A 234,523-nucleotide genomic window follows, 5' to 3' on the forward strand; every position below is an offset into this window, starting at 1 on the left:
TTCAATTAAAAAATGACTCTTCCCTCTCTGTTCTATATCCTGATAAGAGGTGTTACTTAGAATTACAAACTGGACCATAACAAGTCACCAAAGGGGACCCTAAAAACTTTCAGCAGATACCGCATGCCTCTTGTTTACTAATCAGTTAATAGTACTCTGAAATCAGGGTTTTCCTAGGGATGAATCAGTTACCCTTTTATTACCACAGATACTTGAAGTAAAGTAATAAAGATGCCAACTTTTCAGGGACAAGTCTACAACCTCAGCAGCATTATTGAGATTTTGCATTTCTCCCAACAGAAGTGTCCAACCAACATTACACTTTCCCAGGGAAAATGAACCCTGAGAGCAGAATCACATCCCAGAGTCTCATCAGCATAGTTTAGGCTTGATACTGTAATATGAGGGACAAAACCTAGTAACTCCAGGCTGGCTTTCAGGAACAGCTCACAGAAGAGCAGCATGGAATATTTCCTACACTTAGAAAGGTGTAATGGGAGAGTCCCAATTATGTCGGGGTGCTTAGCTCGTGCCTCTCAGCAAACAGGTCTTGACATTCTGAAAAGATACACTTAGACTCAATGCTACCATAAGTTCAGCTAGAATGAAAATTCCAAACATTACCACCAGTCAGGTGAAAGAGTACACGGACAGACCTTTTTGGAAGTTTCTCAAAATGTTAAGAAAGTGAGAACACAGCAGATTTCTTTTTGAAAATAATTATCTACAGTTACAGTAAAATATGAAAAATGAACATAATTTACAAGACAATAGATCTTCCTCGACTTACGATGGGGTCTCATCATAAGTTAAAAATATTCGAAGTTGAAAATGCATTTACCACACCTGACCTATGGGACAACACAGCTTAGCCTGGCCCACCTTAATCGTGCTCAGAGCACCAACGTGAGCTCTACCACAAAGCCTATTTTATAATGAAGTGTTGGGTGCAGGTGGTGGTCAGTGACCCTCGTGACCATGTGGCTGATGGGAGTGCTGCGGCCACTGCCCAGCATCAGGGGAGAGGATGGGGCCACAGATCGCGAGCCCGGGACAAGTCAAATTCAAAATTCCAACTACAGTTTCTACTGAATGCAGTATCGCTTTCACACCATCATTAATTCAAAATTCATTAAACTAAACCATTGAAGTCAAGGACTGTCTGCACAGATTAAAATATTCCCTAGGACGGACCGACATTTATTCAAAACTACATTTCAAGTGAATAGATGGATTTAAACTAAAGATTCTAAGAATTAATTTTCAATTGATCCAGTGTTTGAAAGTTTAAATTAACTCTAAATACCTTTATGAGACCTTTATTTAGAATTAGTCTGAAAGTAAAAAATTATACTGTTCTCAAGGACAGCTGCAATCTCTTTAGGGTAAAATACTCAATTTATATTTTGTTATAAAAATACACAAAATACTACTTTTTATCTTCCTTTCACTCGGTATAAACCCCTTCTGGTTCAGTTACATTAGCCAAGCTGGTCTCTAAGTTCAAATCACATCCATATTGTATCTTCTCCAGTCATATTGGGTTTTAAGGCTCAGTATACAGTTTACCTCTCAAACATACAATTATCATAATCGGTTTTACATAAGGATAACAGGATAAGAACAGTTTTAAAAATATACAAGTGGGATAACCATCTGTTGTACGTTATTTCATCCCATTTTCCCCAATTATTAAAACAAGACAAAATTGTAGAAACAATCCCTTACTTGCAGTTCTAGATAGCATACAATAAAAAAGTTTACATACTTTTAATCAAGCAGAATGTGAATCTTTTTGATTATCCGTCATTAAATTTTTTTAAAAAAACTATACTTAACTTCAGCAGTTGGAAAATATTATCTGACAACGTCAAGCGACAGACTACCTCTTTGTTGTTTTAATAAGGTGAAAAGGAACTGAATATCTAAGACCATTCAAAACCGCTTCTCTCCCCCAAGCCTCTATTTTTAAAAATAACTTTAACATAACTTTTGGCATTAACATCTATTTGCTCATCATAAAAACTGAAAGAAATTTATATATCTGAAATTGATAAACTTTACAAAATATTTAACATGTGGAAGAGGTATATCTTACAGAATTATTTGGCTATATCATAAGGCAATCAATGAAGACGGAATTTTTCCTATTGTAAATCTGACGTAAGTGAAATTCTGTAACATGATAATTCTCCATAAATTTGACAGCTTGTCAGATACAGCAATGCGATCATGCCATGTCGTCAACGAACTTGGACGAGAGTAGTCTGAATGAGAAAGGAACAAATTTGGTGCCTGCACCAACATAGAACTTGTTCTGAAATTCTACCCTAAAAAAAAAAAAGATTTCAGTTTATTAATGAAAGATTGTGAAGAACATTTCCTACGTTTCTTCAAACAACACGTATAAGTTTTAAAAAAGCGGGGGAGGTGGCTTGCTGTGCTAAAGTTGCTTCCATTCCATACATGCTCTCTTGGCACAAATGTTTTTACTTAAATAAAATCTACACATGCACACACTCTATCCCAGGTTGCCTTTCTCGATGTGTAATGGAAACACGAAGCGTCACACCACCTCACACACTACAGACACATGAATATTCAGAATCTCTCTCCCCACATTGGTATCTTCACACACAGACAAGTAATCTGACATATACTATAAACCATTAAGAAACATGTAAGAATTTTATTTTATTTTACAGTAAGATAAAGTAATCTGTCAGACCCCAAATGAATTAAAATTATTAAATATACTGTTATTCAACAACCATAAACTTGCTTTTACTTGTCAGTGATAATACTTCAGAAACAAAATACAATTTTTTTTTAAATATTTTTTTTTTTAATTTTTTTATTTATTTATGATAGTCACAGAGAGAGAGAGAGGCAGAGACACAGGCAGAGGGAGAAGCAGGCTCCATGCACCGGGAGCCCGATGTGGGAATCGATCCCGGGTCTCCAGGATCGCGCCCTGGGCCAAAGGCAGGCACCAAACCGCTGCGCCACCCAGGGATCCCCAAAATACAATTTTAATTGAAGGGATCTGAATACAGATCCCAGCGTTGGGAAGGGAAGAACCAGCCTAAATTAAGTGCCAGATTTTTGTGGGGTTATATATACATGTGGGGAAGGGGTTCTTTTTTTTATTTAAATAACAGTTCCAAAGTTAACTTTCAAACTCACCAGTGGAGGCGTATGGCGTGAAGAAATGCGGAAAGGCCTTCCATGATCAAAAGGATGAAAATTGTCAGAACTGCAAACAGAGCAATAACTGGCAGCAGCAACAAGACTCCATAAGTGGTGTCTACTCGGAGGCCCACACGCACCAGCATGGTCCACAGGACATCAGACAACTCTGCAGGTGAAGCATTCAGCAGATTTCACTTCTGTTAATGCTCACTGAGTCACCACAATTAGCTAGTGGAACTGGGTCTCCTTCTGATGACTCTGAATTATTATCCACAAAATAATATACACACCTACATAATTCAAATGTAATCTGCTTCTTGTGTAAAAGCTAACCTGCCCTTGATCATCTCAAACCCTGAGGAAGATGCGGCATGCCAGAAAAATCAGAGGCCTGCCTCCTAGGGAGAGAGCTTGACCCAAACCAAGGTCAGGCTGGCTCTGTCCCCAGCACGATACTAGTTGGCACAGTATCTGAAAGATAGTACCGTGCTTCCCTTGGAAATGTGAAAATGTCCCAGAGCAGCTCCCTGGAGGTTCACTGTGGCACTATGGGGTGTCTCAGCATAGAGTTTGGGAATTGCAGGTCTAAGTGAAAACTTACGTGCGTGAGCCAAACTGAGAGCCCAGAGCCTCAGATACGAGGCGGTGTTGGAGATGCATCCCAGACAGTACTCGATGGAATGAATCACTTGGGTCATTAATATTTCTCCAAAATTAAACTGGGAGAGAGGACACAATATGTGTTAGATTCTGTATATTGCCTACATGCTCTCACAGGTTACACATCTCGTCCACAGTCACTCCATCGCTCTCAGTCAGAGACCTGGCCTCTGAGACGCTGGGGAGAACATGCTGGAGTGTGAGAACAGTGAGTCAAAGATCTGAGCTCTGCTCACAGCTCCACCACAGCCAGCTCTATGACCTACAGAGCACACCATCCCAGTTCCTTGGCCTCAGATTCCTGTTTGGCACCTGGCCTGGAACTGTCCCTCACAGACAGCACAATGTGACTCAGGAGCTCATCTCTGCAACCACAAAACACCAGTTGAAAACAGATGCTTCCCAGACACGAGCCTGGAGACCCTGGCTAAATGTGTGTATCCAACAGGTAAATGCAAGCCCACCACAATGAAGTTGTGAAACGGGGCCCCTGCCAGCAAAGAGGCTGTACAACACTGGAAAAGACTCTAACACTCTTTCCAGCTCTGCTTCTTGATCTTTTTTATGATCCTATGAATTATTAATAGTCCCAAATTAAAACATTAAATTACATAATTATAAAATGCAGATTATAAGAAATTTTGTTTAGTCCTTATTGGAAGACCAAATAAAGTTTCAAGAAAATAAAGCAAACCAGAGTAGCAGAAATGGCTCAGTTGTGTCTGCCCAGAACTGTGCTGCCCTTCAGAAAGGGGGATCTGCTTCTCCTGCCATTCACCCCATACTCCCAGCCACAGCTGTCATGGGCTAAACTGCATCCCCCTCCAAATCCATGTGTTGAAGCTCTAACCCCCAGTGTGACCGTGTTTGGAGACAGGGCCTTTAAGGGAGTAATTACAGTGAAGGGAGGTCGTAAGGGTAAGTGTCCTTAGAAGAGAGGACAAGGCCCGGTAAGGACACACATAGAAGGCAGCCACTCACAAGCCAAGAAAGAAGGCCTTGGGAGAAACCAGTGCTTCCACCTGCTCAAACCTGGACCTCTAGCAGTCAGTATCTGTCATTTAAGACCCAGTCTGTGGTTATGGCGTCCACGCAGGCTACTAAGCAGATGCTGGTCTGGGAATGGCAAGTGACCCTAGCCAGGCAATCACAGTGCTTCGTGAGGATTCTTCCTAATAGAACAATCAGCCAATAGTGCTTTTCTCTCTGACCAAAAGATTGGAGAAAATAAGCTCAGGGCTATCTGTGGCCAAGGTTCCAAAATCATGGGGCCGCCTGGCTTCAAAACATAAAACAAACCAACTAAGAAAAACCAGCCCATACTTCTTGAAATTGGAGACCTAGAAAGCAATCACTCTGAGGCCAACACTGTTCCTGCCTGAAATGAGCCAGTGGTATGAATCAGGTCTCCTCCTGCAAATATGACAAAGTTCTGACTGAGAGAAGAATCTTCTGAAAGCAATGTTCATGGCACCTTAAGTCACTTCATAGGACAGCAGGTCATGTTAACACTATAAATCCCACTATGAAATTGAAAAAACAAAATGACAGCCCTTATGACAGATGACCATAGAGCAGCATCTGGGAAGCTTTGTGTGACAGGTCTTTCGGGGTTTGTTTTATTTTTTAAAGATGATTATTATTGTTCTCACAGTGATTACCTCTATGAAAGCTTGGTTTCTTTTCTTTTTTTCTTTTTTTTTTTTTTTTTAAGTAAACTCTACACCAATGTGGAGCTCGAACTCACTCCTGAGAGCTACCAACTGAGCCAGTCAAGCACCCCGAGAGCTTGGCTTCTTATCTAATGTAAATTGTTAGTAACAGAGAAGATTACCTCTTCACATGTCATTTCTCTACATCCATCTTCTACTTGGTTATTTCCCTCTTCTATGTCTTGGCTTCCCAGCAGAGAAACTTCTTCTTCACTATCTTTCCTTATAAGCGTGTAACCACTCTAACAATAACCAAAAGAACAGAGAGTCATTGTCTTTAAAATCACAAGGACATGACAAATACAAAGTCAGAGCCCCTTCCTTTCTCTTAATGATTCAGCTCTTTGAGAATACATAAATAATGAGACACTCCTAACGGCAGAGAACTGAAGGTTGACAGAGGGAAGTGGATGGGGGATGGATATTAAGGAGCATACCTGTTGTGATGAGTACTAGGTGTTGTATGAAAGTGATGCATCACTGAATTCTACTCCTGAAACCAATTTTACCATATGTGTTAACTAACTAAAATTTAAATAAACACTTGAAATCAAAAAAATTAAATTAAAAAGTTGTTTGTAAGAACATAAACATACCATATCTAAGATGGCTATTATTTAAAAAAAAAAAAAGTAAGTATCGATTAGGATATGGAGGAACTGGAACCTCTATGCACTGCTGGTAGGAATGTAAAATGGTGTGGCCATTTTGGAGAACAGAGTGGGGGGGCCTCAAAAAATTAAACACAGACTTATTATGTAATCCAATAATTCCATTTCTGAGTACATATCCAAAAGTATTGAAAGCAAGAACCTGAACAGATTTTTATATAACCGTGTTCACAGTAGCATTCATTATTCACAATAACTAAAAGGACCAACCCAAGCATCTGTTGATGGATGAACTGCTAAGAAGAATGTGGTCAGGCTATACAATAGAATATTACTGAGCCTTAAAATGGAAGAAAATTCTGACACCTGCTGCAACATGGCTGAACCTGGAAGGCATGGTGCTCAGTGAAACAAGCCCATCACAAAAGGACAAATACTGTATGAGTCCACATATAGGAGGTGCCTAGAGGAGTCGAACAAGAACAACAAAAAATAAAATGGTGGTTGCAAGTGTCTGGGGGAGGAGGATGGGGAGTCTGTGTTTCTTGGGGACAGAGTCTCAGTCTGGGAGGATGAAACAGTTCCAGAGACAGATGCTGGTGGCGGCTGCACAGCTGTGGGGATGTATTCCAGGCCACTGAATTATACACTCAAAAAGTTACAATGGAAATGCTGTAGCACTCCACACAGCTCACGTACGGTTTATCACAATTATTTTTAAAGAAATTAAATGAGAAAGCTGGCACACTGGCAAACAGTATAGAGAGCAATCTAACAAAATGGAACCCTGGTTATAACGGACGGATATAAGAGGGCACCGTTTTCTCTACGTACCGTGTTTTCTATCATTCAGTTATATTATTTAAACTAAAAACAGAAATCCTTTAATGATGACAGCAGTGCTGAAGGACTGTTCAAGCTCCCAGCAGCTTTGTGGCTCACTGGGCGGGAGCCACGCCCACACGCCCACATATAGCAGGCCAACTGCGGTAAAGCTTCTGCAGCACAAGCAATACCAGAGGCTGAATAAAGGAGGCTCTGGCTTTAAATCAAGACACTGAGACCCTCTAAAAGGTGTTTTCTGGACTCCTCTTTTTTTTTTTTTTTTTTTAATTTTTTTTATTTATTTATGATAGTCACAGAGAGAGAGAGAGGCAGAGACACAGGCAGAGGGAGAAGCAGGCTCCATGCACCAGGAGCCCGACGTGGGATTCGATCCCGGGTCTCCAGGATCGCGCCCTGGGCCAAAGGCAGGTGCCAAACCGCTGCGCCACCCAGGGATCCCTGGACTCCTCTTTTTAAACCAAAACCAGACTCTGCTCACCACCTACAAATACACATCCAAGCTCACGCTTACCCTGCTTACTCCGAAGCAACTGCGCCCATTGTGCAGCCACAACAAGAAGAGCGGTTTTCCCAGGAAGAGAACAGGCACAGACAAAGCTGTGACGACCAGCAGCAATCTCTGGACATGCTCCTGTGGGCGCAGAAGGGAAGGAAGTCAAGGAAGACACAAGACCTGCAAAAAGGGTCGCTGGTGCACTCAGTGAGTGAAAACCAAACACCAGGTCTCCTTCTTCACGATAACAAGGAACAGAAGATAGACACAAGTCAAATGATATCTGCCAGCAGAGCTTTCCCTAAACTCCTAGTGGAATTCTGGAATGATGAATAACACTACTGACAGAGTGGGGAAAGTGTCATTTTGTTCAGATCTGTAAGGAAAGAATAAGAAAATTCTCAACAGAGTTAAATTCTAGCTAATACTTTTCTGAAAACACTGTACAAGGGCGAATACAAACACAAGCTCTTCATTTTTTTTATATTCTTGTTCTGTTTTTTTTTTTATTATCATCATTATAAAGACTACTTGAGGAAAGTGAGCACATAGTAGTAGATTCACTTCTACAAGAGAAAAATCCCGAAGGAGGATTCAAAACAAAACTAAAAGAATTTTCTTAAAAAAGAGAGATATCTAGTTACCTAAAAACAAATAGAGAGCAAAGCATGTTCACGCTAACATAATCACTGTGGCCTGCATGGTTTTAAGGGATCTGTAAGTGGCTATGAAAACAAATGACCAGGCATCACACTGTCCATGGCTTATCCCTCCTCTGTGGCCATCCCCGTGTAACACACAGATTCCCGGGGCTGTGCACACTACATGGGTATGAGCTAGTAGTACCTATGTGTTAGTATCTCATACCACACCACCAACATGAATCAGCCCCCAAAATGCTAAGACAAGTGGGGTTCACAGGCAGAGTCCTATCAGAAGTCAAGAGCTATGAAGTCTATCAGACTGGGTTAAAATCTGGACTCCCCTGGCAGCTGAGTGACCAGGTCTGCACTGAGCCACTGGGATGATGCCATCTACCTCAAGGGCTATTTTGAGTTCAGAAAGAATAATCATGGAAGCATATATTCAGGCATGCAGGAGATGTATAAAGGTAGTTCCCCTCGCTGATCTTTGACCAGGCCACCTGTGCCCCACTGACCTCCCTGCTATGCCTTTATCTATTCCATTCTATAAAGGTTCAACAAAATAACAACTAAATACAACTTAAAAACCACAAACAGGAGAAACATAAATAAGAGTTGAAAACTCAAATAATTAAAAAAGGAAGTATGCATGTAACTCACCACGAAGCCCTAGTGCTTCAAGATGCACTTCAAATCTGACTTAAAACTTAGCTGTCCACGGAATGTGGAAAACAAAACCAGATGCTCCATTTGCAGAATCAACAAGGTTTTTAAAAAAATAAAAGCAAAATCTACAGCTCAAGAGAATATAGGCTGTGACACACTGACTGGGAGGATTTCTCCACTACCTCACAGATGCTGGGAACGGGGCACCAGTATCTACAGCAGCATCTTTCAGGAGGGATGCTGTAGCATTCCACACAGCTCAGAGACCCTCAACATAATCACAATACAAGCTCACATTTAGTGAACACCGGCAGGGGCCAGGTACTTTTCTAAGGATTTGATAGGATTAACTCTATGCTCTAAATTGGGTCTTATTTTTACTCCCATTTTACAGATGAGGGAACTGAGGCATGAAGGAGTTAGTCATGTGTTTGCAGTTCCATTTTGGGGAAGTGACAGCACTGGGATCACAAGCAGGTCACCTGAGCCCCCATTCTGCCACCATGCCACAGTGTGGATCAGGTGGCATTACACAAACACACAATTCTAGAAAAGCCAGTTTTGGAGAGAGCCAATGTGCTCTGGTCCAGATGCTGATTCCATGATGTCCTGACTTAGGGATTCATTTCAAAGTAATTAAAAAAGCAGGGGAATTCGCCAACCCTCAGAAACCCTCCAGAAATACTTTCTTCCCAGCAGTTCTGATGGCTACCAAGGGGCAACAAGTTCAGGTTATAATGTCCAATCGGAGTCCCCCCAGCACAGCGTTCAGAGCAGGTGGCACAGTCTTCTAACATAGAAACAGAAAGCCCCTACATGCTGGGGAAGCCTGTGGAAAGCACCTCCAATCATCAATACAACAAGGCTCTTAGAAGGACTTCCTTTAAGTTCCTAAGAGCAGAAGAGAGCATTACCTACCTGCCCTGAGTAAAGACCATTTGTTTCACTAGCCGGAAATAAAAACATGTTAATAAATTCAATCAGAATGCTGGGAGCAACTCGGGAGGTTTCTGCTGAATAAACCAGCCACTTATAGACAATCATAAATATAAGGTATCCAAAGATGCACAGCATGAAGAGAAGTTCTGGGACGGAAACCAAATAAATATTGAACTTCTTCCGGAAATGCCTAAGAAAAAAAAAAGGAATCGATCAAACCATGAGCAAGTTTGGACTGAGATAAAAAGTAAATTACTCTTTGGGACACCTGGGTGGCTTAGCAGTTAAGCGTCTGCCTTCGGCTCAGGGGGTGATCCCGGAGTCCTGGGATGGAGTCCCATATTAGACTCCCTGCATAGAGCCTGCTTCTCCCTCTGCCTGTGTCTCTCTGCCTCTCTCTCTCTCTCTCTCTCTCTCTTTCATGAATAAATAAATAAATAAAATCTTTTAAAAAAAATTACTCTTCAATTCTTTGTGACAAGGCCTATCTCATCAGAACATCCTTCGTATTCTGATACTTGTACAGGATTCAGATACGTCCGTGAAGAAAAGAGATGTGAGCACAGTGAAAATGCTCGTGTTTTACCATCAGGCCCAGTGATAGGAAGAAAATATACCTCTTCCTCTTCACACGCTAGTTCTAGTGAACAAACAAAAAGTTCTCTAATTTATAAAATGCAAAAAGAGTATAATAAAAATTAGTTCCAGAAATAGATCTGAATGAACATGTTGGATGCTTCCCTCCCTTGAATGTTAAACTCCATGAGGGCAAAACCTGTTCTCTGTCTTCAGTACCACTCGATCCCGGAGCCTAGACCAGGGCCTGGCATATACTATACACTCAATAAATATCTGCTAAATAAATGAAATCACTGAAACAGTCACAAACCTGTATCATCAAAACAGAATCAAACCAACACATCACCACCCACACCAGCTGCCTTTAAGACCCATACAGCCTACCCTCAAGAAGCAAAGTTTAAGAAACACCAAACTTGGCTTATAAATACTGCTTTAGAAAAAAATCTGTACTTACAGGTGGTTAAATATTCCCAGAATGACTCCAAAAGTCATGTGAATAATTCCTAAAATCACAGACATTTTCATTTTAAAAGAGTTTAGAAAAGTGAGACGATTTGTGGCCAGGTTCCAAATCTGAAGACAAAAACAAAACAAGACATCTTTAACTTCCTTAAACTGCTTTAGGACACACAGATGACACTCGACAAATTTCCTACTTTAAATAGAAACGCAGCTATAGATTTAAAAAGAAAGCAACATTCAGACTTTCTTCCTGACACTTCTGATCTGAGAACCACTGATTTTCTTAAACCAGGGCCACAGACTATTACAAACAACTCTTTCACATAAAGTTCAAAGGACGTCAAATGAAACAATCATGTCTAGGGATCTGTGCCTCTGAGGCAATGCTAAAAGAAAGGGCAAGAGAAAGAGTAACACAGAGTAGGGGAGTGGAAACTTCGCTCTGGGGAGAGCTGATGCCAGCAGGGCACGTTCCAGGTCCTGGGGTCTCTTACCCTGGGCGGGGGCCATACAAATATGCACATTATAGCAGTACATACATGTTTTATACATTCTTGTGTATGTGCATTTTATGATAAAGTTTAATAGAAACGAAGGGAAGAAGAGAGGAGGAAGAGAAGAGAGGAGGAGAGAGAGAAGAAAAGAGGGAAGGAGAGAGGAAGGAAGGAAAAAGTGCAACAAATGGCCAAAGCGTACTGATGATAAAGCCCAGGGCACTCTAGCTGAACTTCTAGGGGCTCCCTGCCCCAGTCTCTCCGGGTCCTGCTGCCGACTGCTTCTCTCACTCTCGAAAAAATAATTCTTACAGTCACTCACTCAGGGAGATTAGGAAAAGGGAAAAGGGCCTATTTGGACAGAAAGATTTGTTTTTTTTAAGTGAAAATAAGAGTTTAGAGAGAAATATTAAGGCTAACTTAAGCTTGACTGTCTTGGTCCACGGGAATAGCCTGCTGGCAGTGGCCACTCCAGGGACGTGGCATGTAGGAAAACTAGCAACAGCATAACATAGCCAAGCATGACATGGAAGTCCCTCTTTGATCACTAAGCTAAAAGCAACTGGGTACAGAAAGATCTTTTAAACAAAAAAGAGGAAGAGAAAGATGTATTTGTACGTTCATAAAGAAATTTGGAGGGATGCCTGGGTGGTTGAGCATCTGCCTTTGTCTCAGGTCAGATCTTAGGGCCAGGGACAGAGTTCAGCATCAGGCTCCCCACAAGGAGGTTTCTCCCTCTGTCTATGTGTCTGCCTCTCTTTCTGTGTCTCTCGTGAATAAATAAATAAATTTTTAAAAAAGAAACAAACAAACAAGCGAACTTGGAAGGAGACACTAGAAACTGACCTCAGCGGTTGCCAGGTGGAAGGCAAGGGGACTGAGGAAGTAAGGATGGGGTGGAGGAGACCTTTCAAAAGAGCTGGATCTCGGACACATGCAAAGTACATGCGTGGGTCTATATTTGAGCTTTATGAACATAATGCCCATTTTTAAAATTAAATTGTAGCAAAAAGAAGCAGTACCATGCCCCAGTCTCCTCCTCCCCCTCAAAACGCCCACTTGAACTTTCTTCCTTGGTGCCTTTATTCAGAAACATTTCTTCTTTAAAGTAAGGCCACATTTACTAGGAATCGGGCTTCAAAATGCTATGCCTTAAGAGAATTGTTATAAAACTTTTTTCACATTTCCAATTATATGAAGATGAAAGACAATACCACTGATTTACACAAATGATGTGTAGAGGTGAGGGCCTGGTGGGAGGAGCCCGTTGGGGGAAGGGCCCAGTGGGCAGAAGGTCCAGGGGAAGGAGTCTGGTGAAGGCCAGAGGGTGGGGCTGGCCCGCTGTGCAGCCTGCCCGCTCTGGGGCGGGGGGCAGCAGGCCTGGCCCCCTGCAGCTGCGTCTTCCTTTCCCTTCTCCTATCACTTCCCATTTCAAACAACTATCTCCACAAGCACCCTGATCACCTTGAGTTCCCTTTCAAGCTCTAAAACTCCATACAATTTCTTTCTAGATCGAAAGGTAAAAAAATAATCATAATCCCCATATACAAAGAAGAAATGTAGGAAGCAGCTACATTTCATGGCTCTTGAAGGGCTGGCTCCACCTGCCCACCCATCCTGTCTGGGCACAGACCCTGGCTTCCCAAATGGACAGCTCAGCTTCATCTCTAAACCAACTTCACTTGGGATGCACATGGGCCAGGACTGCTCAGGCAGACACCCCCTAGGGAACAACCCTCCCAATCATGTGCAACCACGGGAACCATGCCCAGCAGTCTGAGAAAGCACTGTGACAGTGAAATCGGGGGGGGGGGGGGGGGGGGGGGTACCACAGAGGAAGCTGGGATAACAGTGAGGGAAGAGTGCACTCACAGGATCGATGCCTAGAGGATAAGGACCCTGGAACACTCCGGGAACACTGGGGTCTAACTGCAACACTCTGCTGCGCCTGACAATGGTGTCACTGCAACAAGAAACAGAGTGAGCAGGCTTAGGGACAGAAGGACAGGGATCTCAGAGAAATGCTCTTCCCCCTAAACACTGCTGGGCGGCACACACTTACTTCCAGAGCACCATGTTCCTGTGCTCAGCTAGGGCATGGCTGGAACTGTACATGGCAGACACATTCCACCCAGAGCCAAACAGGTTCACAGATTTGGAAAAGCAGTCGTTGTAGATGAGGCCCGTGTACACAGAGAACAGCCCCATCAGCAGGAGGATGTATCGGCCATTGAAAAACATTCGCATGATCTGTGTGGAAAGCAGAGCGCAATGAGCAGGAGAACCACCACGAAAATGCTGGAAGAGAGCCCACATCTGTCTGGGCCTGCTCTGAACCGCTCCTCCCAGGGGATGTCTCTGAGGGCCAATGAGAGGGTCTACCTCACATAGAGACCACAGGCCCATACCTCTTACAGCTCAGTCAGTGATGCATACTGTCAAAAACCAACGTTTAAGAAATGTTTCTTTTCTGGTCAAAAAGAAGGTAATTACTACTAATTACCCAAGATGTTAACAAGCTGAAGGGTTTATGCTCTTACCTCTTGTGACTGATTTAGTCTGGGATGGTTTTCATTTATCACGAGCAAGAGGGCAAATAAGAACATCACAAAGCCATGGCCGAAGTCTCCAAACATCACAGCAAACAAAAAGGGGAAAGTGATGATGGTGAAGAGAGCTACAGGGAGAGCAAGAGACTTGATTCACCAGAGGCAGAAAACTCTGGTTAAGTCAAACACTTGACCTACCCCAGAAGTCCCGGAAGAAAACAGACAGGTTAAAATGAGCGTTTTACACTAAGCAAGATGACACAACAGGAGCCATGAGCCTACTTTCCTGAACATCTACTACATCCTTGCAGGGAGAAACAGCAGCAACCATACAGAAGAGGATTAATAAATTCAGACTTCCGACCTGGGTTCACTTCCCTGTAGCTCCCAACTCCGTAGGCATCCACAATGTTCTGAAACCCCTCGGTGAACTTGTTGGTGCGGATTAGAGTTGGGGGTGTTTCTTTTGTTGGGATTGTGTTCATAAATGAGGGTATCGTAGCACCGCTCTCTCTCTTTCACATAAAAAGAAAGAAAAAACAAATCACTATCCAAGAGCTCGTTCAATAAACACTGACTCCCTGTGATGGCAAGGCTCCGCATGGCCCGTGGGGACATGAGAGCCACCACCAGGAAGGGAAGAGTTGGCGGGGCAGCACATGGGGGTCCAGTCTTGCAGAAGGAAGTATGTTATCCAGGCTGCGAGGACGGGAAAGCAAATAGCGGGGCTGAGAATGATGGGGATATATATATATATGCCTATGGCAGCCTCAGAATTACCAACATAAAACTGAAATTTAATCTTTCATCTCTTAAAAACATTCAAAAGGAATCTGGAAACAACTGCAATGTTAGCTAATAAAACCAAAAAATAGATGAGAATAAATCAAAATGTCAACATTAGTATGACAAAGTCATATATACAGCTTTTTCCTTCAGAGCTTATAATTCCTCAGAAATGCATTATACTGATTTATAATGGAGGAAATACCTTTTTAAATGCATAAAATAAAACAGGCTATTCCCAGAAAAGTAGATTTTCCAGTCAAATTATATTTCTTAAAACACTTGCAAGGAAGGGGATTCTGGGAAAATTTCACATGGCAGCATGGTTTTGAACTCAACTCCCCGAATCCCCTGAAGAGCAGAAAGGGCAACCAGAAAGCAAAACCAAAATCCACAGACTGTATTTCTCACAAAATCATGTCCCCACAGGCCACAAAATGCAAATGGGTGGGGACAAACCACTTGACGAGACGAGACCAGCACAGTAACAGCCTCCAGACCAGAGGAAGCAAGGGAAGCAATGTGGTTGGTGTCTGAGTCACTGGGGGAAAAACATCCCAAAGAAGTGAAAAGCATTCCCTGGGAAGCACAGGAGGCCAACCCAAGAAAAGCAGCTGGAACTGGGAAGGTTCTGGTTCTGTGCAGTCCCAAAGTGAGTGAGTGCAAGGGGCCCAGGGGAAAAGAGGTCTGTGGGGCCACAGCAGTCCAGCCCCCATGCCCCGAACTCGCCGAACAGTCTGGCCAGGGCTCCTTCCCACCACAGGGGCCCTCCACTGATGAGAGACCCGAGAATGAGATCAAAACCGAGCATGACAGGAACAGAAGAGATAAGGAAAGAGAAGGCCAAGGTAAAAGAGGGAGAGAGGAAGCCTCAAGTCCAGGAGCTAACACATTTTTGATCCCTGCTCAAAAGTATTAAAGGAAAAAATTCTGTGAAGTTAAGGAAAGTGATCCTGAATCTGCCCCCTTTTAAAAGTCCCTTGAGTATCATTTTTAAGATCTTATTTACTTATTCATAGAGAGACAGAGAGAGAGAGAGGCAGAGACAAAGGCAGAAGGAGAAGCAGGCTCTATGCAGGAAGCCCGATATAGGACTCCATCCCAGAACCCCAGGACCACGCCCTGAGCCAAAGGCAAACACTCAACCACTGAGCCACCCAGGTGCCCCAAATCCCTTGAGTATCTTAAGCGTGTTCTGTAAAGCTAAGGTAGAAATAGATTATGTACTTACATTATATATATGATTCCCTTTAGTATATTAAATATATATGCATAAATATGAATATATATTATGTTTAATATAGAATTTCCTTGAGCATTTAAACATGTTTTGTTTTCAGAAAACTAATTACAGGGCAGTTTAGTGCTGGGTGGCTCAGCAGTTTAGTGCCGCCTAAAGCCCAGGGCCTGATCCTGGAGACCTGGGATCGGGTCCCACGTCGCGCTCCCTTCATGGAGCCTGCTTCTCCCTCTGCCTGTGTCTCTGCACCCACCCGCCCCTCTCTGTGTGTGTCTCTTACGAATAAATAAAACCTTTAAAAAAAAAGGAAAAAAAAAGAAAACGAATTACATTTTGAAGTGATCAAAAGGATGGAGGTCAAACCTTATATAAAGTTATAGTAAGAAAAGACTGAGCAGACAACATCCCTATGGACAATGAAAGCATGCCAGAAAGACACATCCACAAAATAGATAAGAATTTAACTTATTTCAAAATAAGCAAAAAAATTACAAAAAATATAGTGAGAAAAAGCAACACAAAGCAGGCTTAGAAAGTCAGAAATGAGGTAAGAGAACTCAGAAAGGAATTAGAAATGAAAGAAAATATTCAGCAACAAAACTAGAAGGAACTCCCAAGGAAAAGAAACCTTAAGAGAATAGATGAAAGAATGGAAATTCTTAAAAATCAAAAAAGAAGTAAAGAAAGACAAAAAGGACTCAAGAAAAAGTGGATAAGCAAAGGATAAGCGGATAAGCAAAGGAGGTGCAGCTGAAACTAACAGCAGATCCCGAAGGAGGAAGCTAGAGTAAGAAAACAGAATAAATACTAAAAATCACAGTTCAAAACTCTCTTGTGAAACCTTTCTTAAAACTACATATTAAAAAAAAAAAAAAAACTACATATTAAAAGAACACACTGTATATCTGCGTATGGCCATATCAAGACATATTCTAATAAAACTATTGGTCTCTAAAGGAAAAAAAAATTCTTCAGCACATAGGCAAAAAAAAAAAAAAAAAATTACAAAACTTCTAAGGAAAATTCAGTTATCAGGCTTTTTGTTAGCAACACCATGCCAGAACAAAATGGATTCACATGTTTGAGATACCCATGGAAAACAAAAACAAAAATTTTAAAAACATGAGCCAAGGATTTTATTTCCAAAAAATGAACCTCCAATTATAAAGGCAGGAGACACACTATTATTGACATGTGAGAACCCAGGGAGTGCTGTTCCCATGGGCCCTGCTGAGGACTCCTGGAGAACATGGTTCGGACAGCCACAACGACAGGGAGAGACGCTGGCATCAATCTGGTGGTCTGTAGGCTACAAGCTCCAAAATGCCCCAACGGAAGCATGGTACTGCTAAGGGCTCTGCACACCAGGACTGCTGTGTGTTCCCATCAACGCATTGGCAGCAAAAAGGCATGTAGACATCAGTCAACCCACAGGTTCTTGTGATGCAGTGATTTGCTGGTTTTCAGCAACACTCGGAAAGGTTATAATTGGCTGGTTATGTATGCCTACGAAAGCCAGCCCTTTTTCAAGAAAACTAGAAGTCCATTTGCCCCATCAAACAATTATGTAATGGGGGGATTCCTGGATGGCTCAGTGGTTTAGCGCCTGCCTTCGCCCCAGGCATGGTCCTGGAATCTCAGGATCGAGTCCCACATCAGGCTCCCTACATGGAGCCTGCTTCTCTCTGCCTGTGTCTCTGCCTCTCATTCTGTGTCTCTATGAATAAATAAATAAATAAATCTTTAAAAAAAAAAAAAAAAAAAAAAAAAGAATTATATAATGAAACAAGGAGGCTAACAACAACAATAAAAAAGCCCATATGAAAACTTGTTTCCACGGGTGCCTGGCTGGCTCAGTGAGTAGAGCATGCGACTCTTGATCTCAGGGTCATGTGTTTAAGCCCCATGTTGGGTGTGGAGATTACTTAAAAAACAAACTTAGGGGGCAGCCCGGGTGGCTTAGCGGTTTAGCGCTGCCTTCAGTCCAGGGCCTGGTCCTGGAGACCCGGGATGGAGTCCCATATCCAGCTCTCTGCATGGAGCCTGCTTCTCCCTCTGCCTGTGTCTCTGCCTCTCTCTCTCTCTCTCTCTCTCTCTGTGTGTGTGTGTCTCTCATGAATAAATGAATAAAATTTAAAAATAAATAAATAAATAAATAAAACAAACTTAGGGGCAAGCCTAGGTGGCTCACATGGTTGGGCATTTGCCTTCAGCTCCTGGGATCAAGTCCTACATCAGACTCCCTGCTCAGCGTGGGGGTCGGCTTCTACCTCTCCTGTCTTGTACTCTCTGTCTCTATCAAATAAATAAATAAATTTTTAAAATGAATTTAATTTTAAAAGAGAAAACCTGTCTCCTTAACTGTCACTTGAAATATGTAAACCTGTTATTTCAAACGAAGAATTGAGTTTTGATGTAGAAAAGCCCTCCCAGAAACAAGAGAAACTGACCCTGTAGCCCTGGAGGGGGAAAAGCCTAGTCTTCAAAGTTACACCAAAGTTCAATTTGCTGCAAGAACAAACTGATAAGCTCAACTCTACTTCACAAAAAACTTCCACATGACCAAAACAAGCCAGCAAACAGAAACATCAGAAGACGAATACAAATTGGGGAAAATATTTTTGCTCGTATCACAGATAAAGAGTCAATAGAAATGAATAATAAAAAGACCAATAACCCAGCATAAAATGCACAAAGCATAAGAACATAGAGCTCACAAAAAAAGGAAAATTCAAATGGCTCCTAAACAGAAAAGATTTTCAACCTCACTCAAAATAAGAGAAGGACAGTAGCTGGTACTATCTACTGAACTGATCCAGCAAATCCACATCTGGGACTTTCTCCTGTTGACAGATCTGTGCATATGAAGTGTCATGGGTCACGTGCCAGGTAGCATGGCAGTGTTGGTGACACTGCAGACCACCACCGAGCAGGGAACCAATGAACTAAGCCATGGTACATCCACACAGTGGAATATTCAATAGTTATAAAAAGTAGATGAGTTTTATTAATGAAGAGAATAGTATGAATAGCATGCAACCTTTTGTAAAGAAAAGGAATTCATACTTATTAAAAGGAATTCATACTTGTGCTTATCTACAATTAAGAAACTCCAAGACCTGACAGAAAATAAGTGATCTCTGAGGCAACAGGGCAAGAGGAAGCCACTTTGCTGTATCTTTTACTTTCTATATGTGTATGTTTTACTTTTAACAACGACCCTCCATCCCTCACTCAAAGTACAAATGAAAAATGTACGAGCACAGTGCAGATGGCTGACTCTCCAGAACCTGGGTTCAAGACAATAGTCACTCCCGCTCTTTCTGTGGGTCCGTGGGCTTCCCCATAGCAGCTCCAGTCCTCCCATCTGGTCCCAGCCACCTTACCGACCCCTCCTCGAGCGCCCGGCGTAGCTCGTGCAGGTCAGCTTCGGGACACCAGACTTCAGCGATGAGGCACTTGTTGGTCACATCGAAGCTGCACATGTTCAGCATGTGGTAAATGGCTTTCATCTTCTTCACCTGGATGACATGGCTATAGACAGACTCAGCGGCTTTACACAGCACTTGCCTTAAATAATCCTCGGTCTTGTGAAGCACCTGGGGAGGAACAAACATGGGCTTCAACACTGTGGGCACTTTTCAGTGGCTGTCCACCGGGCACCTGCCTCTCCCCATCCCTTCTCATCCTGACCCCCAGGATCAACAGGAAGTAGGCAGAAACCTAAGTCCTGTCAATCTGGTGCTCTCCAGGACACAGCCCTGAGGAGACAGAAAGTGGTGAGATGTCACCATCACCAGCTGGGTGGCAGCAGAGAGGCCTGGTGGGGCCCATAGAGCTCCCCTATTCTTGCCATTCCCAGCCCTAGCCCATCTCTGTCAACCCTGAGAGCTACTATCACAGTTGACCTGAAACCCCCTTTTGCTTAAGTGGGTCAGAGTCTACCTCTTGCCACCAAGAACTCTCGCCACTATGAGCAGAAACATTCATTACAGGGGATCCCTGGGTGGCTCAGCGGTTTGGCGCCTGCCTTTGGCCCAGGGCGTGATCCTGGAGTCCAAGGATCGAGTCCCGCATTGGGCTCCCGGCATGGAGCCTGCTTCTCCCTCTGCCTGTGTCTCTGTCTCTCTCTCTCTCTATCATAAATAAACAATTAATTAATTAATTAATTAATTTAAAAAGAAAAGAAACATTCATTACAGTAGTGAAGGCAAAATAGTAGCCACCACTTTAAACAGGATGCTTATGTCTTGTGACGACCCAAGAATCTGCTCTAAAGTCCCACCGACACCACCTAGATTTCTAAAAGGCTGCTAAATAAAACTCTCATGAAGAGAAGCCAGGTAGGTGACGTGCCAATCTCCCTAAAATATCTTCATTTGCCTACAACCAAAATTTTCCATATTAAGAAATAAAGTAATCAGATGTGTGTTTCACACCTTGGATATGGTGACTATGGCTTCCAGTCTACTCACAGTGTAAAGATCTTGAATTCGGGTATTGAGCCCCTCCTGGATTTCCTTTCGTTCCTCAGCAGTATTTGGGTAGGGGTAAACATGGCAGTGGTAACTAGAAAACAAAATCCAACAGTCTCCCATCCATTGGGACCAGAAAAGGCTAACCCAAACACCAAAACTCAATTCAGTGTGCCACGTGGGAACAGCTCCCTCCAAAATGGAATAATAGCAGCCCTCTGGAAGAAAAAGGTGCAAAAGCAAACACTAGCCCCTGGTGTTTAGCAAAAACAAAAAAGTTTTGCAAATTTAGCAAACTCTCTTTTCCAGCTTCCATTCCTGTCCTCCATTGCCCCCAATTTCAACTTTCTGAAATTCACCACCATCCTCAGGCTGGTAACCATTAAACAAGTTTGAAACACAAAAGCAAAAAACACACAGCAGTAATTACCTTTAAAAGAAAGAAAATAAAGGAAGGGGATGAAAAAAGCTCTGGTTTCCTAGCAACCGCTTTTGCAGCCTGGCAGAGTAAACCTCTCCCTGGCCGACCAGGGCCCATCTTCTCGGGGGTGCAAGGCACCCCAACATAGGGGGAGCAGAAACTGTGCCCTCTCTGTTGCAATCTCCCATCCACCTTGACATTTGTATGCCATACTTCACATTTCAAGTTCTGACTATTAAAGTTACTTACTCTAGCTTTATCCGAAGCAACAAAATCATGGGTTTATGTACTGGTTACAGTTTTGCTCACGTACATTGAAATAAATATGTATTTATAAAAATAACAGCAGGTTCATCCATGTAATACCTAAAGTTGCTTCCCAGACCACCAATAACTAAGTATCAGCCTCTGGGAAACACTTCCTGAAAGGAATACCTCAGCCCCACCCTCACCCCCACATGGAAGCTAGGCCATCTAAAAAAGTGTTCTTTTTTGTTTGACTTTTGCTTATTTTTCCACTGTTGATGAGAACAAGGCACAGTGAGAGTCTCATGGCGACACTCCTCAGAATGGACTGGTGGCTATTGGTGGCAGTGGAAGGTCAGCTTGGGAGCTGAGAGCTGTTTGCCTGTGTTGCCTCAGCCCTGAAGCCCAATGAGAGAGGGAGCCTGGACATGGTGGCTTGCTGTTGGCTCACCACCTAGCCCAGTGAGTGAGTGGCAAGGTCAGGCTCTCAATCAGGGCCATCAGGGCCCTCACTGCTCACCACTCTCTAAGCCTCCTCCCAGGGCCCCAGATGAACCACATGCTCCATGATGACAGTCCTCTGGAGCTCAGAGCAATGGGAAGGTACAAAATACTAAAATTGGATTCCTTCTCCAATTATTTTTAAGCCCTGATTCCCAAGGAGAAAACAAAACCTGAGAATGTTATTAAAAATAGTCTCTACTTCGGGATCCCTGGGTGGCGCAGCGGTTTGGCGCCTGCCTTTGGCCTAGGCGCGATCCTGGAGACCCAGGATCGATTCCCACGTCGGGCTCCCGGTGCATGGAGCCTGCTTCTCTCTGCCTGTGTCTCTGCCTCTCTTTCTCCCTCTGTGACTATCATAAATAAATAAAAAAATTAAAAAAAAAAAAATAGTCTCTACTTCTACACTGTTTTAAGCAGAACGTTAGCAAGAGAGGTGACTAATTAAATGTTTAAAAACATGGTAATACAGCAAAGATATATAACAAAAGGCAGCAACCTTCACGCATACTGCATTTTCCCCTCAAACGCAGAGGATATTTAGGGAAAACTAGAGGCCACTGAATACAAGCAAAGAGATGAAATGTTTCTTGTTCTTACCAATCACATATCTTCTTAACCTTGTGGCCGATCTGCTCTCCCCAAAAGGATATTAAAAACACATACCATTTTATGACTTCTCCCTAGAAGAATAAATGAGGATCATTGTTAGTCCTGTGCTCAGAACCCTGAGAAGTCTGGCAGCTCTATCACAAAGTCAGCCCCTTCATTCTCCCAAAAGTTGCGGCCACCCACAGGCCCCACAGACTCTGTAACCACACCTCGCCCATCCCAGCCACAAAATACTCAGCACCCTACCATCAATCCTGGCAGTGGTGTGGGGTCATTTACAGACACGCAGAGCAGCACCAAATCTGAGTCCCCAGACATGCATATTCCAGCTGAGGTCAAACAGGGTGGTTCTCTGCCTTTTGGTTCCATCTTGTATTGTAAACAACGGGACTTTTCATGGTTTGGTCGTGTTTTTCACACTTTTGTGCTTCATATTGGTGGTTTCACTATTTATTTTTCTATTATTTTTTTAAAGATTTTATTTATTTATTCATGAGAGACAGAGAGAGAGGCAGAGACACAGGCAGAAGGGGTAGCAGACTCCCTGCAGGGAGCCTGATGCAGGACTCGATTCCAGGACCCCAGGATCATGCCCTGAGCCAAAGGCAGACACCCAACCACTGAGCCACACAGGCATCCCGGTGGTTTCACTATTTAAAATGGTCCTCAAAAAAAAATAAAAAATAAAAATAAATAAATAAAATGGTCCTCAGGTATAATGCTGAAGTGCTAACCAGTGATCCTGAGCCCAAGAAGACACTGATGCGCCTTAAAGAAAATGCATGTGTCAATAAGCTTCCTTCAGGCATGAGTCATAGCGCTGCTGGCAAAGTTCAGTGTTAATGAATCAGTAATACGTATTAAATAGAAACACACATGAAACAAGGTTATTATCAATTGGTGGACAAAAATGTGAGCAGAGGCTCACAAATACCTAGCCCTTTATTTCCCCTACGACATTGGTTCAGTATCACTAAATTCAAGTAGTTCACAGAACTACCATAAATTCAGAGAAATATTCTACAAATAACACTTAATAGGTTTTTGGGCAATGTGCCAGGCACTGTTCTTGGTACTAGGAATACAGAACCGAATGAAAGAGACAAAAACCCCTGGCCTGGGAGAGGTGGGGAGCCTGTATCCAAGCTGGCAGCAAGAGACACAAAGAAAACACATGGTCTACCACATGGAGAAAAGTGTGAAGTGCTCTAAAGGAAACAAAGTTGGAGGAGCTGAAGGGGGAGGGGACTCAGGCTGTGATTTTAAACAGGGTGACCAGGGAAGGCCGCCTTGAGAAGGGGACACAGGAGCTTAAAGGAGTGAAGGAGGGGAGGAAGCCATATGGCTGCTGCGAGAAGGGCCTTCTGAGGGACAAGGAGCTTGCAGAGAAGCAGGTCCAGGGAAAGCAGGCCAGTGCACAGAAGGGGTGCGGGCAGGGCAGAGTAGCAACACAGGTCAGTCATGTGACAAGGCCCACGAGAGGTGACAGTATAAGGCTCTGGGCGTTTTGCCAAGTGAGACAGGAAGCTACTGGATGGTTTTAAGAGGAGAAGTGACATGATCTGACTGAAGTCTTATAGGGATCATTCTAGATGCTGGGAGGAGAGAGCACAACTGGGCAGCGGTCGGGGCAGGAACTCAGAACAGAGACTCCTATAGTATGGAGGTACCTGAAGCGTGGGTACTCATTTCCTGGAGCATGGTTGACAGCGGAGGTGATAAGACAGACCAGAGTCTCTTCCTATTTAGAAGACATGGCAAATCACCCTGCTATCAGTAAATGTGAGGTATGAGGAAGAAGAGTAGAGTCAGGATGATCCCCAGGGTTTCGGACCTGAGCAGTCAGGACAGAGGTGCCACTTACCCAGATGAGTGTAAACCTCACAGGGCAGGTTTGGAAGGAAAGATCAAGAGTCCAGTTTTAGGCATCAGGTGGAAATGTCTTCCAGGTATTTAAAAGAAGATCTGGAGTAGCCAGTTAAATAACAAAAGTCTGTTTTTGTGGGGAGAGATCCAAGCTAGAGATAAACATTTGGGAGGCAGTATTTAAAGCTGTGAAATTATACAGGATCCCTAAGGGCAGAGAAAGGGGAGAAGCAGTCCAAGAATTGAGCCCTGGGCCACAGGAAATGGGGAATAGGTGGGGGAGCCTCAGGCAAGCACTGGCAGGTGGGTCCTCAAGGCAGGACACAGAGCAGTGGCAAGGGAGAAGGGGAATGGAAGTGTGGAGGAGATGGCCTATGTGGTTGGGAGATCAGTCACATTGAGTAAATAAGCAAACTAACTGCACAATTCATGAAGCATATTCAGGATAACGGAAGCCAGATTCCTCACTGTCAGAAAAGAGACTGAAAAAACATAGAGGAAGGTTAAATCTAGAAAGAACTGAATTTTAAGTTACAGTTTGAGCACATAGTTTTATAATCTATAAGTACAGGCAGCCACAGAAGTGATTACGTGCATGTACACACATGCTCCAACTGCTCAGAAGGCCCAGAAGCAATGACGCTCCAGGACACAATTAGCACTTGAGCACCCAGATCTTTGTAAACACCGTCTGCCACTAAAAGGAACCAGGGGTCCTTGGAGAAATGGCTGATTCCAGGCTGAGGGGGGGAAAGCCCAAGATGAAGCTGGAGCATCTTAGGGTGCTGGAAAATATGGGAATGCTCGGTGAATGCTGACAACAGGCCAAAGGACATAGGACCATGCGTGAAGGGACCCTCGTGGCCAAATCAGCGACAATTTGGGTGTCCAAATAAACAAGGAGCATAGTAAATTACAGGTCATTAAATACAGTGGAAATCTATGAGTCCATGGATGTGAGAGGGGGAGAAGCACTGACTTCTGTGGAATCGCTAGGAAGCACAGAATGAATGACAGACGTAAGAATCACCACGTGGCAATGATGACAGAGGTCATGGATTCAGGAGAGTCATCAATGTACACTCAGCCTAGTGGGCAGGTTGGTAAGGAACAGGACACCAGCACAACTTGGAATACCACCTTACAAGTTACCAGTCCATTGCAAAGAGCAATATGGTGACATGAAGGTGGAGACACCTGGCAGATACCACCGTGACCAAGTGGACATCACGTGTCACCTGGTAGAAAGTGCCAAGGTAGCCAGTGCCACACTTCCAAGGTGTTCCTGCCAAGAATGTGTGGCCCAAGTCTGGTCATGAAGAAACACCAAATGGCCCAGTGGGGTGGGGGTGAGCCCACAGGATGGGCTGCCTATTCCAGACGCCATTACAAGCCCAGGGAGGGAGCTGGACCAGGAAGGAAGGAAGGAAGGAGAACTGCTCGGAGATGGGAAGAGTATGTTTGGGTTGGACAAAGGTGTCACATCCACACTGGTTTCTCTCATGGGGAGGTAGGGGGAAGGCTGTGGTGGTTGTATAAGAGTGTCCTTGCCTGGGGGCACACAAACACAGGAATAAACTCAGGGGTCATTACCACATCATGGCTTCCTCTCACCAGGTGTGCAAAGAGCCTAGTGGAAATAGGGACAGAGTCACGGAGAGAACACATGGGTGACAAAGTAAATGTGGGAACATGTTAACGACCAGGAAATCTGGGTGAAGGGACACAAGGCTCTGGTCTCTTCTGGCAACTTTTCTACAAACTGAAATTATTTCAAAATCAGTTACTGAAGAAAGTGAATTGGGGGAAGAAAGAAATGGCATTTACAGTGAACCTGACCAGACTCCAGAACAATTTTAAAAAGAGTACTGTGTCAAGGAACACAACCACCTCCAGCATAAGAGGGAAAAGAGACAGCACACAACATACAATACATGCCAGAAAACCAAGTGAAATGGCCTGAGTGTAGCTTCCATACAGGGTGGTCAGTAGCTAGAAACAAGACCAGCGGGGGAAATAGCGAAAAATATGCTCTGGCGTCTGTAATGACGGTAAGGGATCAAATGTTCAGCACAAAAGGCACTAAACCTGACACTATAAATAAATCCTAGAACCTGAGTAGAAGCTGCTAAATCAAATACCCGTATCTTCTCCAGAACAAGCACTAGAAGACACATGCTGAAATGTTAACAGTGGCTCTCACTGGGGATTGATTTTCTCCTTCATTGTTTTCAATACTATGCCTAATTTTCTTCAGCAAGCATACATTGCATTTGTAATTAGGGGCTAGCTGTCATGTTTTCAAGATGTATCTCTCTAGACTGTTTCTCTGTATTTCTTCAGACATTTAGTGCCCTTTCACATACGTGGTAGAAACTGCACAAAAGAGCTTAGAAATATATAGAAAAAAAATTTTAACTTGAGTAAATGTTCTGTATAAGAATGACTGATAGGTTTTCTTGATAAAGACAAAGCTCAGAATAGGTAAATGCTACTGCAGAACAGTTTCTATCTTCATCTGTACATAAAGAGGTCATAAGGGTCACAGTTGAAGGACAATTAACAGATGGCTCCTGGCACTTACAGAAGCCATAAAAGAGTAGAAAATATAATAGGTATATGGTTAATGAACAGCTTGACTGATTCAATTTTCACATATTAAACACGTGTGGTTTATTCAGGCTGAAACCTTATGAAAATCCACTTCACAGCCAAGCTCCTCTTTACGTGTCAAAACTACTATGGGATATATATATTCATCTTGCAGCAAAATTCCTGAGGCAAATTTAGAAAAAAACAAACAAACACAAACACCTTCCTCAAAATTAAGAAGCCTAAGTTCCTTTTTTCTACCTTTAATAGATCAGCTCATCCTCAGTTAAAACAATATAGTTATTTTTATGATAAAGTCTAAAAAAAAAAAAAAATCACAGGTTTACAAAGGTGATATGGCTCTCTCTCTCCTGTCCCTCTGCCTCCCTTCCTGAATAGTCCTAAAGCCTTATGGGTAGGTGCAAGGATGAACCCAGAAGAAAGGGAAGACCCACAGTGGCCCTTGGCAAAGTCAGAACTCAAGCAAGGTGAGGACAGCATCCCTGCAGGGGAGCAGCCCAGGTGGGGTAAGGAGGGCATGCACACCAGGGGTTCACCTCCAATGGGGAATGCAGGGCTCCAGGCAAGAAGAGGAGGAGGCAGAGATGGGAAACTGACAGGAGACTGGTTACATGCAAAAAGATTAAAAATAAAAAATAATAAAAAAAATTTTAAAAAGAAGATTAAAAATAAGTAAAAATAGGGCAGTCCGGGTGGCTCAGTGGTTTGGCACCTGCCTTCAGCCCAGGGCATGATCCTGGAGGCCTGGGATCAAGTCCCATGTCGGTCTCCCTGCATGGAGCCTGCTCCTCCCTTTGCCTGTGTTTCCGCCTTTCTCTCTCTCTGTGTGTGTCTCTCATGAATAAATAAATAAAATCTTTAAAAAAAAATAAGTAAAAATATTAACAACAAGGAACGGAGTGTCTCATCATCAAAGAAAAAAGCTAGAAAAACAGAAATGGAGAAAGTGAGACTGACATCTATGATACTAGACTGGAATTGGATGTGAATTCACAGTTTTCAATATATATGCATAGGTACAGAATTAAGGTTTTGTGTGTGTGTGTGTGTGTGTTCCAGAGCTGTCCAGTGACATAGCCAGGGAAGAGCGACACCTCAGGGAACAATGGGCACCCCCAGAAATACCTTGGCTTTTTTTTAAAGATTTTATTTATTTATTCATGAGAGACACACAGAGAGAGGCAGAGACACAGGCAGAGGGAGAAGCAGGCTCCCTGCAGGGAGCCCGATGCATGACTCAATCCCAGAACCCCGGGATGACAACTTGAGCCCAAGGCAGACGCTCAACCACTGAGCAACCCAGGCATTACGAGATACCTTGGCTTCTAAATACCATTCTCCAATAAAGTGAACTAGGTTGATTCCAGGGCTGTGTGAGGGAAATTACAATATGAATCTGGACATCTTGTTATGCAAGCATATAAATGGATGGCACAAAAAATGATGGCAGCATATTAAAGGATGTAAAAGCCAGCTTGAATGGACTCCAACTGGCCAAATCTAGAGAATCTGAATATCAAAATAATTATAGTAACAGAGTATAACTCACTGAATCAAACAGGAAATAGTGAACTGAAAAATCTGATGAAGGAGCACCTGCGTGGCTAAATAGGTTGAGTGGCTAACTCTAGAATTTGGCTCAGGTCATTATCTCACAGGTCATGAGACAGAGCCCTGCACTCAGGGCAGAGTCTGCTTGAGGATTCTCTCCCTCCTCTCTGTCTCTCCCCACCTCCACCTCTTCCATTTTCTTTCTAGGAAGGGAGGGAGGGAGGGAGGGAAACAAAAGAAGAAACAAAATCTGATGAGGAGGAATGACACAGCTAGTTTCAAAGTGCTTCCCACAACACTTACTAATTACAAAGGAAAAGGATGACTTCCCAGTGGAGAAGCCTAAGCATCACCACCTCAACCAAATCATCAAAATGAATGTTACCAGCAATGGGACAAACTGAATTGAGTGCTTGACAGAATGCAGTGAGGAGACTTCTGCCAAAGACACATGACTTGAATCTAATCATGAGAAAACATCAGACAAACCCAAATGCAGGGACAGTCTACCAAAAAAACTGACCTGTAAGAATTTTCAAATGTCAAGGTCATGAAAGTCAAGGAAGTCTGAGAAATTGTCCCAGAATGAAGGAGACCAAAGAGATCCGACAATTAGGGACGCCTGGGTGGCTCAAGTGGTTTAGCGCTGCCTTCAGCCCAGGGCCTGATCCTGGAGACTCGGGATCGAGTCCCATGTCAGGCTCCCTGCATGGAGCCTGCTTCTCCCTCTGCCTGTGTCTCTGCCTTTCTCTCTCTCTGTTTCTCATGAATAAATACGTTTTAAAAAAAAAGGCTATTGAGATCTGACAATTAGATCCAAACTGTGATTCCAAACTGGACCCTCCACTATAAAAGGTAGTACAGGATGACCAGTGAAACCTGGATGGAGTCTGAGGCTCGGAGAGTAGCGATGTATCTACCTTAATCTCCTGGCTGTGATCCAGGGGAGAGCACTTGACTTTAGGAGCTACACCCAAATGTACTGGAGGATGGTAAGGCATCAGGTGAACACTCTCAAGTGGCTCCCTGCGCAGCACACCTCCAAATCTACTGTCAGTTTATCATTGCTGAAAGGTGATCGTGACATTGACTCACTGTTTCAGGGTCCTCAAGGGGCTCATCCAGTTCTGCATAGGTCACAATGGTGTACCCTTTGCAGACCCTCCACAGCATTTTCTCAAATGCTTCAACTTTTCCTTGGTTAATTAGGCCAGATACAAATCTATGAGACAATGAAGATAAGTGGAAGTCAATTGAAAGCAATGAATTATCTGATTACATTAAAGGAGAAATGAAGACTTTCATTTCTGGCAAAATGATAAAGATATCCTAAAAGTCCTCCAACTGCAAAATATATAAAATGCTAGATAAAAAGTTTGGGGGATGCACCTGTGTAACTCATTTGGTTGAGCATCCAACCCTTTGTTTTGGTTCAGGCAGTGATCTCGAGTCATGGGATCGAGCCCTGTGTCAGGTTCCACACTCAGTGGGGATTCTGCTTGAAGGTTTTTCTCTCTCCCTCTGCCCCTACCCCTGCTCATGCATACCAGCTCTCTCTCAGATAAATAAATCTTTAAAAAAAATTATTTTTGAAACATCCTTTTAAATGTATAGAGCTGAGCCTATAATTAAGAGGAATTCTTAGAATCCAAAAGTAAATCAGGACTTTATAGCTGCCTTGATGTATTCTACTGACCCAGTATCTTAAGACCCTTAATTTCAAGGTCAGCATGGGAGACAGGAGATGGGCACTAGGTCTATATAAGGTGAGGAGATGAAACTGAATCTCTCCTAATCCCCCCTAAAGTAGGGACTCCCACCTTCTCACCCCAAAGACTTCAAGCAGCTTGAAGAACTAATTCCCCCTTAGGGAATGGGCATAGAAAAAAAACCTACCTTACAAAGGAGCCCTCGAATAAACTTATTTATTTCAGTTTTGGTTCTAGATAGAAAAGAAAAAGTCTTCCTTGAGAATTTATTTATTTTTTAAAGATTTTTTTATTTATTTGAGAGAGTGAGAAAGCGAGCACTAGCAGGATGACACGGGGCTTGATCCCAGGACCCTCAGATCATGACCTGAGCCAAAGACAAATGCTTAACCAACTGAGCCACCCAGGCTCCCCTGCCTTGAGAATTTATAACTACAGGTTAAAATTCACTCAGATTTGTGGCTTAAATTCACATTATTTTCATAGTTAAAAAAAAATCAAAATAGGAAAACAAAAGACTCAAGCTGAGAAAATTAATTTAAAATGATTCCAGGTTGATAGAATGCTCCCTGGTATTTGACAAATGTAAAAACAGATTCTCTCTGAAGGAATACATCCCGAAACTAAATATCATTGGATTCCTACAGATAAGGAACACAGGAACAGATGTCCATAATAAAAAGAAGTCACAAATCACATGAGGAAATAAGTTACTATTGGTTCAAGTAAACAAAAAGGATTAACAGCAGAAAGAGATCCTTAAAATACAATTAATAAATTAACCAACTCAGTTTAGCCCCTGTGCTTCTACTAAACAAAACACGACTTGGCACTTCACTGACCAATTATTTTAGGCTTATTGGAATAACACTGAATGGCATAAGTGTTCCTTCTTTCCAGCTCATTATACCAGAAGAAGAAATTCCCATGGTATTTAGCTAAAAAGTCAATACAGCTGAATAACTCCACTCAGCAAATACAGGAGTACAGTGTTTTCTCAAACAGATATTGACTTTCTTTCATTCCGTCACAGGCTTTCAAATGGTAGCATTCATCCCTCCTCTGACGACAAGGACAATGTGATGCTCAGCCCCCCAGCAGTTGTCACCTACCCCAGTTTTGCTCCCAGCCTCTGCATACAGCTGTAGTCCAACAAGGAATCATTCTCTAAGGGAGGGAATTCTTCATAAGTGGGTTCAAACTACAAAGAAATATGAAACCAAGTGTGTCTCATTACAAGTTGGGCATGTTATATCCCAAGTCATATTTCCAAACAAGTTTGTAGGGCCTCTTAACTGGGTGTCAAAGCTGGGTGCCAAAGCCCCAACATAACTTAGACATAGGACACAGCTCTGATAAATAAAAAAGATCACTTCCCCATCCCTTATTTATAAGCTGCTTGAAGTCAGTTACCAGAGGTAGAGTTAGAATTTGTTACCGCCTCAGTGGGACACAGGGCGCTCAGACAGAGAGGACACCACCAAGGAATGGCTCCAGCAGGAGGGACTTCTCCCCTCCAGGCTCAGCTGAGGGCAGAGCTATTGCACAAATGCTTTCTACTCTGATAAACTAGAGGGTTTTTTGTTAATTCCTTTACTCTTAGCAATTTGATGGGGGGGAGGGGAGAAACAACACCTAAATTTTGGAGCTCAAACTCCACTTTTCGCATTTCTTTCCCATGATCCTAAAAAGCTATTTTTCAACTACAAACTAAAGCATTTTACAAATAGGGAGTACTGTTCTTGCTAAAAAGGCTCGTGCTTTGTTTAATGTTATATAATCCGACTGAAAAATAAAGCTAAGATCAAAATGTACCTCTCCTTGATCATCGATAAGCAAACTGGAAACCTTATGGGAGCGAGTTTTTCGAAAGAAATGCACCTCCCCAAGGGTGTGGTCAGTACCTCCACGTTCCGTTTCAGGAAGGTTTTTGTCACTCTCAGCATGTGAGTGTACTCGATCAGCTCAAGCAAGTTTTTCCTCAGTTTCTCCTTGTTCTTGGTGACTTCTCTCAGCTCCACCTCGAGCTTCTGCAGCTGCTCCTAAAACAAACGGCCAGTTACTTAAGAGGACAGGCTCATGTAAAGTATAGTTCTAAAAATTCTTTTACAACACATTAAAGTCCCGGGAGGGTTTCACAAGCCAGAACGACAGTCCGACAGGGACATGAGAACATACAGAGATCTTCCAGGTCCATCATTCACAGTTTCTATTGACTCTGGGAACTCCTATGAAGCTCAAGGCATGCACGATGGGAGGCATTCCGACGAATGGAGGTACCCTAGGCTGCCGGAGCCTAATCTCCACTCCTACCACTGTTCTGGGCTTTCCTTCATCTGTTTATCCACTGTCACATATCAAAGAGTCTTCCTCTACCAAGTCTACATTTCCTTTTATTTGCAACACAATAATGTAGGGAATCTTTGCTAAGCATATATACCCCAGGCCTCTACCTTAAGAGTCTGCTTACAGTTGCACTTATACAATTAATTGGGCTGAAAAATCCTTGAGGACAAGTCTTCTTTAATAAGCAATTACATAGCAAGCGTCTTTGTCTTTACAATACTTATGTATTCAAACAGCAGAAACGGAGATGTGTAAAACAAAGCATTCAATGAAAACTTGTATGCAAACAAATCCCTTGACACATTACATTCATTACTTATGCTCCACCCTATAAAAACTATAAACACTCAGTAATCACTAGGGTTATCATTCTATCACAATCAACCCAAACAGGCCAAACCAGATGACTGCGTTCTACTCATCTGATTGCACAATTCTCTCTCAAGTCCACTCATACAACAAATGTTAAGTGACTTCCTACCAGATAAACACACAGAGCAGTGAGCCAGGGAATGGTCCTGGCTCTAGTCTAGATTGTTTCAGTGTCAGGAGCTCTAGTCTATTTCTCAGTGCAATGAACTATCCGAGAATCAGACCCAAGCCTCAGTGGATGATTCCCAGGGGTGCTAATGAACACCAACCAGGGTTCTCACAGGGGGAACGTTGTAGCCCCAACAACCAAGATGCCAAACTGGGGGATGAGGAATTGTATTTGCTGTCCACCCGGATCACCTCATCACCTTCACACTAAATTCTGAGGATGAGAAAGGAGGCCAGTGAGTTTGGGAGAATGCAAATGGCATTGGCCTACAGCCTCTCTTACTTGTACCAGGAGAGGCAGGCTACGGCAATGGATAAGCCCAGAAAGAACGTTCAGAAACATTACATGACAAAGCACCAGATTTCTCAACCTGATTTTCATTAGCCCCAGTTCACCACCACCCGGAAAGGGAGCATGCATCTTACATCCCAGGTAATCTAATACTGAGGGCTAACCATAGCGTTGTTCTTCAGTTTTCATTCCATGGTGTTTTTTTTTTTTTAATTAATTAATTAATTAATTAATTAATTATTTTTTTAAATTTTTATTTATTTATGATAGTCACACAGAGAGAGAGAGAGAGAGGCAGAGACATAGGCAGAGGGAGAAGCAGGCTCCACGCACCGGGAGCCCGACATGGGACTCAATCCCGGGTCTCCAGGATCACGCCCCGGGCCAAAGGCAGGCGCTAAACCACTGCGCCACCCAGGGATCCCAATTAATTATTTATTAATGAGAAACAGAGAGAGAGAGAGAGGCAGAGACACAGGCAGAGGGAGAAGCAGGCTCCATGCAGGGAGCCCGACGTGGGATTCGATCCCGGGACTCCAGGATCATGGCCTGGGCCTAAGGCAGGCGCCAAACCGCTGAGCCACCTGGGCTGCCCCATTCCATGGTTTTGAGAGGAAAACCCGAAAAGCCCTAGACAACATAAAGTAAACAAGCAGCATCTAAGATCAATGACTTTAAACAGCATCCTCAGAAATAAGTTACCTGCATTTCCAGGACTTGTTTAAGAGGTGGTGCAGGAGGACTGGTCTCTCCCTCAGGGAGGGGAATGTCAGCTCTATTAATTTCCTGCACCAAATATGCTGTGGGAGGAAAAGGTAAACAAATTAGACACAAAAACTCACTCTAAGACATTTCCATCAGGACATTTTCCATCCCAACCTTTCCTGCGTCGCCTAAAAATTAACATCCTAACGCACAAAAGTCTTGCTTGTTCTAACGGACTTAGAAAAAGCCTCTTGCAACCTCATTTCCGAAGATTTCTACAAAGTAACTGCACCTAGAGAGGTTGGCATGTGGTGGCAAAATAAACAATAACCGGATAAATGCTTTTGGAAATTCCTCAAGTTTTCTTTATTTCTGAAACTCTCACTAAAGAACTTTGGAGTCACACCTGTTTCTGCTCCTATAGCTGAAGCAGAAGGTTAAAAAAGGAGACACTTGGAAGTCCAGGAATAACCCAATGGTAGACCACCTCCACCAGCAGCCTGCCTTCCCTGCAGATGCCCTTAGGCGGAAAGAAGTATCCATCTAGAAGAGCAAAACCTCTATCAGCACATGGCATCCTGAGAGACACAGGGCAGAAAGCCAGGCTTTCCTGACCATTCCCAGTCAGCCAGGCTGTTCTGTCTTGTAACAACCAGATCTCCCATCAAAAACCAGATCCATAAAACGGGTAATGAGCCAGGTCAAATTAACTGAATTACTTTAGTTTATATTTTCAGTCCATGAAGCATCCTTGTCCTTAGGACTGGTGAAGTCATTACTAGATATAACATTTTGGAGAAGTGTTACTAGTTATTTTATTAAGAAAGAATGACAAGGGGCACCTGGATGGCTCAGCTGTTGAGTGTCTGCCTTTGGCTCAGGTGGTGATCCCGGGGTCCTGGGATCGAGTCCCACATCGGGCTTCCTGCATGGAGCCTGCTTTTCCCTCTGCCTATGTCCCTGCCTCTCTCTCTGTCTCTCATGAAAAAATAAATAAAATCTTTAAAAAATAATAATAATAATAAAGAATGATGAAGAAAAGTGAGGATGTCTTTAGCAATAGGATAGCAAAGGAAGCATGGGGTTATAAGAGGTTTCTGGAGGGACGCCTGGGTGGCTCAGTGGTTAAGCATCTGCCTTTGGCTCAGGTCGTGATCCAGAGATCAAGTCCCGCATCTCACTCCCTGCATGGAGCCTGCCTCTCCCTCTGCCTGTGTCTCTGCCCCTCTCTCTCTCTGTGTCTCTCATGAATAAATAAATTAAATCTTAAAAAAAATAAAATAAAAGAGGTTTCTGGAAATGATACAAATCATTTCACCAATTAAACCTCATTTATTTGAGAGATTCTTCTTTTTTTGTAATTCTGTATGCTTTTTGAAACAATTCAAGCTACAGAAAGTCCTGCACATGTCTAAAGTGTTGTCACTGCCTTTAAAAACCTCATTCCTTCAGATCTCAGGACAGCCCCAGTGGCTTAGCAGTTTCATGCTGTCTTCAGCCCGGGGCCTGATGCTGGAGTCCTGGGATCAAGTCCCACGTCAGGCTTCCTGCATGTAGCCTGCTTCTCTCTCTGCCTATGTCACTGGCTCGCTCTCTCTCTGTCTGTTTCTCTCATGAATAAATAAATAAAATCTTTTAAAAAAATCAAAAAAAAAATAAAAACCTCATTCCAAAAAAATAAAAATAAAAAATAAAAAATAAAAACCTCATTCTAGGGACACCGGGTGGCTCAGTGGTTTAGCGTCTGCTTTGGGCGAGGGGAGTGATCCCGGAATCCTGGGATCAAGTCCCACATCAGGCTCCCTGCATGGAACCTGCTTCTCCCTCTGCCTATGTCTGCCATTCTCTCTCTCTCTGTGTCTCTCATAAATAAATAAATAAATAAATAAATAAATAAATAAATAAATAAATAAATAAATAAATAAATGTTTTGAAATTTAAAATTAAATAAAAATAAAAACCTCATTCCTAATACACGACCTGTCCAATGACCCATTACGTTACAAAGACAGGAATATGATGTTACTCTATAGCACATTATCCACACAAGTAACTAGGACTTCAAACAATATGCAAAGGAATAGATGGTTAAAAGGGTCTTTGGGGGAGCACCTGGGTGGCTCAGTGTTTGAGCATCTGCCTTTGGCTCAGGTCGTGATCCCAGGGTCCTGGGACTGAGTCCCGCATCAGGCTTCCTGCAGGGAGCCTGCTTCTCCCTCTACCTAATATTAGCTATGAGAAATCATTCCAAAAGTCATATTCAGGCCCCTCCTTGGCTCTCTCATCCCGTTGTTTTTCCATTTATCCTATTAAGTTTTGTACTTCAGTCAGTTGTCTGAGATCATCCCTTCCCTCCCCTATTTCAGTCATAACTTCCAGGCTTGACCTAAAAACGATGACTATCACAGGCTAAAGATGTTAAAAATTTTACAGATAAAACAAGTAGTCTTGAGCTACTGAGTTTTGATGGTAAATAACCCGATCTAAAACCTTCAAGAACAAAGCCAATCAATCTATCTGCCATTTCCTACCTTCCCTGTTCTTGTTCATAATTTTAAGTAAGATGTTAATATGTATATAATGTTTTTAAGTTATAAACTACAAGGGACTGGCTAGATAAACTACAGCTCATTAGTTTCACAAAATACTGAGCAGCTATTAAAAATGATGCTGGGTCCATCTGTTTACTGATGTGAGAAGATGCCGCAGGAAGTACCAGAGTGAGAAACAGAGCTGACAACTACATAACCTGATCGTTATGTATGTGAATTCTTCCTTTAAAGGTGAACAGTAAAAAAAGATGAGGAACAGTGAGTTCTTTTTTTTTCTAATGTTTCTAAAAATGTTACTAAAATAAACTTATCCCCCTAAAACTAACAAAACAAAATGAAATAAAATAAAACTTACCTAATATTCGTTCTAGTTCTTCACACCTCTTCACCTCACCAACAAATTTTCTTTGGAAGGAACTTACATTCTGGTTGAGCTGAGAAAAGGATGAAAAGTTTGCTGTGAAACTTCCAAAATTTAAATGTAAATGTAATTTTAAAAATAAAGTATTATTGGCAAGGATTTAGGGAAAAGCACATCCTCACATGCTACTGGATGGGAATAAAAACAGATGAAACTTTTCTGGAAAGCAACTTGGCAACTGTTATCAAAAAATATCATTTGTCCCAGAAATATCCCATGAAGAAAATTAACTTAAGGAAAAAACTGGATACAGACAAAACTTAGAAGAACATCCACCTCAGGGATACAGGAAAAACTAACAATAGAAAACTGATTTAAGAACAAATAGTCTCCATCCAGAGAACACTACCCAGAAATAAAGAACAAACCCCTGACACACTCAACACTGTGGAGGACTCTTGGAAACACAATGCAAGTGTGTCTTTCAAGAAGACACAAAAAGCCACATATTGCGTGGTTCCATTTCCATGAACTGCCCAAAAAAGGCAAATCTAGAGGCAGAAAGTAGAGTAGTGATGGCCTGGGGCTGGAGCAGGCATGGCGATTAACTGTAAGCACAAGGGAACTTACTAGGGGGATATGATGTTCTAACACTGGACTGTGGTGGTGGATGCATAACTCAGTGAATTTTCTAAAAATCAATGAATGGGTGAATTTTATAATACATATAATAAATATAATAAAGTTGCATAAAAATTATGGTTCAGTCACATATCTGATTATTATTCCTTTATTAAGACTCATATTTTAAAATGACTAAGGTATTAGATTAAGAAATCATTAAAAATTTTAGGTATGATAATGATATTGTGGTTTCAATTTTTAAGCGTCCTTACATTTTAGAGATACTTGTTGAAATATTTATGAAAGAAATTATACATCTGGGATTTGCTTCAAAATGATCTTATCTGAGAGAGGGGAGGGACAGATTCTGTCTGGAGATGAAAGGTTGGAATGAGGGGCCATGAATCTATATTATGGGTACAAGGGAGTTTACTGTTCCCACACACAACTCTCTCTACTTCAAATACAAAGCTTAAAACAATAAAAAAAAAATTGTAAAAAACATTTAATAAAATGAGGAAATTAGTTATGATTTGTGCCTGGAAAAAATTAAAGACACTTTCAGTGTGGTTTCAATTATATGAAAACATACACGTACATTTTAAAACATTATTAGAAAAATAATGTCAGATATTAACCAAAATGTTAACAGTGTTTATTTCTGGGGCACCTGGGTGGCTCAGTCAGTTAAGTGTCTGCCTTCAGCTCAGGTCATGAGCCCAGGGTCCTGGGATCAAACCCCACATCAGACTCCTTGCTCAGTAGAGGCTGCTTCTCCCTCTCCCTCCACAGCTACCCCTGCTTGTGTGCACACACGTGCACTCTTTCTGTCAAATAAATAATAAATTCTTAAAAAAAAAAAAAAAGCTTATTTCTAGGTAATAGGATTGTGGAGTTTATCTTATTATTACGTTTTCCAAATTCCCTACAATAGCCAAATATTATTTTATAACAAAAAAAGATTACAGTAATCACTCATGTTGAGAGGCACTTAAGGCAAGAAGGTTATCTTTCCTCCACCCCATCACTTGATAGTGGGCTGTTTCAGAAACCACAATCAGACAAGACGTTGTCACGCAGCTGCCCAACCTGAGAAGCATCCACCCCAAGGTCTCAGTTCTTGTTCAGGTTTTCGATTTTTTTTTAAAGATTAACCAGAAATAAGACTGAAATTCTAATTTCACTTCTGTTTGTCACATTCACATTCATTTCTGGGATCAAATTAATCTCAAGTAACCACTTTCAAGCTCATGATGACATAGGTATGATCCACAGAACAATAAGAAGGAAGCGATGCATCACAAGCGGTCTACACACGACACTACTGCCCAGTTTCAGGGTTTGTTCTTCAACATCAAACACTGGTGAACACTACGTGGACATCGTGGTTCTTCACACAGCAGGAGCCAAATTTCTGCGGCAGTGATACAAACACCGTTGGGTGTGACATAGGCCACCATCACCGCCTCACAGCTATTAGCTGCTTTTTTTCTGTCCTGTGGTTTCTTTTACAAAATTTTGTTTTTCTTTTTCGGGAGGCTACGTCACCCTATTTCTAGGCTGATGACATGAAAACACAGTAGTGCCCCCTGTCCCCAGTTTCAGGCATGCCGCGGTCCACCAAGGTTAGGAAGCAGACAATCCCCCTTCCAGCACATCACCAAGTCAACAGCAGCCCAGCACCATGGCACAGTGCCTACATCAAGCACCTCACTTCATCTCACATCATCAAAAGCCGAAGGGTGAATACAGGATAATACAACACACTTAGAGACAAGTAACTCACATATAGCCTCACAAAGGTATTCACGTAATCTTCATTAGAGTATACCATTAGAGCTGTTCTACTGTTAATCTCTTACTGTGCCTAACTTGTAAATTATACTCTACCACAGGCATGCATGTACAGGAAAACACATAATACCTCTAGTGTTCAGTACTATCTGTCATTTCAGGCATCCACTGGGGATCTTGAATACATCCCAGAAAATAGAGGGAACCACAGTGCGTTTTATTGTAGACTCGTTTTAAGACTAATCTTGAAGCTAGAAAAGCCAGCAGAGGCTACCTGGTGCTCGTTTTACTGATCCCCACACCAGTCATCTTCCCACACCAGCCGCTGAAGGGCTAATGGTTATATTGTCCTTAGACTGTAGACCCTCACAACAGTGAGACGCACTTGCCCTTCTCTGGGCCCCATCGTGTAGGTCAGCTGAACAACCCTCTTCTCCAGGTCTTCTCCTTGGATGTCACTACAGAAACCCTGGGCCTGCCTGCTTTCCCGCATAAGGAGTGCTAAAAGGGACAAAATCATCTGGTCTATGCAAACTAGAAAAGACTAATGTTAGTAAAGCCCAGCCTGTGAATGCAAAGTCAGTAAGGAACTCCAGAAGAGAGCAGAAAAAAGTGTCAGATGCTATGGAGCTTTCTGCACTGGCACCCATGCTGCTGGAGTGTGAACCCAAAAACACACAGCTGAGATCTTTATCTGCATTTTCTTTCTCTTTCACTGGTTTTCAGCTACGAAGGATCCCAAGTATACCCTACTACCTAATGTAATAGCCCTCAGTGAAACGCAAATATGTGGTGATCAGAGCCTTCGTTCAAACCTCTATGATTTAAGCTCGTTAGGTCTCTCACTTGGAGTACAAACAAGATGGAACAAATCTGCCAGTTACAAAGAAGGCAGTCTGTTTCTCTCCTGTTTCCTGAATCTCCCGGGTGCTCCCAGAGCTGATCAAAGCACCTACCAGGTAAGTGGGTACCCGGAGCTGAAGCCCAAGTGGCTCCAGGAAACAGGAAGAGAGGTGGGCCTTCCCCGCAGCCTCAGCTGTCACTCAGGAGTTTCTCCCTGACTTTACAATCCCTTTGGAGTTCACCCAAGGAACACTGATATCAGATCTTGGGGAGGGGTGTTTCCTTTCAAAATTAAGGGACCCCTCAAAGTGATGAAGGGAAACAGCCAGGAAATGAAAGCTGGGGCCCAGGAAATAAAACATTCCCCTGAAGTGACTTTCAGTTCAATCTGCTGAACACTCCCCTTTCACATTTTGTTCTTTCCCTTCACAGCACTTCAGGATTCCGGGCCACAGAGTGTGTTTTTCTGTCTCCTCCAAGGCTGCACACAGCAAGAGCATAAGGACCCTGTCCACCTTCTTTAACACTGAGTCACCAGCACTAAAAACACTATCTGGAGAGCAAGTAGTCAATAGAGGCCCATTCCTTCACTCAACAAATGCCTACTAATCCCCACAAACCACAAACGGCAGGGACCGTCCTAAGTCCTGGGGAATCAGGAGTGAGAAGGCCCGAGCCCTGGGGGTTGACAGTCCGTGGTGTAAACAGATAATAAGCAAGTAAACAGATATATAAACAGGTGTTTATCATTCCTTGCTAGTAAGACAGGCCCCTAGTAGGCGACGGGACGCACATCATACATCAGTGAACAAGGCCGACAAAAGCCCCTTCGCCTCAAGGCGCTCACTCCAAGCTCCTTCTCGATTCGGGTTGGGGGCTCCTCCTGTTCCCTCCGTCCCAGACCTTGTCCCCCAGATCTTCCAGGGCCAGCTCTTTCCCATTCGGGCCTCATCCCGGCTCACACGTCACCTCCTCAGAGGTACCTTCCTTGACCACTCCGACTCGAGTCACCATCACATCATCCTCCTTTCTTATTACCCTCACGGCGAACACATTATGTTTACGTATTTACTTGCGGATATTTGTCCCCGCCACCCCCGTAAGTTCCAAAAGGTCTCCAAAAGGCCTCATCAGATTCGTCCTCCCGCCAGCCAGCCCAGCGGCCGGCACGGGGTGGGCGCTGCGGAGCATCCGATGGCACTCCCCGAAGTTGGTGAAGACTACACGGGGCGTTTCTAACTCATCTGGCCAAAGACGCCGCGGACCAGACGCCGCGGGGCTCGGGCCCGCTCTGCGGAAGTTCCGGCCGATAAGCCGGTCCCCAGCTTTCCCGCATGCGAAACGGGGGCAGCGGCGCGCCCCTGCCCGGGAGCCCGCGGAAGGGAGGCCCGGGCGAAAGGCGGGATGCGGCGCCGGGCGGGCAGGTGCGGCCCGCGTCTCCCGGGCGACACTCACGTCTCTGAACTGGACCAGGCCCTTCTCGCCCAGGGCGCTGAGGCACTCGTAGGCCGTGCCGGACTGCAGAAACAGCTGCGCCAGGCACATGGCCTCGCTCCGGAACAGAGACCCCATGGCGGGCCAGCCCGCGCCCCGGCGGGGCCCGACGGGCGGCGGCGGCGGCGGCGGCTCCGGGCCGCTCGGGTCCGCGCGGTCAGCCGGGGCGGCCGGGGCCTCGGGGTCCTCCTACGGCCTGGCCGCCGCCGCGCACCATGGGGCTCCGGGCTGCAGCGGCCGCCCCCGGTCCTGCCACCGCGGCCCCGCTCCAGCCGCGGCCGCCACAGCGCGCGCGAGGCCCCGCCCCCCGGCTACAGCCGGTTCCGGTTCCGCCCCCCGCGTGTGCCCGCCCCCACCCCCGCCGCCCGACCAATGGCCGCCCGGAGCTGCGGCCGGCGCCGGCGGGGCCAACGGCAGGAACCCGGAGGCAGACGGCCGGCGGAGGCCCCCGGCGGAAAGCGGCCGCTCCCTCAGCTCTTTAGAGCTTTCGAAGATGAGCTTTATTGAGTTTGTGCCATCAAGTTCACCCGGTTAGGGTATTCGAGTCTGTGAATTTTTTAGTCAACTTACAGAGAGGTGCGCAGCCCTCGTCACGATCCGCTTTTAGAACCCGTCAGCCCGAAAAGGACCGCCCCTGCCGGCGCCGGCGACCGGAACAGCGCCGACTCGCAGGCCTGCCTGCTCCTCCGCAGATCCCCGCACGGCACCTACAGTCCTGACGAGACGGAGAGCTCACGTGGCCCACTCCAGATCCTCTGGCTTCTCCCACTGCTTCCCCAGCAAGATCCAAACTCGCTGCCGTAGCCAGCGGGAGCCCCAGGATCCGGCCCCCTTGGCCTCCGTCGCCTGCCGGGACTTGGTTGCTCCAGCCGCCCCCCCGCCCCCCCTCCCGGCTTCTCTTCTCAGGTCGCTGCGCTTGAACCTCGAGTCCTGCCTCGGCCCGGAACTCCCGTCTAGACCTCCAAGCTCAGCCCAGATGCCCCTGCCCCTGAAGCTGTCCCAGACCCCTGGCTAAGGTAATCTCCCACCCCAGCCCTGTTTTGTTTTCTTCTCCACACCTACCGCTGTCTGAAATTATCTTGTCTGTATTTATGGCAAGCCTTCCCCTCTGCTAGAATGTAAGCTCCACTAGACAAAGGACATTGACGTGGCATCTCCAGGGCTCAGCATGTAGTAGCCACTCAGTAAATATCTCTCAGATGCATATATGAATGTATAAACCTAGAAGGGTTAAAACCGGAGAGCAGATCCCTCAGATCCCATTCTTCTGCCAAGGTGAGCTTTCCCCCTTCAACTACAAAAGTCATCCTAACACAGTCCACAAAATCAGGCTCAGTTACCTGTCATTTGAAAATTTTAAGTGAATTTTCCAGTAATATTAACTGCCACAGAAAAACTTTCTGAATCACTACAATTAATTGGTCAGCAGGTATTTCCTTTTCCTTGACAAAAGACAATTATTTTACTCCTTCCTAGAGGGTGTAATCACTTGGACCACAGAGATCCAAATCAAAGAGAAGCAGAAGGGGAAGAATCTAGTATTTCTCAATGCGGTGCATGTAGTGGTACTCGAGGAAAAAACTATGTCATTAGTTACATGTTTAATATGAATCAGTAAAAAATAGAACTAGGCTTACAGATTTACCCTAGAAAATACAACAACACATTTGATCTGTCTGGGAAGTCAGGAGGGACCATGAGGAATTCCATCAGAGTGTGAAGACAGTCACTTTTCAAAATTAGGCTTACTGACAGTGTAAAAAGTTCATCTGAAACATGACTAAATTTGTCTGGTCCACAAAGAAAACGCAGAGGTTTACCATGTGGCCATGATCGGGTTTGTGGTTGAAGACATCCATTCATCCAGACCCACCCCTGCATCATGCTATCTGTCCTCTAGTAAGGAGCCACAGGAGGAATTTCTCTCAAGCCTCAACTAGGAAAAACTGTCCTTCATTGAAAACCAGTTTATTTTAAATCCATGGACCTATGATTCCTGTATGTAATCACACTTGGGTTTTTTTGTAAACTGAAAACTAAATTAGGAGTCTACCCTAGCTATATGCAAGGTCTTTGGTATGTGCTTCTTTTCTCTCCTGGTTTTGTTTTACTCTCCTCCCAATATTACTTCCCCTCCCTCGGCCTCCACATCTTTCCTCATCCATTTATTTTGTGTGTGTGTGTGTATATATATATACACAAAATAATACATACATTTTATAGCATATACATTTTGAAGGCTTTATGAATTTTTAATTCTTTCTTTGGAATAGGGGAAATTAACCAACGAGTTCAACAAAAATATATAAAAATTTGAAGAAAATACTAACTTTCTAAGGTAAGAATAACATGTGGACCAAAACTCCTGTGACTTCAGTTACTTGTGATACAGTAAAGCTTCTAATAACATTTATTTACACAGTTGACCCTCTTGTGCATTTTGCTCAGTCTGGTCCAGCAATGAGAATGTCTCTTCTGCATTGCCCTGCACATCTGAATAGTTACATATGTGAATTAAAGTCACAGTGCACTTGATAAAAAAAAAAAAAGAATTCTACAAAAATAAAGCACTGCATTTATTATAACTTTATAGAGAGGCACACAGGAGTAGGACAAATCACTGAAGTGAAAATCTGTGGTGTCTGTAAGAAGCCAGGTAATAAATTTCAAGCTCTACATGTTCTGGTCCAGGGATTACTGAGGAATGCAGCTAGTATGAAGAAGGATACCAGTAGTAAGCCCTTGGCCACACACTGAGAATAAGGCTCCCCTGCAAGAAAATGAAGCAAAAATTCTTATTTCTTAACTTTTTGGGCAATTATTTAGGTAGAAATAAACCAAACCATAATAGTGATAATTTCTAAGTGACAACCTTATCAGTAAATCATTGAAAACCCTTTCTATGTGTTTTAAGTTTCTGTGACATGTATGTATTTTTAAAAAATATTTTAGTTGGCAAAACATAATGATAACCCTTCCAGAAATCAGCTTTACCCTACCTTGATAATACCGGGTCAGTGGATATAGAAGTTGCGGCCAACACACCTCATTTCTGTTGCAGTCATACTCTGTAAAATTGATCTGGAATCTATGAAACATTTTAGAAGATTATAGTCAGAACAAAACACGTTTTCCGAGTACATATTTTTCTGTTTCCTAAAAACATCAATTAAGGTTGTCAACTGGATTACCTTGACAGTGGGCGGGGTACCTGTGCAGGTATCTTAATAAACTGGACAGAAGCACTGACAGGGAGAAGGTCAGCCTTATCCTCACAGGTGAGCCCGCAGTGGAACTGCCAATTCACTGAGGAAAACCTGGGAGGACAGATCACATAGCTAACACATCCAGCCTTCATTTCTAGTCTGGTAAGGGCATCAGGTGTAATTGCCCAAAACAGTATAAACTGGGGTTCTCGTAAAGAAGGTTCAAATTCTACTAGTGCTTTTGCCCCCATTGACAATGTAAACTTCCCACTGTGTGCACAAGGAGAGAGAGTAGCATGGTGAACCTCACAGGCCAATCACCCCACTACAACAGTAAACAGTAGTATAAGAACAACAAGAGCTAGCCATGCACACCATGTACACACACACATCATCACTCTCAGAAGAGTCCTATCTTCTGTGTTTGCCGGTTAACATCTGCCGTTTCTGCCTACCTAGACTGCCATCCCCTTTCTTCCTCCCCTTCGGGAAGTCCCCTCCCCACAATATTCCCTGCTCAGCATCCATGGAGCATTATATTCCTGGATTTCATCTTTGCACCCCCTGAAGACTGTGCAGAATCCCTTACACATGGCTTCATAGATACCTGTGGGAACAAGTCACCATTATATCCACACAGATGATAACACAGTTCATTTATACGTACAGTCATGTGGCTGATAATTAGAGTTTGTAAATATACAATCAGATTGTAAATTTGCATCTCCTTATTCTTTGGAGTACCTACAAGTTTGCTGACTCTCTAATCTACACTTATCCAAGATGCATTCCTACCTTGTCTGTACGCCAAGTATCTCCTGCTGAGTAATGCCTTCTACCGCACCAGCATCTGAGATGAGGATGCGGATGTGCAGTTGGGTGGGAATGTCCATGCAGCTGCCGTTCGCACCAGCAGACGGATCTACTACTGTATCAGGGGCATCCACACCTACAGAAATGTCAAGTGCATTTTGGAAAGAATAATAACAGTTTACCTACAGTGCCATGATATGGGGGGAAAGTGGGAAATGTTATTAGGATAGGAATCACAGGAACACGTCTTTCAACCCTAATAGGCTCTCGCTGTTGTCACTCCAAAACTATGTTACCACCCCTCATGTTCAGAATGTTTCCTTGTATGGTAAGTCAGTCACTGGAATTTTAAAATCCCTGACCCACATCATGAAACCATAAATCCTAATTCAGTTCCCAAGTTCCAAGCTCACTCGAGGGTTTTAGCAGAAATACTACACAGTTGCAGTAAAACGCCACGAGACTGAGTCCATGCGGTCACTGTTCTAGTACAAGCCTTAAGACATTTAAGGGCCCTGCTAACAACTTCAGTGAGTACGGATTAAATAGTGAAGAAGAATTTTCCTATTGTGTTGCCATAGGGTAACCCAATGGAAGATAATGAAAGTGAGTAAGAAATTAATTTTCATTCATCTTGAAAACTGGCTCTTCAAGGGAAAAACAGTGATGCCAACTACAGGAGGTAGGGGCAAGTTGTAAGGGGCTGCTGGAGGGACTTGGAAGTCGGTGACAGTTTCTTTGTGACTCCCAACTTCCTGTTCCTCAATGCACGTGTTCAACATCTCTTCTATTTATCAACCAGGATCAGGGTTGATTTTGGCTTAGACACGACATAGAAGACAACTGCGTCCACTTTGAAGGCATTGAGGTGTCAAATGTCATCACCTCAGCCTTCTTACCTAACCACCTTGGGTTCTCCATCTTCAAACCCCCCATTCTTTCTACTTAGGTACTTTACTGACTCCTTCCCTCCATCCCTTGGGCATTCCACAGCCATCCAGCTGGTCTGTGTGGCAAAGCCCAGGGACTGACAGGCCCCAACCTCTGGATTCTGTTTCCAAATGAAGATCTAACTCTGGGCCTAGTGACTTGAGCATGGGGCACAGGAGGATCAGTAAATCACAGCCTGAGAACCCCATGGCCTCCAGGACTCATCTCAAAGTCAGAGAGTGATATGGGGCACTTCTGGCCCACAGATATATTACATGATCCCTCACCCCCTAAAGAGGGCAGGGGACCAGGGTGTCATAATGATCCAAACCAAATCACAAGGGGTGAGGAGAGCACAGGTAACGTGTCTGGATGGTCCTCTGTTTGAACTCCAGGCTGCTGAGTGGAAGTGACCTAAGGTGGTATGGAAAGCAGGATCCAAAAAGCCGCATACCACCAGCTGGGCAGAGTTGAGGGGCACAGCAGTATCCTCAGTGACAGGAAGGGACTAGGAAAGCAGATACTGCAGAACCAATTCACTCTTTCTGGCCCCACAAGGCAATGAAGCAGTTTTTCTTCCGTTAGCACATTTACACAATCAAGATTCCCCTGGTTTGCCAGCTGGGAAGACAGCAAAGAGACTGGAATGCTGGGTTTGGCTCCAGCTCTACCATGACAAACCATGCCCTGGAGCTTCTGCACTGACAAGCTGAGTGAGCTGGAGCTCAATGGCCAGACAGATGTTTTAGATCGGAAGGTGAACTCGAGCCTGCTGTGGCAAGGCACGGCCACTGCCTACGCCACACACACTCTACCTCCTCGCACTCTATCCCCTGCCAGCCCAAAGCTGCAAATGCCTCAGCCCAAAGGCACAGGACTCCAGTCTTTCAATCTGGCCTAGGTGGTGCTTGCTGTCCTTAACAGCAAGCTCTGCTACACCTTAACTTCTTTCTATTTTAACAGCTGTGCTGAGAGACAATTCACACACTATACAATTCACCCAGTTAAAGTGTATAATTCAACAGTTTTCAGTATATTCACAGAGTTGCACAGCCATCACCAAATTCCATTTTTATTGCCTCATAAAAAAACCCTCTACTCATTAGCAGTCACTCCTCACTTGCTCCCAAGTGCACCAGCCACTGGAGACCACCAATCTGCTTTCCATCTCTACAGGTCGGCCTGTTCTGGGCATTTTGTATCCATGGCAATGTGTCGTTAGTGATCATTTCTGTAGCTTCTTTCACTCACCATCATGTTTTCAATCACCTTATTTTCTTTTGTTTAAGATTTTATGTACTTATTTGAGAGAGAGAGAGAGAGAGAGAGAGAGCACAGAGGGAGAATGAGAAGGAGAAGCAAACTCCCCACTGAACGGAGAACCTGGCACGGGGCTCAATCTCAGGATGCTGAGATCAGATGCTTAACTAACTGAGCCACCCAGGTGCCCCTAAACACCTTTAAAAAAAAAAAGATTCTATTTATTTATTCATGAGAGACACAGGGAGCGAGGCAGAAACACAGGCAGAGGGAGAAGCAGACTCCATGTAGGGAGCCCAATGCAGGACTGGATCTTGGGACTCCAGGATCACACCCCGGGCCGAAGGCAGGCGCTAAACTGCTGAACCACCCAGGCGTCCCAATCACCTTATTTTATATTAACAACACTGCTTTTATAAATTACAAACTCCGGTCTCAATTGCTCATATTCCTAGCAATCAAAATCAGCAATGCAAACTGAAATGCACTGAAAATCTTCAATCTTCATTTAGACTTTTACAAAGACTGTTAGCTCATAAAACAACCGGGTAATTTGAACTTCATGTGGATTTCCTCTCAAAAAACAAAAAAGGAAAAAAAATACAGAAAAAAAAAAAGCATAATGAATAAGAGGTAAAAGATGAGAAGAGCCTACTGCCTGGACGGTTAACCTCTAAACAAATGTCAGTTGAGCCACAGTGAAGGAAAAAGACCCATTGCATGGGCTCCCACATATAGCCAGCACCATATACTCTCAGCAACAAGTTAGCTGCACTTCTCTACAGCTTTGACTTACGTATTATTTCAAGCCAGCCGTCACTAGGATCATTGTAATCAGAGTTGCCTCTCATTGCAACATGAGTTGCTTGTATTAATGAATCAAGTAGTTCAACAGCATTCTCCCTATAAGAGAGTAAGACATTTCTCAGCATGTGACCAGCAGGTCTTATCCTGAAGTCCTTGCCAGGGAGTATTCAGGTTATGCTTGCGTGCCCAAATAAAAACTGCCAGAGAAAGTGGCATTAAAAGCTGGTGGGGCATCTGCATTCTCTTCGATGGCCTTTCCAGGATGAACCTAAGCCACTAGGGGAAGACCTATGGAACCAATCTTTTAGGACTTTAAATGTTAGTAACCTATAGTGGTATCATATAGTTCACAGACTCCATTGAGTTTTTTAAAACTTGGGAGGTAGATAAATCACATACCAAGTTACTAGGATAACTTTATGGGCCAGAGTTATCCAAGAGCAAAAGAACCTAACTATTCAGCTAGAATTTTGAGCCATAAAGATTAAGTGAAGATTAAGAATTGGAACTTAGCAGCCACCTAGGTGGCTCAGTCAGTTGAGCATGAGGCTCTTGATTTTTGGCTCAGGTCATGATCTCAGGATCATGGGATCAAGCCCTACAGCTGGGTGTGAAGCCTCCTGAGGATTCTCTCTCTCCTTCTCCCACCTTCTCTCCCACTCTTAAAAAAAGAATTGGTATTTACCATCCCTCCTTTCCAATAATGTCATTGGCAGGTACAAACCTTATAAACTGCAGGGGAGACTCTGTGGACTCCAGCATTATTCCCCATGATCAGGAGCCTTGCTGGTAACTTACACCTGCAGTCTACTTCCCTGCTTACTACCTCCCCCATCTTTTCCCAAAGGACTACACTACTCAGGATATGTTATAGATGAAATGGGTGTAAGAATGTATATACTTAAAAACCACAAGATACCACTTCAGGCCTACTGGGATGACTCCTATCAAAAACAACAGAAAGAAAAAAAAAAAAAAAAACACAACAGAAAGCAATAAGGGTTGGGGAGGATGTGGACAAAGTGGAACCCTCTCACGCTCCTGATAGGAATATAAAATGGTGCAGCCAATGAAAACAATGTGGTGATTCCTTGAAAAATTAAATACCTAATTACTATATGACCCAGCAATTCCACTGTTGGGTGTATGCCCCAAATAACTAAAAGCAGGGACTCAAACAGAAAGTGGTATGGGAACATTCACAGCAGCACTATTCAACAGCCAAAGGTGGCAACAGCTCAAATGTTCACTAACGGATGAGTGGATAAACAAAGTGTAGTACAGTCGCACTACAGAGCAGGATTCAGCCATAAAAGGGAGCAAAGCACGGACACCTGCGACAACACAGATGAGCCTCAAAAACATGAAGTGAAGTGGAAGCAGCCAAACACAGAAAGTCACCTATCCTATGATTCCGTGTACATGAAATGCCAGAACAGGTAAATCCCTAGAGACAGAGCACAGACTGCTGGTTGCCAGGGGCTGGGGGAGGGGAGGGGGGAATAGTTAATGGGTACAGGCTTTCTTCTGCAGAGATGAGAATGTTTTGGAACTAAATAGGGGTGGTGGTTGTACAACATTATGAATGCTCTAAATGCCACTGAACTGTTTAACTTTATTGTTTTTTTTATATAAAATCTTTTTTTTTGTAATTTTTATTTATTTATGATAGTCACAGAAAGAGAGAGGCAGAGGGAGAAGTAGGCTCCATGCACCGGAAGTCCGACGTGGGATTCAATCCTGGGTCTCCAGGATCGCGCCCTGGGCCAAAGGCAGGCACTAAACTGCTACACCACCCAAGGATCCCTGTTTGTTTGTTTTTTTTAAGATTTTATTTATTTGAAAGAGAGAAAGCACTCACAAGCAGGGGCAGAGGGAGAGAGAGAAGCAGACTCCTCACTGAGCAGGGAGTCCAACATGGGGGCTCAATCCCAGGACTCTGAGATCATGACCTGAGCTGACTGACTGAGCCACCCAGGTCCCCCATGAACTATTTACTTTAAAATTATTAATTATGTCATATGAATTTCAGCTCAATTTTTAAAACAAATGCATATGCATATCCATAAAAACTTTCCAAATGCCATCCAAACAATTAAGTGCAAAATTCTTTATACACTATATAACAAGGCTTATGTATTCTTTACATATTAATCATACTAATTATATCTGCCTCATGACTTTTTCATTTTTCTAGGAGTATTGGGTTCCAACAATGAATAGACTTCAGCTGAACAACCGCATAAATATGGATGGAAGGGCTTTAGTCCCAAGAAAGAATTCTATTTTCCCTTATACCGATGTTTGAATCAATTCTTTTTTTTTTTTTTTTTTTTTTTTTTTTTTTTAAATAGGGTCCACACTCAGCATAGAGCCCCACACTGGACTTAAACTCACAACCCTGAGATCAAAACCTGAGCTCAGGGATCCCTGGGTGGCTCAGCGGTTTGGCGCCTGCCTTTGGCCCAGGGCGCGATCCTGGAGTCCCGGGATCAAGTCCCACGTCAGGTTCCCGGCATGGAGCCTGCTTCTCTCTCCTCCTGTGTCTCTGCCTCTTTCTCACTCTCTGTCTATCACAAATAAAAATAAATAAATAAATCTTTAAAAAAACAAAAAACAAAAAAACAAAACCTGGGCTGAGATCAAGATTCAGACACTCAACCAACGGAACAATCTAGGCGCCCTTGAATCAGTTCTAAAGAAACTGTCCTTTGGGGACCTGTGTGGCTCAATGGTTTGGCACCTGTCTTGGGCTCAGGGAGTGATCCCAGGGTCCTGGGATCCCACACTGGGCTCCCCGCAGGGAGCCTGCCTCTGCTCCTGCCTACGTCTCTGCCTTTCTCTGTGTGTCTCTCATGAATAAATAAAGAAGAAAGAAAGAAACTGTCCTTCCTGTCCACTACCACTTTTACACAAGATTTTTATTCAGACTATAGTTTTTCACATTCATGTTGTCTTTAGTATTCATGCGGTGAATTCATTTTAAGCAAACCACTCAGAATGCAGGGAGATTCACCAAAGCAATGCTCACCTGAGTCGAGTACAGTTTTCATGGATCCCAACTTCTAAAAGACATCCAGATAGTGCATTTTCTCCAAATAAAATGGGTTTGAAAGTTGCTGATGTACACAAACCCCTTCCGGCTAGAAAATGAAAAGATTATCCTCTTACTATTTTTGGTAAATTAAAGTTAAGGATTACTTCAAAGTTTTTCTTGGAAAACAGAAAACAATCAGCAGAAATAAAGTTCCCAGTTTTCTAGAGAACTGAGGTCATTGTTACTCTAATCCTTTCAAAGCTGAACAAAGGTGCCTCTCTGTATCAGAATACCTGGACCAGGATCAATGGTTTATTCTGAGCAAGAAAGTTAATGCCTGTGGCAGATGCAGGTAATCACCACCAGTGCAAAGATTTTCCATAGTCTGGAACAATTGGTCATATCTCCAATTAGTGCCATCTTGGGCTACAGGCAACAATGACAAGAGACTCTCCACCCAACTATATATATATTTATAAATTTATATATATATATAAATTTGAAAGAGAGAGTGAGCATGAGCGGGAGGAGGGGCAGAGGGGGAGAGAATCTCCAGCAGACTTCCTGATCGCAGAGCAGAACTCAGGGCTTGATCTCACAACCTTAAGATCATGACCCTGAGATCATGACCTGAGCCAAAATCAATAAGTCAGATGCTCAACCGACTAAGCCACCCAAGTGCCCCAGCCAACTCCATATTTAAATCTCTCTTACAAATAACCAGCACTTCAGGAGCAAACAATGTCAAATTTAAAAACAAACCTGAAAAAAAAGCTGTAGAAGCATGATCTCCTCCACCCTCCCTGCCACCCCCACTCCAGCTAAATAAACCAACTGGAATTTAAAGTGATTAACTACTTGATTAGATTCAAAATAAGGCCATATTTTCAATTCTAGCTTATCAAAGAGCAAATCATATTACCAAACCAGATTACCTGATTGCCAAAGGTATAAAGTTGTCACATTATTCATCTTGTTGGTATTTAGAGCTCGAACAGGCTTGCCAAGTTGGTATCCTAGACAAAGGCAATGAGAAGTAGCTAAAGTTAACCTAACACAGCAGATAGTATAAGAGAGGAATATACAACGAAAGGAAACACACAGGAAAAGCGAAGTCAGAATACACTTGAGAGAAGATACCATCTTCATTCATTTTCTTTTGTTTTTTTTAACAAAGATATTTGTGTGACTTTTTAAGAAATATTTAAAAAATAAAATCTGAAAAGGAAGGAGCAGGCAGGAGTCAGTCCTAGGCCGCTCACACCAGGGAATCAGCTGCAGAGCAGGCCAGGGTACCCCCCTGAGTGATCACTACTACTGGACACAGGCGCTTTGAAAGGAGACTTAGACCAAAGCAACCTTTCGGTGGTTCACTGGCAAATCAGTTCCACTCCTGGTGTGATTCAGGTCCTATTCCCATTGTCTCCTATTTACCTGCCTTATTGCTTCCACCTTTTTGTTATGAAAATGTTCACATGTACACTAAAGTTGAAAGGAATACCACCCACAATCAACAACCATGAATATCTAGCCATATTTGTCTTCTCTATATTACAGAAGCATCTATATACATATTTATTTTTAGCAAGACCTTTTAAAAATAAGTTGTAGACTTAACACTTCACCTCTAAAAGCTCCTGAAATTAAGCAACACATAGTCTCCTGAAATTAAGGCTATTCTTCTAAATAACCATCATACCAGTATTTCTCCTGAGAAAATTAATAATTCCTTATAATCAAATCATATCTAGCTCATACTTTTATTTCCTCATGTCCCCAAAACCTGTTTTAGAGCTATTTCTACAAACCAAGATGCAATCAGGGTTCATGCATGGTGTTCATGTTCCCCACGTTACCTCTCAGCATTCCTGGACAAGCGGCCTCCCCCACAGGCTGCTCCTCTGCCCCTGCCCACCTCCGCCTGGGACTCATTCCTACCTCCTTGGCCGCCCCCGGGTTATTTCTGTTCCCAGCCCACACTATCTACTTCCCGAGGTACAATCTCCTCCACACAGCCCAAAATAGAAACTTGCCGAGGGCAGAACTCTGCTTTTTCTCCAGCACTTCTGAGATCAGAACCAGCAGTACTAGATACTTAACACAGGTCCTTAAGAATGGGAAGCTTAGGTGGATGGTCAACATTCCACTTCTCTGAAGTTCTAGAGTATCCATCCTTTGCCCAGCACTCATTTATTATCTTGTATTGTTCTATGTTGCTTCTATGACCTGATGCTGTCTTTCCAATTAAGAGAGTTAATTCCTTGAGAATAAGCCCCACATTGTATACTCCTCCTAAAACCCTTCCTGCCTCAGAAGGTGCTAGAGAATGAATAGCTGTATATACACACAAACTATTTCACAAGCTCATCAGTTCTGGCTTGTAATCAACTTATTCTTTTTTGACAAGGGCATCAACATTTTTCACATATTCTGATGGTGTTTCTCAGAAATCCTGTAGAATTAAATCATGAAATGAAAACTCTTACATCCCAGAAGACTGCTTTGAAATCCAACAATAAAACCCAAAACTCCACATTAACAAATACACTAAAATCTTATTTAAAAGTTATATATATATATATATATATATAAAATGGATCATGCATTATTATATCAATTTATACAAAGACTGAAAAATCATGCAAACAAAAAATTTAAAGTTATTCCTTTGTGGTTACTTACTACCTGATTAAGAATAGTAAAAAGGAAGGGACAAGGGAAGCCTGGGTGGCTCAGCGGTTGAGCGTCTGCCTTTGGCCCAGAGGGTGATCCTGGGGTCCTGGGATCAAGTCCCATATCAGGCTCCCTGCATGGAACCTGCCTTTCCCTATGCCTAAGTCTCTGACTCTCTCTCTGTGTCTCTCATTAATAAATAAAGTGTTTGAAAAAAAATGATTAAAAAAAAAAAACAGGAAGGGACAAGTTTGTAACAAACAATGATACTTTATCCAACATATATTTACTGAACACCTACTATGGTCTAAGTCAGTGCTGCCCAACAGGAATATAACCCAAACCACATATGCGATTTTAAAATATGACACATTTTTAGAATTTTTTAGACATTAAAAAAATGTTTCTATTAGCCCCATTAAAAAAGAGAAAAAGGGGATCCCTGGGTGGCACAGCGGTTTAGCGCCTGCCTTTGGCCCAGGGCGCGATCCTGGAGACCCGGGATCGAATCCCACGTCGGGCTCCCGGTGCATGGAGCCTGCTTCTCCCTCTGCCTATGTCTCTGCCTCTCTCTCTCTCTGTGACTATCATAAATAAACAAAAATTTAAAAAAATAAAATAAAATAAAATAAAAATAAAAAAATAAAAAAAAAATAAAAAAAGAGAAAAAGTAGATGAAGTTAATCTGAATAATATATTTTATTCAACTCAATATATCTAAGTATCATTTCCATATATGCCACTGGTCACATTGCATGGTTAGCAGCTGGCATGTTGGATATGAAGTTCTCCCTACTGTTTTAGGTGCTGAGGAGGCAACAGTGAATTAAAGGAGCAAACAAACATACAACAAATCCGGTGATGCTATATTTGTACATAATTACAAAAAGTGCAGCATGACTGTTCACAGTCCCAGTGAAGTCTTTCCATGGATCCCAGGTTAGGAATTCATCTTCCATAGCTTCTTATTCCTTAAAAAAGCTAATTTTACCAACACTTCAAAAGAATTATTTTTTTTTCCCCAAAAGACTAGTACCTAATGAGAAAGAATGTTTTGCATTTACAACAACTTGTAACTATCTAGGACACTTCATGTAAAACAACAACACAAAGGGATGCCTGGGTGGCTCAGGGGTTGAGTGTCTGCCTTCGGCTCAGGGCGTGATCCCAGAATCCCAGGATCGAGTCCCACACTGGGCTTCCTGCATGGAGCCTGCTTCTCCCTCTGCCTATGTCTCTGCCTCTCTCTCTGGTTCTCTCTTGAATAAATAAATAAAATCCTAAAAATAAAAAAATAAAATAAAATAACCCATGGGATGCCTGGGTGGCTCAGCAGTTGAGTGTCTGCCTTTGACTCAGGGCATGATCCTGGAGTCCCGGGATTGAGTCCCACATCTGGCTTCCTGCATGGAGCCTGCTTCTACCTCTGCCTATGTTTCTGCCTCTCTGTCTTTATGTCTCTCACGAATAAATAAGTAACATCTTAAAAAAAAAAAAAAAGTTGTTGTCAGAAAAAGAATACAGTGTCACAAAAAACAAAGAGAAAGGATAGAGTCACAAACTAAAATTGTAGAGAGTTACTTAACAATCATCATAGTAGTACAAGAGTATTGAATCGAAATATGTTTGTAGGATCAGCAGTTGACATATACTGTCTTACCTGGATTTCCAGAAAATTCCTCTTCATTATCACTATTATAGCTTAAAAATTTTACTGTAAATCTCTGTGTCATGATCCCTAGAAATAAAACAAAATAAAAATATAATGTGCACCATTTCACTAGGAAGAGAAATTATCCCCCACAGTGTTATTTTCTTTACCATATAATTACATTTTGACATGCAAAAGAAAAAAAGTGTTCTCTTAAATCACAAATACAAATAAGAAACAAGTCTGACTTAGTTTTACATGTAATAATTATGAGAAACTTAAAGAAAGAATAAAATGTTTTAAACTGAATACATTCCCACTGCCCTCAACAAAGTTACCTTTTTGGTGGGCATTAATTTCTGCCCTAATAATTTTGACATTTATTTCGCTGATTGTATTATTATTCCATCTGAAAATATAATGTTCTTCCACGTTCACGTTTCTGGAGGTTGATTCATTGCTGAAAAGTATTTCTACAAATAAAAAATGCTTTCATAAATTAATGACCCTCTTTGGGTTCAAGTCTATTACTGGCCCCATCAAATCAGCATTGGCCACCTCCTCTACAACATCACAATATCCTGGGTGAGGTCTGCCCTTCCTTTCTATTTCTGTAACCCCAGAATGCGGCTCATAGCTCAATACAGAGCACACACTCAAAAGAATGTCAAAAATGAAAGACTACAGAATGTCAGGCCCTTAAGAGCAGAGGTCTGCTATGTAGCTCACTACTATATTGTAGGTACTTTTTTTTTTATTGTAGGTACTTTGCTAAGGTTTGATAAATGAATAAATTTGAGAATTATGACACATTGTAAAGAAACACAAATATCTTTCATTAACAACAAAAATCTTGGTAATATTAGTCAAACTCTGAATAACTTGTTTAGCTGCATCAGAATGCAAAGTTTAGGGTGCCTGGGTAGCTCAGTTGGTTGAGCATCTGCTTTCAGCTCATGATTCCAGGGTCCTGGGATCAAGTCCCACATTGGGCATCCCACTCAGTGGAGAGTCTGCCTCTCTCTCTCTCTCCCCCCTGCTTGTGCTCTCTCAATCTCTCTCAAGTAAATAAATAAAATCTTTAAAAAAAAAAAAAAAACTGCAAAGTTTAGTTATTAAAAAAAAGGGGGTGGGGGATGCTGGGTGGCCCAGTGGTTTGGAGCCGCCTTCAGTCCAGGGCGTGATCCTAGAGACCTGGGATTGAGTCCCACGTCGGGCTCCCTGCGTAGAGCCTGCTTCTCCCTCTGCCTGTGTCTCTGCCTCTCTGCCTCTCTGCCTCTCTCTCTGGCTCTCATGAATAAATAATAAATAAAATTTTAAATAAATAAACAAGAAAAAGAAGAAAAGAGAGCAAGAAGCATAAATGTTGGCTCCCTGAAAAATATTTCAGAAAATGTTCACAGGCCCTGAAAACTAGCAGAGACCCTGGAGTCCACATTAACTCACAGCTGTGAGGAGCTGGCTCCAGGGCACAGATATTGCTCTGAAACAAGGCAAAATGGAACACGGAAGAAATAAAATGTGTATTAGACAAAATTCTAACTGTTGTGAACCTCTGTAAATTCCTAATAAAAATGTATTTTCCCTCTAGGACTACATACTACTTATAAGAAATGAACTACATATTTCTTTAGAAGTAATGTAAAAGCATGAATTCAAATACCTGTACTGGTGATGAATTTGTCTGGGTCAGCTGCTTCCTCATAGATTACTTTTGGTTGAACGATGCCTAAAAAGATAAAGAGGTTAGCCTCCAGAAGACAACATGGCCCAACACGATCATATTTACTTATTCAAGTGAAAGCTTACCAGAAAAATACAGTAATTGTGTCTGACCTATGTGCCAGCTACAAAACTCTCTCGCAAAAAAAAAAAAATAAAAAATAAAAAATAAAAATAAATAAATAAAAATAAAAAAAAAAAACTCTCTCGCTCCCAAAATGCCAATCATGGGAATCCCACTGTTCTTGGCATCCGGTAATGACTGAGGAAGAGATTCCAAAGTCAGTGACAGTGACCCGGAGAGCTACTCTCCTACAGGAACAAATATGCAGTCCACTGCCAGCGGGAACGGAAGATGGTGTGCTTGCTTTAGGAACGGTCTGGAGTTTCCTCACCACATGACTTGGCAATCCCACTACTGGGGATACAACCAAGAGAGATGCAAATGGGTGCCCACACAGACACTTGTACATGGGCATTCATAGCAGTACAACCACAACTACCAAAAGCAGGAAACAACCCAAATGCCCAACAAAGGATGAACAGATGACGTATGTGGCCCATATATTCACAGGATGGAGCAGGACTTAGCCATAAAAAGGAATGGAGTTCTGATCCATGCCACAGTAAGAATGAGCCTTGCAAACATGATGCTAAGTGAAAAAAGCCAAACACAAAAGACCACATATTATAGGATTCCTTTTATATGGAAAGTCCAGAACAAGCCAATCCATAGAGACAGAAAGGGGATGAGTGGTCACTAGGGGTTAGGGTACAGGGTCTCCTTTAGGGGGAGGAAAATGTTTTGGAACTAAACAGAGGTGGTAGTTGCACAGCACTGTGAAGGTACTAAATGCCACTATCTATACACTTTAACATGGTTAATTTTATGTTATATGAAGCTTATCTCCATTTTTAAAGAACTAATATGCAATGTGTTGCCCTAAGGAACTGGACTTTTTCTGAAGAAAACATTTTCCTCAATTGACAGCTGAAATATTTAAAGTTGATCCAGCAGAAGTGATTCATATCCTCATGAGATCAGTTTATGTAGACAGACACTCGGGTCTGTGTTCTTTTCTTTTCTTTTTTTTTTTTTTTTTGTTTTTGTTTTTTGTAAAGCATTATTCATTATTCATTTGAGAGAGAAAGAGAACACTCAAGGAGAGGGGCAGAGGCAGAGGCAGAGAAGCAGACTTCCTGCTGAGCAGGGAACCTGATGCAGGGATCTATCACGGGACCGTGAGATCACGACATGAGCCAAAATCAAGACTCAGTCACTTAACCAAATGAGGCGCCCTGTGTTCTTTTCTCAAACCAATGTAACATACCTCCTACGGCACCATTCTTGATCTTCACATTGATAATATCATCTTGCTCTTGGTATACTTCCAAATTAGTAGCACACAGAACATCAAAATTCTGAAGGAATGCCACTGGCGCATCCTGCATGCACTGCCCAGCCAGGGACACCTGGGTGAGGGGAAATCCCAACAGGGCTATGGCCTCTCTTCAAAGCATAAAATATAGGTCAGTGTCTTATACAGGCATTCTTTCTGCAGTCTTCTCCTATTGCTGGGTTAGTTTCAACAATAATGAGTTCACTGACTAGATGGCTAACAAATAAAATATTTAGTTAATTTGCTAATCAAACTCTGGAAGCTACTGGTTGAGGAGCAGAAATATTTAACAGAAACAAAGAAAACACCCTGCTCCATTTACTTTGCAGAAACATGATTATATTCAACTGAATCTTTCTCTCCCTTGGGACAACCAGATTTTTGTTAAAACCATTAAAATGGATTCCCTGAACAGTGAAGAGAGATGGTTTAGACTCTTATGTTTTCTTCCCACAAATATTTTTTCCTCATGATTTTGGACTTAAAAAAAAGATTTCATATAAAATTCTATAGCCTTGAGATATTTTTCAAAGTTGTGGAATATTAAATTATATACTTCTAGCTTACTAAAAATTGGCTGTTAAAACTAACAGAAGTTCAGAATGGTAGTTATTTCCATGGAAATTTATAGAATGTCTTTTAGTTGGTAAGTTCACTCTGAGATGTAGCAGAGATGGTGGCTAATCTAAGATGGACTGTTAAAAATAAAATCCACAGATCATAAAGAGTTAAGTCCCTGGAAAGTCCACAGGAGAAAAATAAGTAACTTAGGGTAACATTTTTAAGAGCAGTATAAGTTAAATTAACAACAGGATGGGAAAAAATTTTAAAGACTCTAGCACATTAAAATGGAAATTATTACCTGTGGAATGGTCAAATATGCCTTGTCTAGAGTCATGACTGGATCTCCTTGTTTGTAACCGAAGTCTGAAAAGTCTCTGTAATCAGTATGCAGATGTACTTCAAAGGCAATATGCTGCCTAGAGGAACTGGAAATCAATGAGAAGGATTATCACTAATATTTGCAGCTAGGAAAAATTCTTCTTTTAATTTTTGTTTTACTTTTTTTAATTACAAAAATAATATGTGGGCTAAAAGCCACAGAATTGTACACTTGAAAGTGGCTGGTGGCAAATTTTGTTACATGAATTCTACTTCAACAATAATAATAATAAAGTGGTAAAATTTCAACATTATGGAAAGGTACAAGAAAGGGAATCAAGACCCCCGGGAGACCACCACTCCTTTCTCAAACCCAGATAATCACTATTAGCTGTTGGCGGTATCAACCAATTTATTTTCAGTGAGGCCCAGTTCTTTCAAATACTTAATACAAAATAAACCTGCTAATGGAACTCTAGAACTGAATGGCGAATCGAGGAAGTCAGGGCTATATGGGCCCAGGAGAGGTCATGAGCACCCAAGGGCTGCACCCCAACACGCACACAGAGCCGTCATAGAAGTAGCCCAGGAATGGTGAGTTGGCCAGCGAGGACTGAACACACAGGAACGGGAACCAGCCCGGGGTCCGGTAGGGCTCCTGCACAGAGCACAGCTGGTCAAACTGAGGATTGACGTCACCTCCAAAGACGCCGGTGAAACAGGCCTCTCTGAACAGCTCTGTTAGATCTGACGAGCATTCCTTAGGAGGAAATGTAGAGCAGCAGTGAGTAGACAGAAGCTTCTGCAGTGCCCGTTGTCAGCTCTTGGCAGAGCAGTACACCACTGAAGAAGCACAGAACAAATCTCCATCCAGCGTACTGGTGCTTTGTGCTCACGGAAAGTAAAATCCTGCTATAATCTATTTTTAAAAGATATTTATTTGAGAGAGAGAAACAGAGATAGTGAGAGAGAGCATGAGCAGGCAGAGGAGAAACAGGCTCCCCACTGAGCAAGGAGCAGAAGGTGAGGCCCGATCCCAGGATCCTGGGATCATGACCTGAGCCCAAGGCAGAAGCTTAACCAACTAAGCCACCCAGGCGTCCCTCCTGCTGGAATTTCTTCGTCAATTCCCTATGAGCCTCCAAGTCAGGAATTTCAAACCTTCCAGGGAACCACATCCTTACTCGGAACATAGTATGTGTCCACCAAAAAAAAAAAAAAAAAAGAAGATGACAAGAGAATATGGAATAGACTCCAAATGGGGAATAAAACAGAGTAAACTTCTCTTTTTGATTGTCATCACCATCCAAATCCCTAGAATCCTAAAGAAACTTTATGTTGGGGCAAATAGTCCATACTCTATAAAATCCTTAATTAAGGCCCTCGCCATATCAGAACACAACCCAATCAATGTGATCAAGAAGTGACTTTATTCCTATATTCTGTTATTCATCCATATTCTTCCTTGTTTCATACAGGATTGAGGGTTAAAAGTTAATTATGTCCTGAATCCCTTGTTTACTGACAATAGAAAAGTAAATTTTAAATAAGAACAATTCAATTAAAAAATTGACCATGTTTAAAGCAGTAAGTAGCAATCACCCGAAGACATCACTGATCCAGAAGATTAAGCAATGCCAGTGGTTGGTGCTGTCTACATCGATACCAAATAGGACAAACATGCAAGAAGTTAGAAATAGAACACAGTACCGCAGTCTGGAAGAAAGAGGAAGAGAACACCATTTTAACAGTTCTATTAATACTGACTTATGATGTTCCTTATTTTTAAATTAAATATAATTGTTATTATAAGTACAATTCTTAGTATGAGAATTACAATATAAATGAAGGCCCTAAACTTTGCTTTTCTGCTTTTTCCTTTTCTGTTTTGTAAAACCAACCACAACATAATTGCACTCAACCATAAATGGGGGTGACTAGGGCCCCAGCAAACATGCCTCTTTTGCATCTCTTAAACCTCAAAGAAGGATTAGAAAGATGTGTTTGGATTGGGCAATGGTTTCCTAGATATGACACTAAAAGCACAAGCAACAAAAGAAAAAATGGATCAATCAGACTTCAGCAAATTAAGAAACTCTTGGGCTTCAAATGACACCAACAAGAAAGTGGGCAACCTACCCAACAGGGGACGTTTGTTGCAAATCACATACCTGATTTGGGACTAATAACCAGAAGGTATAATGAACTCTTACAGTTTAACAACAAAAAGGCAACCCAATTTAAAAATGGGCAAAGAATCTACAATAGACATTTCTTCAAAGATATAGGAATGGCCAGGAAGCACATGAGAAGATGATCAACATCATCTTGCTACTACAGAAATGCAAATCAGGGGCGCCTGGGTGCCTCAATTGGTGAAGTGGCTGCCTTAGGCTCAAGTCATGGTCTCAGGGTCCTGGGATCGAGTTCCGCATCAGGCTCCCTGCTCAGTGGGGAATCTGCTTCTCCCTCTCCCTCTGCTGCTCCCCATAACATTGCGTCAGCTAAGAAACACTGTGCTCCTTTCTGTCAAATAAATACATAAAATCGAAAGAAAGGGAAGAAAGGGAAGAAAAGAAAGAAAAAGAAAGAAGAAAGAAAGAAAGAAAGAAAGAAAGAAAGAAAGAAAGAAAGAGAGAGAAAGAAAGAAAGAAAGAAAAGAAAAGAAAAAAGAAAAGAAAAGAAAGAAAAGGAAAAGAAAAGAAAAGAAAAGAAAAGAAAAGAAAAGAAAAGAAAAGAAAAGAAAGAGAAAAAGGCAAATCAAAATCATAATGAAATACCACTTCACACCCTCTAGGATGGCTGTAATCAAAAAGATTATTATAACAAATGAAGGTGAGGACATGGGAAAAAAATTGCAACCTCATTCTGCTGATGAGAACGTAAAATGGAGGAACCACTTTGGAAAACAGTCCCTCAAAAGGTGAAACATACAGTTGCCATAGAGCAGAGCAATCCCACTCCTAGGTACTATACCCAAGAGAAATGGAAACACATGTCCAAATAAAAATTTGCATACAAATGTTTACAGAAGCTTTATTCATAACAGCCAAAAAGCAAAAGCAATCCAAATGTCCATCATCTGAAACACGGATTGGCAATGTATGGGATAGACCAATGCAAGGGTCTGACCATCAGTATAATCAAACCCATGGGACAGAAGCAAGGCATTTGAGAGTAGGGTTGCAATGGGGTGTGACTTGGCCATAAGGAACACACCACTGACACCTGCCACAACGTGGAACCCTTTATTTATTTTTTTTTTTTTAATTTTTATTTATTTATGATAGTTACAGAGAGAGAGAGGCAGAGACACAGGCAGAGGGAGAAGCAGGCTCCATGCACCGGAAGCCCGATGTGGGATTCGATCCTGGGTCTCCAGGATCGCGCCCTGGGCCAAAGGCAGGCGCCAAACCGCTGCGCCACCCAGGGATCCCTTCGTGGAACCCTTTAAAACAGATGCCTAGTAAAAGAAGCCAGACACAGAATGCTACCAGCTGTAGGAATCCATTTACATGCAATGTCCAGAACAGGCAAATCCATAAGCCAGAGAACAGATGAAGAGTGGCCCGGGGATGAGCACTGGGAACAGAAGTTGCAGAAGGACACAAAAGTGTTCTTTTTGGGATGATGGAAATGTTCTCAAATTAGGTCATGAGGAGGGTTGTACACCTACCTCTACACATTCACCAAAAAAAATAAAAATAAAAATAAAATCACTGAACCAGTATCTTTTCCTTCCTTTTGATCTTTCCATAAAGGCTTCTCAATAAGATAGTAAATAAATACCACCCTCTCGGTATAATCATCTCAATTGTGACTTTATCCAAAGAGATACATTTTTTGCTTCCAAAACTAGACTGATGGGACTAGGTAAGAAAACTCATTTTGAAAACAATCTGCAGCACAAAACACAATCTGAGTTTTCACAGCCCATCCATCAAAAAGCTGGGGGTGGGGAACTGCTGGTATTGTCCACATGCTCTCGGGTATCAGAACTTTTGTATCAGTCATTGGCAGGGCATACCTGGTCACAGCAGCAGCGAACGTCACAGGCGTTGGCTGTCAGATTACAAGGGCAGGGACCAAGGGGCTGATACACCTGGCTGGGAATAACAGTCACATTCTCTGAAAAGTACAACAGAAACACTGCATCAGCTATGAAACACTGACGAAGCACTGCCACATTTTTTTGACACTCAAAAGAAAGCTGAACCATTGTTTTACTAATCACCAGGACCAAATATTACACAGTAAGGAATCCCTGAGCTATGTGTAAACCCTATCTGAGGCCTGTTATCTGCTACTCCAACAAAGACCCAAATATAGGAAAATAGGCTAGTTACAATAAATGGAAAGTCATGGTCGATCTTAAGTGACTAAAATTTACAAGTTGGGATAAATATAACGCAGATTTTATTTTTCAACATGCTGAAGAATCACTTTTCATAACACGGACTGACATTAAGCATTGAGTCCTTCAAATTCATTACCTTTTCCAGCAGATAAAACCAAAGCCACGGTGACATTTCAGACAGCTTATCTGGGCCTATTTGGCCACAAGATTATATCTAATCATGCTACCTGCTCAGCCTCATGTCCCATTGCACCACAAACCCAACTCTTCACATCCTTTTTCTGGTTTAAGTGTGAAAGTGTAGGGGAAATTAATAATTTTTACATGGATTGGAAAAGGAATATGTTATATTGAATTTCAACCTCCTAACTCAGAATTCAGAGAGTAATCTTTCCAGTTTCTCTGCAATAATTTATCAGGTAAAATTTTAAGTCTGCTGAATTTTGTGTTTTGTTTTTTTTAAAGTAGGCTCCACACCCAGCATGGAGCCCAATGCAGAGCTTAAATTTACGACTGTGAGATCAAGACCTGAGCCAAGATCAAGGGTCAGATGCTTAACCAACTGAACCACCCAAGTGCCCCCTGAATCTCACTTTTGCCCCAAGATTTGGTACATGTTGAAAAACTATGTAGCAATTATTTCTTCAGATTCTATGTAACAGTTAACTTCAAGGTGACAGTTGAAGCATCTAAAGATCAGCTAAGGGATCCCTGGGTGGCGCAGCGGTTTAGCGCCTGCCTTTGGCCCAGGGTGCGATCCTAGAGACCCAGGATCGAATCCCACGTCGGGCTCCCAGTGCATGGAGCCTGCTTCTCCCTCTGCCTATGTCTCTGCTTCTCTCTCTCTCTCTCTCTCTCTGTGATGACTATCATAAATAAAAAATAAAAAAAAAAAAGATCAGCTAATTACATAGTCTATGCTATATAATGGTAGAACCCCAGTAAGTCAATGCGTCAGGAATGAGAAGGTCTGGGATCCCTGGGTGGCGCAGCGGTTTGGCGCCTGCCTTTGGCCCGGGGCACGATCCTGGAGACCCGGGATCGAATCCCACGTCGGGCTCCCGGTGCATGGAGCCTGCTTCTCCCTCTGCCTGTGTCTCTGCCTCTCTGTCTCTCTCTGTGTGACTATCATGAATAAATAAATAAAATCTTTAAAAAAAAAAAAAAAAAAAAGGAATGAGAAGGTCTGAGTAACAGACTATGTTACTCAGGCCAGGCAAGGGTCTGACCATCAGTATAATCAAACCCATGGGACAGAAACAAGGCATTTTAGAGTAGGGTTTTACTATATGATATATAGATAGATGCCTTTATATCTATCTATATGTCTCCTATGCCATTTGCTAGCTTACTATTACTAGGCATACCACATACCTCCTATCTGTCCTTCCATCCTTTTTCTTGTTCTGAGCTCTGTGTGACTGGGTGCAAAATGTTTCATACCTTCATGGGGTCAGAGCAGACATCTCATAATTACTAATATACAAAGACTCTAATTTTCCTAAGTTTGGCTATTTGTACAAAGACATTCTGATATTACCTAAATATAGTTAAGCATATTTTTTAAAAGAAAAAAGGCCACTACTTTGAATGGTATAGCTAATAGTTTTAAGCTATTAGCTTAAACCTCCCATAGTTTTAAGCACCCACAGAATATTATTGTTTTGTTTTGAATTTTAGATATTAGAAAATGTTTTTCTTCTAAAAACAAAACTTTAAACCTTTAATTAGGTCACAGATTCACATGTCCAAAAAAGAGGATCTAAAAAAGGTACACAATGAAGTCCTCACAGCCAGCCCCTTCCTGTTCCCACATTCCTCTCCAAAACAGTCCCACATGGTTAGCTTCTCAGATAGCCTTCCAGAACTTCTTTATGCAAATATAAATATATATTCTTACTCCATGCTATATGTACCCATCTGTATCTGCTTTCCACAGTTGGAGATTTATCTTGGAGATCTTTCCATGCTGGCACAATGAGGGCAGAGTAGCCGGCTGAATGGCACTGTCTTAACTTACCTAATCCTCCTCCACTTCCAAAATCACAAGGAGGACCACAGTGAGGTGATGGAAGTACCAGTGTGAGAGTCTCAAAGTGACAGACCTTTGCTATTAAGGAGGAACACATCTCCCTTCATTCCGGATGATCATAAAGGCAAGAAATTCTAGAGGTGGTTGCAGGACATAGGGAACATGGCGATGGCACCATTGGCACATCTACATTCTCTTGTTCTCAGGACACTGCCATGTTAATGTCCAAAAACATGTGATATCTGCTATAGTGCTAGTTATACATCATAAGCTAGAAGTGCCTTAAATGCCATCAGTAAGAGACTAGTCAAACAATGGTATCGCCGCACAAGGGAATACTATGCAGCTCTTAAAAAAAATAGGTGAACCTACATTTATATGGAATTTATTTTTAAAAGGTATAGAATAGAATAGTAAATTGCATGTTATTAGTGCATGTGTGTGTACTGTTTTTAAACAAGAGAATATCACACACCTCCATAAGCGGAAATTAAGAGGCTGCCTCTGAAAAGGCAACTTTGACTGAAAATTTATTGTGGGTTTTCTGTTTGTTTTGTAAACTTCATTAATCTTTCCCTCATTTCTTTTTTGTTGTTGTTGTTGTTTTTGGTTTTAAGATGGAGTCACAAGAATCAATACACAGAAACAAACTTCTCTTTCTCCCTTGAAGGTAATCTACAAGGATATGAACAATAGCACAAAATAAAATAGGTCTTAATTAAGTAAAATAGTACAAATTATAAATTTCTAAAATAAGAAAATTAAGCAAAAAGGAAGTATGTTTAGAAAGGTAAAATTGGGTTTTTTTGGTTTTGTTTTGTTTTTTTAGAAAGGTAAAATTGATTCAAGAGCAGAGTGCACAGATTGCATGTCATATGCTTATAATCTGACAGATAATGTCTGGCATGAATGTTTTGATTGTCAAAGACTTTACTAACCTGATGCATTATGGGCCAAAGAAGAGTTGGCATAAATTTCCACTCGAATGAGCAGATGTGCTAAGCAGGATGAATTGCGAGATGCTGAAACCAGAAGAGTCTGGACAATACACGGGGACTCTGAGAAGGAATCTGTCTCAGAGAAACACCTTTGCAGACCCCTCTTCATTCTCACTGTCACATCCAATGCATTCTGAAAGGAAAACGTGCTGTCCCTTTTAAAGTGACTCAACAATAAATAAATAAATAAATAAATAAATAAATAAATAAATAAATAAATAAATAAATAAAGTGACTCAACATAGCACGAATAATTCTAAGAACACATAATGGAAAACACAATAAAATTACATATCAGCTTCAGTTCACTTGAAAAAGGAGAACTATATACAAAGATCACATCATTTGATCCTACCCTGTAAACTTGGGCAGTATGCAAGCCCTGATTCCTAATCCTCAGTTTAACAGAAAAGCAAGCAACTTTTGGAGAGTTAGAGAAGCCTAAACATAGGTCTGTCAGGTAAATTAACTCAGTATGCCCAGCACCTTTTTAGAGACTTTATCATCCTACCAGCATATCAGCAGATGAAAAGCACACACAAGTCAATGAAAACAGTCCCTAGTTCCTGCAGTATAAGCAAAGTCTGCCTTTCTCAGCCTTTATCTCCAAATTTGATGTCTTGCACATACTAGGCACTCAATAAAACATTTATTAAATGGAAGATATTTAACTCCTCTGGGCTTGAGTATTCTTACATGTAAGATCAGAGCTGGGTGAGGCCAGTGGCTATGAAGATTTTTGAGTCATGGATCCATTTGATAATCTGATGTGAGCTGGCAACCCTCTCCTCAGAAAAATGCAGGCACACAAATAACATTACAGACAATTTCAGAGGGTTCACAAACTTCTTGAAATTTGTCCAAGGATCCCTGAATCTAGGGTGAGCCCCACTGAGTTGGGTGGGTGTCCACTGGAACGGATAACCTACAGTTTCATGGTAGTTCCAAGCAGAGGGAAAACTATGTATCTTAACCAACCAAGAAAGCCCTGCAGAAACACTAACTGCAGGTGTCCATGAGTGCTAACCGAGGACATTTTACCTCTGACCTTACCACACTAGGGGTCACAGTCAAGCTCCATTCTCCTGTCTCATTCGTCAGCACTCCACAAGCAGGAACCGGTAATAACCCTATAGGAGAGAAGTTTAGGATGCAAGGCGGGATTGCCCAGCAGCTAAGGGGGTGCATGCTGGACTCAGGCTCCCTAGGAGGGAATGAGGATTGGGCCGTTCATAAGTTGTGCGACTTTGGACAAGTGACAACCTCTCTGAACTGCAGTGTCTTCATTTGTTAAAGGACATGAAAGGATATTACTGTTCTTACTAGGAAAATACGGTTGCACGTAAAGCACAGGGGACAGACAGCTCAGTGGATGCTAGCCATGGCGGCCCCAAGCTCGCTTTCACCGAACCCTTCGGTCGGCCAGCGGTGGTCCGCAGCGGCCCCCCATCCCTGCTCCCACGCCGACTCTGCAGTGGCCGGCGGCCGGCGCCGCGAGGATGCCACCTCCCAGGATGCCACGTGGCCAGGCTCCGTGGGCCGCCCAGCCCCACCCTCCCCACAGGAAGGGCCGGACTCTTTACCCTCCTTGTCTTGCAGCAGGGCCAGGGACACGGTCACATCCTCCGTGCGTCCGACCAGGGACGCGCTGGCCGCGGGGCCGGTCATGCGGATGAAAGCTGGGATGAAGACTAGGCGGGAAAGAAGGGGAAGGGTGGATTTACTAGCTGCAAGGACTCCGGGAGGGGTCCCAAGTCTGGCCCCTTAAACGCCCCGTTCCCAACCCCGCCCCCGCCCCCGCCCCGGCCTGCAGGCCCCGGCCCTGCGGTACACACCCAGGTCCCCCCACAGCGGCCTCAGGACGCCCTGCAGAAGGAGAAGCCCCAGGAGCAGGGGGGCCGGCGGCGGCAAGCCCATGCCTGAGGCCTGGGGGCTCGCTTCACGGAACCGCGCCGACCTCGGAAGCCGGGGAGCTCTGCAGCCGGGGCCCGCGCCGCCCCGCCGCCGCCATCTTGCGAAGCCAGCCGGAGCTATGGCAACCACCAATCAGCCGCGGGCCTCAGAGCCCCGCCCACAGGCCTGCGCCCCGGCGTCTCCACGCGGGGATGGCGAAGGGGAAGCGGTGCCCTCGCCTCCAGCTAGTCACGCGGCAAGAGCGAGCCTACGGGCGCTGGCTCCTGAAGAAGCTCCTTAATAAACTGGACTTTTATGGGCACTTTGGGAGGACAAAAAAGGGGGTGGGGCTGCCGTGCTGTAACTGCAGCGCTGTTGAATTGTTTTTATCCTCCCAATTTTTTGAAGAGTTTTGTGTTGCTTGTTTTTGCCGCACGGAGCCATAAGCGCTTGTAGGCAGGTTTCTTTTAAGATTTTATTTATTCATGAGAGACACAGAGAGAGAGAGAGAGAGAGGCAGAGACACAGGCGGAGGGAGAAGCAGGCTCCCTGCAGGGAGCCCAACGCGGAACTGGATCCCACGACCCCAGGATCACGCCCTGAGCCAAAGGCAGATGCTCAACCACTGAGCCACCAAGTCTCCCCATTGGCAGATCTTTTCAAAGAACACAAAGTATTTTGCCCAGCATTAGGACGGTTGCCAAAGTGTCTGAATGCTATGTCAATAGCCTCAAAGCATCTCACACCATATTACTGTAATCCAACTAGGGGTGCAGGCTATGGGATCACTGTGGGATTTCTCCCTCCTTCCGCGACTGGGTTGTGGAGGCAGAGAAAAATTAAGGCCATTCCACCTCACGTTTAGCATTAGCACAAGTACAGGCATCTTAGTCCCCTGGGAATAAGAGCTGAACTTTACAGGAAAAACTGCAGAATGTCCTCGGCAGGGAATCCCATATCGGAAAGACCATAAAGCTCAGAATGCCCTCCGCAGAGAATCCCTTATCAGATCTTAAGAAACTCCCCCACCCTTTCCCCCATATTGGAATGGAAAAAATTCCTCCACCCCTTCTGAAGATCCCCTAGACCAGCCCATAAAAAACCCAGCTGTAACCCACTTCCCGGTCCAAGTCCCTGCTCCGCTGTGTGTGTTGCACTTGGACCCAAGCTCAAGCTTGTAAATAAACGCTCATGTGTTTGCATCGGTGTCAGCTCCTTGGTGGTTTCTCGGATTCACAATCTTGGGCACAACAGGGTGACCTAGGGCAGCTCACCTAACCTCTCCGAATTTGAGTTTCCTCATCTGTAGAAGGGAGAGAACAGTCCCTCCCTGACAGGATTGTGTGAGGATTCAATGAGGTATCTCATATTAATGAGTCTAGACTAATGCCGGGCATATGGTAAGCACTCAATAAATGTTCACTCATTGTTAGCTCTCAGAGGGATGGTATATACCTGTTAGCTGAGAAGATCTACGTCTGCACCATGCCTGACAAACAGCAAATGCCAAATACAGGTACCAAAGTTACCTGTATTGGCAAATACCACTTGTCAGACACTCAAAATAAATGCCATTTTCATTGGTCAGCAGACCCAACGTTCTGAAAGCAATCTGAAAGTTGAAGTTCTACACATGCCTTGCACTGAGCTTTGCCTTGTTCTTAACACTCTTACATAGTAGTGGAGTTGTGCAGTTGTAACACTGGCATGAAATCCCAGCCACCACCCCCACATCAGCTCCTCTAGGGGGACTGCAAAGTATTCATATCTTAGTATCTGAGAATAAAGCCTAGGAGAACTAGGAGAGTTGTCAAACAGACATTTATTTATTGATTATTCCTTGACGAAAGAGTAACAAGTATTTCATTGAGGAAAATTGTATTGAATTACTTGTAATCCCTGGGTCAAAATGATTTTACATCTAGGGGAAACATGAGAAAATAATTTAGGCAAATGAATGTTGGGGGAGGGGTTGCTTTAACTATAGTACGACTATTTATCCTGAGTTCTACTTTGCTAGACCTTAATATTGTTGCCATGTTGGGATCCCTGCATGGAGCCTGCTTCTCCCTCTGCCTGTGTCTCTGCCTCTCTCTCTCTCTGTCTCTCATGAATAAATAAATAAAATCTTAAAAAATATATATTATTGCCATGTTGTCACATACTGTAGGTAGGAATCGTTAGTACCAAAGTTACCTGTATTAGCAAATGTCACTTGTCAGACACTCAAAATAAGAACATTTTTATTTAACATCAGTGGAAACCTGTCCTTTTAAAAAAAAAAAGATTTTATTTATTTATTCATAGACAGAGAGAGAGAGAGAGAGACAGGCAGAGGGAGAAGCAGGCTCCATGCAGGGAGCCCGATGTGGGACTCGATCCCAAGTCTCCAGGATCGCGCCCTGGGCTGAAGGCGGCGCTAAACCGCTGAGCCACCCAGGCTGCCCAACCTGTCCTTTACCAAACCACAGATAATCCTGTCAATACTTCCAGCTGAGACATCCTGCTATGGTAAAGAAATGTACTCCTACTCGGGGTGCCTGGGTGGCCCAATCAGTTAAAAGTCACTCTTGGTTTCAGCTTAGGTCATGATTTTGGGGTCATGGGATGAAGCCTGATGGGGGGTCTCCTTGCTCAGCAAGGAGTCTGCTTGAGATTCTCTCTCTCCCTCTGCCCCTCCCCCTTGCGCACTCTAAGTAAATAAATAGAAAGAAAGAGAAAAGGAAAGAAATGCACCAGATTGTAATTCACAGGGCTTCTCTAACCCTCCCAGTTCTGATGGGTGGAGAAAGGATAATGAAAGTGGGTTTTCTTTTTTCCCCCCTAGTTTTGCATATTTTCTTTTCTTTAAAATGCATGTAATTATTTTCTGTTCTAATCAGAATAGTACTTATTAACAGCATGCTTTTATTTTCTGCTTTTGGTCGCATTAAGCTATTTAACCAGTAGTGAAATGAACTATGGAATTCTAGGGCATTACAGTTAAAAAAAAAAAAAAAAAAAGCTTCAAAAGTAAAGAAATATATATATGCTATTTGTGAGGTACTCAATGACACTATAAAAAATTAGATAACTTTTCTTAAAATTATTTGTAATCAGTTCTATTAATATAAAATGTCAATTCAACTATTAATGAAAAGTCCAAATTTTTTTAATACTGTACTTCATATATAAAAATGTCATTGGCCTGTATTTACTCTCTTCTCCATTACTGCTGGAAACATTCCATGTTCTCTTCTAGGAATTACTAACAGTCTTACAAATCATGTTTGGATTATTTGAAAAACAAATGTTTTTTAAAAAGCAGGGGAGCAGGGATCTTTTTGTAGATTTACCTACAAAAAGTAGCCCAAGGGACTGCCTTTATTTTTTTTTTTTTAAGATTTATTTATTTATTCATTCAGAGAGAGTGAGAGAGAGGCAGAGACACAGGCAGAGGGAGAAGCAGGCTCCATGCAGGAAGCCCGATGTGGGACTCAATCCCGGGTCTTCAGGATCACACCCCGGGCTGCATGCGGCGCTAAACTGCTGCACCACCGTGGCTGCCCAGGGACTGCCTTAGAACCGCAGATTGGGTAGTTGTAACTATTTATTTATAGGAGGATAATTTCATGGCTTTCAAGTTAACTCTTATGAGACAATAAATTTCCTACTTTTATGACATCAAAATATACATTATTCTAGTTTGCTTTATCCAATAAAATACCAAATACTTTAAATTTTGCTAACTTTGCTCCCAATATAAAATTACAAGCAAACACCAAATCTTTCTTCTAATAATTTCATACTGGAAACTCTGTATGAAATACTTCATACCAGGACTTCTGGGGGGCTCAGTGGTTGAGCATCAGCCTTTGGCTCAGGGTGTGATCCTGGAGTCCCAGGATCGAGTCCCACATCAGGCTCCCTGCATGGAGTCCGCTTCTCCCTCTGTCTATGTTTCTGCCTCTCTCTGTATCTCTCATGAATAAATAAAATCTTTAAATAAATAAATACATACATATATACTTCATACCAATCTATTATTATGCAGTATTTGTAACAATATTTTCACATAGTTTTAACAAGATTTTTTTTTTAAGATTTATTTATTTACTTATTCATGAGAGACACACAGAGAGAGGCAGAGACAGGTAGATGGAGAAGCAGTCTCCCTGCAGGTAGCCCAATGCAGAACTTAATCCCAGGACCCTGGGATCATGACCTGAGCCAAAGGCAGACAGATGCTCCACCACTGAGCCACCCAGGTGCCCCAGCAAGATTTTATTTTTTTTGTTATTTTTATTTATTTATGATAGTTACAGAGAGAGAGAGAGGCAGAGACACAGACAGAGGGAGAAGCAGGCTCCATGCACCAGGAGCCCGATGTGGGATTCGATCCTGGGTCTCCAGGATCGCGCCCTGGGCCAAAGGCAGGCGCCAAACCGCTGCGCCACCCAGGGATCCCCCCAGCAAGATTTTAAATTAAAGTTCTTCAGGAGCACCTGGCTGGCTCATTGAGTAGAACATGTGACTCTTGATCTTGGGGTTCTCAGTTCAAGCCCTACACTGGGCACAGTGCTTACTTAAAAAAATAAAAGCTCTTCAGAGTTGAATAAAAACTTGACATTTGTTAAAGTACAAATTTGAAGGTAAGTTGAATTAGCATGAAATAAACAATGAGTAAGAGAAAATAACGAGCAAATTTGAAAATTTAAATTATTTTATTATAAAAATTTATATAAACCATAAACAGTTAAAAAAAATAAAACCTAAACAGAATTAAGCCAGTAAACAAATGAAAAAGTAGCAACAAGAACCTGACCAGCTTCTTTGAAATTATTCATCTTTTAGATATTTGATGACTTCCTAGACTTCCTACACTAAGGCATGAAATATTAAATATTATTTCTAAAAGACAAATAAAATTTTCAAACTCAAGGATCAGTATTTCCCAAGTGACCACCAAAACCTGTGTGTATTTAACAAAATTATAAATCCACAAAGTACAAAATCTACCTGAAATCATCTAGCCAAATAACAAATTATTTAAATGAGACTCAGCTTCTGAGACGGTATAAAGAGAAAATTAAAATCTTATTTACATACAAGGTTGTGGACACAAATGGATTTTTGTCAATATACGAATGTTTGTTTTTATCAATATACGTTTAAAAACAAACCAAACCAGCCACCATTCCTGAAAACCCTCCATACACTGTACTGGAATTTAAAAAGACTTCTAATATTTTCAAAGTTACATACAAAAATAAGTTTTTTCTTGTTCAAATTACAAATAATTTTTCTTTTCAACCTATAGCACTTGTCAGTAGTAAATCCAAAGCTTCTAGAGAATAGTTCTCCAACATTAATGCTTTTTTCCCCCTCATTACAAAAGGAGAGAACTCTATCTGGGGGACAACACTGAACTATAAAGAATCAATTCTCCACCAAGAAATTCCCCCTCCAAACCCAGACACTGGCTTTCACGTATAAGCTCTTCACACAACTATCTCTGAAGAAAAAGTTGCTGCCAGAGTACTGCACCCCCCTCCTCCCTCGCTTAACATCAGACTTTGTACTGATTGACAAACAGTTAATAAGTGGATGACTGTGTCCAGACACACATGGGATATCAGTGATGTCAGGCAAAAGCAAAACTACCTGCTAGTCTATGAAGCCAAATCTCAACTTAGACAATACAGATTTTATTGACATGACTATTGTCAAATTCAGTTGTTGGTTCAAGGAAGATGGTCTGTCTTGGTTAATGCTGTTACTGCATGGTCGCTTGTTTGCTTTTTCCAAAACTGCGCTCAAATTTCACTGGTCATACATTTCACAGGCAGAACCCAACAGAGACGGGTAAGAGTCTAAAGCCGGTAATCAGGCAGGCCAAGCTGACAAATGATCACCCCATTATTAAAAAAAAAAAAAAATCTCACTAATTTGTGCTTTCTTCTTCTGTGGGCAAAAACCAGTCTGAAAAGATTGCATAGATTGATTCCCTCAAATAACACAGTGCCCCAAAAGCACAGCATGAGGATAATGGTCTAGAAATCTTTTCTGTAAGAAACTTCATTCAAAATTATTTCATATGCACTGTATTTTTTCAGGGCCTCCAAACACAGATCCCACCACACAATTCCTAGTAATAGGCTCTAGGGGCGCAGGAATCTTATGATCACACGGACACTTTCAGTTTCTTTTTCTTGGCCTTGAGCACCGGAGGCAGAGAAATCTTAAAGGCTGTCCTGTAACAACACAGAAAGGAACACACCTTTCAGAGCCCTGAATCTCTCCCACACAAGCCAGCCACACCGCCTCAGGGATACTTACTCGCACGTTGTGCAGATGGGACTGAAGTTGCAGAATACTATAGATTTGAAAAACAAAACACACAGAATGATGAAAAGAAAAACCACACAGTTGACTTATTTTCTGCCACCTCCACCCCCAACACAGAAAACTCTGTACTTCCAACTTACTTGACAAGCACACAGAACAGACATAGCCAATTTCAATAAGATTTCGATGACAGAAGCAGGCAGCCCGGTAGTCCACATGAATTGGGGGTGGGAGGATTAGCTGAGATCTTTGATCTTGATCAGGAAGAAAAACCCACTGTAAATAAAGGGGGGGAGGCAAGGAAATTTTATTTAAACCATGGGGAAAAATAACTAGAAGTTAGGACACAGATATCATATTAGCCAATGAATACTAAGAAGAATAATAAATCAGGATTTTCCTTAAATGTTTATCAAGAAATGCTTTTTTATTCATTCAACAGTCACTGAGCACTTCGACATGCAGCCGCTATTCTGTGAAGTCTTATAATAGTCTGCACATTGCTGCTTTCAAAGACTATCCCAAGTGTGCCCTTCCATGTTCAAAATCCCTGGACCCCCCATTTCCCCCTCCTCCCACTTACTAGCATCAGTCATCGTGCTCCCCTATACTCCCCAGGAAATCGGGCTCACTCAGGCTCAAGGCGTTAGGGTACTGCGGATGTTTCCTTACCAGTAAATACTGCAGAAGGGAGGGCATCTGAGGCACCTTCAAATATAGTCCCCCCGTGATGTCACAGGCCTACAAGACATTCAGAGGGCTCTCTGCCAAACCAGCACGTGTTTAGCTTTCCTAGAGGTATAGAATTCTCACCAGCAAGCCTTCAGGTCTCCAAAGAAGAGGAGGATAGGACAGGGCCAACCAAAGGGCATGTTAACCCAGAGTGCGAGGACCAGAAACGTCCTACCTCTCAAGGTGTTCAACTATCTCCTTTTCCCCCCAGGTCACCACACTCCTTGACCATTTAAAGCCTTTAGTGTAGCACAGTACATGCCCCTTCTGTGTGTTTGCTACTGATGACATTTTTATTCTGGCCATGTTTACTCATTTCCATTATATTTTTTTAACAAAAGCTTTGAGGTAATTCTCAGGCCATAAAACTTACCCTTTGAAGTATGTGCTTCACTACTTTTTACTGTCTTCAGAGATGTGCAACTGTCTCCACTCTCTAGTTCCTCACCCGAAAAAGAAATCCCATACCTGGGGATCCCTGGGTGGCTCAGCGGTTTAGCGCCACCTTCAGCCCAGGGCCTGATCCTGGAGACCCAGGATCAAGTCCCTCGTCAGGCTCCCTGCATGGAGCCTGCTTCTCCCTCTGCCTGTGTCTCTGCCTCTCTCTCTCTCTCTCTCTCTCTCTCTCTCTCTCATGAATAAATTAAAAAAATAAAATCTTAAAAAAAATAAAAGAAATCCCATACCTATCAGCAGTTACTCCCAACCCCCGACCCCAAGGCTACCAGTGATCCACTTTCCATCTCTATGGATTTGCCTATTCTGGACATTTCATATAAAGCAACTTGTACAATTTTCCCTTAGCATCATGTTTTCAAGGTTCATCCACATCATGGCACAGATCAGTACTAAGACCAATAATATTCTACTGTATAGTTATACCACAATTTAACCCCATTCACCCCCTAATGGACAGTTGAGTGCAAATGGGGGAGAAGACAAGAGCCAATCAGTTAAGTAAATGCAGAAATAATGTCACAGGTTATGATCGCTTCCATGAAGAAAAATGAAGTTGGGTAAAGAGACAAGGAGTGACACTGGATGGTCAGGGAAGGCTTCTCTGAGGAGGTGACACAGAAGCAGAGACCCAAATGAGGGCAGCAGGTACGCCAGCAAATATTTAATGAAAAGCCTTAGAAACAGAGGGAAGAGCAAATGCAGAAACCTTCAGGCTGCAGCAGGCCTGTAGTTTTAAAGCAACAGCAAGGAGCCCAATGTGCCTGGAGTAAAGACTGAGATTCCACAGGGACAAAGAGATACCCAGAAATGATATTGTGCAGGGAGTAAGAACAGCCATGGTTGAACAGGTTTTAGTCTATGTGCGAGGGCATGCAATGGGAGGGTTGTAAGCAAGTGAGTGACAAGATCTGATTCGATTTTGAAAGCTTCATTCTATCATGTTAAGAACAAACTTTGGTGGGCAAGGTAAGTGTAGAAACAGAGACCAGTTAACAAATACTACGGTCTTCCATTTGAGTGGTAGCAATGAAGGAGGAAGTCATACAGTGGGAATCAGGGACTATTTCAAAGATCAAGTGAAGAGGATTTGCTAATGGGATGGAAAGGAGAGGAAGAGAAGAAACAAGGTAGAGTCAGTATTTTGGCTTGAGGGGCTGATGAATTGTGCTGCTACTTGCTGAGATGGGGAGGCCCCTGGAGGTAGTGTGGAGTTCTGTTTCAGGCATGTTAAGTGAGATGCCGCTGGATGTCCAAGAGGAAATGTGCATGAGCAGGAGATTATGCAAGTCTGGAATGCAGAGAGCCTGCATCTGGTCCAGACACAGAAACATGAGGGTCGGGAAAGCAGAGGAGGTATTTAAACTCACGGCACAGGCAAGATCTTCTAGGAGTTAGCAGACACTATATAGACTGAAACATAGTTAAAAAATCTATTCAACCTTTTCAATTTTTTAATTCTGAAATGTAACCATATGTGCAAGAGTACATATACATAACATGTACCTATGATTTTTTTAAGATTTTATTTATTTGAGTGACAGAAAGAGAGAAGCAGAGACAAAGGCAGAGGGAGAAGCAGGCTCCTATGGGGAGCCTGATGCAGGACTCGATCCCAGGACCCTGGGATCATGGCCTAAGCCAAAGGCAGATGCTCAACCACTGAGCCACCCAGGTGTCCCTGTAAATAGGGTTTAAATAAAACACACATCACGTACCTACCATCAAGCTTAAGAAACAGGACAATTTGGAACCTCTGATGCTGTTATACGTTCTAATCGTAATCTCCCCTTGCCACTCTCCATGTCCTCAGGAGTAACCTACACTCATCATTTTCGAGTTTCATACTTTTAACTGATCTTTTAGCAAATAATATTTCTTGTGGTTGAAAAAAACATTTATCAAAAGTTTGGCAATTTCTTGTCTTATTTGTTTCTTTATTCCCTTTATTTGGTTAAATTAAATTTCAGTTTCATACATTTGAATGCAAAGCAATATCTAATAGTGCTGTCCAACAGAAGCATAATGTGGGCAACATGCAAAACTTAAATTTTTCTAGCCAAAAAAAGCAGATATAATTAATTTTATTTTATTTTTTTTAAGATTTTATTTATTTGAGTGGGAGAGAGAAAGAGAAAAAGGGCACAGAGAGGGAGAGTGAGGAGGAGAAGGAGATACCCTACTGAGCAGAAAGCCCTATTTGGGCTCAATTTCAGGACACTGAGATCATGACCTGAGCCAAAGGCAGACAGACACTCAACCAACTAAGCCATAGGCTCCCCAGATAAAATTAATTTTAATAACATTTTATTTAACTGGGCATATCCAAAGAATTATCATCTTAACATGTAATCAATATAAAAATCTTTATTTTACATTCTGTTCTTCATGCTAAGTCTTTGAAATTCAGTGTGTATTTTACACTTAACAGCACATCTCAATTCAAGAGCTCAACAGCCATATAACTATCATATAGGTCAGGACAGCACAGATCTGAGATGTGATCCAATCTTTATAAAATTCTCTGCTTAGCAATTCATTCTTCCATCCATACTTATACCAAGAGATCTGTCGTGCTGTTCACCTAATATTAGCAATGGTAATTTTAAGATGATAGGATTTGAAGGGATTTTTTTTACCCCTTTAAAAAATACTTTCTTGTGTTGCTTGAATTCATTTCAATATGTGAATCACTTTTACAGAATCAATCACTATATAAAATATAAATGAAAATTTTAAAGGAACCAGAGAGTTTTGCACCTGAAACTAATGACATTGTGTGTCAACTGTACTTCAATAAAGAAATAAGAACAAGAGAGATGTTAGTGCTCTGAGTGATAGCATCATACAGGCTAATCCCTAAACATGTATGAAGGCTGGTGAAAAGCATTTAGTTAAGAGAATACACCATGCACCCCTGACCAAAACCACACTTCCATTGAACACGTACCTGCTGGAGGAGTCCTGAATCCGAGTCTAAAACACAGGCATCAATCAAAATATTCTGAAATGAACATTCCGAAAACATTACAGGAAAAATAGAAATAATGAGTGTCTTACTCTGGGAACCTACTATGGGTTAGACTTTTTTTTTAGACTATTCTTATAATGACTTATTTGATATGCAGATTAAACTCTACAAGGTAGATATTCAATCTGTATTTTACAGCTGAAGCCCCCAGGCCTTGGCCAGGCCATGGTCACAGAGCTGGGAACGAGACAGTGCTATCACTACATTATGCTGCCAGTCCAACAGAGAGAATATTAGGCATAATATGATATGGCAATATTCTGGGTTAAGAATGAAGTTTTTAAAAAGTTTTTTTTAACATATCAAAGAAAATGTATTAGTGAAAATTCATTTGAATTAGTGTAAATTCATTCAATTATTTATGAAGTAAAAATATCAAATCTTGATAGGAACTCCATAAAGCAAAGAGATAGAGAGAGGAATTGAGGCAAGGTATGCAACAAACTATATATAAACTAGGGATTCTCAGCTTGAGGTCCTAGGATGGGCTAAACAGGGTTACACAAATACCATGGAACTATATGCAAAACTGTGTTTCAGTGTACCTTTTTCTGGGGGACCCATAAGATTCATGGGGTCCAGGACCCAAAACAGAGAAATGACTCATACAAAATATGAATCCCAGATTCCTCATCTACTGATAAGGCCATTTAGTCAAAATACCTCTGTATGTAGGTTATTATAAAAATAAAATTCATTATGAAACAAATATTCTCTAAAAAGAATGCTTCCAAGGCAGGAGGGCAACCCAAAAAACAGACACTTAACTACAGAGAACACACTAAAGTCACCAGAGGGGAAGGGGTCAGGGGATGGGAGAAATGGGCGATGGGGAGTAATGAGCACAATTGTGATTAGCACTGGGTGATGTATGAAAGTGTTGAATCACGATATTGCACACCTAAAACTAATATGACACTGTATGTTAACTATGCTGGAATTTAAGACTGAAAAAAAAAAAAAAAGATGCTTCCAATTCACCTGCTTCTGTGCTGCAAAGATGACATTCATGAAATTCATATACTGCAGTGCACTGTCTTCCGCAGCCTTAATCACCTAAAAATCATATCCACATGAAAACCTCACAGACACATCCGACTTCTCATGCACATGTCATCACTGCAAACACAACCAATGCAGCCTTCCTAATCTGCCTGCCTAATTACCATTATTAAATAATACCTACAGCATAAAGATGACTGTAAGAACCTCCCCCAGATCCTACCCTCCAAGAGATAGTCCCTGTTAACAGTTCTAGACAGCACCTATGCGGGCACACACACATCCCAGGATGATTACCTAGTGCTCTGCAACCTGCTTTTTTTTTTTTTTTAAAGTTAACTCTGCATCCAACATGGGGCTTGAACTCACAACCTGGAGATCAAGAGTCACATGCTCTACCCACTGAGCCAGCCAGGCATCCCTGCAACCTGCTTTTTGGTTCCACAATATCTGGGGGCAGAAATCTTTTATCAATGAATTTGGATATACATCGTCCTTTGTGTTAACTTCATAGATTCCACTACTTAACCAATAATCTATAGAGGACACTGAAGCAGCTTCCAATCTCGTTTTAGACAATGCTCTGGTGAACACCCTCATATATGCTTTACACAACTCTCTGACTAGCTCTTAAAATAATCCGGGAAATTGCTAAATATATGCACCTTTAAATATATATATATATATGCACCTTTAATCCTGATAGAGCTTGCCAAACTTTCCTCCAAAAAAGTTGTATCCTCTCTTTGGCAATGCAAGAAAATAATCAATCCCCCACACTGCCGTCAACCCCGGGAACTGCCTATTTGTACTGAGCAAGAAACAAACAATGAAAAACCTGTTACTGGATGTTTCTATTTCTTTGCTTACTAGTAAGGCTGCATGTATTTTCAAATGGTAACTGGCCATTTGCATTTCTTCTTTTGCAGACTGCTTATGTTTTCTACCTAGTTCTTTAAAGTAAACCTTAACCTTTAAAATTTAGTTGATAAGGGAGGTGGTGCCTGGGTGGCTCAGTTATTAGTTAGGCATCTAACTTTTTTTTTTTTTAATTTATTTATTCATGAGAGACACAGAGAGAGAAGCAGAGACACAGGCAGAGGGAGAAGCTGGCTCCCTGCGGGGAGCCCAATGCTGGACTCAATCCCAAAACCCCAAAACCACACCCCAAGCCAAAAGCAGACGCTTAGCCACTGGGCCACCCAGGTGGCCCTTCCGACTCTTAATCTCAACTCAGGTTGTGATCTCTGGGTTATGAGTTCAAGCCTCAAGTTGGGCTCCACAGCCAGCATGGAGCCTGCTTAAAGAAATAAATAAGATAAAAAATAAAATTTAATTGAGTTTTTTCATTTTTTAAAAAAGACTTTATTTGACAGAGAGAATGAGAGAGAGCACAGGCAGGGAAAGCAGCACACAGAGGGAGAGGGAAAACCAGGACCTACAGGGAGCCTGATGTGGGGATCCATCCCAGGACCCAGGGATCATGACCTGAGCTGAAGGCAGCAGCTTAACCAACTGAGCCACCCAGGCCCCTTCTTTTTCATTCTATGATTATTACATTAATACTCTATCAGGTAGCTATGCAGAAAATACTTCTAATAGTTTTTCATCTTTGTTTTGGGGGGTTTGATTTTCTTTTTTTTTTTTTTTTTTTTTTTTTTTTTTAAATTTTTATTTATTTATGATAGTCACACACAGAGAGAGAGAGAGAGAGGGAGAGAGAGAGACAGAGACACAGGCAGAGGGAGAAGCAGGCTCCATGCACCGGGAGCCCGACGTGGGATTCGATCCCGGGTCTCCAGGATCGCGCCCTGGGCCAAAGGCAGGCACTAAACTGCTGCGCCACCCAGGGATCCGGGTTTGATTTTCTTGAGGTCTTAAGCTTCACATCATGCTTAGCAAGGTCCTCCCTAACCTAAACAGCTATTTTCTTCCAGCACTTTTTAACTTGAATTTTTACAGTGATGTTTGACCTTTACTAGAATTAATTACGTGTGAGCAATGAGATCTAGCTTTGTTTTCCCCCAAATGCCCAACTAATTGGCCTAGCACCTTTAACTGAATAATTCATTTTCTTCCCACTAACTTAAGCACAAATCAAACTCCTCTGTGGGCCTGATTTTATTTCTGGAGTCTAGTCTTTCCCATTTACTCTGCACCTACTACTGCACCAGAACCACAGTTACTGTAGCTCTGTAATGTGTTTTAAAGCCTAACAGAGCAAGTTCCTGCTTATTATTCTCTTTCAGAAAGCACCTGGCTGGTAGGTCGGGTGGCTCAGCAGTTTAGCGCTGGCTTCAGTCCAGGTCGTGGTCCTGGAGACCCGGGATTGAGTCCCACGTCGGGCTCCCTGCATGGAGCCTGCTTCTCCCTCTGCCTGTGTCTCTGCCTCTCTCTATCTCTCATGAATAAATAAATGAAATTTAAAAAAAAGAAAAAGAAAGAAAGCACCTGGCTATTCTCATTGGTTTATTCTTCCAAATAAACTGTTGAATTTTTTTTAAGGTTTTATTTTTAAGTAATCTCCTCACCCAACATGAGGCTCGAACTTATAACCCCTAGATTAAGAGTCGCACACTCTACCAACTGAGTCAGCCAAGTGCTCCTTACTGTTGAATTTCTTAAAGCCCCCAACTCTGCCAGGAAAAAAAAAAAAACCTTATTAATATTTTGAGATAGCAGAGGTGCCTAGGTGGCTAGGTTGGTTGAGCATTTGACTCTTGATTTTGGCTCAAGTCATGATCTCAGGGTCACGGATCAAGCCCCTGCATCGAGTTCTGCACATGGCAAGCAGTCTGCTATAGATTCCCTCTTCCTCTGCCCACCATCCCCACCACTTCCATGCACTCTCTCTAAATAAACAAAATCTTTAAAAAAATTCTGAGATTGCATGGAATTTAGCTTAACTTCGGAAAAACTGACATAAAATACAGCTCTCCATTCATTCAATTCTCCTATAGAGGACATTGCTTTTGTACATTGCTTATTAATTTATTCTGAATACTCATATTTATTATAAATGGGCCTTACTTCCATTATGCTTTCTAATTGACTATAGTTGGTATATAAACATACTACTGATTTTTTAATCTTACCAAAATCCTTGATTTCATTTCCTGATTATCTGTAAAGAGATAAAAACAGATTATAACTTAATTGAATCTTATTAAACATAAGGTTTTCTAACCAAATTTTTTAAATAGTCCATCAAAATTATAGCAGTAAAATGAGGATTCCAGATCTCACAAAAAAAACCACAGGCTTCTTACCTTTAACCTCTTTGTTCATTCTATGAATGTCTAATTATTTTAGCATTAAGGAATTTTAAATTATTATTTAATTTCATAAATATTTACAGTAAACAGAAAAGTAACCTCAAATTTTAAATACATCCACCATCCACCTAGCTGAAAAAAGAAATGTTCTATTTCCCATGATAAACACACAAGAGTGACTGGGGGTTTCCAATTACCAACTGAAATCAACTGAGCTTTGTAACCTGACTGAAACATGATCTGTGTCCCAGAAAATTAAAATTACCATGATTTATCCTTCTGTGTCTATCCACCACATCCTATATTTGAAAACTGGGACCACAAGTAAATCAATAAGCCAGATAACAAATGTGAAAACCACACACAGAGGACCAGGCATCCCCAACATCTAGGACACAAGAATCAATCAAATCTTTCCAAAACAAAGAAATTAAGTCACACAAGACTGGGAGAACACACAAACAGACAACATCAACATGCTCAGGACGGTGCTGTTCACTCTATGCTAAGTGCAAATAACCTGTGGGCCTGTGGAGAAACCACTCACTTATTATCCTTCAGGATCAGTCAATGGCTTTAAAACCAAATACATTGCTTTTAACATAAGGAAGGTGGAAGAAACTAACACACCTCCCCAATTTATCCAATAAGATACATCCTGAGGAATTTGTTGTGAGAAGGACATACTAGAAAAACTAGTTTTTTCTTTACATTTCAAGTTTTTACACCCTATTTTAAAAACATTCCATAGCAAGATAAACTATTTTTTGATTACCCACCACTTTAGAATACTCATGCCTTTCATTAATATGGATGCCCAAGGTTCTAAAAAATATCACAAGTTAAGATATGTTTAATATGGGATGCCTGGGTGGCTAAGTGGTTGAGCATCTGCCTTTGGCTCAGGGCGTGATCCCAGAGTCCCAAGATGAGTCCTGCATTGGGCTCCCGGAGCCTGCTTCTCCTCCTCCTGCCTGTGTCTCTGGCTCTATCTGTCTCTCATGTATAAATAAATAAAATCTTTAAAAAAAAAAAAAAAGATATGTTTATTTATTTATTCATGAGAGACACAGAGAGAGAGCCAGAGACACAGGCAGAAAGAGAAGCACTCAATCCAGATTCCAGGATCACGCCCTGAGCAGAAGGCAAACGTTCAACCCGAGCCACCCAGGCATCCCAAAAGATATGTTTAATACAGAAGACACCTTCTGAATGACTAGGACACCAAGGATACAGCAAAGAGCTTTGGCAAGGGATCCTGCCAGCAGAGTTTCTGTATGTTGACCCTTTATGTCACCTGCAAATTAAAAAAAAAAAAAAATTAAAGAGAATTTTTAGGTGCTTTCTTGAACTAAAATCATCTTCAAAGCATTCTTCTTCAAAATAAAATCAGTTGACATTTCCAAACCAGGTTTACAAACATAGATAGCAATCTGTTCTCAGTAAGGCCTAAATAAGCAATTTTCAACATTTTCTCAATTTAATATATCCTGTGGTTAGGGGATAAGGGGGTACAAAATTTCAGTTTGGAATATCTGGAAAGGGATAATGGTGACGTCTGTATACAGTGTGAATCTACTTAACACCATTACATTGTACACCTTAAAATGCTTGAATGGTAAATTTTATGTATATTTTTTTAAGATTTTATTTTTAAGTAATCTCTACACCCAATGTGAGGCTTGAACTCACAACCCTGAGATCAAGAGTCACGTGCTCTGCTGACTGAGTGAGACAGGCACCCCCTACGTTATGTATATTCTACTGCAATTAATAATATCCTGCTGTTATCTGGAAAGGTTCAGGTCTGCTAGTGATCTAAGTGGTATAAAAGGTCACGTCCACTCTGAGCCTCTCTTCCCTCCTTCCCACTACCTCCTCTGTCTCTCACTGGTGGAAAGGGGACCAGAGAAAGCCCCCTGGCTGTGGCCAGCAGGGACAAAGCTAGCAACTTGTCCGAAGCCTTGAGTGAAGAAAGTCAAGCAGCTTGAGACAGTGGAGAGCCCAGACTGACATGTGGTGTGAACAGGGCCTATAGTTGGTCCAGGAACACTGATACCTCCACCCATGGGTGAGGTCAGACCAGGAAACATCTGAACACCACAAGAAGATGGGACTTTACCCTGGAGGCCCATGGTTCTCAAAGTGTGATTCTGGAACCAGGTGTAGGAGCGTCACCTGGGAACTTGACAGAAACACTAATTCTTGGGACCACCTTAGACCACTAAATTAGAAACTGCAGGGTGGGACACAGTGTTTGGTTTTAGCAAGCCCTCCAGATGATTTTTACCAGCTTTATTGAGACAACTGACAGATCATAAAGTTCACTCCTTTTAAGTAAATAATTTAATGGTTTTTTTAGTAAATTTAGAGAGCTGTAAAGGATTACTACAACCCGGTTTTAGAACATTTCCTTTACCCCAAAAGATCACTTGGGCCCACTCCTCCCCTGCCCTGGGAAACCACTGTCTTGTCTCTACAGAGTTGCTTCTTGTCTCTACTACAAACCTACTTCTTGTCTCTACAGAGTTGCTTTGTCTTTCCAGGTGACTCTGACACAGGCTACAGTTTAAAAACCACAGCCTACAAGCAACAGGGAACCATAATGGCCTTTAAGCCACAAAACAGCAGCTCTGTATTTTAACTCTGAAAGACTTAAGGAAAGACCTGAATGGGTACAGACAGGAGTCAGTAGGCAGAAGCTGTTACAATGATCCAGAGTAGCAGCTCTCCACTTGGGCAACTGTGCCCTACAGGGAATATTTGGTTGTCACCATGAGAGATGTTATGACATCTAATGGGTCTAGGCATGGATGCTGCTAAGTATCCTCCAAAGCACAGGACAGTCCCTTATCTAGCCTAAAATGCCAATGGTGCTGGGGTTGAGTTAGATGGGATAATTAAGGGTCAGATTTTGGAGGTACTTCTAAGGTTAAACTAATAGGATACTGTAGCTGATTAGATGTTGAATGTGAACAGAAAGGAGTCAAAAATGAAAGCTCTGAATTTGAAAAAGCAGGTGAATGAGCATGTCAGAAACTGGGAGTGCCAATGGTAGTATAACTGGGAGGAGAGCTAAGGAAACCAGTCTGGGGCATGTTAGCCAGACTGTGGGACACCTAGGAGAGACATTTATGGAAAGAAAGGCTGGATTAGAGACAAAGATTAATTATCATAGAAATGATAATTAAAGACAAGAGTGGGTGAAAACACACAGAGGAAGAAAAAAATAAGAAAATAATGTGCAGAATTTAAAAACCTATTTTTTTACAGAACAAGATGAAGGAAAAGTCCGAAATGGAAGAATGGTCCAAAAAAGAAGAAAAACAAGTCAAAAGGATATAGTCTTAGATGCCAAGAGTATGTTTCAAGAAGTAGAGGCTGGCAGACAGGGTGAAATGCTGGTGAGGACAGGCAAACAAGGCACAGGTACTGATGAAAATGATTTTACAAAAGAAAAGAGAGAACACAAGTAACTATTCCCAAGAACTCCAAATCTCTGGGCTTAAGGCCTCAAGGATCTCCACATTCAACTGCAATTGTAAAATAACAATAATGGGGACAGTAAACCATTACTCTTGATCATGAGATCTTTAATCTCTTCGACAATAACTTCATTCGCTGCTGTGAATAGCTCATATTTCCCATCCTTGCTCCCTGAGGGGCTGAATTCAGAAGGGTTGCCAGGATCTCCAAAAAAGTCTCCAAGTTTGCCATTCTTTCCAGGATATAAGAATCGACTGAAAGAGTGGGAGAGAAAACAATGAATTATATCAGGATTCTGTCCTCACTCAACATCCAGACAAAATTCAGCAGAGAAACCATCACACCAATTCTGACTCACAAGATCCTACAATAAATTTCATTTTTTAAAAATGTATATAGGGGATCCCTGGGTGGCTCAGCAGTTTAGCGCCTGCCTTTGGCCCAGGGTGTGATCCTATAGTCCCCGGATCGAGTCCCATGTCGGGCTCCCTGCATGGAGCCTGCTTTTCCCTCTCTCTCTCTCTCTCTGGGTCTCTCATGAATGAATAAATAAAATCTTTAAAAACAAAGTACATAAAACAAGCAAATTGTCAAACATGAGTCTACCACCAGAGAATGTTTTAATGAACCCAGAAATGAGAGGAAATAAAGTGCTAGGTCCCAGTCTCTTGAAATGCTTCAGAGTGTTTCTCATTCTACTTTCTCAGATGCCAACTGGGAAGAGAGTCATACCAAATTCTAACTTATGACTAGCGTATTATTTAAGGTATATTTATCTACCCCAGTAATAAAAATATGCTCTAAGGGTTCCTGAAAAGATTCTCCCAGTGCTTCATGATTTTTATAAGAATCCCATAAAAACACATATTAGATTTTTCTAAAAATCTAACATTTTGCTTTGTATAGTTTTTCTTTTGATATCTTAACCAAATCAGTGTCATCTTTTTCATTCAACTCCGAGAAAAATGCATGGTGATCATGGGAGCAGGAGCATTTCCTTGGTGGCCTATGGGCTCTTTCAACACACCAAAGAGAGCAGCCCTAAGAAATGAGAAATTTGAAAACTATCCACTGACCTCATATGAAATACATTGGTAAACAAGGGTCATGTCTACCATGATATAATATTTAATCAAGACATAGGAGAGCTGTGTTGTAAGTGGGGAATAGGATTCCACGGCCAGCGTACACATGAAAAGTAAATATGGTAAAAATTAATCGTGAAAATATGTATCATATACATGGTCACATTTGCAGAGTAGCTGCACACCTATGTACCCACCCTGAAGAGACTCAAACACAGCCAGTGTTTACACATGTGTTAGAAAAGGTCCGTTTCGAGCAGCCCCGGTGGCGCAGCGGTTTAGCACCGCCTGAAGCCCGGGGTGTGATCCTGGGATCCCGGATCGAGTCCCACGTCAGGCTCCCTGCATGGAGCCTGCTTCTCCCTCTGCCTGTGTCTCTGCCTCTCTCTCGCTCTCTCTGAATAAATAAATAAATAAATCTTTTTTTTTTTTTTTTTAAAGGTCCATTTCTTCAGTTCAGCACCAGATGTAGTAGTTGGCTTGGGTTAAAACCCAATTAACAAGAAAAACCCTTATCAGTAACCACCAGAATCACGCTCAGAGCAGAGAACCACTATCCCTTGTATGCAGGGCTCAAGGCTGGCTGAGAGAAGGTGGAATCACACCTCCCATTTCACCTGCCCCCTAGGGCAGACCCACACACAGAACAGTGATAAGAGCTGCCTGCCTCCCTTGGTATTTCTCCCTGTTTTTTGCCTGGAGGGTGGGTGTGGTTAAAGCCAAGTAAGTTAAATGTGCACATGATGCAAATTTAGTAGGTTATCAGCCAATCCTATCAAAACGTACATGTACTGATTCTTGATGCTATTGGTCTTGTTCAATGCTACAAAAGATTTTTTTGCAACACAGAATAGGGATAGTACGTGCCAAATGGTATACAAACCTCACAAATGTTAAGCACTGAATAGGTAATCACTATGGTCATACCTTTTTTTTAAGATTTATTTATTTGAGAGAGAGAGAAAAAGAGAGCGCCCGAGAGAGTAATAAGCAGGAGGGAGGGTAGGGGCACAGGAAGAGGGAGAAGCAGGCTTCTCACTGAGCAGAGAGCCCGACATGGGGCTTGATCCCAGGACCAACTGAGCCCCCCAGACACCCCAGGTCATACCTTTCTTGAATGTGACTTGCTATCACAGCAAGTTTGTTGGAACGATTCATGAATAAATGAGAATTTCCCAGCACCATCACAGCATCTATGCATTTTGATAAAGTAAACTGTTGAAAAACAGAAAACATTAGAAAAGGTAAGGTAGCTATCCAAGTAACTAGGTCAGGTCTTGAAATGATAAAGATTTCATTTAAATTTTAGACCATTATTCACTGCTAAAATTTTGCTCAGGAGCTCCCTCCTCCAAAGCCATAAGCAAAAACATTTGAAAATTAGTTTTCTAGTTTTACTTATATGAAATGATTTCTATGGTGAGTGCATTATTCCATGAATGTTCTCTGCAAACATTTAAGGAAAGCAAACACGTCACATATTCTGCGATAAAATTACTAGCAAACTATTACTATGCACAGAGTAGATAACAAATACCTACTGATTACATTAGTGGTTTGTAAAAGTTTTCTTTCTTTTTTTTTTAAGATTTTATTTATTCATGAAAGAGAGAGGCAGAGACATAGGCAGAGGAAGAAGCAGGCTCCCCACTAAACAGGGAGCCGTATGCGGGACTCAATCTCATGATGCCAGGATCACACCCTGAGCTGAAGGCAGATAACCACTGAGGAACCCAGCTATCCCTGTAAAAGTTTTCAATTCATTCTCTCACTAAGTATGCTAAGTTCCTGTAATGTGTCAGGCAAAGATCCCTCCATTCGTGGAGCTTACATTCTGACAAATGCTAGTATTACTAAAAAATGGAGGTGGATATTTTTATAATCCTGGAATAAAGCACGTTCCTTTTTTTTTTTAAGATTCTTTTAATTTATTTATTCATGAGAGACACAGAGAGAGAGAGGCAGAGACATAGACAGAGGGACAAAAAAAAACAAAAACAAAGGGAGAAGCAGGCTCCATGCAGGAAGCCTGATGTGGGACTTGATCCCTGGACTCTGGGATCACGCCCTGAGCCAAAGGCAGATGTTCAACCACTGAGCCACCCAGGTGTCTCAAAGCACATTTCTCTTTAAGAAAAGAATACTCTCAGCAGCAAATAAAACACTGATAAATTCCACTTTATTAAAAAAAAAAGTAAAACCTTTCAAAAATTTTATATGGCAAAAAAAAGACTATAAACAAAAGTAAAAGGCAAATTACAAACTGGGAAAACATAACTGCAACATATGACAGGCAAAAGGTTAACTTTTCTTTTTTTTTAAGATTTATTTATTTATTTATTTATTTATTTATTTATTTATGATAGACATAGAGAGAGAGAGAGAGAGAGGCAGAGACACAGGCAGAGGTAGAAGCAGGCTCCATGCCGGGAACCTGACGTGGGACTCGATCCCAGGACTCCAGGATCGCACCCCAGGCCAAAGGCAGGCACCAAACCACTGAGCCACCCAGGGATCCCCCAAGGTTAACTTTCTAATATAAAGAGTGTCCACAAATCAGTTAACAAAACAAAACAAAAAACCTAAAGAGGAAAATGGGCAATGCCCCAAGTAAAAAATACAAAGGACTATCAAAAACACAAAAAAGTAAACTGAGGTAACTTTTATGGTACATGATATTGGCAAAAGATAAAATAAGGAAAGAGAGCATCTCGTATGGATTCAAAAAAAAAAAAAAAGGAATTCTCATATATTACTGATTAGAGTTAAAAAGAAAAACAGTGTTTGGGGATCCCTGGGTGGCTCAGCCATTCAGCACCTGCCTTTGGCCAGGGGCATGGTCCTGGAGTCCCAGGATCTAGTCCCGCATTGGGCTCCCAGCATGGAGCCTGTTTCTCCCTCTGCCGGTGTCTTTGCCTCTCTCTCTCTCTAGGTCTTTCATGAATAAATAAATAAAATCTTTAAAAAGCAAAGGAGTGTTTTTGGAGAGTACGTAATTTGCAGTGATGCTGCTGTTCTATCTGTAAAGTGGAATACTATTCAGCAATAAAAGGTATGAATTACTGTAACAAGACGGAGAAATCTGAAAATAATTATGCTGAGTAAAGAAATCAGACTAAAAGAAATCCCACTATGTACTGTTTGATTCCATTTATATAAAAACCTAGAAAATGCAAATTACAATGACAAAACAGATCAGTAGTTGCCTGGGGGTGGGGACAAGAAGAGAGAAATGGGTAGGATAAATTACAAAGGAACATAAAGAAACTTCTGGGAGTGACAGATTTATACGTTCATTATTTTGATTGTGGTGATTATTTCACAAATGTATACATATATGAAAACATATCAAACCAAACACTTCAAGTATATGCTATGCCCTGCATGCCAATTATATCTCAATAAAGTTAATTTTAACTTGGATTTTTCTTTTTTGTTTTTGTTGTTGTTTTAAGTAGGCTCTATACCTGATGTGGAGCTTTCACTCACAACCCTGAGTTCAAGAGTTGCATGCTCCACCAACTAAGCCGGTGAGGAGCCCCTTAATAAAGCTGATTTTTAAAAAGACGCCACTAAGAAAATGAAAAGACAAGCCCCAAAGTCAGAGACCAGGAGAAAATATTTGTAAATCATATATTTGAAAAAAGACCTGTATCCAGGATACACAGAGTTCTTGTAACTCAGTAATTAGACAACTAATGACCAAATTTAAAAGTTGGGCATAAAAACCGAATGTGCATTTCAACTAAGAAAATATAAGGGACACCTTATAAACATATGTTATATACATAAGAGATATATACTACATCCATAGTCATTAAAGAAATGCAAATTAAAACCACAGTGAGATAGCACTACCTACTTACTAGAACGATTATAAAAAAGACAGGTGTTGGCAAGGCTGTGGAGACACTGAACCTCTCACACACTGCTCAATGGAATGGAAAATGGTGTACCCACTTTTTAGGCTGGCAGCATCTTAAAGTTAAACTTACACCCACCACATGACTCAGCAATTCAACTCACAGGCATCTACTCAAGAGAAAGGCAAACATATGTCCACACAAAGACTTGTTTGAGAATGATCAGCATTATTCATAATAGTCAAAAGGCGGCAACAATCCAAATGATCATGAATAGATGAACAAGAAGTATATCCACACAATAAAATACTACTCAGTAATCAAGAGGAACCACCAATACATTTTACAACACGGATGAACCTCAAAAATACTACAGTTAAGTGGAATCAAATGAAACCAAATAATACCTCTAACCAAAACTCACCCAATATGAAAATATCAAATGGTTTAATAACTAATAATAAAAACGTTTAATTTATAGTTTAAAACTTCCCCAAAAAGAAAACTCCAGGCCCAGATGATTTCACTAAAGAACTGAACCAAACATTTAAAGAATGGACATCCAAATCTAAATAATCTGTTCCAGAAAACTGAACACTTCCCAATTCATTTTATGAAGCCAGTATCATTTTTATGTCAAAACCCGCCAAACACAGTTCAAAAAAGAAAAACTATAGGCCAGTACTTCTCCTGAACATAAAAAAAAAAATCCTGAACAATCTTAACAAATTGAAACCAAGTGAGATTTATCCAAGGCTGACTCAATATTTGAAAAGCAATCAACATAACCCACCATTTTGAAGCTAAAGAAGGAAAAACATTAACTGATGCAGAAAGAGCAAGTGATAAAATTTAACAGCCATTCATGATTTAAAAATATATATATATATCTAAACAGGGTGCCTGGGTGGCTCAGTCAGTTGAGCGTCCAGCTCTTTATCTCAGCTCAGGTCTTGAACTCAGGGTCATGAGTTTAAACTCCACATTGGGCTCCACACTGGGCATGAAGCCTACTTTATTTTTTTTTTTAAGATTTTATTTATTTATTCATGAGAGAGACAGAGAGAGAGAGAGGCAGAGATGCAGGCAGAGGGAGAAGCAGGCTCCCTGTGGAGAGCCCAAAGGGGGACTCGATCCCAGGACCCCAGGATCATGACCTGAGCCCAAGGTAGATACTCAACCACTGAGCCACCCAGGTGCCCCTGAAGCCTACTTTAAAAAAAAAAAAAAAGTCTCTAAGCAAACTACTCTAAGCAAACTAGAACGTATAAAACGCTGATGAAAAAATCAAGATCTAAGGGGATCCCTGGGTGGCTCAGCGGTTTCACGCCTGCCTTTGGCCCAGGGCGCGATCCTGGAGTCCCGGGATCGAGTCCCGCATTGGGCTCCCAGCATGGAGCCTGCTTCTCCCTCTGCCTGTGTCTCTCTCTGCCTCTCTCTCTCTCTCTCTCTATCATAAATAAATAAATCTTTTTAAAAAAATCAAGATCTAAAAAATAGAGATATGTACTATATTTGTAAATTGGAAGATTTAACATAGTAGAGCTATGCAGAGTATAACCTCAAACTGACGAACAGGTTTAACATAATTCCTATCAAGATTCCAGGAAGATCTTTTGTAGACATAAACAGGCTCATTCTAAAATTTATATGGAAAGGCAAAAGAACTAGAATACTTAAAAAACAATTTTGAAAAAGAATAAAGTGGGAGAGATCAGCCTGCTGGAACCCAAGACTTACTATCTAGCTATCAAAAACGAGATTCTGTGGTATTGGTGGAGGGAGAGACACAGAAATAGATCAATGCGTTAGGAAGAGCACCCAAAAATAAACCCACACATGTATATCCAAGTGATTTTTTTAAAAGATTTTTTTATTTATTTACTAGAGAGAGAGAGAGAGAGAGAAACAGGCAGAGGGAGAAGCAGGCTCCATGCAGGGAGCCCAACGCGGGTCTGGATCCCAGGTTTCCAGGATCACGCCCTGGGTGGAAGGCGGCGCTAAACCACTAAGCCACCGGGGCTGCCCTACCCAAGTGATTTTTGACAAGGATATGAAAACCATTCAGTGGAGAAAGAGTAAACTTTTCAAAAATGGTGCTGGGGCAACTGGATTATCCATAGGCAAAATAATGAACCTCAATCTATATTTCACAGATTTTAAGAAATGGGGGCACCGGGGTAGTGCAGTCGGTTGAGCAACTGACACTTGGTTTCAGCTGGGGTCGTGAGATCAAGCACCATTTTTGGGTCCCACACTCAGCATGGAATCTGCTTAAGGCTCTCTCTCTCTCCATCTTTCTCTGCCCCTACCCCAGCATGTGTGTGTGCTCTCTTTCTCTCTTTCTAAATAAATAAATAAATAAATAAATAAATAAATAAATAAATAAATAAATAAAATCTTTTTTACAAAATTAACTCAAAACATATTGTGGAGTTTACTTAAGATTTTATTTTTAAGTAACCTCTACACCCATCAGGGGCTCAAACTCACAACCCTGAGATCAAGAGTTGCACACTCTACTAAGCCAGCCAGGGATCCTTGGATTGTGGATTTAAATATAAAACTTTTCACAGAAGACAATGGCAAAAATCTTTACGACCTAGAGCAAGGTTGAGAATTCTTACAGCACCAAAAGCACAAGCTATATTTTTTAAATATCAAGAGACTACACTTGATCAAAATTAAAGACTTTCTGCTCTGTGAAAGATCACCAGAAGAGGATGAAAAGACAAGCTAAAGATTAGGAGAGGGATCCCTGGGTGGCACAGCGGTTTGGCGCCTGCCTTTGGCCCGGGGCGCGATCCTGGAGACCCAGGATCGAATCCCACATCGGGCTCCCGGTGCATGGAGCCTGCTTCTCCCTCTACCTGTGTCTCTGCCTCTCTCTCTCTGTGTGTGACTATCATAAATTAAAAAAAAAAAAAAAGATGAGGAGAAAATACTTGCAAGCAAGATTATCTGACAAATGGCTTATATTTTGAATACATAAAGAAATCTCAAAACTCAATGGCTAAACATGACCCAACAATCCAACTAGAAAATGGACACGTGACATGAAAAGAGATCTCAGGAGGCTTATCTATATGGTGAACAAGCTTAGAAGAAGCTGTGTGATGTCACCAGCTATTGATGAAATGCAATCAAGACCAAAATAATGGATTGTTACATACCTATTAAAACAGCTAGTATAAAAAAGTGCCAACATCAAATGCTGGGGTGGGGAGAAACTCCCTCTCTCACACTTTGCTAGTGGGAATATAAATCCATTCTAGAAAAGAGTGTAGCAGTTTCTTATAAAACCAAACACACATTTACACGATTACACCGTATGTTGTAGCAGTTGCAATCCTGGACGTTTATCCCACAGAAATGAAAACTTCTATCCACACAAAAACGTCTACACAAATTCTCAGAGTGGCTTTTTATGTAATAGTCAACAACTGAAAACACAGCCCAAATGTAAAGCTTTAGTAAGTGACAGAACAAACTGGTACCTCGTACTGTGGAATACCACCCAGCAATAGAAAGGGCAAACATGGATGCAGGGAATAACCCAATCTGTGGAGTGAAAAAAGCCAACCTCAAAAAACCTATATGATAGATTTCCATACCAGAACTAAAGCCCTGGAGAACAGAGTAGTAGATCAGTGTCTACCCCACTTAGGGACCAGGGACTGACTACAAAGGTGTAGCAACTATAAAGGGAGCACTAGACAGCTCCTGCTTGTGATGGGACAGTTCTCCATCTTGACTGTGGTGGTGGTGACACACATCTGTACACAAGATAAGACAGCACAGCACCACATGTACACCCAAATGCATGCAAAGTTCTGTGATCTGAATAAGGTCTCAAGGGTGTACTGATGTCAATTTCCTGGTTTTGCTATTATAATCTAGGTACATGAGATGTTACCACTAGGAGAAGCTGGAACAAGGCTACGGAACCCCTCTGTTACCTTTTTTTTTTTTTTTACAATTTCCTGGGAGTCTATAATTATTTCAAAATAAAACATTTCAAAATAGACTTTTTTTTTAAAGGATCACATATTGTGTAGCATGTATTAAATGTCCAGAAAAGGCAATATAGAGGCAGAAAACATCAGTGACAGCCTGCAACTAGAGGGTAGAAGCAGTGACACTGAACAGGCAGGAAGGAACTTTCTGAGGTGATAGAAATGCTCTAAAATGAAATTGCAGCAATGGTTACACGATCTTTTTGTGATTTTTACTAAAAAAACAATGAACTGTACATTACAATGGATGAATTTTATGGTATATAAAATATAACTTAATAAAGCTGATTTTCTTTAATGAAGCTGATTTTTTAAAAAGCAATATTAACATAGTTATACCAGAATTATCCAAAGGCCTCCTCAAGTAATCTTACCTGAGACTCCTTTAAGGCTTGCTTTCCCCACCAAATTGGGTTGGTATCAACGACGATAACTAAAAGATTCAATTCATCTTCTGAAAATATTAACAAAAAATAAAAACATTAACCTCATGAAACCATAGGCAAACCAACATCCCAATTTGTAAATTATAACCACAGCAAGAACCACCGCATGCCTTTAGATGTTTACCATCCTATAATCCTGAAATTAACCAAAGGCCAAGTGCTTTTTTTTTTTTTTTTTTTAATTTTTATTTATTTATGATAGTCACACAGAGAGAAAGAGAGAGAGGCAGAGACATAGGCAGAGGGAGAAGCAGGCTCCATGCACCGGGAGCCCGATGTGGGATTCGATCCCGAATCTCCAGGATCAAGCCCTGGGCCAAAGGCAGGCGCCAAACCACTGCGCCACCCAGGGATCCCGGCCAAGTGCTTTTAATGACTGAAAGCTCTCTGGGCCCTCAGCAGGCTCTTGCTTGCTTTCTGTACCACCACATCTTTCGTGCACTAGAATGTAAGCTCCGGGGCGGGGGCGGGGGGCGGGGGGAGGATCTTGTCTGTCTTATCATTGCTTATCTTCTGCTCCTGGTACAACCACCCAGCATGAGGTAGATGCTCAAAAAATACCTATTAAATGCACCCAAATATTCACATTTTAAATGCAGTCAAGGACAGAATGCACGGACTAGCCAGTTAATATTCAACAGCAGAATTTTAGGGACACAAGGAGGCTGAAGGGAGACACAGGAATAAGTCTAGCCTCAAGCCCATCAAACCACCTTGCAGCAAGGCCAATGGTGATCAGGAACCACTTTTTAAAAGGTGAAAACCAAAGAGAGAAAAGCAATTGCTATGTAAAGATTTTACTGTGAAAAGGAATAGACTACTCTCCAAAGTTAGACACAACTGTACAGGCTAACAACACATTAATTCATTCAACAAACATTTACGCTAAATACCAGTGTTAGAAGCTGGGGATACTGGGTTCAAGCCCTCAAGGAGTCTAAATTCTAACTGAGGTGACAGATATACGAACCTATAAGCACAGCTGTTAAGAAAAACCCAGAATGCTCCTTTAATAGCAAAAAGCAATAATGTATTTCCTGCCCCCACACCTTCCTTCCTGCAGTCCCACCTCCTACATCAGATAATCCCCACTCCATCGTAGATTTGTTCTCAAATCCAAATCCTATGTCCTCTACAAAGCACCAAACCAATGCTACTTTTTTTCTTCCAAAAATCCTCCCCAGGATTTCCAACAGGTCCTGGCTCCCCAACCTGAGAATAGCTGTCTGCATCAGCATATGTAATCCTATAATCCCATTTCATGCTGACAACAAACTACTGATGGAAATACTACTGTCATCTTTCATCAATTATGACAGGGACTCTCTCTTTATCAGTTGCTGAAATCAGGATGGTGTCTTATAATTAAGACTAGCAGCATGTCTCTTAGTGGCACACTAAACAAAAACAGATCTCATAATTGATACTGTCTTAGATAACTTAGATGACACAAATATGGCATTCTTATTTTCAAATGAAAGTAACTTGCTCTAAGTCACATGGCTTGCTAGCAAGCGGCAAAACTCCCTGCTATGGAGCCAGATCTACTTGACTATAAAGACTGGCTTTTCTTTTTTTTTTTTTTTTTTCAAGATTTATAATTTTTATTTATTTATGATAGTCACAGAAAGAGAGAGAGAGAGGCAGAGACACAGGCAGAGGGAGAAGCAGGCTCCATGCACCGGGAGCCCGACGTGGGATTCGATCCTGGGTCTCCAGGATCGCGCCCTGGGCCAAAGGAGGCGCCAAACCGCTGCGCCACCCAGGGATCCCTGGCTTTTCAATAACCCATTGTCCACTTCTGATCCTCTTAGTATGAATCATCTCATTTTACAGTTAGTTGTCTTTCTGATCTCTCTTGCCAGCTCTGCTAAAACTAGTCCACTAGACTGTGGCCTCATTACAGAAAGAGGATTTTTGCGAATCCTGGGATGAAATAACAAGTGCAAATCACACACACACACACACACAAAAAGTGCAAATCACACACACAAAAATGCCTAACACAGAAGCAGCATTTAATAACTGTCTTTCACTCCTCTACCCACAAGCCCACAATCCTTTGGCCTTATTCTCCATGAGCTCCACCCCACAACTCTAGGGTCAGCCAGCCCTTGCTACTGCCCAGAAGCCTGAGAAAAAAATAAAGTATTGCCTAATAGGGGAGATGAGTACCCACACACACGGACTGCCTGGTCAACTTCCTTCTTTGAGTCTCTACACCATCATTTGTAGACAAGGCCCATGCCAGGCCTGCCTCTCTCAGGACTGTGGTATGTATTGAAAAAGAAGTGATCTCCCTATTTCCACTCTTGCTCCCTTATCCACACCGCAGCCAAAGTGATCTTTTAAAATTATGCAATTCTGGGGATCCCTGGGTGGCTCAGCGGTTTGGCGCCTGCCTTTGGCCCAAGGCATGATCCTGGAGTCCTGGGATCGAATCCCACATCGGGCTCCCGGCATGGAGCCTGCTCCTCCCTCCTCCCTCTCTCTCTCTCTCTCTATGTCTATCATAAGTAAAAAAATAAATAAATCTTTAAAAAAATAAAATAAAAAAATAAAATTATGCAATTCTTTAAAATTAATTAATTAATTAATTAAATTATGCAATTCTTTGCTTAAGACCCTACAATGGTTTCATACTACACTTAAAGTTCAACCTCTTTTTTCACCACCCACAAGGGCCATGCATCTGCCTAGCTTCTGACCTCATTCCTTTAGCTCACTTCACTCCCACCACCCTGGTCTCTTTTTTCTTTAAGACATCAAGCTAGGGGCACCTGGCTGGCTCAATTGGTGAAGCATCTGCCTTCAGCTCAGGTCATGATCTCAGGGTCCTAACATTCAGCCCCATATTGGGCTCCCTGCTCAGTGGGGAGCCTGTTTCTCCCTCTCCCTCTGTCCCTCTCCCTGCTCATATTCATCCTCGCTCTTGCTCAACATCTAATAAAGAAAATTTTTTTAAAAATCAGGCTCAAGATGCCTGGGTGGCTCAGTTGGTTAAGCTCTGCCTTCAGCTCAAGTCATGATCTCAGGGTTCTGGGATCCAGCGGCGCATGTGTCTCCCTGCTCCGCAGGGAGTCTGCTTCTCCCTCTCCCTCACCCCCGCTCCCCGCTCACGGGTGCGCGCACTCTCTCTCAAATAAATGAAATCTTAAAAAAAAAAAAAAAAAAAGACAGCAGGCTCTATAGCTGGTAGTTTAATGTATGAATGAAAGTCTCTCCATCTTCTTCTACCCTCAAGTTCGCCATTTCTTAGTGTAATGTAACGACTCAACTCGCCACAGCGCCTTTGCACACTCACTGGAGACTCACTCTCAGTACCTGGACTCTTATCTAAACGTAGCTCCTCCTTGGTCATCCCCTAATGACAGTACTGCAGCATCCCAGTATATTGTCTTCACAGCTCTTGTCACCCTTCGAAAGTATTCTTATTTACTTAACTACTGTCTGCCTCGCCCACTGGACTGCAGCCTCCACGAAGGCCCTGACTGCCATGGTCTCTGCTGTATTCCCCAGCGCATACAACAACGCTGGCACACCGGAGACCATTCAAAACTATTTATTGAATAAAATAACACATCTGCTACTCCTCTAAAGACCAGACAGGTTGCCCCAGCCCCCCAAATAATGCTCCAGCTCGGTGGTCCTGCCCAGTCCCGGGGTGGGGGTCCCTCCCCGCACACCCCTCACCGTCTGACACCATGGCGGCCAGGATCCCCCAACGCAGAGGCAGCGAGCCGTCAAAAGCTCCTCCCGGATCCTGCACACCCCGACTTCCGGCGCAGCCGAGTGACGCAAGAGCGGCTTGACGCGAGCCGCGCGCCGTACCCAGGGCCCCGGCCCCAGGGCGCCGGAAGTGGAGCGCGGAGACGCGCGGCGTGCTGGCAGTCCCTGTGGCCGCGAGTCCCCGCGGCGGTGGGACCCGCTCCAGCAGCGCGGGCTGTCCGGGTCCCCTCGGGCTGTGCGATCCAGAGGGCGCCATGGACGACAAGGGTAAGTCGTAATGGATGGGCTTGCTGGAACTGAAGCGGAGCCGCGCAGGGGTCCCCCCACCTGGCACGCCCGGGCGGGGCCCTGCGAGAAATCCGTTTGCAAGTTTAGGCTGCAGGGCTGTATTTGCTGCTTCCAGTCGCAGCTCAGTCCCTCCCGCTGCCCCTGTCTCCAGGGGATGGGTCTTCAGGGTATCCCCAGACCTTCCTCTCCCGCCGCTTTCCAACGCCCACCTCCAAAAAAGGGAGACTTAGACTAGGTGTGCGCGTCTCCGCGGTTGTGATTCCCCGCCTTCTTGGATTTGGTACTAGAATTTTTTTAAAGACGTTTTAGATGCGTTCATCTGATTATCAGGATGTTTCATTAAGTGAAACACAAGGGCAAACTGACTTATATTTCTCATTTAAAAGAAATAAGAGTGGGATGGGCTGCTGCATATACATGTGTATGTGTAAGTGGGTGAACAGGCTAGAATTGGCATCGACTGTCTGGACAGGTGGAGGGTAAGTTGATAAAGTGGTTGACTCTGGGATTCTCCTAGGACTTGTAGTCAAGGATTAGAGGGAGGATGACCTTCTGTTATCATGGGGTGGTGCTTAAATTTTATGCTCTTTGTGCACGGATAGGTTTTTCCAAAAAAATGAGAAAGACAGGGATGCCTGGGTGGCTCAGCAGTTGAGCGTCTGCCTTCGTCTCAGGGCATGATCCCAGGATCTGGGATCAAGTCCCACATCAGGCTCCCTGCATGGAGCCTGCTTCTCCCTCTGCCTGTGTCTCTGCCTCTCTCTCTGTGTCTCTCATGAGTAAATAAATCTTTTTTAAAGAGTGAGAAAGACAGCTCGTAAATACTAAAGTGGTGTCATCTCTATTCCTATCAACATTTATAACGCCCGTGAAGCCAAACACCCTGAAAAGAAAGTATTTTTTTTTAATAGTTTGCTTCTGGGGTGCCTAGGTGGCTCAGTCGGTTCACTAAATGTCTGTCTTCAGCTCAGATCATGATCTCAGGGTGCTGAGATCGAGCCCGGCGTCAGGCTCCCCACTCAGCTGGAATCTGCTTCTCTCTCTCTCCCCCTCCCACCCCACTCCATGTGTGCTCTCTCTCAAATAAATAAAAATATTTTAAAAAAATAGATAAATAAAATCAGTTTGCTTGTTAAGGTCAGCAGTCATTGAAAAGCTCTCTGGTCTTACATCCTACTAAATGAATTTGATTAATCACTTTTTTCTCCCTCCCCAGAGCTAATTGAATACTTCAAGTCTCAGATGAAAGAAGATCCTGACATGGCCTCAGCAGTAGCTGCCATCCGGACTTTGCTGGAGTTCTTGAAGAGAGATAAAGGTGAAGAGAGTGATATTTGAACACTCTGGGTGTTAGGGAAGACCTCTAGTAACTGTCAGAAGTGTAGGAAGTAAGACTGTGTCTGGCGCTTGTAAGGTAATGCAGCTCCAAGTCCAGCTTCTCCTTCATGTCAGTCTTCCTTTTAACTTGGAAAGAGCCCACTGGTTATCATTAAATGAGTCCCCTTTCATAAGTGAGATACACTTTGAATCAAGAGTGACCATGTTATATCAAGTTAACCATGAAGCTTAAATTATAGCAATAGTTCAGCTTTGCAAGTTTTTATGCAGCTTCTGACTTATGCCAGAATTTGTGCAGTTGCTACAGAGTATCCCAGAATTCTAGTATTCATGTCATTCATTGGGATTGCCTACTAGTTCAGGCATCCTAAATGTAAGTTTGTTGGTAGAGCATGACATCATTTATAAGCAAAATAACAACAATAGTAATAGTAATAATAATGCTTCCTTTAATTCGAAGGGTTGGCCTAAAGCCATGGTGTCTTCCCACTGTACCTACAATAACACCCAAATACCTGAACCTTGCCTACACCACCTCACAGACCTCACCTTGCCACTTCCTCTTCATTTCCTCCCACGCCGTCCCTCACTAAACTGTGTGTCAACCCCGGTGGCCTCTCTGTCATATCAAGTTTGTTTCCATCTCAGGATCTTTGTGTTGTAGTCTACACCTACACCCTTCCTACTGGATCTTTATGTGGCTGGATCATTTTTTACCCAGGTCTCAGTTTAAATGGCCTCCACTCAGAGGCCATCCCTGTTAGCTTTCTAAAGTAGCCCCTTACTTCTCAACATGCTGCTGCTTTCTTTCCTCAATCAGTCTGTAACTTGTGTATTTCTTTGTGTGCTTGGTTTTTGCCACTAGAAAGAGAGTTCTGTCAGAGCAGGGACCCTGTCTGTCTGCTCGCTGATCTGCCACTGCCATAGAGGATGCATTCAGTAAACACTGGTTGAACAAATGAAATGTTTGCATCACATACCCACCAAGGGGCTGTGATGATAAACTGAACATTACATTCCTCATGTGATCAATCCAGGGGAGACGATCCAGGGCCTGCGAGCCAATCTTACCAGTGCCATAGGAACCCTGTGTGGTGTGGACTCCTCCGTGGCCGTGTCCTCTGGTGGGAAGCTCTTCCTGCGTTTCATCAGCCTTACTTCCCTGGAATACTCTGTAAGCCCTGCCTTCCTTGGGTTACCTTTCTACTTCTTTGTTCGGCTGCTTTACCTGGATCTCAGTTCCTCCACATTTTTCTCTTTTCTTCTTAGGATTACTCTAAATGTAAAAAGATCATGATAGAGCGAGGAGAACTTTTTCTCAGGAGAACATCCCTATCAAGAAATAAAATTGCAGATCTCTGCCATACTTTCATCAAAGATGGGGCGGTGAGTAGATTTTCTTAGGTGCAGTAATTGGGAGCAGAGACTTTGGACTTAGACTCCTGGGGTAAAATCTCTCCTCTGCCACTTACTTGCTGTGTCACCTTGGACAAGTTACTTAACCTCTATGTGCTGTAGTTTTCTCATCTGTTAAATAAAGGTAACAACAGCACCCACCTCATCAGGTTGTGGGAGGAGGTAATGAGATGACCTAAGGACCCTATACTATGCCTGGCACACAGTAAGCACTAAAGAAATGTGTAGATGTTATTACAGAGTCTATCATATTAAACAGGCAGGGGCGCGCCTGGCTAGCTCGGTCAGAAGAGTGGTGACTCTTGATCTCTGGGGTCATGAGTTCGAGCCCCACATTGGGTGTAGAGATTACTTAAAAATAATAAATAAACTTTAAATAAAATAAACAGGAAGAGAAAAACCACTGGGATAGCATGGATTCTTGGTTTAATAAGATGTCTTTACCAAAGAAGTATTTTCATTACTGGTTACGTACTAAACCCAAATCACCACCTAACAGCTGTTGGCACTGGTTCATACTGTCTTCCATACTGTCTTCCAGGGAAGATTAGCACTGTGTTGGGGTGTTGTCTTTAATTTCATCTCTAGTGCTAATTCAGAGATGCAGAGCTGCCAAGTGTTTGTAGGTGAAGACGGGAGCTGCAGGTTAAGCCAGTCCGCCAGCAAAGGGGCAGTAAAACCTTTATGATATCTCTTCCATGGCGTCCCTCTTCTGCCACCCCAGCCTCAGACCATAAAATTATTTACTTGCATTTTTGACTCTGAAATCTTGTCCTGCTTTATTATCCCCTTCCCAACCTTTGAAGTGTGTTATTCAATAAATGATGTAATAGTTGTGAGTGGAATCTGTACAAAAGCCAGTTGCAAACAAAGTTGCTTTGGGGCAAATGGAGGCAAGATTAGGATTGCCTCTTGCTAAGGCCCCTCTGTTTCCACCAAACTCCTACACTCAGCTTTCTGCGGGTTTCATTTGCTCTGGTGTGTTTGAACCTGTTAATACCTACCTGCATCAGCACTGACTTTAGGCTAAATTCAGAACAGAGCTGCCCACATTTAAACCTACAGATGAACCACCTTGGGATCTCATTCAGGGACGTTCTGATTCAGCAGGTCTGAGGTGGGGCTGAGAATATGCATTGCTAACAAGCCCCTGGGGGAGGCCCAGAAAGGAACTAAGGTGCTCTGTGCATCCATTTTGCATTATGTAGAACCATTTAGTCTGTTCATTAGAACAAAGGTGAAGTGAGTGTCTGCATATTGTATCCAGCCCACAGATAGGTTGTGTTTACCCCAAATGGTATTTATTAATTTTTAAAAATTAAGTAGCCAACCCTTATGTCTTGGATTTTCAAGAAAATATCAGATGCTCTGGCAGTTGTGAGACCACATGACAGCAGCTGGAACTTGGCCTCTCCTCTTTGCTGCTAGCCCTGCCTGAGCTGCTGCATTTCTTTATGCAGCCTGCCTAATGCCTGTGGACCTGAGTGTGCAAACCATGTCTTAGAAATGGGAAAGCCAGCTCAAAGGAACTAAACAGAGCCTTCGGACAGAAAGGCTTTTGTATCTTGTGAGCAACACCACATGGAGATTCTACTCCCGGATTTGCTGTAGGAAGAGGTGACCCACAATAGATGTGCCATCGAGGATCTCCTTCCTGATGCCAGTTGGTTTGTGAGAAGGCATACAGAGAAGCCTTGGGGTACTGGGAGCCTGCGTTAGCAGGGCACAGCGCAGGTGATTGCTGCTAAGCTTGCCCTTTTGACAGAGGTTTCTTGGTCCACAGAGAATATTAACTCACGCCTACTCCAGAGTGGTCCTGAGAGTTTTGGAGGCAGCCGTGGCGGCCAAGAAGCGTTTCAGTGTGTACATTACAGAGTCACAGCCTGATTTATCAGGGCAAGTATCATTCCATTTGGTTCTGGGCCCAGCAGTCATTCTAAAGTGCAAACTGAGGATTAAAACCTGTGTGGGAAGCCCCAAAACATGTCCCCGAGTGGCCAGTTACCCAGCATTGCCTTTGGGTGTCTTCCTGCCCCTGAAGGAAGATCCCTGTGAATTGGCAGTAGCCACAGTACAGGATCTAGGCTGTTTACTTAGTAGTTAAATCAGAGGAACAGCAACAGATACATCAGTGGAAAGATTTTTATCAAGGACTAGATAATTCACATATCCATCTAGAAGATAGTGAAAGGGGGATCCCTGGGTGGCTCAGCGGTTTAGCACCTGCCTTTGGGGCAGGGTGTGATCTTTGAGTCCCGGGATCGAGTCCCACATCGGGCTCCCTACATGGAGCCTGCTTCTCTCTCTGCCTGTGTCTCTGCTTCTCTCTCTCTCTCATGAATAAATAAAATCTTTAAAAAAAAAACAGAAGATAATGAAAGAAGAAGCTTTATCCTTTTTTTCTGAATTTGGTTCTCTTACCCAGATTCCCCAAGAATATTGTTTTCCTGAAATACCTATTTTCTTCTAAAGAACCCAAATTCTTATTTCTTTCATCCAGAGTCTTGGGATGTGCCCCTTAATCCCTATGAACTGAGTTTCAAGCTAATTTGATTGACCACTGTCCAAATTAAGTGACTCATCATACATCACTATGGGACTCTTCAACTTTTTCTGTTCTCAAAATGTCACTTTCCAGTAAGAAAATGGCCAAAGCTCTCTGCCACCTCAACGTCCCTGTCACTGTGGTCCTAGATGCTGCTGTTGGGTAAGTTCCCAACTTCCCTGAGCACGGTTGCTTTTCCTCACCCACTCCCAGGTTTGCCTTGGAGCAGGGTTTCCAGATTGATAAAACCTCACTGGGTAATGTCCTGCCTTTGAATTGATGGCTGCATTAATCCAGCAAGCTCATTATAAGGTCTTAAGAGTGTATGCAGGACACAAGCTGTAGGGTGTTGCAGAGAATGAGAGTCGTTTATGTAGTTTTATGGTGCATTTTAAGAGCACGATGCAAAAGTTGGGTTAGGATCAGCACACTCCCTCTTTACAGAAAGGCATGGGCTAGCTATCCTCAGTGGCACTCTGGGATTCTGTGACTCACTCATGCAACTTTGCTCCTAAAACTGAGGACAAGTGTTCAGAGAATTGTCAGTGTACCTCACAAAAGAAAACAGGACTGAAAGTCTCTCAGAAAAACACAAACACACAGAAAGCAGCTGATAAGGAAATTAAGAATGCATTCAGAAGAAAACATTTTGAAGAATTCCCTGAATTGTTCATTTTCAAAGGTAAATTGGCCTTTACCTTAGCTGAAAGATTCCTGAATTACATAATGTTCTTTTCCAACTTGAGATCACAACAGGCTTTTAAATTTTTGTTTTGTTTGTATTGAAGTAGATCAGAAAACAGTATGTACCACAAGTAGCAAGGATCACATCAGGTCATGAAATCCTCATTATCAGTCACCACACCTGTATACATGTGCCAGCAGCCATGGGGGAGCGCCTCTGTCTGTGTCTCTCCTGAATAAGTAAAATATTAAAAAAAAAAAATTTTTTTTTTTGCTTTAATTTTTTTAGCTATATCATGGAGAAAGTGGATCTGGTCATCGTTGGTGCTGAAGGAGTTGTTGAAAACGGGGGGATTATCAACAAGGTAAGAACGTCAGTTCTGTAGAGCTCCTTGCCCCTGACGTGGACCCGGGCTGCTGACCCCCATCTTGGCATCCACTCTTCCATTCTGCTTAGTCTCCATATGTCACCATCACAGCCAATGGTTTCCTTGGCCCCAGAGGTCACTACAGTGGCCAAATTTTGGTCACATTTCTTTGATCTCTGTGAATCATGGGAATACAGTTTATCTTTTCTCAAAACATGTTTTAACTGGAATTGAGTTTGACTGTTGGTTGGTTTTTTTTTTTAAACCGAGCATATTTGACATCAGTATAAAGTAGTATTAAAATTCTTTGTCCATTGCCTAACATGGGAAGATTTCATGATCATTTGTTTCTTGTGGTGTGTAGTGAAAGACACATAACATACAGTTTTCACATTTAGCGTTCAGTGGCATGATTTCACTCAGCACGATATTTTCTTTTTTTAAGTATTTTATTCATTTATTTGAGAGGGAGAGCACATGAGTGGGGGCAGAAGAAGCAGGGTCCTCACTGAGGTCCTCACTGAGCAGGGAGCCTGACATGGGGCTCAATCCCAGGACCCTGAGGTCATGACCTGAGCTGAAAGCAGACACTTCACCGACTGAGTCACCCAGGCGCCCCATAATCAGCACGATGTTTTTTTGTTTGTTTGTTTTTAATTTTTATTTACTTAAGATAGGCACACAGTGAGAGAGAGAAAGGCAGAGACACAGGCAGAGGGAGAAGCAGGCTCCATGCACCAGGAGCCCGACGTGGGATTCGATCCTGGGTCTCCAGGATCGCGCCCTGGGCCAAAGGCAGGCGCTAAACCGCTACGCCACCCAGGGATCCCCAGCACGATGTTTTTAAGGCCCATCCTTGTGATAGCAGGTGTCACCTCCATCCCTCTTTTTTTTTCTAATAAAGATTTTATTTATTTATTTATTTTTTTGTTTTGTTTTTGTTTTTGAGATTTTATTTATTTATTCACAAGACACACACAGAGACAGAGGAAGAGGGAGAAACAGGCTCCATACAGGGAGCCCGATGCAGGACTCCATCCTGGGACCCCGAGATCACACCCCGAGTCAAAGGGAGATGCTATACCACTGAGCCACCTAGGCATATAGCACATTTGTTTGTCCACCCATTCCTGTCCACTTGAGTTGTTTCTACATTTTGGCTATTGTGAATAATGCTATTGCAAACATAGGTGCACAATTATGAGTTCCTATTTGCAGTTGCTGTGGGTATGTATCTGAGTGGAACTTCTGAGTCATGGTAATTCCATGTTTAGCTTTTCTTTTTTAAAGATTTTATTTATTTATTCATGAGAGAGACAGAGAGAGAGAGAAGCACAGACACAGGCAGAGGCAGAAGCAGGCTCCATGCAGGGAGTCTGACATGGGACTCCATCCTGGGTCTCCAGGATCACACCCCAGGCCGAAAGCAGTGCTAAACCGCTAAGCCACCAGGGCTGCCCCATGTCTAGCTTTCTGAGGACCTACCAGACTTTTCCACAGCAGCTGTACCTTTTTCCATTCTCAGCATATACAAGTATTCCAGTTCCTCTACATCTTTGCCAATACTTGTTATTTTGGTTTTTAATTTATAGCCATGCTAATAGGTGTGAAGTAGTATCTCATTGTAGTTTTGACTTGCGTTTGCCTGATGACTGAGGATCTTGAGCATCTTTAGAGCGTGTGTGTATTGGCCATTTGTATATCTTTGGAGAAATGTCTATTCTGTCCTCTTTTTATTTTTTAAGATTTTATTTATTTATTCCTGAGAGACAGAGAGAGGCAGAGACACAGGCAGAGGGAGAAGCAGGCTCCGTGCAGGGAGCCCGATGTGGGACTCGATCCCGGGATTTCAGATTACACCCTGGGCCGAAGGCAGACGCTTAATCACTGAACCACTCAGGCATCCCATGTCCTCTTTTTTAAAATATCCTCTTTAGGAGTGCCTGGGTAGCTCAGTTAGTTAAGCATCTACCTTTGGTCAGGTCATGATCTCAAGGTCCTGTGATCGAGCCACATGTTGGGCTCCCTGCTTGGTGGGGAGCCTGCTTTTCTCTCAGCTTCTGTGCTTGTGTTCTTTCTCTCAAATAAATAAGCATTTAAAAAACTGAAAGAGGGCAGCCCTGGTGGCTCAGCAGTTTAGCGCTGCCTACAGCCCAGGGCGTGATCCTGGAGACCCGGGATCAAGTCCCACGTTGGGCTCCCTGCATGGAGCCTGCTTCTCCCTCTGCCTGTGTCTCTGCCTCTCTCTCTCTCTCTCTCTCTCTCTCTCTCTCTCTCTCTCTCCCCCCCCTCCTCTCTGTGCATTCTCATGAATAAATAAATAAAATCTTTTTAAAAATAAATAAAATTTAAAAAATAACTGAAAGATCTTAATTCCAAAGCCAGATTTCATATATTATATAGTCACTCACATGCTTTTGAATGTGCTATAAGGTCTTATCCTTCATTTTCTCTGTGTCTCCAGATTGGAACCAACCAGATGGCCGTGTGCGCCAAAGCACAGAACAAGCCTTTTTATGTCGTTGCAGAAAGTTTCAAGTTTGTACGACTCTTCCCACTAAACCAGCAGGATGTCCCAGATAAGTTTAAGGCAAGAGTTTTTTTACATATTTGAAGGGGTATTTGAGTCTATAAAGATTTTTATTTATTCATGAGAGAGAGAGAGGCAGCGACACAGGCAGAGGGAGAAGCAGGCTCCAAGCAGGGAGCCCAATGTGGGACTCGATCCTGGGACTCCAGGATCACACCCTGGGCCGAAGGCAGGCGCTAAACCGCTGAGCCACCTGGGCTGCCCAGGGGTATTGAGTCTAAACTGAAGCCTTTGGGAAGAAGCAGTGTAAGAATATTTCAGTAAGTTACTCCCTTCCCATCACTAGTTTCTCTAACACTTGGGATACAAAGATCAGTTGTTGGCTGAGCTCAGAATGAGTCCCATTTGTCCCCAGAACTTCAGTCTCTCCGTCTCTCTCAGGTACAAGAAGGGGCTGGGAGGATACAGGGAGAGCTGATGGTTCAGTCCAAGCCTTGGAGTCAGTCATGAGGCTCCAGCCCCCATCTCCACCGCTTACTGACCATGTGACCTGGGGCAAGCACTCTCATTTTACATTCTGGGCTTCAGTCATCTTTAAAATGAGACAAAAGTGCTGAGCGATCTGACGGTTCTGAAATAATCCTGGAGAAAAGCTTGGCACGTGCCAGGCACATAGTAAGCACTCTGTACACTCTAAATTGTTATCTCAAGAAGCTTGGAGCAGTGACTCCAGCACAGCAGTGAGGGCAGACAGTTTATCATTAAAATGAGGCTGTCAGCCCAAGGGCCACCATCCTCTGGCTCCCCTGCAGCACGTGCCCTCCTCGCCAATATGCTGCACAGCTGGCTTCCCCCACCTCTGGGGAACACAGAACATGTTCAGGGAGTAGTACACTGATTACACAGGCCAAGCCCACATCACATCTGAGCCCTGGGTATGTGGGGAAAACCAACATGTGTTTCCTGTCTCCTCAGTATAAGGCAGATACTCTTAAGACTGTGCAGACGGAACAAGATCTCAAAGAGGAGCACCCGTGGGTCGACTATACCTCCCCTTCCTTAATAACACTGCTGTTTACAGACTTGGGGGTGTTGACACCCTCAGCAGTCAGCGATGAGCTCATCAAGTTGTATCTGTAAGCGCTGGATCCTCCTGCCGGCGCACAGCCAACATACTTAGGGCAAGGTGAGTAGCCTCTTGACCCCTCCATGAGCCAGACCAAAAGTGAAATTTTTTTCTTTAAAGATTTTATTTTTAAGTAATCTCTACCCCCAACATGGGCTCGAACTCACCACCCTGAGATCAGGAGTCACATGCTCCACTGACTGAGCCAGCCAGACACCCCTAAAACTGATTTTTTTTTTTTAATTTTTTATTTATTTATGATAGTCACAGAGAGAGAGGCAGAGACATAGGCAGAGGGAGAAGCAGGCTCCATGCACCGGAAGCCTGACGTGGGATTCGATCCCGGGTCTCCAGGATCGCGCCCTGGGCCAAAGGCAGGCGCCAAACCGCTGCGCCACCCAGGGATCCCGATTTTTTTTTTTTTAAATGAAGACTTAGGACTAAGGACCTAAAACCCTAATAAGATCTGGAGAATTTTTTATCCAGTTTAGCCCATCTAAAATGTATTCATGGTTTTCCTAAAACCTAACCTGAATTGTGTTTATGGTTTCCAGACATTTTCCAGTGTCCAGAAATACAAGTTAAGTTATTGGCTACTTAACCAATGAAAGACATGCTCAGGCCCACCTCCCTTCTTCCTGCACTCCAGACTGAATTGCCAAAAGCATCGATGAAAGAAATGCAGGCCTGCCTGAAAAAGCAGACATTCCTGCCTGCACCCAGGCACCCCTACAGGAACCAACAACTGCCCAGGACATGTTACAAACGGTGCCTTATGAGAAAGGCCAGAAACCCAGGTTGAATTTACAGGAGGCTTCCGGTGGTGACCACAAGCCCAGAGTTGCCGTCCCATCATCAAGCTTGGGACAGACAGAATGGGAATCACCAAAAGAACCCAAGGAAGTTAGAAACAGCATTTAGCAGGAGTAGCAATGTGTGGCTCATCATGTATGAAGACCTTCTAAAACATCTGCACACTGAAATTCTGTATCTGTGAAAGATGTGAATTTCCCTTAAATTCTGCTTCTGAACAGCTTTTTAAAAATTGTACTTGGGTACAAAGTCAGCATCTTTTCAAATAAATTATATGAAGTATTTTGATCCTGAACAGCTTTTTAAAAATTATACTTGGGTACAAATTCAGCATCTTTTCAAATAAATTATATGAAATATTTTGATAAGGTGTTGCATCAGTACTGAGTGCTACCTGAGGCCCAAAGGTATTAGTCATCTTGGTGAAGATACTCTGCAGCCACATTCACACATTTGACACTCAATTGGAAGGAAACTGTTTATTCGACACAAAGCATAATTTTTTTCCCAGAATATGACTTGCTTCCTTGGTTTTTCAGATAACCCCCCCATAAAATGGTGGTGGGGACTATTCTTCAAAAAGAAGAAACACCCTGGCAGCATCAGCCACCCCATGCAAGTGTTTTGTGCAGTTCCTCAGAAATAACAAGTCCAGGGATGAGGACACTCAGGAAGATCAGGTGCCTGAAAACACTAAAGAAACTTAGAAAGCCAAAAATCAAGTATACCTCAGTATGTTTAGGTTAAAAAGTAAGTATAAAATAGCCACAGAAAAAGCTTGAAGTTATAGGTAACCCATCAAAATAAATATTCAACATCTATTTATTTACACTTAGTCTTATACACTCCTGTTGGACCTAAGGGCCAATGAGGTCCGAATAAAATATTCATGAGCATGAAGCCTCCCCTCTGTCCCAGTCCCAGAACTGTCGACTGCAGTTCTGGCACACAACAAAAGCACGTGTGAGCCATGCCGGGTATGGGGCCTCTTCACTGTATTCCCTGCACTCTCCTACACGCCCCAGAGCCAGCATCAGCAGTCCTCTTCCAAATCAGGGATCCCCAAATCTGCTGTCGTGACTGTTCCCTTGCCACTTGAAAACAACCCCTTCTCAAATTCTTCCTCAGTAATTTTGCCTTTCTTAAACTTTTTCAAGAGCCTCGTGTCGTTAAGAAGTTCTTCCATGTCCTCATCTTCGATATCAGAACCCTGAGTGCAGAGCAAGAAAGCACATTTCTTAGCAATGTGTTCCCATAGCAACAACACTCTCACATCAGCTTCCACAAACACACCATGCTCCCTCCTGAGTCACAAAGGAATACAGCAACAGAGAGCCCCATGCAGCTACTACAAGACTATCTTGATAAAATTCACTCAGATTTCTCAGCTGAGTATTCAAGTAATAAAAAGTGTACCTCTTCCCTCTTCCTTTTTTCATTCATTCTTTTCTTCTTCTCCTTTTTGGCCTTCTGCTTTGACCAAGCTTTATTTTTTATATTTTTCCTCCCTTCATTTTCTCTTTTCTCTTTTCTTTGTCGCTCCAGTAGTTTCTGCCTTTGTTTCTCTCTAATTTTATCTTTAAATGGAATGTTGTTTGTGTCAACATCTGCAGGCACAAAATCTGGGAACTGCCGTCCCCTCAGTTCTGGCATCTTGGGCATCCGCAGCAGGGCAAACCCTCGAGCAAGACTAGCAAAATCAAGATCTAATTAAACCAAAATGGCAGAGTTAGCACACCCAAAATAGGGTCAGAAGCTCCAACCCCAGGAAGACGCCGGTTCTGACCAAATGAGCTAATCGGGTTCATTTTAATTAGATTTAAAATAATTACATTTTTGCTGAAAAAGAGTACTTGGCAGCCACTTTGTTCTGTCTACACACAAACCCTAGCAAGACTTCTTTTAAATTCTAGAAAATAACCCTGATACGTGCCTAACATTTTTTAAGGCCTGCAGGTATTACATGAAGTCCACCTTACCCTTTAATCTGAAGATGAGGTTGCATTCGTGCTTTGCATAAGCCTGGACATATGACACAAAGGCCTTCATGCCCTTTTCAAACACAGCTCTGTCGGCCAGGGCCATGGACTTGAGCTTTGGAAGGAGATCTCCTGTGTTTTTCTGGAGCTTCATCTCCTGCAGGGGACACTGCACACAGACCACATGCTCACCCCCAAAACCCCATCAGAACCAGTGCCAATAAAACCAAAGGCAAAACAATTCACTGTAATCTTTAATCAGAGGCACTGAAGCCCAAATTCCCAAGTATTTTGTTTGGTCTGATATTTTTTTAAAGAAAATTTTAAATAAGTTTTACATAACAATCCTGATTTCTAGTCGGAAAATACCCAACCCAAGTACTAACAGCTGAAGCTGAGCCACCTTAAATGGAGCATGCCTCCCCATGGCCTTTAGGCCAGCATGGTCCCTGTCCTTCCATCACCACCTGGCCCCTGAGAGTCTGCAAACCACCCCCCTAACTTCCGGACCACTTGCTAGAAAGGAACTCTACACCAAGTCTCCTGTCACTGGGCATTCTATATGAAAAAAAGAGACCACTTACTTTTTGGTTAATTTCAAGGAAAGTGACATAGGACTCTTCCATGGGAAGGAGGAATACGAGCGCGCTGCCACCGTGGCCAATGCGGGCTGTGCGGCCACAGCGATGCACAAAGGCACTGTGAATGCAGGATGGGAACATGTTCACCATGTGAACGGTGGGGTGGAGCACGGGCCCAGGGCCACCAGACTCCATGGCTCAGCCCTATCCCTGCCCCTTACTAGGGTCACAAACACAAGAGCTGGCAGGTAAACATAGATGCAAACCAGTAGGACTCTGCAAGACATTTAATGTGAAATACAAAACTTTCAAATATATGCCTATCTGATGACAAAAGTAAAACACAGTCCTAGTAGAAAACTAGCAGACAAAAGTAAAGGAAAGTGGCCTGTAAGCCCTCCAAGAAGTAACAATTACCACCACTCAGGAGGCCTATTCCCCTGGATTTTCCTATGTTTGGAAGCATTTATGAGAAATACATGTTTGCTTTGGGAGAATAAAGGAGACTTTCATATATGGTGTTGTGTGTCGCTTTCCTTTAAGCATCTGTAAGATACATTTATGCAAAACCTCTAAAAAGCAGGTGAAAATAATGAATTGCTGCATACTATGGAATTACTAATTTGACACACCAATGACAGTTCACCTGTTCACCCATTTTTGCTATTTAGAGTAACATTTTGGGTACCTCAGTGGCTCAGTCAGTTAAGCATCTGCCTTTGGCTCTGGTCATGATCCTGGGGTCCTGGGATGGAGCCTTGTGTTGGGCTCCCTGCTCAGCGCGGAGCCTGCTTCTCCCTCTCCCTCCCCCTGCTGTGCACTCACATGGGCACTCTATCTTAAATAAATAATAAATAAAATCTTTTTTAAAAATAAATAACATATTGATGAACATCATTATGCAGATCTTCCTCAGAATTTGTGGGGCCACATTCCTGACAGGGTCACATTCTGTCACACTGTACCTTGCGCTGCTGGGAGGGTCATATTGCAAAACCCAGTTTACTTCAGGAATGTCTATTCCTCGAGCCATGACATCCGTGCACACTAAAATCCCACTAGAAATTGAGAAAACATCGTTCTGAGCAAGGGGGCCACCAATGTTATCACCATCAATTCTTACTGGCCTCTGTGTACAATAACAATAACACACGGTTTCAGAAACTCTCGCAGAAGCCAGCATTCAGTAATAACATTTTGACCTCCTAAGGATCTTTAGGACTCTCCCAATTTCCAATGAAAATGGGAAGTAGGGAAAAGACCAGGAAAGGATTTTTTAAATATTTTCATATTTAAAGCAAAAAACTGCAGTGAAATCTAATCCTGAGGTGTAACAGTCCATTCTACACACTGTCTAGAAGAGTGCATTTAACAATACAGCCAGGATGCTCAGTGGAAAAGCAGGGAAGTGTGACTTCTACACACAGAATCAATTACGGTCTTTGTGCAGTGACCTGACGACAACCCACAAGACCTCAATGAGCTGCTCCTCTCCACACTCTCCACCCATTCAACAAACAGGTATCAAAACCCCCTAGCCAGTCAGCGGGCCAGTTACTGGGAACAAAACACACAGGTCCGTATTCTTAGAGCTTACGATCTCACAGCAAAGCTGGCAATAACTAAAGACATCAGTGCAGCACAGCATGATGGGGTCAGGCCAGGGACATGGGCTCCCCCGCAGGCCACACAGAGCAGATGTGATAACTGGTCAGAGGAAAAGAGGGCTGCAAGCAGAGAACACAGCCCACATGAGGGCTGAGACGCAAGGTCCTGCCAAAGCATACAGTGAGCTCCAAGGCAGCAAACCCACCTTTGCAATTTGCGGAACTCCATGAAGATCTTATTGCGCTTGTGTTTCATCTTCCCGTGAATGCACATAATCTTCACACTCTTCACCAGGGCCTCCAGGGCCTTTCCGTAGTATTCCACACAGGCACAGGTGCTGCCGAGAGGGGACAGCAGGCTCAGAGTCACTGGCCACTTAGGGTCACCTAGTGCTAGGGGAGGGAGGTGGCAAGCACCAGACGTAGCGAGATGAGTGGATCCCCTCTGGGAGAATGGCTACCAACAGCATCCACACTAAACTCCAAATCTGAAACTTTATGGAGTTCTGACCCCAGGACAAAACCCCACCATGTCAGATGCTGGGCTGGCTGCCTTTAAAAGCAATTCCCAGCCACCTCCTCCCTCACCTCCCTGTACAAACAACAGAGGCTGGGCCAGCTAGCTGCACACTCATTTCCCTTGCCTCTCCGGAGGTGAGTGGCTCCAAGTGACTCACCTTTGGCCCCTAAAGATAAAGCTTGAGTCAGCTGGGGAGGAGGGGTTTCTGAGAAAGCTTTCTGCTCTTCTGATGTGAAGAATGCCCTTCCCACTCCCTCTGCCTTTTCTCCTTTCTCTGTTTTCAGTGCAGATGGGAAAGCAGGCATGACACTGGCCATCTTCAGACCATGAGGGGACAAACAGCAATAAAAGGCCAAGACAGTCACAGCAACACAGACCTGGACACTGGGGAGACATAACCCAATGTCAGGACCTGCCTAACCTCTGGCTTCCTTTCTACAGAAAGAAAATAACTCCTCCTGCTTGAGCCACGAAAGTTCTGTTTTCAGTTATTTGCAGACAAAAAACATTCCTGAGAAAATCCCAAACCTTAGGGCTACATGTATCTGTGCACTCCAGATGTGGCTGAACCCCAGATTCTCCTACCACAGGACCCAGAAGGATTACCTGAAGAAGATCAGGTGTTTTTCCTGCTTATGATTTCGAAGAAAATGTACCAGCTGGTTAAATTTCTCATCTGCCTTACATACCTGCAAAGTTAAAAGGAAAACCAGTAAGATTTTTTAAATTTATAGATGATAATAATCTCTTTAGCTACTTTCACATTTAGCCTTAAATGTTAAGGAATCTGATTCTCTCCACTGATCGAATACACTTTCTTCAGTATGTTAATCACCCTGCCTAGATCAGAACAGGTGTTGCTGACAAAAGTAAGTCACAAAGTCATGGAACTAAAAAAGAACTAAATGAAAAACCAAAGTCATGGAACTGAGAGACACACAGTCATCTAATGCAATTGTCCCCAAATCCCAGTATACAGACAGGGACCAGACCAGCTATACCCAGCGTAGGTTTTTTTGTTCCGTTTTGTTTTTTACATAAGCTCTACACCCAACATGGGGCTTGAACTCATGACCCCAAGATCAAGAGTTGCAAACTCTCTGGACTGAGCCATCCAGATGCCCCTCCAGGGTAGATTTTTTTTTTTTTAAATGCAGATTCTTGGGCACAGCATATAAATTCAGTAGGTCTAGGACTGGACCCAAGAATTCATATTATTTAAGAGCCCCCTGGAGATTCTGGTACAGCTCCACATTCAGAAATCACAAAGATGAACACAGGTTTCCAGAGAGGAATGTACAAAATTTGAAAGACCTTGGAGACAGACTCCAGTCCCAATATAATAAAGTACTCCATCCAGGCCCCTAAATTGGAGACATTTAAACCCATCTGCATGTATTCCTTCTATTTTTACCAAAACCAAATTCTCAGTCTGGAATTTCTTCCCACATACTCTTCCATCTCTCTAAATGCAATCACTGAAATGAATACAAAACAGCAGAAAGCAACAAGAGCCACAGTGGGTGTCCAAAGTTAACAATTATTTGTACTTAATATGTACTAAGCACTGGCCTAATGTGTATTAATCCTCATCACAATTATGAAGTGGGTAGTACTGGAGCACTCTTTTTACAGGTACATGCCTCTAGTTTAATTAGTAAGAGACAAAGCCAAGATGTGCACCCAGGCTTTGTCCTGGGCGGTCCTGCTCCAACACTCGCTCCTAGTGATGCACAACATTACCTACAGACCCCTCCCTCTGGCTGGGAAAGGCCAGGCTCCTGACTTTAGTAGCCTAGCCCAGAACTGTCAGCAATAAGGATGATGCCCCATGCAGGTGAGCCTGCTGGATTTCAACACCACCCTCGAGGCAGTTGCCCTAGAGGCAGTGCCACGTTGTATGTTAGACCCTAGTCAGCATTATCACTAAACGGCAGAATCAGTAAGGATATCCAGTGCGCACCATGTAGTAGTTCTCCAGGCGGGAAGGAGTTTTCTGGGTGCTGCTGGCAGCTACACCCTTCTCCTTCACCGAGATCCGGACAGGGTTCCGCAGGCCCGCTCTCACCAGGCTCTCCACTTCCTGTGTCTGAGTTGCTGAAAAGAGGCCTGTTCTCCTCTGCTTTGGCAAAAACTCCAGGATGGTGTTGATGCTAAAAAAAGAGGACTCCAACTTAACCCTTTGTTTATCAGCATCATCAACAAATACCACTTATGATACTAAACAGGTATTTTAAAAATTGGGGAAAAAAAGCCATCACAGTATTTACACTAGACATTAACCAGGAAAAAAATAGACATTAACCAGGGGATAAGATTATGAACAATTTTTATTTTTTTATACTCTCATTTTTCTAAGTTTTCTCCAACTTTTTTTTTTTTTTTAGTTTTCTCCAATATTAACATATAATTATACTTTTATCATGTGGGGCAATTAAAAGGAGAGAATGAAGGTAAAACAAAAAACTTTTTGGTGGGGGAGTAGGGGACTGGGAGGCTGTCAGTGAAGCATTTGCCTTTTGGCACAGGTCATGATCCTTAGGTCCTGGGATCAAGCCCTGAATCGCTTTTCCTTCTTCCTCTATTCCTCCCCCTGCTTGAGCACTCACACTCTCTCTCAAATAAATAAAATCTTAAAAAAATAATAACAAAAAAAGTTTTGAGACTAAAAACCATGGAACTATATATATTTTTTAAGATTTTATTTATTTATTTATTCATGAGAGACACAGAGAGAGAGAGGCAGAGACACAGGCAGAGGGAGAAACAGGCTCCATGCAGGGAGCCTGATGCGGGACTTGATCCTGGGTCTCCAGGATCACACTCTGGGCCAAAGGCAGCACTAAACTGCTAAGCCACCTGGGCTGCCCAGAACTATACATTTTAAGTAGGTGAACTGTATGATATAGGAATATATCCCAATAAAGCTATTCAAAATACCAACACACACACACACACACACAAACTTCAGGGGATCCCTGGGTGGCACAGCGGTTTGGCGCCTGCCTTTGGCCCAGGGCGCGATCCTGGAGACCCGGGATCGAGTCCCACGTCGGGCTCCCAGTGCATGGAGCCTGCTTCTCCCTCTGCCTGTGTCTCTGCCCCTCTCTCTCTCTCTCTCTCTGTGTGACTATCATAAATAAATAAAAATTTTAAAAAATTTTTCAAAAAAAATCATGAAGGAAAATGCATCTTAAGAAGTAGAAATGGAATTAAAACTGTGTGGTAAAATTTGAAAGATCAAACACCTTAATGACTTGAAATTCAAATGAGGCCAATAAGGGCAGTCAGTAAGTGGTAAAGGAATTCCACTTTGCTCTCCTTTTTGCCCACCATAACCCAAAGCCAGCGAAGCCCATAGTCCAGTACCTTGCCTCAAACCCCATGTCCAGAAGTCTGTCTGCTTCATCCAACACCAGGACCTCCAGGGACTTCACACAGCTAGCCAGATCCAAGCCCTCCACCTTCCTCCGGAACATGTCCTCCAAGCGGCCTGGAGTGGCCACAATGATGTTCCCACTTTGAAAACACAGTAAACATTTGCCATACTCTCTGGATCTTGGGAATATCTGTGATTCCAAAAACCAAATTTTGTAACCTCCACCCCCAAAGTCATCTAAGTTCCAGGGAAGGGAAATACAGCCATGAGTGAGGATAGAGAGCTAAGGGCAAAAGCCAGGACCATGAAGGAGACTGATGGGTTCTGGGCCAAAAGCCAGGTCAGAGTCAGCACACGCTGGCCCATTGGCCACATCTGGCCTCCACCTGTTTTTGTGACATGTCATTGGCACACAACCACACCCATTCATTCATATATGGTCTTTGGTGGCTTTCACACTACCACAGTGGAGCTGAATACTTGTGACAAACCATATGGTCCACAAGCCTAAATTATTTACCATCTGTTCCTTTACAGAAAAGGTTTGCTGACCCCTGACCTAGAACAAGCTACTCAACCACTCTACACCCCTGGTAATTCATCTATAAAATGAGAATGTTAGGGATCACTGGGTGGCTCAGCGGTTTCACACCTGCCTTTGGCCCAGGGTGCGATCCTGGAGTCCAGGATCAAGTCCCACATTGGGCTCCTGGCATGGAGCCTGCTTCTCCCTCTGCCTATGTCTCTGCCTCTCTCTCTCTCTCTCTCTCTCTCTCTGTCTATCATAAATAAATAAATCTTTAAAAAATAATAAAAATAAAAAATAAAGATCACAACCGCAGGGATCCCTGGGTGGCGCAGCGGTTTGGCGCTTGCCTTTGGCCCAGGGCGCGATCCTGGAGACCCGGGATCGAATCCCGCGTCGGGCTCCCGGTGCATGGAGCCTGCTTCTCCCTCTGCCTGTGTCTCTGCCTCTCTCTCTCTCACTGCATGCCTATCATAAATAAATTTAAAAAATTAAAAAAAAAAAAAAAAAAAAAAAAGATCACAACCGCAGACAAAACACCAAATGTGGCCCCTACACACTGACTGACATGCAAGAAGTTGGTTTTGTTTTGTTTTGTTTTTAAATTTCAAGTATTCTCTATACTCAACTTGGGGTTTGAACCTACAACCCCAAGATCAAGAGTTGCATGCTCCACCACTGAGCCAGCCAGGTGCCCCAAGAAGTTTTTTTTCTCTCTTTTAATATGAATTACGTGCCAATGGTTAGAAGTCTGGAGCTAACACATAAAAATCTGGAATTCCATTTGCTTTTTAAAAATTCAAAATCTGACAATACTGAACCCAGAATCCTGCAAGGCTATCAGCTAGAGCTGAGTATTCGGCTAGGTACTGGGCAATTCCTACCCCATCCCCACCCCTTCTCACAGACTGGTGTTAGCCTCTGTCCCCTGCAGGAACGGACTTTTTTACCTCTGCTGAAACGCATCTCATGGGACAGCCAAACATACCGAATGCTCAATAGAAGCAGTTCTATTAAGATTTTCTAACAAATTGGCCACAAAATCTATCACTGCCCATTATAAATCTTATTCATGGTAGGACTGAAAAAAATCCAAAGGGCTAACAGCCACCACGTTTGGCAACATCTACGTGTTAATTAAACACCTGTGTGTGCTCAGCACCAAGCAAGGCTCTGCAGATACAATGCTGTGGGACAGCACCCTGACCTACAAGCCTGCCTGAGGACACAGGGATGCTGGCCCACGCAGTGCTCTAGAAAGCCAGGTCTGTACAGCAGCTAGCTCGTGGGGAGGCAGCAGCAGTGGAGAATGGTGGTCTCGCAAGCCCTGTACGGACATCAGTATCCTTCCTAAGGGCCAGCAGAAGCCACTAAAGGGTTTCTAATGAGTGACATGACCCAACTGACATTCTGAAAAGGCCACCTGGGTTGCTCTGTGGAAAGTGGGTTATAAGATGGCAAGAGGAGAAACACAGAGGACACAGAGTGATTTAGATCAGAGTGGAAGAGGTGGCGCGGGAAAGAAGCAAAGGGCTAGAGATGTGTGCTCTGGAGGGAGCATGTAAAGGATGTTGGTGATGGTTAATGGCGTGCGGGGACAGAAGGGACAGTGAGGTATCAAGGCCAATTCCCAGACTTCAGGAGATGCACAAAGATGGACAACCAGGAAACTCCAGGTGACATGGAGATTTGGGGACAAAAATCAGCCATTCCAGACACACCTGCAACAGCAGGGAAATGCCCAGGAGATGCCAGGCAGACAAGCAGCTGCCTGCAGGTCTGGAGCTAAGGCTAAGGTCAGGGACCACCAGGAGCGAGATGAGACCACTTAAGAGAGCCCTGAGTGAGAAAAGCAAGGGCCCTGAGGCCTGCCTAGTCAGTCAGCCTGGTGGGGGGGGAGGGGGCAACACCCCAACTTCTTTCTCCTCTGCAGGGCAGGACTGAGCGGGAAATGCTCATCAGGGCCTTAGGGGAAGGGCCAGCAGGCAAAATTCAAAGTGGGCCTAGAGAATCAAACTTTTGGGAAGAGCAGGTTGCCGAAGGGAGTGCTCCCCATTAGGCCTATGCCATGTATCACCTCCTCTTGGGTTCAGGGCCAAAAACAAGCAAGGAAAGGAGTGGAAGCAAACTTACCCTTGTTCCTTAAACCTGGAAACATCGTCTGCAGGATTCCTGCCTCCGATCCAGAGAATCTGGCTAAAATAAGAAATGGGTCTTTGAGCAGGTCAGGCAAAGTGGTCAGAAAGCCCACAGCTAACAGGGACACTGCATCCAACTTACCTGAACTGTGGGAAGGACTTTGTGAAATGCGCCAGGACTTCATCTACCTGAATAGCCAGCTCCCGGGTGGGTGTGATGATGATCGCCCCGACCTAGCCATGTTGGGGGAAGGAAACAGTGAGCAGAGCACAGGATTTACAGAGCTGAACACACACACCAGGACCATCCCCCTCGCAGAGCCAAGTTTCCAGAGGAACAGCACTTCCTGGGCTTCTTCAGCGGCCAGTCACAGTGCTTATCAATGACTTTTCTGAATCACAATCAGTTCAAACACTGAAACACTGCTCCTGTGGGAAATGCAGGGTCAGGTTCCGAAGAGCCTCTGGTCATGTTTTGTCGATCATAAGCAGGCTGGCTTTACGTGTGCTTCTGTTTATTTATGATATACAGAGAGAGAGAGAGAGAGAGAGAGAGAGGCAGAGACACAGGAGGAGGGAGAAGCAGGCTCCATGCCGGGAGCCCGGCATGGGACTCCATCCCGGGACTCCAGGATTGAGCCCTGGGCCAAAGGCAGGCGCTAAACCATGGAGCCACCCAGGGATCCCCTGTGCTTCTGTTTAAAGACACCTTAATTAATATAGAGTTGAATTATCAACACTGAATCAGTTGCCAGTTGCCTTTACGCTTGAGGCCATTTTAAACATTGAAATCACTAGCAAAAAATGCAAATATCACAACAGTAAACAGACAGTGAGGATGCCTGTTTACAATCTGGGAGCTCAAACAACTAGGCAGAGCATTGCCTTGTTCAGACTCAGCTGGGAATGTGCACAGTAGAGGACTCAAATTTTTTGCTACTCTGCACAAATCCATGAATGAGGGAAAAAACACAGTATTGATCTGGGGAGCCACAAATAAATTTTTTAACAAGTAGGCAAATTCACAAATACGATATCTGCAAATAGGGAGGGTATTTTTTTCCCCAATCTTTTGACCCACTTCTTTCAACTGTGAACTCTATAAGGACTAAATAAAAATAAGACACTGAGCTATCCTCACCTGATTCTTTTTTAACTTCTCTTCCCTTCTCAGAAGAATCTCCAGGATGGGGATGACAAAAGCGAGTGTTTTGCCACTACCTGTGACCTGCCAAGATGGAGAAAATTTGGTTTGCTTTTCCTCACAGTTCATTCTGCAGGGAAAACAGGAGGACAAGCTGCATTTCCAGGAGGTACTCACCGCCTCTGCAGCGACATCTTTGTTTTTCATGAAGAGAGGGATGGTTGCAGACTATAGAGAAAGAGATGCAAAGCACCAGTTAGAGAATCCCAGACTTCACAGAGGTGGCAGAAAGACCTAGGAACACAGTGGGTGGCCTGGTTCACCCTGGACCCCACCACAATGCGGACTCTTGGTAGAGTCACCACAAGGTATCCCAGGGGTACAGCCACAGTGTCTACAGACAGTGTGGAGGAGACAGCAAGCTGGGATGATTTCTATGCCCTTGGGGAAACACACAGCAATCCCTGGAGACCCAGAGGAGAGGGCATGCTGCTGGAACGTAGTAGGTAGAGGCGAGGGATGCTGTTAAACAGCCGACAATGGCCAGGACAGTTCCCCCAAAATAAACGATCAGCCAGCCCAAGATATCAAGAGTGCCAAGACCGAGAAACTCTGCTCTAGACCACTGTTGTCCAAAAGAAATATGATGGGACCCACATATATGGTTTTAAATTTTCTGGTAACCACATTAAAGTAAAAAGAAACACATAAAATGAGCTTTACTAATATATATTATTTGACCTAAGAGATCCAAACTACTGTGACTTCAACATGTAATGAGTATTTAAAAGTTAACAAGCTACATTCCATTCTTTCTTCATACTGAGTCTTCAAAATCCATTGTACCTTTTACATCTGGAGCACATCTCAATTTAGACTCACCATATTTCAAGTGTTCAAGAGCCACCTGTATCTACAGACTCCCACAGTAGATGGCACAGACCCTGACTGCCAATACTGATGGCAGGGGCAGAGTCTTCTTGTCAGTACTACATCCCCAAGTTTCCTCTCCAGCCTTCTCCACATCTTTCCTGAGGATCTGATGGACATCTCAACTCAGCATTTCAAAACAGAACTCCTGAATTTCCCTTGGAAACATGTTACCTCTTCCCACCTTCCTCATCTCAGGACAAGGTACTGCCATCCACGCAGCTGCTAGAGACAAAAACCTCTGATTCCCTCTAGATTCCTCTCTTTTCTAACTCCTCCATCTGGTCCCCCACAATCTGAAAGCTCTCTCAGACTCCACTTCTCAGTAGCCACTGCTTCCTCTCCATTCCAAGCCCCCACCACCTCTCACTCAACACTAGCCCCCTGACCTCTTGCTTCTCAAAGCCCCTGGAGTCCATTCTCTACACCGCAGACACCTCCCTTCCCTTCCTACATAGCTCCCCTTTGCACTTAAATATAATTCAAACTCTTCCAAGACCCTGCTTCGCTCAACTCTTATGCTACTCCCGTTGCTCCCGGCAAAGACCTTCGTTCTGTTCCTCCCAGGTCACCTCCAACCCCAGGACATTTACACGGACAGTGCTCTCTGCTGGGATATCCTACCCCAATCACCCCACAACCAGCTCCTCAGTTTCAGCTTAGTGACACCTTCAGAGGGGCCTTCCCTAACACACCATCTTAACCTCCAGTCCGGGGCCTTACTGTCACTGTCTCATCGGTGTGTTTTAGTTCCTCAGGGACACTTATCACCTACTGAAATTACCGTATTCTTCTACTCCTTCTCCCTCCCCTGCATTAGAGGATAAGGCCCATACCTGGAGACCAACACTGCAAAATTCCCAGAGCCTGGAAAACCGGATACACAGTATGTCCTCAAGATTTTTTGAGTAAATGAATAAATTGGGCCAGAACCTTCACTTAGCCCACGTAGTAACAACAGCAGAAAACATTACTGAGCTCCCGTAAGGTGCCCATAAGGTCCCACAGCATCCCGACGAGGCACCGCATCTGCCGTGGAAGGCAGCACAGAGGTTAAGTCACCGGCCCCAGTCACACAGCTAGAGCCAGAGGCAGCAGGCACTCAGGCCCCAGCGCTCCCGGGGGAGGGGTCGCGAAGTCAGGGCCCAGGCGCAGGTGCGCCGCCCCCGCCTACCGGGCTCAGGGACACGCGGCAGACACCTCGCGCCCACCCGCCGCGCGGGACCACCGGGGGCCTGGCCCGCCCCGAGCCTCCCCGAGCCCGAGGACCCTTCCCTGCCCGGTACCTGCACCGGCGTCATGTGCGGAAAGCCCAGCTGCCCAAGCGCACCCAGCACCTGCGGGTGCAGCTGCGTCGGCAGCGACTCCCAGGAACCCTCTGTCACGTGCTCCATGGCGCACCCCTCCGCCTGGGCCCCAGCCGCCTGGACGCCACTCGGGCGCCGCCGCCGAGCACTTCCGCTTCCGGCCGCCCTCGGGACCGCCGGCAACCGCGCTCTCGCAGCAAGGTTCCGGAGGGCGGGGAAAACGCCGGGGCGGCGGGAGCCGGAAGAGCTGATCCGCCGACAGTGACCGCGGGCGGCGGGGACCAGGCCCGAGTAGTACCGCCCGTCCCGCGCGGCCACCTGGGCTCCGGCGCCCGTCCCTCGAGAGCGGGCATTTGGGCGGGAGGACTGTGCTCCGGCTCGCTCGCTGTCTGCGCCCATCGGAGGCAGGTGGCCGCACAAGACCTGGCCAAGGGACAAGCGGATCTGGAGGGAGTGGACAGAAACGTACCCCAGCCCCGGAGCTCCAGGTCAACAGACACACTAAGGTTGACGGTGGGTACCCCTAGGTTTACCTCCGAGAAAGTTAGAGCCCCCAGCGAGTACCTGACCTTCCCGCCCTAGTGTTCCCCATTGGCTTGGGCCACTCTGTCCAGGTACGCATTCGTAGGGCAAGCTTTCACTGACCACTTGTTACACGAGCTTCTGCTGCTGCGCCCACGACTTGTTCCCGTCCTTCCAGCAGGTCTTTACAAATATCATCTCAGGAAGGCCTTCCTTTCCAAATCTAGAACCGCGTATTTTTCCTCCACAGCACTTACCATTAGTATGCCGATCAATTTACAAATTAGGTTCGTCTTCCCCACTAAAAGTAAACCCTACCACAATGGGGATTTTTCTTTAATTTCTTTACCTAGTGGCTACAACTGGCAGCACACAGCAGTCACTCAAATATCTTTGAGATGCATAAATGGGAATAGTACTCATACAGATTCCAGTCATCTCAAACTAAATGAAGTGAAACGTAAAAGCCTGAGACAACGTTTCCACTGAAATGAGATCACGTCTCAAAATCCCTTTGACATTTTTATAAAATGGGACTTCCACAGTTCTGAAAACAAACGTGGAAGGAAAGGGCCACACCTGCGTTTGCATTTGAGAACCTACTTAGTAGTTTTCAGACCCTTGGATGCTTTCCATACTTCTTTAACCTATTTCCAAAATGAAGATTATAATAGCACCCAAGATAAGGGCTGTTTTGAGGAATAAATGAGACAGACTGCATACAGTGCTTAGCATAGTGCCAGGACATTCCACTATATTCAACAAACGGTAGTTTATTACTAGCAGACCCTTCATGTTAACAGTTTCTAAAAGCAGAGATCTAGTTTCTGATTCCACCAATCTTCATGTGAAGGCCTTGAACAAATCATTTAATCCCTACTAAACTTATTTCCACATCCATACACCACCAGCAGAGTTAAAATAACTTTTTTCCAAATGAAAAAAAAAAAATACTTCAGATGTTAACATTGAATCATCAAAAGAAACCACACAAGGAAAACTTAATATGGGGTTCCTACTCACTGTCCTCAAGTTTACAAAGTGACAGACATCTATATCTATAAGGTATGTAACTCAGAAAACACAGAGGACAGATCTCATTTCATACAGGATTAGGAAGTTGGCATTTAACAAATGTGAATTAATCATTGATATGAAACACAGAATACTGTTTTTAAAAAGAATTGTTTATTTACTGAACCTGGGGCAGATTAGATACACAACCAATTTTAAATGTACATCTTTTAATTTTGAAGTGTTTTCACACACACCAAAAAAAAAAAAAAAAAAAATTGGCATTGCAACAGTTGTCTTAAGGTAAAATACAGTCACCTTAAACTGTTGCAAGTATTTTCACCCAAGGCTGAAAAATTGTTTATCCTGAACATGAAAACCTGTAACAAATTTAAATTAATTATATAAAACTCGTTACTTGTAGTTTTCCCCTTGCAAAGATCCAAAAAAAAGTACAAGTAACTAATATACATCAGTCACGACATAATGCTGGCTCACCCCCACACCACGACCAGATGTTCCTTTAATTTTAAACCCATCATCAGAGAGCAAGAAAAAGTCATTTCATTTTATACAAAACAAAATCCACATGTGCCAAAAAAGACCCAAGAAAAACAAAAACAAAACCCTAGTACTGACAGTGACGTTCAGTACCCTAATTAAACAGCGGCTAAAATGCCACTGATCAAAAATAAAATAGTGGCTGTATATCATTGCAATGAAATCCAAGAGGCTTTATTTAACCCTTTGGCATCAGAAATCCAGATTTTTCCAATTATGTGAATGCATACTTCCTACATGCCAAGAGCAGAGAAAGTGGATGTGCCAGCGTAGAAAGAAAAGAGCTACCATTGGCTGCAACACCCAGAGAACTGGCTTTAGTAGAGACTTCTTAGGTTAGGCAGAAACCAAAAAATGGTTATTAGCTGCTTGTGTCATCAATTTAATTGGGGGTGATTGAGTCCTAAGGTTCAAAACACAAATTTAGGGGGGAAATGTGGTTGGGTTAAGTCTTATCTTTAAAGCCAAAACTAGACAAGTATATAAAAGTACCAACCTCGTAACACTCCAGTCAGAGCTCTGCCAGTAGGCTGGGAAGTAAATGCCAAGTAAATGCCATAAGGACTCAACAAAAAGAATCTTTAATGACTTGAACTGCAGCATAAGAGATCCAAAGAATGCAGTCATTTTAGTGCACAAAGTACTATCCATGAAGTACTTTTCTGAACCGTACTTTATCATAAAAACAAAAAGAAGATATATTCGGGACTATATGCTTGTATCTCATTTACAGTGTTGGAGTTCTGACAGACCTGTATAGTGGGGCAGAATTCAAATAAGAAATTATGCCAATCAAGTGTCAAATTTTCATTCTAACTTTCCTAAAAAGGTGCTTTCCCCCAGTATCTATTAATCACAAAGAAACATAAGCTGTGAATGTACAGTTCCAAAAATAAAAATGTAGAAACTAATGACATTATTATCACCAAGATGTTTGGTAAACAGTGAATTATGATTTTGAGATCAGGAAAAGGCTTTTTAAACAACCCTCCGGACTTCAAAAAATCTCTTCAGGTAGTAGATCTGTCCCAATGTCATGGCAACTAGAACAAGAGCTTCAAAGAAGGACCAAAGGACCACTCTGCTGTTTGTGTTGTCGTTGACTGTGAGGACAAACAAACAAACAAAATTTAACCAAAAAAAAAAAAAAAGCATAGGCATCATAAATCATCCTAATCTTTAGGAAAGTAATATTTTGCACACCATTCATAGTACTCAATACTTTTGTCTTTTGTCCCCAAGCAACTCAACAAACTTAGAAACAGAAAATTTTAGACTTAAATGAGACGTTAAAGACTCATGGGGTATGGTCAAGCCTGCTCTGCTTATATATGAGGAGCAGAGAGGAAAAGTGACTTGCCCAGCTGCCCAAGTGACTTTAACCTCTAGGGTTAAAACCCATTACAACCTTCTTTCTCCCTCACATCATAATATTCCTACACTATAATCTTTTTTTGCTAAATCAGAAAATTGGCTTTTAAAAAATGGAGATTATTTCAAAATCATACAGCTACCTAAAAAGCACTACCTACCTGGTCAAAATGTGTCAATCTAAGTGCCTTTTACCTTAAACATTTATTCAACAAATATTGAGCACCTACTAGGTGTCTGGCAGCTGTTCTAGATGGAGGAGGTTCCTCAGTCTCAGGGACCAATCAATACTGGCAATCACTACCAAACTGGAACTAGTCTCATGATCTATCCCACTCTTAAGCTAACGATGTGATCCTTAAAGCAACAGCCATGACCACCCCTGTAATTTATTCTGCTCAATCTATGCCACATTCTTTCAACTTCTGATCAAATTCTACAGCCTTAACTTTTTAAAATTACTAGGTAGTTTATGATTTTTCTACATATGGCCAATATTAAAAACAGTTATACTTAGCAATATAGTAATGATATTAATCAGCAAAATAAATAAATAAGTCCCATATTTTAATTATATCTATAGCATTTGTAGAACATTAACGAGGTTATAATATCTACTGGATTAATAAGCACTCAGAAAGAAGTAAAAAGCAATTAACATGTTCCCAAAAAGCTAACTTAGTTACTAGAAGGTGTGGCTTTTTTCCCCCAGAGTAAGAAGAAATGCACACCTGGGGGAGTGGTGCCGCCGCCTCCTCCTCACCCCCGTAAGAGACATACACCCAAGAATATTATTAATTAGAGCCCTAAAAATCACCAAAGCTGAAATTTTTAATACTAATTCCAAAGCATCAAGGTTGCTTCTCCTGAAAACTTAGTAATCAATATCCAGCAAAACTGTGAAGAACTAGCATTTTAAGATTTGTGTCTGAAAGGGGAATGGCTGAGTAAACGCTTCAAAATATTTAAAAAATCATGTAAAAAGTATTTCTTTTTCCCTTCACTTTACCTAGAAAATGCGTATATAAGACCCTGTCCTCACACTATTCACACATTAGCCAGATCAAAAGTAACACAATATTATCACAACACTGTAGTAAAGGGGAAAAAATGTCTTATTATGTTCATCTCTAAGGAATAAGTGCTGTAGGAAGATGTACAAAAAAAACATTTTGGGAACTATTTGATTTGCAAAAATAAACGGAATGCCTAAAATTCTATTTGTGAAAGAAATACAGGAGTATCCTTGTTCAAATTAAGTGTGAGAAAGAGTAAGGCTGGATGGATGCCCCAAAGACGGGCAGACAGATCTTCCTCTGCTGTGGTCCCAAAAACCTCCTATAAATGTAAAGCCATCTGGTCTGAACCGGTTAAAATGTAAAACAATGAAAGCTCCTGGCTCTCAGACTCTGCTCAGTGCCCTTCTCATCTCCCTGGATGGCCCCCTTTGGAGAGCCCGGTAATCAACAAATGGGTCTCCACCCTGAGGAAGAGAAAGTGGTGATCCCAGAGGGTAAACAGATTACCAGTGGAGGTAAAGAGAAGGAATCATGGTAGAAGAGGCGGAGCACATATATACAAGCCGTGGTCCACCTCACTCCACCCCAAAAAGTGAGAACAGGGGCTCCCACTTCTCAATTCTGTTGTGTTTACTCATTACTCTCCCAGAGAAAGGCAAAGTGTGTGCTCTAGGTCCTGAAGGCTCATTCCATCCATGGCAAGAGATGTAAGAGGGTAGGGAGAACAGGAAGCACATCTGGAAGAGGTTCAGCCTGTGCCTATCTCTCCGGAGTCACTCTTCTACTCCCTACCCCAAACTCAGAACAGAGACTCCTGACTTAAACCGCTTTGCATTCAAGACGAGCTTGTTCCCATGACATCTATCCCCAAGAACTATCTGGAGAATGAAAAACACTGAACCACAGCTATGGACTTGGGTCTAAAATGGTCTGTGTGTCATAATGGTACCTCTTAATTTTACATGCAAAAGCGTAATACTTAAGGCTACATCATGGGCTAAACAGGCTTTTGCAACCTAACATGGGATTCCCATGTTAGGGAATCAATGTTTCCACAAATACATTCCCTGTTCCCAGTTTACAGATTCAGGAACCCAAGCCGAGCTTCACCTGGTAACTGCCTATATTAACGAGCCTAAACCTTCCATTTGAGGGGAAAAAAGCTAAATCTTAACATATAATATTAATACATTGGCACAGAAATGTCAAGTATGTTATTAAATTTTTAATAACATTTTTCCTTAACATTTTTCCTGCTTTGGGAAAACTATTAGTTTATTCCTTAGTGGACCACTGTTTTTTTAAAAAACTCTTAAAAGCTCATGCTTAATCTTAACAGCATTTTTCAGTTTAGAATGAATGTTTCAATAATAAACTAGTCTAGTACAAAGCTCTATAAACACATACTTAAAAAATGTCTTTGCATAAATGCTTTTTTAAGTCAATACTTTAGTATGATAATGTTATAATACCCAAATGAGGAAAATACAAGGAAGCTGTAGGGTAATACACCTTTAGGATTTCACGGCCACCAGACCACTGGTGCAAAATTATAGCACGAACTTACTCGCTCTGTGTATTCTCTCCCGAACTTCCATGTACTCCTGTTCGTGCTTTACAGCTGTCATCGCCACTGCTAGCTCATTAATCATTTCTTCTAGCTTGTTCTGGTGAGCTACAGAAAAATGTAAAAACAGATTAGCACATATTTGGCAATCTCCTTTTGAAAAATACTCATAAAGCAATATTCCTCAAAATATTCCTCAGAGAAGACATATAAAAGGAGATTTTAAGAAATGGCTCGGACATCATATGGGACTACTGATGACAATTTAATTCTCAAAGCATTTTTTTTAAACGTCCATTCCCAGAACAGAAAGGTCATTCAGGGTGGGACACATACTATATAGTGTTTACTAACTCAAGGAAAATAACTAACCCTAAGAAATTTCCTCTAAGGAACTGACTGCTAACTGGAGAAGAAGAAAAAAAAAGGGGGGGGGGGGGAGGAAACACAATATATAAAACAAAATTCCTAACAACAATCCTATAACAATATTTAAATGAAAATCAAAACTTACACTTTAGAATCATTTAACTCCTAATGTTAATTTAAGAGCGACATCAAAACAGACTTTTTAATCTCAATGAAGCTGAGCAGAGAAAAACCCAAAACATTCTTTAAAAAATCCACACCAAAACTCAAACATTTTTCTATTGAAACCAAAGCAGTAATTTCACTACAGTGGGGAATGGCAGGCATCATAAGTGAAAAGACAAGCTCTCCGTTGCACAAGATTTGAAATCAGATATTCTAAATTTTAGCCAAGAACGAATACAAGGTGAACTAACAGTTCTGAAGAGGAAGCATATGCTTCTAGACAGTGCTATGTTATGACAATGAACATAGTTAGGAAAAGAGTACCAGAAGGAAAGCTTCCCATTAGAGGGCCCCCTACCCATGTTAATGTGGAATCTCAAACCATCCCTCACTAGCTTCATTTGGGAAGCCCGAAGCACAGCGTGAAACCTTAGGAGTGAACTTTCTCAGGAATGCCATTGTTGACATTTTGGAACACATATTCTTCATTGTGAGGGGCCACTCAGTACATTTTAGGATCTTCCATCCAGCCATGAGAATCTAAAATGTCTCCAGATAGGGACATCTGGATGGATCAGTGAGTAGAGCATGTGATTCAAGATCTCAGGGTCTGAGTTCAAACACCACAATGGGTATGGAGCCTACTTTAAAAAAGTCTCCAGGTATTATCAGATGTCCTCCTCGGGGGCAAACACTGTCCTCACCTGAGGATCACTGCTTCAGAGTAAGGTTTGATTTCACAGCTTCCATTCACTGACATTAGCAAACAAGAATCTTAAATACTACAGGATTATTTAAGAATAGTTCAACAGTCACGTTCATCAGCCAACATTTCCTAACTATTTAGAAAGGACTAATTTCCAGAAAATGAATAAACACCAACTCCTTCAAAACTCCAAATTCTCTTTGAATTAGCCAAATCCTACGCTGTAAATGGCCCTGAAAAGCAAGTACAGGAATTACTAAGTACCAAGATTCTCTAAATTCTACAGATTTCAAAACCTAACAAATATTTATGATGTAATACTCTACTAACTGCTTAATATTTAGGACAAATATTACCATGTTAGTACTAGGAAACGTGATGAACTGCTGGTTTCCACAAATCATACACTGATGTACACACACTGTGCGCCACTTCCTCAATCACAAATGTGCTGGTACTTGGTAAGTAATGTGTCCAGGAGGCTCAATTCAAGTTTAATGCTAGTCCGTGGAGAAATAAAAATTAATCGAACTACAACATATGGATGAAAGAGCTTCTGTCACGGTATCTAGATACAGCTGCTAGAACTGCATTTCACATCCAATCAAGTTTCAAGTTACGAAATTTCAATGATAAAAACAAGCCAGCAAAATACCTCCTACAAAGTGAACAGCACCATTTGCCATTAGCTATGTTCAAGTAGGACTTTTACTCCTCCAGTTACAATTCAATCTTTCCAACCCTCAGCATTCATTTAAAAGAAACAAAGTATGATGCTACTACTAAGATGTCAATCACTGTATTTCCAGTGCCATTAATAAATTAATTTTTTTAAAGATTTGTTTATTCATGAGAGGCACAGAGAGAGAGGCAGAGACACAACCAGAGGAAGAATTAGGCTTCCTGCAGGGAGCCTGATGACTCCCTGGAGCCTGGGACTCCAGGATCATGCCCTGAGCCGAAGGCAGACACTCAACAACTGAGCCACACAGGCATCCCTCCAGTTCCATTAGTTTAAAGTGACCTAACCGGGCAGCCATGGTGACCCAGCAGTTTAGCGCCACCTTAGGCCCAGGGTGTGATCCTGAAGACCTAGGATTGAGTCCTACATCGGGCTCCCTGCATGGAGCCTGCTTCTCTCTCTCCCTGTGTCTCTGCCCCCACCCCCCACCCCCCGCCTCTGTCATGATTAAATAAAATCTAAAAAATAATAATAATAAAATAAAATAAAGTGACCTAACCTATGCCTCCCGTCAACCAAATAAAAACCACAAAACACAATCACTCTAAAACTCTAATTAGTTGTAGGGGTCTTTTTTAATTAAAAGAAAAAACACTCATGCTAACAAACTGAGGTTAGAAAGAAAGCAGAAATTAGCAGCAAACAAAATTATGCAAGACAAGATGCTGTCAAGAAGCCATCCATCCACCTACCATCCCAGGTATCTCCACCACCTAAAGAAAAGTGTAAGATATAAACACACACAAAAATAAAAGAACAAAGTTTAACCAAACTAGTCATGTATAAAAGAGCAAATGATGATGAATATAACCAGGATTAGCAAATCAACATAATAACCTAAAACACACATAACCTACAAAAGCAGAGTGACTACGAAAAGTTGTCAGAAGAGGCAATTGTAAAGAACTAAAACATAATCTTCCAGAAACTTATTTTTGTTAATTAAGGGTCCCAGAGAAATAAAAAATTTGTATCACAAAAGTTTTTGGTTTTAAAGACAGTGAATGAACCTAGAGTAAGAAATCCAAATAAACACTCCATTCAGATGAATAACAATGTACACAATATTAATTCTTAAAATGTAACAAAATCTTCTGAATGTTCATCTCACCTTCTGTTTCCATGTCTTGTCCTTTGGGGGCCTCCCCAATATCAATGGTGAACATCACTATCTTTGGAGTCATGGTAGACATCCTGTTGCTAAAACAAAATTTATATGTTCCATCCATGTGAGCAGCAAATGTGTATTTTCCACTGGACTCTCGGTCTCCTTTATAAATTCCTTTATTATCAGGCCCTGTAATCTGGAGGCAGGAAAGAAATGCACATCACAAAAGATTTAAAATCATACTTTTCCTAAGTGCTACTAGCAGTAGGATATTCACTAAGAAAATGTAATTTTCACTTAGTGACAGTAACCTCTTTGGGCTGCAGTTCTCTCACTTGTGAAACAAGGCTGGACTAGATATCCTCGCTAAAACATCTTTCAATTCTGACATGTTTTATTTGTCCAACGTAAATACGAACCGCTAGAAACAGAAATAGTACCTTACACATGGTCTCCAACTGACTTTCTATCACCAACACACACAAACTTAAATATTAATATCAAAATATGAAAAAAATATCTTAAAAACTAAGAAATTTGAGCAAGCTACACTTTCAGGTTTTCCTAATTGATTGCTGCAAACCAGTGAAAGAATCTACTTTATCTGAGATGCCAGTAGACTTGACAAAAAAAGGCTAGCCTGAAAACCAACAGACCTGTGTTCTCATCCATGGGCTAACAATCAGCTATTAGGCCTTGGTCAACTTAGTTCCTCTTAGAAAGCCTGTCAAACCTGCAAAACTTGGGAGACTGAAATAGTTCATCTCTAAAGCCTTAACTAATTTTACCAGTCATTCCTTCCATTATCCCCTTATCTTTGGACTCACTTGTACTGTATAATTTGTGCCCAACTCTGTTATACTGTATAATTTGTGCCAACAGCAGTTCACTGTCCAACGATCATGTTAAAAGTGAATTAAAGTATTAGTTACATTTGGTTTCCTAAAAAAAAATAAAAAATAAAAGCGAATCATTCTCTTAATTTAAAATAAAACTAGAGGAGCAAATTTAGGGACTGTGGGTTCCTGAAATAATTTGTCTTCTCCACAAATCCACCTGCAGTCATTACCCCTAAATCGAATGGCCCGACTCCACCTTCCCCCTCGTCAGAGATGGCTCACGGAGCTATCTAGAGGTTCGCACAAAAATAGGTTAAACGCTCAGGCTCTTTCTATGAAAACATTTTAAAAAACACAACGCAAATATCCGCCCAGCCTTCTTCGGTAGCTTTCGTTTTACTTTTTCCCTGAAGTTTCCACGTCATGCCCCAACATTAATCTGAAACAACACGGAGTGCAGCTGAAGACGCAACGGGGACCTGCCCTCGGCTAACCTCAGCATCTAAGTGCCCTGTGGGCCCGGAGCTGACACGCGGCGCCTGGCCGACAAAGCTCGGCGACGGCTTCCACGGGGTGCCCGCGGTTCAAGCCGAGAACCCAAGCGACTAAGCAACGGCGCCGCACCGGAGGGGATCCGGGGCACGGAAGCCGGGCGGCCGCGGGAGAAAAAGCCCGTCAGGGGGTCGCCCGGGCGGGGGCCAGGCGGCGGCCTGGGCCCCTCCCGGCACTCGGACAGCGGCCTCCACGGCCCGCGCCCCGGCAGGCCCCGCGGGGACCCAGCACCGCCAACCCCCGACCGGCCCTGCGAGCACGCCTCAGGCCGGGGCAGCGTGCCCGCACCTCCACGTCGATGTCCAGGAAGCCGCCCTCGGCCACCTCGAAGATGAGGCCCATCTTAGTGCCCGAGGTGACCCGCTCGAAAAAGCACTCCTCGGCATGCGCGTCGATGCTGACGAAGTAGCCGGAGGCCGTGGCCAGAAGAGCGGCCAGGAGCACCAGCAGCTCGGCGAGCGTCACCATGGTGGGGCAGGGGCCGAAGCCAGGACCGGGAACGCGGCCTCCAGAGCCGCCGCCGCTGCCGCCGCCGCCACCGCTGCCTCCTCAGCCGCCGCCGCCTCAGCTCCGCCCCTTCCGGCTGCGCCACCCGAGGGGGCTGATGCGGGCGCCGGGGATTGGCGGGCGCCGGCAGCTGCCACGTAACGGACGCACGGCGGCCGCCGAGGGACATGGCGGCTCCGCCCAACCGGAGCCCGACGGTGGCTCCGAAGGACCAAACATCGTTGCTCCCACCTCTCTCCTCTTTCCCGCGCAACGTAACATTTCACGTGGACGGTACTAAAAAGCGACAGTGTCTGGAAGCCTCCTCCCCGTAGTGCATCTCCCTAAGATTGTCCAAAGACATGGCGAAAGATCTGGACGCAGCAATAGGAGTGAGAAGTAGAAGGGGAGAGGTGCCTGGGTGGCTCAGCCAGTTAGGTGGGACTCTTGATTTGGCCTCAGGTGGGGACCGCAGGATGCTGAGATCCGGTCTGTGGGGCTCCACGCACAGTCTCAGCCTCTGCCCTACCCCCCACCTGTTCTCTCTCTCTCAAATAAATGAATAAGTCTTTAAAAAGAAAAAGAAGAAGTAGGGGCATCTTGGTGGCTCCGTGGTTGAGCGTCTGCCTTCCGCCCAGGTCGTGACCCCGGGGTCCCGGGATCGAGTCCCACATTGGGCTCCACGCAGGAAGCCTGCTTCTCCCTCCGCCTGTGTCTCTGCCTCTCTCTGTGTGTCTCTCATGAATAAACAAATATTTTTTTTTTAAAAATCTGAAGTAAAAGGAGACAGGGCTCACGCCAAGAGCTTTGAGATTTTCTGTTGGCCTCCACCTGTCACCAGGAACTCCCTAACCAGCATCAAACAGGCCTCCAGTTACCCAGTTTTCCATCGGTTTGATCCAGTTGAGATGCCTGTTAACCTTCCAGATCATTACCATCTAGCTGTTTTGTTGATTTGTGTTTTTTTAAGATGTTATTTTTTTAGGTAAACTCTACACCTGACGTGAAGCTGGGATTCATAACCCTGAGATCAAGAGTTGGGTGCTCCATGGACTGAGCCAGCCAGGAGCCCCTCAATCTAGTTTAAAAAACACACCTACCAGCTTGCTGACACATCCATCCCACTACGCATTTAAGGAGCTGAATCAGAGGAGTCTGTGAATCAGAGAAGCCTCCTGTCCCTTCTGGGAAAAACCTCCCCACCAATCTGCACGCCAGCTCCTTCCACCCTAACCCCAGAACCCCTGACCATGAGTTCTAATGGGAAAAGAAAATGCCTTCAGAGCATGAACCCGACTTCTCCATTCTCTGGCCATGGGATGAATTGCCTGCCTGCCATCCAGTACTGGTTACCTGGCTAAGGTATTGAGCAGGAAAGCACTCATCACTTGGGAAACACCCTCATCCCACAGAAACCTATGGGGAAGGTTGGAGGTGGGTGTAGACCAGGAAGGGGCACAAGGGAACCTCCTGGGATATTGGAAAAGTTTTATATCTTCACCTAGTGCTTACTTATTATTTTTTTAAATCAAGAAGAATATATACATAAGACTAAGGAAACTAATTTTGCTGTATTTATATTAATACTTCCAACTACAAAAATATTTTTTTACCTTGTTCAAATCCTCCAAAGCTAGAATTCTCTCAGTTCCCCTAAAGTGCTGCTGCCACATCAGGCCCACTTACCTCCTGCCTCCAGCTAGGACGATTTTTTGCACTTTGTTTCCAGACATGCTTCTACTCAGACCTCAAAACTCAACTCAAATGTCACCTCTTTTCTTCTCTAGAACGTCCCTAAATATACCTCTGCCAAACACTATCTCCCCATCCTCTGTGCTTTCCAGGCAGATTTGTGCAACAGTTACAGTTATTTACCAGTCTGCAACACTCGTGAGCCACCAGCCTTGACATATATATGTCATTCTCTTGGAGCCCACCACAGGGCCACAAAAGACCTCATTCATCACATATTAGTTGAGCTCATTGTCCTGGCCTGGGGATGAGGAGACCTGAGTGGTTACTCGGGCTTTACACATAGCTGTGTGTCCTTAATTATGTTCCATCAACTTGGAGCTTCAGTCTCCTCACCTGTAAAGAGGGGGTGACACCTCATGCCTTGCTTGTTACCATGAGGATGAAATGACACCATGTCTGTGAAGGTGCTGTGCAAATGTGAAAGATTATTTCCTTTTTTCTTCTTCTTTTTTTCTTTTTTAAATTTTGTTTTGGTGTTTTGTTTTGTTTTGTTCTCTGAGGAATTATTTCTTGAAAGACCTACAGGCAATAGGGGGCAGTCTTGGCCCAAAATCCAGTTTCCCGCTTCAGGTGTCAAGAAACCGGTGCTGCTACAACGATGGAAGCCTCCTTGCTATGACAGTGTGTTACTGAACTCAATTGTTCCAGTAATAGTCCCCTGATTCTCCATTCTCCAGACTTTGGCAAAGGCCCTGCTTCTCCTGACAGGTCAGTTCTGTAGTGTTATTCTAAGATCCATGAGCCTGTTTCTCCAGCCTCACTAACCTACTCTATGCTTCCATTTCCCTGTGTTAAATTTCTTTCTGATTATAATACCTACAATAGCTTCCTATAAACTGAATTAATCTGATGGAAACAGCCTTTTTGACTTCCCAAGCCACTGAACCTCATAGAAAAGTGCAAAGAGCAATTCTGTTTTTAACCAAAAATCAAATGTTAACTTCCATTTTCATATTGATTAAGTATTCTTTTTTTTTTTAATTTTATTTATTTATGATAGTCACACACAGAGAGAGAGAGAGAGGCAGAGACACAGGCAGAGGGAGAAGCAGGCTCCATGCACCGGGAGCCTGACGTGGGATTCGATCCCGGGTCTCCAGGATCGCGCCCTGGGCCAAAGGCAGGCACCAAACCGCTGCACCACCCAGGGATCCCTTGATTAAGTATTCTAAATCCATGTATCAGGGACTTAAAATGTGAACATTTATCATCTTGGTGAACCATAATGAATTGTAGATTGTGGGTATTTTTTTTTTAATTGTGGGTATTTTATTATATAAATCAGGGGACCCAAATTCAAATGCCTTTAGAGAGGATCCCTGGGTGGCTCAGCAGTTTAGCGCCTGCCATCGGCCCAGGGCGTGATCCTGGAGTCCGGGGATCAAGTCCCACATCAGGCTCCCTGCATGGAGCCTGCTTCTCCCTCTGCCCGTGTCTCTGTCTCTCTCTCTCTTTCTCTCTCTCTCTCTGTGTCTCTCATGAATAAATAAATAAAATCTTTTTAAAAATAACTTTAGGGATCAGGCAGTTTTATGTGAATGAGAGATGGCATCAGCTGGAGGAAATAGGGAGTGGGAAGGACTGTGGCAAATTGGAGCATAGATACATATCTAGATAGAGTTAACTCCAATGTTTGAAAACACAGTGGTGGCCAAACAAAAAAATGCATCCAGAAGTCATCTGGAATTTTTTTTCTATTATAAAAGTAATTAACGGGATCCCTGGGTGGCTCAGCGGTTGAGCATCTGCCTTTGGCTCAGGGCATGATTCCGGAGTCCCGGGATCAGGTTCCATATCAGGCTCTCTGCATGGAGCCTGCTTCTCCTTTCTCTTCCTATGCCTCTGCCTCTCTGTGTGTGTCTCTCATGAATAAATAAATAAAACCTTTTTTAAAAAAGTAATTAACTATGCTATCTAAAAATTGGAAAAGAGACTAAAGTAACTCTAATCACAGGACGTTAAAATAATTATTGTCAAATGCTTGGCATAGTTCATTTTTCATCCAGGTTTTTCTTTATAGCACCAGTCCCATAAATGACTCATCAAGCATCTTTCAACATTATTTCAATATCTGAAGACAGGCTCTCTAGACTTTCCAGGTCACCCAAAGTAAATGTACACTTTCCTCAGCACAGACTGGCATATGCTTATGTGCCATGCTGTCCTTGAATACATTCAACACAGCAAGATGGCACATAGTGGGTACTTAATAATTGTAGGATGATGAATGAATCTCTCCACTGGGGTCTAGCCCAGAACCTACCAGGTGGTTACTGGTAGTCAGTGAGATGTAATTAAAAAAACAAAATCAGGTCTTTCCTTCCCTCTTTCCTCCCTCCCTCCCTTCCTCCCTCCCTTCCTTCTTTCCTTCTTTCCAGATTTACTGATATTTAATTCACATACCATGAAACCACCCTTTCCCCCAGAACAGTTCTTAGTTACTCCTCTCACGAAAAATCTGCACAATCACCACAGATAGTCACTGCAGTCTTTACTCCTCCTGCTGTCCGATCTCCAGCTCACTGCCAGCACCAACACTGGCTTTTGCAGTCCCCTTAACTCTCTTTCTGTTCTCATGTTCCTTTCACTGTTTTCTTGTGGTCTTTTTCTCCTCATACAGACCATGTCTTACAAGTCTATGTTGGGGTCCATTTTTCTTTGCATAATCCAAGCAGTCATAAATCATGCCAAAGCCAGTTGTCTTGCCACTGATAAGAGAGAAGCAGAAAAATGTTCACCTTCAGCCCAGAAGGCTGACCTGTAAGCCTGCATGGTTTCGATAAGGATCAAATAAGTACTGGTTTCTACATTCTTACAGGGTCTCATGATTGCCTGGACCTCTTAGGGACAGTTCATATCAAACTGAATGATAAGCACCAGAGAACTCTTGCAAAAGTAGTTTTTTAGTAGAAATTCAAAGAAGACATCTATGACCTAATCCTCTCCACATCTTCCCACCCCATGCACTAAGCATATAACCACCAGCTCCAAACAGCAAAAGGGCAGCTTTTTCTGTCCCCAGGTCCCGTCATCCTGATGCTTAAATAAAGTTACTAAACTGCACCATAAAACGTCTCAAGAATTCTTTCTTGACCACCTCTCTCGATCCAGCAACACCACCACCAAAATTGGTTCTGAATCCAAATACGAAGATGACATCCATATGGTCTTATACATTTTGGCTAGTTTTCGCCAGAATTTCTGTCTTAGGTACTGTTGTCTTTCCAGGGTGAAGAACACCAATGACCACTTATTTCCGCTGAAGTAATAGGTTGGTCATGATTCTTGGTCTGGGTAGTTACTGTGACATTCATGATGGAGGCCAAGCTACATGCAGCCAGGGAGGAAAAGAGCAAAATCACCCTTTTCAAATGTACTGCTCAGTGATTGTTAGCATTATTCACAGAGTTGTTCAACCATTACCTCTATCTAATCCCAAAACATTTCAACATCTCTGAAAGAAACCTTGTATCCTTTAGCAGTCACTCTTCATCCCCCATAGTCCCCAGCCCCTAGCCACCACTAATCTACTTTCTGTCTCTATGGATTTGGAATGAAATCATACAATATGTGGCCTTTTGTGTCCAGCTTCTTTCACTTAGCATCATATTCTCAAGTTTCTTCCATGTGGAACTTCATTCCTTTTTATGGCTGACTCATATTGCTTTGTGTGGATTGGCCACATTTTGTTTGTCATTTGATGGACATTTGAGTTGTTTCCACTTTCTGGCTACAGGGAACAATGCTGCTATGACTGTTCACTCACGTTTGTGTGGGGACACATGTTTTCAATTCTCTGGGGTATATACCTAGAGCAGACAAAATAAATTCTTTCTGCTTGGAATCAGAAGCTTGTTGGGGCAGGGACTCTGAAATCAGATTAGAAATCAAAAAGGGGTGTGCTTTGGTTACATCTGTCAAAGGCTGGCAAGTTTTAAACAATAACAAAGAGCTGTTTCCACAGAAAGGCTAGATCAGCTTTCTGCTGGTCTGGGCATGAATACACCCTTTCCCTTCTAGTGCCACAGAAATCTGTTTTAAAATTAGGGAAGAGTAAAGGAAACAAAGGGATTTTCTTTCTTTTTTCACTTTCAGTTTTAAAATGTCACTTTATTTAGAATAATTTTAATATATTAAAACAATCAAGGGTGCCTAGGTGGCTCAATCAGTTAAGCATGCAACTCTTGATCTTGATCTTGGCTGAGATCCTGATCTCAGGGTTGTGAGTTGGAGCCCTGACTTATTATTGCCCAGCACGGCATATACATTTTATATATGCATATATATATATGCTAAAATAATCAGAAATGAAGACAAATTTTACTATAATACCACCTAATCAGATCAGCCATCTGGGGACTTGGTGTTAGGCCTCTGTCCATTTGATCTCAGACCCTGGCAGCCCTCTCTGCTCGCCCTCGAATCACAAGGAACTACATCTCCCAGGCTCCCTTGCACTCCGCTTCCTGATATGTTGGGCCAGCTACAGAAGCTGACAGAAGGGCAGAGGAAGGAGGAAGCCAGTACATCTCTCTGCTTTGGGAAGCAACTCCACTGGTGACTACATCTTCAAGGCTCCAGCTCCTCTGAAGTTCCAGTTTCACTGGGTAGTCTTAGCTCCTGGACTCTGGTAACTCCACGCTTGCTTTCATCCCTTCCAGTCCTAACTGGAACAGTCTCTTTCTGCTACTGCTAATCAGTGGGTTGTCTCACCATCTCTTGCCTGGCTCCTCATTTCTATCATCATCTGTTGTGATGTGTTCAAAATATATCTACCAACTCAGGGCGCCTGGGTGGTTCAGTCAGCTAAGTGTCAGGCTCTTGGTTTCCGCTGAGGTCATGATCTTGGGGTCATGGAATCGAGTCCCATATTGGGCTCAGTCCTCAGTGCAGAGTCTGCTTGAGGTTCTCTCTCACCCCTTCCCTCTCTGTCTCTCCCTCTGCTCATGCTCACTCTCTTTCTGTCTATCTCAAATAAATAAATAAAATATTTTAAAATAAAATCTCAGGGATGCCTGGGTGGCTCAGTGGTTGAGCATCTGTCTTTGGCTCAGGGAGTGATCCCAGGATCTGGGATTGAGTCCCACATTGGGATCCCTGCATGGAGCCTGCTTCTCCCTCTGCCTATGTCTCTGCCTCTCTATATATACCTCTCATGAATAAATAAATAAATAAATCTTTTTAAAAATTTAAGATAAAAAATAAAATAATATCAAATTTAATACATTGTATATATACAATTTATTATTTATAAGTTAATAATTGTATACACACACACACACACACACACAATTTTTGACCTGTTCCCTTCAAAAGGTGGAGCCTAATTCCCCTCTCCTGGTTTGGGAGGGAGAACTGACTTAATGACTCACTTCTGTCTAAGATAATGTGGCAGATGTGACAGATGTGTGGCTTCTGAAGCTAGGTCATGAAAGGTATTGTAGCTTCTACCTTGTCTTGACTCACTTCCTCTGGGGAAGACAGCTATCGTGTCATAAGGACACTCTAGCTGCTCTGGGAGAGATCTACATGGAGGAAAACTAGTGCCTCCCACCAACAGCTATCAAGTGCGCCATCTTGGAAGTGACTTCTCCAGCCCCAGTTAAGCCTTCAGATGACAGCAGCCCTTGCCAATATCTTGACTACAACTTTACAACAGATCCTGTATCAGAACTGGTTGGCCGGGATCCCTGGGTGGCGCAGCGGTTTGGCGCCTGCCTTTGGCCCGGGGCACGATCCTGGAGACCCAGGATCGAATCCCACGTCGGGCTCCCGGTGCATGGAGCCTGCTTCTCCCTCTGCCTGTGTCTCTGCCTCTCTCTCTCTCTCTGACTATCATAAATAAATAAAAAATTGAAAAAAAAAAAAAAAAGAACTGGTTGGCCAAGTTGCTCCCAAATTCCAGATCTACAGAAACTATGAAAGATAATGATGACTATTGTTTTAAGCCACTAAGTTTTGGGGTAACTTATTACACAGCAATAGATAACTAATGCATGTGTTTAACCAATTTCCAACATTAAAACCTTTTTGTTGGAGGAGCACCTGGATGGCTTAATAGGTAGAGCATGCAACTCTTGACCTTGGGGTTGTAAGTTCAAGCCCTACAATGGATATAGAGATTACTTAAAGATAAAATCTTTTTTTTTAAGATTCTTTTTATTTATTCAAGAGAGACACACAGAGAGAAGGCAGAGACATGAGCAGAGAGAGAACCAGGCTCTCTGCAAGGAGCCTGATGCAGGACTTGATCCCAGGACCCTGGGATCATGACCTGAGCCAAAGGCGAACACTCAACCATTGAGCCACCCAGGTGCCTCCAATCAACAATTTTCATGTCCATAAATACAGTGATTAGTTTAGGGGTAGGTATGTGTCCCAAGCTGAGCCAGTGATATGCAATGAAAATTAATTGAATTGGGATGCCTGAGTGGCTCAGCAGTTGGGCATCTGCCTTTGGCTCATGTCGTGATCTCGGGATCCCAGATCAAGTCCCACATCAGGCTCCTGCAGGGAGCCTGTTTCTCCCTCTGCCTGTGTCTCTGCCTCTCTCTCTCTCTGTGTGTGTGTGTGTGTGTCTCATGAATAATTAAATAAATAAATAAACCTTTTTTTTTTTTAACCTTTTTTTTTTTAAAGAAAATTCAGGGATCCCTGGGTGGCGCAGTGGTTTAGCGCCTGCCTTTGGCCCAGGGTGCAATCCTGGAGACCTGGGATCGAATCCCACTTTGGGCTCCCGGTGCATGGAGCCTGCTTCTCCCTCTGCCTATGTCTCTGCCTCTCTCTCTCTCTGTGTGTGACTATCATAAGTAAATAAAAATTAAAAAAAAAAAAAGAAAATTCATTGAATTATCTATTATTATTGGCAGATGTAACCCTACATGTCCTGGAGACCACCTTTGACACCATGTGTGGATAGCCTGCATGAAAGTGATGTCAACATTATGCAAACCCAAAGCTGAGGGGCAGAGAACAAAAGAAGTCAGATGACATGGCTATCACTAAGGCCCTGTATCCAGCTGTGCCTGATCCACATTCTGGATTTCTCGTTTGTATAACTTTTTGTGTAAGCCAGTTTGAGTTGTGAAAGACTTTGACAAACTCCAGAAATCCTAAACAAGAGGCATTACAACTACAGACTTCCTCATGTCTGTTTCGAGATGCTCATGGTAGGCAGGCTCAATGCTACAAATGCTTTAAAATAATTTAAGTCAATTAATTGGCAGCATGATTTAGACATTTTGAACAGTACCTAAGGAAATATTGTGTTTTCAAAAACTAGATTATGGTCTAGAAATATAATTTTTTTCTCTCTCTCTCTTTTTTAAGATTTTAAAGTAATCTCTATACCCAACATGAGGTTTGAACTTACAACCTTGAGATCAAGAGTCACATGGCCTATGGACTGAGCTAGCCAGGTCTCCAGAAATAGAATTCTTATCCCTGTCACTCATTAAGAGGCTCATACTCAATTCCTTTTCCAGGAGTGTCTTTGATTCCTCACCCGTAAAATGGAGTACTTACTGTCTCCTCAGGATGGCTGCTTACTGTCTGCTTCACAGACTGAGTGAGTTGCTCTTATTCTGGGTTTCAATAAAATTCTTGTGTAGTTCTATCATGGTCCTTAATTGTGTTATTTGTTACTATTTGGATATAATTTATTTGCCATACAATTTACCCTTTTGAACTATACAATTCAATGGTTTTTGTTATATTCACAGAGTTGTGCAACCATCACCACAATTGATTTTTTTTTTCATTCTTAAAGATTAATAGTCTATGCAGCTGAAAAGTAGCAAAAAATCAGGCACAGATTGACAGTTGCTCAATTTCCATCACGGGGATGCAGTTTGCTCTCCCATGTCTAAGCCCTGCTTTCCTTCTGTTGCCTTCTTACTCAGGCTGGCTCTCCCCAGACAACCTCAGTATGGCCCAGGGTTCCTGGGGAGAAGGGCAGGAGTGGTCCCCCTGAAGAAGACCAGAAAAATGGGATGGATTCTGGAGGGAGAACCCACACTCTAGTCACTGGACTGTGAGCTCCCTGAGGGCAGGGACTTCTGCCCGAATTTCTCTTTGCATTCCCAGAGTGCCTCCTGGCCCAGCAAGTTCTTAATGTCGGTGAGCCTCCTGCCTGGAGAAAGCTCTTTTCCACCCCTCCCTCTTCTGGGGCCTGGTTCATCTCTCAGAAACAAGGAGTTCTGTGAAGAGACATAGGTTCCTACAAAGTGATCCTAGCTTTCAGAGGGAGGTACTGTATTTACAGGAGACAACAAGAAGGTGGAAACTACTCAAAAATCCCTGGATTGGGACACCTGGGTGTCTGTGGTTGAGTGCCTGCCTTCAGCTCAAGTTGTGATCCTGGGGTCCTAGGATCGAGTCCCACATTGGGCTCCCTGCAGGGAGTCTGCATCTCCCTCTGCCTGTGTCTCTCATGAATAAATAAGTAAAATCTTTAAAACAACAACAAAAAAAGTCCCTGGATTGATGAAGTGATATACAACAAGTGGTCCATCCATACAGTGGACTATGATTCAGCCACAAAAATGGAAAGAAGCCCTGACCCATGCTACAACGGACCTTGGAGACATGAGGCTCAGTGAAAGAAGCTGGTCATAAAAGACCAGATATTACATGATTCCGTTTACGTGATATATCCAGAATACTTAAGTCCATGGAGACCAAGAGCAGATTAATTATTACTTCGGGCCATGTGTCAGAGTAGGGAGGAAATGGGGAGTCATAGCTAATGGGGTTTCTGTTTGGAGCAATGAAAATGTTCCAGAACTAGACAGTAGTGATGGTTGTATGTATCTGTGAATATACCAAAAATCTTTGAATTGTATCCTTTAAATGTGCGGATTTTCATGACATGTGAACTGTCTCAATCAAGCTGTTTGAAACAAACACACACATGGAGAAGTTTTCATCCTCCAAGGTACAGTCCAGAAGCAGCCCGGCCAGCAGGGTAAGATGGCAGAGCAAGATGGCAGAAAGGACAGCCAGAAGCCATGAATTCCAGATAGGATCATGCTCCAAAGCTAGTTTTTCCCTGGACCATATTTCTGCCAGGAGTATCAAATCGCTTTCATGACTTCGAGAGAGAGGAGACATCCAGGAGCTGGCCTGGCCCTGACTGCTGGCCTCTGTGTTCTTGTGTTGAAATAACAGTTTCACAGAACACCAACATCAGACAAGGCCACCTTGTGACATGATGAAATGAGACAAAATATGAGCATGGTACAGGCCATGAAATACCCAACATCTCCCTCTCTTGGCTAATATCAGTAACAGCCAATTTACGAAATACAGTCTCAGCCTGGCTCTAGTCTGTCCTCCATCTAGATGAGATTTCAGAGCTCCAGTCCTAGAATGATCCCTGCTTCCTGACAGCACACACTCTAGAGCAAAATTCCTAGGTCCTTAAATTCTCCCCAGAATCAGCCAACCAAAGTCCAAATCCTACAAACCATTCTTTCTAACACCCCGACATTCTCTTACTGCGATGCCCCACGATTCCCCATGGTATGCATTCTCCCACACTTCAATGAGTATTAAATCCAACTGGCTTAGCTACTAGTGTGTTCCTTGTGGTCTTTGGCTGGAAGACACTGACAGCTTGTAAATATCTGCTTTTTATGGTTTGTTTTTTGTTTTTTACAGCAAAGATAGCTCAAAGAGAACACAGAGGTCAATCACATGCTCTATGGCTATAGACAGACCTGGCCTGAATCTCAGCTCAGCCACTTAACCGTGTGACCTGTGGCAAGTTAATTCATCTCTCTGGGCCTCAGTTTCGTCTCCTACATGCTTCTTTATGTCATGCTTCTGCTCAAAAACCCTACAGTGGCTCCCAGAATCATTCAGAATCAAGACCATAGAAACTATCTTTCTCTGGGGGTCCCTACCCTCCACTCTGTCTATTGTGGCCCCTGCCCTTGCAGAGCCAATCAAGCCCATAGACCCCCTGCTGGTCCTCCACCTCACCAGGCACGCTCCTGATTCAGAGGCTCTGCACTTCCTGTTCCCCCTGCCTAGAACCACCTCCCTCAAGTTTTATTTTCCTTTTTTTTTTTTTTAAGATGTTTTGTATTTATTTGACAGAGAGAGGGCATGAGGGCAAGCAGGGGGAAGTGGCAGGTGGGGGAGGAGAAGCAGACTCCCCACTGAGCAGGGAGCCTGATCTGGGACTCAATCCCAGGACCCTGGGATCATGATCTGAGCTAAAGGCAGATGGTTCACCGACTGAGCCATCCAGGGCCCTCCCCAAGTTTTCTCTTGGCTTCCTCCCTCACTCTAGCCAGGTCTCTGCTCCAATGTCACCTCCTGAAGAAAAAGCCCCCAAATTCCATCACCCTCTAAGCCAGTGGTTCTTTTGTGTGTGTGTATTTTTTTTAAATTTAGGTTTGATTTCCCAGCATATAGTATAACACCCAGTGCTCATCCTGCCAAGTGCCCCCCTCAGTGTCCATCACCCAGTCACCCCATCCCCCCACCCACCTCCCGTTCCACTATCCCCTGTTTGTTTCCCAGAGTTAGGAGTCTCTCATGTCCTGTCATCCTCTCTGATATTTCTCACGCATTTTCTCTCCTTTCCCCTTTAATCCCTTTCACTATTTCTTATATTCTCCAAATGAATGAGACCATATAATGATTGTCCTTCTCCAACTGACTTACTTCACTCAGCATAATACCCTCCAGTTCCATCCACATCGAAGCAAATGGTGGGTATTCATCCTTTCTGATGGCTGAGTAATATTCCATGTGTATATAGACCACATCCTCTTCATCCAGTCATCTGTCAAAGGACACCGAGGCTTCTTCCACAGTTTGGCTATTGTGGACATTGCTGCTATAAACATTGGGGTGCAGGTGTCCCAACATTTCACTGCATCTGTATCTTTGGGGTAAATCGCCAGCAGTGCAATTACTGGGTCATAGGGTAGGTCTATTTTTAACTCTTTGAGGAACCTCCACACAGTTTTCCAGAGTGGCTGTACCAGTTCACATTCCTACCAACAGTGCAGAGGGTTCCCCTTTCTCCACATCCTCTCCAACATTTGTTGTTTCCTGTCTTCTTAATGTTCACCATTCTCACTGGTGTGAGGTGGTATCTCATTGTGGTTTTGATTTGCATTTCCCTGATGGCCAGTGATGCAGAGCATTCTCTCATGTTTAAGCCAACTGTTCTTAACTGGGGTGAGCAGCAGAATCACCCAGGGACATTGGTAAGAGTACAAAGTCCCAGCCTGTTCTACTTCATCCCTGCTGGTAGGAATGTAAAATAGCACAACGATCTGGGAGAATAGTTAAGCGTTTCTTGAAAAGTTAAACATACATTTAACATGTAACCCAGACATTATTTCACTTCTATTGCACTATTGCACCAAAGAAAGGAACGCATGTGTCCAGAAAGACTTCCATGTGAAGATTCATAATATTTGAATGAAGCAAAAACTGGAGATGACCCAAATGTCCAACAGTAGGTAAATAGACCAACAAATGTAGTATGACTGTAGAGTGGAATATTAGCAATAAAAAGAATGAGCTAGTTTTATTTTTGTTTTAAAGATTTTATTTTTTTATTCATGAGAGACACACACAGAAAGAGAGAGAGAGAGGCAGAGGCACAGGCAGAGGGAGAAGCAGGCTCCCTGCAGGGAGCCTGACGTGGGACTCGATTCCAGGTCTCCGGGATCATGTCCTGGGCCGAAGGCAGGCGCTCAACCACTGAGCCACCCAACTGTCCCAAGAATGAGCTAGTTATACACACCACCGTTTGAATGAATCTTAAAACTCTTATGCTGAGGAAAGAAGCTGGACCCAAAAAAAGGTGCATTCAGCTTACCTCCTGTAATGTATGATTTTGAGTAAAGAATGTGGACATTTCTGTTGAGTATAAACCTAGAAGTGGAACTGCTAGGTCACAGAGTAGGCATATGTTCAGGTTTAGTAGAGTCTGCCTCTTTTCCAGCATCATTTCCACAAATACTACTAACAGCATTGTCTGAGGGGTTGACCTTGGCAAATCTGAAAACTGGAACAGGTCTAGTGTCCTTGAAATGTGGAGGATAAAGGGGCTCCTGGGAAGTTCAGTCAGTGAAGCATCTGACTTCAGCTCAGGTCATGATCTCAGGGTCCTAGGGTGGAGCCCCATGTTGGGATCCCTACTCAGAGTCTCTTTGCCCCATTGCCCCTGCCCTCCCCCTTCCCCCTACCCTCTCTTTGCCCTCCCCCTCACCCTGCTCATGCTCTCTCTCTCTCTCTCAAATGAATAAATAGAATCTTTTTTTTAAAATGTGGAGAATAAAGAAGGGCTAGACAACCCCTGCCCCAGCCCCCCAAGAACAATGGAAATCATGCAAAAAATTTAAGTAAGAAAATGGCATGGGCAAAATTGCATTTTAGAAAGATTCATGACTGCAGGGTGGAACTGCAGGCATACACCACCAGCCCTGGGGTTTTGCTGTCTGCATGGTAGTTGTGGCCTCCAGCCTTCCTCCTCATGCCTGACTTAAGAGGCAAGAATGGGGGCACCCCCAGTGGCGCAGCGGTTTAGCGCCGCCTGGATCAAGTCCCACGTCAGGCTCCCTGCATGGAACCTGCTTCTCCCTCTGCCTGTGCCTCTGCCCTCTCTCTCTCTGTGTCTCTATGAATAAATAAATAAAATCTTAAAAAAAAAGAAAAAGAGGCAACAATGGACAGTGCTGAGCAGATCAGGATGTAACATGTTTTGGCCACTCACTTCTTGTAAAGTTGAAAAAAAAAATTGTGTCCATTTGCACAGCAACATTGTTTAAAAGAAACCAGAAAATCCTGCCAACGTCTATCAAAGGAGATATGACCAGGTTAAGTTATAGTACATCCATAAACCAAAAAATGATACAATCATTTTTTAAATGAAGCAAATATCTACAAAAAAGACTGAAGAATGGCTAAAACCAAAGAAATAGCTGTTGGTGAGAATATGGAGAAAAAGGAACCCTCATGCACTGTTGGTGGGAATGCAAACTGGTGCAGCCACTGTGGAAGACAGTATGGAATGTCCTCAAAAAATTAAAAATACCACTGCCCTATGATCTAGTAATCAATTGCACTACTGGGTATTTATCCAAAGAATACAAGAACACGAATTCAAAAAGATATGTGCACCCCTATATTTATTGCAGCATTATTTACAATAGCCAAGATACAGAAGCAACCCAAGTGTCCATCAATTGATGAATGAATCAAGAAGATGTAGTATACATGTGCAACAGAATATTGTCAGTCATAAAGAAGAATGAAATCTTACCATTTGCAACAATATGGATAGATCTACAGGGTGTAACGCAAAGTGAAATAAGTCGGAGAAAGACAAATACCATATGATTTCATTAATATGTGGAATTTAAGTAACAAAACAAGTGAACAAAGGGGAAAAAAGACAAACCAAAAACCAGACTCAACTATGGAGACCAAACTAATGATTCCAGGGTGGGGAGGAGGATAGGTGATGGGGATTAAGAATGCATTTATCATGATGAGCACTGAGTAATGTATAAAAGTGTTGAATCACTCTATTGTACACCTGAAACTAACATATGTTAACTATGCTGCAATTAAAATTAAAACAAAACAAAAACGAGAACTTATGCTACTAAAATGTGTATGTCAGGAGTTAAAGCCTATTAGGATTCAGATTTATTTGTTAAGAAGAAGAAAAGAAGAAGAAGAAGAAGAAGAAGAAGAAGAAGGAGGAGGAGGAGGAGGAGGAGGAGGAGGAGGAGGAGGAGAAGAAGAAAAAGGAGAAGAAAGGGCACCTGGGTGGTTCAATCGGTAGAGTGTCCAACTCTTGATCTCAGGGTTGTGAGTTCAAGCCCTGTGTTGGGTGTGGAGTCTACTTAAAAAGAAAAGATTAAAGTTGGTCTATATATGCTGAGCTGGAAAAATGATTATAGGGTATTATCAAACAAATTGCATCCTAATGTGTATGTCATGCTTCCATTTAAAAAGTAAATGCATGTTTAGAAAAATATAATGTGCAAATTCTCAGGGGGAAAAAGTCAAGAAGAGCATGGAGCAAAGTATCAACAGTAGTTACTTAGGAGTAGAAATGGAATGGAGGGAGTTCCACTAAATACATAATTTTGTCACTGGTGGAATCATGGGTATGACAGACCCAGATCTGTTATACTTGCCTTGCTTTCCAGCATGAACAGCATCAGCCACTTGTCACACTGTTCCTGTGGCTTCAAAGCTGTGCACAGTGCCATAATCCCCTTAGCTCCTAACATTTCTGATGGCCTCAGATGCCCACAAGGGCAAAGGTTGTCATTGCCTCAGCATCCAGGGCCCACCTAACCAGAGGGGGTCCACCTGCAAATGGGAGGAGGTTAATGCCCCATGGGGAGGAGTCAGGAGAGATACACAGAAGTAGGAAGATAAATTGCTCAGTGACCCACACGTAATCTTTCCCCATGCACCCAGTACTACACTCCGTGTGATGGACAGTCTGGGAGCCAGTGGTTTCACACAGCCTCCCCAGGGACACCTCAGAAGACTAAGCAACCAGCTGAGTGTTCTTGCAAAGTCTGGCCAACCTTGGTAATAATCTACCTTGAATCTGCTCTCCCTCTTTATCTGCCTTACTTCTCTTCCCTCAACACTTGCTTCCCAAAAAAAAAAAAAAAAAGAAACACTTGCTTCCCTGGTACCATCCCCTCCAATAAAGCATTAGCTCATAAACTTTACCTCAAGCTCTGTTTCTAAGGAGCCCAATCAAAGGCAATAGGTGGTTTTCTACTTTGTTAATATTTCTTCTTTAAATATTTTCTTTAATTAAGAGCCCAAAAATTTAAGTGGATGAGACCCTTAAAGCAGAGAAGCACTTACCAGGTCAATTCAACATAATGGAAAATCTACACAGACTAGCATTTCCAGGTTTCTACCCTTTAGGTAGAAATAGATATTGAAATTCTGAGAGTGTGAGCAATGCACTTTAGAGAATTTCGTTGCTAGGGTTTGATCATCCTGTTTTCCAAGATGGATTTTGGGAGCCTGCGTGTAATCTTCTATACAATGTCCTTGGAGGGAGGTTGTCTATCAAGCAGCATCAATGCAGAACAGACCGTGCATCTCACGTGACATTGCCAGTGCTTAGATACAATGGTGCCATCAGAATTGTCCATGATCATCTCAAGTCTGTCAAAGAAGGAGGAGAAGGAGGGGGGTGAGAAGTCAGAACAGCAACCATGGTAAGTCAGGAGGGTGGCGTGGGTGGAGGAGGGGGTATGAGGCTCTTTCAGACTGTCAGCCCTTGGGATGGAGCTCAAGTTACAGGGCAAATGAAGTAGAGTTGTGTGGGAGACCACTCAGGCTCCTGAAAAATAGGAATGTTCATAAAACTGTACTCTGTCCTAGTCAGCTTGGGTTGTTATAGCAAAAATTCCATAGACGGGACTCTTTATCAACAGAAATTTATTTCTCACAGTTCTGAAGTCTGGAAGTCCAAGACAGAGGTGGATCTGGCAGGTGTGGTGTCTGGCAAGAACGTCCTCCCCTGGTTCATAGATGTCGCAAGGTGGAAGGGCAAGGGAGTGCTCAGGCCTCTTTTATAAAGGGGCTAATAATACCTCCTAATACCATCACCTTGGGGGATAGGATTTCAACCCATGAATTTGGGGGTGGGGGGACATAGGCATTCGGTCCATTGCAGTCTATGGCAACAGGACAGAGAAATGTCCTGAAGTTGCTTCTCGAGCCCTGTGTGGTTTCTCAGGACCCTGTGGCCTGATTTTCCAGGAAGCTGTGACTTCTCCTTCCACATAATCACTGCTTCTCTCTGCCGTGTGCCCAGCCCACTGGACTCACAGAGAGAGGAAACGTCTGCTCGTGTGTCGTCCCCAGCACCCACTCGCCCTTTCTTTCCACTCCAGATCATCCGTTCCTCTTAGTTCCTCTTAGCACCGGATCTCTCTTGTCCCACCTACAGCTGAAGCAACAGGTGTGATGATCAGAGGAAAGCTAACACTTTGCCACCTCTTTAATTTTTTAAAATTATTTTTTAATAAAAGCTCTTTGTGTCAGGTGGGGCTTGAACTCACAACCCTAGGATCAAGAGTCACATGTTCTAGTGACTGAGCCAACCAGGTGCTCCCCATTGCCACTCCTTTTAGCCCGTTTTAGCCTTCTTTCTTTTAAAAGTTGTTTTATTATTAAAAATTCTCTGATATTCCAGAAGGAAGGGGTATGTATAATGAACTTCTATGTTGAAGCCATGACTCGGCTTCAACAATTATTAACAGAATGCCAGTCTTCATTTCATCCACATTCCCAACTATCCCACCCTCCTAGTGTGGGTTATTTTAGAGCAATTCACAGACATTGTATCATTTTATTCATAGATAGTTCAACAAGCCCACAGTCTTTATTTATTTTTAAAGATTTTATTTATTCATTCATGATAGACAGAGAGAGAGAGGCAGAGACACAGGCAGAGGGAGAAGCAGGCTCCACGCTGGGAGCCCTACGCGGGACTCGATCCCGGGACTCCAGGATCACGCCCTGGGCCAAAGGCAGGCGCCAAACCACTGAGCCACCCAGGGATTCCCAAGCCCACAGTCTTTAAATCCCGAGTTATCGAGAGGGGATTTGGGTGCCAAGCAGATGGACAGAGGAAAAGGCTCTAGAGTGACCTGGAATGCCCTGGTGTTTCGCAGCCATTCAGCTCTGGTCCACGTTTGCACCCCTGAATCAGCAAGTTGTGTGTTGTTTCCCACTCAGCATCTGAACCACCTTTCCAAGTTTGGGCAGGGCAGTCTATCTCTGTGTGACTCCTGGTGAAAGTAGAGTTCTGTGACTTCTACAGTAGCTGAAATAGTTAAATTCTTGCTTTCCCTGATCTCAGGGTACAGGCTATGGCAGCAGGTCATCCATGTGGATGTTTTCATCAGGGATTTGAGTTTGGAGATGCATCATGGCACACAGAAGACCTAAAGGAATAGCAAGTGGCTGGTGCTTATGTGTGAGATGAAGATGTAAGACCCACAGATCAGACTATGAAAGTTTGCACTGGCCACTGTAAGGGCTTTGGGTTTTATTGTAGCCTGGTATTGACATCTGGCAGAATAAAATGCATGTGTTTATCAGAATTACTGTTGGTGCAAAATTTCTGCTGTGCAGAAAACAGATTCGAAGGAAGAAGAGGAGTGCCTGGATGGTTCAGTTGGTTAAGTGCCCGAGTCGATTTTGGCTCAGGTCATTATCTCAGGGTCGTGAGACTGAGCCCCACATCAGGCTCCACATTGAGTGTGGAGTTGGCTTGAGATTCTCTCTGTCCCTCTGCCCCTCCCCCACTCATGCTCTCTCTCAAAAGTAAACAAATAAAATCTTAAAAATAAAAAGAAAAGGAATTGAGGGGACTTGGTGGCCCTAATTCCTCATTCTTCTAATAGCTCCTCACACCACAGTCAGACAGCAGTGGTGATTTCATGATGCCATTGCTCGGAATGGGATGCTTCACTGGCAACAGTAACGTAATAGTAACACAAGCCAGATAATAAGACTAGTAACAGCCAGTGTTAATGTAGCTCTTACTATGTGCCAGCCTCTGTTCTAAACATTGTACATATTTTAACTTATTCAATGTCCACAAACATCCTAGAGGGAACTGGGATTGAGATTATTCCCATTTTACAGATTAATAAACTGAGACAGAGTCAGAGTCAATGACTCGTCAGATGTCACATAATATCCCTACTCCATCCACTATGAACTTGACCCCACAGTCAGTCTCTGATGCCCTCTTCAATTTTGTTTCACACCATTCCCCAACTTGCCCCCACCCAGTCCCGTGTCAGTCTGCTGACTCACACACAAACAGAGCCCATTCTTCCCTGGGGCCTCACACACATGGTTTGTGGCTTTCTCTTCTTCCCTCACATAGCTATGATTCCACTTATCTGAAATGTCTGGAATAAGCAAATCCATAAACAGAAAGCAGGCTGGAGGTTGCAGGGCTGCCTGCTTTACCTGGCATGCAGAAAGGAGTAATAGCTGTGAGCCTCCTGGCTGGTTAAAGCTCTTTCTCCTTTTCCATTCTACCCTCTCCTGGAGCCTGGTTCATCTCCTAGGAACAAGGAGTTCTGGGAGAAGGAAACATTTCTATGACGTGATCTGAGCTTCCAGAAGAAAATTTCCATTTTACCACAGGCAAAAGAACAGGGAAGGTAGAAACACCCCAAAAGTCCATCAATGGATAAACGGATACACAGAATGTGGTCCATCCATGCGATGGGAGATTAGTCTATGAAGAGGAATTATGTCCAACCATGATATGGATAAAGCTTAAAAACATTATACTGAGTGAAAGAAGGTAGGCACAAAGTCCACACGGTATATGAAATGTTCAGAATAGACATATCTATGTACCCAGAAAGCAGACAAGTAGTAGCCAGGGGCTGGGGGCAGGAGAGAATGGAGAGCAAGTGCTAATGGAACAAGGTTTTGGGGATAGGTTGTTGAAAATGTTCTGAAATTAGAGAGTGGTGAAGGCTATAGCTCCTTGTAAACATACTAGGAACCACTGGCTTGTACACATTAAAAAGGTGAACATTATTGCATGTGACTCATATCTAAGTAAACATTAAAAAATGAGTCTCATCGCCCTCCCTGCAAAAAAGAAATGCTACAACACACCACCACCAAATAAACAACCCAAACCTGAGCCACCCAGGCACCCCAACAAACATATTAAAGGACTTTATAGTGGTGAAATTAGCAAAATTCAGACAGCATCTCCCAATACAAGCACTCCTGTTTCATCAAGAAATACACTTCAGGGCAGCCCAGGTGGCTCAGCGGTTTAGTGCCTCCTTCAGCCCAGGGCGTGATCCTGGAGACCCGGATCAAGTCCCACATCAGGCTCCCTGCGAGGAGCCTGCGTCTCCCTCTGCTTTTCTCTCTTTCTCTCTCTGTGTGTGTCTCTTGTGAATAAATGAATAAAATCTTAAAAAAAAAAAAAAAAAGAAAGAAAGAAATACACTTCAGAGGGGGCGCCGTGGCTCAGTCGGTTAAGTGTCTGACTCTTGGTTTTGGCTTGGGTCATGATCTCATGGGTGGTGAGATCAAGTCCCATGTTTGGCTCTGCGCTCAGCAGGGAGTCTGCTTGATGGTTCTCTCCCTCTGCCTCTCCCCTCCACTGTCTCTCTCTCTCTCTCTAAAAATAGATATTCAAAAAAAATTTCAGGGTAACAAGGAAAAAAGAGATGGAAGATTAAAAGAAAATAAGGGACATATAAACTAATTGCAATATGTGGATACTATTTGGATCTTGAGTCAAACAAAAATTGTAAAAAAAAATTGATGAGACAATTGACATTTTGAACACTGTGGATATTTGATATGAATAAGTTACTAATTTCTCAAAGGTGATAATATGGATACATGGTTTCAGTGTGTTTCAGAAATACAGATTAAAATATTCATAGTTGAGGGATCCCTGGGTGGTGCAGCGGTTTAGCGCCTGCCTTTGGCCCAGGGCGCGATCCTGGAGACCGGGGATTAAATCCCACATCGGGCTCCCGGTGCATGGAGCCTGCTTCTCCTTCTGCCTGTGTCTCTGCCTCTCTCTCTCTCTCTGTCTCTCTCTCTCTGTGACTATTATAAATAAAATAAAATAAAATATTCATAGTTGAAATAATACAGTGTGGGGGATTCTTTCTCCAATTGAATTGTACTAACACACCTGGTTTTGGGGACACACTAATTTCTTGGTTCTCCTCTCCCTTTTCAACACTCTCTTGCTCTATTTGAAATGAGTTGATTTTTGTTTTTACTTGTTTCTTGTCTGTTCCCCACAAGAGCAGCAATCCTGTCTCTTGCATATTGCCACATCCCACAGGTTTAGCATAGCACCTGGAATATATTAAGAGCAAAATACTGAATGAATGAACATCAATGTAGGTCTTAACATTGCTCTAGTCCTGAGTTCCAGGTCCACATACCCAGCTGTCAACTCAACAGCTACATCTACACCCAGACCAGATATCTCCTCTAGTTATCTTCAAAGATGATGGTGATGATGACAGAAGCTAACAGTTTTATAACACTGAGTGAAGCCAGCACATATGTTGATTTGTTTGATAATAACAATTATCCTCTGTGATTTCATTTAACAGAATGGGAAGCTGAGGCCCTGAGACATCATGTGCCTTGCCCAAGGTCACATACCTCAATTGCACCAGGGTTAGGATGTGAAGAGGCTCTGGCAGACCAAACTTGATGGGCTCTCCTGACTTAAGACTGTGGCCATTCTCCTAGGCACACAGAATCACCATTTGGGGTCACCTTAGACTTTTTTTTTAAAGATTTTATTTATTCATGAGAGACACACAGAGAGAGGCAGACACATAGGCAGAGGGAGATGCAGGCTCCTTGCTGGGAGCCCGATGTGGGACTTGACTCCCAGACCTTGGGATCATGCCCTGAGCTGAAGGCAGACACTCAACCGCTGAGCCACGCAGGTGTCCCATCACCTCAGACTTCTGCCTCCCCCTTTCCTTCCTACCCCTTTCCTGCCCCGGTTTCAAGTTCAGGCTTCAGGCTGGCCCTCCATTCCTCAATCCCTGTATCACTCAGCCGATGCTCAATACATCTTTGCTGCCTTGAGGGCAAAACTGCCCCAATCTGAGCACACATTATTTATTCCTTCATTTAACATGGGCACCCACTGGGTTAAGCTCCATCCTTCCCAGCTGTGGGGCCCTAAGCAAGTTACTTAACCTCCTGCAGTGGGTCGAATGGTGCCATCCTGCCCCTAAATATACTTCCATGTCCCAATTCCAGAGCTGGAGACCTTATTTGAAAAAAGAGTTTTTGCAGATGTTAAGTCAAGAATCTTCTGAGATTGTGCAAATGGGCTCTAAATCCAATGACAAGTGTTCTCATAAGAGATATAGAAGACAGACACACACACAAGAAGAAGAAGAGGAAGAAGAAGAAGAAGAAGAAGAAGAAGAAGAAGAAGAAGAAGAAGAAGAAGAAGAAGAAGACGACAGACACACACGGAGAAGGCCACCTGAAGACAGAGGCAGAACCTGGAGTGGTATGGCCACAAACTAAGGATCCCCAAGGCTGGAAGGGACAAGGCAAGATCCTCCCAAGAGTCAGAGTGAGCACAATGCTACCAACACCTTGATTATAGACTTCTGGACTCCAGAATGTCAAGAGAATACATTTCTATTGTTTTAAGTCACCAAGTTTGTGGCAATTTGCTACATTAGCTATGGAAAGCTAATGCCCCTCCCTATTTCTCACTGTCCTTGATTCAGGATGGGGATAATCACATGTCTACCTCATTGGGTTGCTGTGCACAGACCTGACCTCTGGTTTTAGCACTTACAAGTTGCCAAGCCTTGGGCAAGCTATTTGACCACTCTGTGACTCAGTTTGCTTATTTGTAAAATTGGGATAATACTTCTTAGGACGTTGTGACACAGCTGTTCTCAAATCTTCTGGTCTCAGAGACTCTTTTCCAAGGCCACTCTTAAAAACAGCTGAAGACTAAGGGCACCTGGGTGGCTCAGTGGTTGAGGTCAGGTCGACTAAGGTCATGATCCCAGGGTCCTGGGATCAGTCCCACTCTGGGCTCTCCACAGGGAGCCTGCTTCTCCCTCTGCCTCTGTCTCTCTGTCTCTCATGAATAAATAAATAAAATTTTAAAAAATAAAACTTGAAGACGCTAAGGAGATTTTGTTAGGTGGGTTATATCTATGGATATCTACTGTAACTAGAAATTTAAACTGTTTCTTAAAAATGTTGATTAATTCAGGGCAGCCCCGGTGGCTCAGCAGTTTAGCGCCGCCTTTGGTCCAGGGCGTGATCCTGGAAGCGGGAGATCTGGTCCCAGGTTGAGCTCCCTGCCTGGATCCTGTTTCTCCCTCTGCCTCTCTCTCTCTTTGCGTCTCTCATGAATAAATAAATAAAATCTTAAAAAAATATTGATTGATTCAAAAGCAGACACATTGCATTTTAACATACATATATTTTTTAAAGAATTTATTTTTTTGAGAGAGAGTGAGTGGGAGAGAGCTGAGCACAAGTGGGGGGAGGGGCAAAGGAAAGGGAGGAGCAGACTCCAGCCTAATGGAGGGAGCTCAATCCCAGAACCCCCGATCATCACCTGAGTCGAATGCAGACAACCCACTAAGCCAGGCAGGAGCCCTAACACACATATTTTTGTTAAAAATAAATAAATAACTATGCTCCCAAACCAACAAAAATACTGAGAACAGTGGTGTTGTTTTGTATTTTTGCAAATCTCCTTAATGTCTAGCTCATTATAAGAAAGCTGGATCCTCACATCGCTTCTGCATGTTCAATCTATTGTGATATGCTGTTCTGTGTTAAATACACCAAGAACATCTCGCCTCATACTGATATAAAGCTGGCAGGAGGGAAAACCTCACAGAGACCCTTTGGGTATTGGAGAACCCCAGTGATCACCAGGCCACACTCTGAGAGCGGATGGAGTACAGATTAAATGAGGCAGTATTTATTTGTAAAGCACCGATAATTAAATATAAAATAGATGTCCAATACATTTTCAACTTAAAATTTTTTTCATCGATTTGTACCAGGTTGGTTGGGCTTCACCGCTATGAGGGCGCTGAAGTTTTTTTATGCCTCCAGGGAGCTCCGGGTCTCCTGGGGGAGGCGTGTGTGTAACCGCACGGCGAGAACTCAGCGTAGGAGACGCACTTCTGTGGGAGGAGGCAACGGGCTGTGCAAAGGCAGAGAAGGGTCCCGAAGCCCCGCCTGGCGACTGGGGAGGCGGGGAGGCCTCGCTGGCTCAGGAGAGACTCTGCTGGGGGCGGGGTGTCTGTGGACCAGGGGACTTAGCCAGGTCACAGGGACGGGGGGCTTGGACGAGACAGACGACGGTGCCCAGATCCAAACCCCGGCCTCACCTCCTCGGGTTAGCGGCGTAGGTCACAGGAACTGCTGAGGGACGGGCTCGGCGGGCGGGGCAGCCCAGGCGGCCTCGGGGTCCAGGGGACCCCGCCACCCGTCCCTCTGCCCCCGCCGGCGCCGGCACCGGAGCGCAGGGCCCCGCCGCCAGCTCCGCCCGCGGCTGGGGGGCTGGAGGGCGGGGGTGGTGCTCGCTCCCTCCCCAAGACGGGCCCCATCCCGAGGCCACCTCGCGACCCCTCGGTTCGCCCCCGCCCCCCAGGCGCCGCCCGGCGTCGGGAGCCCGCGTCCCCCCGCCCCGCCCCGCCCCCGGGCTAGCCTCGACCCCTCCCCGGCGGCAGTGGGAGAGGAGGAGCCAGGACCCGGCCGGCTCCTGGACAGTGCGCGGCGCGCGGGGCCTCGCGGGGGCGCGGGGAGGACGGTGCCGCGGGGGCGCGGGGCTGCCAGGTCGGCGGGGGCGCGGCGCGGCGCGGGGCGGGGCGGGGCGGGGCGGGGCCCGCGGGGACCCGGGCGCCCTCGGGCGGCGGAGGCCGGGCGCGCCCCTCGCCAGGCCGGGATCGGGGCGGGGCGCGCGGCATCCCCGCGGGGGGAGCCGGGCAGCCGGCCTCGCCGCCGCCAAAGTTTCCCGGAGGAGCCGCGGCCGCCCTTCCTCCCCCGGCCCCGGGCGAGGGGCCGATCCCCGGGCGGAGCGGTTTCCGAGGGCGACGCGGCCGCCCTCCCGCTGGACTCTGCGCCTCCATTGCGCCCAACTCGGATTCCCAACTTGGGAGGCGCCGCGGGCCTGCGCACGCGCGCCCTGCCCGCCGCCGCCGCCGCCGCCTCCCGCGGGGGAGCAGGCTCCGGGCCGAGCCGAGCCGGCGCCCGCCCCCGCCCCCGCCCCCGCCCCCGCCGGCCCCGCCGCCCCCGCCCATGCGGACGCCCGCCCGCCGCCCGGTGCGCCCCCGCCCGAGGGACCCCTGAGCGCGCGGCGCCCGCGGCGGCGCAGCTGGGCCCGGCCCGGCGCGGCCCTCGACAGCCGCAAGTTTGGGAGTTGCACGAGTTTGCGGGGGGGAGAGGCCGGGCGGGGGGCCATGGAGGAGGACCGAGGGTCGGCGCTGGCGGCCGAGTCGGCGCTGGAGAAGAACGTGGCCGAGCTGACCGTCATGGACGTGTACGACATCGCGTCGCTCGTGGGCCACGAGTTCGAGCGGGTCATCGACCAGCACGGCTGCGAGGCCATCGCGCGCCTCATGCCCAAGGTCGTGCGTGTGCTGGAGATCCTGGAGGTGCTGGTCAGCCGCCACCACGTCGCGCCCGAGCTGGATGAGCTGCGCCTGGAGCTGGACCGTCTGCGCCTGGAGAGGATGGACCGCATCGAGAAGGAGCGCAAGCACCAGAAGGTGGGTAGCGAGCGAGCGGCCCCAGTGTGCGCATCCGGGGAATGGGGCCGCTGTGGGTGCACACCTGTGTGCTCGCGGGGACTCTCGAGAAGAGACCCCACTGGATGGAAGAGGGAGGAAGCGCGGCCCCTGGCCCTCTATTGTCCAGCCAGCGCCGCCTGGCATATACCACCTCAGAGATTAAAGGGCAGTTCTTCCGAGTCGGATCTGAGTTCCAGCCCTACTTTTATCATTGAATAGCTGTGTGGTCTTCGTTAAGGGACTCAACTTCTCTGTGCTTTACTTCTTTGCATGTCAAATAGTGATAGTGGTAAGACCCACCTTAGAAGAATTAAAGTGTGATATATCTAAACTGCTTAGACAATATTATTTTCCAGAAATGAAATAAGCTCTCTCTGCCCTTCAGTGTTACCCAAGAAGATGTGACATCAAGCCCCTTTCTTCTCACCCCAGAACCCCCCAGAGTAAAGGGGATGGGACTTCCAGCCACCCAGCTCACTGACCCCCAGTCTTCGGATTTCTGTTTGCAAAATGTTTTCCAGGGTTTCTTCTAGTTTATTGACCTGAGGTGTTTTCCCCTCCTTGGTGTTATCTTTAATCTTCACAGAACTCTGTGAGGCAGGAATTATCTTCCTGTAAAGATGAAGAAAATGGAGGGGGAAGGGTTGTCCCAAGTTAGTGCTGAGAGAATCCCAACCCCAGTGGAGGTAACTAGTGCTTTTTCCCTGATTTGGGGGAAGGACGTGCTTTGGGGCAGTTTTCAATCTAAGCCTCTGCCCTATGAACAGGAATCCCTTGGAGCACATGAATCAGGGCCTCCCTATTGGGCTGGGAGTCTAGACAAGGTGCCTGGGGAAAAGGAAGTGGGAGATGTGTGGTTTCCGGCCCCAACCTCAGCCCCGGGAAGATTCTGTGAGACCATTTGGACAGAGAATAGGAGGAAACGCCTTTCCTTGGAGGAATCAGGGTGCCTGCCTGGGCTCTGGCTTGCTGTGTGGCCTCAGGAAATACACTTGGCCTCTCTGAAGCTCCCTGGCAGGTTATAACCTATTGTGTTTCAAGGAAAATAGCCTCAGGGGCTGTGTCTGTGGTCTTAACCTGGGGGCAGAGCTGTGAAGAGTGTTGTGAGGTTCCAAGGTGTTTGTCCTCAGAGGTCCCTATGCCCTGAGGTCAGGAAGGAAACCCAAGCTCCCGAGTGTGAGGCAACATTTCCAGGATCCTACTGGGAGCTTGAAAATGCCCCAGCCCTGTAATTAATGTCAAGCTCCCAGGAGCAGGGACTTTGGAGATGGACAGCCTGGTTTCAAACCCTGCCACTGTGAGGGCTTGCTTCGGCAGCACATATACAAACCCTGCCATTGTGATCTTAGGCAAGTCACCTCTTTTCTCTGTGCCTCAGTTTCTTTAGCTGTAAAATGGGAATGATAATAGCACTCATCTCATCGGGTTGGGGTGAAAAGGGTTGGTTAACTTATATCAAGTGTTTGGGACAGAGCGTGGCCGGTTTTGAGGGCCTTAGGAGTGTTAACTGTTGTCTTTAGGCCTGGAGAGACTCTCAGTGAGGTGTTCATAGGCTGAAATTGGAGATCCTACCCCCATCTCCACATCCCTTCTCCTACCCCAGATTCTCCCCCCCACCCCCACCCCCCGTTCTCTCTTACAGAACAGGGGGAAGGGATCTTTGAAATCCTTTCACAAGGCTGCCTCTTACTAACTCGGGCCAAGGGCCTTAGCCCGGGTCACTTAGAAGTCCTGGCACCTGTGTCCCCACCCCCATCATTTGAGTCTGCAGCACCTGGGCTGGGAGACACCCTTGGGAGCCATCAGAGGCCACTAGGCCTGGAGTCAGATGGAATTCCCAGCCAGCTGCCCTTATCACTTCTGGAATGCTATCAGCCAGGAAGTAAACCCCAACGTGTTCAGAGCCAGGCCTTGTTTGTAAACACGGAGGAGGATTTCTCATAAATCAGAAGACAAAATCCTTTTCCCATCCAAGCCCCGGTCCCTTTTTCTTGGTATTCTTAGGATCGAGAGAGACTCCTCTGATTTTTTTTTTCTTGTAGTCTCAAAGGCTCGTCACGGTGTTATTTCCACAAAAGTCTTCTGAGCATGTCCTTGGTCTTATCAGCTTGTCTGTTCATTCCTCCCTCCTTCCCTCTCTCTCACTCTCTCTCAGCACATGTGGCTCCAGTAAAACATGCACCCTGTCTTCCATCAGCCCCTCCCCCAGGTACACCCCCAGACTCAGTTCTTCTCATCACACAGATTCAGGCCACAATCATAACATGTTCTATCTGGTTGCTCAGTCTGCAACCCTGTTGATGGGCCAGAGCATACAGAGTGCACTCCTAGGTGATGTGGGCAGTGTAGAGACAGGGAAAGCTGGATCTTCATCTTGCATAGTGGGTAGGTACCTGGAAAGACAGGAAAATTACAGATAGGCTTAGAAAGTGACAGCTATGCAGATACAGTTCTCTCTAATGTTAACAGTATATGTTCATTTACTTATTCAACAAATATATTTATTGAGCACCTATTATGTATCAGGCACTGTTCTGGGCACTGGAGAGATAGCAATGACCATAACAGACGAGGTCTTTGCCCTCATGGACCTGACTTTCTAGTGCAGTGCTGTCCCACAGAAATATGTGGCTTATCACATTAATAAAAAGACACAGATGAGGTTCATTTTAATATCATAACAAACCCAGTCTATGTAAAATATTATTTCCATATATAATCAACATACAAAATTATTTTTTATTGAGAGATGATTGCCATGTAACATTGTATTAATTTTAGGTGTACAGCATAATGATTTGATATTTGTATATATTGTGCAATGATCACCACAGTGAATTTAGTTACCATCCATCACCTCACACAACTACCTAAAAAATTATTAAAGAGATAGTTTGCATTTTTTTCTATGTTTTTAAAATCTGGTGCATATTTTTTTTTAAGATTGTATTTATTTATTAGAGAGAACAAGCATTAGCAGGGTGAGGGACAGAGGGAGAGGGAGAAACAGACTCCCCACTGAACAGAGAGCCTGACATAGAGCTTGATCCCAGGACCCTGGCATCATGACCTGAGTCAAAGGCAGCTGCCTAACTGACTGGGCCACCCAGGCACCCCAGTCTGGTACATGTTTAATCCTTACTGCAAGTGTCAGTTTAGACCAGCCACTTTTCAAGGCTCAGCAGCCATATGTGGCTTGTGACTACTCTGTTGGATGCTGTAATTCTAGTGTGAGGAGATAGATATTTTTTTAGAGTATTTAAATTTTCAGCTTATGATAAATGACATGAAGAAAATAAAACAGAGGGATATGAAGGAGACTGGCCAGGATGGGGGTCTAATAGATGGGGGTAGTCAAGGAAGGCTTCCCTGAGGAGGTGGTATCTGAGCTGAGATCTGAATCAAGTGTGGTACCCTCCACAGAGAGAGCTGGGAGAGGGGCATTCTAAGCAGATGGCAAGTGCAAAGGCCCTGAGGTAGGAATGTACTTGGTGTGTTCAAGGAACACAAGGGAGTACCTGAGTGGCTCAGTGGGTTAAGCATCTGCCTTTGGCCCAGGTCGTGATCCCGGAGTCCTGGGATCAAGTCCCACATTGGGCTCCCTGCTCAGCAGGGAATCTGCTTCTCCCTTTCCCTCTGATGCTCCCTGCTTGTGCTCCATGTGCAGTCTCTGTCTCTCTGTGTGTCAGATAAATAAAGTCTTAAAAAAAAAAAAAGGAAGACAAAGAAGGCCCATGTGGCTAAAATAGAGCATATAAGGAATAGAGGTAAGAGGTGAGATCAGGGAGATGCAGGGATCTGATTATACTGAGCATTGTAGGCCAGCATAAGGTTTGAAAATGGCAAAGGAGGTAATCAATCAGGGGTGACTTCCTGGAAGAGCTTTTTAGATGATGTGGAGGCTAGAATAAATTCGCTGTGGTCCACTCAGAGGCAAGAATCACACATAACCCCAACCCTTTTTAGGGCAGAGTAAAAAAGGAAACCCTGAGAGTTAAAGTCTATTGCTGCATAGCAAGTTACCATGGCTTACTGGCTCGAAGTAACATACATTTATTATGATAATGCAGAGTATGATATTTATGGATCACATCAATATGGATAAACTAGATAAAATTCTGCAGGTCAAAATTACACCTAAGTTTCACTGGGTTAAAATGTCAGGAAATTCATTCCTTCTGGCAGCTTTAGGGGAGAATCCACTTCCTTGCCTTTCCCATTTTCTGGAGACCACCTGCATTCCTTGGTTTGGGGTCCCTTCCTCCATCCTCATAGCCAGCAGACTACTTTTTTTTTTTTTTTGACAGAGGGAGAGAGAAAGAGCACAAACAAGGGGAGCAGCAGAGGGAGAGGGAGAAGCAGACTCCCAGCTGGCAGGGACCCCGATGCAGGGCTCAGTTCCAGGACCCCGGGATCATGACCTGAGCTGAAACCAGACGCTTAACCCATTGAGCCACCCAGGTGCCCCCAGACTACTATCTTCAAATCACTAGCTCTGGCCTCTGCTTCCGTCACCACATCATCTATGACTCTGACCCTCCAGCCTCCCTCTTCACTTACGAGTACCCTTATGATTACATTGGGCCCATCTGGGTAACCCAGGACACCTTCCCCATCTCAGGGTCCTTCACTGAATCACACCTGCCAAGGTCCTTTCCCATGTAAGGTCACATAGCCTCAGGTTCCAGGGAGCAGGATGTACAGTCAGTTACACTCAACCATTGCCCCCTGGGGACTTCTGTGCTCAGCCTCTGCCAGATGGGAGCAGAGATGAACAACATAGAATAGCCTGCCTCTGCTTCCAGCCCACCCCTGTGAGGGCCACACGCCTGCACCATCCTGCCACCAGCACTTCCACCCTCTGGTCAGATCCTTCACCTTGCCTGGTGACCTTGAACCAGCTGTGTGAATACTTAATTATTATCTCTCATTTCCCCACTACAGCAGGTTTCCTGACAAAGGAGATGGGGATTTAGGAATTTATTTAAAAGATGAACGGAGGCCGTGTTTATCCGGCCACCTGGGCCAGCTAGTGACAGGCTGTAGGAGGAGCAGAATGCAGCAAACACATCCTTAGTATTTTCTGGGTGTTGGGCACTATTCCAACATTGACATAATCCTCATGACAGCCTTCAGAGGTAGGTATCACACTATTTTCCACATTTCCAAAGCATCCAAAGACTGAATAACTTCTCCAGGATCAGTTAGTCAGTGGCAGAGACAGGATTCAAACTCGGTCAGTAGGCTCCAGTATCTATGCCTTAAAAACCAGCATTATGTCCTGATTGCAATAGCAGTTGTGCTATGTTTAATTTCTGGTTTTACAAAAGGCACCCTCCCTTTTTTTGGTATCTTTATTGAATATAAGTCATATACCATATCGTTCACTCATTTAGAGCATCTAATTCAGTGGCTTTTGATCTATTCACAGAGATGTATAACTTCTACCAGAATCGATTTTAGACATTTTCATTACTTGGGAGAGAAAACCCATAGCCATGAGCAGCCACTCCTCATTCCCCCACCAACCCTCCAACTCTAGACAAGCACCATACTTTTTATGGATGTACCTGTTGTGAATATTTCCTATCACTGGAGTCCTACACTGTGTGGCCTAGCTGCTTTCACTTAGCATTATGTTTTCAAGGTCCATCCATGTTGTTCATCAGTTGATGGATATCTAGGTGGTTTCTACTTGTTGGTGCCTGTGAACAATGCTGCTATGAACATTCCCATACAAGTTTTTGTGGGGACGTGTGTTTTCATTTCTCTTGGGCAGATCCCCGGATTGGAATTGCTGGTCACAACTGTTTTGCTCATTAAGGGGCCGCCAGACTGTTTCCCACAGTGGCTGTGCCATTTTAAGATATTCACCAGCAAGGCCTGAGGGTTCCAACTTTTTCATGTCCTTGTCAACACTTCTGTTTGTTTGATTACACCCATTCACAAAATAATTTTAATAGACTGATCTTAGTTATCCTCATATCAGCCCTGTGAGTTTTTATATTATGGCTCCCCCACTAAAGGAAACAGGCTCAGAGTTGTAAAGTGAATCTGTTGCCCAAGACCGCTTAAAGAGATGTCTTGTCAGACATACAGGGAACACTGGGGCTAGGTGGCCTCCTGGGGGTCTTTTTTTTTTTTTTTTTTAAGATTTTATTTATTTATTCATGAGAGACAGAAAGAGAGAGAGAGAGGCAGAGACACAGGCAGAAGGAGAAGCAGGCTCCACGCAGGGACCCCGACATGGGACCCGATCCCAGGTCTCCAGGATCAGGCCCTGGGCTGAAGGCAATGCTAAACCGCTGAGCCACCTGGGCTGCCCTCCCAGGGTCTTTGAAGCCTCTTTCTCCCTTGGAGACAAGTTGGTCCTGACTCAGGGTCTGTCCACAGATCAGGGCTCTGACCTCTCCAGAGAGTTTGGGAATGCTAGGGCCACCGTGGCCCAGGCGTGACCTTACAGTTGTGGCTCTTAAGGCAGTTCTAGTGTGGCTGAGTCCTAAAGCACAAATTCAGGCTATGCCCAGAGGAAGGACACCTCTTACTTATTTCAGAGTTGCCACATGGACTAGTGGTGGCCTTTTCTTGGTGTGCTGGCCCTCATGGGGAAGGGAACACCCCAAAGCCCTGACAGGTCCAAGCAGCTCCCGAAGGTCAGGGGGGTGAGGCTGCTGCCCTGGGCAGCTATGACTCCCCCACCACACACTGGCCCGTCGCCTTCACAGGAGCTGGAGCTGGTGGAGGATGTATGGCGGGGGGAGGCACAGGACCTCCTTTCCCAGATCGCCCAGCTACAGGAGGAGAACAAGCAGCTCATGACCAACCTCTCGCACAAGGATGCCAGTTTCTCTGAGGAGGAGTTCCAGAAGCATGAAGGTAAGAGGAGGGGTCAGCCTGGGAAGTTAGGAGAAGGCTGCTCCCACTGTGATCATAGGCAGGAGGAATTGAGGAATGCCCAGTGGACGAGACAAAGCCCTTGCCCTCATGAAGCGTGTATGTTCTAGTGTGGAGGAGCAGGATGATGGATATGTAAACAAACAGATGGCATGGTTCCAGCTTGTGACCAGTGCTCTGGAAGAACCCATACTGGGGGATATGATAGAGGTGATTTGGTAGGGGACTTCTGTAGACACAGTGATCAAGGAAGGCTTCTCTGATAAGGTGACATTTGAACCCTTGAAGTGATGGACTGAGCCATGCAAATATCTTGGGAGAGAAGCAAGTTCAAAGGCTCTGAGGCAGGAGTTTTATATGAAGCCAGGAAGGCCAATATAACTGAAGATGATCGAGGCCAAAGGTGGTTAAAAGATGAGGTCAGAGGGGTCAGCAGGAGTCAGATCATGTGCCCCTTGGAGACCAAGGTTTGGATTTTATTCTAAGTGTGCTGGAAAGATACTGGACTCCTGCCAGAGGCCCATGTTGCACAGTGAGCAACCCAGGATGGTAAACCAGATCAGAATGGCACTGGAACCCCTGAACTGTCATTCATCCTGCAGACAGTTATCTAGAACTTTTACTCCAGGCCCTCTGCTGGTTTCGGGGAAGCAAAGACTGGCATGGGATTTAGCCTGGGCCCCATGGGCTGCATCAGCTCTTTTCTCCCTCACAGCCTCCTTCCCAATCGGAGGCTGCCTGTTACCCCAGGAATCTCAGACCTCTGTCTCCTGTTTGAAGAAATTCCCTGGGTCCCCACAAAAGCCCTCTCCTCCTGCTGGATGGAGTGAGAGATGGGCTTGCATGGAAACTGAAGTTCAGAACCATAGTAACTCCTCTGTAAGACTAAAGTAGCATACTGATAAGGACTGTAAGGACTGAGAAAAGAGGATATTTTGATGTAGATGCTGGAATTCTGTTTTCCTTGGGTTTCCTTGGTTTACATGTGATCTGTGTAATGAAAGCAAAAGTCTTAGTGGTTGCAAGCATTGGCTCCAGAGCTAGGCCTCCTAAGGTAAGTAACCCACTACTTACCTCCTAAGTGACCTTGATCAAGTCACTTGACCTTGTGTGCCTAAGTTCCTCTCCAGATAAAAATGGGAAAAATAACCGTGTGTCACTCATAAGGTTGTTATGAGGATTCAATGAATTAATATCTACAGATCACTTAGAATAGTACCTGGTATATACATGCAGCAAGTGTTAACTGTTATTACTGAATTTTTGGTTATTCAGTCCAGCCTCCTTATTGAACAGATGAGAAAAAATGAGGCTAGGGGCAGTGCAGTGGGATGTCCAAGGTCACAGAGCAAGTTAGTGGTGAAGTCAGGACTGGAGCTCAGGTCTGCTGAAGTCAGCCCCCTGAAGGAAGGCCTGTATCTCTCTGAGACCCCTTGGTCTGGGGCTACCAAATGGGAATCCTGCCCAGCCCCACAAATGGGCCACTGTGTTATTCTGGTGCCTAAGAGCTAATGATTCCAGACAGAACACTGCTCATTCATTGGCCCTTTATAAACTCATTTTATCACTGAAGTGCCTGCTCTCTGCCTGGTGCTCTGGACTGCCAGGTCGGAGGCTAAGAGGCGCGTGCTAGGGCCTGCATCTCCCTTCCACAGTGGCAGAAGAGCTCCTTTCCACCTTCTCCTTAAAACACTCTGACACCAAGTGGATGGTTTCTTTTTCCCCCACACCAACCAATTTTCCAACTCTCCAGGCACAAATAATTTAATTTGGCATATAGCATCATCTACCTGGAGTTAGCATCAGACTCCACATGTTAAGGGATCGGTCCAACGAACTGCCCTGAATTTAGGTGTCAATTGGCAGGTAACAGGTCCCCAGGATACTCACATCTATCTAACTTGGCTACAAAGTCAGAGGTTCCCATAGCTCCAGACCCCAAGCTTAATACTTTCTGGAATGGCTCATAAAACTCAGAGAAACACTATTACTGACTTATAAAGGATACAAAGGATATTACAAAGAATACAGATGAACAGCCAGAAGAAGAAAGGTATATAGATGAGGTCTCTGGAAAATTTCCAAGTTCAGAAATTTCTATCCCAGTGGAATTAGGGTGCAGCACCCTTTGTGGACATGGGTATATTCATTCATCAACCTGGAAGCTCTCTAAATCCCAAACACTGATGGAGGTTCCATTATGTAGGCATGGATGATCAAATCATTAGCCATTGATGATTAGCTCAACCTCCAGCCCCTTCTCCCCTCCTCAGAGGTGAGGGGTTAAGGCTGCAAGTTCTAGCCCTCTAATCACTCATCACATGGTTTGTTCCTCTGATAACCAGACCCCATCCTGAAGCTCTCTAGGGGGACCACCAAGAGTCACCTCATTATCATAAACTCAGATACGGTGGAAAGAGGCTTGTTAGGACAACAAAAGACACTCCTCTCATCCCTATCAGGAAATCACAAGAGTTTTAGGAACTCTGTGCCAAGAACATAGGTCAAAGACCACATGTATATATGTACATGTGTATATATATTCAATCATGTTATCTAAAAATATATATATTTCTTACCATATTGCAATATCACAATGGCATAATGGTACACACTCAGTCCCTTGAATGAAAGCAAAAAAACAAACAGAACAAGTATAGCAAAGCAGAAAAGGAGTAGATTGTGGATAGGAGAGTTAAACCAATTGTACTGGAGGTTATATTAAATATAAATGGACTAAAAGTCCTAGATAAAGATTGTCAAAAAGTATTTTAAAAATTCAACTCTGTTGTTTCTCAGATACCTCTCTTGTAAAGGTTGAAAGCAGAAGGCTGAGAAAAGATATACTGTACAAACACCAAAAGAAAGCTAGTGTAGCTATACAGATATAAGACAAAATAAACTTTAAGGCACAAATCATAATGATAAAAAGTTCAATTCATCAAGAAAATATGATTTTCAGTTTCCGCATACCTTATAATTTAGCCTCAGAGTTTATAAATCAAAAGTGAACAGAAATATGCCCAGAGTAGGCAACTCTATGGACAGAAAGTAGATTAGTGGTTGCCAGGGGCTGGAAGGAGGTCAGGAAAGAGGAGCAACTACTAATGGGTATGAGGTTACTTTTGCGGGGTTGATGAAAACATAGTGGTGACAGTTGCACAACTCTCTGAACATATTAAAAACCACCAAATTGTATACTTTAAATATACTCATTTAAAAAGTGGACAAGTAGGGCAGCCCGGGTGGCTCAGTGGTTTAGCGCCGCCTTCAGACCAGGGCCTGGTCCTGGGGACCCAGGATCAAGTCCCACATGGGGCTCCCTGCGTGGAGCCTGCTTCTCCCTCTGCCTGTGTCTCTGCCTCTCTCTCTCCCTGTGTCTCTAATGAATGAATAAATAAATTTAAAAATAATAATAAAAACAAATAAAAAGTAGACAAGTAAACAAGAAAAACACATCCACAGTCATAGTGGGAGATTTCAACATGCCTCTCAGTGATTGATAGAATAAAGCAGGAAAAAAAAAAACCCAGTAAATATCTAGAATATGACCAGTGGGTTAGTAAAGCCATATCCATGTATGAGGGGAGGAGAGGCCAGCCCCAACCCTGCAGCTCCTGGCCCAGTGAGCCCTGGGAGATGTGAGGCAGGTGACAATCTGAAGGTATGAGCCTGCTCCAGCAGGTAGACATAAGCAGTTGAGGATGGTTGCACACATGGCACACCTGCCCGAGGGCCCCAGATCTGGATTCAGGTGGGAGCGAAATCTGAGTTTTTGCTCTCAAAAAATTGCATACAGCTGGAAAGCTGAATAGCAGAAAAAATTACTTGAGCATCTGAGTTAATGTTTCCTGTTAAAGGAAGCTTGAACCTGAGCAGTTCTACAGCTGAAGCCCCAGTGTCCAGCCTCAAGACTTGAGGACATTGACGGCAATTTCTCCAATGTTTTACATTCTAGGGAAAAAAATAATGAAAAATTTTCAAAGTAAAGAATAAAATGCACGCATGTTACTTTTTTCTTTTTAATAAAATAATGCAAAAGTATTTATGGTGAAGAACTTGGTCTCCCTTCCACTCCTGATTCCTTCCTGTTCCCAAGCAGTCTGCCTAGATGGTACCCTAGAAACCCCCTACTCTCTTTCTGCAGATTTTCTGTGCATGTTTGAATGTATATATTTGCACAAATGCAGAAGGAGAATATCCTTTTTCGCCCCCTCACAAATGGTAACATATTCTAGACTGTTCCACACCTTGGTTATTGTTTTTTTGTTTGTTTGTTTTACATTTTTACTTTTAATTTTTAAATTATTTTTAAAGATTTTATTTATTTATTCATGAGAGACACAGAGAGAGAGAGGCAGAGCCACAGGCAGAGGGAGAAGCAGGCTCCACACAGGGAACCCGATGTGGGACTTGATCCCAGGATTCTGGGATCACGCCTCGGCTGAAGGCAGGTGCTGAACCGCTGAGCCACCCAGGGATCCCTGTTCTACATTTTTAACATACATTTTTATTTTGGAATAATTTTAGATTTATAGAAAAGTTGCAAAGATAATACAGAGAGTTCCCATAATGCTCCTGGCAATATTCTCTCGTAATGACATTTTACATTACCATGGTAATGGGTCACAGCTAAGGAACCCACATTGGTATGTTACTATTACCCAATCCGCAGTCTTTGTCTGGATTTCACCATATTTTGGGTTAATGTCCTTTTTTCTGTTCCAGGATCCAGTTCAGGATGCCACATTGGATATAGAGCACCTTGATTTTTTTCACTTACTATATCTTGCAGAATTTCCATATTTGTATAGATCTATTCCTTCCTTTTGTAAGAACAGTAAGGCAGGGTAGTTCAGTAGGTTAGGTATCTGACTCTTGATTTCAGATCAGGTCATGATCTCAGGGTCCTGAGATCAAGCTGCATTGGGCTCCAAGCTGGACATGGAGTCTGCTTAAGATTCTCTCTCTCTCTTCCTCTGCCCTTCCCTCACTCATATGTGCATTCTCTCTAAATTAATTAATTTATTAATTTTTAATAAAGAACATGAAGGCAGTAGAGCATAGGAGTTAAAACCATGAACTCAGAGGCCAGCCAGACTGCCTGAGTCCAGTCTGAGCTCCACCGGATTCCACCTGTGGCCAGATTATTTATCTTTACATAAATCAGTTTCCTCAGTTGTAAAATATGAATATTATTATGATTAAATGAGTTAATACATGTAAAGTGCTTAGCACATAGTAAGCACTAGATAAACATTGGCCATTACTTGTTTTCTAACAGCTTCATTGAGATACCCCACGCCCATTTAGAGTGTACCATTCAGTGGCTTTTAGTATATTCAGAATTGTGCAACCATCACAATTTTAGAATGTTTTTTGTCACCTTAAAAAGAAACACCATCCCCTTTAATTACCACTACCCAGTCCCTCCCACTGCCATCCCACCCTCAGCCCCAAGCAATCACTCTGTGCCTCTGTACATTTGCTTGTTCTGGATGTTTCGTATAAATGGAATCAATTAACGTGGTCTTTCACATCTGGCATCTTTCACTTAGCATGGTGTCCTCACGCTTCATCCACGTTGTTAACAACATGTCAGGGCCTCATTCTTTTTTCTTTTTTGTTTTTTTTTTAAGATTTATTTATTTATTCATGAGAGACAGAGAGAGAGAGAGAGGCAGAGACACACAGGCAGAGGGGGAAGCAGGCTCCCTGCAAGGAGCCTGATGTGGGACTCGATCCCGGATCCCAGGATCTCACCCTGAGCTGAAGACAGATTGTTCAACTACTGAGCCACCCAGGCGTCCCAGGGCCTCATTCTTTTTTGTGGCTGGATGATACTCCATTGCACAGAGAGGCTACATTTTCTGTTTGCCCATTCATCTATCAGTGGATACTTGGGTTGTTTCCAACTCTTGGCTATTGTGAATAGTGCTGCTGTGAACATTCCAGTACTGGTTTTTGTGCAGACTTGTGGTTTCAGTGCTGTGGGGTATCTACCTGGGAGTGTAATTGCTGGGTCGTATGGGAAGTACATTGAATATATTTTAGAATCCACAGCTGTCTGCCTGTGACACTTCGGCAAGGTACCCTGTGGCCTCTGAGGGTGACCTGGGAACCCTCTTGCCTGCCCCAGTGCCACCTCAGAGGCCTCAGGGACCACGGGCCATGGCTCCAAGCACCCAGGCCTGCCCCTCTGCACACAATTGCTTCTGTGTGCGTGCAGCACGCTCCATGTGGGAGGGCTTTGCCTCAGCTCTCCAGATCCCTGCTGGCTTACCATGAAACAGCCCACACGGCCACCATCTGAGACACACTTAATTGGCACCTAGCGTGGGTCAGGCTCCCAAAGGGTTAGTTCAGGGAGACTTGGGCTTCCCAGTCAGCACCAGCCCCCACCCAAGTGGAGAGACTGGGCAGATGCCAGGCATGCCTTTCACGGTTATTTTTATTTTGCACGGGAAACCATGGGAACACAGCAAGGACAAAAGTGTTTCTTCCACCTATGAGAGGAACAGACGTCTGGTAAAGGGGTCCCTGTGAAGAGGTGGAGCCCAAGAAGTTAGACCTTGTGCTAGGTACCACCTTGAGCAGCGTGCCAGGGCCTGACTGCACACTGAGGGGTGCCACTGTGTGGTGTGGGGTACATGGGCCAGTGGAGCCTATGTAGGGGGGCTGGCCCTGCGTGCCACTGTGATCGATAGACCAGTATGGGCCGGGATGCTGCGCTCAGAGCCACCTCAACCATCTGCTGCATCCTGCTCCCTGGTTGTCTACAGATTCAAAAGTGCATCTCTGTCCTTCATTTTTGGAAATCTGTCTTGTCAGCTGGAGGGCAAGGTGAAGCGCTACTGGTTCACCTATGTAGAAGTGACTCACAGGGATCAAAGCCATTGGACTGGGGAGACAGGGGTGTGGGGCTATGTTCAGGGGTCTGGAAACAGCTCTTGGGCTCTGTCACCAGAAGAGGAGGGAGACTGACCACATACCCACCTTCTGAAGAGCAGCCTAGAACAGCAGTGTCTCAAAAAATACAAGGCAGTGTGTTCTGAGACTGCTGGGTAGAGCAGCCCTTTGTAAGGAGAGGGAGTAGTGCAGTGAGGTGCACCTGAGTGCACCAGTCCCAGCCCCACCCATACCTACCGGGTCACCTTGGGAAGGAGACTAACCGCTTCCATCACCTGTGCATGGGATTGGCAACTCCTGGCTCCCAGGATTGTTGATCGGAAAACTAACTACAGCATCAGACTTGCCGCTGTCCAGTAAGAGAGCTCCCTCCTAGTTGAAACCTTACGTGGAAGCCAAGAGTGGTATGAATTTTAGCTCCGTAAAAAACTGGCTGTGTACCCTCTCTGGGCCTTTCTCCATAAGCTTGATGGATTAGCTTCTTAGGGCTGCTCTAAGAAAGCAGCACAAACCAGGGTACTTGAAACCACAGAAATGTGCTTTCTCTCAGATTTAAAGGCCTAAAGTCTAAAATCAAGGTGTCAGCAGAGCCATGCTCCATGCAAAGGCTCTAAGGGAGGTTCCTGCCTTGCCTTGCTCAGCTGCTGGCGGCTGCCAGGGTTCCTTGGCTTATGGCTGTGCCCCTCCAGCCTCTCCACTCTCAGGCTGCCATGTGGCCACCTCTGTGTCTGTGTCTGAAGCTTTCCTTTCTCTTATAAGGACACCAGTGTTAGGAGTAGGACCCATTCTCATGCAGCGTGACCTCATCGTGACTATCTGCAGAGACCCTGTTTTCATGTAAGATCACATTCTGAGGTTCCAGGTGGACATAAATTTGGGGGGATGCTGTTCTACCCAGTACACTTGCTGATAACATAAGAATCTTGGGCCACAGGAGGCAAGTGGCATGGCAGTGGTTGCAAGAGTGGGCTCTGCAGCCAAGACTGAGTATGAGTCCTGGTAGTGCCACTAACCAGCTGGGTGGCCTTGCATCAGTCAACTAGCTATTGAGTAACCCACATTTCTTCGGTTCTGCAGTGGGGACAACAGGAATCCCACTTCATGAGATATTCTGAGGATACAAGGAATTAAGTACAGTTTATATATATTTTTTCTAAGTACAGTTTAGATTAGAGTCTTCCAGAAGGAGATCTGAGATGACAGTTCCTATGCAGGTGATTTATTAAGGGAGCACCCCCAGAGGAGACTGTTGGGGGGTCAAGGAAGCAGGACAGGGAAAGGGGGAAGTGCAGCAAGGGTGTGGGACTCGGGCAGAGCCCGTGGAGGGCTGTGAGCTCTGGAGTGTGAGTGACACTCAGTTTCCTGCCCTTAAAGCCTGCCAGCCTAATGGCCCCCGGTGCCTGGTCAGTGGCAAAAGCATATTGAAAAGGGGTACAGGTGGACACAGGGACCTGAGGGTGTCTGCATGCCAGCATCATCCCCCTATAAGCACTCAGCCCGGTCACTGCCTATGGCAGGTGTTCAGTAAATGCTAGCCATCCCGGTCATCCTCATCCAGTATGGAAAGTACCTTTCTGGTTTTATGGGGTGAAGAACATGCTAGTCTGCCATCAGGACACCTGTATGTAGCTCCCATGTGGCCACAGACTAGCAGTGAGGTTTGGAGCAAGTGCCTCAGTCTTCTTGGGACGTTTTTGTCTTTAGAGATTAACAGGTGCAGACAGTATGGGTATGTGGGGTCTTTTTTTTTTTTTTTAACATTTTATTTATTTGACAGATAGGAAGAGAGCACAAGCAGGAGCAGCAGAGGGGGTGGGGGGAAGAAGCAGGTTTCTCACAACAGGGAGCCCGATGTGGGGCTTGATCCCAGGACCCTGGGACCACAACCTGAGGCAAAGGCAGATGCTTAACTAACTGAGCCACCCAAGCACCCTAGTTGTTGGGTCTTAAAAAACTAATATAAGGATGCCTGGGTGGCTCAGTGGTTGAGCATCTGCCTTCAGCTCAGGGCATGATCCCAGGGTACTGGGATCAAGTCCCACATCGGGCTCCCTGCATGGAGCCTGCTTCTCCCTTTGCCTATGTCTCTGCCGCTCTCTGTATCTCATGAATAAATAAATAAAATCTTAAAAAATAATAAAGTGTACAGATCAATAGCATGTAGTACATCATTTATTCACAGCGTTAGGCAACCATCACCTCTATTTCATTCCAATACATTTTCACCACTCCCGAAGGAGACCCTGTACCTGTTAGGGGTCATTCTCCATCCACTCACCTGTCTGTCCCCTCAGCCACCAATCTGCTCTGCATTCTGGACATGTCCTGTAAATGGAATCACCCACTGTGTGGCCTTTTGTGTCTGGCTTCTCTCATTCTCTCTTTTAGCTTGTGTTTTCAAGGTTAATCACAACCTTGCTCAATTGTAGCAGGTTGTCAGAGCTACACTCCTTTGTACGGGTGGTTAATATTCCATCCTGCAGATAGACCACAATTGGTTTATCCATTCAGCAGTTAATGGACATTTGGGCTGTTTCTGCCTTTGCGCCATTGTGAATATACTGCTATGACTTTGTCACTTACCTTTTTTTTAACAGTTGTAGTTTAGCCTTTTGGCCAGCAGTACCTGGTTTTCCCATGGTGTGGAAGGGCCTTATCTGTTTAACTGTTTCTCTGCTCCAATGACCAACCTTGGACTTCTTTCTTCCTGCCCTTGACCAAATGTAAGCTCCAGAGAATCTAGATCCAAGGATCCTGGATTGCCAGGTAGTAGCTACATTTGCTCAGAACTCTTCCAGATTTTAAAAGGTCTGTGGATCTGTTAAAAGTGCATTACCTTCTTTTGAGTTCTCCAGACACTTTTATAACTACTCTTGTACTTTATCTTAGCACCATCCTCTGGAACACAGAGGACTAACATTTCCATTGTGTGGATAAAATGGCAGCTAACATGTGGAAACTCTTACTCTGAGCCAGGCCTGTTATGAGCACTTCACATAGATTAACCCCTCTACCGTCATAAGAGCCGTGAGGGCTACACATGATCCCCCGTCTTGCAAGTGAGAAAACAGACCCAAGGTCAATGGCAGATAAACAACAAAGCAGAGAATGAGTCTGGGAAATCTGGGTTCAGAGCCCAAGCTCTTGACCACTTTGTTCTCCGGCTTAAATGTTAAAGCCAGGGGCACCCCAAAGGTGAACGATGTGGCTGGGTTACAAATGTAGATTTCTCTTCTCCAGATCCACACTCCCCGGTCCCTCACACCATTCTTTCCACCTGTTTTCTCTAGGAGCAGAATCTGTCCCCGCCACTACTACCACCAAGGATTAAATGAACTCAGGTCTTGATGCCCTGGCCCAGAGCCTGTAACAGGACAGGTGCTCAGAAAGCAAATAGCAAATGTGTTTGTGTCTTTTTCGGATCCCACTGCCACCTGATTTCAGTCCCAGCCTGCATGCACACATCCATGCACACACTTGTGTCTAAGGAATGCCTTTTTGGGAGACATTGGTGGTATCCTGTCGTCCCAGCAGCTGAGCCCATGCCCTGCCTTGCACATGGCTGTGGGATGTTTGCAGGGGCACATGGCTGGTGCCCAGGACCTCCAGATGGTCTTGTGATACCTCACCGGAGGTCCGGCGGGAGAGGGAAGAGGAGAGTCGGAGAAGTAACTGACTTGGTGAGCTCCAAGTGGAGCCTGTAGCTCATTCTTCACTGCTGTGTAGTATTCCACTGCATGCTAGTACCTCACTTTCTCTCTCTATTCTACTATTGATGGACATCTCAATTGTTTCCAGTTTGGGGCTCTTATGAATAGAGCTCCTGTGAATATTTTTGTATGTGTCTTGTGCTGTACAGATTGTCACTTTCCTTTTCCAGTCACCAGTATGTCTTAGACTTTTAAATAGCCTCATAGCGTCTGGTTGTCCTGCCATCTGTGGAGCCGCCCTCCTGACAAGCCTGGGCCCGCACACCTGTTGGGGGTACCCCCAGGATGTGGCTGCCCATGCTTTGAATGTGTGTAGCAGCTTTGGTAGGGAGCGCCTGGTTTTCAAAGTGGCTCCGGCAGGTCAAGGAGGAAGCTGAGTGGTCTCGGTCCCAGGCCTGCCCATTGGGAAGGATCCTATTTTGTGGGCTCATGTGATTTCTTCCTGTGTGTTGTATGCACAGCTTGTTAGAGAGGTGGGAATGTAGAAAAGTGCAGGTGAGCACGTGAAGGCTCAGAGAGGTCAATGTTGCTTCCAGAGCTATAAGTGATGTGCCTTGTCGGAACCCAGACATTCCAGCTCATCTTTCTTTTACTCTCTGGAGCTTCCCAGTCACTCAGCCATCAGGGTTTCTGCTATAATTCCTTTCCCTCTGGCCTGCCTTATTTGCATCGTGCATACCTGCCCTCCTGTAGGTGTGCAGTATGGCTTTCTTCTCTGGCACCTCTTCTTGGTCTCCTTGGCCTGATCCTCCTTCTGCTCCATGCAGGCCCTACATGTAGAGATCTAGAGGCTCTTATTGTCCCTTCAGAGGAAAATCCAACCTCCTTCCTGGGCATTGAGGCCCATGTGGTCTAGGCTTGCTCCCAGCTCAAGATCCTGCTGCCCCTTGCCCACTCTGCTTTGGCCACTAGCTTTGGCCACCAGCATTGCCTCTCAGCTCTTCAGATATGCAATCTCTTCCCCAGGGCCTTTGCACCTGCTGGTACTTGCTTGCCTGCAGTGCTTGTCCTTGTCACCAGCTGCCCTTTGGTCCTTTGGGTCTCAGTGTAAATGGCTCTTACAAGAGGGCTTTCTGGGCAGCCCGGTGGCTCAGCGGTTTAACGCCACCTTCAGTCCAGGGCCTGATCCTGGAGACCCAGGATCAAATCCCACGTTGGGCTCCCTGCATGGAGTCTGCTTCTCCCTCTGCCTGTGTCTCTGCCTCTTTCTCTCTCTCTCTGTCTCTGTCTCTCATGAATAAATAAATAAAAATCTTTAAAAAAAACAACAAGGTTTTCTGCTCCCACAGTCTACTGTGGGTCCCCTCACAATTCTCTCAGGCCCCATTGCATCTGCCACTTGCATGGTCTGTAATGACACCATCCTTGTCTGATGTCTGTAAGTCAGTGAGAGCAAAATTGTGTTTCATTTATTGACCATCATGACCCTGGTGACTACTGGCTCAGTATCAGGTACACAGCAGACACTGAATATACACTGTGTGTATGTATGAGTGTATGCCTATGTGTACATGCAAAAAGGTGTAAGGGTACTCCAAGCTGGTGGCCCCGTGAAACAAAGTATAGACTAGAGTCTGCCCCATGGTGACACTTTCTAGTGACTTTAGCAGAACCTCTGAGTCTGGTTCTGCAGTGGGGAGGCAATATGGCGTCATGGAGAGGACATGGGACTTAGAGGCAGAAAACCAGGGTTTGAGGGACGCCTGGGTGGCTCAATAGTTGAGCATCTGCCTTTGGCTCAGGGTGTGATCCTGGAGTCCCAGGATTGAGTCCCACATCAGGTTCCCTGCATGGAGCCTGCTTCTCCCTCTGCCTGTGTCTCTGCCTCTCTCTCTGTGTCTCTCATGAATAAATAAATAAAATGTTAAAAGAAAAGAAAAGAAGGGCAGCCCTGGTGGCGCAGCGGTTTGGCGCTGCCTGCAGCCTGGGGTGTGATCCTGGTGACCTGGGATCGAGTCCCACATCGGGCTCCCTGTGTGGAGCCTGCTTCTCCCTCTGCCTGTGTCTCTGCCTCTCTCTCTGTGTCTCTCATGAATAAATAAATAAAATGTTTTTAAAAAAAAAGAAAAGAAAACCAGGGTTTGAGTCCCAGCTCTGCCAATGCTTAGCTGTAATCATTAAACAAGTCTGTCTCTGGGCCTCAGTTTTCTGTATCTGTAAGAAGGGACTGATGTTAAAAAAAAGAAACCAACAATAGAGGGATCCCTGGGCGGCTCAGCGGTTTAGCGCCTGCCTTTGGCCCAGGGCATGATCCTGGGGTCTCAGGATCGAGTCCCACATCAGGCTCCCTATGTGGAGCCTGCTTCTCCGTCTGCCTGTGTCTCTGCCTCTCTCTCTCTCTCTCTCTCTCTCTCTCTCTCTCTCTCTGTCTATCATGAATAAATGAATAAAATCTTTTTAAAAATCAACAATAATAGTAATACCCATGTCCGGTGGCTGGAAATGACACTGGACTTGTGTCAGGGATATAAAGCAGCTTGTCCTTAGCAGGCATAGTGGGAGCAAGTTGTGCTCTGGGAATGTGTGTGTGAGGAGGAGGAATCGGTCCCTAGTCCATCAGCCTGGAGCGTCTACCACGTGGGAAGCCCTAGAATAATGGTCCCCCAAAATATCAGGTCCTAATCCCTGAAACCTACAAATGTTACCTTATATGGTAAAGTCCTTACAGATGTGATTTCATTTAAGATCTTGAGATGGGTGGTTATCCTGAATTATTTGGGTCCATCCAACAAAATCTGATAGCTTGAAACATCAGAAATTTATTTTCTCATACTTCAGAAGCCAGAGGTTTAAAATCAGTGCAAAGTCAGGATGTTGCCAGGGCTGTCCTCTCTCCAGAGGCTTTAGGGCGAGAATGAGTCCCTTCCCTCTTCCAGCTTCTGGTGGCTGCTAGGGTCCCTTGGCTTGTGGTCTCATCACTCCAGTCTCTGCCTCTTTGGTCACAGGGCCTTCTCCTCTTCTATCTGTGTCAAATCTCTCTGGGCCCCCCTCTTATAAGACACTTTGATTGCACTTAGGACCCACCCGAATAATTCAGGATAACCCCCCATCTCAAGATCTTAAATCTGATGTTTCAAGCTCTCAGATTTTGTTGGTCATTTATTACAGCAGCCACATGAAACTAGCACAGTTTGTTAACTCACCAGATCACCCAGCAAGCCCCTACTGGGTGCCAGGCATGGTGCTAGCCAAGGCCATACACAGTGAATAGATCAGACAAGGCCATGCCTCCCAGGGCTGACAGTGTACCAGGGGCAGGGAACAGACAGTGAACACGAAGGTAACAGACACCACTCCTTGGCTGTGTGCCAGGCATCATCATCCGTGCCTCCTGTGTGTGAGCTAAATTCATCCTCACAACCTACAACCATATGTAGGTACTGTTATTCCCATTTTATAGATGTGGAAACTGAGACACAGAGAGGCTCCCTTGAAGCCACATAGACCATAAATGGGAGAACCGGTGTTTGCTCTCAGAGCCTTGGCTCTGAATCATCTTTTGTTAGATGATAAGATCTATGAGATGATCACTGCAAAGAGTGCTGTGAAGGTAGTAGATAGGGTGGGGGGCTAGTTTAGGGGAGCAGGGAAGGGTCTCTGCAGGGAGGTGATGGTTGAGCCGAGGCCTGAAACATAAGGGGAGTCAGCCTCAGGGGAGGTTGGAAGGAAGGGAATTGCCCACCTGGCGCCCTGAGGTGGGGATGAGCTCAGAGGGACCCGGGAAACAGGAAGCAGGTGCTGGCTCTGGGGGACAGGGTGTAGAGAAGGCCGGGGCCAGCAGCATCTCCGCGGGAAGCTGCGGGTAGGTGAGGGGGAGCAGGCGAAGGGCTCCCCTGCTGATCTTGATCGCCCCACCCCAGGCATGTCCGAGCGCGAGCGGCAAGTAATGAAGAAGCTCAAGGAGGTGGTGGACAAGCAGCGCGACGAGATCCGCGCCAAGGACCGGGAGCTCGGTCTGAAGAATGAGGATGTCGAGGCTGTAAGTGATGAACCCCCGACCCCACATCCACCCTCCCAACCAGGAGATACCAACAGGGAGATCAGATCCTCCCCACGAGCAGTTCCCCTTCTCTCCCTTGGTCTCGTCCTGTGGGGTGGGGGTTCCTGCACGAAGTCTGGTAGCTTCCACACTGGAGCCACAGCTGTGGGGAGGACCCTCAGCTGAGTCTGCATTGTAACAGCGGGGGGTGGGGGGGTGGGGGGCAGAGCACTGCCCTGCTTCTTCCACACCTTGGGGAGATGCCAAGACCCAGCCAGGCTTTGTTTTGACCCTGCAGCTTCCTCCAACCCACCCTCTTCGTGCCCTTCTATGAGCAGGCCAGCATGATCCAGGCTGCTCCAGGAACCCATACGGTGTCTCCACCTGAATTAGAAAAAGACACTCCTTTCTCAAGGCATGTTACTTCCATCTGTTGGGAAATCATCATGATACACTGACAAAACACTTACCTTCCATCTGTCATAATCATCATAGTAAATATACAAATTGCCCATCGCTTGCGTCAACAGTTATAAGAATGTGAACAAACTTCAAACAAATCATGGTGTCTCTAATATGATGGCATGCCTGTAGAAGATTTGCCCTTGTGCAGTCCACAACATGAGCTACTGTATGCAGCAGCCCCATAAATGGCTTTTCTCTTTCTCCAGCTGCAGCAGCAGCAGACTCGGCTGATGAAGATCAACCACGACCTCCGGCATCGTGTCACAGTGGTGGAGGCCCAGGGGAAGGCCCTGATTGAACAGAAGGTAGAACTAGAGGCAGATCTGCAAACCAAGGAACAGGAGATGGGCAGCCTGCGGGCAGAGCTTGGGAAGCTGAGAGAGAGGCTGCAGGGCGAACTCAGCCAGAATGGGGAGGAGGAGCCCCAGGTAAGTGGGAAGACAGCGCTGAAGCAAAATGGAAAGGTAGGGCTATGAGCTGGCTCAAGGTGGGCAAGGCTGCTTTGTTTCCCCCATTACACTTGAGGGGTGTAGGAGGAACCTGGGAGGAGGTAGGCTGTGTAGTTAACTGCGTGGGCCCTAGAGCTGGTCTGCCTTGGTTCAGATCTAGCCTGTTACTACCTCTATGACCTTGGATAAATTATTTAGCTTTTTCTGTGGCTCAGTTTCCGTGTGTCTAAGATGGGAATAATAATAGTACTTAACCCTAGATTATAATGAGAATTAAATGAGTTAACCCATTTATTTTTTTAAATCCTTTTTATCTTTTTTTAAAGATTTTATTCATGAGAGATGAGAAAGAAAGAGAGAGAGAGAGAGAGGCAGAGGGAGAAGCAGGGTCCATGCAGGGAGCCTGACGTGAGACTCAATCCTGGGTCTCCAGGATCAGGACCTGGGCTGAAGGTGGCACTAAACCACTGAGCCACCCGGGCTGCCCAGAGTTAATTCATTTAAAGCGTTAGCTGTTGTTATCATTACCATTATCATCTGGAGGAGTCAAAAAGGCTTTTCTGGGGATCCCTGGGTGGCGCAGTGGTTTGGCGCCTGCCTTTGGCCCAGGGCGCGATCCTGGAGACCCGGGATCGAATCCCACGTCGGGCTCCCGGTGCATGGAGCCTGCTTCTCCCTCTGCCTGTGTCTCTGCCTCTCTCTCTCTCTCTCTCTGTGTGACTATCAAAAATAAATAAAAATTAAAAAAAAAAGGCTTTTCTAAGGAGGTGATTAAAAGAATGAGAGTAAACGAATAGGGAGTGGGAATGGCACATGCAAAGGCCCTGTGTTGGAGAAATTGTAGTGCAATCAAGGTAGGATAAAAAGACAAGAATGGCTGCTATGCAGTGTAAAGGAGAGGAAGAAGTTTGGAATGAGGTCAGAGAGATGAGGCAGGGGCCAGTCCTGTAGATCAGGTAGACCACAGAGCAGAGTGTGGTCTTCTACCTCAGAGCACTGTGCTGAGTACTATTGAGGTTCAAAGAGTTAACAACCCAATGCAGGAGACAGACTTGGATGCCCTTAGCCACACTTAAGGTGGAAAGGGATTGTCTTAGTGGTAAGAGATTGTCTTTGTCTGGGTTCCTTGGAACAGAGCTTGAGAAAAGGAAAATAGGAAGGAGGTTTATGTGGGCGATGATCCCAAAGATCAGAGGCCTGAGACAGGGAAGAAGGAGAAGTGAATTTGAGTGTGTGTTACTGAGGTTGCAGTGGGAACTCAGTCCTGCTGGGACCTCTGAGAAGCATGTAGAACATGTTCCAGAACCGTCTTTCTGGAGCAGAAAGACTTGGAGCATTTATCCACATGCACCTGCCCCTGATTAGCTAAGGGTGGCTCCTGGGGGTGTTATCTCCCTGACATTCCTGGGCAGAACTTACAGAGCAGACCTCAGGGCACGAGTGGAAAGATACGCAGTGTGTGCCTGACGTGGGGCCCTGTCCACATGGGTGGGGCTGCACCACACCTGCAGCTATAATCCAGTTGGGCCCAGGGCTGCAACATGGGGTGCCAGAGGTGTCTCACCCGTAAACAAGCGCCCCCCCCAGGGGGTGTGCCAGCGACAGAGAGCTAGAACAGTTAAGTCTGATGGGGGTGGCATGCAGTTTCATGGAAGAGTTGTTCCTTTGGCTGAATGTGTGTGAACAATGCTGAGATTTTGATAGGTAGATGTAGAGGGTAGATATGCTGCTTCAGAAAAACACAGTGGACTCTTAGGGAAAAGCTTAGGGCTTATGCTTTCTTCCAGCAGATGTTTATTGACTGTTTCAGGTTTGCAGGCACTGTGCTAGTTTCTTGGGTTGCAGGTGGAAGAGGTAAGCCAGATGAGCTCACCATCAGGTTGGCTCAAGTGCCAGCACAGTTGTTAGGTATCTTATGAATTCAGGCCAGACATTTCTAGGCTCTCTGCAGGACGGGAACCTGGGATACAGTTAGGGAGGTAAGGGAAAGAAGTCTTAAAATCTTAAAAGGGAGAGGTTAGGGCTTATTTTTTGGCTAAAAGTGACAGAAGCCTAAATTGAAGTGGTTTAAGGATTTTTTTAAAAAGTGGGATTTTGGGTTGTATAGCTAAAATCTTTGAATTAAGGATGGCTTCAGGTATAGCTGATTCCAGGTGCCCAAATGATGCCATCAGATCTCTCAGCTTTGCTTTCCTCTGTGTTGGTGTTGTTCTCAGGCAGGCTCTTGCCATACAGTGGCCCCTGGTACTCTACCAGCTTTGCAACCCCAGTGAAAAGAAGTTGCCTCTTTCCCAAATTCCCAGCAAGTCTCAGGGAACCCTCTCGTGGGCCCATCACAGAACCAGTCATTGTCGCCTGAGGTCTAGAACATGCATGGTGTCCATTCTTGAGTCACATGGCTACCCCTTGTGTGCCCATCCATGCCAGCAGAGTGGAAGTGGGGCCAGCAGAGTTTCTCCAGAGGACACCTGCAAGGACTCAGCCAGGAAAAGTACAAAAACAGATGCAGGGCAGGCAGCTATGGCAGCTGTTGTCTGCAGTGCCCAGAATGCCACACACAGTGGTGGGGAATGTGGATCCCTCCACAGGGTTCAGAAGGGGAGTGATAGGATGAGCTCTGAGTTGATGGAGGACAGTTTGATCAAGAGGGAGCTGAGCACAGACATGGCTGTAGGGAGCCCTTTGCAATAGTCCAGACAAGGAAGGCGAGGGCTGGACCGAGTCTATGGCAGTGGGATGAAGGGGATGAGGCAGATGCCAAAAACAGCCGCTAGGTGACACTGGGCGCAGTTACCCCCCTTCTCCTCTGGTGTACCCCTTCTGGCCTCCTGTGCCCCACGAGAGCTCAGGCCTGTCTCCTCCTGGGCAGGCAGGGCTAGGTCCAAACCCAGGCCCCTGAAGATACCACCTTGGGCACAAGACCTTGAGCCCTGCTCCAGAACTATTAGCAGTGAGGACAGGGACATGTCACCCCTCCTTGGCCCTCCTGCCTGTGCGTTTCAGTTTCTCTTGCTGGCTGGCACCAAGGGGGTGGGACAGAAATGGAGGAGTAACATCAGGTAGCAGTTAAGACTAACCCACTGAGCTGCTTTGCAAGGTCTGTTCCCAAACTGGAGCTTTTGCTGGGTTTGACTCCCTGCCTCAGAGCTGGGTGGAGTTCAAGATGCTTGCCATTCAGACAGGGAGGCCACAGCTGGTGGTGGCTTTCCACCTGCTGCTGTGTGACCTGGGGCTTATGCATCACTTTGGTGCTCAGTTTTCTGTCTCATAAGTGAGGGGGATGAGCTTGACTCAGTTCAGTAGATCAAATAGTGTGGCTGGGATAGAGGGCCATGGGATCTGAAGAGGGCATAGTGAATTCTTGGCGGGATGTGAAAGCAGTGCAGGTCTTCAAGTCATGGAGATAAGACTTATGGGATGCGTAGGATGTCTGGGGTAGAATATGGGGTAGACCACTCCAGGCAGGAGGAAGAGCATGAACCAGACTGGAGAAAGAACAGGCGTGGCTGGGGTCATGGGCTAATCCTGGCACAGGATTGGTAGAGAAAATGGGAGCTATGGAGGGATCTAGAGCTGGGGAAGAGTCAGTTCACATTCATGCCTTGATGATTCCAGTTCTACCCCCTAGATTCATGCAGTCCTTTCTGAGCTCTGTCACTGTGATCTCCAGTAAACAAAGCTCTTGATACGTTTTTATAATACAGTTATTAAAATATAATTCACATATAACTCAACTATTTGAAGTATACAATTCGATAGGTTTTAGTATATTTACTGTCTTGTATGTACAATCACCACTATCTAGAACATTTCCATCACCCCAAAGAGAAAGGTCATACCTGTGAGTAGCTAATCGCCGTCTCTGTCTCCCGCAGCCCCGGCCACCACAAATCTGTTTTCTGTGTCTATGGATTTGCCTGTTGTGGACATTTCTGGGAAATGGAGTTGTGGGGACATGTGGTCTGAGCAGCTCCTTCACTTAGTGTGTTTTTTCTTTTTTAATTCTTTTTTTTTAAATATTTTATTTATTTATTCACAAAAGACACAGAGAGAGGCAGAGACACAGGCAGAGGGAGAAGCAGGCTCCATGCAGGGAGCCCAATGTGGGACTTGATCCCGGGACTCCAGGATCACGCCCCGGGCCAAAGGCAGGTGCTGAACTGCTGAGCCACCCAGGCATCCCTGCTTAGTGTGTTTTCTAACTCATCTAGCTCCTTATGGTTTCACTGGAGGCTTCCTGCCTTTCACAGGTAGACATAGAAAAACCCCTAAGAAAATGATTTGGTGGGCTCCCTGTCTCAAGGATTTCCTATAAAATCAGTAAGAAAACTAAAGTTAGGGATGCCTGGGTGACTCAGCGGTTGAGCGTCTGCCTTTGGCTCAGGGCGTGATCCTGCGATCAAGTCCCACATCAGGCTTCCGGCATGGAGCCTGCTTCTCCCTCTGCCTGTGTCTCTGCCTCTCTTGCTCTCTCTGTGTCTCTCATGAATAAATAAATAAAATATTAAAAAAAAAAAAAAAACTAAAGTTCATAGTTACCTACTTGACACCTCTGCCTTATGGATTTTGATATCTTAACAAGTGTTTATTTAAGTGCGCAGGGAAACGGGCCGGATGGCAGGTGGGTGAAGCCAGATTTTCTGGCTAAATGTATGCTCAGTGTGTATAGGAGTTACAGACGGTGACCAGGGCACAGTCACTCCCCTTTGCTGGGCCAGGGGCTGTTCACAAGCATGTTTGAGAGGCTGCGGGAGCATAGTGGCTTTGATATGCCCAGGCAGAGGGAGTGGGCCTAGGAGGCCGGGCCTTAGGACACAGGTGGAGGATGTTAACCTCCCTTAGGCCACTCTGGTCCTACTGCTTGTCAGCAGGCCTCTCGGGCCTCTCTGGGGAGCACTCAGCACCTCAGGGCATATCCTTCAACTGTGTCCAAAGTGCCTCCAGGGACCAGCAGACAATCCTTGATAACCCCAGGCACCTCTGTCGTCCCTCATGGAGTAAAACTAGAAGACCCGCTGCTGATGGGCCTGATTTCCATGCTGAAAAGCGCCGTTTCAGTCTCTCTCCCAGGACAGGCCAATCCAAGAGCACCTGCTGGCCTCCAGAAAAGCTGGAGCCCCAGGCTTTCCTTCTTCTGCATTTCCAAGCAGTGGTCCCAGCAGTCAGGACTTTTTATGCCTCTGTCTGGGAATCCCCCAAGCTCTAATGCATCAGGTTGCTACCCTGATCAGAGCCCATCCCTTCTCCAGAGAAAAAGAACTCCGGTCTGAGGAAACTCTTTGGTGTCTTGGGTGCTTCCAGCCCGTGGGGGTGAGTGGGAACCTGTTGTGTCCAAAGAGCATGTGTTTGGAGGAATCTCTGGTGTCTAGGTGGGAAGGGCCCTTAATTATATTACTGGATTATCAGGGGCTAGATGGGGAAATGAAGACCCAGAGAGGATGAGGCTGCTTGCCCAAAGGGCTCTTTGGAAATGAGGGTTTGGGAACTCTCATGAAGAGCTTTATGCCTTCCCCAGGATGTGTGGATCCCTTCCAGATGTCCCCTCTTGGAGACAGAGAGGCACAGACTTGCCCCAGTAAATGGCCGGGCAGAGCCAGAGTTATCTGGGAAGGGAGGGGCTAGAGGGAGGGAGGAGCCTGAGGGGTCCTTGGCAGTGGCTGCCAGTGCCTATGGGGTCCAGGCACGGAAAGAAAAAGGGGTAGGGGCTGAGCAGGCATGGAAAGAAAGCGTAAAAGGCAATAGCTGCCATGTAGAACCAGCCCAGTGTTACCATGTGGCCCAGTGTGACCCAGTCTTCCAATATTCTTTCCAAAAGGAAGCCCAAGACCCAAACTTGTGTGAAATCTGTCAATATAAATCCATTGGGGACTAATTCCAAAATGTTTTAGAACACAGTGAAGGCCAAATGCCAAACAAAATGGCCAGAGGGCAAGGGGCTCGGGGAAGGCCGACTTCCTGGTGAACTCCTATGCATTCGTCAAGACCCCATGCACAGAGACTATGTCCATAGTTTTTTTTTTTTTTTTTTTTTAAGATTTTATTTATTTATTCATAGAGATGCAGAGAGAGAGAAAGAGAGGCAGAGACACAGGCAGAGGGAGAAGCAGGCTCCATGCAGAGAGCCTGATGTGGGACTCCATCCAGGGTCTCCAGATCACGCCCTGGGCTGCAGGTGGTGCTAAACCGCTGCGCCACCGGGGCTGCCTGAGACTACGTCCATAGTAACATCTTCCATGATCCTTCCCAGTTAGACTTTGATGTCCTTGCACCTCTTATTATATGACCCTGTAAGCCTCCCTCCAGTCCTACCCGATTCATCTCATTACTTAGTGCCCAGCAGGCACAGAGTTGATGTTCAATGAATGTTGAATGTTTATCAAGAAATCCATTTATTTACTGAATATTAATATAGACATTCAAGGAGGGGATCCCTGGGTGGTGCAGTGGTTTGGTGCCTGCCTTTGGTCCAGGGCGCGATCCTGGAGACCCGGGATCGAGTCCCACGTCGGGCTCCCGGTGCATGGGGCCTGCTTCTCCCTCTGCCTGTGTCTCTGCCTCTCTCTCTCTCACTGTGTGCCTATCATTAAAAAAAAAAAAAAAAAAAAAAAGACATTCAAGGATGCTTTGTAGTTAACTTGGGCAGGTAAGAGAAGGGAACTGGCATTAGTGAGTGCCTGCTATATAGCAGCCCCTTGCTATGCAGGGTCTTGGGTAGAGGACACCATCCAGCTGTGTGGCTCTGCAGGAGGTAGATGCTGAAGACATACCCTGAGGACACAGCTCACCTGAAGGTGTGGCATCAGCAGATGCCTGGAATACCTTTTTGGGAAGTTAAATCATCCAGGATTTCCTCCCTACTCCCTACTCCCACTTCACTGCCCAGTGGAGTCCACTGGCCCACCCACTGTCCAGACTTGGGGGTGGCATCTGTTAGGTGTCCATTCTCTGCTGCAGCCAGGTGCCTCCCCTGTTCCCTGCCAGCTCCTGCTCAGGCCCACTCCCCCCACCTGTGCCTGCTGGGTGACTCTTCTGTCACCTGATCTTCCCTAGTGGGTGGTGTCTCCTTTCAAGTGTCCTTTCCAGAACAGCCCGTCCTGACTCTCCCAGGACACAGGCTCTCAGCTCTGCCGTCCTGGGTCCTTCAACATCCTGGCCTGGCATCTCCATTTGGGTCAGAATGCCTTCCTCCCGGTAGTGCTGTGGGGGTTTTGGGGAGTGTGGGGGTGGAGGAAGGTCTCTGTTTCTTTTTTTTTTTTTTTAAGATTTTATTTATTTATTCATGAGAGACACACACAGAGAGAGAGGCAGAGACACAGGCAGAGGGAAAAGCAGGCTCCATGCAGGGAGCCGGACGTGGGACTCGATTCTGGGTCTCCAGGATCACACCCTGGGCTGAAGGTGGCGCTAAACCGCTGAGCCACCGAGGCTGCCCAAGGTCTCTGTTTCAATCCCATTTCCCCGTTCTAGAGTTCCCCCATTGTTGTCCTGAACTTCTGTCCACCCCTTCTAGTGGATGATGGGATGTTGGGGACTCAAGGGGGTTGGGAACACCAGGAAAGGACAGGCCACCTGCACATCTGGCCAGCTGACTTGGGGGCAGCTTGCAAAAACTTCCTTGCTTTCAAAAAATGGAAAAAACGCAAGTGTTGGTGAGGATGTGGAGAAGTGGGACCTTCCCACACAGCTGGCCGAATGTAAAGTAGGGAAGCTGCTGTGGAAAACGGTTTGGTGGTTCCTCAGACAGTTACACACAGTCACCATGTGACCTGGCAGCTGCTCCCGGAGGTGTACACCCACCCAAAAGCACGAGAGCAGGTGATGAGACAATCAGGCAGATCCTTGTACACAGATGTTCACGGCAGCACTAGTCACACTAGCCAAAAGGTGGAAACAGCTCAGATGCCCACTGTGGCATATCCACACATGGGAATAGTATTCAGCCATGAAAAGGAATGGAGCACTGACTCACTAGAGCATGGATGAGCCTTGAAAACGTGATGCTATGTAACAGAAGCGAACACAAATGATTCCATTTATTCAAAATGTCCAGAAAAGGCAAATCCATGGAGATAGAAAGCAGATGGTGGTCACCAGAGGCTAGGGGCAGGGGAAGAGGGTATTGGGGAGTGACCATTAATGGTTATGGAGTTTCTTTTGGGGTGATGAAAATGCTGTGGAACTAAAAAAAAAAAATGTTGTGGAACTAGACAGAGGTGGTGATTGCACGGCATTGTGAATGTACTAAAAAGCTGCTGGATTGTATATTTTTAAATGGTCGATTTTAAGTGTATATTACTACAGTTTTGGTTTCTTTGTTTTGTTTTTTCTTTTTGTTTAAAAAAAAGAAAAACACCTTGCTGTGAGAAAGGGAGAGAGGATAGGGTTTGGGTCTGGCTGGGGCAGTGACTTAGCATGCTAGGATCCATCTGCGTGACCTGCATGGAAGAGAAATGCTCTGCATCTGCACACCTGCTGGGATGTTACATGCCCACCCACCCCATTCCACCTCACCCCACCCCACCTCCGCTCCCACAGACTGCCAGTGCACAGATGCCCTTAGCCACTGGGGAGGAGAGGGCTTGACCAGAAGGCCAGTAACAAATGGGAAAACATATGTGACTTTAATGTCAGATGAAAAGGGAAGAAAAAAATTGTACTTAAGCTCTGATTTTAACAACTTTGGCCAAAGTAGCAATGTTTTTTTTTTTTTTTTTAAGATTTTACTTATTTATCCATGAGAGACACAGAGAGGCAGAGACACAAGGCAGAGGGAGAAGCAGGCTCCATGCAGAGAACCTAGTGTGGGACTCGAACCCGGGACCCCAGGATCATGCCCTGGGCTGAAGGCGGCGCTAACCTGCTGAGCCACCCGGGCTGCCCAAGCAGTGGTCTTATTAGCAGTGGTCTTAGTAAGAATATCAGAAGAGAATGTAGGCAAAAGAAAGCAGATTTATGAGGGTGGCAGCATGTGAGTCGTGCTGTTTCTTCTCCTTGGACTCCTTGTCCCGTTATTTGTAATAAGACCCTGAGGCAGGTGGGGAGGCACCAGGACTGCAGGTCTGGCTATTGAGAAGGCGAACAATGAACAGGTGGCCCGTAGCTTTCATCTCCAGAGGGACGCTGACTGCACAGAACGTGAGCACAGGCCGCCTTCGAGTTCTTAAAATAGCGCCCTCGGCAAGCTGCAAAGGCCCCGGGAGGGTGGGGAATTTGGGCTGTGGCAGAATGTGGAGTGGGTGCCGGTGGTGGCCGCCAGGAATTCATTAGCAGCATCTCTGCCTCCTCCAGACGGAGCCAGGCGGGGAGGAAAGCATCTCCGAGGCAGAGAAGGTGGCCATGGATCTCAAGGACCCCAACCGCCCCCGGTTCACGCTGCAGGAGCTGCGGGACGTACTCCATGAGAGGAATGAACTCAAGTCCAAAGTGTTTTTGTTGCAGGAGGAGCTGGCGTACTATAAGAGGTGAGTGTCCCGGGAGCTCCCAGGCTGGCTCCTTTCTGGGGTTGTACGAAGTCTTGGGAAGACAAGGATTGCATCTGTCTCCATTCTGGGGCTCCTGTCTGGCCTGAAGTACTTGGACACACGTTCTCAGTCCCTTTCTGAAACTCTTAGGTTCAGGTGCATTTTATAATTCAGAACTTCCCGGCTGTTAGGAAGGAATAGTCCACAGACTGTGTATACGTGATATACACCACTACGGTCCGGGGCAACTCCCCCAAATCAAACATGTTAATATTTTTACAGTGAGAGATGTGAATACTCATACTAAATAGGATAACCATTACAATCAGGCTCAGGAAAGTTCATTTCAGGTTTTGCCACCAAATGAATGACCAAAAATGAATTTTCATTTTTAGAGCTTTTTGGATTTTAGAATTGCAGATAAGAGACGGTAGAGCTGTACAGCGTTCGTGTGTGTTCATTCAGCCCACGGCCAGTGAGCTCCTTGCATTTATTAGAGTTGTACTGTCTGATATGGTAGCCACTAGCTGTATGGCTATTTACATTTATATAAGTTAAAATAAAGTTCAAAATCCAATTATGGGATGCCTGGGTGGCTCAGCAGTTGAGCACCTGCGTTCGGTTCAGGGCATGATCCTGGGGTCCTGGGATCAAATCCTGCATCAGGCTCCATGCATGGAGCCTGCTTCTCTCTCTGCTTATGTCTCTGCCTCTCTCTCAATATATATCTCTCATGAATAAATAAAATCTTTAAATAAAGATTAGGGATCTCTGGGTGGCGCAGCGGTTTGGCGCCTGCCTTTGGCCCAGGGCGCGATCCTAGAGACCTGGGATCGAATCCCACGTCAGGCTCTCGGTGCATGGAGCCTGCTTCTCCCTCTGCCTATGTCTCTGCCTCTCTCTCTCTCTGTGTGTGACTATCATAAATAAATTTAAAAAATTAAAAAAAAAAGAACTTTTAAATAAAGATTAATAAATAAAATCCAGTTCCTCAGGTGTACTCACCACATACTCATTCAGCTTCATACACACTACCCCTATTGTTGGTTTCTCAAGACACCCCACACTTGTTTCTACCGCAGGACCTTTGCACATGCTGGTCTTGTAGCTGGGAAAACATTTCCCTTGGCTCTTCCCATGGTTCACTCCTGGTCATTCAGGATTCAGATCAGAGGTCACCTCAGTGAGGCTTCCCTGCCCCATTACCATCCATCCAAAGGAATGCCCTGTTCTGGTCACTGTCACTTCACTTGATTTTACTTTTTTTATGGCCCTTCACCATCTTATTTCAAGCCTGTTCATTAATGTGCTTGTTTTATTGTCCGTTTCCATATCAGGCTATGACAACATGAGATTAGAAACCTTATTTGTCTTGCTCATGGCTAAGTTCTGAAGTCTTAGAGTAGAGCTTAGCATGGAGTAGGTGCACAACAAATACCTCTTAAACAGGAAGCCAGAAGGAAGGACAGATGCACCAGGTGTGGTCCCTGATCCAGTAGGGAAAATAAGAGGTGCACAGAAAATACAGTGCCACATATTTTTATTGAAAACCCACTCTAGGGCAGCCCTGGTGGCGCAGCAGTTTGGCGCCGCCTGCAGCCCTGGGTGTGATCCTGGAGACCTAGGATCGAGTCCCGCATCGGGCTCCCTGCATGGAGCCTGCTTCTATTCCTCTGCCTTTGTCTCTGCCTCTCTCTCTGTGTCTATGAATAAATAAATAAAATCTTAAAAAAAAAAAATGAAAACCCACTCTACTCCTGGCACACAAGAAAGTTTCACTGATACTGTGTGAACTGGCTGTTCAAAGGGAGAGACCACTTCTTAGGATGGGGGTGGAGGTAGAAATCAGGAAGACTTCATGGAGGGGGTGGCATTTGAATTGGGCTTTCCCTAAAGGATCGGGTACTGTCCAGGTATGGGAGAGCCGTATTCCAGATGGAAGAGACCACAAAGAGATGGAGACAACATTTGGCAAGGTCAGGAAACAGGAAGTACTTCTATGTGGCTAGAGTCTTCAAAGGAAACTGAAAATTGCCTTTTTGAGATGTGGGTTCCTTTCCTGAAATTCTTCACATTTGACCCACTAGACCAAAGAGACCATAGGTACCTATGTCCACTGCCTTCAGGGCTGACCCCTTCTCTTAGCTGGCCATAGCCATTGCTAAGAGGCCAGTTCCCTGGGCGAAGAGACTGTTGGGGCACAGGCCGCTTTTGCCATCTTCCTTGGTCCCCTTATTCCCAGTATAAGCCCTACCAGACCATCAGACAACACCCTTCTGGAATATTCCAGCTCTCACAGAATTTTTGCCTCTCTTATTTCACGCCTCTCAACTCCTTCCAGTGAAGAAATAGAAGAGGAAAATCGAATACCCCAACCTCCACCAGTCGTCCACCCGAGAATGTCTCCCCAGCCGGAGTCTGGGATCAAGCGACTGTAAGTGATGTGCTTGCAGAGTGTGGGGCTGCTCACTCATGGCTGACCTGGTGGTTCACATAGCCTCTTACTTCCAGGCACCTGCTCCAGGGCCAGGCTTGTCACTAACCACCTCTGCTGAGATAGGCTTAACCCCTGGAGCATGTTGGGCCTGGCCCTCAACTTTGAGTTCATCTTCACACCTGAATGCTGAGTTCCTCCTGGGGGTCCCCAGGCAGAGAGGTTTGGGTAAGGCTGAGAGGGTGGAAAGGGGGCTTGGGGTCTGTGGCTAAAGTTCAGGGCTTGAGTGTGTCAGGTGGAGCATGTCTCTGAGCAGCAAGTAAGGCTGGTGGGGGAGATTGATGCTTCCAAAGGATTTACAACCCCAGCTTGCAAAGATCTGCAGTGGCCCCTGGTCCACCTCATCTGTGTGTTTCTGTGATGATTCTTCCACGCCCCCATTCCCCAGTAAGTATTTTTTGCTACATAATAATACATGCAGAGCCAGGCCCTGCTTGGTGTGGGCAACACATAAGAAAGAAAGAACTTAGCCTTGCCTTCAACAAGACCTTAAGCTACTTGAGTCTTTCTTTATGTCAGAAGATCCCTTTGAGGTTCTGAGAGTTTGTAGACCCTCCCTAGGGGGAGGAGAAAAACTACACATACAGTTTCGCATACAGTTTCAGGTTTGTTGACCTTTGCAGCCCTTCAGATAAAAGGTGAAAACCTGTGGTCTAGTTAGCTAATATGTGCTAAGAGCCTACTATGTGCCAGGTACCATTCCTGCAGATAGGTGATCTCATTGAGTCCCCACCATACCCCTGTGTCATAGAGGCACTGTCATTCCCATTTTACAGTTAAGGAAACTGAGGCAGCTGCCTAAGGACATTCAGCTCTTAAGAGGCAGAGCCAGGGTTCAAACCTAGGCAGCCTGGCTCCAGAGCCCACATTTCCAGCTATTTGAAGGGTGTGCATCCTCACACTGTCATCTTGTAGCCTTGTTATCTCTCCCAAGAGGGTCTTCCTGGCTCTTGACCTTCCAGCTGTACCCATGGCTTATTACAGAAGAGGCCTCCTCTTTTTCTCCCAAACTTTGGCAGAGGCTTGGGTTGGAAAGCCACTAGGAGAGTGTGTGGAGAGTAATTGGGGTATTACTTGTGTGCGTCAACCTTTAAAAACCAGTTACATTAGGAAATTCTTGGCTAGCTCTTACCCTGTGAAGTGACTTAATGCTCAGTAGTGGTGGACCGGAAGGGGAATGCAGAATGTGTGCAGCTTTGTGGCTGCTGGAGTCTCTACTCTTGGGAAGAGGTGGCTGCCCTATAGAGTGTGTGCGTGAACCCGTAGCTCCTTCCCCAGCCTCTCTTGCCAGCCTCACATTGTTTATTTGCTTGCCCCTCGATCTCTGCATGGAATCTCTGGTTCTGGTTAGGGATCCGTACTTACTGGGAGTGAAGCTTGGAACCAGAAAGCCTTCCTCTGAATCCCAACACCATTTGGCCATGTATTAGTAATCTAACATTGGCAATTGAAATTCAGCTCTAACTTAAAAACTGTTGGCTAAGGAATCCAAAATTCCCAGGACATGCTGGCTTCAGGTTCAGCTGGATCCAGGCCTTGTCATCAGGTCTCTGCCTCATTCCCTCTACCTCTGGCTTGGTTTCCCTTTATGTGGGCTGTATTCTTGCACACACTGTCCCTCAGGATGCCAACATGGCAGACATCAGCTCAGGCTTCTACTTTTGTCTACAACTCCAGTGGGAAGAGAATTTTCCACAGAGTCATGAAATTGAGTCTTACTGGCTCAGACTGGGTCACATGACCTCCATTCCAACCACAGGGCAGTGCATCCATTGGACAGATCCAGGTCTCCCTATGCCTGGGGCTGGGATAGCTCTAACTTGGTCTCGTTCAGATGGATGGAAATTAGGGGAAGTACAGGCCCCAGGCAGATCAGAGGGCTTGGCAGACAGAAGGAATGGGCATCCGCTGTAGCCTTATGGAGAGGGAGCCCTTTAGTCTCGATCTATGATGTACTCGGTCCCCAGGGAAACTCTCACCTTTGGGTGGGAGAAATGCTAAGAAATGGGATTTCCCCAGTGCTAAGAAATGGGATTGACTTTGCTTAAACTCTGAGCCACCTGCCAGCCCCACGCACAGGTAAGGTCAAGCATAATCGATTCTGTGTTTTAACCCAAAGTATAGCTTTGGGTTAAAAGCTGGGGGGAGCAGAGTCTGCCCCTGGGCTGAGGAGGGGCGGGACCAAGAGAGCAGCCCTGGGCTTCCTTAACAGTTCATTGCGAGGTCTTTCAAAGTCAGTTTTTAGCATCTTCCTGTGTGTTGCATGTACCACACCTCCAGCGCTGTAATTCTGAGACGTGTGCATTTCTGAGCCTGCCTTCCAAAAGCTGGGCTGCCCTGATTTTGTGGTCAGTTTTCTGCTCTGGTCCACTTTCCTCAAAGACAGGCAATTAAGAGCTGGCTTTTACAAATCCCAAACTGGGTAAAATCCAGAGGAAAGTTATCAGAATTAGCCAACAATCTTCTTCCCACTGGTTCTTCTACTCACACCTGAATAGGCTGTGGTGTTGAGTCCTCTTTTCCAGATTGTTCCACAAAGGATCCTGGGCTTTTTTTCCCCGTTAGTGTGGCTTCTGACTGTTCAGCAAGACCTGGGGCTCTGAGCCTGGTAGGAGAAGCAGCTGGAATTGGGGAGCCAGAGAGACAGAAACAGAGAGGGAGGGAGTTCAGAATCCCCCATCCAGAGGGTGCAGGTGGCCAGTCCTGTGGCCACCCCAGCCTTCTAGGGGATGATTAGAGGATCAGACTGGCACAAAAGGCTTTTTACCAGCCCAGGCAGGACACTGGTTGCCATTGTCCATCTCGGCTGCTGACGGGGAGCCGCATCAGTGCGGCCCATGATCCCAGAGCCAAGGGTAGGGACTCATCTTCCCTGGGGCCTGGAGCAGGGACTGGCAAGTCTTAAGACAATTTCATGCCTATCTCCCTTTCCATCCCTCACACCTCTGGCACCTGATGGGTCCACCTGTCCCTTCACCCTTGCTTTTGTGGAATAGTGGTTGCACAGCCTCTATGGTACAAGTTGTGGCTGCTTTCCAGCTGAGCCTCACGCCCTAGACCAGTTTCCTCCATCCACCAACTCGTGAACAGTAACTACCACGGAGGTTTGAAGCAGCTTCATCAGCTCACACCACCTAAGGCATCTTCCACCCTGTCAGAGACTCAGAGTGGGAATGATTAGCCCCATTTCTCAGATGAGTCAATGGGCCTGGAGAAGCCCGTTGACTTCCCCTTAGATCATACGATTGGGAAGGGTCAAAGCTGGGATTCGAACCTATTCCTTCTGCCTCCCAGCCCCCTTCCCCTCAGCCCATGCCAAGTCACCAGCTGCGGGCTGACTGCCCAGTTCCCTTATCTCTCAAGTGCACCACGAGCCAGGGACATCAGCGTCTGCATTTCTGAGCTGCTGAAGGGAACCAGAAACTCCTGCTGCCGGTCCAAACTGTGCCCAGAAGACGGTCCAAGAATAGCTTGTGACTGAGCAGCTGCCGGCTGGAGAGTCCAGGTTGGCACCGCCTGGGAAGGTCACGAGGCAGCGCTGAGTGACTCCAGCGCTGTCCTCCATGGCCACCAGGCACCAGCGCCCCCTTTGTGCGGTATCCGTCCCTCAATCAAAGGCCTGCAGACTCACAGCAGCTCTCTGCTGAACGGGGTGCGGGGGCTGACCCGGGAGGCAGGAAGCAGGCAGCAGGGACACAGGGACAGCCAAGGAAGCTATGGAGCAGAACAGCTGGTCACACACACTGGCAAGGTCGGCCTTCAGAGTAGGTGGCCCCCGAAGCATCAAACAGAGGCAGGAGTGCATTCTATCCCTGGCCTACCCACCACCCTCCTCACTTGAGCCCAGAAATAGCTTCTTCACAGCTGCCTGTTGGGCCGCCTGAAATGCCACCGTCACCACTTCTTTGGATTGAGTCTTCTGGAAACCAACAGCGAGGAGGGAGTAGGTAAAACCAGCTACACCATATCCAGAACATAAACTTTTGACTGATATAAGCCAGTCTTTTTTCGAGGAAGAGGCTGCCCCTCTAAAGGAAGTGGTCCCTGCAGGGAGGCACTTGGAATAAGGCCGGGAGTTCAGTTACTCGGCCAGAACTCTCCAGGTGTCCCAGGGCCCTTGGGTACCGATCTGACCCCTGATGGGACCTCAAATGAAGTCCAGCATTTCCAGGTGGGCAAACATGTCACCTTGTGTCTTTGGGGGGGGGTCCCTGTTAGGCCGAGAGGGGTCCCAGCAGAGGTCGGAGCAGAACCATGTGGCTCGGAGTCCCCTGGAAAGCCAGCCGTGCCTGACAGCCTGGTCTTGGGGGATTGGGCCCATTTGTTTGACAAAAGGTATCCCCTTTTGTCATCACCATGATTAGACACCTATGTGGTTCTGCCAACATGCCAACTCTCCAGCTACTCCGTGAAGTGTATTGGAGGTAAATCCAAACACAGGTAATCCCAAACTTCATCTGAAACAGTCATTCCTCTTTTCCCAGCCAGCATCTAAAAAAGAAAAATCAAAATTGTTCAAAATAAGCTCTGGTGGCTTGACTGGAGTCTTGTCTTCATTTTGCTTGTCAAAACAAGGGACTATCGGCTCTGATTTATGCCAGGAGGGTGGCTCATGCAGGCTCCCTGCCACAGCTCTCCTGCCCAGCCCACCCTGGCTGCCTCTTCTCTCCTGGGTGCCCCCTGGCTGCCTTTGGGGCACGGAGCCTGCAGTGCATGGCAGTTGGGGGAGATGTGTTAGAAGACACCCGAGGGTGTCACCACTAACCCACGGCAGGTTTGACTCCTTCCTTCCCAAACCCCGGGCCACCGTGTCTTCCCTTCGGGCTGTGTGAGTGTGCTGGGGCTGCTGCCGTCAAGGACCACAGCTCGGAGCCTTTGTCCCACGCTTTGGAGGCGGGGTGTCCCAGAGCCAGGTGTTGGCAGGGTCCCTTCCTTACGAGGGCTGTGAGAGAACATTTGGTGCCTCTCCCAGTTTCAGTGGTTTGCTGGCAATCTTTGGCCTTTTCGGCATGTAGAAGCATCGCCTGTACCCCTGCCCTCATCTTCACATAGCGGTCCTCCTGTGTGTGTGCCTGTGTCCTGATTTCCCCTTTTACAAAGATCTACTCTTCTCTAGTATAACTTTATCTTAATGGATTACTTCTACGAGGATCCTATCTCCAGATACAATCGCTTTCTCAGGTGCGGGGGTTAGGGCTTCACCAGGATTTTGAGGAGGGAGATTCAGTTCCACCCATGACATCTACCAGAAGCAAACCCTTCAGCTGGTATGTGTGGAATGTGTTTATTTTTCATGCCTCCCTGTTTTTATCTTCTCTGTGTCTATCTGTACTTTTCTAACCAGGATCTTTACAGCCATAATGCCCATGGTAGCAGCTGGACTGATCATAGATGACCCCACACTGCAGCCCATCCGACGACTTGTTGCCCTTGTAGGCACTGTGTTTTTCTAGTTTCGTTTTGAGCTATGCCTTTGGAATGTGTGCTGCGAATCTGCTGAGGCTGGCCCGCCTTCCTTGGCCACTTTAGCTGCATGGCCATCACCTGCGTGTTGCCATGTGAAGTGGGTGTCGAGTGTGATTTCAAACGTGCACTCGTGAGTCTCGGTCTGCACGAGTGATGCCGTGCAATTCTCGGCTCTGTCACCGATAATTCTTTTTGTCTTTTTCTGTTTCCATCCTAAAAACCACCTTGTCCATGATCCAGTAAAGAAGGTCCTTTAAGTGACGGGTCAGTAATCAACGCCCACTGTGCCCGCCCCCTCCCTCCACCATGGACCCTCACCCTCAGAGTGACACTAACGCTGTGTTTTTGACTTTCATACCCTAGCTTTCTAAACCGCTTTGTTTCGCCAAGCCAGTATTGGAAAGCCATTTGGTCTTTTAAAAAAAGGAAGAGCAGAAGAGGGGACCAATGCTTTCTTTCTCTCTATGTCCCCTTGAACAGGAAGTGGCATGTGGCTTTCCCGCTTGAGTCAGGTAGAGGTGAAATGTTACAGTGATGTGTGGCAGCTGTATTTTTGGCCAGCTAATTGCCCTGATTTCACCATGGAAAGGGCTCACAAATAACCCGGTATGAACATTGTGCCTTCATTGATCAGTATACATATCTGTTGTAGAGAAAAGAAACTTTCACTGGGAGGGAGAATTTCTCCAGATACACGTGGCTTGCCCCAACTTTACAATGAAAAACCACTTTATTCCTGGTAGGAGGTGATCGTAGGATCCAGTAGCCACAGAATAGTAAAATCATTTTCACCCAGATGTGATTAAAATGGAACTAACTCCATAGGCCACAGCACTGTAGGGGGAAAAAAAAAGACTAATAGGTGAACAGCCAGAGGGAAGTAAAAATAGTTGCTCTAAAGCTTCAGTTTCTCAGCAGTGCATTTCTATTCCTGCCCCTGGGAAACATAACATAGCTATTCTCTCTCTCCAAGTTCAGAAACCAAAATTCAAGAGTAACAACTCAGTGAGAATAGAATGAATCTCATTAGAAAGTAGGAGTATCAAAGGACAGTGAGCAGGTTAGGAAAGATTTTTGGAGGAAATTAAAAGTGGGCCACTTCGAGTTTACTGGCCAGGGTCCTGGCCTTTGGAGCTGGAGCTAAAGCAGACCTTGTTTTAAATGGGCCAGTTTTGGGGCACCTGGATGGCTCAGTCTGTTAAAGGTTCGACTCTTGATTTCAGCCCAGGTCATGATCTCAGGGTTGTGGAACTAAGCACGGTGTCGAGCTCTTGCACTGGGCGTGGCACCTGATTAAGATGCTCTATCTCCCTCTCCCCCAGCCCCCCTCCAAAAAAAATTAATGGGCCAGTTTAGGAGTGCCTAGATGGTTTAGTCCACAGAGCGTGTGCCCCCCCCCCCTTTTTTTAAGAAAGGGCACAGGGGTTGGGTGGGGGGCAGAGGGAGAAGGAGAGAGAGAATTTTAAGCAGGCTCCATACCCAGCACAGGGCCAAACACAGGCCTCAATCTGAAGACCCTGAGATCATGACCCGAGCTGAAATCAAGTCAGACACTTAATTGACTGAGCCGCCCAGACACCCGGAGCGTGTGACTCTTAACCTCAGGTTTGTGAGTTCAAGCCCTACATTGGGTGTGGAGCCTATTTAAAATAAAATTTTTTTAAAGTTTTTTTCTTTTTTTAAATGGGCCAGTTTATAAGCTTTTTGCCTGTGATTTCTACCTTCATCCTTCAGGCATCAGATGGTTCACTTTGATCAATGATCAGTAGTCACAGCTATTTTTGGTTTGGGGTTTGTTTTTTTTGAGAGAGAGTGAGTGGGGCGGGAGGGATAAAGGGAGGTCGGACAGAGGGAGAGGGAGAAACAGAATCTTAAGCAGGCTCTATGCTGAGCAGATCCTGACACAGGGCTCCATCTCATGATCCTGAGATCATGACCTGAGCCACCCAGATGCCCCAGTAATCACAGATGTTTTAAAAAGACCTCTTGGGGGGATCCCTGGGTGGCGCAGCGGTTTGGCGCCTGCCTCTGGCCCAGGGCGCGATCCTGGAGACCCGGGATCGAATCCCACGTCGGGCTCCCGGTGCATGGAGCCTGCTTCTCCCTCTGCCTGTGTCTCTGCCTCTCTCTCTCTCTCTCTGTGTGACTATCATGAATAATATTAAAAAAATAAAATAAAATAAAATAATAAAAAGACCTCTTGGGGATCCCTGGGTGGCACAGCGGTTTGGCGCCTGCCTTTGGCCCGGGGCGCGATCCTGGAGACCCGGGATCGAATCCCACGTCGGGCTCCCTGCATGGAGCCTTCTTCTCCCTCTGCCTGTGTCTCTGCCTCTCTGTCTCTCTCTGTGTGACTATCATGAATAAATAAATAAAATCTTTAAAAAAAATAAAAATAAAAATAAAAAGACCTCTTGGTCTACATTAGTTGCTGCTATGTAGCAAGTTCTGGTGCTGACTTCTAAGGGCTTCTGCCCTCAAATCAATTTTTGACACTGTAAATTGGTGTTTTCCCCAATTTCATTTGCATATAATATTTAGTGTTTATCTAATGACAGAACCATGTGTGCTATTACTTATTTTTTAATTGTCTCATTTTTCTAAAATACTTTCAGCTCATCTCTAGCAGTAATATCCATGAAATCTGGGCTTTGATGTGCTGCATATGTACTTTCCTGATTCACATTACATAACGTAAATTAAAAACATCCATCTCTTTATGTCAGAATCATCTTAAACTCTGTGTGGCTTTCAGTTATTACCTTCTCTGCATCATTAGGGTAGAAAAACTCCAGATGTGTATTTCTAGTCGGGTTGTTTTTTGTTTTGTTTTGTTTTTAATTCATGAGAGACACAGGTAGAAAGAGAAGCAGGCTCCCCAAGGGGAGCCTGATGTAGGACTCGATCCCAGGACCCTGGGATCACGCCCTGAGCCAAGGGCAGATACTCAACCACTGAGCCACCCAGGTGCCCCTCTAGTTGGTTTTTATTTCCACTGATAATGGGAAGAGACTGTCACCAGTGCTTAACCAAGAGATGAGATGCATCACACATCACATATGTACATGCCCTTTTCACACTGTATCACCTCCCAGGTTTGGTGACAATGACATGCAGAATCCCCTGCTGCTTTCTCAAATAACTTTGACTTGCACCCCCACTTTTTCTTTCACACCTTGAATTGATTTGCTTCCTTCTACATTTGCTGCTGTCTGTCCTGGCATTGCAAAAAAAATCTTTAAAGTGCACAGAGGGCTGGCTTTCATTTCCTTCTCTCCCTTCCAAAAGGTTTAGCTTCTTCTCCCGAGATAAGAAGCGTCTGGCCAACACGCAGAGGAACGTGCACATCCAGGAGTCGTTTGGCCAGTGGGCCAACTCCCACCGTGATGACAGTTACACGGAGCAAGGACAGGAAGCCCTGCAGCACCTGTGACCACAGCCCGCCTCCACCCTGGGACCTGAATTATCCACCGCCAGCGCCAGCAGTGGGACCTGGCAGCTTCAGGTGTTGCTACCTTGCACACCTCTCGGTTCAGATGCACCCCTAGAACTGATCCCTCAAACAAACTGCTTTGAGGAAGCACACTGAAAAACTGATGCCAAACTCTAAAGAAATGTTTATTTATACCCAGGGCTATGACCGTTTATAATAGATGACTGATCCCTTAGGATATATATTTAATAACACCATGAGCAGAGGCCAGACTTTTGCATTAACTTCAGTAACACAAGCTTCTTTAAGCCAAATACATCACATGCCACTATAATTACTGTTTGACTTACTTTGTATGAAATTCCGTGTAGGGGTTTTATTAACACATTTGTCGTACTGAAGTGGGAGGCAGGAAGCAGTAGATTTTCCTTATATCTCTCATGAAATTGTTGTGGTGGTAGCTCAGTACATAGGATGCATCCATTAGATAAGCAGGATAAGCCTCCAAAGTCACCAGACAAGCTGGCCCCACTTAGATGTGAGGCAACAGAAAATATGGTCCTCCTAACCCAGAAACTGGAGATGACTTTGCAAGAGCCAGTGGTTCTCTTTTGCACCTTGTTACTGATATTGCCTAGAGCATGTAACGAGTGCCTTGGAATCGGCTGTGAGTTATGCAGTACTAACCAAACAAAGTTGCTAAGGATGAGACATTGCAACCCTTTTCATTTCTTGTTTGTATTTTTTCCCCCTCAGCTTCTTTCTTTATCTTTAAATACATCAAACAGTCTCCTATAAAGAAGACCAATGTACAAGAGCAGATTTGAAAAGGGCGGGGGGGGGGGGGCGGGATAGGCTCACCAGCGTGAAGGCAGTGGGTGAAGAGATTGCTTGGGGACCGCATGTCTGGCTGACTCATAGGGATGTGGTGACACAGAGAGGGGCAGAAACCTGTATCTGGTGAGCTGAGATTTTGCCCAATAGCACTGTCTTTCTCTCTGCCCGCAGAGGACACCTCAGGGCACAGGCTGGGTGCTGACAGATTGAGAGAGGTAGCATTTGCTAGCAGAACACTCAAGTAACATCTGATGAGTCCACTACACATTCTGCTATGGTTTGCTAAGAAACCATCAGGTTGGTTTACAGTATATGGGGACTCTGTTTCCAGATTGCAGAAAAGAATGATCAGACAGGATAATGTTGCTTATGCACTGTGGTTCTCAAACCTGACTGCCCACAAGAATTATCAGTTGATTCTCAGAGTATAAAAGCAAGTGTATTGAGGAATCCCACTCCCCCTGGCCACTTTTAGTTGCCTTCTCAGGATTAACCAATGTTGCCAGTTTCTTGAATGTCTTCAAAGAGCTTATAAATATACATGCAGTTATGTAACAAAATATATTTTTTCCTTTTTTTTCATAAATGGCAGCATACTATATATGTGCTATTCTGTACCTTTCTTTTCTTAGAATACCCTGGAGATGATGACTCCACATCAGTACATAAGACAGTGGGTCTCAATGTCCCCCAGGGACATTTGGCAATGTCTGGAAATATTTTTGGTGTTTTGGTTGTCACAACTGCTGTCATCCAGTGGGTCGGCTCCAGGGATGCTGCTCAACATCCCACAGCGCTCAGAACAGTGCCCCCATCACAGTCTCCCAGCACCAGATGTAATAGTGCAAGATTGAGGACCCCTGGTGTACCATGTAGATGCATAATTTGTTCATGTTGACAGTTACACTGTCAACTTCCTTTCCAGTCTTTTACTGTCTAAAACAGCACTGTACACTTTCACACATGTCAGTCTGCAGAATAAACTAGAATTGCCAGGTGATAGGGTTTATGCCTTTGTCATGTAGCTACTGCTAAGGTCCCTGCTGTGGGGGCTTTACACCAACTTTTTTGTTTTGCTTAGTTACCAGGGTCCATACAATGTGAAGCTTCAAAGTCAAGGATGGGATCTGTGTTTGCATATTTGTTTAATCCATCTATGTTCTGGTACCCAGGGTTAACCACTAGCGTGGATAATGTAAACACCATGACTGGATTTCTTTTTTCTGCTGTTGTCTCACAACACAAGCTTCCCTAATGTGGAGAGCTTGTTTAGCTGAAGTACCTGCCAACTCTAGCCCATAACACACTTTTGGTGTCGTAACGGAGCACTTTGCAAAACCTGAATGAAGTCAGAAGAGTGTACACCTGCATGGCTGTTTTCTGAGACATAGGAGATGGTAAAATTCTGCGCTAGGAATTTACAAAGGGGGGAATCCCTGGGTGGCTGAGTGGTTTAGTGCCTGCCTATGGCCCAGGGCGTGATCCTGGCGTCCTAGGATCAAGTCCCGCATTGGGCTCCCTGCATGGAGCCTGCTTCTCCCTCTGCCTGTGTCTCTGCCTCTCCCTCAGTCTGTGTCTCTCATGAATAAATAAAATCTTAAAAAAAAATTTTTTTTACAAAGGAAAGAACCTATTTTTCTAAAACTGCCCTAATAGTTTTAAAATAGAACAGATTCCCTACATAATGAGATTCATACCCCAAATGCAAAAACCTGGTCGTGAATGTGTTGAGTCTTGATACTAAATCATTTACTTTGCATGAAACATCTTGAATTTTAAAGAAGCTGAGCTTACAAAGATACAGCCATTAATAAAACAAAAATGCTAAGTGTCACTTTGGTGAAAATCCTGGGAACAACATGGTACTTTTCAAAGCCCTTAAAAGTTAACGTCAATATATCCAGCCCTCCAACAAGTGGGAGGCCGGATGTCTAAGAGGGAGAAGACAAATCAATCCATCAGAACCACATAGAAGCCTCTTTCATTGATTTCTCGCCGTTTCATGATCACTTCTTTAGAGCTTCACAGACCAGAGCCTTAGAGCCCTGCAACTTTGGTTTTTCATTTTCTTTTTTTTTTTTTTAAGATTTTATTTATTTATTCATGAGAGAGACAGAGAAAGAGGCAGAGACACAGGCAGAGGGAGCTCCCTGCATGGAGCCTGATGCAAGACTCAATCCCTGGACCCGGGATCACGCCCTAAGCCGAAGGCAGACGCTCAACCACTGAGCCACCCAGGCATCCCTGGTTTTTCACTTTAAATGCCAGCCTCCCTGCCAAAAACAGGGAGGAAAAAAAGGCAATCAGCATTTGGCTCAAGAATGGAGTTACATTTGTTTGAGAATAGCTGGTTGCTGACCCAGGCTACTGCACACACTGGCTTTGCTATGAAGTTCTGAACATTATCCCTGAATTCACTGCCCTATATCATTTTTATTTCAGTTTGCCAAGCCTTTACACTATAAAGATGGAAAAGATACAGCTTACTCTGGCCATATTCAGGTTCCCAAGAGTCTGAGAGTATTGCAAATGATTTTCGGTCATCACTTCATTTTGCCAAGCCCCCCAAATGGTCAATTCCAACAGGCAGGAGAAAATCAAAATTGCAAAAACAAATTCTCTACTGCTACCTGCCCTTCTGTGTAGATGCTGGCAAAGACAAAACTGTTTCTCAAGTTTATTAAATAATGAGAGATAAAGTTCATAATATCATGTTCAGCTGGAACCTGGGTTCCAGATCGGAAAGAAAACTTACTCCAGACCCCACCACCATTAGCAAGCTTTACTCAAGCACTGGACATACATACTATATAAAAGCAACACAGATCTCTGTGCTTCTGTTTATGCTGGGTCTGGGTTCTGGCGATGCTGGTGAGCCTCTATTTACTTCGGTCCCTCTTCTCCCTCCCCTTGGCTCGGTCATCTCTGAAGTCCCTCTCTCTCTCCCAGTCACTTTCTAGCCACACCCTGCTTGGCTCTCTCTCCTGCCATCTCTTTTCCCGGTTACGATCATGGTCTCGGTCCCTCGTCCGAGAGTCCCAGTGTCTTTCTCGAGACCGAGATCGCTCCCGCTTTTCCCGTTTTCCCTCTCTGTATTGATCGTTTTTAATAATTGGCAAATTAATGGGTTTTCGAAAAGGCCGGTCACGCCCCCCAAACCTCAGCTGCCCAGATTCCTTTTTCCCTCCCAGACCTCCTCCAAGTCTCCGAGGGATCCACCCTTTGAGGGTCCTTTCCAGTTCATAGTCCACAAATATCTCATGCTGGTCAATCACCAGGCCGTCTGCATCTCGGTACGCTTTGATCAGAGAACGCTCCTCTTTGTATTCAATGAAGGCATAGCCCTTTGAAAGACCCGTGACCAAGTCCCTCACCAGCCGAAGCCTCCTGATGTCCCCGTAGCGAGAAAATACTTCCTTTAACTTCTCCTCCTTGGTCTGCAAGTTTAGTCTTGCCACAAACAGGGTGAGGAGGGGGTCTCCTGTGACGCCCTTGTTGGGAGTGTATCGGGCCAACATTGCCCTCCAGACAGCACGATCGTGTGGATCTTCATCAGTGCCATCAATGCTGCCAGCTTTAAGGGGGTCATACTCCTTGGCGATGGGCATCCAATCGTTCATGTTCTAGGAAGGATCACAGCAAACCTTTATGTAGCACCTACTGTGAGCTACTCATTTAATCCTTAAAATAACCCTGAGAAATAGATGCTATTATTCACTCTTTCTTCAATAGGGAAGAAAGGACCTAGAGCATGAGGCCTTCCAGCTACAAAGTGGGTGGGACAATATCAAAGCCAGACAGTGGGGCTCCAAGATGTTGTCACGCACTGCTCAACCCTCCATCCCGGGAAGAAGCACAAGGCAATTTGCTGGGTTTGATCCATCTGTGTATCATCCAATTTAGTCCCATCAGGACACTTACCAACCACATTAAAATGTGGCAACATGGATCAGAATCCAGGCTCACCTTTCAGACTTTAAAATGGTCATAGGAAGACAAGCCTCGGAACTGCTATGAAAATTGGTGTTTTTAAAAACTCTTTACTACCAAGAACCTCAAACATGTACCATGTAGAGAATGGCATAACCTTCCACAGACTCATCACCTGACTGACCAACATGTAGCTAGTCTTGTTTCATCGGTGCCCACTCACATCCTCACTCCTAGATTACTTTGCAGGAAATTCTGGATATTATTACATGCTCATCTGTAAATGTTTTGGTATGCATTATTAAAAGATAAGAAAGATAAGGATTTTTTTTAGCAAAACAAAACTACAAGGGAAAATGGTGTTTTTTTAAAAATTTTATTTATTTATTTATTTATTTATTTATTTATTTATTTATTTATTTATTTATGATAGTCACAGAAAGAGAGAGAGAGAGGCAGAGACACAGGCAGAGGGAGAAGCAGGCTCCAAGCACCGGGAGCCCGATGTGGGATTCGATCCCGAGTCTCCAGGATCGCGCCCTGGGCCAAAGGAAGGCGCTAAACCGCTGCGCCACCCAGGGATCCCGAAAATGGCGTTTTTGATGTAGTATTTTGCATAGGTAGCAAAGCTAAAACTACTGTGACCCAGCAGCAGCAGGCTCTTTGATTCAAAAGGAATATGAGATTTTTTTCTCAATCCCCTGGCTGATAATCTGTTTGTGCCTTATGGCATGGGAACTGATTGCAATGGCAATTTTATCCCACAAGCATACTCCTCCAACTGTCGTTTGTTCTGATACAGGATAATTTTTTTTAAAGAGGGTGGGAAAGTTTAAACTGAGAGGAGAGGCAGTTAACATGGTAATTGATTCACATTCTGGTGACTCTGCTAGAATAGTGTCTGCCAACATTTCAGACACTGGTAATGCTCACGTGACCATCTCTGCAAAATTTACAGCCAATATCAAAATATGTTACCTTAAAACCAGGACTCCAGATGATTGGCTAGCTCAGTCAAAGCATACGACTCCTGATCTAGGGCTCATGAGTTCAAGCCCCACGTTGGGTATAGAGCTTACTTTAATTAATTAACAAACCAGGGCTCTGAACAATTTATATAGTACTCTCATTCATTACATCTTTCCATGATATTAAAATATCTGTAATTACCCTCTTACTCATATTTTCCTCAAGGATCTTTTTGCTTTCGTTTTTCTTCAGTTGATGGGTTATGTAGGAGGAGTGATTATTTATGGGATAAACTGTGAAATTATATTCCCAATAAAAACACCAAAACAATAAAATCCAAAGTCAACAGCACTGCACTCAAGACCTTTTGAGCATCACTTAGCCTCTTACCACATGCCATTGCAAAATCTGTTTTACCCAGGATTGCTTCTCATTCCTTAAATGTGCCCTAATTCCCCAGCTCTGGTTCTTGCCCTGTGCGATTTCCTCTCCTGGGAACAGCCTCTTCCTTTCCACATCTCCACGTATGGAAATTCTATTGGTCCTTCCAAGCCCAGCTTCCAACCTCCCTGTGAAGCAAATTAATCTGTCCTACACCTCACAGCTTCATGGCTTCTGTAATACCAATCTCATTTTCCCCGAACACACAGTAAACACTCTTCAGTCTAGTGTATGCTTTACTGTATCTCCAGATTCTGGGATACTTCCTGATAAATACTGAGGAACTAAACCAACTCCAATCAAAAGTTAGTGAAGTTCTTTGTTCCAAATCAGACAAAAAGGATGACTTCATTGCAAACTGATAGGCAAAACACAACTTTATACTTGCAGAGGCCTTGAGAAAAATCAAGGCCATCCCACCTAAAGTTTAGCATTAGCACAAGTACAGCCATCTTAGGCCCCTGTGAATAAGAGCTGAACTTTATAGGAAAAACTGCAGAATGTCCTCGGCAGGGAATCCCATATCAGAAAGACAACAGAGCTCAGAATTGCCCTAGGCAGAGAATCTGGTATCAGAAAGGCAACAGAGCCCACCTGTGGTAGAAAGTCCCATATTAGAATGAGAACAGAGCTCAATGCCCTTGAAACCCCCATATCAGAATGTAAACAGAACTTGAAAAATTCCTCCACCCCTTCTGAAAATCCTCTAGACTAGCCTATAAAAAACCCAGCTGTAACCCACTTCGGGGTCCAAGTCCCTCCTCCGCTGTGTCCGGTACACTTGGACCCAAGCTCGAGCTTGCTAATCAACACTCGTGTGCTTGCATCAGTGTGGGCTCCTTCGTGGTTTCTCGGATTCACAATCTTGGGCACACCGATACTGTCTGCCACTACCCTGTAAAAGGAGGGCATCTATGCCTGTCTTTGTTAACCAGCAACTCTAATAACAGCTGGAGAAACAAGACAAGAGAGGATTTCAGTCCTGTCTGGGTGCTGTCTCTAACTCACTTTGTATCTCTTCTCTTTCATGGAATTTGTCCACGTGAAAAAGAGAGAGAGTGAGAGAGAGAGAGAGAGAATGCACACTACATTGTTTGACTCTCTTCCTGCTCTAGTATGGTCTAACAATTCCATCCTTATTGGCCCTAACATTCCAGACCGCACTCCCTATCCTCCATCACAGGGCTGCCAGGGGGAACACAAAAACCCACAAACATGAGGACCATGATAATTATAGTTAACTTGTACTGAAGACTTAGGGGGTGCCTGCCACTATGCTAAGCACTTAACTCCTCTTGATGAAGGATAGCTAGAAGGCAGGCAGGGACAAGGGGCCCTACCCTAAGAGGAAACCACCCTTCAAAGGATTTTATACTACCCTGGAAGGAGCTTTCCACCAAGTGATAGATGACAAAAACCCAACTGTATGACAGGCGCAGGGAGGGTTAATCAGATTAAAACAGCCAGCTAACAAGCCCATAAAACCCCCTAGACTTAGGAACTCTGGTGGCAACCTCTCCGGCCCCTTCTTGGGAGCTTTGTACTATCACTTTGCTTTCACTCAATAAACCTTGCTTTGCCGCCCACGACTTTGTCTGCTCTAACCTCTTCATTCTTCAAAGGAGTGTGACCAAGAGCTCTCCGCACCAACAGAGAAAAAAAAATCCTGTAACACCCTCACCTCACAGCACTGTTGGGACATAGGTTCTACAATCAGTGCCATTTCAGATGAGGAGGGAGATACACAAAACTTTCTTTTGCTGCAAATCACAAGTAGCCCTGCCAGGTAGTCACATTCAAGGGCTTTTACCACTCCAGAACTTGAGCTCTTAACTACAGTATTTCCTTAGATGGCTGTCATAAAATATGAAACTTTGGAGATGGGAAGAGCAAAAAACAAAATCCTACAAGGAGTCTGGGTTTTTGAGGCTGAGGAAAGAATCCCTTCCCCAGTCAACAAGAACAGGTCATAAAAGATCCATCAAATATGGGGATCCCTGGGTGGCGCAGCGGTTTGGCGCCTGCCTTTGGCCCAGGGCGTGATCCTGGAGACCCGGGATCGAATCCCACGTCGGGCTCCCGGTGCATGGAGCCTGCTTCTCCCTCTGCCTGTGTCTCTGCCTCTCTCTCCCTCTCTCTGTGTGACTATCATAAATAAATAAATTTATAAAAAAAAAAAAAAGATCCATCAAATAAAACTGACATTATACAGAGAGCATGGTTGGCTCAGTTGAGCATCTGCCTTCAGCTCAAATAATGATCTGGGGCATTGGGCATCAAGCTTCCTGATCAGCGGGGAGTCTGCTTCTTTCTCTCCCTCTGTTCCTCCCCACTACTCTTTCTCTCGCTTGCTCTATGAAATAAATAAAATCTTTAGGGATGCCTGGGTGGCTCAGTTGGTTAACCATTTGCCTTCTGCTCAGGTCATGATCCCTGGGTCCTGGGATGGAGCCCTTCATTGGGCTCCATGCTCAGCCAGGAGCCTGTTTCTCCCTCTCCTCCTCACTCTTGATCTCTGTCATTATCTGTCTCTCTAAATAAACAAATAAAATCTTGTTTAAAAATTTGAAGAGATCTTTTTAAAAATCTGAAGGGAATTACTAAGGGATAATCTGAATTTTGTTTCTCCTCATTGGTGGTATCCTTTCAATAATAAATGCCAAGGGGGGAAAAAAAACTCTTAAACTAAATGCCAAGAGAGCAGCAGCAGGCATCACAGCTTCTCATTCATCATTCACAGTATTCTTCCCATTGCAGAATTATGTTGAGATTTCCTACAATTTCTTTGGATTTTTTAGATTCGTATCATTATTTCATACATGAGGATGAGATATGAGAGATGAATGGTGGGGGAATGGAACAATTAATCCTTAAAGAAAAAAGTGTGGAAAGCGCAGGAGAACACAGGACCTGGAGGCAGAACACCAGGTTTAAGACCTAGTCCTCTCCTGGCAAAATTTAAACCATCTGTAAAATGTAACTACCTGCCACTTCACTAGGTTTTTGTTAAAATTAAGACAGGGACGCCGGGGTGCTCAGCGGTTGAGCATCTGCCTTCCGCTGGGGTCGTTATCCCGGAGTCCGGGATCGAGTCCCGCGTCGGGCTCCCTGCGTGGAGCCTGCTTCTCCCTCCGCCTGTGTCTCTGCCTCTCTCTCCCTGTGTCTCTAATGAATAAATGAATCTTTTTAAAAATCATAAAAAAAGATTAGATAAGACAGTGTCCGTGAAAGTGCTTTATAAGTTATTATACAGATCAGCTATTAAGAAACCATCCAAGAAAACATGCCCCCCTCTTACTGAATCCCCGGAATTTAGAATATTCCCGCGCTTCGCCCGCAAAAGGGAAATAGAACCGAAATCAGACCCGCCGAAGCCTCCCGAGCATGCGCAGTGGCCCCGCGGCCGCGAAGCCGGAAGTCTGGGTAGAAGAGCCCACATTGCCAGTAGCCCCGCAGCACCCCAGCTTTGACCGATGGCCCTGGAGGCTGCCCACCCCCCGACCTCTCACCCTCTGGGGGGAGAAGGGGCCCTAATTCCACCGAGCTATCGCCCCCGCTGTCCGCAACAAATCCCCCAAGGGCTCCCCCTTTGCCAGGCGTCAACATGGCGGCCCTTACACGAGTGGACGCAGGGTCCCGGCCCAATTCCCTCGTCCTTCCCGCCGGAGTGGGCCTTGCCGGCGCCAAGCTGCTGCCACTCACCTCGGCAATGGTCGGGCTTCCCTTTCCACAGAGGCCAGCGGACTCCCCGGACTTGAAGCGCCGGGAGATTCCTCGCGCCCGCCTGAGTAGCCCTTTACATTGGAGGAAGCAGATTCGCCGCGAGCAGTGGTTTGGGTTTTTTTTTTTTTTTTTTTAACTTAAAAAAAAAAGTAATCCATGTGTATTGAACCTCCAGGGTATGTCCTCTCCGAAGAGCATGAGCTTTTAGCTTTTCTAACTTTTTGCACGAAGACAAACTCCTAAATTGAACGATTGAGTTGAAAGACTATCGAATGTGCGGTTAGTGCTCTGGGAGGAGCCGAATCACCCTCCCGAGCGAAGGGATGTGTCAGCGCTGTGGGAGTGTCGGTTCTCAGACTCACTTTGGGAATCGGCTTGTATTGAAGTGTCTGCAGAGGGTGCGTGAGCCAGTTCACACTGAAGAGGAGGGAGCCAGGAAGGGTTGACAACCCTGACTCCATCTTGCGTCAGCCACCATTTTGTGGAGTTCGCGGAAGGGCAGCCGCCTCTTGGAATGAACACGCCGCCTCACAGACTTGACCTAAAGAGGTCAACCGACCACCCCGCAGCCCATGCCAGATGAAAGTTCTCCCTCGCTGGGGTAAACAAGCTTTAAAAACACCTCTGGGGGATCCCCGGGGGGCTCAGTGGTTGAGCATCTGCCTTCTGCTCAGGGCGTGATCCCGGGAGCCTGGGATCCAGTCCCACATCGGACTCGGTGCATGGAGCCTGCTTCTCCCTCTGCCTGTGTCTCTGCCTCTCTGTGTCTCTAGAGAATAGATAAAATCTTTTCAAAAATAAAAACACGTCTGGGGAGGGGCACACAACTGAATTGGATTGTGCCTCACACCTAAATAGTTGTTTTTTTCCTCGCTCATAGGCACGCTTCTGAGGTTTTTCCTTAGCAGTTTGGAGCAGCCAAAGAAAAGATGTGAAGCCACCTCAGGCACCTCCCGTGGACCTCTGGACCTGCCCAAGTGAGCACTGCAGCCCCGTGTTGCTTCTCTTAGGGCTGCTCCTATAACTGGGGGTGGTGGTGACAGGCATGGTCCTCTCACATCCCCAACCTCCCACCTCGGTATAGCTCAGGAGACTTTTCTTTCTGCCGCCCTCCCCCCTTTTAAGTAATCTCTACACCTAAGGTGGGGCTCGAACTCATGACCCTGAGATCAGGAGTCTCCTGCTGCATGAACTGAACCAGTCAGGCACCCTGAGATTTTGGGAAAGGAGGAGATTTCCTCACTTCAGAACCGATATCAGTTCAGGGGATTCCTCCAATACAGAATGGATACCATTGTCTCAAAGAGCTCTTGATGATCAGCCTGCTGGTTGTACAGATTAAAAATTGGCCCAGGGGCACCAGGGTGGCCAAGGGTCTGATTGCAGCTCAGGTCATGATCTCAGGGTTGTGAGACGGAGCCCTGTGACGGGCTCCTGGGTCAGTGGAAGTCTGCTTCTCTCCGTCTCCCTTTGCCCTCCCTCACTTGTGCTTGCTCCCTCTCTAAACAGATACATAAAATCCTAATAAGAAAATAAAAAATGGCCCAGGGAGTTGTATGCTTCCTCAACCTGGGTTCAAATCACTAAAGATCTTTTAAAACTTCACTGGCCTCATTGGGGCACCTTTGATATCCCTAAATTGGTATATTTAAGAGCACAATTGGAAAGGTGAAGCCATCATACTTCACAAAATCAGTGGAAGCTTATTTCAATTGGTACTTAGAAGCCCCCAAAAGAACCTACTCAGGGATCCCTGGGTGGCGCAGCGGTTTGGCGCCTGCCTTTGGCCCAGGGCGCGATCCTGGAGACCCGGGATCGAATCCCACATCAGTCTCCCGGTGCATGGAGCCTGCTTCTCCCTCTGCCTGTGTCTCTGCGCCTCTCTCTCTCTCTGTGACTATCATAAATAAATAAAAATTAAAAAAAAAAAAAAGAACCTACTCAGTCATAGCCTCACAAAAGAAAAAAAATACAAAAGTCAAAGAAAGATGAAAACAGAACAACTCAACACCAAATCAAGAATTATTCTACATCTTCCATTTCCAATTCTGTCTCCTACTGCATCCCTATTTCCTCTGCTATATGGAGATCTTTCCAAAGTTCATTTTTTCTCCTCTGAAATTTCTCCTCCTCAGCCCTGCCACCATCCATCTTCCCGAAACTAATGTCATAGCATCTTTCAAAGTCAAAGTTACTGGTACAAATCACAATAATCTGATCCCCCTTCTTTCATCCTCTGGTCCTAAACAGAACTTCTAAATCTTGCAAAAGACTTTCCTAACCAAAAGAAAATTCAGAAGAGTTCACCTGAAATTCAGGAGAGTTCACCTGATCTTAGGGTCTCAAGATCTCAGAGTCATGATTTCAAGCCCCATGTTGGGCATGGAGCCTACTTAAAAAAAAATTATACGGAACCGCCATCTTCCAGTAATTCGCCAAAATGACCAACACAAAGGGAAAGAGGAGAGGTACCCGCTATATGTTCTCTAGGCCTTTTAGAAAACATGGAGTTGTTCCTTTGGCCACATACATGCGAATCTATAAGAAAGGTGATATTGGATATTGGAATGGGCACTGTTCAAAAAGGAATGCCCCACAAATGTTACCATGGCAAAACTGGAAGGGTCTACAATGTTACTCAGCATGCTTTTGGCATTGTTGTAAACAAACAAGTTAAGGGCAAGATTCTTGCCAAGAGAATTAATGTCCGCATTGAGCATATTAAACACTCAAAGAGCCAAGATAGATTCCTGAAGCGTGTGAAGGAAAATGATCAGAAAAAGAAGGAAGCCAAAGAGAAAGGTACTTGGGTCCAACTGAAGTGCCAGCCTGCCCCACCCAGAGAAGCACACTTTGTGAGAACCAATAGAAAGGAGCCTGAACTGCTGGAACCCATTCCCTATGAATTCATGGCATGATAACTGTAAAGAAAATAAAAGACCTCAGGATTGTAAATAAATAATAAATAAATAAATAAATAAATAAATAAATAAATAATAAAAAAATTATAAAACAAAACCCTGGATCTTTCAAAAAGAAATGCTTGAAATATAAAAGATAGCTCCAAAAGAACAAAAATCTTGGGAAACCTGGTCAGTGCAATTAAGTGTCCAACTCTTGATTTCGGCTCAGGTCATCTCAGGGTCCCTGGCTCTGTGCTGGGCCTTGGAGCCTGCTTGAAATTCTCTCTTCTGCGCATGCCCTCTCAGCTCCACTCACGTGCATGTACATGTGTGTGCACTCTCTAAAAAAACAAAAACAAAAATCTCAAAAACAATCCCTCTATCCAATTAGAGATGCTCCAAGGACAAAAGGGATTTTTTTCAATTCTAGCAAACACCAACGGAGAAACTCCCATAACAATTTAGAATGAAAATGGTTTTATTCTTTAAAAAAAAAAAAAGTTTAATTTGGAGCGCCTGAGTGGCTCAGTCAGTTTAACCTACCTTGGCTCAGGTCATGATCCCAGGGTCCTGGGATCAAGCCTGCTTCTACCTCTCCCTGCCACTCCCCCTGCTTGTGCTTGCTATCTCTCTGTCAAATAAATTTTTTTAAAAATCTTTTTTAAAGATTTAATTTATTTGACAGAGAGAGTGCGAGCAGAGGAAGGAGCAAAGAGGGAGGGACAGGCAGGCTCCAAGCTGAGCAGTCTGATGCAGAGCTCAATCCCACAACCCCAAGATAACCACCTAAATGAAAATCAAGAGTCAGACCCTAAACCACCCAGGCACCCCTAAGATGATTTTATTTTTATAGATACTGGAGCAACTTCTTCAATCCTCAACCCCCGATTTATTTTCCAGTCCCTTGCCTCAAGAATACAAAAGCACTTAACCATGATCAGAGTCATTTATCAGCCACCAACTGTCCCATCATCTGAACCCCTAGAGTTCATTCTTGGCACTCGACAAGGTAACAATTCCTTTTTATTGGTACCCTCATCCCCAGCATTTTCTTTTATTCTTTAAGTAGGCTCCATGCTGAATGTGGGGCTCAAACTCAGGACCCTAAGATCAAGAGTTGCATGCTCTACCAACTGAGCCAGCCAGGCACACTTCCCCCACCCCAGCCCTTTTGTTAGGAAGAAATTTTTTGTACACTTCCCAGGCCCATATTTCCTTTCACCAAAAAAATGAAATGCAGTTACATCTGCCGCAATCTTCAAAATTTCTAATTCTACCCATATCTGCCCAGTACTGCCCTCCAAGCAGTCCACTGCCCTCCATTCCTAAATATGCTCCCTAATCAATTGTGGGCAGCCTCTCCAACAATTTGGGACATATAACCTCGGCTGCCCCAATAGCTATTCAAATTGATCCATTAAAGAAAAGCCTTACCCAGTATTACATAATACCTTTTAAGCCCTATGTCCATTAAAAGAATAACTCCTATTATTCAAGACTTTATCAACAAAGGACTGATCATCCTCACTACTAATCCTTGTATTAACCCCATTTTTTTCCAGCTAAAAAACCCCATGATAGAGGAAGGCATTTTGTGACCTTAGGGCAGTTACCAATACAGTCACACCCTGCCACCCTATTGTTCCTGACTCTCATACCTTCCTCTAATATACCAGCTGAAACCACTACTTTTTCTGTCATTGCCTTATGCAGTGCTTTTTTTCAGCATCCCTATCAACCCCCAAAGTCAGTATCTTTATACTTTTACACGGAACAGTCAGCAATATACTTGGATAGTCCTACCTCAGGAATATGCTAAAAGTCCTACTTATCTCAAACCCTCCATACTGACCTAAAAGATCTTGATTTCCCTAGGATTTCTACACTTTACAATAGATAGATGATTTATTACTGTGTCCTCCCACCCTAAGGCTTGTCCCACTGACGCTAAATGCCTTCTCAAACAATTAGCCAACAAAGGACACAAAGATCTAAAGATAAATTACAGTTCTGTTCTTCAAATTCCTAGGCTACTTTTTGCTGGATGGGCTAAAAATAGAACCAGAGAGAATTACTACCTTCACCCAGTTCCTTCAGACTGAACGACAATTACAGGGTTTCTGGGTCTTGCAGGGTACTATTACCTTTGCATTCCCAATTATTTCCTCACAGCTCAACCTTTATGTGCCTTCCACTCCAGGCCTGATCCCATGGCCTCAGGAGGCCCAAGATGCCTTTATATCTTTTTTGTTTTTTAAGATTATTTGTTCATTTATATAATCTCTATACCCAGCATGGAGCTCAAACTCACCACCTGAGATCATGAACTCACTAACTGATGGAGCCAGCCAAGTGCCTCACCTCAATATCTTAAAAACAAAAACAAAAAACAGCTCTCTTCCACAACTCTAGGACACCCTAATTACCAACTGCCCTTCTTTCTTGTCCATCTGGGAATCCTTTCTCAAAGGCTTGGAGGCCTACAACAGTCACAGGGTATTATAGTCTTCCATTAGGCCCCAAGGCCAAAGGTGTATCTCCCTAACTCCACGCCCTATCAATCTGCCTCTATCCTCATTACTACCACCGAAAAACTAATACTAGATTCTCCCCTACAGGTATTAGTTCCACATGCTGTTAAAACTCTTAGACTCCCACCACACCCAACACCTATCTGCCAGTTGGCTTACAAAATTTGAATGACAGTTTCCTTCCTCTTCAAACACTTCTGTCTCTCATAGTCCTCTCAATCCTGCTATCTTATTTCCTTTACTCCTTAAAAACTCAGCTGAGGGATCCCTGGGTGGCTCAGTGGTTGAGCGCCTGCCTTCAGCCCAGGGTGTGGTTCTGGAGTCCCAGGATCGAGTCCCACATCGACTCCCACATCGGGCTCTCTGCATACAGCCTGCTTCTCCCTCTGCCTGTGTTTCTGTCTCTCTCTCTCTGTCTCTCTCATGAATAAATAAATAGAATCTTAAAAAAATAACAAAACTCAGCTGAGCACAAGTTCATCCTTGTGATAGTCTTATTACTTACCCCTCAGTTAGACTTTCACAAAATTCCCTTCAAAAATCCAGACTTTATTTGGTTTACTGATTGATCACTAAAGGATGATCAAGGGGAACCTGGGTGGCTGTCGGTGAAGCATCTGCCCTTGGCTCAGGTCATAATCTCAGGGTCCTGGGATTGAGCCCCCCATGGGGCTCCCTGCTCAGTGGGGAGTCTGCTTCTCCCTCTCCCTCTGCCCCTCCTCCCTGCTCATGTTCACTCTCTCTCAAATAAGTAAAATATATATTTTTTAAATGATCAAGAAAAATACAAAAACAAAACAAAAAAACAAAAAAAAGAAAAATACAATGCAGGACACTCTAGTATCCACTGAAAAAATTATCAAAGGTTCATGTGTCCCAAAAAGCTTAATTACATGCTCTAGTAAGAGCATGCCAATTGATAATAAATAAAACTCAGTCGGTGGAACATGTGACTCTTGATCTCCAGGTTGTAAGTTTTTTTTCTTTTAAGAGGTACTTCCTATTTCTTTTTTTTTTTTTTAAGATTTTATTTATTTATTCATGAAAGACACAGAAAGAGAGAGAGAGAGAGGGAGAGACATAGGCAGAGGGTAAAGCAGGCTCCATACAAGGAGCCTGATATGGGACTTGATCCCAGATCCCAGGACCATACCCTGAGCTAAAGGCAGACTCTCAACTACTGACCCACCTAGGTGTCCCCCCAGGTTGTAAGTTTGAACCCCACCTTAGGTATAGAGATTACTTAAAAATAAAATCTTAAAAAAAAAAAAAAACATTTATTAAAACTGCTTGATTCTGGGATCCCTGGGTGGCGCAGCGATTTAGCGCCTGCCTTTGGCCCAGGGCGCGATCCTGGAGACCCGGGATCGAATCCCACGTCGGGCTCCCGGTGCATGGAGCCTGCTTCTCCCTCTGCCTATGTCTCTACCTCTCTCTCTCTCTCTGTGTGTGTGACTATCATAAATAAATAAAAATTAAAAAAAAATAATAAAAATAAAAAAATAAAACTGCTTGATTCTATTCTTCTTCCCTCCAATTTAACTGTTATAAAAGTTCAAGCCCATTTCAAACTTGATAACCCCAAAGCCAGGAGCAACTGTTATGCTGATGAGGCCACCAAAGATGACACTTCAAACTTCTTTTTTTTTTAATAAATTTATTTTTTATTAGTGTTCAATTTACCAACATACAGAATAACACCCAGTGCTCATCCCGTCAAGACACTTCAAACTTCTGATTCACAAATGTTCACCTGTGGGCAGCCCAGGTAGCTCAGCAGTTTAGTGCCGCCTTCAGCCCAGGGCGTGATCCTAGAGACCTGGGATTGAGTCCCACATCTGGCTCCCTGCATGGAGCCTGCTTCTCCCTCTGCCTGTGTCTCTGCCTCTCTCTCAGTCTCTGTGTCTCTCATGAATAAATAAAGAAAATCTTAAAAAAAACAAACAAATGTTCATCTGTATGACACATCCAGCACAAACAAAATGGTCACATGGGCACAACAATAATATTGGAACCCGTCTCCAACTGTTGCCCAACTAATATTTCAAAATGTACAATTTGTCCTTTGCACAATCCGGGGAAACCATATCACGCTGTGTTAGGTCAAGTTCCTCTTCCCAATGGGGCTTTTGACATCTGACATTGATTTCATCCAGCTTCCTGAATGGTAATGATCTGTATGTTTTCTCACAGGACTGAGGCATTTCCTTACAGGCAGGAAATAGCAAAAGCAGTGGCTAAAAACTTTTTAGAAAAAAATCACTCCCAATTGGGTTATTCCTTGACAGCTACACTGTGATTGAGGAACCCATTTTATTGGACAAATTGTCTGGGAGGTCTGCAAAATCTGACCATCTTTCAACATTTTCATGCACCTACCATCTTCAACTTCAGGATTAGTTGAATACTCTAATGTTATAATCAGAAATCAGTTGGCCAAACCAACCACTGCCTTTGGTCTACCCCAGCCCAAAGCCTTACTGCTTGTCCTTTTAAATCTAAGAGCTATGCCTATACTAGAAAGGCTCAGTTGTCTCCCTTCAAAATCATCACCAGGTGCCCTATGAACCTAGTCAAGGGTCACTTGTCTTCTACTTTGTTACAAGGAGAAATTCTCCAGTACAAAATATATATGAAAAGCCAAACTTGTTAAAGATTCATTTTAACATAATGCCCCAGGAGAAGAAAATACAACCATAAGAGGAGATTGAATATACTGGAAGACATATCCACTTAAAGATTCTTTTTTTTTTTTAAAGATTTTATTTATTTATTCATGAGACACAAAGAGAGGCAGAGACACAGGCAGAGGGAGAAGGAGACCCTGGGATCATGACCTAAGCCAAAGGCAGATGCTCAACCACTGAGCCACCCAGGTGCCCCTCAACTTAAAGATTCTTTACAGACAAAAAGAAAATGATCTTATCAGATATAGTTAACTACCTCATGTGCAGCAAGGCTACAAGGGGCTCACTCATGCATGGATTCATGTTTCTCATTTAAAAAGGGTTCTACAGGGATCCCTGGGTGGCGCAGCGGTTTGGCGCCTGCCTTTGGCCCAGGGCGTGATCCTGGAGACTCGGGATCGAATCCCACGTCGGGCATCCCGGTGCATGGAGCCTGCTTCTCCCTCTGCCTGTGTCTCTGCCTCTTTCTCTCTCTGTGACTATCATGAATAAATAAATAAAATCTTTAAAAAAAAAAAAAAGATTCACATTTTGAAAAATAAAAATAAATAAATAAAAAGGGTTCTACAAGAAGATAAATCAATAAAAATAAAAAAGGGTTCTACATACTGAAAATGACTGGCGAGTCACTCCCCTTTTGGAGACCCAGAACTGAAGTAGACAGCATCCAAAGCCAACAGTTGATACTGAAGTTTCCAGACCAGATCAGAACACTCCTTTTACTTAAATTCTCATTTTTTTCCTTTTGTCTCATTTTGTCGCCACCCAACATTGGCCCAAAGTCATTCATCTCTGCCTGCTCCCTTGGTTCGAGTTCTTAACTGAAGAATTCCTTACTAAGCCTTAGACTTTTTTATTTTTTAAAAAGATTTTATTTATTTATTCATGAAAGACACAGAGAGAGAGAGAGAGAGAGGGAGAAGCAGGCTCCATGCAGGGAGCCCGACGTGGGACTCCATCCTGGGTCTATCACACCCTGAGCTGAAGGCAGCGCTAAACCGCTGAGCCACCTGGGCTGCCCTTGCCCCCCTTTTTTAAAAGACTTTATTTATTTATTCATGAGAGACACACAGAGAGAGAGGCAGAGACACAGGCAGAGGGAGAAGCAGGCTCCATGCAGGGAGCCTGACATGGGACTTGATCCTCGGTCTCTAGGATCATGCCCTGGGCTGAAAGCAGCACTAAACTGCTGAGCCACCCGAGCTGCCCACCCTTAGGCTTTTTTTTTTTTTTTTTAAATTTTTACTTATTTATGATAGTCACACAGAGAGAGAGAGAGAGAGAGAGGCAGAGACACAGGCAGAGGGAGAAGCAGGCTCCATGCACCGGGAACCCGACGTGGGACTCGATCCCGGGTCTCCAGGATCGCGCCCTGGGCCAAAGGCAGGCGCCAAACCGCTGCGCCACCCAGGGATCCCCCACCCTTAGGCTTTAATAAGACTTGACACCAGGGTACCTGGCTGGCTCAGTGAGTAGAATGTGTGCCTCTTGATCTTGGGGTCCTGAATTTGAGCCCCATCTTGGGTTAGAGATTACTTTTTAAAATAACATATTTTTAAAAATAATAAGACTTGACACTATAGTCTCTACCCTTTGTTCTCAACTCCTATGCAAATTCAAGATGAAAAAAACAGTTAACAATATTCTTACTACTATGTTCCATTGAACCCCCTCTGATTGGAATATCAGCTCTACCGTTAAACTGTCCCAAGCCATAGCCCAGGAGACACCCCCCCCCCCCAACTAAAGAATTGCTGGGTGTGTCACAACACACCCTCCCACCAAATACAAAATGCTTCCTCTTACCTCCCCTCTGTTCAATAGCCCCACAGATTAAGATTACGTGCAATGCCTTTAATCAAACACCATTGCTCCTCCACCCCAGAAGTACCCTAACCTCATTTGCTTTAACTTCCTTTGCCTATTTTGAAATAATTCATGTCCATAATTTCATTTCTTGTGTAAGATATGTCCACCTGGGACCTAGTGTGGTTTCTACAAATGTAGATCTCACCTTTGTGTTAGCTGACTGCTATAATCCGTCAAGCTGCAACTATATCTCATCCACCTCCCCTAATGCCACTGCCCTCTACGAGATCATCTCAGAGCAGAAGATAAATAATGAAACTTAATGCTTGGGTCCAATAATCTCCAGAGGAATTATTCATAGAAAGCTCTGTCACTGGAATCCTTGGAAGAGGTTTTGCTATAATCAAACCAATACTAAGTTCTAGCTTACTGTGATCTCAGTAAACCTTACATTGCAGGAACCCTATCTTCCCTCCATGCCACCTCTTTCCCAATCATCAATAGCACCACTTTGGACAACAAAATGGGAGCAATTCAATCTTGGTGTGCTTCTGAAGGGTACATGTTCATCTGTGGCAGCCCCATTATTTATCTTGCCTATATTGGTAACCCCTATGGAAAATTAACTAACCAAAGCCTAGCCTTCAAATGTTAATTTGCAAATGCAAATTATCAATGCCTGGGTCACTAGACAATGCATGGTAGGATTCATAAAATCCCATTTGTCAGGGATTCCCAGGTGGCTCTGCGGTTTAGCACCTGCCTTCTACTCAGGGCATGATCCTGGAGTCCTGGGATCGAGTCCCATGTTGGGCTCCCTGCATGGAGCCTGCTTCTCCCTCTGCCTCTCTCTCTCTCTCTCTCTCTGTCTCTATCTCTCATGAATAAATAAATAAAATCTTAAAAAAAAAATCCCATTTGTCTATATCCTGCCCACAAAACCGATGGTCCCTCATAGAACCAAAAAGGCCTTAGGTATGATAATTGCTAGAATTGGTCTGACAGTAGGCATGTTGGCCCCCTGGGAAGAATTTGCTTATCATGAAGTTACCTTCGGTAGAAGAATTATCCCACTATTGCTTTAGCCCTACAAAACTTAATTATTCTTGGATTCCCTTGCTTTGGTAGTCCTAGACTATCAAATAATAGCACTGCCAGATGCTGATATCTCCTGTTGCACCTTGATAAATATTTCCTCCAAAGTTGAATTAGATACAATTTTTAAAAGATTTTATTTATTTATTTGTTTGTTTGTTTGTTTGTTTGTTTGAGAGAGAGAGAGAGAGCGCGCGCGCACAGGGAGGGGAAAGGCAGAGGGATAGGGAGAAGCAGACTCCCCCTGAGCAGGGAGCTGGATGCAGGGCTCGACCCTAGGACCCCGAAACCACAACCTGAGCCAAAGGCAGATGCCCAACTGACTGAGCCATCCAGTTACCTCAATAATTTTTTTTATACAAGCCTTCTAGCTGTACAATATGTTGTAAAAGGGGATGTTGATCCCCGACCTCCAGTGAAATTTGACATCACACAAAAAGTTACCTACCGGGATCCCTGGGTGGCGCAGCGGTTTGGCGCCTGCCTTTGGCCCAGGGCGCGATCCTGGAGACCCGGGATCGAATCCCACGTTGGGCTCCCGGTGCATGGAGCCTGCTTCTCTCTCTGCCTGTGTCTCTGCCTCTCTCTCTCTCTCTCTCTCTCTCTGTGTGTGTGACTATCATAAAAAAAAAAAAAAAAAGTTACCTACCGTTATCTTATCTCTTTAGTTGGTTTCCTGGCAATATAGGAAATATCCTTCAATCTGGATTACAGGAGCTGGCTCAGTTGGTGGAGTATGCGACTCTTGATCTCAGGGTCATAGGTTTAAGCCCCATGTTGGGTATAGACATTACTTAAAAATAAAATCTTAAGGGGTGCCTGGAGCTCAGTCAGTTAAGCATCCGACTCTTGATTGCAGTTTAGATTGTGATCTCAGGGTCCTGGGATAGAGCCCCGCATTGGGCTCTGAGCTCAGCATGGGGTCTGCTTGAGATTCTCTCTCCCTCTGCCACTCTCCCCTCTGTCTGAAATAAATAAATCTTTTAAAAAATAAAAATCTTTTAAAAAATCTGGACTACAGTACTGTGTGGTATTATTAATTTGGGGATTAAGCATCTGATTGCTATATAAAATACTCTTTCTAGGGGTTCCTAGGTGGCTCAATTGGTTAAGACTCTTTAAAAAAAAAAGATTTTATTTATTTATTCATGAGAGACACAGAGACAGAGAAAGCACGGCAGAAACAGGCAGGAGAAGTAGGCTCCCTGCAGGGAGCCTGATGTGGGACTCTATCCAGGGACTCCAGGATCCTGCCCTGGGCCAAAGGCAGGTGCTCAACCATGAGCCACCCAGGGATCCCAAGAATCAGACTTGGGATCTCAGCTCAGGTCTTGATCTTAGGGTCTGAGTTCAAGCCCCATATTGGACTCCATGCTGGGCGTGGGCCTACTTAAAAACAAAAACAAAAACAAAAAAAACCTCTGCTTATTTCCAGAATTGCTTCTTTCTCTTCTTCCACTCCTAAGCTGATTATTATGTGTCAGCCTTCTGTATGTACTGCTCCAACCCTATGCCCTGATGACTCATAAGAGGGACTAGATGGACCCCAAGTAGCAGCCAGTGGCAATGGCAATGAGCAGCAGCCTTGGGCAATGAAGGACTCCACTGTAATGAATTTCCCCCACCATATTTGATCCAGTGTTAATATTTCACATGCCAGTGACCAAAATAGGGAAATGAAGAAGAGAAGAGGCCAGGGAAGGGTTAACAACCCTGACTCCATCTTACAAAATAAAATCTTTATTTATTCATGAGAGACACAAAGAGAGAGAGAGACACACACAGGCAGAGGGAGAAGCAGGCTCCATGCAAGGAGCCCGACATGGGACTTGATCCTGGGTCTCCAGGATCACACCCTGGACTGAAAGCATCGCTAAACCGCTCAGCCACCCAGGCATCCCACACTAGTAGAATCATAAAGCAAACCTCCCTGTCACTGGGCTAGGCTCATTTCATTGTCTCAACAACTCTTTAAGGAGTATATTTTTACATTCCAGAGTACAAGAGCAGGCCTGAAGGGTGTGGTGGAGGATTGTATTACCTTCCTGAAAATCTCCTTTAATGCTTCTTCATGACCCACTCACTACCATGAATAAACATTTCACCTAAGTTCAAAACAAAACAAAATTTAAAAAGTATGCTCCTAAGCAAACAGATTCAAAACTAGTGCCCAGGGCTCCACTCTTCCTGCAACCAGATTCTTTTCTAAAGAACTACAACTCCTAGGGATGAAGTCACTGACCCTGGATTGCAGGCATTTAAGCCAAACTGGAAAATCTCCAAAATCCTTGCTGTTTTGGTGCATTATTTAAGGATAAGAAGACCTGAAAATAATGTGGAGAACAGGAAGAAAGCCATACTGAGTGTACCACTCAGAAAATAAATAGTGCCACAGGTATTCAGAAGGAGCATAAGACTTACTCTACTTGATGTATCAAAATAGTTTTGAGGGAGTAAAAAGCAAGCTGAGGACAAAGCACAAGCTGACACCTGACTACCTTCCTTCCCCCACTCCTAGGTGGGACCTGTGTGACCTTCCTCAGGCATTCCTGGCTGCCCTAAAGCTAAGGAAGGGAAAAATAAATGGTTAACTAATAGAGATCATAGTCCTGCAAGACAAGTCTCCTTGAGTTTACAAAATGTCTTAGTGATTTACAAGAAAAAAAAGCATTCTGTTTTTTTAAAGATTATTTATTTATTTGAGAGAGAGAGAGCATGAGCAGGGGGAGGGACAGAGAGAGAAGGAGAAGCAGACTCCCCACTGAGCAGGGAGCCCAGTGCGGGGCTCAAATGCTAGGATCCCAAGATCAACACCTGAGTCTGATGCCTGGGTGGCTCAGTGGTTAAGCATCTACCTTTGGCTCAGGTCTGATCCCAGAGTCCTGGGATCGAGTCCCACATCAGGCTTCCTGCATGGAGCAGCCTGCTTCTCCTCCCTCTGCCTCTGTCTCTGCCTCTCTCTGTGTGTCTCTCATGAATAAATAAATTAAAAATTTAAAAAAAAAAAAACACCCGAGCCAAAGGCAGACACCTAACCAACTGAGCCACCCAGTGGCCCCCCAAAAAACATTCTTATCAATAAAAGCATTCAGATCAATAACCTAACTTTCAGAAGGAAAATCCCAACTGTCTTAATGTTATGCTTTACTAGAGGGACAATCTTAATTTGACAATGGCAAGGCCTCCAATATCTTTTAGGTCTTCTTTAGCATACAAAAATTCTTTTGAATACCTCCCTTTTCCTTATCCCCCCACAACTCCAGAGTATATAATCAATCATCCCTCAGAACTCTGGCGCAGCAGCTCCTTCTGTCCACAGGTCTTGTCCCTATGCTTTAATAAAACCATCTCTTTGCACCAAAGACGTCTCAAGAATTCTTTCTTGGCCATCGGCTCTGGACCTCACCTATATACCAAAACTACATCAATAAGACCACCAGATATTTTTTTTTCCACCAGATATTTTTTAAAGGAACTTTTCTTCTTTGTTTTAAAAGTTTTATTAACTTAAGTAAACTCTACACCCAATGTGAGACTTGAACTCATGACCCCAAGATCAAGCATTGCACAATTTTCCAACTGAGCCAGCCAGGTGCTGCTAATGGAACCTTCCTATTGGGGGCATTAGGCTGCAAACATTTATAGCTCCTTTTTTATTAAGTGTGACTCACCCACTACTTTTGTTTTCCACATCACTTTTTCCTTTGTTTAACCATAAGGCATGACCTTATGGGCTTTTGCAGTCTGGTTTCTATTCAAAGGAGCAGGGGTGGGTGGGAGGATGAATGCAGATGCATGCATGGTCTTAAATCTCAGAGGAAGAATGTTTTTGAAATTATTTTTAGGGGATCCCTGGGTGGCTCAGTGGTTTAGCGCCTGTCTTTGGCCCAGGGTGCGATCCTGGAGTCCCAGGATCGAGTCCCGCGTTGGGCTCCCGGCATGGAGCCTGCTTCTCCCTCCTCCTGTGTCTCTGCCTCTCTCTCTCTCTCTCTATGTCTATCATAAATAAATAAATATTTAAAAAATTATTTTAAAAATTATTTAAAAAACTGTATAGTGACGCTTGGGTAGCTCAGCAGTTAAGCGTCTGCCTTTGGTTCAGGGCATGATCCTGGTCCCAAGATCGAGTCCCACATCAGGCTCCCTACTGGGAGCCTGATTCTCCCTCTGCCTGTGTCTCTGCCTCTCTCCGTGTATCTCTCATGAATAAACAAATTTATAAATAAATAAATAAATCTTTGTATAATGATATATCTCATGACTAAAAAAGTAAACATATTCTACATTGCTAATCCAGCTTTCCATATCTTGTTCCCCAATTATTATATGAACTTGGGAAATTTCTTATATTTCATATTCAGTAAAGTAGCTTATAATAGTAATAAAGTAGCTTATAATAAAAGTAGCTTATAATAATAATAGCTGACAAATGGGCACCTGGGTGTCTCAGTCAGTTGAGCATCCAACTCTTGATTTTGGCTCAGGTAGTAACCTCAGGGTTGGTTGTGAGATCGAGACCCACATTAGGCTCAGTGCTCAGCACAGAGTCTACTGGAGATTCTCTTTCTTCCTCTGCCTCTGCCCCTCCTCCCACTTGTAATAAATAAATAAATAAATAAATAAATAAATAAATAAATAAATAAAATATTTTAAAATGGTAATAATAATAGCCAACATCTATTGAGCACTTACTATGTGACAGACTTTTTTTTTTTAAGATTTAATTTATTTATTCGTGAGAGACATAGAAAGAGAGAAGCAGAGACATAGGCAGAGGGAGGAGAAGCAGGCTCCATGCAGGGAGCCCGATGTGGGACTCCATCCTGGGACTCTAGGATCATGCCCTGGGCTGAAGGCAGATGCTCAACCGCTGAGCCACCCAGATGTCCCCCTCCCCTTTTATTTATTTATTTATTTATTTATTTATTTATTTATTAAATTTTTTTTACGTTTTTATTTATTTATGATAGTCACAGAGAGAGAGAGAGAGGCAGAGACACAGGCAGAGGGAGAAGCAGGCTCCATGTACCGGGAGCCTGACGTGGGATTCGATCCTGGATCTCCAGGATCGCGCCCTGGGCCAAAGGCAGGCGCCAAACCGCTGCGCCACCCAGGGATCCCTATTTATTTATTTTTTGACAGACACTGTTCTAAAGCACTTCACGACAATCTCACAAACTAGATTTTATCCTTATCCCCGTATTATAGCTGGGAAAAGTGAGCTGCGGAGTAGAAGCACAATTTACTTGCCTAACATCACACAGCTTACAAGTGGCAGAGTCAATCACAATCTGAACGCTTGTGATCTGGTCTAGAAACCACCCCTTTAAATACTGTGCTATTATTTACTATTAAGAAGAATTATCTGGAGGGGGCAGCCCGCGTGGCTCAGCGGTTTAGCGCCACCTGATTCAGCCCAGGGCCTGATCCTGGAGTCCTGGGATCGAGTCCCATGTCAGGCTCCCTGAACAGAGCCTGCTTCTCCCTCTGCCTGTGTCTCTGCCTCTGTGTGTGTGTGTGTCTCTCATGAATAAATAAATAAATAAAATCTTAAAGAAAAGAATTATCTGGAGGGCTGTGCAAACAGATTGCTGGGGCCCACTCCCAAAGTCTCTGATTCAGTGGGTCAAGAATTTGCATTGCTGAAAAGTTTCCAGGTGATCCCAATGCTGGCGTTCTGGGGAGTACACTGTAAAAATCTCTGTTGTAACTCATAATTGTTTGCATGATTTTCCAATGGAGAAAGAAGGATCATGATTAGTTCTCAACAGATTGTTGAATTCTATGAGATGTCTAAGAGTTAAGATTATTAGCATTTTATTATAATAGCCAATAATAGACAGCATCTATGTGGTAGGCCCTGGACTAGGCACTTTTCATGCATTATCTTATCTAACCCTCACACAACCCTTGGAGAATATTTTTCTTTTTCCCAGTTTACACCGAAGAATTGGATTTGGGAAAATTAGGGAACTTGATCAAACTTATGTACCAGCAAGTATTAATTGTGAGGTTCAGGTCAAAGACTGCTTAACTCCACAGCTTCATTGACTACAACACTACAGACTTTGCATATAGTAGATGCTCTGTCTCTATGGATTTGCCTATTCTGGACATCTCACGTAGATGGAATCATACAATAGGAGGTCTTTTGTAACTGGCTTGACTTAGCATAACTTCCTAGTAATGATTTATAACATCTGTGAAATGTTGTCTATGAGAGAAGCTCATTAGAGACTGTGCCAAAAGTTTCTAAGAGAGCTTGTCATGCAGGTACCTTCTGCCTAGTGCATACCAAAATTCCATACTCCCAACAAGAAAGCCAGTAAACTATGTTATTTGCATAAACAATTAAGGCACACTGATCTACCCTTATCAGTTGGGGTGGTAGGAACCCTCCCCAAACACAAGTTCCCTGATCCTAGCCAAGGGCCAACCTCGGAAGCAGGATTTTCAAATGATAGCATTCTTGGCACCCTTGTTGAAAATTTACCAAATTTCTGGGCACTCTATTCTATTCCTTCATTTCTTTTGATGGTGGAATAATATTCCATTGTATGGATATACCATATTTTATTTATGGCAAGCCTAACATTTTATCTCCTTATTTAATGACTAGGTGTAGTCATATCTGCTTGATTTATGGATTACTGAGCCCAGAAGCCTGGCTTTGATTATTAGAATATTGTACCCTCTGAAAATGGTGTCTATTTTGTTTGCCTGCTTTGCTTTTTGCTTATTTTAATCCTTGGCCACTCAACATAGTGATGCTAGAACCTCAGTGTAGAGAAAATCAGGTGTATCTACCACAAAGAAAGCTAGCAATATATTCCTGGGAAAAGGGCAAGCTCCACTGCTAAGTTTTCTGCCTATGACTATTACAAAGTTCGAATCAAACCTAAAATAACTGTTTTGTAATCCACACTGCTAATATTCTTACTAACCCTGTCTGTATAATGCTTTCTAATTTTCAAAGCAGAGAATGATTTTTGTTTTATTACTTCTTCCACCCCAACCCACGTGCCACGTATCTCCCGCACAAGTTTCATGTTTATTGGAGGACATAATGACAAACACCAGCTAACATGTTTTGAGTAACTCCCATTTTTAGAATATGTGCTGCCAAAGCGAGCACTGTTTTGGGTAACTCCCGAAGTGCTTTTGTCACACGTATTGTCTCATGACCTCGTCTGTTCCTGCAGCAACCTTACCACGTAGGTACTTTTATTCACTGAGCAGGGAACTGAGGGTTAAGTAACTTGTCAAGGCTGCAACGCTAAGGAGAGAGACCCAGTAGTCCGCAAAGGGCATCGCGCAGGGATTCTCCACTTTACTGAGAGGCAGAGGCCACTGGCGACAATGGGCCCAGGACTCTTGTGCAACCCAGGTCTCTTGACTCCCACGCGCAGACACCAACAGCTGTCCTGTTTTGCTGCAAGCTTCTGAAAATACCCGCCAAACAGAGA

The 234,523-nt window shown here is 44.3% G+C and overlaps 8 protein-coding genes and 3 long non-coding RNA genes across 27 annotated transcripts; 5 read left to right on the forward strand and 6 right to left on the reverse strand.

The window, feature by feature from the left end:
• Nucleotides 1–657: 657 nt before the first annotated feature.
• ATP6V0A2 (ATPase H+ transporting V0 subunit a2) lies at nt 658–42,100 on the reverse strand. 2 transcript variants are annotated; one of them, XM_038574806.1, is made up of 20 exons: nt 41,992–42,100; nt 36,661–36,739; nt 33,751–33,848; nt 31,775–31,912; nt 30,983–31,071; nt 29,257–29,383; nt 22,120–22,202; nt 20,352–20,445; nt 19,263–19,475; nt 14,215–14,365; nt 13,842–13,978; nt 13,364–13,551; nt 13,174–13,264; nt 10,800–10,918; nt 9,743–9,953; nt 7,533–7,652; nt 5,687–5,806; nt 3,794–3,911; nt 3,187–3,358; nt 658–2,330 (listed from the first exon to the last, which is right to left on the reverse strand). In XM_038574806.1, exons 3-20 carry the CDS (start codon nt 33,754–33,756, stop codon nt 2,231–2,233), a joined length of 2,277 nt encoding a protein of 758 aa, XP_038430734.1. In that variant the 5' UTR covers nt 33,757–33,848; nt 36,661–36,739; nt 41,992–42,100; the 3' UTR covers nt 658–2,230. The 2 variants fall into 2 exon arrangements, with proteins under 2 accessions (XP_038430734.1, XP_038430733.1); XM_038574805.1 differs by lacking the exon at nt 41,992–42,100 and adding an exon at nt 41,383–41,653.
• Nucleotides 41,792–67,398, forward strand: LOC111092678. Of its 5 annotated transcripts, none has more exons than XR_005379107.1 (4): nt 41,792–42,437; nt 42,898–43,759; nt 66,099–66,861; nt 67,021–67,383. It is a non-coding gene; the product is annotated as an uncharacterized LOC111092678 (long non-coding RNA). The 5 variants fall into 5 exon arrangements; XR_005379108.1 differs by having other exon boundaries at nt 43,225–43,759; XR_005379105.1 differs by lacking the exon at nt 41,792–42,437 and having other exon boundaries at nt 42,444–43,759; nt 67,021–67,398.
• TCTN2 (tectonic family member 2) lies at nt 43,649–69,228 on the reverse strand. Of its 2 annotated transcripts, none has more exons than XM_038574808.1 (18): nt 69,025–69,228; nt 68,773–68,880; nt 68,243–68,319; nt 67,130–67,322; nt 63,830–63,930; nt 60,366–60,562; nt 59,783–59,909; nt 58,852–58,993; nt 57,462–57,527; nt 56,137–56,271; nt 55,808–55,885; nt 52,410–52,490; nt 51,469–51,580; nt 48,427–48,533; nt 45,423–45,576; nt 44,613–44,738; nt 44,421–44,509; nt 43,649–44,191 (listed from the first exon to the last, which is right to left on the reverse strand). In XM_038574808.1, the coding sequence occupies exons 1-18, from the start codon at nt 69,104–69,106 to the stop codon at nt 44,088–44,090; spliced, it is 2,079 nt and encodes a 692-aa protein (XP_038430736.1). In that variant the 5' UTR covers nt 69,107–69,228; the 3' UTR covers nt 43,649–44,087. The 2 variants fall into 2 exon arrangements, with proteins under 2 accessions (XP_038430736.1, XP_038430735.1); XM_038574807.1 differs by having other exon boundaries at nt 68,231–68,319.
• Nucleotides 69,229–74,011: 4,783 nt separating this feature from the next.
• GTF2H3 (general transcription factor IIH subunit 3) lies at nt 74,012–100,614 on the reverse strand. 3 transcript variants are annotated; one of them, XM_038574815.1, is made up of 13 exons: nt 100,495–100,613; nt 96,730–96,809; nt 89,585–89,691; nt 87,482–87,645; nt 85,140–85,202; nt 83,900–83,929; nt 83,726–83,754; nt 80,610–80,684; nt 79,548–79,601; nt 76,082–76,150; nt 75,550–75,685; nt 75,401–75,437; nt 74,012–75,315 (listed from the first exon to the last, which is right to left on the reverse strand). In XM_038574815.1, the coding sequence occupies exons 1-13, from the start codon at nt 100,505–100,507 to the stop codon at nt 75,246–75,248; spliced, it is 927 nt and encodes a 308-aa protein (XP_038430743.1). In that variant the 5' UTR covers nt 100,508–100,613; the 3' UTR covers nt 74,012–75,245. The 3 variants fall into 3 exon arrangements, with proteins under 3 accessions (XP_038430743.1, XP_038430744.1, XP_038430745.1); XM_038574816.1 differs by lacking the exon at nt 76,082–76,150 and having other exon boundaries at nt 100,495–100,614; XM_038574817.1 differs by lacking the exons at nt 79,548–79,601; nt 80,610–80,684 and having other exon boundaries at nt 100,495–100,614.
• A 16-nt stretch (nt 100,615–100,630) lies between these two features.
• On the forward strand, nt 100,631–111,933 carry EIF2B1 (eukaryotic translation initiation factor 2B subunit alpha). The gene is made up of 10 exons (XM_038574819.1): nt 100,631–100,797; nt 102,035–102,136; nt 103,194–103,330; nt 103,426–103,542; nt 105,356–105,468; nt 106,211–106,279; nt 107,091–107,166; nt 109,634–109,759; nt 110,675–110,885; nt 111,380–111,933. Exons 1-9 carry the CDS (start codon nt 100,785–100,787, stop codon nt 110,837–110,839), a joined length of 918 nt encoding a protein of 305 aa, XP_038430747.1. The 5' UTR covers nt 100,631–100,784; the 3' UTR covers nt 110,840–110,885; nt 111,380–111,933.
• Nucleotides 111,934–112,102: 169 nt separating this feature from the next.
• Nucleotides 112,103–125,915, reverse strand: DDX55 (DEAD-box helicase 55). 5 transcript variants are annotated; one of them, XM_038574810.1, is made up of 15 exons: nt 125,729–125,915; nt 123,690–123,740; nt 123,510–123,596; nt 122,511–122,602; nt 122,364–122,426; nt 119,695–119,844; nt 118,289–118,478; nt 116,932–117,014; nt 116,483–116,709; nt 116,012–116,198; nt 115,164–115,256; nt 114,202–114,316; nt 113,618–113,786; nt 113,055–113,344; nt 112,103–112,848 (listed from the first exon to the last, which is right to left on the reverse strand). In XM_038574810.1, the coding sequence occupies exons 1-15, from the start codon at nt 125,834–125,836 to the stop codon at nt 112,672–112,674; spliced, it is 2,082 nt and encodes a 693-aa protein (XP_038430738.1). In that variant the 5' UTR covers nt 125,837–125,915; the 3' UTR covers nt 112,103–112,671. The 5 variants fall into 5 exon arrangements, with proteins under 5 accessions (XP_038430738.1, XP_038430740.1, XP_038430741.1 ...); XM_038574812.1 differs by lacking the exon at nt 125,729–125,915 and adding an exon at nt 125,279–125,567; XM_038574813.1 differs by lacking the exon at nt 116,483–116,709 and having other exon boundaries at nt 116,012–116,143.
• Nucleotides 125,916–127,437: 1,522 nt separating this feature from the next.
• TMED2 (transmembrane p24 trafficking protein 2) lies at nt 127,438–136,847 on the reverse strand. Of its 2 annotated transcripts, XM_038574820.1 has the most exons (5): nt 136,573–136,758; nt 134,897–135,089; nt 134,478–134,498; nt 131,804–131,911; nt 127,438–128,949 (listed from the first exon to the last, which is right to left on the reverse strand). In XM_038574820.1, exons 1-5 carry the CDS (start codon nt 136,750–136,752, stop codon nt 128,825–128,827), a joined length of 627 nt encoding a protein of 208 aa, XP_038430748.1. In that variant the 5' UTR covers nt 136,753–136,758; the 3' UTR covers nt 127,438–128,824. The 2 variants fall into 2 exon arrangements, with proteins under 2 accessions (XP_038430748.1, XP_038430749.1); XM_038574821.1 differs by lacking the exon at nt 134,478–134,498 and having other exon boundaries at nt 128,713–128,949; nt 136,573–136,847.
• A 5,928-nt stretch (nt 136,848–142,775) lies between these two features.
• LOC111092589 lies at nt 142,776–149,009 on the forward strand. The gene is made up of 3 exons (XR_005379110.1): nt 142,776–143,155; nt 146,010–146,092; nt 148,186–149,009. It is a non-coding gene; the product is annotated as an uncharacterized LOC111092589 (long non-coding RNA).
• A 13,428-nt stretch (nt 149,010–162,437) lies between these two features.
• Nucleotides 162,438–207,969, forward strand: RILPL1 (Rab interacting lysosomal protein like 1). 4 transcript variants are annotated; one of them, XM_038574825.1, is made up of 8 exons: nt 162,438–162,851; nt 169,598–169,748; nt 184,246–184,364; nt 185,036–185,257; nt 194,567–194,739; nt 197,081–197,173; nt 202,578–202,665; nt 202,940–202,963. In XM_038574825.1, the coding sequence occupies exons 1-8, from the start codon at nt 162,543–162,545 to the stop codon at nt 202,940–202,942; spliced, it is 1,158 nt and encodes a 385-aa protein (XP_038430753.1). In that variant the 5' UTR covers nt 162,438–162,542; the 3' UTR covers nt 202,943–202,963. The 4 variants fall into 4 exon arrangements, with proteins under 4 accessions (XP_038430753.1, XP_038430752.1, XP_038430750.1 ...); XM_038574824.1 differs by lacking the exon at nt 202,940–202,963 and adding an exon at nt 205,988–207,969 and having other exon boundaries at nt 162,439–162,851; XM_038574822.1 differs by lacking the exon at nt 202,578–202,665 and adding an exon at nt 205,988–207,969 and having other exon boundaries at nt 162,439–162,851.
• A 1,616-nt stretch (nt 207,970–209,585) lies between these two features.
• On the reverse strand, nt 209,586–216,441 carry SNRNP35 (small nuclear ribonucleoprotein U11/U12 subunit 35). Its single transcript, XM_038574827.1, has 2 exons — nt 216,012–216,441; nt 209,586–210,592 (listed from the first exon to the last, which is right to left on the reverse strand). The coding sequence occupies exon 2, from the start codon at nt 210,587–210,589 to the stop codon at nt 209,849–209,851; it is 741 nt and encodes a 246-aa protein (XP_038430755.1). The 5' UTR covers nt 210,590–210,592; nt 216,012–216,441; the 3' UTR covers nt 209,586–209,848.
• LOC106557826 lies at nt 215,723–218,771 on the forward strand. Its single transcript, XR_005379111.1, has 3 exons — nt 215,723–216,633; nt 216,913–217,009; nt 218,283–218,771. It is a non-coding gene; the product is annotated as an uncharacterized LOC106557826 (long non-coding RNA).
• Nucleotides 218,772–234,523: the final 15,752 nt, after the last annotated feature.

The sequence above is a fragment of the Canis lupus genome, chromosome 26, assembly GCF_011100685.1.
Source record: "Canis lupus familiaris isolate Mischka breed German Shepherd chromosome 26, alternate assembly UU_Cfam_GSD_1.0, whole genome shotgun sequence".
NCBI lineage: Eukaryota > Metazoa > Chordata > Mammalia > Carnivora > Canidae > Canis > Canis lupus.

Coding starts and splice junctions, on each gene's coding strand:
- ATP6V0A2 (XM_038574805.1), bottom strand. CDS start 41,499: ATGGGGTCTCTGTTCCGGAGCGAGGCCATGTGCCTGGCGCAGCTGTTT. Junction 14,366..19,262: donor GGGCGCTCGAGGAGGGGTCG/GTAAGGTGGCTG, acceptor TTTATGTGAAAG/AGAGAGAGCGGTGCTACGAT. Junction 10,919..13,173: donor ATCCTCTAGGCATCGATCCT/GTGAGTGCACTC, acceptor TTTTGTCTTCAG/ATTTGGAACCTGGCCACAAA.
- TCTN2 (XM_038574807.1), bottom strand. CDS start 69,106: ATGGGCTTGCCGCCGCCGGCCCCCCTGCTCCTGGGGCTTCTCCTTCTG. Junction 68,320..68,772: donor CCTGCTGCAAGACAAGGAGG/GTAAAGAGTCCG, acceptor TCTCTCCTATAG/GGTTATTACCGGTTCCTGCT. Junction 56,272..57,461: donor CAAATTCATCACCAGTACAG/GTATTTGAATTC, acceptor TTTTATTTGTAG/AAATACTTTTCAGCAATGAA.
- GTF2H3 (XM_038574815.1), bottom strand. Junction 85,203..87,481: donor TAAAGATCTCATGATCAAGA/GTAATGGTTTAC, acceptor TTTAATTTGCAG/GTGACATAAAGGGTCAACAT. Junction 75,316..75,400: donor CCCATCTGCACAACGTGCGA/GTAAGTATCCCT, acceptor GTGTTGTTACAG/GACAGCCTTTAAGATTTCTC.
- EIF2B1 (XM_038574819.1), top strand. Junction 103,543..105,355: donor CTTTCATCAAAGATGGGGCG/GTGAGTAGATTT, acceptor CTTGGTCCACAG/AGAATATTAACTCACGCCTA. Junction 107,167..109,633: donor ACGGGGGGATTATCAACAAG/GTAAGAACGTCA, acceptor CTGTGTCTCCAG/ATTGGAACCAACCAGATGGC.
- DDX55 (XM_038574810.1), bottom strand. CDS start 125,836: ATGGAGCACGTGACAGAGGGTTCCTGGGAGTCGCTGCCGACGCAGCTG. Junction 122,603..123,509: donor AGAAGTTAAAAAAGAATCAG/GTGAGGATAGCT, acceptor CAACATGGCTAG/GTCGGGGCGATCATCATCAC. Junction 115,257..116,011: donor GAGTTCCGCAAATTGCAAAG/GTGGGTTTGCTG, acceptor CTCAATTTCTAG/TGGGATTTTAGTGTGCACGG.
- TMED2 (XM_038574820.1), bottom strand. CDS start 136,752: ATGGTGACGCTCGCCGAGCTGCTGGTGCTCCTGGCCGCTCTTCTGGCC. Junction 135,090..136,572: donor TCCTGGACATCGACGTGGAG/GTGCGGGCACGC, acceptor TCCTGCCTCCAG/ATTACAGGGCCTGATAATAA. Junction 131,912..134,477: donor TGGTGGAGATACCTGGGATG/GTAGGTGGATGG, acceptor ATTTTTCTGTAG/CTCACCAGAACAAGCTAGAA.
- RILPL1 (XM_038574822.1), top strand. CDS start 162,543: ATGGAGGAGGACCGAGGGTCGGCGCTGGCGGCCGAGTCGGCGCTGGAG. Junction 194,740..197,080: donor GAGCTGGCGTACTATAAGAG/GTGAGTGTCCCG, acceptor AACTCCTTCCAG/TGAAGAAATAGAAGAGGAAA. Junction 197,174..202,939: donor GAGTCTGGGATCAAGCGACT/GTAAGTGATGTG, acceptor TCCATGATCCAG/TAAAGAAGGTCCTTTAAGTG.
- SNRNP35 (XM_038574827.1), bottom strand. CDS start 210,589: ATGAACGATTGGATGCCCATCGCCAAGGAGTATGACCCCCTTAAAGCT.